Source organism: Ascaphus truei, chromosome 3 (genome assembly GCF_040206685.1).
Source record: "Ascaphus truei isolate aAscTru1 chromosome 3, aAscTru1.hap1, whole genome shotgun sequence".
In the NCBI taxonomy this organism is placed as follows: Eukaryota; Metazoa; Chordata; class Amphibia; order Anura; family Ascaphidae; genus Ascaphus; species Ascaphus truei.
In genome coordinates, this window is record NC_134485.1 from 35,111,884 (window position 1) to 35,359,383 (window position 247,500).

General features: G+C 43.2%; 1 protein-coding gene across 9 annotated transcripts; it reads left to right on the plus strand.

Moving 5' to 3' along the window:
* The first annotated feature begins 2,798 nt into the window (after positions 1-2,798).
* On the plus strand, positions 2,799-214,241 carry APP (amyloid beta precursor protein). 9 transcript variants are annotated; one of them, XM_075593936.1, is made up of 17 exons: positions 2,800-3,195; positions 60,573-60,740; positions 90,463-90,592; positions 126,976-127,088; positions 136,599-136,789; positions 156,210-156,412; positions 167,347-167,514; positions 173,866-173,990; positions 175,574-175,648; positions 176,464-176,622; positions 182,480-182,608; positions 185,963-186,062; positions 196,737-196,958; positions 199,205-199,258; positions 208,591-208,691; positions 210,945-211,091; positions 213,608-214,241. In XM_075593936.1, the coding sequence occupies exons 1-17, from the start codon at positions 3,142-3,144 to the stop codon at positions 213,707-213,709; spliced, it is 2,241 nt and encodes a 746-aa protein (XP_075450051.1). In that variant the 5' UTR covers positions 2,800-3,141; the 3' UTR covers positions 213,710-214,241. The 9 variants fall into 9 exon arrangements, with proteins under 9 accessions (XP_075450054.1, XP_075450058.1, XP_075450051.1 ...); XM_075593934.1 differs by having other exon boundaries at positions 2,801-3,195; positions 173,851-173,990; XM_075593937.1 differs by having other exon boundaries at positions 2,801-3,195; positions 173,866-173,984.
* Positions 214,242-247,500: the final 33,259 nt, after the last annotated feature.

A 247,500-nucleotide genomic window follows, 5' to 3' on the forward strand; every position in this document is an offset into this window, starting at 1 on the left:
CCCCCTCCTCCCTCTCTCCCCCCCCTCCCGTCCCACCCTTACCTCTTCCCCCCCCCACCTCCCGTCCCACCTTCCTCTTCCCCCCCCCCCTCCCGTCCCAACCCTTCCTCTTCCCCCCCCCCCTCCCGTCCCACCCTTCCTCTTCCCCCCCCTCCCGTCCCACCCTTCCTCTTCCCCCCCCCCCTCCCGGTCCCACCCTTCCTCTCTTCCCCCCCCTCCCGTCCCACCCTTCCTCTTCCCCCCCCTCCCGTCCCACCTTCCTCTTCCCCCCCCCCTTCCGTCCGTCCACCCTTCTCCTTCCCCCCCTCCCGTCCCACCCTTCCTCTTCCCCCTCTCCCCCCCTCCCGTCCCCACCCTCCTCTTCCCCCCCCCTCCCGTCCCACCCTTCCTCTTCCCCCCCCCTCCCTGTCACCACCCTTCCTCTTCCCCCCCCTCCCCGGTCCCACCCTTCCTCTTTCCCCCCCCCCTCCCAACCTCCCTCTTCCCCCCCCCCCTCCACCTCCCTCTCCCCCACCCTCCCTCTTCCCCCCCCCCTCCCTCTTCCCCCCCTCCCTCTCCCCCCCCCTCCCTCTTCCCCCCCCCCTCCCTTCCCCCCCCCCTCCCGCTTCCCCCCCCCCTCCCGTCCCACCCTTCCTCTTCCCCCCCCCTCCCGTCCCACCTTTCCTCTTCCCCCCCCCCCTCCCGTCCCACCCCTTCCTCCTTCCCCCCCCCCTCCCGTCCCACCCTTCCTCTTCTCCCCCCCCCCTCCCGTCCCACCCTTCTCTTCCCCCCCCCTCCCGTCCCACCCTGCCTCTTCCCCCCCCCGTCCCACCCTCCTCTTCCCCCCCCTCCCGTCCCACCCTTCCTCTTCCCCCCCCCCCTCCCACCCTCCCCTCTTTCCCCCCCCCCCTCCCTCTTCCCCCCCCCTCCCCTTCCCCCCCCCCTCCCTCTTCCCCCCCCCCTCCCTCTTCCCCCCCCCCCCTCCCTCTTCCCCCCCCCTCCCGTCCCACCCTTCCTCTTCCCCCCCCCCTCCCGTCCCACCCTCCTCTTCCCCCCCCCCCCTCCCGTCCCACCCTTCCTCTCCCCCCCCCTCCCGTCCCACCCTCCTCTCTCCCCCCCCCTCCCGTCCCACCCTTCCTCTTCCCCCCCCCTCCCGTCCCACCGCTTCCTCTTCCCCCCCCCCTCCCGTCCCACCCTTCCTCTTCCCCCCCCCCTCCCGTCCCACCCTTCCTCTTCCCCCCCCCTCCCGTCCCACCCCTTCCTCTTCCCCCCCCCTCCCGTCCCACCCTTCCTCTTCCCCCCCCCTCCCGTCCCACCCTTCCTCTTCCCCCCCCCCCTCCCCGTCCCACCCTTCCTCTTCCCCCCCCCTCCCGTCCCACCCTTCCTCTTCCCCCCCCTCCCGTCCCACCTTCCTCTTCCCCCCCCTCCCGTCCCACCCTTCCTCTTCCCCCCCCCTCCCGTCCCACCCTTCCTCTTCCCCCCCCCTCCCACCCTTCCTCTTTCCCCCCCCCTCCCACCCTTCCTCTTTCCCCCCCCTCCCACCCTTCCTCTTTCCCCCCCCTCCCACCCTTCCTCTTTCCCCCCCCTCCCACCCCTTCCTCTTTCCCCCCCCCTCCCACCCTTCCTCTTTCCCCCCCCCCTCCACCCTTCCTCTTTCCCCCCCTCCACCCTCCTCTTTCCCCCCCCTCCCACCCTTCCTCTTTCCCCCCCCTCCCACCCTTCCTCTTTCCCCCCCTCCCACCCTTCCTCTTTCCCCCCCCCTCCCACCCTTCCTCTTTCCCCCCCTCCCACCCTTCCTCTCCCCCCCCCTCCCACCCTTCCTCTTCCCCCCCCCTCCCACCCTTCCTCTTCCCCCCCCCCTCCCACCTTCCTCTTCCCCCCCCCCTCCCACCTTCCTCTTCCCCCCCCCTCCCACCCTTCCTCTTCCCCCCCCCCTCCCACCCTTCCTCTTCCCCCCCCCTCCCACCCTTCTCTTCCCCCCCCCTCCCACCCTTCCTCTTTCCCCCCCCCTCCCACCCTTCCTCTTCCCCCCCCCCTCCCACCCTTCCTCTTCCCCCCCCCTCCCACCCTTCCTCTTCCCCCCCCTCCTCTTCCCCCCCCCTCCCACCCTTCCTCTTCCCCCCCCCTCCCACCCTTCCTCTTCCCCCCCCTCCCACCCTTCCTCTTCCCCCCCCCTCCCACCCTTCCTCTTCCCCCCCCCTCCCACCCTTCCTCTTCCCCCCCCCCTCCCACCCTTCCTCTTCCCCCCCCTCCCACCCTTCCTCTTCCCCCCCCCTCCCACCCTTCCTCTTCCCCCCCCTCCCACCCTTCCTCTCCCCCCCCTCCCCTCTTCCCCCCCCTCCCTCTTCCCCCCCTCCCTCTTCCCCCCCTCCCTCTTCCCCCCCTCCCTTTCTTTCTGTGTGACAGAGGACAAGGACATTGAGATTCACCCCCTCCCTCCCCCCTTTCTCTCAAAGTCGTTATCTTTCTGAGAGAGAGAGAGAAAAGGAAGACAGACCGGCCCAGGGACAGAGAGAGACCTGCTCTCTCCCTTTCCCCATTCTGCTTTCTGGATCACATTCACACCCATACTCTGACTCATCTCTCATGTCTGAGATGTTTAAGTGCAACAGGGTCTACATGTAACAACACCTTTTTTTTTTTGCAAAAAAACAAGTATGTGCTGCTAATAAATCGATGACATAAAAAATATGTATAAAACACATAAATTCCACATGCAATGTATGTATCATGATGATGAGATGGGGCTAGCAGCAGCCAGAGCACTTCCATGCCACTCACTCTCAGTTAGCCGGCCCACATGGGAGGGCCCTGCGAGTAAGACACGGTGACTGGCACACTGACTGCAGCTGCTTTATTAACTGCAGAACAACAGACCGAGAGAAGGGACACACCGAGGCGGCTCCTGCCCCCCTTTCAAGTTAACACTGCTCATCATCGCCTTATACATAGGGATTTGTGTCCAGGAAATGTGATCTCTTGACCCAGGACATTTAGGATTTAGACCAGGAAATCCTGTGGAAGCGCTGCCCCTTGTGCTGGGCTCTGCCTCTCCGTCCCCAGCAGCAGCAGCCCGGAGGAAACCAGCCTGCCAGGCGGCGGACACCCACACCCCGCTGCGCGGATATAACGCACGATCTCCCCCCTGGCTCAGCTGCAGCGATGCTGCCCCATATAACGCTCCTCTTCCTGGCTGCCGGAGCTCTGGCATTAGAGGTAAAGGAACGGGCTGGGGGAGGGAGCGGTTTTGTTGGGGTGGTTGTGATTGCCTGTTTAGAGAAGAGACGATTCCTTTGTGCTCAGTGCTCAGCCCGTGGCTTTGATGTTAATGCCAGATCACACCTTTTTGTGCGATCACACAAGGGATCTTCTGGGTGCGCGCAACCAGGGTGCGGGGTCCCCGTGCTGCTTGTAAACCCCCTTCAGCAGCAGAAGGGACAGCAATGTCGTGCTGGTGTCAGATCAGCCTCTGAACCAAACCCTAAGCCCCCAAACATCATTCAGGGCATGGCAGGGACTTCAGATCAGGGCAAAGCAAGGCGACTCCCTCGCAGTCACTTTTTTGCCCAATGACCGGCTAAGATTGCACCCCATCATATCTCCCATTGCCCCCCAGTAACCCTCATCCTGTGTACCCTGGTAGTTTTTTTTTTTTCTCCTTTGTGACTCACCCATTTTTTTATTTATTTTTATTTTAAATCCCACTAAATGAAAGTAAAACCCTCTTAAACATCGCCCCGTTAGCAGACTGTGGGATAGCTGCCCAGAAGTTTAGTAATCTTTATGGGGATTACTTGGGTGTGAAACCAAAGTATGCAACTAAATGTCCGAGGCGTGTACTGTGTACATCGTATTTTACTAATCATGACTAACATCTTTATCTCCCTATATGTTGGATATATGGAAATGGTGTTAAAGGATTTCTCTCCCATGCGTACATCCCTGTCACACCCTGATCATGGCATAGTATAGACTGGCCATATAAATACTGGTTGCTCTTTATTTATTTTTTAAATTATTATTATTATTATTTCATCCCTGTCCCTAGAAACTCATCACACACGTCTGGCTGTCTGAGAGCTTACACCCTTCTGCTCCTTATGTTCTGATCTTACAGTAAATATCCAGGGTCAATAGTTTCATACTAGAGAAGGCATTTCCCATTCCCTAGCCTGCATTACTGGCATTGGCTACTTTAATCCCTCTCCCTTGATGATCACGTCTGCACGATTTCACCTGGTCCCAATTTCCCGTCCCCATTGTGCGTTTTGATCAGGTGGTTGTGTCTTCGGTGGGTTGGCAATAATAGGTAAATAGGGTGGGGGAGATGGTGCCTTTCTCCCGATCCCCAGCTGCCTGTATAAACATATCTGGATGATAAGGGGGCTTTACATTTAGGAGCCTTGAGGGGTGTCTGGGCTTTTCCTTTGGGTGGGTATTTAAAGAGGGACCAGATAAAAGGATTTTGGCTGGAGGAAGATTAGACAGGGAAGATGGCGCCTCTGCAATGCTGCAAAGAAAAGCTATATGGGAGGCTGCAGGCTGAAGACATCCTCCCACCACTAGGTGTTCACAAGCTCATTCCATTCATCCATTCCCTACTAAAACCATTCAATTAATGCCATTATTCTGCATCAAAAACCATCATCCAGGGGGTTAGGAGGTCAATCAAATGCCCAATCCACTAACATCAAAGGGGAAAAAAAACATATGCATAGACTTTGCATTGATTCAATGTTACTGTTGTGAAGCAGACAGGGGATTGGTGTTTATTTGTTATTATAGAATGGTGATTTTAAAAATGTCAGAATCACCTGGTCCATTATTAAGAAATCATAGCTATGGTGCTATTGTAGGTCAGCATGTGAAATAAATCAAGTATATTGTCTTAACCAAGAAAGGATTTAGGGTTTTATTTCACACAGGGTGCAGTTTGTAGTGTTATGACTTTTTTTGGGGGGGAGAGGGGGGCGTTAATGGCATTATTGATCCTATGGTACAAACACTCATTGCAGAACATTAGTTAGTGTAGTTTATATTTGGCAAATCGTTTAATTTCTTTGAAGATTTAAAAAAACAAAATGAGCTGCTTCCTAAATAGATCTCATATGCACTGCTTAGTAGTAATGGTGGTTCCAACTATTTAAAATGTCTTATGTTCTAATGCTTTTATTTTTTTTATGTTTGCATGTCATAATAAAGCACTCATTAAAAACAAATCCATATAGTGTGTGTGTGTGTGTGTGTGTGTTGTATTTTTCCATTGTTTTTTTTTTTCCATACAGGTGCTGTGTTAAAGCTTCATTCAAATGTTCTTGCCTTTGCTATCCCTCTTTCACTCATATGAAAACACTGTAAAGATATGAACATTACTAGAATTAGTTAACATAAAAATATATATAAACTATGAAATCCCAGTGCTTACCTGAACAGTCTTTAGCCTTGAGTGGATATTCGATGTTAGGAGTTGCGCCTCTTCTGCATATTACTGTATTAGCACTAACGCCCAGAAAAAAATAACCATAAGATATTTAAGGAACAGCACTGGGTTATTTGCTTTAGTGCATAGGCGTTCGGCTAATCATAACCTAAAATAGTTAACGTTGGGTTAAATAGCTGAATGAAGCTTGGTGCACATGGGCCTACGAGTCATGGAAGTTTTTAAAATAAGGTAGTTTTTGGCTTCCGGTGACTAAAACAATATTCGCCAGCTTCTATAAACTTATTTACGTATCACAATTCGCTAGTTTGCAATGATGTTTGAGTCTTTGTTTTACAAAAATACCCAGCCCTGCACATCTTGCGTACCAAGAGTTGGCACCTTTTTGGTGCTGCATATAAGGCTACATACAGGCCAAATACTGTTTGCACACATTACTGTGTGCCCTTCAGTATAGATCAGTGGTGTGCAAGTTCCCCACCCCCCCAAATTGAACCACCTGTGCGGAAGCAGGGATCTCCTGAAAACCTGATCTGCTGGTGAGTGTTGGGCTGCGGCCAAGCTAGCGCTGATGCTTGCCGAGTTTAGTTTCGGCAATTGAGATTATCCCGCTCACGCGGTGCGTGTGCGCACGCTCACCCATGCTTGATGCCTAAGTAAACAAAAGAGACTTTGAAGCGCACTCAACTTGCCCGCAACGCCCCCCTGTGCATGCTTGCGAAACAGCCAGGACACCCAGCGCTCATCCTTGGAGAGCTGGTGACATCACCGCTCTCAAGCATGAGCGCGGTCAGCGCCAGTGGGGCCGCAGCCTTAGATAATGTAAAAGTGTGTGTATATATATATATATATATATATATATATATATATATATATATATATATATATATATATATATATATATATATATATATATATATATATATATAACCTTGAGATTTTTTTCTTTTGATTTTGTCCTGTGAAAACGCATTGAAACCAAGGCATTAAATATATTTCCACATGCACGGGTTTTGCTGCAAATAGCCATATCAGTTTGCAGTTCCCAACGAGCAGGCTTTCAAGTAAAAAGCAAAATAATTAATATGACTTTGGGGATAGTTTTTGAAAGGCAGATTTTCTTTAGGCTGCCGCTGAGCTCGCTCATGCTTGACAGCGGTGACGTCACCAACTCTCCAAGCATGAGCGCAGACTGTCCTGCGTCATTTTTGCAAGCGCGAGCTGGTGGGCGTGGATCGGGGCTACTTCTGTGTGTGTGCTGTGTGCATTGACTGCTGCTGAGCGCGCTTGAAAATCAATTTTCTTTGTCTCCCCACGTGCCGAGCTTGGGAGAGCGTACGTGCACGAGCGTGTGCCGCGTGGCCGTACAGATTCACATTAACTGAAGTAAACGCGCCAAGCGTGTTCAGCGGAAGCGTGGACGCAAATAAAAGACTGCAGCCAGACAGGGAGCGAACGCCCTCGTGCGCGGTGACGTCATGCGCTCTGCTCGGCCTGGAAATTTGTGGACAGCTAGGTGGGGGGTGGGGAGGAGGTTGTCGGGGGGGGTGGGGTGCAGCCATGTCACGGAGCTGATTCGCCCTCATTGGGCGAACCACTCAAGTGACGCGCCGGCTAGCAACAAATTCAAATTTGCTTGCTTCAGCAAGCAGCTAAGCGCCGTGCAGGCGCTCGACACACTGGCCACACACATTGCAGCAATGTGTTTCATCGCGGTGAGCGCCCGCTCAGCGTCACCCTGGACGAGACCTTAGATTGCACATGTTTTCATACCTAATCCTCACGTATGGCGTCAGTACATGCTCAGAAGGGTAATTATCATTGTGTTGCCTTCTTTCTATTTGCCAAATCTGCATTTTCTGACGTAACTGTCCTACTTGCTGTCTGATTTTTGGCTCTTACTCCGTCGACTGCAAAGCCGCTCCCCGGACATGGTGAAGATGTAAGTCCCATTCATTTAAATGGATGTGAACTCTAATTCAGCACTGGCAAGGAGCTTCACAGCATGTTGAATACGGCCCTTCATTCCTCTTAGCACTGCTAATACCCTGGAGCAGGGGTGGTCAACTCCAGTCCTAAAGGGCTGCCAACAGGCCAGGTTTTAAGGATATCCCTGCTTCAGCACAGCTGGCTCAGTCAATGGCTGAGCCACCAGTGCTGACGCAGGGATATCCTTGACCTATTAGTGGCCCTTGAGGACTGGAGTTGGCCACCCTGTATTGGAGCCTGTCTTGCATTCCACTGATAGGATAATATGTCTGCACCAGGATGATGGATGTTGAAGTTAGACATAGCAGATGTTATTGCACGTTGACGCTATGTTAACGCATGCATGGCTGGAAACAATGTCAATGGTGTGCGTCATCACATATTATGTGTGCGTTACTCCGCATTACCGGTGACGTTAACTTCTGCAACGTCTTCTGATTGGAATTAACCCTGCTGAACATTTCTATTGCACACTGTGTTTTGCTGGAGTGACATCATTGTGTTCAATACATTATCCAGTTTTAAATGACAGCATTGTAATAAAGTGCACCCGGCCCAAGTCTCGTCTGCATCTCCATCACAGTTCTCGTGATCATTAGTTGTTGAAATCTTTAAACAATTACAACAGAAGCGGCGATGCTGTCTTTTCTTTGTATTTTGCAGAACCATCAGCTTGAGAACAGTATCTAACAAGCAGGAAATAGCGTTATGCTGACATGATTGAATTCATACCGCCAACTTTAAAACAAGACATTTTCTTAGCGCATCTTTCCCGGGAAATATTTGAAATGAAATGAACCAAATTTGGGGTATACATAAAAGGCAAATGTTATGTTGAAAATCTCCCAGAAAAAATACCATCGTGATTGTACTGTTTGGTTCTCATTTAAAAGGGGAGTCTCTGTTGATTACTAGGAGGACGATTCAGGGGTCCCTGGAATTTCTCTGCTGCTTATAGCACCGTTTTACCCTTCTGCCTGCTACTTTTTTGCAGCATTTACTGTACATTATGTGAATTACAGTGAAAGCTGATTTCTTTTCTGCGTATGTGCTTGTTATGTTTAATGATCCTGTCATTTAGAAATGAAAGGTACAGTCATGCAGATATAAACAAATACCTCCTTTTATTTAAATTAAACTGCAGTCCTTTTTGTTACTTCCCATATATTTAATTGCTCTTCAGTACACGACAAGTCGATTTAATTGGATACCGTTTTCTGAAGAAAGCCTCCTAACAGTAAGATTTCATTTCTACCGTTTGTGTTTCCTCATAATTGTAAGTTCTAATAATGGTATATTTTGTTGTCAGAGGGAGATCTATCTATGAGGGGGGGGGGGAGGGGGAAACTCAGACCTCAAGAGCCACCAGGTCTTAAATATACCCTAGCTTCAGCACAGGTGGCTCAATCAAAATTATTGAGCCACGTGTGCTGCAGCAGGGATATCCTTAAAACATGACCTGTTGGTGGCTATTGAGAACAGTTTGGTCACTCCTGGTGTATGGGGCACAGCTGGAAGGTCAGTGGGTGCAGGCAGGAGTAGAGCTGGAAGGTTGGTGGGTGCAGGCAGGAGAAGAGCTGGAAGGTCAGGGGGTGGTGCTGGAAGGTCGGGGTGCAGGCAGGAGTAGAGCTGGAAGGTTAGGGGTGCAGGCAGGAGTAGAGCTGGAAGGTTAGAAGTAGAGCTGGAAGGTCGGGGGGAACAGGCAGGAGTAGAGCTGGAAGGTCAGGGGGAGCAGGCAGGCGTAGAGCTGGAAGGTTAGGGGGAAGCAGGCGTAGAGCTGGAAGGTTAGGGGAAGGCGCTGGAAGGTCGGGGTACAGGCAGGAGTAGAGCTGGAAGGTCCGGTGGTGGGGCTGGAAGGTCAGAGGGTGCAGGCAGGAGTAGAGCTGGAAGGTCCGGGGGTGGGGCGGGAAGGTCAGAGGGTGCAGGCAGGAGTAGAGCTGGAAGGTCCGGGGGTGGGGCGGGAAGGTCAGAGGGTGCAGGCAGGAGTAGAGCTGGAAGGTCCGGGTGTGGTGCTGGAAGGTCGGGGTGCAGGCAGGAGTAGAGCTGGAAGGTTAGGGGTGCAGGCAGGAGTAGAGCTGAAAGGTTAGAAGTAGAGCTGGAAGGTCGGGGGGAACAGGCAGGAGTAGAGCTGGAAGGTCAGGGGGAGCAGGCAGGCGTAGAGCTGGAAGGTTAGGGGGAAGCAGGCGTAGAGCTGGAAGGTCCAGGGGAGGCGCTGGAAGGTCGGGGTACAGGCAGTAGTAGAGCTGGAAGGTCAGTGGGTGCAGGCAGGAGTAGAGCTGGAAGGTCCGGGGGTGGGGCTGGAAGGTCAGAGGGTGCAGGCAGGAGTAGAGCTGGAAGGTCCGGGGGTGGGGCGGGAAGGTCAGAGGGTGCAGGCAGGAGTAGAGCTGGAAGGTCAGTGGGTGCAGGCAGGAGTAGAGCGGGAAGGTCAGAGGGTGCAGGCAGGAGTAGAGCTGGAATGTTAGGGGGTGGTGCTGGAAGCTCAGGGGGTGCAGGCAGGAGTAGAGCTGGAAGGTCAGTGGATGCAGGCAGGAGTAGAGCTGGAAGGTCAGGGGGTGCAGACAGGAGTAGAGCTGGAAGGTCAGTGGATGCAGGCAGGAGTAGAGCTGGAAGGTCAGGGGGTGCAGGCAGGAGTAGAGCTGGAAGGTCAGTGGATGCAGGCAGGAGTAGAGCTGGAAGGTCAGGGGGTGCAGGCAGGAGTAGAGCTGGAAGGTCAGTGGATGCAGGCAGGAGTAGAGCTGGAAGGTCAGTGGGTGCAGGCAGGAGTAGAGCTGGAGGGATCAGAGCTGCAGTAGCTGGCAGCAAATTGACCTGAAAGTGTCTGTGTCTCTTTAAGAGTTCCTTCCTCCTCCTCTGCTCCGATGACCTCATCAGCCTGATAGGAACAGAGGCGGATCAGGGAGAGGCTGCAGCTCAGAGGAAGGGGGAAGAGCAGCAGTGTGGAAGGGAGAGAGGGGGCACCACACCCTCAGGGGAAAAGCAGAGGAGGGAGGGAAGGGGCACCACACCCGCAGGGGAAAAGCAGAGGAGGGAGGGAGAGAGGGGGCACCACACCCTCAGGGGAAAAGCAGAGGAGGGAGGGAGAGAAGGGGCACCCCACCCGCAGGGGAAAAGCAGAGGAGGGAGGGAGAGAAGGGGCACCACACTCTCGGGAAAAGCAGAGGATGGAGGGAGAGAAGGGGCACCACACCCTCAGGGGAAAAGCAGAGAATGGAGGGAGAGAAGGGGCACCACACCCTCAGGGGAAAAGCAGAGGGGAGGAGGGAGCATCCCTTCTCCTTGAAATGTTTCTGTATAGAAAGTGCTGCGATTTCCTTCATAACAAATAACGTTTTTGATGCCTAATTACTCAGTGTGAGTAACATGAATTTTAATAAGACCGTAAAGAAATAAAAGGACTGAATATTTGTAAGAATGTTGTAGTTTGATTCATTAGCACAGATCAGCTCCGGAGACCCCCTGCTTAAAACCTGAATTAAGAAAAAAATATATCTATACATAAATATATATAATGCAGCCTGTTCTGCTGCTTCAAATCATCTGTATATTCCATTGTGTTGAGACTAATCAAATATGGTACTATTATAAACTACAAACCCAATAGTAAAAAGTGGTCTCTCCTTGTGTATAAAGAACAAAACAGTGCAGGGATACATTTCTATAATGTTTGCAATTTGCGTGGCACTATTGGTAATCCGTTTGCACTGCAGTTCTGCATGCAGCGCTTTACAGAAGAGAATACAATAGAGATAATTATAATACAATAAGTGAAACAATCATAAATCGGACTCTAGGAAAGGAAACTCCTCTTGAGGATCTTAGTCTAGAGCAGAGGTCCCCAAACACGGTGCCCACTGGTATCATGGCGCCTGCCAGGCCTTTTGTGGGCAACTGCAATGCTGCTGACAGCTGCTGCATGCCTGTCTGCGCTGGAAGTCGGGCCCAACTTCTGCATGCGAATCCGGAGGCCCCCCTCCAAGGTAAGTGTATTGTAAGTGCGTGCGCGCCACTCTCCTGAACGCGCAAGTGTGCCCTTTGGCCCAAAAAGGTTGGGGACTCCTGGTCTAGAGTGTGTATTAGGAGACGTAGAAATGCAGGTCGGGGAATTATGGCAGTAAGAAGGCAGTACTGTGGGTGTAAGGCAGAAGCCATGAGACCAGGCTATTGGAATGGTTTGACTTAATGGTGGGGAGAGAAGGTTATTGGCGTATACCGAGTTTGAGGGCATTCCACAGGTAAGAGGCAGCGAGGGAAAAGGGTTTCAAGTGAGAGAGAGCAGTAGAGGTGGAAAAGAGACCGTTATAAGCAGAGTGCAATATACGAGGAGCAGATGAGTGGAGAGCCTTGAAGGTAAAAAAATAGAACTTTGTAGGAGATCCAGAAATGTGATGGGGAGCCAAAGGGAATTTGAGGGGGAGATGAACAGGGACTTTTCAAGGAGAAGTGAAATGATTGTAGCTGCACAATTTTAGATTGCAAAGGAGAAAGTTGTGAGGCAGGGAGAGTCTGTTACTAGCAGGTTGTAATAACCCAGATGGGAGATAAGCGCATACATTCGAGATTCAGCACTAGATTGAGTAGAGAGTGGATCTTCAAAATGTTACAGAGCAGAAGTGACAAGTTTTAGCCATAGCATGAATGTGAACGGAGAAATAAAGGGAGGAGTCAAATGTCACATCTAGGGGACGTGCTTTGGCAACAGGATAGATGGTGCTTTTATTTACTGTGATGGAAAAAGATATTGGGCCAGGTTAAGGAGGAAACATGAGAATATCCATTTTATACATTTTATGCTTGAAGGGGTGGGACGCCATCCATGAGGATCTAGCTAAGAGGCGATCGGAGACTTGAGACTGGATTGCAAGTATGAGGTTAGGGATATATCTATATATCTATCGTATCATCTGCATAGATGATGAAGTCACCAAGTAATAGTGTGTAGAGCAGGGGTGAAAACTTGAAAAAGGGCTGAAAATCTTACCAGGTGGTGGCCCTTGAGGACTGGAGTTTCCCACCCCTGGTGTAGAAAGAGAAAAGGAGAGGTCCCAGGACAGAGCCCTAAGGTATATCAACAGGGGAAGAAAACATGTTGGCAAAAGAGACAAAAAGGAATAGTGTGGGGGGCTGGGGGGTGTATGAGGAGAACAAGGGTAGAGCTTTGTTACAGATGCCAAGAGCGTATACAATCAGGAGAAGAGTGGTCAACAGTATTGAAAGCCGTGAGATCAAGTCGGATACGCCGGTAGAAATGACCTAATGTACATAATAAGATTTATTAAGGAAAATATCTCCTCTATTCTGTTAATATTTAGATTAAACTGGCTTGTGAGTATCATTTGTTGTAAGTTGTTCTACTTTTTAATTTGACTGACTAACTTGAGAGAGCTGGCTAAATTAAATAGAATTGTAGTGTATACTGCTTTCTCTGCATCATAGACATAACCTTTATGTGTACACAAGAAGACAGTGACTGTATTCATTATGTAACCTTTGAGATTAATAGCCTTGTACACTATAATTTAATCTAAAAAGATCTTTCCTTAAGGTTTTACACAAAATATACACTTATTTAAATGTGAAACTCATATCCTTGGAATTAAAATTAAAAAAAAGTGCAAAAACATGCATACAGTATAGTTGTGCGTTGCAGGGTATTCTGTGATTTTGTATCCTTTGAACAAATGCCAAGTAGAATCTATAGCTTTATTAGCCTGATACTAGCTAATATTAATATTCAAATTGTGTTCACATTCCTAGCTTCATAGTTTGCTGTGTCCATATACTATATAGATGTCAATTGATTTTAAACTTTAAAATAAGATAAATAACAGCATAATTTATATAAGTTATTTACACAAAAAATATAGTTATGTTTTTGATTAGTAATAGTTCCAAACACGAAAGATTACTAATACACAGAGTGATCACAACAGGCACACTGGTGCCAAGGCTGTACAAATATGGTTTAGATTTAGGTGACTGTTCATGAATGTTATTTAAACTTTACATCACAACAGGCACACTGGTGCCAAGGCTGTAAACATATGGTTTCAGTAAGCGAGACCTTAAATATTGTGTAGACTTCTTTTCTTAGAGCAGCATGCAAACGGTACAGTAGACTGCTGCATAACCCATCAAACTCCAGAACCCCAAAACCCACAGTAGACTGTAAACTGTAGTACAGTAGACTGTTCCATACTTGTGTTTCTTGTCTATTGGTAGTAAGTAGGCTTATCTCTCCATTTGTTACTCTTTTGAAGTTTGCTTTCTGATGCAATGTACGATATTTAAATACAGACTATTTTTGTTAGGTAGTTAGAATATTATGTGTTGCAGTTGAATGTTGGTATTTGCAGTGGCTTGAAACTAATATATTTCAGATCACATCAGAGGTCAAGGAGCTGCTCTAGCTAATGTGTTTATATAAATAATACAACAAAAGTTAATTTTATCCACATCCAGTATTTCTGTCTCGGCATTTAACCTTTGCTTCTAGAGAGACATAAGCCACAGTGCCTGAGATATCATCAGTATTAAACATCCATTACCCTATATGGGTTCCCCAATGTCTAAAAGTACATTATCGAGTCACAGCCACAACAATAAAATGAGGTGATTTTTGCAGTCCAAGCTACTATACACCCCAAATCGGCTGCCATCTACAAATAAGCCATTGTACAGCACATTCATCTTGCATTGTTTGCATGCTTCAAAGAAATAGCTGGAGAGAGATGAATATTAATTGGTGGGAAAGCCATCATAACGAATTACATCGACGTTTCATGTACAGTGTGGATGAGAACAGTGTAAGCCAAGATCTTTGTGGCTGAGGCCTTGCCCAGGCCCAAGGAGGAGCCATATTTGAGTTTCATACAGATCACTTCAGCCAAAGATGACTGTCCGTTCAGATTTATTAGGTAGTAGGGGAGTACAAATTCCATTGTCACGGCTTTATACTTATGCTGCAAGAGCCGTCCTGTATTTGTATGGTGTTTATTTAATCCCCTCTTACATCGCTTGTATGTATCATGGACCAGCTTTGCTTGATATTGTGTACACTGCACTACAATGTTTGCATTATATTGCCAGGTACTGGTCACCTAGCATCTTTAAACCTCATGATCTGATCCTTATTGATGTGCTGTACCTCTTATGACCATACTGAACCAATGGTAGGAACTGGTTTACAGCAGCAAAACGTGAAATCTAATATGGCTTTTTCTAAACAAATCAGTTCTGTGGTATTGGATTATAGTGATTATGCTTTTTAAAATTCAACTCTTAATGCCATTTATTAATGATTTTAAAGCATCTTTTGATTTCTATAGCAGATTTTAGCCCACCTCCCCAACAGTGCAAGATTTTTGCAACACTTTCCTGTTTTGTGATCATTTGTTGACAATGTTTCAGCTGTATACTGTAACAATAGATGATAATGTTACCGTAGTATTATACATTGTAGCTGCTGAGTTACACTGACTGAAGGCTTGATTGTAATTGAAAGGTGGCCATTATGTTAGGCACACAATCAGGATTTAGAACAGCAGCACCAAACGATTTGCCACCTTAATTAATAAAGTGCTCCTGTAGCGTGAAACGCAAAGGTGGTGCGCACTTGTTTGTCTTTTTAGTCCATGAGACTCAAATAAAAGCTTTTTTATTGGGGCCACCTCGTGATGTTTTGCTAGTGCTCCATTTTTTCATAATAATTTCTAGGTCAGAATGTAGAATGATACATTGTCACATGCTTTACATATAGAATGAGGGGTGGGGGGAGAAGGGGGAATGCAGTATTGCTGCTTTTAAAAGGCAGATTTGAATGTAGGCGGGTTTAAAAAAAATGTAGTGAACCAAAATATGATGTGATATATGTAAATGTAATGTGAGTCTTGGGAAGGGTTCAACTTTCTCTGCTGCTTTCTTTAGTGTGATGTACCTGTGCATTGAGCAGGACCTCGCGTAGTGATGTGGGGGAAACACTGACTGACATGCGTTATCCTCACAGGGTTACTACTGGAAAAAATATATGTACTTTCCAAAGGAGCCAGGAAAGTCCCAGCTTTGCTTTTAAGGATGATTGTATTTGTTTTAAGAAGGTAGTTATTTGCATCACACATTATCACTTCCTTTTTTGACAAACTTCCTCTCTATCAAACTTGTGACCCTGTAGTTCAGGGGTATTGGAAATGAATATGTTGAAAGACCCCGGGGGAGTTGGCTGTTCAAGATGAGTGTTGTCCTTCTCTGCTGTTTCATCTACACCGATCCCGAGCAATGCGTTGGAAAACTTGTGCTCGTAGACTGGATGTTCCTCTGTGTCTGACTTAATGTCTGGCTTTATTCTTTGCTTGATAAGAAACGTGACCTGGCTGTTGAAAGTGTTGCACAAAAATATATCTTTCATGTAGGGATGTGAACCAGTGTATATACATTTGATTTGTACATTTTAGAAGTATTGTCTTATGTGTAACTACAGAAAGTATGACACTGATCCCCTGCTTCACTAATTAGGTGAAGATCCTAAGGTTGGGATTCACTAAACTTTTTTTTAAAAATCAATAATAATATTTGGCTTAAGAAAAAATAGCACTACCCAATCATTAACTGTATGTATGTTCTTGAGTTACTGACCTACGTTACATGTGCTTGTTTGGCAATATAGGAGACCTGAAGTAGTCACTAACGCAATTTCTTCTAATGCTAGAAAGACATAAGCAAAAAGCTGACACTGCTACTATGGGGCAATGCAATAATAATCCTCACAGTGCCCAATGGCATCAAAGGGATGTAATCGCTGTGGTGGAAGGGCTACTAATGCAGTGCAAATAAATACATTGCAGTCACAGCGACCCCCGAAGGAGTCGACATAAAAGCTAACCCCCAACAGTAAACATAACGACCAATAATAAACTATTGTGAAACAATACTTTTATGCCCTCCCGCCCCCCATAGTGGCCTTTAAGACGCACGTGCATAATTCATTTGATCATAATTACATATTTACTCGCCCATATGCCTTTAGTAAGTAAATTGATAACTGAAAAAATTGGTGATCTTTCTAATCTCCGTTTTTTGCAATGATTGACCTCCTTGGTGACTCTCCCTCAACAGGAGCCTGCGGCGGCAATGAGAATTCTCTGTGTCAAACATTCTAGCAGCTGAGAAAAGCAGGTCCTTGCAGAACTGCGAAATGCATTCTGTATGTGAGCCATGTTCTCACGCATGTGTGTGTGTGTGTGTGTGTGTGTGGGTGTGGGTGTGGGTGTGGGTGTATCCGTATCTATCGTAGATAATGGTGGCACTCCACTAAAAATGGTGTAATGCCTGGGTGCATGAACTGCAAAGGCGCAGGGAAATAGAAGAATAGTAGCAAGCACTCCAGGTGTGGTGAAAAAATGAAAATAGTTTTTTACAAAGGTCAACATTTGGAAAGCTACCCGTCTATCTGAACAAGCTCCTCACCCCATACCACATGCAGTACTTATCATTTGAGATCTGACTCCAAAAGACTGTTCATGGTCCCAAGGTTCAGCAAAGTATCCGGCTGCTCCTCCATCTCTTGCCGTGCACCCCAAAACTGGAACAGTATACCGGAGACTCTCACTGCCACCACCAGTCTAAGTTCTTTCAAAACTAAAGCGGTCTCACATTTTAATCTGGTCTGTAACTGTTATATACGCTTATACTATATATCATCCCTAACTGTGCATGCTATGTCTTGTATATAATATATACCCTGTTCACTTATGTAACCATACACTATTTGTCATCATAACTCTGTGCCCAGGACATACTTGAAAACGAGAGGTAACTGTCAATGTATTACTTCCTGTTAAAACATTTTATAAATAAATAAACATTTCGCCTGTCTCGAGCAGGGAGCGGAAACGTTGACCTTTTTGTAATAAACTCTCCATTTTTTTCACAGGACCTGCAATGCCCGCTACTAACTACTCTTGTACAGTATATATTTATATATCTAAATAATGATTTACTTTTTGTTGTGCAATGTTAGTACAGTATGTGCTAGACTGCAGTAAACCATCGTTTCCTAAATTGCAGATGCCTGCAGCTGCTGCGAAATGTAAGGTCACCTTGACACATTTTCATTGTAGCTCAGATGTATGCTGCTCTGTACTCTGTTCCATGTAATCATTGGTTTACTATTGTCAACCTTTCATGTTGGTAGAACATTTCAACCTTCTCTGCAGAATACGAGCAGAAATATAATCAAGCGACCAAATAAAGAAGCGTGTGTCCTGTGCTGCTCGGAAAATGGCCTATTTCGGGGGAGTTGTTTGAATTCTCTTGGCTTCTAATCCTTTTTGTCGGAGATATTATATATTGTTTGTACGCTTCACCTGCGGTAACATTTATATCTGATATATTGTCACTGGTGGTTTTGTAGTTTGTTCGGCTGGGGTTTGCAGGGGGAAGGTTGCGGAACTACTTGAAGGGTTTTTAGGTAGGTCACTGTGCCTTGTCCAAGCACCCATCATCACCCCAATTTATTGTGATGGCGCAGAATGATGTGTGCAAGTAAATAAAGAAATTCAACAACAAAAAAACATAAGTGGTTCAGTAATAGCAATTGATTATCAAATAAAAGATCCAACACAGTGAGGAAGGCTTCACCGCTCCGTTGTTACTATGCTTTGCCGGGCCCAGGCACAAGCACCATGTCATCTCCATGTGTGTCCTGACAAACTGCGACTCCCAGATTTGTCAAATACACCCTTGATATTCTGGATGCACCGTTACATGCACAGCAATTATCTATCATCATTTTCCATCAAGGAACTACATTGCACCGTCTGCCAGTCTACCTATTTTGCTAATGCATTACAACACATATTATCCAGCATTGATCAGAAGCCTGCTACCGCTGTCACCTATTTGATATGATTCTCCAATTGGTTATCTACTATGCTTTCGAACAGTCTAGGACGTTTTGGCTGCGACCAGACCACCTCCAGAACTCACGGAAGGACATCTCGTCTCCGTTCGGATCTCCCTGCCGGCATCTTTAAAGGTCACCTCTCGTGGGCACCAGTCCAACGCTGTTTGTGAGTGTGCATGCGCAGGACACTTGGGGCACGCCCGCTAGTAGCCAGGACCCCTTTTTAATTTCCTGCAGCACACGGGGAAATGTAAGTGTCCTAGCGGCTGAGTGATGAGCCCTTTAATAAAAATGGCGGTGGGGGTGAACGTGGTGCCCTTTAAAGATGGTGGTGAGGAGATATTAATGGAGGCGAGGTGCAATGCGGAGAGGTGTTCTGCAGTGACTTATGCAACATGCATGGCTGCGGTTTGGCCATGGGCCAAACGTCCCATTCTGGCTGTGGAAGGGAATGGCTCAGTGAGTAAAGACACTGACTGGCACTGAGTTTGAAGCAGGGGAACCTGGTTCAATTCCTGGTGTCGCCTCCTTGTAACCTTGGGCAAGTCACTTGATCTCCCTGTGCCTCAGGCACCAAAAACATAGATTGTAAGCTCTACGGGACAGGGACCTGTGCCTGCAAAATGTCTTTGTAAAGCGCTACATAAAATTAGCAGAGCTAATAATAATAACAACATGTTCTTGTATAGCACCAACGCATTGTCACGGTGTTCAAACTTGGACAGAGGAGTTATGCAAATGAACTAACAAACTATTATTAAAAAGCTCCTTCCAGAGAATAATAATGGGGTGATTTATGAACTACATGTGACTAACAAATAACGAGGAAGGCGGCTCATAGATGGGTTATTTTATTATCCGTGTACAGTAATTAACTTAATCACTGTGAAAAGTTGGGATATGTCTAAATAAAAAACGTGATTGTTGTACATGTACAATTGGTTTGCCCCTGGGATTTATGGGAGGTTGAGAAGTCAGAAGCCTGTATGAAATATACAGAGGAGCTTGTATTGAAATGTGATTAATGCAAAAATAACAAAGAATCTATTTACATAAATGTAATGAAGGTATGTGTTTGTATCCATGCATAATACTGTATTTGTTTAACCTCCTTAATGGAACATATTTCACACGGCAGTGGCAGTGTTGTAGTACGTGGGGACACAGCAGTACTAGTCAATCCTTCCTTCGTATAATTTGTTTTCTGATCCTCCCAAACAGTGTTTGTCCACAGGACGCATCAGATTAAGAATGAGCCCCTGAAACAGAAGGAGCCCCACGGGGGGAAACAGTTGTGATTTTATTGTGTCCTTGATGAAAGTTGATGTTGTTTAACCCTGTCATTATAATAAAAATTCTCATTAACACAATTTTAAATGCTATTGTACCATTAAGATATTGAAATTACATTATTATATTTATTACTACCATAACGGCATTGTAAGGTACCACTGTATCCCTGCAGAATTGTTTTTGAGAAATGGTGCCCTGGTAAAGTACTGTAGCTTGTTCAATTCCTGAGCATTCACTGTCTTGTATGAATGATGTCCTCATCACTACTGGGAGTTAAACTGCAGTGGGAGACTTGGGCAAAACCACAAACCTAAATCTTCAAGACCCCTTTTCATTGGCCAAAAATAGTATCGGGATAAAACTGACAAAGATATGCAACGTTTGCGTTCTTCTGCCTAGCACAGCTAATGTAATAGCCGTGAACTGTTAATTGGTTGAAAACAAATGTCACTGTTTTGTTTAGGTATAAAGTATTAAATAGGGAAAATACGTGACTATTGCTTAGTTCTGGGTGCTGCTGCAAAAAAATATATCTTCAACACCTACACATAGTTGTTTGCATTTTAAACGTGTGTTTGATAGACTTAGAGGGTTATTTATTCAATTGTGATTGAAGTCAATGGGAGTTTCCATGCAATAGTGCGCCAATTGGCAGTATTGCAGTTGAATGAAGAACACCCTTAGACTCTCTGCTTGTCCCAGCTGTATCTTGGTACTGGACATGTCTCATATTTTCTACGTGGTCTTATGCGATGACACAACTCCTATTCCATTCATGTGAGTGGGCAGTCTCCTGGCATAGCACTGAGTAGTAACTATGGGACTTTACCCATTATTCTTGTTGGCATCACATTTTTCTAGGGAGCCATAAGCAGTCCAATTACAGATAACCCGTCCTTGATTGCATTCAAAACGTGCATTGAAGGGAAGTCCTCCGTCATGCACTCATCCCTATTGAAAAGGGCATCTTGTTACTGTGCAGTAGGTGTTATTTCTTTGGATTGAAATCCTACCAATGGAAAACATTCTTCATGGGAGGGATGAGCAGCGTATCGCTCCATGACTGGAGGGTTTAAGTATATTTCTGCTGAGAGGTTTTCCATCCATGAGATTTCTTTGTTTAGGGTTATGCGAGCACTTTTTTGCTTTGTGGGCAGTTTTACAGTTACTATTCTAAGTGGCCCTGTAATGTATGTATATGAGGCAGTTTTCTTGACTTGATTTTTGACAAGGTGCTAGCATGGTGGATCTCTGGCATTTGTAATGATGCTCCTGAGTGTTTGAATCGCTGCTCGTTATGCACAGAAGGCTGCCATGGAAAGTGCCTCTTCCCAATTACTTAGACCTCATATTATTTCTTGGCACGTGTTCCCAGGCCTTGAAATATACTTTTATTTTAGACATTAATAAAGTAATGCGTTAAGAATAAAATTCGACCATTGTTTGCTGAATACATTAGCAGTTTTGGAATAAAGACTTGGGCCCAGATCCACAAAGTGGTGCTAAGTGTCCACACCAACCTTCTTATCCCAATGTTTGCGCATACCCTTACTCATAGATTGTAAGCTCATTGGGGCAGGGCTCCTCCTTACCTACTGTCAATGTTTCTCTTATTGTTCTTCGTCCTCCAACCCTATTGTACTGCACTACGGAATATGTGGGCGTGTTATAAATAAATGATGACAATACTATAGCACGCGCCTACTCTTTATTCCTATGAAGGGGGGTAAAAGCGTGCTAAAGATTGGCACCCTGTCATGGATCTTGTCCTTAGTGGGGACATCAAAGAGGCAATTGCTTTCAATGGGGGTTTTTTTTTCCCTTTGATTCAGCAACCTCGTTATATAGACCTGGGGGCGCACGTTTTTTTGTGAGGGGGGGCGTGGGGGTTACAGAGGCCCTACGCTCTTCTCCAAAGCATTTAAATTAAATGCTGGGGAGCGCGTGAGGCCTCTGTAACCGACTTACCTTGGCTTCTCGGCATCAAGTCGCCATGGCAACGTGGCATCATGACGCAATGGGTGACGTGATGTCGCATGACCCCACGTTGTCATTTGACGCTGTTTCTTGGGTAAGGGGGTGGGGGCGCGAGCACTGGGGCTGCGCAGGCAGGGGGGCTCAGCGCAGAAAGTTTGCGTACCCCTGATATAGACTATCTTGCATTGTCGGTAACCACACCGTCACACTTTTTAGTTACTAGTTTCGTGTCTTGGAATTTGTTCTTATTTGTGCATATACCATTATATTGTATTACAGCATATTTGACATTTCATTTTTTTTCCACCCAAGTAGCTTCAACAAGTCTAAAAAGTAATTTTTTCGATTTCCCCAGCCAACGTTTCGTTTTTAGCTTTGCAAGATCTAAAAATATGAAATAAAATGTTAACGTATATTTCTCCCTCTGTACTTAGGCTTAGAATGGGCTCTGCCCCTTTATGTTGCAACTTGTTAGGTATATGCAGCCAAAGAGCCTTGTTAGCAGAGAATACTAAAAGAAACCAAAATGTTAATTGATGGACATTACGGCTTATATTTACTAAGCAGTGTTATAGTAGCTGGCCTATTCGAGTGAATTAGCTGCAAAGTGACCTCTGGCACAGGAAAGTGTCTTAGAAAATAGCACCGCTCGGTAGACGAGACCCTATCCCTGTGTATTGGTGAACTCGTGCCTTTTTTTGCATGCAGTTTTTAGTGTATTTATACGTTGCCAAAACTAATAATCAGTTCCCCAATAGACCACCATTGTTAGCTAATTTTTTCTGCGTCTTCAAAAATTGTATTTTCAGCTAGATTGTACATAGATGTGCAATGTACTGGAAACTAAGAATTAGGGTTTGCTCTGAAGCATATTATTAGCTATACTGTCATCCGTCTGGAATGTGTGTTGTGCGAATCATTACCTTTCCTGGTCACGGATACAGTTTGAAACAGAAAATGGAAAAAGCATGTTTTTGTTGGAAATGCCAAGTTAAGTTTCGGATATCAACTCACTTTGCACAGTACAATGACCTTTTCTCTTTCTCTCTTTGTGTGTCCTCGTACGAATGATCTTAAATGTTCTCTGCTTACATGGCAGCGACTGGCGGGAAATATATCTGCTGTCCAGCATGTCTTGCCACAAAAACTAATGGCTTTACATGTTATCTAACTCGCTCATGGGATGAAATCCCACTTTATGGTCAACAATCTGCAAATGGTTCCTGATTAGAGTTTGTAAGACTGGTTGCAGTAAGGTTACAGAAGTGGCCAAGCAGGCACTTCAATCTGTGCAAAACTCCATAAGAGATTAGATACCATCCTGTGTGGTAATTGCTCATATCAACATGCACTCTTCTTGCACAGCAGAATTTCCCAAGAGTGCATGGAGGATTTAGAAAGCAGGCCATGTTATTTCCCCCTCCCCCCCAGTGCTGATCTCTAAAGGCTCATGTCTCTACCTGATCAAATCAGTATTGATGACTAATGGATTTCTCACAAACACTTGCTTTGCTGTAGGATCTGGGTAAAACAGCAGGGGTAAGCTTAATGGGATATGTTAAAGATGGTCTCTAAGCTCCCGAGATCGCCAATCGGTGCGGTATGACACGGAAACACAATTGAAATCAATGAATATACCCCTATGTGTGCTCATATGCATGTCATTACCCAGAATCCCTGGCTGGGGGGAGGTTTGTGGACTATGTATGGTTCATATATGTGCACCCCCAGAAAATAGTTGAAGAAATTTAAATTCTTTGTTTTACTCTTCACAGCAGATGGTCTTTTCCAAAATTCCTATAGCCATATTGGTCCTGGAGAACAGCAGATTTGATGTAGGCTGTGAGACCTTCTAGTGGACCAACATTACAGTTCTTCATAGATGAGATTAGTGTATAGATCAGGGGTGGCCAACTCTAGTCCTCGAGGGCCACCAACGGGTCAGGTTTTAATGATATCCCTGCTTCAGCACAGGTGGCTTAGTCAAATATTAAGCCACCTGTACTGAAGAAGAGATATCCATAAAACCTGGTCTGTTGGTGGCCCTTGAGGACTGGAGTTGGCCGTCCCTGATACAAAGCTTCTCATAGGTTTCTTCTTCAAGCGTACAAATAGTCATTTTAGGAAAATGTACATTGCAGTTCAGTTTGTATTTTGGACAGATGATTAATCAGATCCATGACAGAAAATATAAATATTAAAAGGCAATTCAGCTGTTTGAAGGTAAACCTTCATTAATTAGTAGAGTAACCTGGAATATTTTGACTCCAAAGTGATGTCTGATAAGCACATATTATTGTTAACATGGTAAGTATTGTAGTTTTGGTTGACTAAAGATAAAACTACATCCCATTTAAGCACATGTGTTTGCAGACTTAAGATGCAGGCTAATGAAGTGACAATGCACTTGTAAACATAATCTAGTCTAAAGTACTGCAGATATTGCAAGTGAAGCCTCAACATTTAGTTGACATCAGCATGTGTTGGTAATACTCAGGTCTACAGGCAGTATTGCGGGAGAGAATCTTAACATTGGCTACTAAGTGATTAAAGGGTTAATAGAAGGGTTTAAACTGTGGCATCATCCTGTTTGGCCTCTCCCATTATGTCTAGTCACCAGTGATGTCATCACCGGGCCTATAGGGGGTAGACATAGCCACGTCCTTATTCTAGAAGGAGCTCTGCAGAGTTTTAAGTGGAGTTCTCATCATATATGTCCTGTAAACCCCGACCCCGCACCATCAGTTGTTTGGCCGAGCATATATTTTATGGAATTATCCGATGTGACCTTTTGGAGCTGGAAAACAGGGGGGGGTTACATTTAATATAGGTTTATATTGGCTGTTGCTCCCATCCCCAGAAGAAGGAGGGGCTCAGTGACAGAGTCAATGTCTTTACTCACTGAGTGTGAAGCAGGGGAACCTGGTTCCCGCTGTCGGCTCCTTGTGACCTTGGGCAAATTACTTTATCTCCCTGTGCCTCGGGCACCAAAAACATAGATTGTAAGCTCCATGGGGCAGGGACCTGTGCCTGCAAAATTTCTCTGTAAAGTGCTACGTAAAACTAGCAGCGCTATACAAGAACATGGTATTATTATTATTATTATTATTATTATCATCATAACATTCCTCAACATTGGTATTAAGAGGAAAAACAGACCATAGTTAACTCAAACTTTATTTTGTGCAATCCAGATGGAGTAAAATGCTATTGAATATCTGTTACAATAGTATAACACAATTCAACATATGCAAACTAAACTACAAACATTGATAATTTTAAGGGCATCAATGGACGTTCCAGATGTCTGTGCATAGAGTATCTATTTAACTTGATGAATAGATTACAATCCATACAACATTTAGATACATCATTGCTTAGAAGCAACAAAAGCAGAAAACCTCTTGGCGAATTGGGCTGCACCTTCTAAACCCGGCATTGTACACGAAGGCTTGTCTAGATTTTGAAGATTTGGCTTTATTTTGGTATGTTTATGGTTTTTGCACTTCATTTGTAAACGCCTGCCCCACTTAGGCTTGTTATATAGTAGGCTCTGGTGCGCGCGCGCCTGGCGTTGCGCATGCATGTGGCGTTGCGCATGCATGTGGCGTGCGCGTTTAGTTAGGGTGCAAGTGGTGACGCGCACAGTTAGGATGTGTGATTCTGACATCACAGCGTTAGGCTGCACTGTGATTGGTTCGCAGCGTGGCAGCAGCACGAAAATACAATTTTATTGCAATTTCCCTCGTCTGCCGCGCCACCGCTCACGTCCATGGGCGCACGCGTCCCTAGTATAGAAACGTCTGGCTAACACAGCCAATCATAATTGACACGCGCGTACGGTAGCACACGCGCGCACTATATTACACGCCTTACTTGCGTTGCAGCCGAGTAGTTGCAGGACTGAAAATTGGCATTGACCTAAGAAGCACATCTTTCACATTTGTTATACCTCTGACTCATTTGAGAAGCTTCTTTTGTAACTTGCAAGAATTGCACAGCGGTCCTTCCTGCTCTTCACACTTCTTCCCCTCTGGCTCTTGGTCAGAAGAATGTTGGAGCCCTTCACAGCAACAGGAGCAGACTTGGCAGGTTCTTACTCCCTGGAAGCTACTTCCTCTAGTTAATACTAGTTGGGGGGGGGGGGGGGTGTATGTGTATGTGTGTGTGTGTGTGTGTGTCTCAGTGTAACTTGGCAGATATAAGAATACATTTGATTACTAAGGTAACATTGTCTATTGTTACAGTTCGCAGCTCAAACTGCTGGGAATATTGGCAACAAATCTTCACAAACTGGAAACTGTTGCAAAAATTTTGCACAGCTGGGGACATCGGCTAAAATCTGCTATAGAAATCAAAAGACGTCCAGTACATTAAAACTCAATAGAAATGGCATTAAGCGATGAATAAAAAAAAAAGTAGCAAGTGTTATCTAATACTACAGTACTGATTAACCTAAAAAAAACACATGTAGGAAATTGCATGGATTGCTCCATTAACCTGTTCACTGCCAATTGAGAGCAGTGCAGCAAAGAGGTTAACTGGTTTGTTTTGGATATGAGAGCTCAAGTGTAATTAGTCTGTGTGATCCCTGCTACACCCACATCCTGTAGCTGATTCCAAATACCTTTGTGCCTCTAATGCCAGCAAATATAGCAGCTGCTTCTCCACTGCCTATGCAAAAGGAAGTGTCAAACATGAAAACTCCTTAGGGTAGCCATATATTCCCATCATCTTTAAAAATAATAACAAAAACATCTGAATAGATGTGTCCTTCAGTTAAAATTGGCATCTTACAAACAAAAGTGTCCTGGCCCCAGTCTAAGAATAGCAGATTCCTATGAAATGAAGTTACTGAGCTTCACAAAACATCTTGCTATTCTCGTAATAGTTGAAGCTGTGCAAATCCAGTGCAGAAATTGTGCACTGAAAAACAAAACAAAAAAAGGTCGGGAATAAAGCAAAAAAATATTTTATATAATCAATGATAAAAGAATGTGTAAGACACTCAAATTGTTATAAAAAATCAATGTTTGTATAGTCGCCTGGTAAAGGAGTGTAACCTCCCGCTGGGATCTGGCTGCTGCTCACACAATAGTACCTTTTATTCCATCCTAAAAGGGTTATATGCAAGTTAGATTCTACTACTTTTAGAGTTCTTTTAAACCAGGCTTGTCCGATTCTTGCACTTATTCTTTTTGTGTTTCTCTTCCCCATAAATTGTCCAAAACGATTTAGCAAAACCGAATTAGGCGAGCCCCTATAACAGAACGGATCAGTATATATTACGATACCGCATAAATCCTGAAATCATGGGACAGCACGCAAGTGGAGAGGTGTATTAGTGAAAATAGTACATCGAAAATACCCGAAACGTTGGTCCTTTTGATGATGTACTATTTTCACTAATACACCTCTTATACTTCATCACGTTGCACGCTTTGTCTTGATTTCCGGATTTATGCGATATCGTATATTTATATTACTCTTATGGGACATGCACCACCAGCTTTTTTGCCTTATGGGAGTGCCAACTGACCTTGATGATAGAGATATAGATCACCAGTAGTGGTGTTTTATTTCCCATGGCTAGCTTTGAATAATATTCACATGCTTTTATTAGAAAGGTAATTACTCCGATTTTTTTAAGGGCCGGGGATCACAGAATGCCAACTGTGTATAATCCGGTTCACATATTCATCTGTCTACTTGTAAAGGGGGCCGCTTGTTTCAGAACATTCAGTATATTTTTCTTGCTGCTAATGCATTCAAAGAGGGGGGAATAATGGTACCTTTCAATAGACCTCCATCAACATGTAGATAGCAGAGGCTAGGACAGTCTGCACCATTTCCTTCTGGGAACAATAGATTGCTTTATTTCATACCACATCTGACCCTTCCTGAGATGAAGGGAAGGAATTCTGTAATGGGATAAAATAACTCCTTTACAGACGTAACCCAACTATGATTTGGAGCCCCTCCCCCCCAAAAAAGAATATAATGGAGGCTCTTACGTTACAACCTATTTTATATTTATTCCTCCATGTTAAAAGACCAGCATTTGGTTGCTAAAATGACCAATAAACTATTGGTTTAAAGCATTGGTCCTCCCACTGGCCCAATCTTTTTGTCCCAGGATAAGCAGCGGGGCCACAGAGCTTAAGTGTTAAAATTTCAGCTCCGGCCCCCCCTGGTTCTCGGGATACTTATGGGTAAAAGTAGCGCGGGGACTTTGAATGACGATGCATTTTCCTATTGGCCCGCGTGACGCGGAAGATTTACACCGCCATTTAGTTTCCACTGGAGAGGACTGGGCTGTGCGACTTTTTACTGGTTGGCATCTCCTGAGTCAGAGTCCCCAGAGCTAAAATATCTTATATCTGCTCTGGGACTCCTGGTCCCCACACTGGTAAAAAAAAAAATTGCCAGCAGGGGACTGTGTGTGTGTGTGTGTGTGTGTGTGTGTGTGTGTGTGTGTGTGTGTGTGTGTGTGTGTGTGTGTGTGTGTGTGTGTGTGTGTGTGTGTGTGTGTGTGTGTGTGTGTGTGTGTGTGTGTGTGTGTGTGTGTGTGTGAAAAACAGTGATAAAGTAGCGCTAAACCTGATGTGCTTGTTGTGCAAAGTAGAAAGTGAATTTGGTGAAGTACTATATAACAAAATTCAAATTGAGGAATAAACAACAACAATAATTGTGAAATGTTCAAACCAGTCCCAGTGACGAAGTGAAACGAGAAGTCCAGTTCCGGAGAACGGTCCCTTGTGGAGTAGGCTGTGGCTACTGAGTGATCTTAGCCTGATCACATGGATACCTACAAAGAAAAGAGAAACATAAGCGCCAGCTCCATAGTATAATACTGTATACAGATTTATTATAAAAGAGTAAGTCACAAGGACATGCACTCCCAAAGTGGAATAAAAACCACTCATTTGAGAGAAGCTTTCAGCAGCTGGAGGACGGATCTAGTGAAGATTCACAGGCAATGCAGTGCTGTAACTAGGAGGGCCTTTAGGTCTGTACAACCACAGTAACCAAGCTCCGCAGCAGGGCGGATCAATCTCCCCGATGCCAGCGATGGTTTCTTTACCTCACCGGCGTTGCATGTACTGTACACCACGGCTAATGAGCGCACCTCTCAGTAATCACTCCGTTCCTCCTCGCTGAGCGCCACGACTTACTCTGTTTTATAATAAATCTGCATACAGTATTATACTATGGAGCTGGTGTATGTATGTGTGTACACACACACACCATTTGGTATGTCCAGTCCCTTTTGGTAGGGTAGGACAGAAATTATTCTGCAGGCAACCTATTAAAAAGGCCCCTCCCACTACCTGCGGATAATTTTATCTGTCCTATCATAATGACACTAGTATTTATTTATTTTTTCTTAACTTATGAACTGACTGGACTGCGGTCAGTGCTTCCTCTGAAGCCCCATTGTCACGCCAGTGGTGGCAGAAATTTCGAGGGCGCCAGATAATGTGTAGCGCTGAGCTGAACCCAGGCCAAATATCTGTCATGATTGGCAACGTCAGCAAACACGTAGTCAGGCGCAAAGGTGTGTGCATGCCATGGTGATGTCATCACATGCGTCCGGCGCCATGTAACGGCAAACTGAAAGTGACGCGGGAAACTGTCAAAGACACTTTCCTTATTTACATGACTCCTTTGTAAGAAGACGACTGCATTCTGAGACTGTGTAGATACCAGCACCGATAAGGGGTTACTGCCCAAATCTTTTAGGTGCATTTCATTTGTATGACCGATTAGTAGAAGAGAGAGTTCACACTATTCTTCAGGGAGATGGAGCACAGCCAGGAGGCTGCACTGGAATATTTCCACCAGAAGAAAAGTAATATTAGGCAAGTTACATTGTGTTATGCCTGTGATACACCAGCTTTGCAAACTAAGAAACCGTGTGAAGAATGCCTGAAGGCAGCTGCATTAGAAGCAAATGATCAGATGGCAAATTTCCTATGATGGATGAAAGACACAATGTCACAGTGTGGCATCCCCGCAGTATTACACAGTCACATAAAAGGGAAAATATCCACAGTAGATTGTATGAAGCTTCTGGGGAAATTAACATGAAAATTGGAGGTTGTAAAATAGGGGACATTCAGTATGACACTACTGTAGCTCAACGTTCTAGAACAGAAGTCCCCAGCTCCAGTCCTCAAGGATCCATAACCGGTTTTAAGGATATCCCTAGTTAAACAGGGGGTTCAGTCAAAATGCTAGGGCCACCTGTTCTGTTAGGGTTCCTTGAGGACTGGCGTTGGGAACCACTGTACTAATGCAATGGAATGGAAATCCAAAAGCCTCTCCTCAAATAGACTACCTACAGTATACACGAGCAAGAAAAAGAATTACAATGGTGGGAGATGCAAGAATCTACAAAGTGGTTGTCAAATAAGTGAACCCAAGTGAATTATGGTAACTAGCGATGGCAGCTGACGGCAGCAATTTCATCTGGGCCACAGAGCTGGCAAATTTGTTGGCGCAAGGAACTTGGCCAAAATATTTTAAAGAATTTGCCAGCAAATATTCTGGAATTTGAAGGCATTATAGAAAGCATTACGTTTTATTCAGTCCTACATAAGAGGGGCAAATGTGCAAAACTACCACACACCAGTGTAAAAAAAAAAAGTGTGTATATATATATATATATATATATATATATATATATATATATATATATATACACACGCGCGCACACACGCAAACTAGGTGGAACATGTAACAGAAGATTTATGGAAGTCACAAGCTGAATTATGTCCTGGGCAGAAAACCATCTCAGGGACTAAATTGCTCCTTTAACGTTTTCTGACAATAGAGAGCTGATATACAATCTTTCTAAAGACTAATTACCCATGATACATCCAAATCTCTGGTGCAATTAATTTGTCGGGATTGCTGCAGTGCAGTGTATTATATTTAGCTGATAGTCACATTAGGGATCATTATAATCAATGCACCTATTGATTTTTCAACAGACAACCTAATGTTGATTTATATTCTTCCTGATGGCCAAGTACTCATGATCCATCCAAATGTGAGCTCCAATGTATTAAGGAGAAATGTAGCAATCTATTATATTTAGCTCATCGTCTCATTGGAGATCATTACAACCAACAAGTTTGAACAGAGAACCCAGCGGTTTTGGCATCATTCCTCTACGAGACCCTGCTGGCTATGTGGGCATGGTATAACCAAGTGGCAGAGAAGCCCAATGCTACATCTAATATGACAAAAATACACAGTAAAATACTTATATTCTCTTGAAAAATAATCATTTAGTTTAACCCTTTGGCCAAAGCATTGTAAGCCTGGGAGCCACGACAAGGCAGACCCAGTTTACAGATCCTAACACTACCAGATAAAATACTAATATACCTCTATTAGTATAACCTCCTGCTGTGGTTGGTTTTATCTGGGTGAGATAAGTCCTACAAATATCAAAAGTAATATTAGCTGAATAAATAATATTGAGACACTGAACTATTTCATTTATCTATTCATCCAATTATTATTTTCTTTTATAATGCTGCTTTTTAAATGGAGCAATGCATTTTTTTGTATCCAATCCATAGCAATGTGACCTCTGTAATCTACCCCATAGGTTACTATTAAAATATACAGGACGGCTTATGTAGGATAATGCAGTCCATACACATAGTTACAAGTCAATCAGTTTTTTCTGTTTAATCTCTAAGCGCACATCACTGTGAATCTTATATCGGATTGAACTGAAACTTGTCTGTTTTGGAGAGTGGATAAATGGGAAAAATATTGGAATGTTGGATTGTACAGAGAGTAGCTTTTTACCCTTAATTGTATGCAAACAATTATTCAAGTGTATTATTCTTTTAAAATAATTCCTTTATCTTTTACACCAGGGGTACGCAAACTGGGGGGTGCAAGATTTTCCAGGGGAGGCGCGGCAGTTAGAGGCCCCACGCTGTTCCCCAAGGCATTTAAATGAAATGCTGGGGATCGCGTGAGGCCTGTGCAACTTCCCCTACCTTGTTTTCGGCAACGCGTCGCCATGGCAAGGCGGCGTCAAGGTCACGTTGCCATGGCAACGTGACGTCACTTGACCCCACGGCATTTGACGCTGGACACAAGGTAAGGGGGGGGGGAGAGCCGGCAGGGGGGCGCAGACTGAAAAATTTGCGCACCCCTGTTTTACACCATTATTTCCTATGTTTATTGTGTAAAGCAATGTGCCAGTCCTCCCCACATGGTTCCCCCAATTGAAATGTAAGAGTAATGGATGGCGCTGTGAACTTATGATGCTTACGCTAGAACCCTCATTTGGAGGAAGTACTCGACGGATGTAGCAGGTGTTAATGCACCTATTAGTCCGTGTTAATGCTACCGCGTCATTACCGCAAGTCATGAAATAGTCGGTCCAGGATGTTTGGCCGCGGCGTGCCGTCGCCAATGCACTTTGCCGCCATGTCCGCGTGCGTACAACCTGACAATCTAGGCCTGCCACGACAGACCGCCCGTTCCGACAACGGCGTGTTTAAATGTCCCGCGCCGGATCGTTAGACTGCCCAGACAGGCCGCTCCGACGCACCGTCTCCAAATGTCCCGCGGCCAAACTTCCCATTCCGTGAAATACGGACTGTTTGTTTATTTCCTGCAATATTCAGCGATAAGAGGGCTCATAACGGTGACTCCATCAGCAGTTCTTATTTCCAGGAGGACAGTGTTGGTTGACACTACATGCAGACTGTAAGATTGGACAGATTTACAAAGGGTTCTGGAATTGCAAAGATTCATATCTTTAGATAGCAATATAATGTGTGTATAATACATCGTGTACACTTTTTAGCACTAGGTAGGGTTGGGGTATTCTAGTCTTTTAAAAACTCCTTTACCCCAATTATGAAACACAATGCTTTAATACCTTGCTTGTCGGGGGATATTCGCAACACACTGCCTCGCTTGCCTCTCGGGCAGTGAAGGGGTTAATAGTGTTCGCTTTGGAAAGACCTATAATATAAGCCGCCAATTGATTAAGCTGGAATGCTGCTGTTATTCAACATTGCGGCAAATTCGTTAAGGTTTTTTTTGTTTTTTTTAACACACTTCTGAAGTTGCTAATTGAAAATCTCAGTCGAGCCCGTTTCTGATCAGGCGTATTGATTAGCTCAATGAAAAATGACGATGAGACTTGACACGTCTGCTTGCATGCATGAACTGGCTGCCTAATCTGAAAATGAAATAAATAAAACCAATGTCTTACAATCGCAGCAATTCCTCCTGCCCTTTTGTTAACTGAACTCGGAGGGCATGAAAGAAATACAGCACCATCCGTTGTGCATATACCATGTATTAGATACAAAATAAATGGCAAATCCCATTTTTATTGCTTCGATGTCCTAACGTGTTGGGCTTCGCGAATGGTACTTTATTGTTTTATATAAAATAAGTAGCTGCTTTAACATAATTTTGGTTTTATTTGGTTATAATGCACATACTGTATTTCGTTGTACTTTTGTTCAGGAGACCTGATTATACCCCAGACATCTCTGTTTTAAACTTCATAGTTCTTGTTTAATTTTCTCTCATTCCTTCCCTTCACATTCTTCACATACTGTTCACTTTGCCTCCCAGGGCTCTTGCATTCCATTACCGGCAACTCCTGTTTTTATGAAACGGTAAATGAATACGAAGTTGTCAGTAAAACACGCAGGTGGTTTTGACTCTGAAATAAACCCTGCAACACAACTAGTTTAAGGATGTCTCCTTTGAAAATACCATTCGAATATTTATTAGAGAGATCTTGTTATTGTGCCTTTGAGTACACAAAGTAAAGTGATTTGCTTTGTCTGCAGAGGATTGCTTTTATCAGCATAACGAGATTATAGGTCAATTGTTTATATTTCGTATTGCAAAACAACTTCTTTATGATCTGTGCAATGAAATAATAAAATAGGTTCTATTTAATTGCTGTTCAGACTTGTCTCAAACAACATTTTCTAAACCTCATTAAATAAGGGATTGTTGCCACGTGCTTGTAATAGTGCAAATTATATCCTCATTTTCTTATATGAAATGTATGTATTTCTCTTCCTCCTCCTGCACCCCCACTTCACGGACTCCCCCGCCACCTGCCCCTTCTGTGGGGAGCGGGAGCCCGTGTACTATATTGATTTGAGCTGCGCCAGACTGCAGCCCCTCTTATCCACCTTGAGGGGCCTTCTCTTGCAGTTCTGGCTGCACTTTTCCCCTCACCTTTTTATTTTTGGGTGCCCAGTGTCCCGGGACAATAAGCCTAGGGATCTGCTCACCAACCTGCTCCTGGCATTGGCTAAGCTAGCCATTTATAAGACCAGGAAGCAGTGTTTGGAGAGGGAGGTCCCAACAAACATCGTGGCCATGTTCCGAGCGCTGATGCACTCCCATATCCGGGCAGAGTACACGTACGCCGAGTCCACTGGGGCGGTTTCAGAGTTTGCCTCATAATGGGCGTCAGGCGGGGTGCTCTGCTCGGTATCCCCCCATTTGGATTTTTTAACATAAAAACTCCAATATTTGAGTGCACATTTTTTTAATTTACTGTTGCACTTGATACCGGTTTGTGTTATATTTTTGTTAGTCTGGTATTTTCTTTCTCACTGCGTCCTTAGGACCAGTGAGTTACCTGTTGATCTGATTGGCCGGCAAACAGATTAAATAGTCCTCCAATCCCCCCGAGTCCCTTGTTACTTACTGGGTCAAACAGCAGGAATAATATACACACAGTATGGGTAATTCACTTAGTTTACTATACACTTATTAAACATGTGATCCCAGCAGAGCGTCCATACACACTGTGCCCACTGCGCGGGTGTGAGTTGGTGTTAGTGGTCACCCAATCTTTGGTATGTGTGCTTATGATTGTGCCGCACAGCGTGGGAGCTTGTGTTGTACTGAACCTGTTGCAGGCCTGTGCTTCGGTACCTCTGTGTCTTTATAGCCATTGAGTCCCCTCCAGCGGCGCGCAATCTCTTTCTGACTGTGGAACTGTAGCTCTCGGCTCCGGTCACCACGTGCACTCTCTGCAGACCTTGAACGAACCTGCTGTGCTCAGGTCTGCGCAGATCTAATCTAACATGGCTGCATTTCCTTTCCTTAAAGGCTCCTCTTCCACATAGTTCCCCCTCTTCCACAGCCGGTATTATTGGCTCCTCTCAGTCACGTTGGAGAGGAACCTGCCAGGGGGCAGTGTGACAATATGTGAGCTCACACACACACACAGACAGGATTACATTACTATTATTATTAGTGACATACAGTATAACTGCACACACACATTCGTTTGTCCTGCTTGATAATAGTAATTATTTACCACCTTGGACTCATTGAATGAATTGTATCTTTGACCCCTGTGCCCAGGACCAGGTTGGCTACATCACTGTGATTCCATTAACACTTGGCATAATTAATATTTTTATCAGAGACCAAAGATGATCTGGTCATGGAGAATAGACTAGCATCTTAAAGCATGTGTTCAAACCAAGCTGAAAGGAGCCTTCCTGTATAGTGAACATGTTTCATAGATTAAAGATTGTGTGGACGGCTGATTTTGCTTAATAGAATGATTCTTATTTCATACAAACTAGAGATGGACGAATCCACCCAAATCCGTTTCCCGAAATTTCTCGCACTTTCACCCCCCAAATCTGTTTTGCGGTGTAAAATCCAACGGATTTGGTCGTTTTAATCCGCGCAGATTAATCAGAAACAGCCACTGGATTACAACCCGTTGACGAATTTGTAGAATCCAATCCGCAGATTCAGCAACTTGTTGGCAGGCTCTTAAAAATCAGTCGCCGGATTGTTGAATCTGCGGAATGTATTGACAGTAATACTAAAACATCTGTCCATGATAATGTCATGAGATATGATGTATTTTTATCCATCTGGTGCATCAGGGGTTAATGTTTTATTTTAAAATAACATCTGTTGGGGTTGTAACATGTCAGGACTTTTTTCAGTTGGGTGCCTATCCTCTATATGGCTGATAGAGCCGAGATAAGGGCAGTCTCTGGATGCTAGGGTGTAAAATATGGCCCCTGTGACAATTTTCTGTAAACATGTTTTTTTACAGCTAAGTTTCAAAGCATTCTTTTGGGGGGGGGGTTTATGATTGGCCATGGGGCGTGGCTAAGAAAATATACAACATGAGCGGTACTTTATTAAAAATGAGAATAGCATGTGACGTCCTCTGCTGAACATGCTAAAAATTACATGTGTGTATCCGTGGAACCGAGTCGCACATAATGATTACAGACACGTCAGGTCTAGGAGGTACTAAGAGGCAGATATTAATATTTCTCTTAATTTTAGGATTACACTGTTATAGTCTCATTGTGTCTGCCATGAGTGCTTGAAAGTATTGAGGTGTCTCACGTATGTGTAAGTATTACAGAAGTGAAGTTATGAGTACATTTAGATATGGAAAATAAATTTTGAACATCATTTGGTGGGAGGTGTTTTAATCTGTCGTAAAACTGTCAATCTCGCACCTGATTTACGACGGGCTGAGTTTAGGTTGTGTTCAATGGGGAAAGAATTGTATTTAAGTCTGGGCAAGTATTATAATAATCTGATCTCGCCAGAGGAGTGCTTTGGACAAAGTATGTGAGACCTCATATTCTGATCCTGCAACCTCTGTGGGGAAAATCCATAGTATTTGGTAAAGTATTGGATTTTCTGTCTGTTTTACCCTTTTATTTTAAGAAGCTGTTCTACATTTTATTGTAACTGTATGTTTTTTGTAATACCTTTTCTGTAACCTAAGCACTGTATTTTTATATATACATTAAACATTTAATAAGTACCGCTTTGGGTTCTGAATGAAGCGGTGCACGCTCTGGAGAGAGTACTTTACGTATTCGGACACAGTTTGCTACAACTGATTTTGCTGTGTTAAAGTGCATAGTTTTTTCTATAAGAAACAGGGACCTGTGGCCCTGGCAAATATTAATCTCTCATCATATTTGCATACCCTGATGTGGTGACCAGTGGATAGATATGATTTGCAATTGAGAAGGGGTTAATATTAACTCACTGGTTCCTTGCAGAGGAGAAAGGTGGGTTGGCTAGAGTAGCCGTGTGTATTAACCCTGTTGCATATCTAAGTTACATGGTCACTTGTGTGCTGTTCGTGGCGGTGGTATATTGGGACGAATTGAGGAGATATACAACTCATTTGAGGGACCTTTGCGGAGGTGAGGGGTGGGGCCTCTTGCGGGCTGTGTATTGATCCTTGATCCTGTAGAGGAGATATTGTCCATATGACGGACTTTTTGCGGAGGTGAAAAGTGGGAGCGCTTGCGGGCGTGATTATTAACCCTTGTTCCGTATGCAGGTCGTGGGTGCAGTACGTGACAATCTGCAACAAGCAAATCGCCCTTTTTGAAATTGATCCGTTGAAATTCGTGGACCAAAGGCCTATCCTCTGCGGATCCAAATCCGCCCCAAAAATTCGCCTATCTCTAATACCAAACACACAGAGATATCACAAAGTGATGCACATAAACTTAGAAAGTTATTGCAGATAAGAACCATTTGGATGTCTGGTCTGTCCAATTATCATACTCTAAACCCATTAGATCCTACCTGCTTTATAGCTTCTAATTTAAAGAGTTGAATAAAATTCTGCTTTTTTGTTAGACTGCAGTTTTGTTACTGCAGTTTTAGTAAATCCTTTTCCTATAATTTTGAGCCAATGAGGGCGAACCGCTCACTGCCACGCCTCCCGGTTGCCCTCTCCTGTCTCCTGCACCAGAGTGCAGAAAACGCTATAGCGACGGGTGACGTCGCGTCGCCCTTACTATAAACGCATCCTAAGAAGACATTTGCAATGTGCACTGAAAAGCCACCAGTCCAAGTAAAATATACGTTATGTTATGGTCTGTGGTACAGCGATCTTCATTTGAAGAGCTTCAGGGAAAGGGATTCTCTGGGGACGAGGTGGGGCCTGCTCTACACACTGGCTCGTGCTTTGTTCACGTAGATGAGATTTCTTGGTGTCTGCCTGTGCTTTTCTTTGCTGGATTAGCAGCGGATTTTAATTCACCCTGCATGTTTCCGGAGGATTGATTACTGCTGATTACAATTTCTCTGCTTTGTCCCTAAAGAACTGGATGTTAAAATTGAGAAAAGAATCATGCTTTGCTGGTATCATTTTTCTGTCCTTTATCTATTCCCAAATATCTCGTGAGCTTGTGATGCCATAGGCTGCAAGGGCCATGTTCTGAGAATATAATGCGGACAGACTTTCAGCTAGTTGAGTCTACACAGCTGTCAGGACTGAAGTACCTAAACCCAGGAGTGGCCAACTCCAGTCCTCAAGGGTCACCACCAGGTCAGGGTTTAAGGATATCCCTGCTTCAGCACAGGTGGCTCAATCAGTGGCTCAGTCTTCAACTAATTGAGCCATCTATGCTAAAAAAGGGATATCCTGAAAACGGCCACCAACGGGCCAGGTTAAGTACTGGAGTTGGCCACCCTGACCTAAACTGTGGCATTTAGGGTTTCTGAACCAAATAGGTAAATTCTGGGTAATGCTTCAGGCAAATGAATGGACACAGTGATTACACTGATTTCTGAATGGGAGAGTTGTCAGGCCACGGCACGCATGCGCAGAGGACTCGGGCACTGGCGCACCAGGACATGGAGTCCACACTGACACACACACACACACACACACACATACACACACACACTCACACACGCGGACTGACTGACACACACGCGGACTGACTGACGCACACGCGGACTGACGCACTTGCGGACTGGCTGACGCGGACTGACTGACGCACACGCGGACTGACTGCACACACATACTGACTGACACACACATACTGACTGATACACACACACATACTGACTGACACACACACATACTGACTAACACACACATACTGACTGACACACACACATACTGACTGACACACACACATACTGACTGACACACTCACATACTGACTGATACACACACACACATACTGACTGACACACAAACATACTGACTGACACACACACATACTGACTGACACACACATACTGACTGATACACACACACACACACAGACTGACACACACACACAGACTGACACACACACACATACTGACTGACACGCACACATACTGACTGACACGCACACGCTGACTGACACGCACACGCTGACTGACACGCGCACGCTGACTGACACGCGCACGCTGACTGACACGCGCACGCTCGCACTGACACGCGCACGCTCGCACTGACACGCGCACGCTCGCACTGACACGCGCACGCTCGCACTGACACGCGCACGCTCGCACTGACGCACGCTCGCACTGACACACGCACGCTCGCACTGACACACGCACGCTCCCACTGACACACGCACGCTCGCACTGACACACGCACGCTCGCACTGACACACGCACGCTCGCACTGACACACGCACGCTCGCACTGACACACGCACGCTCGCACTGACACACGCACGCTCACACTCACTGACATACACACACGCACGCTCACACTCACTGACATACACACACGCACGCTCACACTCACTGACATACACACACGCATGCTCACACTCACTGACATACACTCACTCACTCACACACGCACACTCACTCACTGACATACATACACACACACTCACACACGGACTGACTGACACACACGGACTGACTGAAAAGGCAGTTTTCATACGTGGTATTTTTATTTACTGTACATGAGAGAACATGTCGTATCTTCCTATTTGTCTGGGAACTATAGGAGTGCTCCAAATGCTTTTTTCTGTGGTTATTGAAGTCCATATAATTTCTAAAGAGGTTTAATATATACTCTTAGTAACCTCATTATACTCCCTGATTCAGTAATTACATTTGTTTTAGTTCGTGGACCAATAGAACAACATAAGAGATTTGGCACCGGTTTCTCCATGTACTTGAGGTGACTAACATGCAATTCTGCGTGTAAGACAATAAGTGGAAGAGGATAAGGGAATGATATCTGCATGTAGCTTCTGTCTCTATCACCTTTACTTGTCCTTTCAAGTCATATTTGTTAAGGGTGAACTGATGAGTTGATTGACACTTCCAAATTGCTGTGAGAAATAAATTAGATTTAAGCTAAGGCACTTGGCACTTCTTACCAATCTCGGAGGAGCAGTGTTTCTAAATGTTCACGATCGTGTCTGCGACTTTAAAAAGGAGCAGCACACCCTGCCGATAGAGAAGAGAAGGATGTATATTTGTCCTGCCTGATCTATTAATATATGTGTAATCATGTGGTGTTTTGTTCTGCAATTCCAATTTTGTGACTTTTTGTTCTGTTCTATAAGAAGAATAAACGTAATGTTATCTCGGCAAGAATAACGCCGTCCTCTCCCTTGCCAAGCAAACCTCCTTTTCTTCACTTTTGCTAACTATGCCCTCTAACCCTCAACGCCTATTCGCCATCTTTAACTTCCTTGTCTGCCCACCTGCACCTTCTCCCGGACTCACAGCCAAAGACCTTGCCACCTACTTCACAGATACGAGTGACATCAGACCTGACATCTTTGTCAGGCTCCACACGCATCACCTACAGGTAGTCCTCGCTATCCAACGTTTCATTTTACAACGAATGGCATATCCCGCGCTTTACAATTTAACACTTTGGGCCGTTTTTCGACGCCGGAATGCGTTATCCAACGCTCACTGCCACTGGTTATCATGGGACTCACTTTACAACGGTTTCACTATCCAATGCTGCTTCCAGAACGGATTCTGTTGGATAACCGAGGACTGCCTGTACCTCCCTTCACACACCTAAATCCATCCATTCCCCTTGTCTGCCTGTCCCAACTCCAATCCATCCAAAATGTTGCTGCCAGACTTATCTACCTTGTGCACCACTCCAAGCATGCTGTTCCACTACGCAAATCCCTACTCTGTCCTCCCATATCCTCTAGAATCAAATTTAGAACCTCCTTACATCTCAGTCCTCATTACCAAATATATCCCTAAACGCCTCCTACATTCTGCCCATGATATCTGCCTGTCTTGCCTTATGATCTCCTCTCCATCCCGCCTACAAGACTTCTTCTGTGCAGCACTCTCTCCGGAATTCCCCACCATGCACCATAAGACTCTCTCCCAGCTTACAGACATTTAAAGACTCCCCTTTTCAAGTAAGCTATCTGGCATACCCCTAACATCCACCACCCCATCTCCAACTCTATTGGGACCAGCTGAACCAAACGCCACACTATCTAACTCCCCCTAGCATCCATACCCCAAACCGTAATGGGATCAGCTGTCAGGCTGGATCCATACTCCATGCGGATGTATACTCCACCCCACAATGAGCTGCCACTTTACCTTTTGTTTCGGCATTGTCCGTTGTTCCCTCTTGACTGTAAGCTCTCACGAGCAGGGACTTAAGTTCCAGTTGTATCTGTTTGTGCTGGTTTGTTCTTATTTCTATGTCATTCTGGTTATATAATTTACATCACTCTGAAGCCCCATTGTACTGCGCTGCGTTATATGTTGGCGCTGTACAAATTTACATAATTTCATACACCGTTTCCTGCTAAACAATATAGATCAACATTGTAAGGAAATATTATTTTATGCCACTGCATAGAGGAAAATCTGCCACTCGAAATGCAGAATGACTACTAGGGAATACCGTATACCATATAAATGCACATTTGGCATGGGTTACAGAATGAATATTTCAGGGGGCAGTCCCTATATCATAACCCCATTGTTTTACACTTTGCAGAAATGTAATGGCTGCAGGGATAAACAGTACCAAGGAAGTAACAAAATACTCATTAATATTGGTTTCAGAAAGCACCAATTCTTTGCTCAGGTCAGAAGACAGAAGCTTTCTTTATATTTTGATGCATGTACAGTAACTTAAGCCTCAAAATACGAGGTCGGGTATGGTGCCAGCTAATCTCTTTGAGTGCCCCTCCCCTCCTCCTTTGTGCTGCCGGTATCTCTGCAGCCAGGGAACTGGGTGTCTGACATAAGGGTGGCGTTTAACTGTCCCACGTCACGCAGGCCAATAGGAAGCGGTGACGTCACCCGGTGCGACTTCCTTTTGGCCCGCGTGATCGGGACATTTAAACACCACAGAGATAACGACACCCCCTATATAGGGAAGTATCTCTGGAATCAGGGGGTCCCCGAGCTGAGATTAACACCGTTCAGCTCTGGAGACGCCCTGCTTCAATCCTGTAATAATACAAAAAATGAAACCCCTATTACTGCTTTAAGTCAAAAGCATTTAAATCCGTTTGCTATGTGCACGTATTTTGCAGTGTAGGACATGGAACATTAGTAAATGTGTTATCATCACTTTATCTTTCTTTTTAAAAATTCAAGAGGATGTAATATCTCTGCAAGTGCTCTCTGGTGTAACCTCTGCCTCATGGGGATAGCAGTGCTGAACAAACAAAGGATGACGCAGGCAGCTCTGTGAGGGAGATGTGTGCAGGATCTTCTTCCAAGGGCTAGATCATATATCATTGTATGTATGTATGTATGTGTGTGTATATGTATTCTCCTGTCCAATGTGCAGTACATAAATAAGTAGGTTGAAATTGTTTATCTATTCAACTCCTAATGGAAGCAAATAATGAGGAGAAATTAATGCTGGAGTGTAAAGAGGAAAAATAGGCACGAGGTGTTAAAAAGTGATTTGGTGTTTAAAAAAGCAATCAATGCAATATCCTCCATGTTTTTGTTTTGTTTTTTAATCCGTTCTGTAGTATAGGATAATAAAACATTTTTTTTTCATTCAACTCTCAATGCTATTTTTTATGAGTTTTAATATACTGAACATCTTTTAATTTCTATAGCAGATTGTAGCCCCCCCCCCCCCCAAGCAGTGCAAGGTCTTTGTAACACTTTCCTGTTTGTGATCATTTGTTGCTAATATTACCAGCAGGTTGAGCTGCAAACTGTAACAATAGATAATGTTACCGTAGTAATATAAGAATACATTGTAGCCGCTGAGTTACACTGAGTGAAAGATTGATTGAAACTGAAAGGCAGCCATTTAGTGAACCCCGAGACGCAGAATCTTTGCTGATCGATCATGGGAGAACCAATCGACCGGTTGCTTAGGCCATTCATTTTCAATAAAGGTAATAAAAAAAAGCATATAAAAAAACTAAAAATATATATATATATTTAAGTGCTTTGCAAAGTGCCTCATTACTTTTTCCTTGCTGCTCGACACTTTGCAGAGAAAGAGGTTAATTTATTGCTATCTGGTTAACTGTCTTCTCATAAAGAATATTTTTAGATTTTTTTTTTTTTTTTTTTAATGGACATCTGAGCTTTTTGAGTGGAGGAGGAGGACTCTCTCCTTTCTCGGGAACGCACGTGTCACAGAACATGAAGATAGACGATTAATGTTCATCGGGCTGTCTACTAGATGTTCAGTTGCACATATGCGGAAATAATCACAACCCCCAGCGCGCCACCCCCACCCCCACCACCCCACCATCTGTAAAGCTTGAATTTGATCAATCATAAACATGGAGAAATTTACTAGTATCCCCCAAAACACCAACTCTACATTTCATACAATATGGCATCTATGGAGTATACTTAACAAATATTAAAGACCAGCTTTTTTTTTTTTTTAAGAATTCTTTGCTTGTGCCTTATTTTCACTCTTACTGGCTGTATATTTACAGCAGAGACCTGGCTATTTATAACCAGCCTTCTATAAAGCGCGAAACATTCAGTGTTCATAGCAAAAGAAAAGACGGTAGACAACAGTATTTTGCCAACAAATCATTCTTTATTATAATTGGCAAGTTCTATTAATCATGTTCGTGCTGCTCTTTGCAATTCTATTAACCTAATTGGGACTAGATTGATGTAATTGTTTAATGCTTTTTTTTTTAAATGTCACATTTCCATTCCCCTCTCTTTCACCTACCTCCCTGTGTATTTCTTGTACACCTACCCCCCCCCCCCCGTCTTAATACAGAAAGTTTAATTTAAGGAAAGTGTGTGCATAAAATGACATCAATGTTTTTCCTTGTCATTTTTGGTTTACTTCCATAGTTTAAGCTTGGTGGTACAGCTAGTTAGCACTGAAGATATCAAAGCTGTTAAAAAAAATAAATAGGATTGAAGTAGGGGGTCTCCGGTGTTGAACCCCATTATTTTTAGCTCCAAGGACTCCTGCCTCCGGAGATACTTGCCTCCGTAGGGGGTACCTGTAGCCGCTGCGCTTGGCTACCAGGGTTCACATTAAGGCAGAGTTTTAAAGACCCTTGCAGGCCAATGGGAAGCAGTGATGTCATCGGGTGCGGTTTCCTATTGGCCCGCGTGACGCGGGAGCTTTAAACTTTAAAACCCAGCTGGCTCAGCCGGAGCGGCTACCGACACCTCCTACAGAGGTAAGTATCTCCGGAAGCAAGGGGGTCCCCGGAACAGAAATGAACGAGGTTGAGCCCTGGAGACCCCCTGCTTGTGAACCTTTGTTTAAAAAATGAAAACATTTTAAACGGCATGAATTGCTCCTTTAAATGGTACAAAAAACGTGAACTGGCAACATACAGTATTGTGAAGGGCTTGGTTTTATGAGAACAGTTTGGCTTTCTGTGATAAGTTTAATGAAGGCTTCATCTATGAGCGTAAGAAATGAAAGGTTAATGGCTGGGTTGTGAGGTCAAGTGCCTGAATGTGAGAGAGAGAAGATGAGCCGAGTGAAGATGTGAAGCTTCGCAAAGGGATTTATGTTTGATAGTGTAGTCATACATATCTTTTTATGTAAACAGAAAATTAAAGTTGCAGACCAAGCAATAATATCCTACATGTGTATTTATTTTAATCAGTTCTGTACTATGAGAAAATACATGTAGCATTTTATTTTTAAATCCACTCTGAATAGACTTTTTTTTAATGTATTATAATGTAACAATCATTTTGGTTTCTATAGCAACCATTTACAAAGTCACATCCCCTTCCTCTTCTGAAAAAGGCTCTGGCACACCCCTTTTTGGTCCCTGCCCTCTCTCTAGCAGAGCACCAATTGTATCTAGTGACTGCCTGGTCACATGATCTTCCCCACAGAACTTTGCATCTTTTGTCCTCTTCTGATGCACTGACGCCATTTAGTGAACCCCCGAGCCGAATCTTCGCTGATCGATCTGTAACTTGGCTAATTACTTATTATTGTGTGGATTGTATTGATGCACATATTAAAGGAGGAAAAATAAAATAAATAAACAAAAAACAGCAGTTTGGACTGCTTCTTTAAAGCTTTGCCAGAACAGCTATCTAAAATCACAGACATAAGTTACCTTATAACATACTAGGTATATGATCTAATTGATGTAGTTCAAGGCAATAATAGATTAAATATAATTTGAAAAATTCCTAATATCCTGATATTACCAAACTTTCCCCTGCCACCTTTTTTTGCTTCCAAACCATCGATCAACTTGCGTGCCTCCTCAATCCCCATTTATTCATATTTATCTTTTGTTATGTTTTGTCTTTATTCTGAGGATGTTTTAAATCTTTATCTATGATCCTGGATAGGGCACGCTTTTTGGGATAAGCATTGGCTATTCCAATCGCACATTAAATGCACACACTGCTGTTTGCAAATTCATTAGCTATTCATAAAATTTGGTGTGCTGAGGGTTTCCCGAGGACGGGATGGGACGTTTGGCTGCGACTAAAACGCCGCCGGCGGGCACTTTGCCGCATGGCACCTCCCTGCGGGTCACTTCGCTGCCAAGTCCGCTCCTGCGCCTAACTACCCGCAGTCCGCTATGCACCCGACCCAACAAGCCAAGCCGGGCCTGCTGCTCCGACAACTTAATGTCCCGCGCGGGATATTTAAACATCGGGTGGTCGGCGTAACAGACCTGGCTTGTCGCAGTGGTTGGGTGCAGGAGCGGACATCGCGGCGAAGTGTCCCGGTAGTGGAACGCCGGTGGTGTTTTGGTCGCGGGCAAACGTCCCCGAGGATACTTATTTTATAGATTATTATTTTTTTGCCAATTTGCAGGAGGGCAAACACAACTCTGTTTAGATTCACTTCCATCTCTATGCACATGACAGCTCTTGAAATGTTGAAATGAGATGCTGCTTGACCAAGGTGAATAAGCTCTCATTGGCTGTCAACACGCCTCTGATTTATAATTTCCATAATAGTACATCTGTCTCAAGTGTGCCCTAAAGCAATACTATTTATTTTGTTGTGCAAGGTTTGTTAGAATTATGGCTGTTTCCAAATAGCCATCTAAGCTGAACTAGTAAATAGAAATACATTATTCTCTTTCTCCCACAGAATTGCTCATCTGTGATAAATCATTTTGATTTATGGCATTACATTTGCTACCCACTCTAGCTAGTTCTTCTTCTTCTTTTTTTTGTTTTGTTTTTTTGAACAGAGTCTAAATTGAAAACCCATCATTTAAGTTGTTTTTTTTTTTTTTTTTTTTTTAATGCAAGTTTGGAATCCAGAATCCTTTTTGTGGGTAAACAAGCCAGCTGATTAACTTTACGTTACGACTTTATTTCATATAGCGCTTTTCTGCCAATGGGACTCAACACGCTTCACAATTACAGTATAGTACGCAGCACACAGGAGTTTTACACACAGTCCCTGTCCAGATGAGTTTACAATCTATGGTTTTGGTGTCGCCTTTAAAATAAAAACGTTTTTAACATCAGTAGCAGGGGGAGCTTGTGACGTATTGAACAGGTAAAATAGTCATGCGAATACATACCACTGATAAGGTGATACATTAAAAATGTTACCTCATATACTGTAGGTATAAATAGCCATCTGCTTATTTGGGGGAGATAGACTGATTATTTAGGATTATTGAGTCAGACTGGCATTTAAGATGCAATACACTGAAAATTAGACACTTTTTTTTCTTGTGTAATCTTGAAAACGTCCTGGCTGACTTGGGAGTTTCACAAAATTAATACAAATAAAATTTGTCAACAGGTCGTCATAATAAGAGTAAACAAGTGAAGGTGTGTAATGTGTGCTGGAGGTGTGTCACTGCACCACCACTGTGACTACACTGGCAAAAAAGCAAAGTCACAACACGTGGAAAATTCCAGTGTGTGACAATCTCCCGGCTACAAAACTAGGGCAAATATTTTTAAAATAATAAAGTCCAATTGCTTTCCAACGGGTTTTTAATTTTTTTTTTAAAGTCGGATTATTTATCTGGGCTTGCTCCAGTTTTGGACCTGACATACTGTAAAACTTTGTCCCCTACATGTGTGTTAAAAATGAGCACGCTTATTGTTTGAGCACCTTAGAACCTCTACAAGAAGCGTGTCCATCCTGCACTTGTACGGTTTCATCAGTTCTGCCTCTGCGGGCTCCAAAAATGTAAATAAACTTGCTTTGTTTCCATCATTCCTGGAAGTGAAGGCGTTGAACATGTCTGTAATTGCTGTGTTCTCGGTGTCGTATTCTCTTATAACCTAAACGTCTTCATTTTTTAATCTTTCCTGTTGAAATATTTTAACTGGAATAACTATCGGGTAGTTTCCTGAAACTCTCCGATTCTTCTATCACCGGGTAACTGCCACTGACTTGAATGGCCGTTTTCACCTGTGCGTTTCATGAATCTCCCGCTTAGTACCTGGTCTGTGCAGCTTTAGGCTGCTGCCCCGCTGGCGCTGACTGCGCTCATGCTTGAGAGCGGTGACATCACCAGCTCTCCAAGCATGAGCACCGGGTGTCCTGGCTATTTCGCAAGCGTGCGAAGGAGGGATGGGGGCGTTGTGGGCAAGTTGAGCGCGCTTGAAAGTTAAATTTTTTTGTTTACTCAAGCGCCAAGCGTGTGAGCGGGGACTTGCCCATATACATTTATGTAAGTAAAAGCGGCAAGCACCGCACGCTCAGCGCCAGCAGGGAGGCAGCCTTAGAAGCATTATTTTGTCTCCTGGTGTCTTGCATACCAATGTATATACATAGTACCCTGTCCAATGATGTAGAAACCATTACAAACCCCTCCACGAGTGGGGAAGATTGTATCTCTTCGTGAAAGTATATTCCAATGCACTTGAATTTTGCTGCTTGCGAGCAGCAACAACAAAATCAATGTAAACTTCCAATTAGGATCATTATAATCAATGATCATTATCATTTGTGGTTTTATAATAATGTGACAGTTGCTGCTGTTATTTAGTATTTAGATTGCTTTGCTTGACATGATTTGTTTTTATTATTCCCCCTCCAAAAAAAACAACTTTTTTTTCCTTCTTTTTTTTTCACAGTAGAGTCTCTAAAAAGTAATCCGGGCTAAATTACTATCCTAATTTTGTTTTAATGGAAGCTTTTATGCGAAACTCGGAGAAATTAATCACCCTAAAAGCCCTCATTACAGTTGCTACAGTAGTTAGGGAGAATACAATGTATAATGCTGATTGCCAAGAAATGGATTAAACGAGAAATAAATGAAAAGCTGGTTACATCGGCAGAGAACATCGTGGCTGACTGATTATTACCTTGTCATTTCAAACGTGGTCAATCCTTATAGTAAAAATGGAAAATACTAAAAAAAATAAAAATGTATCGGAACACCTCATATTCTTTTCCAGGTTGTAATGCCTATAAGGGACCATCGTGAGAATTCTTTATACGTGAAATGACCGTATGTAGCAAGACTTACTGTCCCCAGCATCACGGGCAGAGGATGGGGGGGGGGGGTGGAGGACGGGGGTGTCCATATCGGATCCCTGCAGTGTTAATCTGTGCGGCCACCGAATGTTCCGTTCCGTGGCAACACAAACAGTGAGTCTTATTAGATCTGCAGTTTTGCGGTGTTTTGAAAAACTCCCTTCTTGAAGTGTACAGTCAGACATTTCAAAGGGTTAAACAGACTGTCCCAGGCGCTAAAACATTACACGCGGTTTCTACTCCCAAAATATTGTGATTTTGAGCGTGGACATGCATATAAGCATCTCACTTTAACTCCAACAACTGCCGTTTATCGCCCTAAAGCAGGGGTGGTGGTCATCTCCAGTCCTCAAGAGCTACCAATAGGTCAGATTTTCAGGATATCCCTGCTTCAGCACAGGGGGTGCAGTCATAATGATTGAGCTACCTGTGCTGAAGCAGGGATATCCTGAAAACCTGACCTACTGGTAGCTCTTAAGGACTGGAGTTGTCTACCCCTGCCCTAAAGCTTCAGTCTGTTGCATGGCACGGCTTGTGCAGCCCGGATTGGGTTAAGGCAGTACTGTATGCAGAACAAATGTGCTATGTAGAAATGATACACCATCAGAATGCCCTGTTCTATATACAGTCAACTTCATATCCAGCACAAGAGGTGCTTTGTGCGTAGAGATGCAAGATGGAGTCCTCTGTTATGAAGTCCCTTGAGCTCACAAAGTAATGAGTGCCTTGCACGTTGGCGCTTGAATCCTTGCTTCCAAGCCGGGGTTTGCAGACCTATCACAATAGGCCCTAGCTAGATCACGCTTATTATCATCAATTTGGAATACTTTTGCGGGCTTGGGTCTCGATCACTGAAGGGGTTAAATTACGCCTTCCATTGGCTGGTCGGTCGTTTGACTTCTATGTTCAGCCATCATATAGTCTGTCTTCTAGTTCTTCCTTTTATAAAATTCACAGTAACCATTGGGAAACCACTGATCCATCTAAAATACATAATTTACAGTTCCCATATACAGCGCATTAGAATGCATGGGGTGTTCTTTGGCCGGACTCGCACGTACTCTTTTGAAGGGAAGCGATTAATCTCGGAGATGTGAATGAGCTACTTTCACAGATAAGACTTTATCTAACTTTCAGTGGTGCTCAGAATTTTAAATAGCCTGTGAAATCAGATATCCTTCGTAGTCAATGTTCCAAGAAGAATAAAAGATGGTACCTTTAGGTGTCTCATTACACAGTTGTGGAGTTCTCTAATTATATTGTGTAGGTGAAACTGGTACATCATAGGTTTTTTTTTTTTTAAACAGTCACTTAAACAATTAAAGCCTTACAATAAAGTGGGAATCCCCCCTCCTTTTTCCCCCTATCAATATATATATATATAGATATATATCTATATATATCTATATCTCTATATATATATCTATCTAGGCTCTAGGGTCCTCCTTGCTCCAGAAAAATGACAACCAAATCAACCATGGTATCATGGGCCAATGGCTTCATTTTAAATGACATTGGGGCCATCTTTAAAAATCCCGGCAGAGCACAAGTAACTAAACCAGTAAGTATCCCTAGAGCTAATAATCGCGCGGTTCAGCTCCAGGGGGATGCTAAAGAAATCAATATGGAAAACCGGTGCTTTGGCTGCTTTTAACCCAATGAGATCTGCAACTGCCACAGCCCCTCCGGCACATGGTGATCGCGGCATCACTGATGAGTCTTCCAACTAGAGTGCGTTTAGCGCTCCACAGTAAATGAGCACGAAGCTTATGACATGGCCACTACATCAAGGGTGGCCAACTCCAGTCCTTGAGCCATCAACAGGCCAGGTATTAGGCATATCCCTACTTCACCACAGGTGGCTCAGTCATTCTGCCCTACATCATGGGGTCTTTGGAGTGGGAGACCCCATAACATAGTGGCTAAAATATAGGGTAAACGCAAAGGGTTAGATTAGCAATCCCAGAGTTTTTTAATTTTTTTTTATCTCCCCCCTCCCCCCCCCCCTTTAGTTTACAGGATGAGAACCAGGGGTCCACAGAACTGAACCATTATTCTCAGCTGTGGGGACCCTCTGGCTCCCGAAATACTTACCGATGAACATACCCCCACCCAGAGGAAACACAACGGCCATTCACATCTATCACACGGGGCAAAGGGGAGACATTGGTTTAGATATGAATACTTGGCAGATTATTATGCATTTTATAGCTTTGAAACCAAAACGGACACATCTATGGTGGCATTCATGAGAATAAATAGACAGGTAAACCCCCTGGATATCATAGCATCTATTGTACAATCAGGTCAATAAATAATATGATGCAAGCCCAATTAAATATATCCTGAACTGGCAGGAACACCGTTTCTTTAGAAGCATTAGATCTACTAGAATCCTAACGCCTATATTACCAAATATAGAGCAATGCTGTGTTGGTGCTATAACCAGTATCCGCGCCTGCATTAGTTTAGCTCTCATTACTCTGTTAAAAGTGAACACATTTCCCACAAACACATTCAGGTTCTAATGACAAATCTCCAGTTTTGTTGATGATGGTTTTGTTGATCGGATACTACAAAAGGCGGAGTGTGAAAATACTGCCATAACAACACCTTACATTACAACTTCATTCAGACTTTGTAAGACAAACTTTCTGTAGATATAGTTCCATATTAACTAAGTGATGCTATGCAGCTTGAAAGGTACATCATATCTTATTTAAGAGAACTGCTTAAATAAAGCCCATCCCGACCATCAACCATACTGGAATGAATCCTGTTCCATGAAAACTTAGACTGTGATGTAACCTTTAATAATTTTTTAAGTGATTCAATGAATAAATGCATTCATATGGATGCCCTTTTTATTACCCATCATGCCTTACAATGGAACTATTTCTGTATTTCTTTTTGTTGTTGCTTTTAGCTCAATACAGTAGCAGTAGTTTTAATCTGTCCGTGTTCTTCAGGGCTTCCTCCTCATTTACATTGATGGCTGCTCATTTACACTTTAGTACTCCTTTTCATTTCAAAGAAGCCAATATATTCTACAGGACAACAAATGCTCAAGTGCTAGATACTAAAGTATTTTTATTAGATCTTGCCATGTATATAACCTTTTGCTCTAATGTTCCAGCTTCACTTTCTGTCAAACAGGGACCAACGGCTTCTTCTTTACAAAGAGACTTGCGCCAGTACGGTTATTTCTAGTTCTTCGCACCTCACATGCCACCCATGTAAACCTATCTGACGAGGTATATTTTATGCACCATGCTAGACAGACTTAGCAACAAATATCGTTTGCGTTAATCAAAAAATCATTTGCATCCCTAGCACGGCGCACACGGAATGTGCATCTTAGAAAAGCTCGAAGTATTTGTGATGTGATGAAAAAGAAATTCAGAGTCTTTAACCGATCAGAAATCTCTTCCCCCCATTCCCCCCAAATAGTTTGGCGAGAAACGCAGGAAATGAAATAAAATCTCTGGCATGTTTTTTCTATTTTGTTATTATTTCTTCTCCTTGGATATCAGGCGCTACACATTGCACCATTAGGCACTGACCCATTGTTCTTTAAAGAGGGAAAGGCAAGTATTGTTATGCCAAAAATGTCAGAAATGCAGACGTACTTCTGAAATACCATGACATGAATAAAATGCTAAGAGCCATTGATTGTAACCTCAAAAGGTTTGTTTAAAGGTTACACTAACAAGTGTGCTTTCAAAACAGAGCATCACAAATTGCACCTATACAAAGAAGTTCTTCTTTATGTGTCTTTGTTGGGTGCCTTTTGTCTCAATAATTGCATTTTGAATAGCACGTTTGACTTTGGCTCAACAGGCTCTTCAATATGTTGCTTTCATACTAAACAGCTTAAACTAGTTCGTCATTAGGCAGAGACATCAATCGAGGTTACAAGCCTTGATTCAGTGCGCGTTTGAATGGTTTGACGCATTTTATACTCGCTTGGGAAAAAAATCATATAATCTCATTTTAGCTTGGCAAGCATTTCCTCCACTTATTATGTGCATCATAAATGATGTTACAGAATATTCCTTTCCTTTTATTCTGATAATAACCTCCCGTACACACAGCATGTTGGCTTTGCTGCAGGCCCTTGTGTTTTAAGCTTATCTGAATGATAATTGTGGTTAACCACTCAAGTTCCAGGTGCGCCTGGAGAACATCGCAAAGCAATGCAGGTTTACATCTGAAGCTTGCGTTCTAGAGCAGCGGTGCTCATCCCCAGTCCTCACGACCTCCCAATAGGTCAGGTTTTAAGGATATGCCAGCTTCAGCTAGAGACTGAGCCACTGATTGAGCCTAATGTGCTGAAGCTGGGATATCGTTAAAACCTGACCTGTTGAGTGGGTCTTGAGGACTGGAGTTGAGAACCCCTGTCATAGAAGACATGATGCATATTTGCATTATGCTTTTCACTAATAGAATTGATACAGGAAAACTTGAGAAATAGTCTAACACAGTGTTTTTCAACAGGGGTTCCTAGGAACTGTTGGGTTCCCCGGACATCCCTAAAAGGTTCCAAGTAATTTTCAGGTCATTTGCAAATTGTACCAAATACAGAAGAATTTACAATGCATCTGATCTCAGACGTGCTATTAGAGATGTTTGGGGTTCCTTACAATGCATCTGATCTCAGACGCACTATTAGAGATGGTTGGGGTTCCTTACAATGCATCTGATCTCAGACGCGCTATTACAGAGGATTGGGGTTTCGCAGAATTTCACAATATAATTGAAGGGTTCCTTAACATAAAAAAGGTTGGAAACCACTGGTCTACCATGTTCCAGCTTTAAGATGCCACTGACTTCCAAAACCCAGTAACAGAGTCAAGGGTGTGCTCCTCAGCTCCACCAACGTGGCAATGCATTTTGGGTTGCTTTAGCCAATGGGCTAAATAAGACTGGACCTGTCGGAAGTTGGCTTCTGTAGGGATATGGAAAACCAGCAAAACGCAGCTTTGCAGGTAATTGGCATCATACCATTTACCGTGATCCATTCCTGAAGCTTCATCACTTGACACAGTAGAAGGGAGGTGCTCCGGTGATGGGTGCAATGTTTCTTGAATCTATAGAAGAAAGGCTTGAGTTTTCAGATGCCTGCACAATACAAATAAGTAGTGGATGAAAGCATTTTCCAACGGTCAATACATGTCCGCTTGATTGGTTATACCCTGAGACCAGAAGAAGGTAGACTAATGGAGTAAATTAATTAACGAACATAAATATCCTTGGGATAACCCATAATGGGACTAGGAGGCAAAACGTGATGTTTGAGGAGACCCGCTTTACCATAACAAGATGGGGAAAATGGTTCTACCATTTCTCCCCCCCCTCCCCCCCAACTACATGGAAAAAGGATTTTATAGTAAGGTCAAAACCAGGGCATCTATAAGGGATTATTTCTATTTCAGTGTACTTTTTTTATTTCATAAATCCTCTCGGAAGAATAGTTTCTTTAGTCAATGTCCAGGCCTTCCTGTATAACCGGGAACAGATTGAATACAGTATTACCTTTGTTAAATCAGATCACTGGATAATCATGGACACATGACACAAAGCTTGGCCTCCTGCAGACGCACTTACTAGTATTCCCTCCTACTGTCTCTGTACGTTCTCCCTACCTACCAATTAGATTGTAAGCTCCTCGGAGCAGGGACTCCTTCCTTAATGTTACTTTTACAGTATGTCTGAAGCACTTATTCCCATGATGTGTTATTTATATTTGCTATTTATATGACATGTATTACTACTGTGAAGCGCTATGTACATTTTATGGCGCTATACAAATAAAGACATACATACATACGTACATACATCACTATGTTCACGTTGACTTAATCTTCTGCTTGGATATTGCGTTTTTACTTTTCTGCTGCATATCTCATACTTTCCACCCAAACAAATGTCACCGAGAGTTTGGGCGTGTGGATGAAAAATCTAGAAGTGATCAACGGTTGACCGAGCAATGCAGGTTAAGTGGGGAGAGAAAGAAGACGATAAACAGAGCAGATATTGCAAAGCATCAGAGGAGAGACCGAAGGCACCATCAGCTAGAAGAGAACAAAGGGCGAGGGAAAGGAGGACTACATAAGGACAAGAAGGAAGAAAAGTAGGGATAAAGCTCATTTGAGTGGAGACCTCCTTAAACTCCTGATCTCCAGTGCTTCTCAATGCTGGTTTCATTACTCTGATAGCGAGCAACTGAAAGAGAGGGGACAATAAAATAAGCATGTGCAATTATTTATATTTCCAATAAATTTTAATATGTCCACTTAAACACTGTGCATCAAATAAACCTACGCCAAGTGGCCTTCCTACATGGTACAGCAATGATTAATGGCAAAAGTGACTTCTACTCTTCTCCCTCACTGCCTTTTTGACTCCTATAACTAGTAATCATATGGACTTGGACTTGATGTATGGAGTTATTACACATTTATTGTCTGGATGCAATCCTTTAAGATTTAGGGTTGAGATTTATCTGCGGCATCACCTGCAATCCCATACAATAGATTTATGATCCACCTTTCACTGTATTGCCCTTGCTGTATGATTCCTCTGCCAAAGGCACAAGCCGTGCTGGAGGGGGGGGGGGGGTGAAGGGAAGAGGAATTTATGGGAGCAGAAATAGTTTAAATCTGCCTTACGGTTGTGCAAGAGAGCCCGGTAATGGAAATGTTTCAAATTCTAATTTATTGGGGAAAGAGAGAACTTTTGGAAAGGTACAGGGTAATGGAAATACTGCACATGATATGTCATTGTCGAAGTATATTTCAGGTTGCAACTGAAAAAAAGAATATGCTGTATAAAATGTGTTGTTATGCGCTTACGTATATGGATAATTCTTCATTCTTATTCCTGAAATAGAAAGAATATTGTGCATTTAGACATTTTATTTGGAAGTCGTGTTGTTTAAATGAAATACTCCACACTAGTAATTTGATTTGTACAGAATCACAATGCCGTTATTTACACCATAAAGCATTTTGATTTTTTTACCCCATCATCTCAATTTGCATCTATCTGTTGCCGTGTCTGTACTAAATCACTGGTTAAGAATAGCAGGTCTTAAGGAAGGTTTCACGACTCAGGGGAAGATTAGCGTTACCGAAGCAAATACTGCTCACTGCTATGACGCTCGTAATAGACAGGTAACAAAGCGAACTCTTTTTACAGCAGGGCCCCAGGTATACCGTGGGTTCCGTTCCAGAGGCCCGCCGTATAGTGAAATTTGGCGGAAGGCAGATCCGGCGATTTTCAGTGCTGCGCATGCGCAAACCGGCATTTTTGCCGATCTGCGACCTGCGACCTGCGCGTGCAACCTGCGATCTGCGCATGCGTGCCGTGCGCACCCGCCCGTTCTGCGCATGCGCCATTTCAAATTCAACATGGCCCCCTTCTCGGTGCCGCCGTATCAGCGGATCGCCGAAAAGTGGAGCGCCGAGAAGCGGGGCCCTGCTGTATTACAATATTACTGAGTGACTCTATACCAAGGGTGGGCAACTTTAGTCCTCAAGGGAAAACAGACATATCAGCTTGTGCCCCCCCCCCCCCCCCCTCCTTACCTTGTCTCTGGCTTTCTGATGTCACGACGTTGTGTGACATCACGTTGCCATGGCAAGGCGATGTCATGTGATGATGCTATGTTGCCGGAAGCCGCTGGAGACCAGTTAAGGGAGTTCAGGCCTCTGTAATCGCCCGCCCCTCCCCCCCACCCCAGAAAATCTCACGCCCCCCAAGTTTGCGCTCCTCTCGTATAAACTACACAAAAGCAGATATTTCTGTTTCATTGCATGTGTTTGTGACAATGTTTCCATTCAATAGTTTCTGGAAAGTGGAGCAGCACAGATGCCATTTTCCATCACTCTCCACAGTGTTGCATTATTAAAACGAGAGCCGTTTTGTTAACTGAATCCACGTTGGTTGTAACAAGTGCAGCCTGGGCGGAATGCATAGAGAATCTCACCTTGACCCCAGTATCCACCTCCTCTGGCATCTTGTGTTGATTAAAGTCCAACCAATGCTATGATATACAGCACTGGACTGCACGCAGCACAGGGATGGTGGTGACTACTAGCATCAGCGTTTATAGATAATCGATGCACAATTTTAAATGACCGGCAAAAAGAGAAAAAAAAAAGTATTTTATTGCCAAGATCGCTATGGAATACAGAAGTGTAGGGTACCCCCTGATTCCTGAGGTACTTATCGTTGTAGTCACCGATGTTCTTGTTTCCTGAAGGGGAATAAAAATGGCCGCCAGATATCACTATTCCTGCTGGCCTATAAAAAGGAACTCTGCTCTTCTCATTTGGTGATGATTAAATACAGTGATATTTTATTGTTTAGTTCTAAATATTTTTTACATTTACATTTTGCATATCCAAGCAGCAACATTACTTAACTCTTTAGCTACTGAGGTTTAAAAAAAAATACATTTGGTATGTACTATGTTGTGGCCAAACCATCAAAGAAAGGCGTTAAGCGGGATATAAAACTGTATGAAAACCACTTCAAAATGAGTCTACAAATATGTCAAAATACCAGATGACAAATGTGTTGAATCAGAGTCTCCGAATTTATGTAGATTACACGTCAGCATAAAGAGGATAGATAGTCCTTCCAACAAGTTGGAGACTGACCATAAATGCAAACAGATGGCTGTAAAATGGAGCGACAATGTGCTTATTGAACAGTATACACTTGGCATCTAATGAAAGCATTGGACCATATATATATATTTAATATGTAAATAGCTGGTTTAGAAAAAAATACCACTGGAATGGATGAAGTTAACCCATTTGCTGCTAGAATGACCGACATGTTGTAGTCCCCTCTGGCAGGGAAGGGGTTACTGTAATGCCTTAGTGCATCTTTAAAGCAACAATTCTCCTTTTTTTTTGCCTTTTTTTTAATGATAGATTATCCGGGGCATCATACACTGTTGACTCTGGAAACCCCTAAATCACAATATATTTGTAGTGTTCTGTGGCAGCGATGTCATACAGGAAGCTGCAATGTCCTCTCCTCATTGTCTCCATCTTACAGACCTGAGCAGCCATTTTGTCTCCACCAGGAAACGCAAAACACAACTATAAAATAAATTGGGGGGGGGGGGGGCGCAGCAGATCCGCTACAGAGCCGTGTGTGTGTATGAGTTTAATAAAGCATGCCGTTTGAGTACACATACTGTACTGCAGGTAAGAATTATTTCATGGGATAAATGATTGTGCTTTTTATGAGTCTGTAAGATGATATGCATACATTTATTTTTTTAAAGAAGGTATTTTCCTCTGTAGTAAAAAGTAATCTACTCTATTGATCCATTGTCCATAAATAATTTCTATGACCACTGAAACTGGAAATCAATAGCTTGTTTTTTTACCTTCATTTGAAAGTAAAAATGGGTTTATAGATGGACATATCGCTTACAAAGCATTCCCAAGACTTTCATTCATTTGGCACAAACATTTTGGCTGTACTCATGTAGATATGGCCACTAGAAAACTATATTGCTAACACCGCTTAACATTTTCACAATTGGTTTAAAGCATTCTCTCTAATCTCTAATCTGCAAACCTTCCTGATCCCACCACACGGATGAACTGAAGAACTTGCCTTCCTTTAACACCGGAAAGAGCCACCTAAATTGAATCTACTCTTGTTTCTTTTCTTCATATTTCAAGCTCAAGTTGAGGGGTGGCCAACTCCAGTCAGTCCTCAAGGGCCACCAACAGGTCAGGATATCCCTGCTTCAGTCACCTGTGCTGAAGCAGAGCTATCCTTAAAACCTGATCTGTTGGTGGCTCTTGAGGACTGAAATTGGCCACTCCTCATCTGTGGCAAGGCTCTTTCCAGGTTTTCCTCCTGACGTAAATGTCTCTTTTTTTTTTTTTTAGTTGGTTCTTCTTCATCCTTCATTCCACTGTGTACGCATCCCACACGGCCCAGTCTTGAGCATTACCAGGATGTACATGTCAAATAATTATGCTCAATTTAGTTTATTTAAGTATAGATCCTCAGAAATGCTTTTCACTGCACCGCAAAATGTCATAATAGCTCTTCATAAAGCAAAAGTTTATCGGGTTCCTCGGCCAAAACTATCTTTGTTGCTTCAACAGTGTTATCTATATTCAAAGCAGATGAGCAACTTCTTGGGTGGGAAAGACACTAATGAAAAAAAGGTGGGGGGTGAATGGGGAAAAAGGTGAATAAAAAGGGCCTTGTTGATTCAAAGATGTTTTCCTTTTCTTCCATTTACCTCTCCTTAGTAACTTTGTCCTGTCGGGTGAAATAAAGCACTGGTGTTTCCCCCAATTTTAATCCTATATGATATAAACTTGTTTTATGAAAGTATTGTTCGAGGAGACCGGAATGACCTAGCAGTATATTCCTGTGCCTGCCAACTCTACTGCTGCGCTACTATGCAAACTATCAACGCTATTTCTGTATAAATAACCCGTTAACATTTTTCGAGTGTATAAATTACATTCCAATTTAGAAGGTCACATGAGGGACATTAATGAACAATGATGCATTTTAATCAGCTAACCGGAAGAATGTGTAATACGCAGAAGACGGTCAATAGACGTTTATTCAAGTGTAGCACATTGGGTTCAGTAGAAAGGGTATTTTATTGCGTTTGGAAGACTGCGGCGGCTTCTGCAATGTGCAGATATGTCTCCAATTGAAACTAGTAATGATATACAGTATATGCAAACCTTTGAAGTGGAAAATCAATTGATATTCTAGGCACTGTATAAATCTTTCCAGTTTAAGATGGATAATGCTACAGGTTATACAGTCTTAAATAATAATGCATGGAATTGTGAATACATCTCATTTCAAACAGCAGGCTCTTGTTTTTCTTAGAGCAATTTCATGCAATTTAATGAGTGGCATTTATTGAAAATGTTTTGAGCCGCGTGTGCAGACAGAAATCTGAATGATTTGCATGCCAGGTTGTTATATTTGCCCTTTCCAGTCATTAAAAGTGTAAGTTCATTGAACAATGTTCTGAGTACGGGATTGTAATACTCTTAAATCGGATTACATACGGTGCTCACATTGTACTCTTTGAAGTGGCCCAGCTGGATGGCCAGCTGAAAATGAATAAATGATACAGTGGGAGTCGGCATTACCATAATATTGTGAGTGCAGACGGGGAATAGAATGGTGCAGACCTGGTATTCTTAGGCCGGTTCTATACTGCGCTCGCGCAGCAATTTTAGGCCTCGTTCAGGGTGCCAGAGGCAGGAGTTGGAGGGAGGGCGTTCGGGAGGGAGGGCGTTCGGGAGGGAGGGCGGCAGTCTGCTGGGCGATGTGTGTTCATCCCCAGCAGACGTTTTCAGGAGTTGAGGAGGGGGCGGGGTTACAGACGACCGGTTAGGGATAGAGGCTGCAGTCTTGAAATCATTCTCAAGAATGATTTCATTGGCTGCCGAGGTCCCTGTGACGCTGCTGCAGCTTCAAAAAACGATTTTTTTGTTTATTGAAACTGTAGCCAGCGTCAACTCCAGGCTTCGGAGACCGTGCAGCTGCTACCCTGACAACCAGTATTCAATTTGAATACTTTGTGTCCCACGGCAGCTCGCACGGCAGCACGCCCTCCCTCCGAAGCCTGCACCCTGAACGAGGCCTTAGTTAGCCGAGGTTAGTCAGCCTTTCTATAATGGTGCCGTGCATGCACGGCAGGGAGAGTGGAACCGGCCGAGAGGGGAGAGGATGAGAAAAAGAATGAAGTTGCGCTGCTACCGCCGCTGAAAATGTGTGTGTGTATATGTATGTACAATGTTATTAAAACATTTATTAAAGTATTTATTTATTTATTTTGAAACTTATTTAAACACACACACACACATATACATACAGTACCTCACTCGCGCACACCATACACACAAAAGGCGTACGGCGCGTTCACACAAACGCGCGCGCACGGCCGCACACAAGTTAGAACGGCCCTTACAGAGAACCTGGGACAACTTATTTTTTTGCAACTGAGAGACTTATGCTAATGTCCGCCTCCTTTTCATCGTTTAAAAACATATCCACGTTTTATTTCACTTGTCTGTATACTGCATTAGAACTACTTTTTCTGAAGGGGGGGGGGGGGGCATTTCTATGAAGTTTAATTATAACAATGTTATGGGTTGATTTTGTAAACATTTCAAGGGATTTGCAAATATGACTTTATTTTAAAAACAAGCATGTTTTGGCATTTCAGGGCAAAAAAGCATGAATGGCTGCAATTTTATGGACACTAAATCACTGTTTGATTTTCTTTCCAAGGTGCCTGCAGATGGGAGTGCTGGTTTGTTGGCCGAGCCACAGGTTGCCATGTTCTGCGGCAAGCTCAATATGCACATGAATGTTCAGAATGGAAAATGGGAATCTGATGTGTCTGGGACCAAGAGCTGCATTGGAACAAAGGAAGGAATCCTTCAGTACTGTCAAGAAGTAAGTGTCCATTTTTCCATGTGTACGGTATATGCTTTTTGAGGGAGCGAGGAGAATGGGCAGAGAGAAGAGACGCTGTTGAGTTAAGTTTGTGAAAAATAAGCGTCAGTACGATCTCTATTGCTCATATCATGTTTTAGAAGGTGTTAGCTTCAAGGGCATGAGTGGCTCTGAAAGCAGCTTTGGCACCAGGAATGGAGTAACGGTAAGGATAAACTGATCGAAAAAGAGCAATTCTAGAGGTATGGAATCGAGAAGACTAGAGAGGGTATCTATGCTTCAGAACAGAGACGACTAGAGAGGGTATCTGTGCTTCAGAACAGAGACGACTAGAGAGGGTATCTATGCTTCAGAACAGAAAAGACTAGAGAGGGTATCTATGCTTCAGAACAGAAAAGACTAGAGAGGGTATCTATGCTTCAGAACAGAAAAGACTAGAGAGGGTATCTGTGCTTCAGAACAGAGACGACTAGAGAGGGTATCTGTGCTTCAGAACAGAGACGACTAGAGAGGGTATCTGTGCTTCAGAACAGAGAAGACTAGAGAGGGTATCTATGCTTCAGAACAGAGAAGACTAGAGAGGGTATCTATGCTTCAGAACAGAGAAGACTAGAGAGGGTATCTATGCTTCAGAACAGAAAAGACTAGAGAGGGTATCTGTGCTTCAGAACAGAGACGACTAGAGAGGGTATCTGTGCTTCAGAACAGAGACGACTAGAGAGGGTATCTGTGCTTCAGAACAGAGAAGACTAGAGAGGGTATCTATGCTTCAGAACAGAGAAGACTAGAGAGGGTATCTATGCTTCAGAACAGAGAAGACTAGAGAGGGTATCTATGCTTCAGAACAGAAAAGACTAGAGAGGGTATCTGTGCTTCAGAACAGAGACGACTAGAGAGGGTATCTGTGCTTCAGAACAGAGACGACTAGAGAGGGTATCTGTGCTTCAGAACAGAGAAGACTAGAGAGGGTATCTATGCTTCAGAACAGAGAAGACTAGAGAGGGTATCTATGCTTCAGAACAGAGAAGACTCTAGATTAATAATAGTACAAATAATACTGGAATAATGTAAGCTCTTAATTTGAAAGACTTCTTAGGCAAAAATAAATACTATTAAGTAATGTTTTAGTAGGAAAAAACAATTAACATTAGGACAAACATTATTGTGTGTGTACAGTATGTATATATATATATATATATATATATATATATATATATATACACATATATATACAGGCATACCTCGGTTGAAGGACACTCACTTTAAGTACACTCGCGAGTAAGGACATATCGCCCAATAGGCAAAAAGCAGCTCACGCATGCACCTGTCAGCACGTCCTGAACAGCAATACCGGCTCCCTACCTGTACCGAAGCTGTGCGCAAGCGGGGAGACTATAGAGTCTGTTACAAATGCGTTATTTACATCGGTTATGAACGTAAAAATCTACTCGCCACCTAGTACCAAACGTGTGCTGCTTGGGCCAATATTTACTCGCCCGGGGGTTAAATCCACTCGCCCGGGGCGAGCAAATGTATAGGTTTGTCGAACACTGTATATATATATATATGTATATGTGTGTGTGTATATATGTGTATACAGTATGTATATATATATGTATGTATATATATATATGTTTGTCAGTTTGTAGAACGGTTTAATGTTCCGTCAAGAGAATAATTCTTGGTTTAGAGTTCTCTGACCCATGACTGTAACAACTCCTTTGGGTTCATCATTAAAACAGAAATTGTCACTTTAGCTGTACTTTAACTAGCTTACACATGTGTATGTGACTGCTGACTTGGCACATTTCAGTGCGCACATACGGTATCATGGATCAAAATCCTGAAACAAATGTCTGTACACAAGTTAAAAATTTTAATCTCAACCCAAGAAACACCTTCAATTATATAATCATGTATAATAAACATGTTACACGTACTTTACACTTGCTCCTAAAAAGGCCAACATTTAAAGAAAGCTGCTGCTTGATCATTGTTATTTTTTACATTTATTATTAAATGGATCCTCCTTAATGAGACTGCGAAATAAATACCGTAGGGAATCCCTTTATGAAGTGATGAATTATTCCTGTTCACACGCCTCATAGAATATCCTCTCTTTAGTGTAAATACTGCTATATATAGAATATATTATTTGTATTTAAACATGCCGTAAAGTTTTACAATAACGCCCACCCTAGTTTACAGATGCATACAATTCTACCTCTGTATACATGTACTTGATCACATAAGCGTTAAAGGAAGGATCCTCTTTTATTACATTAAAAATACAAATTAATAGTTTGTACATGGTTTCCATATAGCTGGGGATCTATGAAAAGACAAAATGGATGTATTACAGCTTGGGACCCACGGGTGTTCTTTGGGGTTTAAGCCTGTTCTTTTCAGCTCAAGGAATCCTCTGGTTTCCCCTAAATATTTACTGTGTTAAAATTACCAATGTTAATTCCTTGATTTTTTAAAAAGGTATCTTAACTGGGTGTCCAGTAGTAATCTGTCGCTAATGACGTTGCTGCTTCCTATTGGCCCGCGGTACCTGCAAGATTTGGCTGCCATTTTGTTTCTGGTAACTTGCTAGGTAAATAAAGCAGCCAGGCTCCGGAGTATCCCCCCACTTCCCATGCTGTAACCAGGATAAAGGAAAGTGGGAGAATAAAACTAACACACTGGGTTGCTGCTTTATTGTGGCAATTTCATAAACCAGTTCTCTCCGCACGGTTGGGGAATGTTATCTGGCACTTGTTAGAAATTCATGTTTACACCCAAAGGGGCATGAAAGGGAACCTTCCTAAATTGCTTAACTTTAGCAGAGGACAGAGACACTATGGCTGTTTTTCAATATACTGTGAAACCACTTCCCAGCGCTGGAGAAGGTTTGAGTCCTATTCTTTTAAATGGAGTTGAACTCTTCTCCGGCACAGAAATTTGCAGCATATTGAATATAAGCAAAACTTAATTATTTTCACATCACATACTGTTTGTGCTTTTGTTAGCCAGGCTTATATTGCCAAGTGGCTTCGGGGGCCCCTAGCCATGTCACCTGTTTAATCTATGATAGCAAAACAGTAATGAAAATAATCTTACACAGGATGCTATCGTCACGCTGAACATTACTAATCATACGTGTAAGAAGTGAGGAGCTGGTTAGAAATGTCCTGGTGTTTATCCCGGGCAAAAAGCAACACACAATGTACAGTATAATGTTCTGTAAACCTGACATGCTAAATTATTCAGTGCGATTACCCCGGGCATGTGTGCGGCTTTGTCTTATTGTGTTACGCGAGATGGTCTTTCCGTGTAGTTAGAATGAAAAGACAGAGCGTCATATTTTCTTTTGTCCTGGTTTATTTGTAGTTATTAAAAGGTGCAGATTTCAACCTAAGATTGTGTTCCTGCTTTTGATGTTAACCTTGTGTAATTAAACCAGCTCAACTAAAAACTCAAACCATTCAAATATAGACGCAGTTGTATTTGTTACTCGTTTATTTTTCGATCACTGGTTCTAAACCGGGGGTGGGCAACTCCAGTCCTCAAGGGCCACAAACAGGTCAGGTTTGCAGGATATCTCTGCTTCAGCACAGGTGGCTCAGTCTTTGTGATGTCCTGCAAACCTGACCTGTTGGTGGCCCTTGAGGACTGGAGTTGCCCGCCCCTGTTCTAAACGTATCAGGTTACACAAAAAAACCAGGGTCAATGTTTTATATTGCGCCAAATGTTTTGTTTGCAGAGGGAGCTGCTAATCCCAGTAGCTTGTGTACAAAGTGAACCAGTGCGGTAACCTGTGTGAAATGTAAACACTCCCCTTTTTATTCATCGCACTCTGCATGTCAGTCCAATGCAGTCACATTAGAGGATATACATCTGATTCTTAGTATAATCCCTTTTACTGTGAAATAAAATACGTGTTCCCACCACACGCCCGCCCGCCGCCCGCTGCTAATATTGCGACTCGATTTCTAGTTGGGAGAAGATCTGGCGCCGGGGACAGAACAACAATAAAAGCCATGTTGTGGTAAAAGTGACGCCCATTAGAGTAACACATTCACATTTCTTGGCGCGGCAACGAACGAAACGGGTTTTGATGTGTTGTTGTGCATCACGTGATGTGGATGATGTGACTGTGGCAGTATACACGTCAGTAGATCCTCTACGAAGTAGAATTTATGGAAAGAACTAGGAGCCGTTTGCAGTATATTTTCTGCAGTGCGGAAGTGACATTATTCCCAAGTGTAATAGTGAAGTCATCCTTTCTCCACATCGTTCTCTGCAGGGTCGTGTTACGGGGGGCAATCGTAACCAGAACCATCTCTTCCTCTGCGGGAGGGGACGGAGGATAGAGTTGTGATCAAGATCTGCACTAGTCTTTGCAGGGCAGGGTTTGGTTTGTAAGGTTGGTTACAATACAAACGGATATTTTGACTTCTATGTTACTCTGTGCAGGAAGGATATAGGTGTGTAGGCCATAAAAAGGGAAACTCCCTATGTATTGATGTGTCTTGTTTGAAGAGCAGAAACATGTTTAGTAGTTTTTACTTGTATAGGAATTTGAAGGCATTAAAACAGCTTCTTCTTTTTGGTAAGTATAAAGAGAAAACGGAGAAACGCGCGCCAGAGTTGCCTCAGATTATGGAATAATGGCATAAAGAAATGAAGCCGGGGGCGCGTCTATGAGGACCTAATAGAATACAAAATACAGGATGCTGCTAAAGAGACCAGCTCCAGATTAGAGAGCTCCACTTGAGAACAGACCTGGTGTGGAGCTCTCTAACGAGGAGCTCTCTAACGAGGAGCTCTCTAACGTGGAGCTAGTTTCTTCACCAGCTTCAAAATATCCTGTATTTGTACTTTTTGGGTATGACCATTTTTACATGTACCAAAGAGAAGATGCGTGTATTTGACCCCAGATTGCATCTTCTCCTGGTGACATATTTCTGCAGCGGTGATGTTTTTAAGGCTTGACTGAAAGTAATATATAAACCGAGCAAATCCTCGGTAGATTAGGTAACAATGATGAAGCCGCGGTTGTGTCCTAGAACCATATTTAAGCAAGCTGAAAACTTCCAGTCCATAATAATAATAATAGCATGTTCTTGTATAGCACTGCTAGTTGTACGAAGCGCTTTACAGAGGCATTTTGCAGACACAGGTCCCTGCCCCATGGAGCTTACAATCTATGTTTTTGGTGCCTGAGGCACAGGGAGATAAAGTGACTTGCCCAAGGTCACAACGAGCCGACACCAGGAATTGAACCAGGTTCCCCTGCTATTAATGGTCAAGCTGAAAATACCATGATTAAGTATAGTGATTTCATGTGCACTGTACCTAATTTTTTTTTAAAACTGAGCAACAGTGCACATTTGCATGTTTTAAGCGTATATTATTCATGAGTAAGTCTCATGCAATACTTAAGCCTTTTCACTGCTAAACACATCACTTGAATTACTTACAACAAAGTCACCATGTCATAGAAATGGTTGTACTGTATAATTTGATTTACGCCCTGGAGTTTATTGCAGAAATGTGCAGCTGTGTTTTTTTCTTGAGGCTTGCATAAAACTGAATTTAACATATTTGATTAGCATCTCCCTGAGGGCGTTTTCCTACTCTAGAAGCGCGCATTAGTAGAAGTTCCTGGCCTGCATGCTGCTAGTGACAGCTGGACAAAAAGCTCCAACAAAGGGGTTGTACATTGAGGCCATTTCGAATGTTGTAAGCCTTCTAATCCCTGATTTCTCGTGAGTATTTGGAAGACAATTTGTCTGCACTACATTGTAAGAATACAAATCTGAATCGCCAAAATATTTAGCTGTCAAAGTTTCATTTCTAAACGCACACTATTTGTCGAGTTCTGGACTACAAATGGCACTTTCATGTAATCGCCCTTCCGTCGATAAACTGGCAACATAAATACTCTCTGTGAAAATCACCTGTCAAACTTCTACTTTGAGATATTTGCCTGAGGTGCACGGTATCTCTGAATATTCTTCCACTCACCGCTAAACTTACAAAGTCCGTCTGTTAGTAGGTTTTCTAGCTATGCACTTTTTTTTAACCCATTCTGTGCTGAAAAAAATCTGTGAAATATGGCAGGCATAAACTTATAGGGGTCCATGTTAAAATGGACAAGAAGCAAAAAGTGAGTGCTTTTAAAGACACACGCGGTGAGTGTTTATTTGCATGTCATTACCCAGAATCCCTGGCTGCAGTGAAACCATTGTATGCTAAGAGATAATGATAAAGGCAGATTTGTGGACCTTTGTGAGACATGAAAATGTACTCAAAAGTGGTGTTTTTATTTGCTGTATGGTGCAGGTGTTTGTCACATTTTTTTACTCCCCATAACCTACTTTGTGTTGTCTGGTTAAAGTCACTCTGATAAAGCTTGATAAAGTGCTTGCGCACGAAACGCGTAGGTGCTTTCTCATCTGTCATCCATTGTGAGCTACACAATAAATGAATCTTTATTTGGAGTTGCCCTGGATTCTTCATTTTTTTTTCTCCAGTGCTGGCTGTTCTACCTACTATTTTCTAAAGTCACTCTGGCAGACTTTTAAATAGGCGTCCTTCCTCCTGACACAATGCCTGCAGAATATGCCATGCTCTCTTCCCCAATGCACCCTGTCATGAACGGCACACCTGTGAGCACGTGACTTGTGCATGTAACTGGTTAATACATCTACCCTATTTCCTGGATTCTAAGATGCATCCCTTTTTCAGACACGTGAAAATGGGATAAAGGGTGCGTCTTAGAATCGAGGAAATACGGTAGCTATGCAGCTGACTCGCTCATCTCCCCACAGGGCCCCTTAAATGAGGAATATCTCCTGTTAAATCGTCACACCTCAATTCGCTTCCACCACCAAAAATATCGATAGGAACAGCTTGAGTGGACTGCGTAGTATTGTATGGGAGGTGCGCAGTGGGATAAGACTCATAGGCATATTCTGTAAACTGTGGCACTGAACTCCCTTGTACCAGAAATGGAACAGTCACTTAGAGCTTAACATTTTATTAGGATTGTAGAAAATAAAGTGTCTAATAAGAAACCCGACAAAGAGCTAAAATAAAAGGAGGTGCAGCGATGTATGTGTTTATCGGGCTGTATTCCTATGCCTGTGAGGCAATTTGCTTACTGACAGGCTGCTAAATCGATTTATGTCTATTGCTAATGTAAACCAATTGTTGGCCCCAAGTCTTGTTGTTATATGTGTGTGCTCAGCAAGATGTCCCGTATTGGCTCGGATATAGTACGGCCTCGCACACAATACGACCCTAAAGTTTTGAAGGTGTTCTACATGAGAAATAAAAAGGTGTTAGGCTGCGCATATAATACGAGTACAGTTTTCGGAAGGACATTTTTAGGGAAAAAAACATAGCCCTATATTCGGGCCAATACGGTAGCTGCAAACTGCTCCAACAGTGTGCTTTGGTAACAATCTTAACATGTTAGCCGGAAAGTCTGAGATCGTTCTGTTTAAAGAACTAACAATGCAATGAAGTCCTCTTCTAATGGTAACCTGGAGTGGGGTTGTGCAGCTCCTGTCTCCCGCCAGTGTCCCTGTGTTGAGTATAGAATTAACCTCATCTGCCGGGTCACACTGATTTTATGATCGTGTGCACATTTTCAGAACATAAAGCAGAGGTTAGCTACGCTTGTATTGGATAGGTGCTTAGTACTGTAGTTATATTGCAGTTTCAGCAGAAGCCAAACACACAGCCTGTGTAAAAAAAAGGCGTTGGAGGCAATCCAAGCAGCACATAAAACAATAAATAAAAGAAAAAGTACAATATATCTTTTTTTTGTTTTGATATATGCAGCCTTTGATTACCTTTATTGAAAACGAATGACCTAATCTTCCCGTCGATTCGTTCTCCCGTGATCGATCAGAAAAAATCCTGCTTCATAGATTTCACTAAATGGCAGAGTTCAGTTTCACTCTATCCCTCAGTCAGTGTAACTCAGCAGTTACAATGTATTCTTATTTTACTAACGGTATCTATTGTTACAGTTTGCAGCTCAAACTTTTGGGAACATTAGCAACAAATTATCACAAACAGGAAAGTGTTGCTAATATCTTGCACTGATCTTGCTCTGCTGGGGAGGTGGGCTTAAAACCTGCTATACAAATTGAAGGATGCTCAATATATTAAAACTCATTAAAAAATGGCATTAAGCTTTGAATTAAAAACACATGTAAGTATTATCTAATACTACAGAACTGGTACACACACACACACACACACACACACACACACACACACACACACACACACACACACACACACACACACACACACACACAGATGTAGCAGCCGTTATTGCTCCCACTTTGCACGGGACATACCTATTGTGCCAGCAGGAACAACCGCCATTGTAATGGCGGCCGTGCGTGAAAAAAGGGGCGGAGTCAACACACTATTGGAGCAGTTGGCGCACGCCAGTGGGTGCATTAACCCCTGCTACATTGGTACATTTACGTATACAACGCGTTAGTAGGGGAAATTGGCCCTGCCCTCGCTTTTGAAAAATGTAATTGATTTTATAGTCGTTGTGCTTTTCTATGATTAATGGGCTCTGGCTACCAGAACTGAACAAATATATATATATATATATATATATATATATATATATATATATATATATATATATATATATATATATATATATATATATATATATATATATTTGGGAGTTTGATTCCTGATTCTACAAACCAGGTCCGTGTTTAACAGAGATTTTTATAATGGTGTCAATAAATGGGACTGAACATCACTTTTAATCATTGTGTTCTTGTATGGCATTAAAATAACTTTAAAAAAAAACCAATTCATTGATGGAATTGTGTTATTCTTCAATGCTTTTTGGTCACTTCTGGACAATTGCAGCTGTTGGGACTTTGGACTGTTTCCCCCCCCCCCCAAAAAAAGAGAGTGAGTAAAATGATGAAACTGCAAGCATGAGTCAGCAAGGAATGGGTTTAATGTTTCAATGCAGAATAAGGTTAGTTTGAAGAAGATCAGCAAGATTATTTTATCAAGCTGAAGGCAAATACAGCTGCAGACAACTTGCAAGAATTGCTGCAATGTCTATGGACAATTGACCTTCCCGGAAGATAACACTTTTGCAACACAATTACCTTGAGTAACCCAAGTCTGCTAACTCAGGCCCTACACTAAGCCACAGAAAGGAGATAGCCGGAAAGTGCTGACGAGAAGATGCAGCTAGGGCACAGGAAAAAATGAATATACATGAGTAAGGCTGAGTCCCCGCTAGCGCTGAGGTCGCTATGCGCTTGGCGCGCTTACCTTCTGCAATGTGGATCAGCTCATCCCCCTCCCGCTGTGCTCGCGTGCTCATGCGCGTGCACACACGCTCTCCCAAGCGTTCTGCTTGGGGAGACAAGGGAGAGATACTTTCCTGCTGAGAGCAGGGTCACATGACCCTGCTCTGACAAATGGGAAGTGAGAGGGCGTGTTCTACGCTGCTGTCACACGCACACTGACACTGAATTCAGCAGAGAAGTGAAAAGGTGGGGTGGGGGCAAACGGAATGAGAGGGGGGGCAAACGGACGGGGGGGCAAACGGAGTGCTGCTGTGTGGTGTGGGGGGGCAAACGGAGTGCTGCTGTGTGGTGGTGGGAGGGCATAGGGAGTGGTGTGGGGGAGAGAGAAAGGGGGAGAAGGGAGAGAGATAGGGGGGAGAAGGGAGAGAGAGAGAGAGGAGGGGGAGAAGGGGGAGAGAGAGAGAGGGGAGAAAGCAAGGGGGGCCGGGAGAGAGAGCGCAGGGGGGAGAGAATGCAGGGGGGGCTGGGAGAGAGAGCAGCACAGGGGGGGCGGGGAGAGCGCAGGGGGGAAAGGGGAGAGAATGCAGGGGGGGGGCTGGGAGAGAGAGCAGCACAGGGGGGGCGGGGAGAGAGCGCAGGGGGGACGGGGGAGAGAGCGCATGGGGGATGGCCGGGAGAGAGGGGGGCCAAGAGAAAGCGCGCGGGGGGGGGGCAGGGGAGAGAGAGCGCGGGGGTGCAGGGGAGAGAGAGTGTAGGGGGGGGCGGGTAGAGAGAGCGCAGGGGGTGGGGAGAGAGGGCGCAAGGGGGACGGGGAGAGAGGGGGGATGGCCGGGAGAGAGAGCACAAGGGGGGGCAGGGGAGAGAGAGCGCAGGGGGGGGGGGGCGGGGAAGAGCGCAGGGGGGATGAGGGAGAGAGCGCATGGGGGGAGGGAGAGAGAGAGGGCAGGGGGAGAGAGAGAGAAAGAGAGCAATGGGGGGGAGAGAGAGCAATGGGGGGAGAGAGAGCAATAGGGGGGGGGAGAGATATACACAGAAACACAGACAGCCCCTATACAGCCAATGACACACCCTCTCCCGTAGTAGCCAGGACCCCCACTCCTGCTCTAAAAATGTTGCAGGACAGCGATCGCTCATGCTTGGTGAGCTGGTGACATCACTGCTCTCCACGCATGAGCGAGCTCAGCGGTAGCGTGGACTCAGCCTAACCAGAGCATGCAATAGGGAAACTGTTTTCTTCAAGTGTATACTGTATATACCAGTGCTTTAGGAGAGGTGATTTGTCTTGACCAGGTGCTTGCCTCACACCGAGGCAACACTGCACTATTTATCCTAATTGCGTGCTGTGCTTTGAGAAACGTGTGTCCAACCCCCCTTCCTTCAGCAGCAAAGAGTATTCATTTGTTACCTTGCTCCAAAGCATTATTATCTGTGTATTAGATAGAGCATAGTGCAGAACTGTTGATTTATGGCACCTTACGGTAGAAATAAGATGTCTTTTTATAATGATGAATTCTTGGTTTGCTCAACCAATCACACAAAGATAAATTAGACTCTGCTTACATCAGATGCTAGAAGGTATTTTGGCTTAAAGACCAGGAGTCGGTTGCTACAAACAACCTCTTCCGTAATAATATTTAATCTTGTTGCGTTTGAAGTTGGCAAAGAGATGACCATAGACTAACATTGATTCTGTAATCTAAGCCTGAAGAGGAAATGGTGTCTTTCACAACGGTTCACCAATAAAGCAACGCCTTTTTGCAATCAGTGAAAAACCTTCAAGATGATTTTTGGGTGGTTTAGGAAATTTTATTATTTAGGTCAAATGTATTTATTTATAAAATGTTTTACCAGGAAGTAATGCATTGAGTGTACCCTCTCGTTTTCAAGTATGTCCTGGGCATAGAGTTAAGATGACAAATAATACATTGTTACATAAGTGAACAGGGTATACATTATATACAAGACATAGCATGCACAGTTAGGCCGCGCGTATAGTGCCGGCGACGCGTGACGTCACCCATCGCCGTCACCGCTAGCAATAGTTGTATTTTGCTTTGCGGCGGCATCGCGGGCGACCAGGCCATTGATTGGTTCAGGGGCTGTTACATGAGACGACAGCCCCTGAAAAATCAAATATTCCCTGCTTTAAAAAATCGCATTGCCCCGTCGCTTACTATAAGCGCACGACAATGCATTTGTTTTCGGTCGCCGTCGCCAGCACTATAAGCGCGGCTTTAGAGATAATATATATTGTAGGCGTATGTAACAGTTACAGACCAGATTAAAATGTGAGCTCGCTTTAGTTTTGAAAGAACTTAGACTGGTGGTGGTTCCAGTTTTTGGGTGCACGGTAAGAGGAGGAGCGGACGGATACTTTGCTGAACCTTGGGACCATGAACAGTCTTTTGGAGTCAGCTCTCAGATAAGTGCTGCATGTGGTATGGGGTGAGGCAACAATCTGTTACATTTTCTTTTATATTTTGTCGTCTATTGATGACAAGATGTGTTTTTTTATTTTTTTTATTTTAGAAAAGTTAAAAAAAAAAACACACAATTATTTGACAGAAATAGACAATAAACCTTAGAGAACCGCACCGTGTTTTCATTTTGTTTCTTTAGTAGTAAGCAGATAAATCTATTTTGTTGGCCTATTAAAAAGAACTCCCAGGTAATAAAACATCTCTTCTGCGTATTGATTTGTGGAGCCTGACTTCTGGAGCAGAGACACTTCTGCAGCATTTTACAACTGCTAGGGGAAAAGGGCCATTGTAACTGATTTCTAAAAGTTAGTTTGCAATTGAATTCCCACTGGTGTTGGGGATATTCCTTTCGAGCAATGCTTCTGATCTCTCTCTTTTGTAAAATTGTACAATGCAATACCCAACCCTCGGCTTTATTGTAATCAGCCTGGTTGAACACATGACTTTTGCCCTCACTAGTCAACCAGACAATTTGGTTTTATATATGCCCTTTGAGCAGAGTTTTAATTTGATGATGTGAGAAAATATAAATGTCCGCTTTAATGGAAAGTGTAAACATGTTTTAATTGGCAGGAAAATACCAGCAGAGAAACTGTACAGTCAAAACAAAGCTGTAGTTGAAAAGTATTGTACCATGAAAATCTAGTCTTCATAAGCAATTGTCACAGGGAAAACCGCATGCATTCGAAGAATGAGTGACATTCAATAAACTAATCTGTTTGGTTAACTGAAAAGAGCTGCCCTAGGTCAATAATAAGTCAAGTGAAGTCTGTTGGCAGCCCTTGTTACAGGATGTTATTAAATGCATAAAGAAAACATTATTTTAAAGTGTACACATACTTATATATGTACTCTAACTCGGTTAACCAGTCCCAACAATGCTCAACTTGTTGTTTTTTTTTACAATTTCAGTTTTAGGTGCTGGTGCACTAATTGTTTATCCTATAGGAAGCCACAGTGTCATCCATTGTGGATTCCTATTGGCCTGCGGCTTGGAGGCCATTTTGTTTCCACAGTATGGGAGGGGAACACAAACACCTAAACCTGTAACATCTCATGGGATCCCTAGAGCTGAATAGTGGGGGCCATTTCTGGAGGAACCCTTGTTCAAATCCTGTTCAATCAATCCACACTATTCTCCTTCTTTGGGCATTTTATTAAAGCTGCAGTTCAAGCTGCCGTTTGGGAAAAAATATATATTTTTGTCCCATTCAATATGTGCATCAATACAATCTGCACTCTGACAAGTGATTAAGCTGCAGATCGATCCGTTTTCCTGTAATCGATCGTTTGTTCCAGGGTTATTTCATTTAGTTCTTGCACAGCATTCTGGGCAATGTAGTCCTGGAATATGTTTGACTGGGCAGTTACTGGATACAATTGGTGCACTGCTAGAGAGAGGGCGGGGCTCAAGAGCCAGAGCCTATCCGAAGGGGAAGGGGCTGTCACTTTGGAAATGCTTCCTACATTAGAAACATTAAAGATGTCTTTAAAACATTTTTTTTTTTAAATGCTACAAGTATTTTCTCATAGTACAGAACTGATTTATTAAAAAAAACACATGTAGGATATTGCTTGAGCTGCTGCTTTAATTTGCTTGCTGTAAGAGATTTTTCTTGCCCTTTCCGAAGCTGTTTTTATTTATTAAATCTGATGCTCTGTTCAGGAGATCTAAGCGTTTGAAATGTTATGGTTTCCTCAGAAGCGACAAATTAAGAAAATCATGATATTTAACACTACCTTTTTTTTTTTATGCACACGGCATACTCCGACACTGTACTAACAAATGAGTTACTGACAAAGCTTCTGGGGGGATTGCTGATTTATAAAAGCAATTAAAAGAAGACAAATGAGCAGCCTGGATTGCTGCTTTAAAGTCAATGTAAACGTGCTATCAGCAAACACGAAGGGCTCTGATTGTGAAAGTGTCCTTGCTACCAGACTAGGCAGAACTGGTGCAAACACCGTGCACCTTATATTCAAGGAAGTAAACGCTGCTGTTTTTCCTGGGTAAATCTGGTGCTGTTATTCACGCTCGTTTTGCAGCCTGAAGACTTTGATAAATAACCCCTTTCATATTCTATTCACCCTAATCTTTCAGATGTGTCTGTCTGTTTAGTCTGTATCAGGGATAGCCAACTCCAGTCCCCAAGGGCCACCAACAGGTCAGGGTTTCCAGATATCCCTGCTTCAGCACAGGTTTTCAATTGAGCCACCTGTGCTGAAGCAGGGATATCCTGAAAACCTGACCTGTAGATGGCCCTTGAGGACTGGAGTTGGCCACCCCTGGTTTATGCCTTACTTTATGATAAGGAAGTTACTGGTCACGATCATTTCCCTGTAACAGGCACACACGTCAAGTGCTGGTATGAGTAGCAATGAGTTCAATGGGAGCTAACACCGGGGCGGGTAAGATAACCCAGCGGGGGGTGATAGATTGTCTCGGGGGGGGTGTGCTACAGAGGCCTTGCGCTTCCCCGAAGGCATTTAAAATAAATGCCGGGGATCGCGTAAGGCCTCTGTAACTGGTTTACTTACCTTGGTTCCAATGACGCGTCAACATGGCAACGCGGGGTCATGTGACGTCACACGACCCCTCAACGTCATTTTTCCCATTCTTTTGTGTAGCTTCACTGTGAACTGCTAGTTTATTCATTGTAATGTACGTTCCTATCCCTTCCCTTAATATAACACCGAAGTGACCATCACTGCGTAATCAGTGTATGTAATTGTAACTCGATCTCTGTTCCCAGTATACTACACACTGTATTGCAGGGACCAGCTTTGCAAGCGTTGCAAGTTGTTCCAGCATTGAAGGGGTCAAAGAATATTCATTTTCTCAAATACCACTTTTTGTGTGCAGATCGCACTACGGGTCAGTAAGTTTAGAGGGATAGTACATGAGCCATGACCACTGTTGAAGCTAAAATGATTTACTGTGTACCATTCAGTACATGGCACTGGTCCCTCCCCACTCTATCCATCAAGTGTTGGTATGAAGGATGTGAGCACACATCACTCTCTATTATTCAGCACATGCCCTTTAAACTTTACATTAAAGCGCTGACTTACAGCATTTTAACTGATGAATATACAGTAAGTGCCACAAAGACATATGGGTAAAAACAGCACATGCACAATAGGTAGTTTCAATATATTATATTTAAGGCATAGCAAGTAAATTATAGTTCAGCAGTGTTAGCAATCTGGTCCCATTTGTTGGACTGTATGGCTAAAAATGTTTATTCTTACTTGGTTTTGTTCATTCCTAGGTCCATGTTGAAATGGATTTGAAGCAAAAGGTGATACTGTGTGCTGATTTACATATAATTTCCCAGAATCCCTTGCTGCAGTGGAAGGCAAAGGCCGCGATTATAGCGGAAAAAACGCCGGCGGCATTGTATGGTGTGACGCCGCGCGAGGCTCAAAAACAAAATGCATAAATCCAATTAAAGGAAACATACCTGTAGCGCCATGCGCACCGCCTGGAGCTGCATGGCGGCCGAGGAGACATGGAATGTGTTGTTGGCAGGCGACGGTCGCGTCACGTGAGCGGTTCAGCCAATGAGGGCAAACCGCTCACGGCCACGCCTCCAAGCCTCTGCTATAACCAAGACGCTGCTCAGCGGCAGCGCAGGGAGACGTCACAGATAGCGCTGCAGCTCGTGGTATAATAGAGGCCTAAGAGATAATGGTGAAAAGCAGAGTTGTAGACCTGTCTGAGAATGTGCTCACAAGTGATATTTTTATTTACTCTCCACTGGACGGTGAAGGGGTTTTGGCTTTTTTTTTTTAGCCGTCGTAATTTATATAATCTGTGGTTGATACCTAGTGGTTGATACCTAGTCCAGCTTCACATTGCAAAGCGAGTATAACCATCCTCACAGTGATACCCAAAAGGTTGAAACAGCTGTCTGTGAGTAGGTTTATTGGCCATGCACTCCTTTAACCCAGGTTGTGAGAAACCACAGTGTAAGGCCTCGGTCCCGCTGCGCTCGTTGGCGCGGGCGGCCATGTCGCGAGTTCCCCACCAGCAGGGGAATCCTCGCGAGCCGGTCCCGGTCCCCCCTGGCGGCACAGCTGACTACATGCTGTGGCGCGTCAGCCGCTAGGAGACACAAGAGAATGGTGTTTCCTAGCGTTGACGCGTCACGTGGTGTGGCTGTGAGCCAATGGGGAGGGGAGGCTTCGGGAGGAGGAGAGGCTTCGGGGAGCGGGGAGGAGTGTGGAGTGAAAGCAGGTGAGTGCCTGTCTGTGTGTTTGTCTGAGTGCGTGCGTGTCTGTGTGTGTATGTGTGTGCCCGAGTGCGTGAGTGCCTGCCTTTGTCTGTGTGTGTGTGTATGAGTGCGTGAGTGCCTGCCTGTGTGTGCGTGTATGAGTGCGTGAGTGCCTGCCTGTGTGTGTGTGTATGTATGAGTGCCTGCGTGTGTGTGTTTAAAGTTACCCTCAGCAGCTCCAGCCCGAGTCCGTGGAGGGAGGGGGGGGGAGAGTAGCGGGTCCTTCCGCTCAAGCCACGCCCCCCCTCCCTGTCAAGCCTCCCACTCCCGCCCACCTCCCGCTCCGGCTCCCGCTCCCTACAGACCGCATATCGCGGTCTGTGTATCTCAGCGCACCGCCTGTCTGCAGTGCGGGTGCGCTGACTCTGGGAGCGGGGCCTTAGCCTAATACGGCAGGCTTGTAGGGGTCCATGTTATAATAAATATGAAGCAAAAGGTGACACTGTGTGCTCCTTTGCATGTCATTTCCCAGAATCCCTGGCTGCAGCGGAAGCACTGTATGCTGGGAGATAATGGGGAAAGACAGGGTTGCAGACCCGTCTGAGACGTGAATGTGCTCACAAGTGATATTTCCATTCCTAGTACAGCGAAGGGTGCGGCGTATTGTGGGAGACACACGCATGAAAACTGGGTCAGTGCTGGAGTTATTTATGTAAAACTGCATGCATAATTGTCTGCTCTTGGGGTATTATACAGAATGTCTTTCAGCAATTCCTGGTACAGGAAAATCTATAAACAAAAGAAAAACCTCAGGCAACTCCAAACCTACTTTGAAGAACCGCAATTTCATAACAAAAAAACAATGCATTTCAATGTATTATATTCATTTCTGTTGTATTACAAAGATCATAAGTGACCATGCATAAAGTATTTCTGTAATTATCTAAAACAGTACAAAATATGTTGTAACTTTTACAAACAATGATGTATTTTTACAGTGGGTGTTGTGTGATAAGAGCTTGAATATCTTTAGCATTACAGACTCCTGCATTAAATAACATAGGACCTTGTTCAATAACATTTGTTAAATTGGTTATTTCGGTCATTTGTTTAGTGAATTTTTTTAAAGTTAACACTATATTCACAATCAGTAATAAAACCCCCCAATAATAGCATATTGAAATATCTTATATCCCTTCTATGCAAGGGGTGGCCAACTCCAGGCCTCAAGAGCCACCAACAGGTCAGGTTTTAAGGATATCCCGGTTTCAGATTGAGCCACCTGTGCTGAAGCAGGGATATCCTGAAAACCTGACCTGTTGGTGGCTGTTGAGCAGGGCCGCTGACAGGGAGGGACAGCCATAGCCCAGTGTATTTAGGGGGCCCGCCCCCTGCCTGCACATGAATTCTCTGCTGGTACCTTAGATGCAGGAAGCACAGAGGTGGGCAGGGCCTATGTCGGGGGGCAGGGCCTCAAGTAAAGTAAGGTGGGGCTTGAACTGCAGTCTGAGCAACGGGCTGGGAAAGGTGAGAGGAAAGGGTTAAATCGTAGAGATAGAAAGCAGACATGAAAAGGAAGATCGAAAGTTAGAGAAAATAAAGTATAAGAAGGGAAAGAGACTCGAGGGGGAGAAAAGAGAGCCCGACACGAGGGGGAGAAAAGAGAGCCAGGCATGAGGGGGAGAAAAGAGAGCCAGGCACGAGGGGGAGAAAAGAGAGCCAGGCACGAGGGGGAGAAAAGAGAGCCAGGCACGAGGGGGAGAAAAGAGAGCCAGGCACGAGGGGGAGAAAAGAGAGCCAGGCACGAGGGGGAGAAAAGAGAGCCAGACACGAGGGGGAGAAAAGAGAGCCAGACACGAGGGGGAAAAAAGAGAGCCAGACACGAGGGGGAGAAAAGAGAGCCAGACACGAGGGGGAGAAAAGAGAGCCAGACACGAGGGGGAGAAAAGAGAGCCAGACATGAGGGGGAGAAAAGAGAGCCAGACACGAGGGGGAGAAAAGAGAGCCAGGCACGAGGGGGAGAAAAGAGAGCCAGGCACGAGAGGGAGAAAAGAGAGCCAGGCACGAGGGGGAGAAAAGAGAGCCCGACACGAGGGGGAGAAAAGAGAGCCAGGCATGAGGGGGAGAAAAGAGAGCCAGGCACGAGGGGGAGAAAAGAGAGCCAGGCACGAGGGGGAGAAAAGAGCCAGACACAAGGGGGAGAAAAGAGAGCCAGGCACGAGGGGGAGAAAAGAGCCAGACATGAGGGGGAGAAAAGTGAGCCAGGCACGTGGGGGAGAAAAGAGAGCCAGGCACGAGGGGGAGAAAAGTGAGCCAGGCACGTGGGGGAGAAAAGTGAGCCAGGCACGAGGGGGAGAAAAGAGAGCCAGGCACGAGGGGGAGAAAAGAGAGCCAGGCACGAGGGGGAGAAAAGAGCCAGGCACGAGGGGGAGAAAAGAGCGAGCGGTGAAGGAAAAGAGAGCCAGGCACGAGGGGGAGAAAAGAGAGCCAGGCATGAGGGGGAGAAAAGAGCCAGGCACGAGGGGGAGAAAAGAGCGAGCGGTGAAGGAAAAGAGAGCCAGGCACGAGGGGGAGAAAAGAGCGAGCGGTGAAGGAAAAGAGAAAAAGATGCTGGGAAAAGATGCATCCGATTGTTAGAGAGGACGACAGAGAAAATACATGCGGGGTTAAATAAAGAGGCATGTGTGAGAAAAGGGAGAAACTAAAATAAGTACATGAGGGCAGAACAGAGAATGCTGGAGTGGAGGAGAGAAAGTTGTGGGGGGGAGAGAGAGAGACATGCAGGGGAGAGAGAAGGGAGAGACATGCTTGGGGGGTGGTAGGAGAAATAGAGAATCTTGAAGTTTAACAAGACTGACATGAAGGGGAAAAATAAGAGCGTAAAGGGGGGAAGAGAGAGACATTGATTGGAAAGAAATAGATGAGAGTGAAACGAAATCGAGAAACATTAGTGGAAGGAAAGAATAAAAAGGAAACGGAATGAGGCATGCTGGGGGAGGAGAGACATGCTTGGGCAGGGAGGAGGGAGATCTGCTCAGGGGGAGACATGCTGGGGAGGGGTAGAGGAGATAATGACATGCGGTGGAATGAAACGAAACACATGAGAGGAGGCGAGAACAGACAGAAGGGGAAAAGATAGAATGACATAAAGGGTGTGAGAGAGACATCGGTGGGAGGGAGGAGGAGGGGGAACAAAGAAACATGATGGGGGAAAAGTATACTGGGTGAGATTGTTTTAACATTCACAGAGGCTCCATCTTTCAAATTTATCCAGGGCCCCAAAATTAATCCTGTTGGCGGCCCTGCCCTTGAGCACTGGAATTGGCCACCCCTGTTCTATACATTCATATTACAGCTGTAGAGAGACTTAGGCTGCGTCCATGGTAAGTTCAGGCGCGCGGAGGCTGAGTGAAAGCGCATGCTTTCCCTGGCCATGGGCGTGTCTAGGGGGCGTGCCACTGACGTCGCGGAGCTGGTTCGCCGTCATTGGGCGAACCGCTTACGTGACCGGCCTGTCGCGCCAAGAAATCAGTTTGAACTGATTTCTTGCGCAACACGCGCCCCCTCCCGCTTCCGTGCACGCGCACGCCGCATGGAAGCAATCACTGCCTTGGGCAGTTTGTTCGGTCAGCGTGCGCACGCCTCTGCGCGGTCTGCCCGACCATGAAGGCGGCCTCACTGTCTGTGGTGCCGCTGCCACGCGACTGGATTAACACTGCGTAGGGCCACATTCCGAAGCATGGACCTCCTGCAGCGTGACCGCGGCAGACACTGTCCCCGGCTCCACAGACTTTTGCTTGTTCGCCCGTGGCGCCGGTGACTGCAAGTCTTGCCACATCTGTAGTCATTCAAGGCTTCCTTAGTATTGCCATGTAATTCTATATCAGGGTACTTGTGCAAGTGGTGCGTGAGGGGTGATCAGCAAAAGCGCTGGTACTGTAATTATCTCTTTTCTCCTGCTATTGTCTGCTGGCTTATCAGAGAATAAGGGTTTTTGCTGATCCATGTCCATGTACTTGATTAATGATGTATTTTTCTTGAGATCTGTAGGAAACCTATATTTACATTTTTAGAAATTCTAAGAAAAGAGGTGTATAATTATCCAGAAACCACATCGAGAGATGGTCAAACCCTGGAATTAAAAAAATGTGGGTTTTCTACTCGGAGCCTTCTCCTTTTCTGCGTTCTCATTCCAAAAAAGGCAAATAAAAACACTTTTTAGTCTGATCCCATTTGAGAGTCAGATTATGAATGTTTGAAATGGTTTTACATGAAGTGATAGACAGGAGTGAATACATAATGGAGTAGTTTGTACACATGCAAAGAAGTAGTTATCAACATTTGTTTAGCTAATTAGAGCTCCTAGTTAAATTTGGGTGGCTTTCAAATGCTATACTTGACCATTAAGGTCCGAGAACTTGACACAAATTGCGGAAGCGATATCTGTAATTGAGGTGGAGCGGACGTCCTCAAATCATGTTAGGTTTGTTAAGGGGTATGGCTGAAAAAGACGATGTAGCAGACGTGATTGCTGATTGCTTCGGTTAACGCGGCAAATATTGCGTCCATTAAAGAGAATGCAAACGCTCTCATTGTTTTTTGTGGAGCAGCGTTATGCGTTGTAGTAAATATCTCGGTAGCCAAACCCGCACTGCGTTAACGGGTGCAATAAAGGCTGCAATATCTATACATATTAAACATGATGTACCCGGCCTGTTCATGTTGTAATCTTTGAATCTGGAGTGTTAACTCTTATTGCAGCAATTATATTGTATGGCTACTATGTTTAAACGCAGTCACATTTCATTGTATAAATGCAATTGCTGTAGATTTTCTGATATTCACAGTAGGCTTACATAAATGTATTCCTTGGGCCGTTGGGAACAGCATTATGGCGGTATGCCTTTACATCTGTATGGGATCTGTTATTTTCCGAGATAACTGAATGATTCTCTTATAGATTTGGCTGTAAATCCTGGAGCACCATTTGCTGACCTGCTTGACCTCTGAGTCCTAGACTATTTTCCCCGGGGGAGGTCACACCAAACGTAATGAATAGAACAGACAAGGGAAGGCAAATGTTCCTACCATAAAGTAGTGTCGCTGAACTATGTATGAGAGGGTAATTGGCATAACCGTTCCAGGGTAACATTTTCCCAAGATTAAATAGTTATCTACTTGAGCGAAAAATATATTTTCTCCTATACAAATGTTTCGTTGTGCTGATCACTCTTTTGATGGAAGTTTTTCACTGATCGCTATCAGTGTATCTCAGCTTAAGGAATTGTCACAAAGTTGTAATTTACACGTATAACATTCCTAAATGTGGTAAGGCATTTTCTTCTCTGCAGCTGATTTTTACACACTAGATTTACTGGTATATGGTCGCTGTATCACAGAAGCTGCCGGTGTCATGCAAGTGTCTTTTATTGCTTTGCTGATTTATTTGGTCTCTGAGGGGATTGATGCGTTTTCTTTGTGTTTTCATCTGTCTGGAGAATGTGTATTGCATTCCTGGCGTAAAGCTCCTTGGCTACTGAATGTTTTTCACATGTACCGTATCTGACAATAGTCCCTGTGGCGAGGTATGGCTGCTATTTCGTTGTTCCTCTTGTAGATTTCCCTATAGTTGTAGGTTAAGGTGTTTGTAGGAAGGATAACACTGGATTAAAGGTGAATTTTCTTTGGCATGGTCCTTTTTTCTGTAATCCTAGTTGTACATCTTTTTCAATTGCTATTTGCTAGACCCAAATGTCATTGGTGGATTGCAGCTGATGACTTAATATAGACATACCTACTCCATTAAAAGTGAGGTGTCCAGATTTTGGGGAGCGCAGGTATATGTATAGGAAAAAACACAAGCATATAGTGCAAATATGTTTTTCAAACGATTGAGTTCTTAGTAGAATCCAAAGAAATTTGTACTTACAAATTTCTCAGTACAAACGTGTACATAAAGGCATATTTGCCCCGTAATAGCAGCTTTCACCAAGATGTGCACATAAATATATGTACCGGAACCTTATCGTGATAGAACAGAAAAACAGGACATAGCGCAGACTATTCAAACTTTTTCTTCATAAAAAACAATGTTAAAAATGCACTCACATTTTATAAAATATAATCAAGCAATTCGGATAATATTATCCACGTCAACAGAATTCAGCTCCCGCGATCTGTATGGCGTGCAATGCCCGTTCTCACGTGTGTATCCATTAAAAGTGAATCTTATGTTGCTATAAATCACAATGTTAAGAAGCAAATGCGATCTGTATTAGTGTAATTGGTTAAATGTTTTCTGCATCATTTTAATTACAAATGTACAATAAATATTTTGCTGCACCACAGTCCACCTCCTTGGTTCACCTGCATTGCACGAGTCCTGTTAAATCGCTCTCTCCTGTGATAGGTACTGTATAGCAGCTGTACAGTATAATCATTAGTTAAGCAGGAGGTTGAAACATGAATTAAGAATATCGAGCAATATTGCTTTACATTCTTTATTGGACTTGATGGACAGTGGTATAAAAAGCCCTCAGAAATCATGAAGGAATTGTGACACCTGGGGAAGCCTAACTGGCGAAACGCGTTGATGTATAAGGAGTCCGTCCAATGTAATGTTTCTAAAGGTATGGCAATAAATAACCAAAGTGGGGGTTGTCTACGTATATCATTTTTTTTTCTGCCTCTCCCAAGCAGGGAAATCACGGGAATAAAAAAATACATTATTACAAACAAATATATGAAGGCTATCAAACGTATACACTATTCATTACTACCTGATTCTAAATGTATTAGTCATGCATTTGAGCAACACCTCCCCATCAAAATGATCATTTCACTAGTTCACTCTTCTTTTTTTCTTTCTGTGAGATACTAATTGGTTGTTTTTATTCTGTGTCTGGTGTCTGTCTAGTCCAACCAAAATATTACCCACCCTGACCTTGCTTTTACCACTTTCCCAGCTCCTTATCTTTGTTTTACATTCCAATCCTCCTACTGAAAGATACTGCGACGGCAAGGGAAATATTAGTACTAGAGTGCAAGTTCTTCTGACACTGGAGCTACTGTAAAGCAAACACTACAAGAATGTGTGTGTGTGTGTGTGCGTGTGTGCGTGTGTGCGTGTGTGCGTGTGTGCGTGTGTGCGCGTGTGTGTGTGTGTGTGTGTGTGTGTGTACTGTATATGGGAGAAGGAGTGGCTCAGTGAGTAACTGGCACTGAGTTTGAAGCAGGGGAACCTGGTTCAATTCCTGGTGTCGGCTCCTTGTGACCATGGGCAAGTCACTTGATCTCCCTGTGCCTCAGGCACCAAAAACATAGATTGTAAGCTCCACGGGGCAGGGACTGTCTGAAAAATGTCTCTGTAAAGCGCATACAAGAACATGCTATTTTGATTGTGTGTGTGTGTGTGTGTGTATATATATATATGTGTGTGTTTGTGTGTGTATATATATATATATGTGTGTGTGTGTGTGTGTGTGTGTGTGTGTGTGTTTGTGTGTGTATATATATATCTATATATATCTATATATATCAAATAAAAAGATCACTTGTGAGCACATTCACATGTCTTAGGCAGGTCTGCAACCCTGCCTTTCACCAGTGTGTGTGTGTGTGTGTGTGTATCCTTCATTGTAACATCGCCGGAAGAAGAGATCAGTGTCGGATCTCGAAAGCTCGCACTAATTAAAAAGCATTTAGTTAGCCACAGAACGGTATTGTCTATTCATTTTTGATTTATATATTTATATATATATATATATATATATATATATATATATACACTTCACAGCACTCACCAGAGATTATAAAAGATATATATTTATTCTATCAAATACAACAAACACCATAAAAAATGGGCGACATTTCGGACAACTAAGTCCTTTGTCAAAATATATTGATATCGATATAGATATAAATAGCAGCACATCGCAGGTAAGTGGGGTAAAAAAAACCTCAGTGTATTATGATCCAAAAATCATAATTCCCAGTTTCTTCTCACTTACCTGCGATGGTGGATCCTTTAATTGCCCTGGCCCTAGGGTTAGGGTAATGTATTAATTAATTTATTTATTTATAAAATATTTTACCAGGAAGTAATACTTTGAGAGTTACCTCTCGTTTTCAAGTATGTCCTGGGCACAGAGTAAAACAAATAATACATGGTTACAAATACATAAATGAACAGGGTATACATTATATACAAGACATTGCATGCACAGTTAAAGAAAATATATATTATGGGCGTATGAAACAGTTACAGACCAGATTAAAATGTGAGACAGCCTTAGATTTGAAAGAACTTAAACTGGTGGTGGATGTGAGAGTCTCTGGTAGGTTGTTCCAGTTTTGGGGTGCACGGTAGGAGAAGGAGGAACGTCCGGATACTTTGTTGAGCCTTGGGACCATGAACAGTCTTTTGGAGTCTGATCTCAGGTGATAGGTGCTGCATGTGGTAGGGGTGAGGAGCTTGTTCAGATAGGCGGGTAGCTTGCCCATGAAGAATTTAAAGGCAAGACAGGAAAGGTGAACTTTGCGCCTAGACTCTAGTGATGACCAATCTAGTTCTTTGAGCATATCGCAGTGATGTGTGTTGTAGTTGCATTGGAGAACAAAACGACAAATTGAATTATAGAGGGTGTCAAGTTTGCTAAGGTGGGTTTGAGGTGCCGAGCCGTATACTATGTCTCCATAGTCAATAATTGGCATTAGCATCTGCTGTGCGATACGCTTTGTGACCAGGAGACTTAGGGAGGATTTGTTCCTATAAAGTGCCCCTAGTTTGGCATAGGTATTGGATGTCAGGATATCAATGTGCATCCCGAATGTTAAGTGGGAGTCAAACCATAAGCCCAGGTATTTAAAACTAGTGACGGGGGTTAGGGTGGTGTTAGTGTTGGTTCTAATCAGGAGTTCAGTCACTAGAAGCTTTAAAAATGTAGTCTTGGTCCCGAATACCATTGTTACGGTCTTGTCAGTGTTTAAAAACAGTTTGTTTTGGGAAATCCAGTTTTCGAGTCTCAAAAAGTCAGACTGAAGTATGTGTTGAAGGTTAGAGAGGCTATGGCTGTGTGCATATAGGATTGTGTCGTCTGCTTACATGTGTATTGAGGCTTCCTTACAAGCTGTGGGAAGATCATTAATGAACACTGAGAAGAGTAGGGGCCCCAGAACAGAGCCTTGCGGGACACCACAGGTGATATCCAAGGGGTTGGAGTTAGAGCCTGAGATGGACACATGTTGGGATCTTCCTGATAGGTAGGACTGAAACCAGTTTAAAGCAAGCTTCCTTATTCCAGAGCTCTGGAGTTTGTTGAGCAAGATAGCATGATCAACTGTGTCAGAAGCCTTTGCAAAATCTAGGAATACTGCACCAGTGAGTTGTCCCCGTTCCATTCCACACTGGATTTCATTGCAAACTTTTAGCAGTCTAGTTACGGTGGAGTGTTTGGGACGAAACCCAGATTGGAATTGGCTAGGGAAATTTGTCTTGGTATAGAAATCGCTTATGTATAGAGGTTGTTGACGCGCTAACGTGTAATATCAATAAAAATAATAGGCGTAAAAGAGGTGGTGATATAACCTGTGTTTAAATTATAATAACTTGGGGAAAAAAATGAAATATTCGAGTTCTGTGCAGTTTTGGGGGTCTCTAACCCCCTGTAATCAAGTGAAGATAGAAAAAAGCTCTGGCGCATGAACTCCTATGTTTGACTTAATTAGTAATTGGATTTATGAACAAATTATTGACGGAGGTCCTGAATGACGAAGCATATGACATATATAAAATAATACACATTTATTAAAACATTAATTACACTTTGTTATTGCTGAACCTTGATTAAGCTTAATCAATATGTAAATACAAAACAAAGCTCTTAGAGGGTAATGTATAGATTTGTGATTGCTATGTAGCGTGCACTTGTTAATAATACATCCCAATGATTAATACAGGTGTGCCTAGAGTACAGTATGTGTACACAAGGATATTCATTATGCACTCAGTCAGTCAGCTCTCCTATTCATAAGTGCGTCACAGCCTTTCCTGAGAAAGTGTGCTCATAGGTTTCAAGCAGTCTTGAATGGAAAGCCAGAAATGCCTGTCTGTAATGTAACCATCATTTCTTCTAGTGAACACATTAGAATTCCCATTGTAACTGCAATTGTTTCCCTTTGCTCCTGAGAATCAATCCATGCTACGTGTACCACTTTAATCCCAGCCAATTCTGAGTCATGAATAGGAATAGCTACATGTTCTATGTAATATCTCGTATGTTTCAGGCACTAATTGAGACCTTCTCTCTTCTGACACGAGTATAGTCATCTTAACTCCACAATCTCTTCTAGCAGCTCACTAAGAGGGTGAATTCTTTGGCTGAGCATTGTAATGTAATCATTTCAATTAACATTGAAAGAATTTACTGACCATCTGCTTGTATAATGGACGATCCACTGAAGCTTTTCATACCTGTTCTGTTAAATCATGCGGTCATTTTAATATAAAAGGTTCCATTTGTAGAATATTGATGCAGCTTTCACAGATTTTTTTTGCCTGGGGTATTATAACAATAAGGCGGTGATTATACGAGAAGTCGCCGACGACACTGCGCGGCTGGAAAACATATTGCTGAAATCCGCTGATGGTTTACAAATCACGCGCCACCTGGAGCTGCAGGGCGGCAGTCTGCTGAAGAGATTTGCAAAGCTGTTTTCTTGAGGCGACGGCCACGGCCCGCCACATGAGCGCCGCAGTCAATGAGGGCGAACCACTCAGTCACGCCTCCGCCACGCCTCCAAGCCTCCTCTGCTACTCTTCTCTCCTGCCTCCCCGGTATAACCAAGATGCCGCTCGGTGGCAGCGCAGGGTGACGTCACAGATAGCGCTGCCGCCCTGCAGCTCTTGGTATAATCGAGGCCTAACTTGTCAATCCTTAGCAGTTACACATTTAATCAGCTGAGTCTCTTGAGGCTCCAATTCTTGACAGGTAAATTCAAACAAAACTTAGAAGAGCCCTAAAATATTAATAATGCAACTTTCACTTAAGTAGTTATTTTTTATTTATTTATATTTTTCAGAAAAAGTTTGCTGGGCTGAAATGATAAATGTATTCCCTCATAATAAGCAAAGTTGATTACACCAAGGTTTTAATTAAAGGAGCAGTACCTCCTAATGGTTTTTATTTTTTTGGTTTGTTTTTTACAGTATGGAAAGCAGGAGGTCCCCCTGAACCAAATGCCACTATTTTCAGTTCTGAGGACACTCCGTTCCTCGGAGCCAGACCCCAATGTTTTCGTTCCTGAGATACTTACTGGTGAAGTTACCAGCTTTAAATCTCCCTCAGGAGAAACAAAATGGCTGGCAAATCTCAGGTCAATCGGAAAACACACCATCTTTGGTTGTGGTTTCCTGTTGAATGGCTGTTTTGAACCTGTTTAAACCCCCTTCAAAAACTACTATTTGTAATTCCACCAGCAGGTATCTTCGGAACCAGAGGGTTGAATCTCTGGAGCTGAAAATAGAGGTTCTAATCTGGAGAATCCCGTAAAAAAATTAAATGGTGGTTAGTTAGGGTGGATTGTTCCTTTAGTGTAACTGATAGAGAAGGCTTTAGGAGTGCTTGTCTTAGCAGACTTAGTAAGAGTGCGCAATGTCAGGCAGTATCTGCACAGGCTAATAAGATATTATCTTGCATAAAACAGGTTATGGCTACAAGTGAAGACCACTTGTGTTCATCCCAACGCACAACCAGCTTTGCCACTGTATATTATAAATCCTTAGCAAGACCATGAATACAGTGTCCTTTTTTGCACCACTGCATAAGAGAAACATCAAATTAATAGAGGGGATGGATGGTCTGACTTATGAAGAAAGGCTAGATACATTGTTTTCACTAGAAAAGAGTGATCTTAGAGGTAAATTACTGTATAACTATTTACAAATTATTATCCAATACTACAGACCTTATTTATGTAAAAAAAAAAAACCTAGGATATTGCTTGGATTGCACCTTTAACATAGGTTGAACTTGATGGATGTCGTCGTTTTTTCAACCTTATTTACTCTGCAACTGTTAGATAATTAATACTAATAATGAATTCTCATAAAGCCCTGACAGTGTAACTAGTCCTACTTTTTGTTTTTCTTTAAGCACAAGGAGAGCGGGTGACTTGCCTGCGAACAAATGCATCTGAAACTCGCCTATACTGTGGCTTTCTTTATAGCCAACTCCTGGCTAATGTATTGTCCCTATGCAGTGGTTCCTCAGCAGCACAGGCATAGTTTGGAGGTTGGACCCTGGGCCATATTTCTTTACCGGTGCTGTGCCATAAGACACCTTGCGCGCCAGACTTTTTGGGCTGTAAGGTGTTCCTTTATGGAGTAGCATCATTTTAGTAAATATGGGCTTCTGCCTTCTCGATATGCTGTTCGCTATAGCGTTTCCTTAGTCAGTGTATGTGTTTATATTTGGGGTCAGAAAAAGGTACCACACACACTTTAAATGCAGCTTCTTACAAGAATTGGTGGTGGGTGTAAATAGTATGGAAGTCCACAACAATGCCGTGGGGCTGATAGATGATAGACCCTAATGTTGCAAAAATAAAAGGTTTGAAAAGCGTCGGCAGAGATATATTACCAGTCAAAAGCTACATTTCATTCATTTGTCTGTAAGAAATGTTAAGTAGGAGACTTGTGCCTGCAAAATGTCTCTGTAAAGTGCTATGTAAAACTAGCAGCGCTATACAAGAACATGCTATTATTATTATTATTATTAATAATAATAATAATATGTCACAAAACTTTGCAACTGTGTATGTAGTACATCTCTGAATGAGTGAGGGGTTGGTCATCGTGAGCAATAGAATTGTAATATAAACATTGATTAGTTCTTTACATCATTGGTTCTCAACTCCAGTCTACAAGACACCCTCCCCCTCCCCCCCGACACTCTCCCCCCTCCCCCCCAACACTCTCCCCCCCCAACAGGTCAGGTTTTGAGCCACCTGTGGTGAAGCTGAGATATCCTCAAAACCTGACCTGTTGGGGGTCTTGAGGATTGGAGTTGGGAACCCCTGCTTTACATGGCACATCTGTGGCATAGTTTTGTGATGCACTACATTTTGCTTGGATTTGCTAAGGCTTCGGGATGTCGGATTCCAAGCTCACTCACCTCTAGTTTTCATAACCACAAAAGTCATGTGTGGACGTTTTCTATGATGCCCATTTCCTATTTCTATCACCTATATATCCTGGAATATACAATCATAGTAATACTTCCTCCCAGGAGTGCAGCTTTTCAGTCCCGTATTTTCTCCGGCGTGGAGAAGGAAATGGGTATAGGTGAAAAGGAATGAGAACCTACATTTATTTGTAAGATGGACTTTTATATTCAATATTCTATATAACGTGCTCATTGAAAAAGTGGACAGCAGTTCAGTGAAGGGGGTTGTTATATCTAGGGGCGGTTTGATGTAGCGCAAAGCTATAGACGTACTGTAAGTACTATTCCACGATTGCAAATCTTAAGGAAATAATTGAGCAGTTGTAGAAGTGGGCAGATGTATTCAGTACTGATATTACTAAATGTGCCCTTACAAACCCAGGTTAAATGACTATGTTGCATCCTGTGCTGCTGTCATTAAAAAAATGACATGAACAAAGTGTAATAAAGCCGTAGGAAAATTGTTAATGTCTCATCTTTCATCTCTCCTGCTTCAGGTGTACCCAGAGCTGCAGATCACCAATGTGGTTGAAGCCAACCAGCCGGTGACGATCCAGAACTGGTGCAAGAGAGGACGCAAGCAGTGCAAGAGCCACACTCACATCGTGGTCCCCTACAGATGCTTGGGTGAGAAACAGTCCAAGGTTTTGATTCGTGTTTCTGCTACACAAGTTCATTTTAGTATCCGTACTTAAATGTGATGTCCCGCCCAGATAGCCCAATACTTTGAGATATTCTCAGTTGTCTGACGCGTTCCACGCTGGCCATAACTATAACTCAGTCAGTGCGATAGCGTAATGCGGACAAGTAAAATGGGTGGAAGTGAAGTCTTCCATGGTTAACCTTCCGAGATCTTTAGTTCTTTGGCCATTCAGCATTCAAATTGTTACCAGATTTGCAATCTTGCATTTTATAAAGAACAGGGGTGGCCAACTCCAGTCCTGCTTCAGCACAGATGGCTCAATCAGTGACTTGGTCATTATGACTCAGCCTTTGATTGAGCTACTTGTGCTGAAGCAGGGATATTCTGAAAACCTGACCTGTTGGTGGCCCTTGAGAACTGGAGTTGCCACCACTTGTATAGACACCCTGCGGTGTCATTTGACGCCTTTTGCCATGGAGATGCGTGGACCAAAGCCTGGTAAGTGAGTTTACAGAGGCCTCACGCTGAAGAGCGTGGGGCCTCTGTAACCGCCATGCCTCCCCCTCCCCCCCAAAAAAAAAAAATTCTCGGGGGCACGCACCCCTGCGTTAAATCAAGACATATCAATGCCAAGTATAAGGGCTACGAATATAAGTGGAAACAATGTGCACTCCCCTGGCCTGCCCAGTGTAGCTGGAGATAAATCGATGTAATAGGATATGTAAATGCATATGGTACAAGAATGTAAGTGCATATAATCAGAGAGGCTGCACAGTGCAAGTAGTGTGGGAAACGAACTGTCAGGTACTGAATGAAGCAGAATATTAGGGAGGAGGATATGTTGACTAGCTTAATGGAAGGCTGGTTTGAGGAGGAGTGCTCTCAGACATTGCAGGGATGTAGTAGGGCTTGGGCAGAGAACAAATGCAGGCACAGGTAGATTAGATAGAGAGATTACAGATCCAGTGAGGGTTATTCTATGAAGCCAGAAAGATATGAAGAGGACATTAGTTGAGGCAAAGTTAGATAAAGGCACTTACAATATTTCTTGATAATATATTCTTATCATGAATACCTGCCTGCAGCTGGAATGAAAGCAGCAATCCTGCTCAGGCTGTCCAAAACAAGAAGCGTGTACAATGTAAGGCAGGGGTGCGCAAACAGGGGGGCGCTAGATTTTCTGGGGGGGTTGGGTGGTGCGGCAGTTTTAGAGGTCCTGCGCTCTCCCCCCAGGCACTTCAATTAAATGCCGGGGGACCACACGAGGCCTCTATAACCCACTTCCCTTCCAGCGTCGCGTCATCATGGTAACCCGTGCATCATTTGACGCCGGGGCCGAACACGGTGGGGGGGGGGAGGGATTGGTGGGCCGCCGAGGAGAGCAGGCAGGGGGGTGCACGGGGAAAAGATTGCGCACCCCTGAGTAAGGTACCACCGAACTGGGTAAGTCATATGGATAACATAAAATACAGTATATATAAATTTCTTACCCTGAAATGTTGCTGGATTACCGCACCAGGGTGAGGAATGTTACTTTGACATTTTGTCAGGCAATAAGGCAGGGGTGCTGAACTTAAGTCCTTAAACACACGTCCCCGTCCCCCCCCCCCCCACACACACACGCCCCCCCCCCCCAACCACCCCCATACACCCTCCCTGACTGAGACTCTGATAAAGCCACCTGTGCTGAAGCAGGGATATCAGGACCTGTTGGGGGGCTTGGGAACTGGACTTGAGCCCCCCTGCAATAAGATTTTGCCTTAAATGTTGCTGGCATCAGTATTTTAATATCGGATAATGGCGTAATTTCACAATGATGTAAATGTGATTTCAACGTTTCGGACCTTAACAAGCAAGCGTTTTGCTTGTTGTCTTGAGTGACCCTGCGGGTGGTGACATTACATTCACATTATTGAGCAAATGTTCACGTCCGTATTTAAATGCCCAGTACAGAATAACGCTAGCACCACGAAATGCGTTTCTTCCGTTATTTGTCACGTTAAATTATTACAGCTGTCTGAAAAAATTGTCATCATGTGTAATTTATGCCTTGAAAGGAAAGAAGATCCTAACATAGCACAGTTGGTAATATCTTGAATAGAAGCTGTAATAACAGACCCCAAAATATTGTTGTGTACATTGAAATCACCAGTCCTCTTATTTGTTCCCCAGACTAATGATAAATTGTAATGACACGTGTTTTTATTTCCATTCTGAAACTTGGCTGATGAAATGTAAAAGTACTTTGTTTTTCAGATACAAAGCGATGCTTGCAGGGGCTTTAAGAATTGTAGTAATTAGTGCTTACACCCCCACACCTGCACTTCAATTACTGCAACATTCCTTCCTGCGCTATGTCCATATATAAGGAAAACACTGTGTTTTTGTATAGTTTAGTTGTAGTTTAGAACAGGGGTGCGCACATTTTTCCCCTGCGCCCCCTTGCCGGCTCTTTCCCTCTGCTTGCGCCCCCACTCCTCACCTTGTCTCCGGTGTTCTGATGTCACGTGACCCCACAGCGTCATTTGACGCCGCGGTGCCAGAAGCCGCCCTAGCCAAGGTAAGGGAAGTTACAGAGGCCTTCGCCGCTCCCCTGACATTTAATTGAAATGCCTTTGGGAAGAGCGCGAGACCTCTGTAACCACCGCGCCACCTCCCCCTCCCCCCCCCCTGACAATCTCGCGCAACCCTGGTTTAGAATAATGACATGCAAATGTGTCCCGTGCCTTTGGCCATTCTAGTGGCCTATATGTGGCAATACCACTGTACTAACCATACTGAATTCTATAGAAACGTTACTGTGTGCAAGTGAGTCAGATTTTAGCATTCTTCCTGTGCAGTGATGTTTGCACAAAAGTGTTGGCCTACACTTAGCAACATGTATACTTAAGCCTGTCAAGTATTTGTGTTTAACTTTTCTTGCAATATTCTGCAGGATAGTCTTGCAGTGAATATGTATTCTGATTTGACGAATACCACGCTGTGTGTAATACAGCAGGGGGCCATTAGGATTTTGGGTTATACAGTGTTCTTGGGTAAACATCATCTCGGTTTTGATGATCCTTTGATAAAATTCTCGGCTGGAATTTTCTGGCTTACAAATACCGATCTCCCTGTCTTAATATGTTTGTCAAGTGATGTATTTTGTGCTACTTTTGAGATACAGGGATGCAAATTTCCTGCGCCTGTGTGGGTGCTTCATGATGGGATGAATGTTAATTTACTGCTTATATCTGATATGCAGGCTTCGGAGGGACTTGACAGGGAGCTCAAGGCAGGGGATGCTGAGGGTGGGAGGTGTGATATGAGGGAGTTAAAGACAAGATTTTGACACTTCAACAGAATGCAAAGCTGCAATAGTACGGTGTCACTGACAGTGTGCTCAAGCCTGATTTCTTATAATCGCTTTAAAAATAAAAACGTAACCATGCATTGGTATCATTTATATTTTCTCTTGTTTATTTTTTTTGGACCGTTGTGTTTTTCTTTTGTTATTTCGTATGTGAGAAAGCTGGTCAAAGCTAAACCAGCAACTTCAAAAGATACTGGGACACAGGGTTCCTAGAAATCCGTGCTAAGCTGTGGGGTATTGCTAGATGATGATCTAGGATATGGTTGATGGATAAATAAATAAAGTCAGGCAGGGATAACCACCACTCTCTGTTCACATATGTGTCCGTGTCTAATATAATCGCTCCTAAAATGTGGGGAATCTGTGTAAAATGGTAAAGTCAGTAAAGAAATCTCTGACTTCCCAGTACCACAATAATGATGTCCCCCTGGAGAAAGACACTTATATTTGTAGACACCCAGCCATAGTGAATGAACCGGGGTACTCACGTAGGAGAGTTTTCCTGTCCGGTGGATCCCACAGCGTGCATAACGTGGACGGTGTACAGCATGTAGTTCCTCGCGGAGACCGGAGAACAGCAATGCCAAATAAGGGGGCTAGATACCGATGTGTAGATAAAAATCCTTTATTCCATGGTAGGCATCATGGCATGGGATGTAAAAGCCTCAGAGGCTTTTCTCCGCGAGGAACTACATGCTAAACCAGCAACTTCCTCTTGGTTCCTGATACACTTTGTGTCACTCAGGAACAGTGGCCCTAGTGCAATATAAACTCTGCATCGCTTTTCTTCCTATTGTAGAAATTGACAGTGGCCAGACTGTGAAAAGTAGCACCCCAGAATTCTTTGTGGCAGCACTGGCACTGCACTATGAGGTGCACCTGTTCCGCAACCTTTTCAAGCTGTGGGCACAGCAAAAAAACACCATCTAATATAATCTCCCCGAAGTGACAAATTGAAGAAAACGGCACCAATGTCATGAATGAAACATTTGTCATTTATTATGGTGGTCGCTACCAATTTCTTCAATTTTCACCAGGGCAAGGGGACAGAGTCAGAGTGCTGGCTTCCATGTTCGTGTGTGTGTGTGTGTGTGTGTGTGTGTGTGTGTGTGTGTGTGTGTGTGTGTGTGTGTGTGTGTGTGTGTGTGTGTGTGTGTGTGTGTGTATATATGTTCCTCCATTAGAGAGATGCTCTTGCAGAGAATTCACTTTGTTGCACACTAAAACTTAACATTTAATAGTTTTAAAAATAAAACATATATCGCTGTTCTTTGAGTTTAAGTAGTAATTAAAAGTATTAAGTAGATGACATTTTGGCAGTGAAAATGACCACTCTTTTAAATAAAGTGATAAATTATTGCCAATTTGCAGATGGGGTTTAAAGGAATAGTACATTCCTTTTATATGCGTGGTTAATATCACAGTTAGGAGCCATAGAACTGCATGTAGGGCTAGCAAACTGCTGACAGGTAAGGTGGAATACAACATGGAGTATAACATTAGTATGTGGTTTAGTTTAGCCACTAAGGTAACTATCGATGTTATTAAGGTATGCCACCTTCTATGGGATCAAATTGCTATTATGAATAAACACATTTGATAATTGTGGACATTTGGATCAGGTACATAGATGATATTTTCATTCTTTGGAATCGTCCCGCAACACTTCTCTGAATTGGTAGCACATTTGAATAAGAACCACCTTAATCTTAAACGAACAATAGAAATGAGCAAAACAGCCATCACCTTTCTGGATCTCTATATTGACAAAGATTCTCTGGGCAACATTCAGACTAAAGTATTCAGAAAACGCATGGCAACAAACAGTCTACTCCGGGCATAGAGCCAACATCCTCTGCGTTTAGTGGCAGGGATACAAGCAGGACAATACCTCACATTAAGGAGGAATTGCTGCACCCTGAAAGACTTTATAGCACAGTCCAAAGACCTGAGGGACCGATTTCTGAATTGTGGCCACAGTCTCAATGTTCTGAAAAGAGCGTACAATTGAGCACTTGACAGTACAATAAAAGATGGGTGGGAGATTAAATGCATCTTTATGAAACATTGGCATCTCATCCTTGTTGACAGTGATCTCAAAGAAACTTTGGGTCTTATTCCAACTATCACAAGCAGGCGTTCCAAAAATCTGCGTGATAATTTGGTCCATATTCCTCACCAGCGAGTGCGATCAACTAACTGGCTTACCTCCCCAGTCAAGGGGATGTATAAATGTCAGGGTTACAAGGCTTGCAATCCTGTTTCTCCCTCCAAAACATTCTCTAACCATGATAAAAGCAAACACTTCACCATCCAATGCATTCACCAACTGTCGAACTGTCAACGTTATGTATCTAATTACATATACTTGCGGCAAGAGATATGTTGGGGAAACAACGAGACTAATATGTATACGTATCCTGGAGCACGACAATTCCATCAAACATACACTTGACACTCCGGTCGCTAGACATATTTATCAGAGGCATAATGGGATGTGAACTGCCTGACGTTTTTCATGGGAATATACCATTTGAACGGTTCAGTGAGAGGAGGCGATATGGGCAAAAAAAATACTCTGTATTGAGGCAGAGTGGATCTATAAATTAAAAGTGTGCAGTCGTAATGGCCTCAATGAAGGATTCAGATTTACCTCATTCATAGATTGATACCCCTCCAGCATCCCACTGTACCATTTTAATAGATCAGATACAATACACTAAAATAATAGAAAATAAAATCACATCTTCCTCCTCTGACTGGTAAAATGTTCCATAGTTATTCATATTTACGAACATCTGCCTTCATGTATTCTTCATGGTGTGACCAATACGTGCGATCCATACAGAACTTGCTCCATACATTTTCTCTTATCATTAAAGCTATCCAAGATACCTATAATTAACACAGTATCACTGCTATCCGTTTATTAATTTCTAATAACTTTACGACCCCCACAATGTTTGGAATATGCATATTATCTGCGTTATAGTGCACCACCCAGGATACAAGTAACAGGGCCTGCGCAACAACTGATTCTGTGATTACCTCAGAACGAGTCCCTTTATTAACCCCCGTTTGAGCACATCCGCGAATTTCCCCTGACGAAGCTCCGTAGTTGGAGGGAAACAGGCATCGGGCACGTTAGCATTACATCAGCAGACGCAGACACGGGTCTGCAGTAAGGAAGTTTGGCAAACATTTTTATAGAGCGTCAGGGCTTAGCCAGTGGGATATTCAGTTAGCGAGTGGCAGAGCACTTCTACTCTCTGTTCCAATTACTGCATCTAGCTACACTCCGCTATAGACCATAAGGTCATGATTGGGTGGGGTTTACTGACATCTATATTCTTACCACACATTTACCCCGTGGGGGTTTTTCAATCATCACTGAATAGATGTCCTCCTCTGATTTCATACAGCTGATTTGATACAGCCTGGGTTAACACAGGCGCACTGCCTTCTAGAGCGATATGGCTGCTATACTTTACAGTTGCCCTTAACGGAAGACTGTCATTGATATTAATTGATTTTTGCTATTTTTCGCAAGGTAGTAGTTAATTTTGGTAATTATAGACCCCAAACCCTGTGTTCATTCAAAATAGCAATTTGTGCCTAGTTGTAGGTGCAATACTCCTGCAAACACTGACAGTTTCTGCAGTGTAATATTTAATCCACTCGCAAGTGCTATACTCTTGGGTGGTGAGTCTAACCATTCCCTACAGGTATATACCAGGTATACAGACAGCTGACTGAATAGACGGTTTCTCCTGATCTCATCGGGAGTGCCTCCTACACAGATACAGCTTTATAGCCATTCTGCCAAGAGATTCAATGTTGCTATTCTACGTTTGCAGGTAGATGCATGTGGCAATTCTAGACCACAAACCCTGCGATTATTGCTAATAGCCATTTGATCCGACTAGATTAGAGCAGTGATTCCCAACCCGGGTTCCGCTGGACCCTGGGGTTCCGTGAAAGGATCAAAATTGTGCAGCGGGATTTCCCTGATCTCCCAGAGCAGGGAGAGAGCAGGGCAGTTACCAGGGGGCTGGGCAGTTTCCTCTATCCTGATTGGTTGCTGCTGGGTAATGCAGGAGGAGGTGTCGGGAGCCTGGGGGATGTAGCCAAGCAGAAGCTGAAGCAGTATGGGCAGTAGAGAGGTGTGTCTGTGTGTCTGTCATTTGTATTTTCTGGTGTGTGTGTGTGTGTGTGTGTGTGTGTGTGTGTTTTCTATGACACTGCCTCCTTCTGTCTCCTGTGACTCACTGCCTGTCTCTGTCCTGTGTCTTCTGTCACTGTCCTGCCCAGCTGAACACTGATTGGAGGTGCCCGGAGAGAGAGAAAAAGGTTGAAGACCACTGCACTAGAAGGTGGCATACCTCAATAACATGGTTACCTTAGTGGCTAACCACATACTAGTGTTAAACTCAGTGTTGTATTCCATCTTACCTGTCAGCAGTTCGCTAGCTTTATAGCCCCTAACAGTGAAATTAACCACTCATATAAAGGAATGTACTACTCCTTTCAAGGAAGGTATAAAGGAACAGGGCACTACGGATTTTCCAATGCAATTTTATTGCCAAAAGATTCGACGCAACGTTTCAGCTTTACATGGCCTTTATCAAAAGGAAGCCATTTTTTTCTTTTGCTAAAGGCCATGTAAAGCCGAATCGTTACGTCAAATCTTTTGGCAATAAAATTGCATTGGAAAAGCCGTAGTGCCCTGTTCCTTTATACCTTCCAGTGCTTATCGGATTACCACAGAGAATCTACTAATCTAGTAATCTACTCTACTCCTTTAAAGCTCATCTGCAAATTAGCAATAATGGATCACTTATCTAAAATGTTAGAACAGTGATGTATGTTTTATTTTTAATACTGTTAAATGTTAAGTTTTAAAGGGTGGTGTGCAACAACGGGAACGCTCTGGAAGAGCATCTCTCCCTATGCCCTTCACTCCTTTCCTGCAATTCACCACTAATTCACAGTTTTGCACCCACAACTATCACTTGATTTTGTCCATTTTCATCCTGGTCAATTTAGTACCAATCATTGTCGATCATTGTCTCTTCTCCTTCCTCGCCTCTGTTGGCACAGAATTTAGACATGCCGTGTGCATGTTTCATGAAATCATCGTAAAAATAGTAAATATCACCTAAACAAGAAGTCTAAAGGAAGGACACTGCACAGAGGTTGATCAAACAAAGATTTGTATTGAAGTTCATCTAATGAAAATATCACTAATGAGCACATTCACGTCTCAGACAGGTCTGCAGCTCTGCTTTTCATAACTATCTCCTAGCACAGGGGGGCGCAAACTTTTTTTCCCTGCGCCCCCTGCCGGCGGTCCCCGCACTCCCGCACCCCCCACTAACCCCCACTTACCTGCGCCAGGAGAAAGGGGGGTACCGTAGTTACTCCTTTTCTTTTTCAAACTATCATTATACAGGATCGCCCTTTATCTCTCCCTGTGGGCAATTAAACATGACGCAGTGCTCAGCCTGTTATCCATAGACCAATGGGATTTTCAGCCAAAATCGCCCCAAACGCTCGCTGCGACATTATATGTTGAATAATAGGGCCCTTAGTCTGTTCCACATAGTTGGTGCGGAAAAAATATGCTGCAAACTTTTCTCTTACTATTTTTGTCCCTATGATCTATTTCATTGTACATGTCCTGGTGTGTTTACATTTTTGAAGAAATATTCAACTGAAAAAAACACCTTTTCAGGGAATAAAAAAAATAAAAAAAGGCTATTGAGGTGTGTGTGCAAGAGTCACATACAATAAGCCACCGTACACCCATTGGAGATCACCGCCAATGAGCCTATACAGTAGGACATTCTGATCCGAGTCCTGCTTTATTTCCAGTGTGCTCTAGTCTAGTAGATATGAGTAATTATTACTTCCAATAAGGAAAAGATTCCTGCGTGTGCTGATTTTGTTTGCACGTAAGAGTCTGGGATTCCTGCGTGTGCTGATTTTGTTTGCACGTACGAGTATCGGATTCCTGCGTGTGCTGATTTTGGTTGCACGTACGAGTCTGGGATTCCTGCGTGTGCAGATTTTGTTTGCACGTACGAGTCTCGGATTCCTGCGTGTGCAGATTTTGTTTGCACGTACTGTACGAGTCTCGGATTCCTGCGTGTGCTGATTTTGTTTGCAAGTACGAGTCTGAGATTCCTGCGTGTGCTGATTTTGTTTGCACGTACGAGTCTGGGATTCCTGCGTGTGCTGATTTTGTTTGCACGTACGAGTCTGGGATTCCTGCGTGTGCTGATTTTGTTTGCACGTACTGTACGAGTCTCGGATTCCTGCGTGTGCTGATTTTGTTTGCACGTACGAGTCTGGGATTCCTGCGTGTGCTGATTTTGTTTGCACGTACGAGTCTCGGATTCCTGCGTGTGCTGATTTTGTTTGCACGTACGAGTCTCGGATTCCTGTGTGTGCTGATTTTGTTTGCACGTACGAGTCTCGGATTCCTGCGTGTGCTGATTTTGTTTGCACGTACTGTACGAGTCTCGGATTCCTGTGTGTGCAGATTTTGTTTGCACGTACGAGTCTGGGATTCCTGCGTGTGCTGATTTTGTTTGCACGTTCGAGTCTCGGATTCCTGCGTGTGCTGATTTTGTTTGCACGTACGAGTCTGGGATTCCTGCGTGTGCTGACTTTGTTTGCACGTACGAGTCTGGGATTCCTGCGTGTGCTGATTTTGTTTGCACGTACGAGTCTGGGATTCCTGCGTGTGCTGATTTTGTTTGCACGTACGAGTCTCGGATTCCTGTGTGTGCTGATTTTGTTTGCACGTACGAGTCTCGGATTCCTGCGTGTGCTGATTTTGTTTGCACGTACGAGTCTCGGATTCCTGTGTGTGCTGATTTTGTTTGCACGTACGAGTCTGGGATTCCTGCGTGTGCTGATTTTGTTTGCACGTACGAGTCTGGGATTCCTGCGTGTGCTGATTTTGTTTGCACGTACGAGTCTCGGATTCCTGCGTGTGCTGATTTTGTTTGCACGTACGAGTCTCGGATTCCTGCGTGTGCTGATTTTGTTTGCACGTACGAGTCTGGGATTCCTGCGTGTGCTGATTTTGTTTGCACGTACGAGTCTCGGATTCCTGTGTGTGCTGATTTTGTTTGCACGTACGAGTCTCGGATTCCTGCGTGTGCTGATTTTGTTTGCACGTACGAGTCTTGGCCGCCCGGCCGTACTTGCACAGCTCAGTGTGTTTGACTATATGCACTCCTTATCCCTCATGCAGGGAGTTGCATAACGAGTCGTTTGACTTGGCCCAAGGGTAAGGAAAAACCTAGCATCTCTCAGTAAAATGTTATGTTTGGAGCCCGGACTTTAAAATAAGAAAATATATTTCCCCTGGAAAAGGCTTCTTACGATTAGTTTACTCTTCCAAATATATAAATATAAATATATATTGGAGAAACAAGAGAAAAAGCGCCCGATCCATGTGTAAAATCTGGTAACAACATTTTAATAAAAAATCACAAGACAAATGCACACTCAAAATTTGTCAATGCAAAATAAGCATTGTATGGGTAAACCCATGCGCCAACAAGTAGCTGCTCGCCGAATGTTTACTTCAGTACATCAGACCTCACTGCTATCGGTACAACACAGTCAGATGTCCCTCCGGAAATTCAGGTATACAGTCTGTTGTTCCAGCATTAGATGCTGTGTGTGGCTCAGGGAACGCCCTCCCTCTCCTGGCAGCAGACGCACGAGCTATTCCACCAAACGTAGCTCCTTGAAACCACGTGCCCTACGCGTTTCTTCAGATTGACGGATTTCATCAGGGGATAACGTGCATTCTAATTGGGCTACTATTTAAATGGCTTCCCATCTAATTGCAAAATTCAAGTAAAATACGCCCAATATTGCCCTAAATTGGGTCATCTGTGCTAACCATATTGAGTTGTAATTGAACTACTTTGTACATATTAACTAATAACTATATAAAACATTGATGTAAATGAGATGAAATATAATCAAAATACAGACATACATAGATTTCACATTTATAAGCATGTAACTGCAAATATATATTAAAAACAACATTATCAACTTGTTTTTAGAAGTTGCTATGTTTATATTGGATAATTATCCTATATTGATGTTAATTAATTAATGTCATTTATTAATTCCAGATTATACATTCAAAATTGTTGCTTCACAATCGTGTGACTGCAATTATCTATTATTCATTTACCAATCAATATAGGATAATATAGGATAGTCGACCACTATATATATATATATATATATATATGTGTATATATAATCAAAAAATAAATAGATGATACATCATACAGTGTAACATCGCCGGAAGAAGAGATCAGTGTGTCTCGAAAGCTCGCACAAATAAAAGCATTTCGTTAGCCACAGAACGATATCATCTATTTATTTTTTGATTATTGAAGCTTGGCTAACACGGTACTGATATATATATATATGTGTTTTTGTGTGTGTGTGTGTGTGTGTGTGTGTGTATGCACACGCACACATATACATACACATGCGCACGCACACACACACACTGTATATTGTATAGCCTCCTCTGTTTATGCACAGCAAACTTTGCACTAAAGAGTATGATCAATTCAAGACGTTCTTGTAATAGGGAAAAATCTTCTTTTCACTGAGATATATCAATTAGCCAATAGAAGGGCAGAAGTGCCAAGTGCGAACTATCTGTTCGCTGTCACTAAAGGATAGGCTCAATAGGAATGGGTCAATACTGCTTAAGTTGACGTCATGTATCATTGTTATTTTTTTAATTAAACCTATCCATTTGTTTGTTATCTATGCTATTTCAATGCCAATAAATCCTAACTTGATGCGGGTGAGGGGGTTCATGGTTTTTTTTTTTTTCTCTTCACAATTTACCTCAACCTACTTAATTTATTTTTCAGAATAATCTAAACTATTCTGATTTGTTGCATAAACTTGTAGCCCCGGTCTATTTTCCTCCTCGGAGACCCCCCTCCTTGAGTGCCGAGCGGTCGCGGGTGCCGCCGGAGGCAGCGACGGACCCGCCGGCACGACAAGAAGGTGGGGGCCGGAGCAGGGAGCGCTCAGAGTCCCGGCGGCGCACCCGGCTAGCGGGGGCCGCCATTACAGTTGCGCGCGCATGCGCCGTGATCGCGCATGCGCGAAAGAAGCTAGGGAGTCGCGCATGCGCAGGAGACGCGCGTACGCGGCCCCAATGCTATAGAGGCCTCTGCGGGACTACAACTCCCATGAGGCGTAAGGCCAAGCATTCCAGGTGTCCCCAAGTTGACCAAGGGGACTAATTGAGGGCCAAGGATTCTCTGCCAGGGGGAAAGAGATACAATTCGCGGGCTTAGGAACGGCAGTTGGAGCTGGGAGCAGGAAGGGGAAGGCAGGGTGTAGGGAGCAAGTGGCTCCTACACCAGGTAAGGTATCCCCAGGTCCCAGGCAGGCCCCAATCCCTGTTAGGGTAGTGGGTAGGTACTGAGGGACGGCCCCTAAGGTAGGGACCCTGCCCTTAGGTGTGAGTGTGTGTGCATTCTTGTCAGTGTCACGGCTGTCAGTGCTGTGAGCGCTGACAAGAAGGCACAGTGTAGCTGCAGGTACCAGGTTGAGTGCAGTGCGGTTGCTGCAGGTACAGTGTGAGTGCAGTGGGTTGCTGCAGGTATTAGAGAGAAGCTAGTGAGAGGGGATCCGGGAGGTGAAGGAAGAGGTAGTGTGGGTGCAGTGGGTCAGGGAGACGCCTGCATAGGACAGTTCTACCCCGCAGACCCTAGGAGTATTCCCTGAAGTCACCGTAGGTTGCTGTGCTGCAGGGACGCCCTATAGTGGTAGCGAGCATCACCCTTACTGAGTACCAGTTAGGGACAAAGCACAGTTGCAGTTGTGGCGAGTCGTTTGGGACCAGACGGCTGGACATTAAGACCCAGGAGGCAGGCCGCGGATTCGTCTGACCCTTTGCGAAGTTGTTACCGGTCACCGCCGTGACCGGAAGGTATTATTACATCAAGTGCACCAGGCGCTGATCCCGCCTTAGGCGTAACTCTTTAGATACGCTAAGCGAGTGGCTAAAGAACTGAGCCTATACCAATACATTACCGTACACGGACACGGTGTGGAGGACGCGGTAGCGGGACAGAGACGGTACTCAATAGGAGCGTGGCTGAGCCACTATCGTTATAAGGACGGTACCAGTTATCAGGGTGTTAGGCATTGCTGCTAAGGTTATGTGTTAGGTTATGTGAATTGATATGATAAAGTGATAAGGTACTGTTGCGTTACAGTAAAACTGGTTGCATTCATATGTGTGTTGTTGTATTTCTTGCCCAGGGGAATCTCACCTCACGGGGATCCAGGGTAAGTGGAGGCGCTGCGCTATAAGTCTTACCCCAGGCTCCCAGCTAGCGGAGGCTCAGATCTCCTGGAGTCACAGGTTGTGTACAGTGACCAGTAGTTCCTTTGGGAGCATCAGAAAAAGGGCTACAAACTTCATGTGAAATTCAGTGTCATTTGAAACTACATCGTTGGATTTGAAGCTGAGAGTAATAAGCAGTGTCAATGCTTTTACACTGAACCCTGTACATATGCAATCTTGTAAGATGAGATGTATACTGCCAGTTGAATACTGTGGAGATGACATCTACAAATAGGTGTTCTGAACGACCATGATTGATGAAGAGAAAGGGGCCTGGTGCTTTGCCTAAGAACCCAGATTAATGTAGTCATTGCAGACGCAAAGCCTTCCCTGGCCCACAAGGCAGACGTGAATTCTCAGACACATAACTGAAGGTTCATTGCTCCGTGGATATATTTGGACATTGTGTTTCTAATTGGTATATCGTAGTTGTTGACTCATTTGAATTTGTGTTAATTCACCCATAAAATAAAAGTGCAAGACCAGGGACTGGTAACGCCCATACGTCAGGTGGAGGAGGAATATTAGATCATTTTATTGCAGGTCACACCAGCTATTTCAAATATTTGTTTACCTTTTGTGAGTGATGGATTAGCACGGAGATTTGTATGTGTAACGGTGTTTCCCCCACCCGGTGGGTGATTTGTCTAATACTTCTTTGTATGGTGCTGGTAACAGGAGGGCTGAGTCATCCACCGATGGTAGGGGTAACACAGGACTAGGCTTCTGGGGTTCATGCCCCACATATCTCTTTAGCAGTGCAGCGCCTCCATCTGCCGTAGGTACCAGGAACTGAATGTGATCTCCCACGGTAGAACTATTACCTCTCCCCCGGTAGAACTATTACCTCTCCCCCCAGTAAGGCCACGCACCAGGCAGGAGGTATATAACCGGAACGGTTTATTGTCTTCTGTAAAGCACAGTTACACAGTAGGCTTCTGCCCGATGCAGTACTCTCAGCTTTTACTGAAGGATGGTCCCTGGACCGCCACTACAAGCCAAAGGCACCTGCAGCCGTCCTAGCTCTTCCCCACCTCCCTGGCAGAGGTATGGTCCACCCTCCCTCTCCCCCAGAGGGAAGAGGATTGGAGAAGGCCCAATCTCAGCCTTTCCACTGTGCGACCTGCCTTCCTCAGTGGGGAAGGACAACTCCTAAATTTGGGGCGGTACTGCCCTTAAGTACAGCCAGGAGGAGGGCATCAGGTCTGATGTCACCACCACCTGCTGTCACTCAAGTGCAGCTCCTCGGAGGGGGAATACCCCACAGAAACTACTGGCAACCTGATTGCAGCAGTCTTGAGCAGAATAGTAGCCATCAGGTGACCTGGCTACATATATATTCAAAGACTTCTTGGTCCGCTGTTGATACTCGAAACAATCATTAGAGATTTCTTAGAACGGCCTTGTAATAAAGCAGGGGTGGCCAGCTCCAGTCCGCTTCAGCACAGGTGGCTCAGTTGAAGACTGAGATATTCGCATTTATAATGAGAAATGTCAGCTCAGCTATGGTGTCTCGGACAATCCCGATCTATTCTTGCTTCAGCAAGACAAAAAATAAATTGTAAGTCCTGCCGGACAGAACTTCGTTGAACCTGCTGATTCTTCTATGTACAGGACAGTATGCCTAACATGATCAATTCTATACAAATACAGTAGAACAACTTCTATCATCAACTGTAGCTACTGCAGCAGATATTTCTCATCTCCCAGATTCTTCCTAAAAGTTTTTCATTGTCGTTTCATTCCTGCGCAGTGTAATCTCCGTGCTGTTTTATTAAGTATATGTTTCATGTCCTCCCACTAACCTTTCACAGCTCTAGAAAATGTAATGATCTCTCAAACATCTGCTCTGTTGATCACACCTTTTTTTTACAGCTGAACTTGAGAAGTGGAGAAAACCAACCTCTGCAGTCCCTGTAGAGCCATTAAAGTGCATATTGATTTACATTTTACTTTCTTTATACAGCGTATCTGTTGTTAATGTCACCAAAGTGTTAAGATCTTTTTGTCCATTTCACTGATGGGATCCTGAGAGTTTACATCTACCCTCTTACTGCTTTAGGGAAGTGAATAAAAGATTACGGTCATTTTGTCCCAACTCTGGAACTTCCAATTCTGTAATAGACGTATTGTATCCATCATTGTGACAGGTGAAAGAATACTTGTGTATGTACAGTTTGTACAGATGTACATTTTTATAGTGCCAGACAGGTATTTAATAATTAATTGGTATTCAATGTGCCAGACAGGTATGCATCGATTTACCATTTTTATGAACATAGGATTACAGTAAAAGGAATATAATAATACAGATGGGGTAAGTCCATGAATGCATTAATGTAAGATTGGGAGAAAAGGAGTATCTGCCCCGAAGAGCTTACAATCTAATCGGTATGTGGGGAAACCAACAGAAACAGTAGAAGTAAAACTGTAGTGCATTGGTTAGTGTGTATAACTTTATAGTATAAGTGGATAGTGTGCATACTGTAATGTAGTGAGTTCTGGTCATCCAGCACTATTTAAATGCTTTTGTTGAATACGCGAGTTCTGCTGGGCGGATTTGCTTTCACACAATCCCTATGGAAGTCCCATAACCTATGCAGCTTACCACACACACAGACCTTAATGTCTAATGGGTGCAGCTGGTTTTACCGGAGCCAAAATCATGTAGTGCAACTGCTAAATTGGTACAGTTACATGGCACAGTATGCTATTACCATGGTAACCTCTGTTGTCTAAATGACAGCAGCCATTTTAACCTCCCAGGAGTCAATTTTTTAGACATTTATATCCAGAATTCAACTACACAATGTTAAAAAGGGTGTTGTTGCTAAAAACTGTAGATTGCTGCTTTTTAAGAATTATTACATTTGTTAGGGTGATTTTTATTTACATAAATTGGAAGACCTCTTCTTTGGGTATAAGAAAAATATTCAGGGTTTCCCCCCCCTTTAAAGGTTGAATACCAACATGTTATCTAATGTATTGGAGTTGCAACAAAGTGAAAGCACTCGGCCATCAGTTACACGACCGATCATGTTTTAGTTACTCCAATGCAGCAGTGGCTTCCCCTGTTTCTATAGTGACCAGATATTCCATCCTTACACCAACATGGCCACCAAACAGGCACAAAGACACACACGGCAGTAACAGATGCGAATTTGTCAGATACAGTAACAAACGGACCAAAAAAACCAGCATCGCATCAGAAGGTGTACACGGCACGTGCTATTAATTATTAATTAGGTCTTTTTCTATTTGTAGCACGAATCCCATTTAGTTGCCAGCGCTTTTGTGTGGCGGTGGCAGAAAGAAAATGTTCCTGGTTCCATCTGCTCTGACAATTCCATTCATCACACTGTGCTCAGGCTCTGTCCCCAGGATACATTCTGACACTTCACGGTTTCATGAGTTCCAACCATCTCTGCAAATACACGGGGACGCTGGCATTTGAAAGTCAGGCATTCTTGTTGAATGTTTAGTTTTAACATTTGGCTTTTTCTAATTACTTGACACAATAGAGGACATTTCTCTTGTTGGACACGTCGTCCTTGGAGTTACTACGGCAGGCAGGCATTGTGAAAAGACAGCGAGGTCCCATACTTTGGTACCCTTGGTAGTGTTCAGAAATATTACAAGCAATTCCCCCCCCATCACCCCTTCCCCCCCATTTATAGAACCGAGGCAAAACATTCCTCCTATAATTTGTAACTGTATTTGTGAATCTTTTGTGATTTGGAGGACTTGTTACAATCCACCCCTCTCTCGCTTTCCTCCTCTGTCTCGCTTTCTTTCTTTCTCTCTTTCTCTCTCTCTCTTCCCCCCCTCCCCTCTCCTCCCCCCCTCCCCTCCCCTCTCCCCTCTCCCTCGTTCCTCCCCTCTCCCTCGTTCCTCCCCTCTCCCTCGTTCCGCCCCTCTCTCCCTCGTTCCGCCCCTCTCTCCCTCGTTCCGTCCCTCTCTCCCTCGTTCCGCCCCTCTCTCCCTCGTTCCGCCCCTCTCTCCCTCGTTCCGCCCCTCTCTCCCTCGTTCCGCCCCTCTCTCCCTCGTTCCGCCCCTCTCCCTCGTTCCGCCCCTCTCTCCCTCGTTCCGCCCCTCTCTCCCTCGTTCCGCCCCTCTCTCCCTCGTTCCGCCCCTCTCTCCCTCGTTCCGCCCCTCTCTCCCTCGTTCCGCCCCTCTCTCCCTCGTTCCGCCCCTCTCTCCCTCGTTCCGCCCCTCTCTCCCTCGTTCCGCCCCTCTCTCCCTCGTTCCGCCCCTCTCTCCCTCGTTCCGCCCCTCTCTCTCTCTTGTTGCGCCCCTCTCTCTCTCGTTGCGCCCCTCTCTCGTTGCTTCCCTCTTTCCTCCCCTCTTTCCTTTCCTCGTTGCTCCCCTCTCCCTCGTTGCTCCCCTCTCCCTCATTGCTTCCCTCTCCCTCATTGCTTCCCTCTCCTCTCTTGCCTGCCCCTTTCTCTTAACCCCCCCTTCTCTTCTCTCTTCCCCCTTCTTTCTCCCCATTCGCTTCCCTCCCTTCTCTCTTTGGCCCCCTCCATTTTCTCATTCACCCACCTCTTTCACCCCTCTTTTTTTCTCTTCCACTCTCACCCACTTTTGCCTCTTCACCCCACCACTCTACCTATGGAGTCCTACTTGCACGGCGCAAGAACTGGCGACTGTTGGACTGTGACTCCCTCCTAAAACATGACAAGACGTTCTAGACACACAATGCAGGCTTCCAAATAAAACTCTCCTGTTTAACATCGCAAACATGTTATTGCTTTTCTTTTGAAAAAAATAATAATATTTTGTATAAATATGAAATGTGTGGGTTGCTTGCGATTTGCAGTAATTTGAGTTATTACCGCTTCTGGGCAATGTTCTGGTTACTGCAGGTGGACATGTTTTTGTGCTGGTGCTGTAGGTTAGATCTTGCTTAGATCTGGCTTGTTAATGTATTAACTTTGTGCTGTACTACTTTGCATCATTAAATTCAATTCCTCCGGCAACAGGAATGCTTCATGTTGAGATTAGGCTTTCAGTGTATTTTTATGTCGCAAATGTAATCCTCCCAGGCCCAAAAGATCAAAGGGATTTCTCATTACTTAATACTAATATCTGCTTCAAGATGCCACGTGTGGGTCGTGTTTTTTAGACGCTTTGATCTATGTTTTCTGAAAACATTCGCTGTCTGTAAAGTAGCTGTTTACTGTATGTTCAGAGGTAATTGTTACTTTGCTTCTTTCAGACCCCTATATAACCATTTACGTGGACTTGGTTATGCAAAGTATCTTGTCTTCAAAGAGATTGCAGCATTAAAATAGTCCCAAAAGTCAATATCTATCTACTGTCGAAAACTTAATAATTAGAGACTTACGACTCTTAGCTGATGGCTTTTCATTTAAACATCCACATAGGGACAATCTTAGTGTTAATGAAGACAAGCGATAAAATCATTACAAAGAAATACATAATTAGTAATTAAAAATGCGGATAAAGGTGGGACGGGGGTGGTTCAGAGTAGGGCTATCTACCTCATGGAGGCTTATCGTCAACTTGGGGATGCTACCACCTACTCTGGACTACCAGGTGACCCCACGGATGCCTTTTTTAGGGCCTTTCTAGACTTGATCGAACTGGGTAAAGTGACCAATGTGTTAAATAAAAATGAAATAACATTTTTGGTCAATCCATGTCCTATTTATTATTCCTGCCTTTTACCATCTCCCAAAGATCCATAAGACATTGGTCGACCCTCCGGGGAGGCCAATCGTTTCGTGTATTGGATCTTTGGGTGATGGTCTATCAAAATATTGATAGATATTTGCAACCGTTGGTGAGGAATCTTCCATCTTTCATTTTAGATTCGAGTGATCTTATCAATCATCTCAAAAACATCAAATGTGGGTCACAATTTATCTGGGTCACCCTGGATGTGACCTCCTTGTATTCAATTATTAACCATGACCAGGGATTGGCGGCTGTTCATTATTTTCTACAGGGTCCAGGTAGTAATGAATTTAACACCACATTTATTTTGAACACTATAGGATTTTTACTCACTCACAATTATTTTCTTTTTGATCACAGGTTTTATTTACAATTACAAGGCACAGGGATGGGCACTAGTTTTGCACTTCATACGCTAATTTGTTTATGGGGTGGTGGGAATCTATGTTTTTGGTAGTCTTAAACCTTTTAGAAAACACATCACTTTTTATAAACGCTTTATCGATTATTTGATTATGATTTGGGGTGGTGATTTTGTGACACTTTATGCATTTTTTATTTTATTAATCAAAATTCTTTTAACTTAAAATGCACTCACAATATTCACCATCATCACATACACTACCTGGACCTTTTACTTTAAATAGATATCAACAAAGACATCCAAATGGATATCTGCAGAAAACAGAATTCGAGATACACGCTTCTAAAAGCGGACAGCTGCCAAACCTGGTCAGTTAAGGGTATCCCAAAGGGTCGATTCCTCAGGCTGAGGAGAAATTGTTCCACTTGGGACGACTTCATGCTTCTGTCTGAGGAGCTGACCCAACGTTTCCTTCAGAGGGGGAACAAATACGAGGTTGTACAAAAGGCTTTCGAGGAAGTGTCCTCTATGGATAGACAATCCTTTTTTCAATCAATAAACAACAGTAAAAAGAAAAAATATACCAACAAAAATAAATATAGAATGTCAGACAAAATACACAGGAGCAGGAAAATACATCCCTGGACATGGATTATATCCCTAGGTTTATAACACAATTCAATAAACATAGTCACCAAGTTCAACAGATAATGTGGAAACATTGGGATCTCTTACGGATGGATCATAGTCTGGAGAGGTTTGTTGAAAAAGGCCCACGTTTTTGTCTATAGACGAGCCAACACAATTGCTACAGCTGTGTCCTCCAGCGTCATTACCACTCCCTTAGTCTCCACTCAGACATTCGTTACGAAGGGTTCGTTTAGATGTGGGGGGTGCAAGATTTGTCATTTGATGGTACAATCCTCTCACTTTGCGCGCTCTAGTTCAAATAAAACATTTCCAATCAAATCCTACATTAATTGTGATACACAATTTGTTGTGTATCTACTAACATGTGGATTGAATTATGTAGCTCGAACAACTAGGGCTCTCAAGACGAGATTGATGGAACATCTGAGGCTTATTAAAAAACAGGACTGTTCGCACCCCGTATCAAAATTTTTTACGGAATGTAAATTTGGGGGTGCAAGAAATTTAACTGTTGGGGGTATCGAAAAAGTTCTATTAAAAGAACGAGGAGGCAATAAACTCAAGCTATTGGACCGCAGGGAAGCTTATTGGATCTTCATGTTGAGAACCCGCTTTCCCTGCGGTCTAAATATTGAGTGGAATTTGAGAAGTTTTTTTTAACTGATCTGTGGTGGTATTAAATGTGCAAATGTTGTACTGGACTAAGAAAGATTGATTTGGGCCATTTGGTTTATTCTCTTCTCCCCCCCCCCGCTCCACTCCTCCCCTTTCACCTTCCCTTACCGGGATTCAGATGCGTGGTGTGACGCGTCGCCATGGCAATGTTGCGTCAAATGACGGTGCGGCATAATTTGATGCCGGAAAACAAGGTATGGGGGGTGTGAGCACCGGGGGGAGCAAGCAGGGGGGGCTAGCTCAATAGTTTGCGCACCCCTGCATTAACTGTATGCACTGTTGGGTTTATAGATACAGAGTGACTCAAGCAGGGTCAAAAAGATTCCCCACAATTGCCACAAATTCTTGTGTATCAGACTAAGGCTGGGGCCATGATGCCGCAGACCGCGCGGTGACTGATCAGACTGCGTTAGGGCAGTGATTGCATCCATGCGACGGGCGGGAGGGGGCGCACGTTGCGCAGGATATCAGTTGAAACTGATTTCTTGCCGTGACAGGCCGGTCACGTGAGTAGTCGCCCAATGAGGGCGAACCAGCTCTGTGACGCCCCTAGGCACGCCCCTCGCCCCTTACACCATGGCCAGGGAAAGCACCCGCTTTACGCGGGTCACTTCCCAGCCTCCGCACGCCTCCTCGCGGGCGAAGGCACCATGGCCCCAGCCTAATAGTTTTAAAATTGTGTTGTATTCATTGGTGTCAATACACCTGGGCTATACAGTACATCAGAGAAATCTCTGATGTGACTGGTTCTCATTTTTTGCAATTGTGGGGGATCTTTTTGACCCTTATTGGGTCACTCTGTATATATTAGTATCCCATTATCCCATGCACCCCATACTTTAGATATTAATTTGTCACTTGTTAATAGAGGTTGTGAGTATCTTTTGTATTTATATATGACTGTTGGGATTTAGTATTTTTTTTTTTTTTTTTTTAGTATCCGACAATTTATTAATCCATATCTATGAGGCGGGACCCGTGATTAATTGTTGGTAAACTGCTAAATCCATAGAATTTGAAACTTTTGAATAAAATAGTCTTTTAATTTAACCTTTTGACCAAAGTGTTGTAAGCCCTTGAGCCCCTCCAAGGCAGACCACATCTCAAGGGTCCTAACACTGGATATAGCACTGAGCTCTGTCTGTGTTTCATGTTCTGTCTCTGGTTTTAAATATATATTGCCATGCTCAGTAGCACTCCTCTTTGACACCTATACGCATATATATATTGTGGTTATTTTGGGGGTTCAATATGAGCTTATTGGGGTTCTGTATGTTTTGCAAATCCATAGAATTGTTAGAATTAAACCGCACTCGCTGATTCTGCATTAACCAAAACATGTCTTATTTGCATATTGTAAAACAGATGTTTGCTTTCTACATTACAGTGCAGCCAAAAAAGTAGATACGTGAGAAAACAAATATTTTTTACAATCGACAATTTAAGTTTGTTGGGTACAGAATAGTTTAGAGAGAACATTTCTAGTTCACACTTTAATGCCACCTGGGCAGGTTCAATATTTCAAGCCTTTTCATGATCACAGATGTAATACAATCGAATAAAACCCTTTAGCGAATATTATATTCAACATAATTAAACATTAAGCCACATGCCTTGGACAAATTATTGTTGATATTTAGTTGCTAAAAATCAGCAAACATCTCGTGAATTAGAAGCAGTGGGGTTTTTTTTCGCAGTGTACATATTAGAATAATAAATACTCTGTCAAATTTGTTTTTTTTAAATACACTACAAGGGATAAAGTAATCTTTCTAAGTAAATAGCGCAGTGGTGTACCTGCCTTTTCTCACTAAGCCAAAGCACATGACTGGTAAGAGCTTGGACTGCAGAAGTACAATGTACCAGTCACACACCTCCCTTCCCGTCATGTTCTGAGGTTAGACAGGAGAGGAATAATTAGCTCATTTGGAACGGTCTGGTGGATTCTGTCTTGACTGCAGAATTCCAGATGATTCTTAATTACTTACAAAGTAAATTATTATAATTTTATTTTTTCCATTTTAGATTTTTTTTTCTGTTTTAGCCACACCTTATAGAAGTTATTGTGGGTAAAAATGTGGCCAAAAACCTCCACCGTACTGTGTGCAGTAAATACAAATATCACTTGTGAGCACATTCACGTGTAGCTCACACAGGTCTGCCCCCCTGCGTTTCCCCATTATCTCTTTGCATATGGTGCTTCCACTGCAGCCAGGGATTCTGGGTAATGACATGCAAATGAGCCCACCTTGTTATAGAAATTGTAGAATGTAATCTACATATGTTCTAATATGCTACAGCAGCGGTGCGCAAACTCCACGCGCCTGCGCCCCCCTTACTTGCTGCCTCCTCGGTCGCCCCCCCCCCCCCCTCGCCTCTAATGATGCGTCAAATGACGCTGCGGGGTCATGTGACCCACGGCGTCATTTGACGTCACATCTCCATGGTAACGGCCTTCATTTGACGCCGCGTTGCCATGGAGACGCGTGGACAAGAAGGCGGTAAGTAAATTTACAGAGGCCTCGCACTCTTAGCGTGGGGCCTCTGTAACCGCCGCGTGGCCCGCGCCCCCCCCCCCCAATGAAGTCTCATGCCCCCCAGTTTGCGCACCGCTGTGCTACAGCATGGGATGAGCACTACACACAACCAGATACTGTACGAGGCATAACAAGAGCCTGCGTTCAGATCTATAACAAGCTACATCATCGTCTCCCAAGTATGAAAGCAGCAGTCTGCGCTGATCGCCGGGTTTTGGGGGCATTTTATGTTTTCACTTGGTCTTCCTGTAGGAGATCTCTTCTTGCCTTTCTGACGCTGTTTTTCAATATTATTATTTTTTTTTAAATCTGTTCAGGAGATCTAATCTTTTTAAGTACTAAGTGTCTGGGAGGATAGCATGCGCCCTTCTCCTGCGCCCATTGTAACCTCATCTTGGCGATTTTAAGATAATGTGATTTATTTTATTATAGGGCAGGACATGCTCAGGGGGCAGATATGAACATTATGACTGAAACTCATAAAGTCTTCGGGGGGGTTAAGGGTTAGGGGAAGTGGGGACATTGCTGCGGTAGACACTGGCTTCTGAAGTGGAGGAACCTGTTTTGTTACCCAGATATTTGCCTGGATATAAATTGGGCCTGTATAGAGTTTCTGTATCAAACCATCACAAATAGGGATTTAATAAGGAATAAAAGAAAATACTAACATTTTTATTTGTAGAATGAGTCACTGATGCCTTAAAGCAGAAGTTCACACTGATCAGAATTTTATATAAAAAATAAATATATATATATATGATATATTTAACTTTAGAAAAATTAGTACTTTCCTTTTCCAACGCTGTTTCTATTTTTTAAATCCATTGCTTTGTTCAGGAGATGTAAATGTTTGCAATATTAAGTGGGAAGTTAAAATGGTGCTCCGCCCAGTGTCCTGTGCAGTGTAATGTTTACCATGCTAACCTCAGACTCTAAACTAGAGCATTGATGGGCAACCGATGGCTTGGGGGCCTCATGCGGCCCTCAGCGGCTTCACCTGTGGCCCCCAACAGCCGGCCCACCCTCTCTGTGCAGCAGGAGTGGAGATGTTGCTGGTGTGGCTTGTAGCCTCTTCCCACTCTCTGAGCTGCCTAATAGCCGTGCTAATCACTATATCCCAATGTAAGGAGAGGAGAGGGACAGCATTCAGCAGTGCACCCACATTAAGAAGCTGATTGGAGGGTGCGGGGGAGATTAAGATAACCTGGTCAAACAAATGACACAAAAACAGGATACTTTTTCAACATTTATTTATCCACAACTGATTCAACATTCAATATCCAATCTCCTTCTGATAGTTCAGTCATGAACACTCACATTAGCCAAGGCAAGAGCGGCCTGCAGATCCTTGGATGTTCCTCTGGGTTTCTTTGTGACTTCCTGGATGATTTGCCAGTTTGTTCATGTATAGATTTTGGTAGGATTGACCACTCCTGGGTAGAGGGACTGTGGACTTGAACTTTCTCCTTTTTAGACTATCTGTCTGACAGTGGATTGGTGGAGCCCCAAATCCTTAGAAATGGTTTTGTAACCCTTTCTAGACTGCTGAGCGTCAATAACGGTTTTTCTGAGGTACTCCCGAGAATTCGTTTGATCGTGGCACCTGTATGGTGAAAACCAAACATGCAAAGTTTCTGATCTTTATATAGGGTGGGGCCTCAAACTCACCCCTGAAGATCTACCTAATTTGTTTAAACACCTAATTCTAATTGTCCCCTTTAATGTAGCTGATAAAACAAGGTTTCACTTACCTTTCACATACCCTGACTCCTAATTACTCATTGCCCTGACTCCTAATTACTTATTGTTTGTCTAATTCATACATCATTTTGTTTTAAGACATGGAATTGGTTAATATAACCCCTATTGGATAGTTAAGAAAGACTGGTTTTGATTCAAGAAGGTTATCATGGGAAAAAAGATGGAATTTCTGTAATTATCATTGGGGTTCACAATATTTTTCTCACCACTGTATATATCTCCAGGTCCGCGCTTAACATGAGGGATTCCATGCTCTTCCCATCCAAAGGTAGGACACAGAGTTCTGACCCAATTGAGGCAATTACAAGCCTCTCCCTAATGAAGCTCGATCAGTTCTGTGTCCTTTGCCTAAGATGGACACATTTTATCGTTGTCTTACAGAGCGGCTATCACGCCCTTCTTGACGTCCTCTGGTGTAACACTCCATTATGGTCGTCATCTCGGCCAACTCAGGACCCGTTATGCTCAGTTGGTGTTGCTCTCTCTGACGCTCGAGCCAAACATGTTTGGTAGCAGGGTGCCAGGGGTAGATTTTTCTCTTCCCCCCCGTCCCCCTTCTCTCATCCTACCTTTCTGTATGCCTTCTCAGCTGCAATGTTCATCATTTTTGCTGGATTGTAGGTCCCCACTCGAAAGTTCTCTCTCTCTCCGCCCGATGGGATGCTATGGTCCTTGGCAGCCTTCCAGCCTGTTTGTAATCAGGCATGCGAGCGCACTGTTTGGCTCCACTCCTTCATTTCCCGACTCGGGGTTTCTGGGTTGGTGGATAAAGGCCTAAAAAAAAAAGAGACAAATGTGTTTTTTATATCTTGAATGTCATTTCACCCAGATAAACATGTAGGGACATAATCCTTTGCTGACAGGGTTTGCAATTCTCGGTAAATTGCTTTTTACAGTGTCGGCCTTAACGCCTGTTCTTTATGACCTGTAGCAGGGAGTCCTGAAGCATGTGTTAGGACATAATGTGGAAGTGAACTTTTATCTCTGCAGACAGGTTGACAGAAGTCTCGGGAGCAGATGCCAGTGGCAGCCTGTGTAGCAGCTGTCTAGTAGTGTCACATTAGTGAGATGGCCGAATGCTATCTGTCCCCTCTAGAGGTACAGATCACCCAAGTGCGACATTCCCTGGCCCTGATCTCCTTGGAAGTCAGAATTTGGCTTGGGCAATAGACACTCCTTGGTGGTGTCAACTTGGTCCTGTCAGCATGGGCAATGGACTCTTGTTTTGTAGTTTACATGCCAAATAGGTATTGATCCTGTTAGCGGGGCCAATATGGAATATTTCATCTCTCTAGGAGAACTAAATGTGTCTGTAATGTGGTGTGTTTTTTTTTAACTGCTTTAGTGCAGAGCATTACAGGCAGAGCCAGAATGAAAGTTTGTGCCATCACCTGGGTATCAGTGGCAGCTACGGTATTACCACTGGCGCTGAACTTGGCAAAAAGTAGAGCAGAGGTTTATATTGCCATACCCCCTTATTAAACCATTCCTAATTATGTTGTGTTCTTCTAATTTTAATTTTTTACCTACATTTCCACGACCTTTTATCCCCCTGATGGAAGGAGGACTTCTACCTCCTTTATAAATACATTGTTTTTGGACGCATACAGGTGTATGATAAGCGAACAGCGATGTACAGATGCAACAAGGCTTAACGTCCTCAGTGCCACGTCTGCTGTGGTCACGGCACCGACGCGCTGCAGGGGGGGGTCCCATTGAGAAGCATGGAACCCCTCACCCCTGCAGCGTGATCGCGGCAGACACTGTCCCCGGCACCGCAGATGTTTGCTTGTTCATCCTCCGTTACTGGGGACTGTAAGTAGTACTACATCTCTATGTAAAGGAATACCGTTTCCGTTAACCTAAATCAATAATGTAAGTAAATAGAAATAAATGAATACTGTGTTGAGTGGTAATAATAATAATAATAATAGCATGTTCTTGTATAGCGCTGCTAGTTGTACGCAGCGCTTTACAGAGACATTTTGCAGGCACAGGTCCCTGCCCCGTGGAGCTTACAATCTATGTTTTCGGTGCCTGAGGCACAGGGAGATGAAGTGACTTGCCCAAGGTCACAAGGAGTCAACACCAGGAATTGAACCAGGCTACCCTGCTTCAAACTCTCAGTGCCAGTCAGTGTCTTTTACTCACTGAGCCGCTCCCTCTCCTGGTCAATGTATTAAAAAAATAAAATAATAATCAAAGTTTTGAAACGCATTACTTTCACTGTGTCACAGTCATATTGCCAACTAATCATCACAAACAGGAAAGTGTTGCAAAGATCTTGCACTGCTGGTTAGGTGTGCTACAACCCCTAAATCAAAGGATGATCAGTATATTAAAACTCATTAAAATAGCATTAAGAGTTGAATTAAAAAAAAAAAAAAATTAGTAATTATTATCTAATACTACATAACTGATTTAAAAAAAAAAAAAAAGGAATTTGCATGGGGTGCTCCTCTAATTTAGAAGGATCTTCAGATTGAAGATTCATAACCAAAAACAGTAGGATTTTCTTATTCCAATCACCTTACATCGAGTTGGCATTTAATATCTAAACTGTTAAATGCTAATCCGTGAAAGGACAACATTTTATTTTTTTGTAGTGATCTAGAGCTCCCTGATGTGCCTGGAGGCGTCTTTATTTAAATAAACGCTTGTCAATGTGTGCTAAAGCGAAAATACTTCCTCTTCATTGTGTGTTAACAAGACTTTGCACCAGCAAAACCCCACTCACCCCCTCACCTTCCCTGTATTAAATGTTTGCACCAGCAAAACCCACTCTCCCCTCCCTCTTACCTGTATTACACATTTACACCAGCAACACCCCACTCTCCCCTCCCTCTTAACTGTATTACACGTTTGCACCAGCAAAATCCACTCTCCCCTTACCTGTATTACACGTTAAAACCAGCAAAGCCCAATTCACCTCCTCCCCTTACCTGTATTGCTTCTCTGATCAGGACAAAATATTCCAATATTTCCAGGCCCTAAAAGAAATGCAACTTGTATTTCCTTTCCCAACAAAATCGGCCAATGGTTTGCTTTTAGCATGGTTAGATTTATTTAGGGACGCCAATTAACATGTGAAATTCTTAACAAAGGGTTATTTTTTGGGCTGGCTACAAGGGATTGCACCTTTAATCTGCCATGCAACGACCTTGTTGCATTACATGTAATGTAGGCGTATGTTCACAGAGTAGAATAGGAATTGCCATTACTGAGCAGTGATTGCTATCTCACACTCCCCGCATTGTCCAGGATTGATATATTACATTTAATTTCGTTGTAAGACTACCCGTCAGTAAGAGGCTTTGAGAATCTCTTGTATTAGTATCTGGGGAGTAGGTGACATTTAAATATTGCTCAGCCAGCACATTTTGAGAAAAACGGGTAAGCTTTTGAGTGACGTTTCTATTGCTTTAAAGTTGTAAACTGCCAACTACTTTAATTTTAAAATATCTGTCTGTCGATGCAGCATTCTAGTTAAAAAGAAATTCTGCCTGTCCCCTATGGTCCTGTATTTCTGCAGATATGTTAAACATTGTAAGACTTTTTAACAGACTAACAAAAAAGGTTTGTCAGAGATGTGAAATTCTGTAGACCGCTGGCAATGCCGCAGTGTGCTCTGCTCTCCGGTATACATGGAAAAGAGCTGCAAAAGTTCAAACGCTCTGAGCGCACGGTGAGATCCACCAAATGTATGAGCCTTTTAACAAACCATCCTATGTTGCATACAGTACTAGTTGTTTCTATTCTATAAAAGGAAACTCTAGAGCAGGGATGAAGACTGAGCCACTGATTGAGCCAGCTATGCTAAAGCAGGGGCTGATTGAGCCACCTTTGCTGAAGCAGGGATATCCTGAAAACCTGACCTGTTTGGGAGGAGGGAGGCTTGAGGACTGGAGTTGAGCAAACCTGATCTAGATACTGTACTAGCTGAATTATCAACTCCTTGTTTTGTATTATTATTATTTTCAAATGCAGCGTTTTTATTGAGTTTCCCCAGGCCACACTCCCCAGGCTTTGGACTATGGAGATTAAAAACATAGACCAACAAATTCCTTCCCGGAGCATAGCGACTTATATCAACCTTTATAGAGGCATTCCTCACTGCCCTTAAAAAAAAAATATATATTTATATATGTATATGTATATATATATATAGATATATATATATATTTATATATATATATATATATATATATATATATATATATATATATATATATATATATATATATATATACACATACACAAAGAACTTTACCAGATGTAGGTCCGGAAAACAGAGACAGCACATAGCCAGGGAAGTACAAAAACACTGTATTCATGAGAAGTACATGGCACTGCATCCAACGTTTCGGTCATCAGAACGTGACCTTCCTCAGGGACGTACACACACACACACACACACACACACACACACACACACACACAAAAGAGTCCCATTAGGAGCACACTGGTATACTAAAAATATCACACATTTTGTGATACCCGTGTGCTCCTAATGGGACTCTTTACTCTATGTCTGCATATATCAATATCCCTGGAGCAGCACCGACATTCAGTATTCCATATTTACATGCCGGTTTAGGGTACCCTTATTTTTCCACGGTGTCTATGCAATATATAATCAATCGTCTCTTGTATTAAAAATATATATATATATATATATTATATTATTCAACTCTTAATGCCATTGTTTGAGTTTTAAAACATCTATTGATTTCTATAGCGGGGTTTAGCACACCTCCCCAGCAGTGCAAAATCTTTGTAACACTTTCCTGTTTGTGATAATTTGTTACCAATGTTCCCAGCAGTTTAAGCTGCAAACTGCAACAATAGATAATGTTAGCTTAGCAATCTAAGAATACATTGTAGCTGCTTAGCTACACTGCCTGAAGCAGCCATTAGGCCTCGGATATAGTGGGCGTGCGACGGAGCGTATGGCGTTGCGCGCGCCTGTCGGCCGAGCGGTCTGTGGACTGACAGCGACGGGGAGGTGTGGCTGTGACGTCACGAGACTGGTTCGCCCTCGTTGGCTGAACCGCTCACGTAACCCGGCAATCGCGGGACAAAATCACAATCGTTTGTCGGCTCAAAACGTGGCCGCGCGCTCTATGGCCTGCCTCATAGAGGTGGGGCCTGGTTTTCGCGCCGCGAGCAAACAAAGTACGGACACGGTCTTTTGTTAGTAGCACCATAAGGATTTCTACAGATTTATAACAGGAGCACCAAACAATTGCCAGCTTAGGTAACAATATAGAATGATACATTGTCACGCGCTCTACATATACAAATAAGAAAAAACCGGAGGGGCAGAATGTGGTATTCCTGCTTTAAACTCATTACAAAAATGCAGTAAGTTTTATCTAATACTACAGAACTTATTGGTAAAGAAAGAAACCTGTAGGATTTTCAAAGTGTGCTCCTTTAACTGGAACACCCAAAGAGATATATTAAAGCTGCTGTTCAAGCTCCCGTTTTTTTTTTTTTTTTTTTTAAGGTTTTTTTTTTTAATTCAATAGTTTCATTTGGGCAATCTCTACTTACCTAAAGAACTGCACAGCTGCCGGTCAATTCGTTCTATTGATCGGCAAAGGTTGGCGACATCTTTAAATATGGGGAATGTAAATGGTTGCTATAGCAACAAGCATGCCTTTAAAAATAGAATACAAGAAAATTGGTCTGTCAAAGTTGGTTTTTTTTTAAAACAGAAAATGCTAAAGATATTTTTTCTTACTACAGAACTGATTTATTAAAAAAAAAACACACACATGCAGGATATTGTTTGAACTGCAGCTTTAAATACTCCACATGCAGATACAGAGATCCGTGTGTTAATCTGGTAACAGAAATGTAAGTGCTATGAGACATAACAAATGTACTCCATGCGATGGAAACATAAACACAAAGAGCGACACACAATATAACCACAAAGATAAAAATAAAGTACAGTATCTACAATAGACAATAGCAACCCTCGTTATACCAACTTTAAGTCATGCAAAAACCTGTAAAAATAAAAGCCAACCAGGTTAATTAAGAATATCATGGGGACAAAAGAGGAAATAAAATAAAAAAAAGGATATCGCCCCACTCTTTTTTTCAAACCAGAAGGGACTTTGTTTGCAAGGTGAGGATCTGAAATGTTTGTTTCCAAAAACTGTCACCCTTTCTAATATGGGGGGAAGGGCGGAGGAAGGCCTGATGCATGTTGGGTAACAAAATGCTTAGAGCCGGAGAGCTATGAACTAAGGTATGTTTGGAGTGGTGCGTAGATACATCACAGGTAGAAACACACCCACGTCTGAACCATTGTTAGTAGCCAGTAATTTACGCTTCATACATTGGCACAAAGGTGCAAGATAGAAATTATTCTTTTTGCCTCCGTTTTGCTCCAAAATTGACTTTGGACATATTCTCAGAGTATCCAAATATCGCATATATTCCCGAGAGTATCCAAACTCAGCATTTTTACATGAATAATATTTTCCCTGCAATGTTAGTTTAAGAAAAATCATCGCATTTTAACCGAATGTAATATGTTTGATATAATTAATAGAAGGAGGCATGTCGTAGATTTAGGATTTGTAATGAGTAGAACGAAATTCTGACTTCTTAAGTCTGCTTTTTTTTTGCTAAATACAGTACCTTTCACCTCTTCTCTCCCCGAAAGTTGCCACAGAGCTTCCACTGCTGCTGTAACCCAATCCCCAAAAACTATTCTGCGAGAGACCCCTAAAATAAAGCACTCTTCATTTCCGCATCCTGCTATTTCTGTTTCCTTTTCAGTTCTCCACAGGTATTCTAGATCATGTTTAAAGGGTGGATGGAGCCCCTCTCTTGCAATGTTTTAGCACAGCATGGGTCTCTTGTAGTGCCTATCAAGCTGACAGCTACCTTATTCTTCAGCTGGAATTGCTCCCTGCTAAGCTGTGCTAATGCTGAATTGCTGAACTGACAACACTAACACACTTTTGACAGCGGTTTGTCACAGTGCGTTTGCCAATTTTGACAGTGTCTCTTGAATCTGTTTACACCAGGACCAATCTTCCAGTATAATATTGTTAGACACACAAATGACCATTATCTTGTGCCGTAGTTATTACTTAGCGTTCCTAGCAACCTATATGTACTGGCCTATTGTGAGGCAATTAAAAGTCTGAAGATCGTCTTGTGTGTAGCGTAGTTCAGATTGGACCAATTTCCACCCTATGTAATACCCCCCGCAACCCCACCCCATCCTAAACCGGAATCAGCTGTCAGGCTGGGCCGTATTCCAACCTGACACACACAACATCCCACAATGAGCAGCCACGTCACCACCTTGTTTCCACATGGTCCCTTAATCCCTCTAGGCTGTAAGCTCTCAGGATCGGGGCCCTCATTACACCTCTGTGTATCTGTTTGTGCTTGTTGGACCTTATTTGTATGTAACTCTTTATGAAACTATCAAATCTCTGTTACCCCCATTGTACTGCGCTGCGGAATATGTTGGTGCTATACAAATAAACGGTAATAATAATCAATTTTCCCTATGGGGTTTTAGAAAGGATTAGCAGAATGTAATAAGCATAGACTAAAAGGGAAATCCTCCATTAATTCGTGGTTGCAATCATTCATGTTACTGAGAAATTGGCAGTGGACATTTGAAAAGGTCATTTTCTCTCATTTGTAATTATTGGCAAAAACTCTTAACCCCTTCATGGTGCAGGCCCCACTAGCAGCAAAGTGGGCAACGTTTATACATGCTGGGTACGTGCTGGGTACATGCTACAACATTTCTGCAGACAGACTAATGGCCCATCGGATTAACAGCGGGGGTTCCTGGCAGTCCCATTCAAACTGAATGGGACTGCCAGGGACCCCTGCTGTGTCCCTGGCAGTCCCATTCAGAAATGTCACTGAAATGTTTGCAGCATGTACCTGGATCTTGTTGGTGATAGCCTCAGATTTTCCAAGGCAAGTTTAAGGCAAGTTTTAGAATACTCATCGACGCACCTGTAGAGTTTAAGTGAGTATTGGGAGTTTTCAGAAACGTAAGAAACAAACCCCAATAATGACTCTCCCTTCTGGATCGGCAAAAGAATCCTGTATGAATTGCATTTGTACACAACAACTATTGCGAGGTCAAGATATTCTGCTCTGCCTGAGGACGTCTGATCTGCTCACTGTCAGACTTTGTTTTTATTTTAAAATGGAAGTCAAGTCTTTTAAGGCTGCGATTATACACGGAGCACACGCCTGACGCTGGCTCGAATGTGATCTGCTTCAGGTGATGGGGGGCGGGGGGGCATGGCCGTGACGTCACGTGAGCGATTCGCCCTCATTGACGTCATGTGGCCGTCGCTTGGAAAGGCAAATTGATTTGTCGATCCAAAACGCGGTTGCGCCGGCCTCGTAGGATTGAGGCATGTGGTTCGCGACGCACGTGCACGCGCAATCGCGGCCTAAGTCTTGCAAAATATAAGTGTTCTAGTATTTCAGAGCGATCCCATATTGTACTTTGTTTTTGTGGAATGTGAAACATGACTGCCTATTCATCTCTGAGCCGTAGCAGTGTCCAATTTCCGGCTTCATTTGAAGTAATATAAAACGGGAACATTGGTAGCAGTGGGAGAATGCAACATTAATATCACTATGATAGGGTTCTGTTTCTCTCTTAGGAGTGGACATTTTTAAGTACATCTCTTTGCTTTGGATTTGAAGGCTCCTTAAGTAGTAGAAATGTTCATTTAATGAGCACAATGTATTTATTTTTTAAGCGTCAGTCATCTAATTTGCCTCTATTACGGCTTTTATGTCGCTTTTGGTTCAAAGTTGCATTGCTCCTTGGATACCATCTTGGGAAGAGAGGAAGCAGAAAGTGAGGCAATTAGTGTGCTCATTTGTATAACCGTTGCCAGAAAATGGTTATTTATCTGCAGTTGAAACATACTTCCACATATTTCATACAGTGTTGGGAAGCCTCTGCGAGACACGGATGCAATGTTGAATATTTGTAGTCTTTAGGATACTAGAGATGGGTGACATTTTTGCAGAAAATCGAATCCGCCGTGAATTTGAAAGTTTCTTTCACCTATGGATTTCTGCGGAACTTTAAAAAAAAAAAAAATTATAGAAAGGCAGATTTAAAGAAAAATCTCTAGATTACAGTACTGTAAACTGCAGACTGATTTGAATGAGAGCGGCATACAGATGTCTCCATATGTTGTAAGGAGGGAGGTTTGAGGTGGATTAAAATAGGTCTCTATCTTTCTCCCCCCCATCCGTCCCCCATGATCCCCTTTTCTCCTCCTCCCCCAACCTTCACTCTCCCCCCCATCCCCCGCCCTTATATCTCCAAAACCCATATTTGAGAGTTTGGGCGAAATAGATTTTTCAAATGTGCAGGTGAATTTAATACAAAATGAGATGGCGTATTTCACAAGATCTGGGACTGAACGGATCCGCTGGTAAATTAGGACGTATCCGCCCAAATTTATAGTGCCCAATCTGCTTTCAGGTTTTCGTGTGCAGATCGGGGTTTTGGTAAAACAATCCGCGGAAAATCCACGAGTGGGATTTTGACAAGTTCCCCAATCTCTAGTCCTCCCCCCACGTACAGTGCAGTGGAAAGTTCGCGTCGCCTTTTATATACCAAAACTTTTCATTGTTCTCCGTTTACTGCAGGAGTTCCTTGAAGAACAGCCGCGTTTTACTGGCCAGCTGTTGCATCGCAGTTAATGTTGATTAGTCTGAGGTTCGCGACAGACGTTCCTTCCTTGCGTTGTGTTCCACTTATACTTGTAGAACTTGCTATTGTATTGCCAGCGCACCCCTGATCAACAAGTGTCGTATGTTATTTTGTAAAGCACTGTGTACAGCATCTGTGCTACGTAGCAACAAACCAACAACACAGTCGCATTCTTCAGAAACAAAAAGAAAACAATGAATGCTTTGAACTATTAGTAGCTGTTAACACCAAAGCTTGTCGAGCGGGTCAGTGTTGCATTGTGGGTATTCATTTACTTTACGATATAAATAAACTTTTTCCGTGCTAGGGAGGCCAGCAACATATTGCGCTGTTGCTGGTCCCTCTGGAAGCAAAAGAGTTACATTAAGCTCTTAAATTGTACGATTATCCTAATCAAACAATAAATTGGCCTTCTTTCAAATCAAATCAAATCGGCTTTATTGACATGACAGAAAATTATTTCAGTATTGCCAAAGCATGAATAACAGGGGGTAGGGTGTAATGTTTACACAGTGCATGGATTACAGGGGGTAGGGTGTAATGTTTACACAGTGCATGGATTACAGGGGGCTGGGTGTAATGTTTACACAGTGCATGGATTACAGGGGGCTGGGTGTAATGTTTACACAGTGCATGGATTACAGGGGGTAGGGTGTAATGTTTACACAGTGCATGGATTACAGGGGGTAGGGTGTAATGTTTACACAGTGCATGGATTACAGGGGGCTGGATGTAATGTTTACACAGTGCATGGATTACAGGGGGCTGGGTGTAATGTTTACACAGTGCATGGATTACAGGGGGCTGGGTGTAATGTTTACACAGTGCATGGGTAACAGTTACACACAGGGATGTGGGGGTTAGTGGGCGTCTCTCGGCCTGTGACCAGTGCTGATAAAGTGTGCGCCAGCTCTGCCGTGGTTTAGTCTTCTCCTGAGAGGACCGCTATTTTTTGGTTTCTTCTATATTCTGAAAGTTCTGGATAAGAGCTGTGCGTTTCTCCAGGTGGGCGCTCCTCTCCTCACTTCAGCGTATTGTGTGCAGCGCGGCAGGATGTGTGTTTCATCTTCTACCTTTCAATGGGGAGTGATCCCAAATGGAATGAAAAATGTGTCCTTTGACAATAACCTTTGAAAACCTTTTCGCATTTTTTCCCTTTCAGTTGGGGAATTTGTCAGTGACGCGCTTCTTGTTCCGGATAAGTGCAAGTTTCTTCACCAGGAAAGGATGGACATTTGTGAAACCCACCTGCACTGGCACACCGTAGCCAAAGAGGTAACATATCTTTCTTGTGTGTTCTTTCAAACCTATCCTCTCTGTATGATCCACCCACATATACACAAGCCATCCACAAATGTTCGCTAAAACAGCTACTCTGTATATTCAAAACACCCCCCCACCCCCACCCCCACTTCTTTAGTTTATCAATTCTCTAAGTTGCTACTATAGCGTTGCAGCGTAGTTAACATATCCCCACCATCACCATTGCCAAAATGTTTCACCTATACCAGGGGTGGCAAACTCCAGTCCTCAAGGGCCACCAACAGGTCAGGTTTTAAGGATGTCCCTGCTTCAGCACAGGTGGCTTAGTCACAATGACTGAGCCACTGATTGAGCACCTGTGCTGAAGCACGGATATTCCTCAAATGTGGCCTGTTTAGCGGCTGGAGTTCGCCACCCCTGGCCTATACCCATCCACCAAGCCAAACTCCTAAATGACCATTTCATTTTGCATATTGCTCACGAGCGAATGATTTAAAGATATGGATCACAATGAACTAAAGTAATCAGTTATTAGTATTACAGGTCGCCCCCCCCCCCCCCCCCTACCACCATTTGCACTGCTGTAGAAACCATTAGTAAGTAACAAAATTCGGCCCAAATTTTGTGACCTGTGGGGTAATGTGTAGCATAGGATAACTATAAACACCCAAAGCTGGGGCGTGGTAAGGCTTACCACCGTTTGTTATTTTGAGGCCATGATATCACTCAGAAACAAGGCCACCTTGTTGGATGATATTATAAGTGTGTATGATTCTACACTTTGCCAAGAAGACGCCTGTGACGATAGCTTCCACAGGCTTATTAATATTACACAAAAATAATTGGGTTTGAACTGAACGAGGCTTAAGATATAATAAATTGTATTTATTCCTTAGAATAAAGGTGAACACAACAGATAATACAGTAACAAACAAGAAGTACACTTACTTAAGGGTTGGGGAATGAGAAGTATGATGTAGCATTTCTTTCAGCAGTGAGGAAATCATTCAGGTGATATCAGGTAACCATATCAGCAAACGAAGACCAAGGATATATGGGTGGACAGCAGTTTATAAACCATTCTCCTTCTATTCTTAACCTTAAGCACAGGGGATTGGTTTACAATTACCTCCAGCCACTCACTAACGTGGGAAAGCATTCTGACCCATGCCCCCCTGCTAGTTGGCACATGCGCAGTAGAACTCTGGGGGTCTCATTTCTGAAGCCCCACATTTACGTCAGGAATGCCAGACAGTCTACCATTTGGAGTTCTGGCAGGAAAACCTTTGTTGAAAGGTGTTAACTGGAACACTTAAGACCTGCCCTGGTTTGGGCTTCGGATAAACAGTGAGGGTGATAAAACTCTTTGAACAGCACTTAAATCCTAGACATAGCGGCGTCCCCAGGGCCATCTGCTACCTTATGGCCCAAAATAATTTCTTCTGGGTCTTTGTCCATACCTTAAGATACACTATTAAGCATAAAACATAAACGTATTAAAATATCCGGTTCCGTTAGGTTTAGCAGGTCCAAACTTCCCAGTTCGCATTGCCAGAACTGGGACACCATATGGTCCAAAAAGCGACTGGCTACGACCTAAGAAACCGGAGTTACACCAATGCACATTAAATCATTTTAATACAAAAATCTCCATTGAAAAAGAAATCTCAGCTTTTCACTAAATCCCCATTGAAAACAACGGGCAGCTCCGCCATAGACTTTCAATGGTAAATCGCCGCCATTGAAGTCAATGGGGGTTTTCTGCCATTGAAGTCTATGGGAAAAGTCCCGAACTTCAAGGGGGTCCATACTCCGTCGGGTTGGTCCAAGCGGGTCAAGGATGGTTCTGCAGCGATGCCGGAGCAGTGGCTACAGATACCCCAAACCCTGATCCGCTGAACCCTCCGGAACCGGAGATATGGATTCCTAAAATTCAGCATTTCTCACTTAGTCATTTTTCTGAGCCGTTTCTGCCGCCGCCGGCAAAGCCTATGGCGCGACCCGCTCTATCTGGTTCGACCCTTATCGGGGGTCCAGGATTCGGGGACCCGGTGGTGGTCGAGTGGGGAGACGCTTAGGAACTAGGGGCAAAAAGAATTTTATCCCTAGGTGCCCTAAAACAGTTTATTTCCCCGCTAATTGACGTTGAACTTGACCCAGTGATTTTAGCTCTTTTGAAGGACATTGTATCCGCTTTGCGGTCTGGACGGCAGCCAACTAGGTTACCTCGAGGCATCTCCATTGAAGTCAATGAGCCCATTGACTTTCAATGGGAAACCGCCGCTCTCCCTCTCGGACGCCACCTGCTGGTCACTACAGGAAACAGGACGAAAACAGCACAAATTCCTATTGAAATGCATTGAGCCCTAATGGCGGCCAATGGGGACCTGCAAAATGGTGCCCGAAAAGGCGGGAAACTTACACAAAGAGCTATAATCATTAAAGAATTATTAACCCTTGTGCTCCCGGATGGATTCTAGTGTGTGTGTGATGCAAACACTGAGTAACCAGACATTACAATGGAACAGGGGAAAATACATTTACATGTCATAACAAGGGTTACATCACATTTCTGGACCTCAGCCCAGTTAACCCCTTGTCTCCCTGGTGCGGTCAGGGGTGGCCAAATGGGGTGCAACCCCTTTAATACCGGGCCACCACCTCTCTCCCTCTACACCTCCCCTTCTTAATGCGTGTCCTGTGGCCCACTGGCCCTGACGGGGAGTGGGGCACTGCTGGCACCATTAATGAATTCAGTCTCAGAGGGATAGTCCTGGCGTGAAAGTCCATCAGCATTGCTGTTTTCACTACCCTTTTTGTGCTGAATGGTGAATTCAAATTCTTGCAAAGCCAAGCTCCATCTCAGCAGTTTGGCATTTTCCCCTGATACCCTCTGTAGCCAGCTCAGGGGATTGTGGTCGGTAATGACCGTGAAAGCCCTCCCATAGACATAGGGCTGGAGCTTTTTGAGTGCCCACACAATGGCCAAGCACTCCTTTTCAATGGTGGCATATGCCACCTCCCTGGGGAGCAGTTTGCGACTGAGATACACCACAGGGTGCTCTTTGCCGTCGTCCCCCACCTGGCTCAACACAGCCCCCACACCAAAGTCTGAGGCATCAGTCTGAATAAGAAAATGCTTGGTATAATCTGGGGCAGCCAGGATGGGGGCCTCAGCAAGCGCAGCTTTCAGTGCCTGGAAAGCAGTTTCACAGGCAGGAGACCAGGTAATAAGCACAGGCAGTTGCTTCTTAGTCAGATCAGTCAGGGGTTTGGCCACGGCGCTGTACTGTGGGACAAATTTCCTGTAGTACCCTGCGGTGCCCAAAAAGGCCATGACCTGTTTCTTGGTTTTTGGAACAGGCCACTGAACTATGGCTTCTACCTTGGCTGGCTCTGGCTTGAGATGCCCTCCACCCACCCTGTGCCCTAAGTACAGGACTTCTGCCATCCCTACCATACACTTAGTGGGTTTTAAGGTAAGCCCAGCCTCCCTGATTCTATCCAGCACCGCAGCTACATGTCCTATGTGGGATTCCCAGGAATTACTAAAGACAGCAATGTCATCTAAGTAAGCCCTGGCATAGCTCTGCATCCCTTCCAGTAACCTATTGACCAGGCGTTGGAAGGTAGCCGGGGCATTCTTCATCCCAAATGGCATCACCAAAAACTCATAGAGGCCACTTGGAGTGATGAATGCTGACTTCTCCCTAGCCTCCAGGGTCAGGGGAATCTGCCAGTAGCCTTTGCTCAGATCCATGGTGGTCAGATACTTTGCCCCCGCGAGTTCATCTAGTAACTCATCCATGCGGGGCATGGGGTAAGCATCTGACACCGTCCCAGCGTTGAGCAACCGGTAGTCCACACAAAACCGGGTAGTTTTGTCCTTCTTAGGCACTAGGACTACTGGACTTGCCCAAGGGCTCTGGGACGGAGTAATTACCCCTAGGGTCAGCATCTCCTCAATCTCTCTCTCCATACTTGTCTTGACCTCTGCTGACACTCTATAAGCGTGCTTATGCAGAGGCTGCAGGTCCCCTGTGTGTACTGGGTGTTTGGTGAGATGTGTGGTCCCTGGCATGTCAGTGAAGAGGGCGCTATACTGAGCTAGCATGTCCCTGGCTTCTTCCTTCTGCCTAGCACTCAACTGTGCCCCGATCTCTACCTGCTCAACAGTGTTTCCTTGCTTTGCCTCCCCTAGGAGATCAGGCAGAGCATTGCTCGCCGGATCCTCCAGCAGTGGGCTACAAATGGCCATTACTGCTCCCATACTCGGTGCTCTGTATTCCTTTAACATATTAATGTGATATGTCTTGTGCCTCTCAGGCGCTACCTGTACAACATAGTTGCACTCATTCACCTTTCGGATAACCGGGTACGGTCCCGACCAGGCAGCCATCAGCTTGTTCTCCCGAGTGGGTTTGAGAACAAGCACCTGCTGTCCTGGGATGAATTCTCTGCTACGGGCCTGCTGGTCATACCATTGCTTCTGCTTGGTCTGAGCAGCCCTGAGGTGGTCCTGGGCCACCCCCATAAGCATCTCTAACTGGTCTCTGAGATCTACTACATACTGGATCACTGAAGCATCAGTAGCAGTAGTCTCCCCCTCCCATCCCTCACGGAAGAGGTCCAGAGGTCCACGTACCCTGCGGCCATATAGTAGCTCGAAGGGGGAGAAGCCTGTAGATTCTTGCGGTACCTCTCGGTATGCAAACAGCAAGTGCTGCAGGTGAATCTCCCAGTCTTTCCCCTCCGCCTCTATAAAGGTCCGAAGCATCTGCTTCAGGGTACCATTAAACCTCTCACATAATCCGTTTGTTTGGGGATGGTAAGGGGTAGTGCGCTGGTGCTGTACACCGCAGGCATCCCAGAGACAATGTAACAGTTCACTCATGAACTGCGACCCCTGATCAGTTAGGATCTCACTAGGGAAACCTACCTTAGCAAAAATGTTCAGCAAAGCTGCTGCCACTGTCTTGGCACTTATGGTGCCCAGCGCTACCGCCTCAGGGTACCGGGTGGCAAAATCCACCACCGTGAGGATGTAGCGCTTCCCTGACCTGCTAGGAATCATGAGGGGTCCTATCCGGTCCATCGCTACCTTCTGGAAGGGTTCCCCTATTATCGGTAGGGGTCTCAGGGGTGCCTTCACACGGTCGCCCGCCTTACCTACTCGCTGGCAGGTATCACAGGAGCGGCAGAAATCAGCCGCATCCCTGGATGCCCCCGGCCAGAAGTAACGCTGCAATAACCGGGCTCGCGTTCTGGTGACCCCCTGATGTCCCGCTAACGGAATAGAGTGAGCTACCCGTAACAATTGCAGTCGGTACCCCTGGGGTACTACTAGCTGTCGCTTACCGGTCAATCCCTTCTCTATTCCCGGGTTCCCTTCTTCTCTGTATAGGAGTCCCTTATGCCATAGGCAGCGCTCAGTGCCCTCCCCTGCCTGAGATTCGGACGCCCGAAGTCTCACGCCGGCCAGGGTAGGGTCTACCTTCACTGCCTCCCTAAACTGGGCTCCTAAATCTGGCCCCCCCCCAGTCATGTCATTGTCAGGGGAAGGGGACACGGTAAGGGGGAACAGTAAGTCAGCCTGTGGTTGCAACTGATCCTGGCTTACCTCCCTGGGCTCCTCTGTGCCCTCCGCTAACGTTGGTCCCAAAGGCTGGGGGACTGGGGTGGCCACCGCCGGCATTGCCGCGGTCTGGCTCCGGGTAACCGCCGCCACTGCAGCGGGCTGGGGCACCCGGTCGTAGGTGCAGGTCATCGGTCCCAGGTCATTGCCCAAAAGAATTTCAGCATCCAAACCTGGTAAAACCCCCACCTCCCGCACACCCTTGCCCACCCCCCAATCCAAAAAAATGCGGGCCACCTGCAGGAAACGTGGCTCTCCGTCAGCCACAGTGATCTGCATCCCAGGGCCTGGGATCAATTCCTCTGGCCGGACCATATCAGGTCGGACCAGGGTCACTGCAGCTCCTGAATCAAGTAAGCCAACTGCTTGCCGGTCACCGACTGTGACCGGGGTGAGATGCTTGCTCCTGCCGTCCGTCTGCTGCAGGTCTGCGCTGTGATGTTCTCCGCTCCTGGCTGTAGGCACTGAAGAAACCGGAATAGGGGTGACATGGGACGTCTCGCTGGGAGTTGTTTCCATGACCGGTCCTGGTTCTTTGGTGGAAGCCACCCGCACGCGGGCTACCGGCTTTGCAGCTGGGGTGCGTTGCCCTTGGTAGGGTCCATTGGAACGCAGGGGTTCCGGGCAATCTGGTCTAAGGTGACCAGTGCTGTTGCAATTGTAGCACCGGCGCTCATGCCGGAGCTCTCCCGCCTTCTGTGACCCGCTGCCCGCAGGCGGCTTTTGGGTCCACTGGGGGGTACTCACAGCTTTCTTGGCCGGCGCCGGTGGGGTTACCGCTTTGGCTGGTACCTTGGCGGTCATCTGGGACCGGCTGACCACATAGTCATCTGCCATCCTCGCCGCCTCGGTGTAGGTCTTGGGCTTTTTATCATACACAAAAGCCCTCACCGCCGGCGGGCACTGCTGCATGAGCTGCTCCTGAAAGATGAGGTCCAGCAGGCGTTGGTAAGTCTTGGCCTCAGAGCCCTCCACCCAGTGTAACCTGTACAAAGCCATGCGGGTCACATAAGTGACATAGGTCTCCTGAGGGTGCCTCTCCTCCAGCCGGAACTTACCCCGGTAAGCTTCAGGGGTAAAACCGTGCTGAAACAGCAGAAGTTCTTTCAGGTGGTCATAGTCATCAGCAAACTCATCTGGAAGCGCCATCAAGGTCTGCTTAGCCAAGCCGGAGAGTAGCGGGTCCAGGCGTGCAACCCTATGCTGGGGAAGCACCCCGTACCGCCGGCACTGCATTTCAAAGTTCCTTAGAAACATGTCAATCTGATCAGTGCCCTCCACATACTTGGTGAGGCTGTGCTTGTCCAGTTGAAGTCCATCTTTGGGGGGTCGGACCGGGGGGCAATAAGCGGGTCTGTTCACTGCCATAGAGATAAACTGTAGCCGCTCCTCCGGTGTCCCTCGGTCTCCCCACGCTGTTATCAGTGCCAGCATTTCAGGGGTAAAGGGACTGCTAGCCGCAGCTACCCGTGCCCCTCCTGCTGCACTTGTCCTGGGAGGTGCACTTGGTCCCTCCCCGGGATCCTGCCAGCCTGGCACTGGGTTCAGTCCCTGATCTCCGGGCGGCTGTAAAAGGGCAAGCTGAGCTACTTCCAGGACCTCTGGATGCTCAGCTTCATATGCGGTGACTGCAGCAACCATGTCCTCGACCTCCTGGTCCACATATTCCAGTCCATAGGCACGGCACTTGTCTTTTAGCGGATTTCTAGTTCTCAGGTAATAGAGGTTCTCCGCTTCACTCATGGCTCTGAGTTCTGGGTCACAGCAGTGAGGTGGTGTGACAACTTGCGTTACTTGTTGCACTACTGTGTGTTCAATATCTTTAGTCCCAGGAACTTGCAATTACTATCAAGTTCCCACTGGATCACAGTACCCCGCAGAATACTGTAATCCAGGTCCAGTTCAGTCCCACCAGCTGCCACCAGTTATATTAATACGCCTGTGACGATAGCTTCCACAGGCTTATTAATATTACACAAAAATAATTGGGTTTGAACTGAACGAGGCTTAAGATATAATAAATTGTATTTATTCCTTAGAATAAAGGTGAACACAACAGATAATACAGTAACAAACAAGAAGTACACTTACTTAAGGGTTGGGGAATGAGAAGTATGATGTAGCATTTCTTTCAGCAGTGAGGAAATCATTCAGGTGATATCAGGTAACCATATCAGCAAACGAAGACCAAGGATATATGGGTGGACAGCAGTTTATAAACCATTCTCCTTCTATTCTTAACCTTAAGCACAGGGGATTGGTTTACAATTACCTCCAGCCACTCACTAACGTGGGAAAGCATTCTGACCCATGCCCCCCTGCTAGTTGGCACATGCGCAGTAGAACTCTGGGGGTCTCATTTCTGAAGCCCCACATTTACGTCAGGAATGCCAGACAGTCTACCATTTGGAGTTCTGGCAGGAAAACCTTTGTTGAAAGGTGTTAACTGGAACACTTAAGACCTGCCCTGGTTTGGGCTTCGGATAAACAGTGAGGGTGATAAAACTCTTTGAACAGCACTTAAATCCTAGACATAGCGGCGTCCCCAGGGCCATCTGCTACCTTATGGCCCAAAATAATTTCTTCTGGGTCTTTGTCCATACCTTAAGATACACTATTAAGCATAAAACATAAACGTATTAAAATATCCGGTTCCGTTAGGTTTAGCAGGTTCAAACTTCCCAGTTCGCATTGCCAGAACTGGGACACCATATGGTCCAAAAAGCGACTGGCTACGACCTAAGAAACCGGAGTTACACCAATGCACATTAAATCATTTTAATACAAAAATCTCCATTGAAAAAGAAATCTCAGCTTTTCACTAAATCCCCATTGAAAACAACGGGCAGCTCCGCCATAGACTTTCAATGGTAAATCGCCGCCATTGAAGTCAATGGGGGTTTTCTGCCATTGAAGTCTATGGGAAAAGTCCCGAACTTCAAGGGGGTCCATACTCCGTCGGGTTGGTCCAAGCGGGTCAAGGATGGTTCTGCAGCGATGCCGGAGCAGTGGCTACAGATACCCCAAACCCTGATCCGCTGAACCCTCCGGAACCGGAGATATGGATTCCTAAAATTCAGCATTTCTCACTTAGTCATTTTTCTGAGCCGTTTCTGCCGCCGCCGGCAAAGCCTATGGCGCGACCCGCTCTATCTGGTTCGACCCTTATCGGGGGTCCAGGATTCGGGGACCCGGTGGTGGTCGAGTGGGGGGACGCTTAGGAACTAGGGGCAAAAATAATTTTATCCCTAGGTGCCCTAAAACAGTTTATTTCCCCGCTAATTGACGTTGAACTTGACCCAGTGATTTTAGCTCTTTTGAAGGACATTGTATCCGCTTTGCGGTTTGCGGTCTGGACGGCAGCCAACTAGGTTACCTCGAGGCATCTCCATTGAAGTCAATGAGCCCATTGACTTTCAATGGGAAACCGCCGCTCTCCCTCTCGGACGCCACCTGCTGGTCACTACAGGAAACAGGACGAAAACAGCACAAATTCCTATTGAAATGCATTGAGCCCTAATGGCGGCCAATGGGGACCTGCAAAATGGTGTCCGAAAAGGCGGGAAACTTACACAAAGAGCTATAATCATTAAAGAATTATTAACCCTTGTGCTCCCGGATGGATTCTAGTGTGTGTGTGATGCAAACACTGAGTAACCAGACATTACAATGGAACAGGGGAAAATACATTTACATGTCATAACAAGGGTTACATCACATTTCTGGACCTCAGCCCAGTTAACCCCTTGTCTCCCTGGTGCGGTCAGGGGTGGCCAAATGGGGTGCAACCCCTTTAATACCGGGCCACCCCCTCTCTCCCTCTACAACACCTATAATAGATGATACGCAGTATGGTTTGATAGAACTGTGTTTGTCTTTGTTCTTAGTCTTGTAGTGAGAAGAGCATGAATCTTCATGATTATGGAATGCTGCTGCCCTGTGGAATTGATAAGTTCCGCGGAGTGGAGTTCGTGTGTTGCCCAGCTGCAGATGAAAGTGACAGTTTTGACTCGGCTGATGCTGAAGATGACTCAGATGTTTGGTGGGGAGGTGCAGATGCAGATTATGCTGACAGAAGGTGAGTCTTGCTCTCTTCAGTTAAAAACAAGAAACAAAGAGGGGGGGAAAAACCTTAATGACATAAATTTGCGAGTCTGCGGCTATTTCGCTTCAAATGTCTCAGCATCCGATAGAACAAACGGAGAAAAAAGAACAAGCAGCACACAACTCTCATAGTGTAGTAAATGCAATCATATTGAAAATAAAGTGAATGTGGTAAGTATCGCACGTATCAGTACTGATTAAAAAAGGCAATACATGTACCTGAATGTCCGTCGGATGAGGGGACCTGCTGAGCGGTGTTGGTAACATGTGTCTGAATACCTTTTTAATCAGTATTGATGTACGTGCAATACTTACCACCTTCACTTTATTCTCAATATAATTGAATTTACTACACTATGAGAGTTGTGCGCTGCTTGTTCGTTTTTTTTCTTCATTAATTCTGGGTAATGACATGCAAATGAGCACTCGGTGTGACACTTTTTATATTCCGTCTCTTTGAACCCAGACTCCTATCAGCATATGCCTGACGTATAACGTAGCCTTTTCAGCACAGCCGGGGTTAATTAAGTGCATTGCCAGTAGTCCTGCTCACAGACAGCTGTTTTGACCTCTTGGGTCTCATCAGTGTGAGGCTTTGCAATGTGGCGCTGGAAGTGGCTACAGCCAGAATCAAAATAAGTTATGGTGAGTTAGAAAAAGTGGCAAGACCCCTCCACCGTACAGTGGTAGCATTCTCCACTGTTTCTTTAAAACCAACCAGTATGTTCTGCATTATTCAAAGTAGAAACAATGAACAGTGTTCATTGATTTCATTTTTGTTAGATATGTAACAGTGTTTCCCCAACCCTCTGGGAGATTCTGCCATTGCTTGTCGTGTGGTGCATGATACCTGCTGGTAACAGGAGGGCTGAGTCGTCTGCCGATGGTAGTGGGGACACAGGACTAGGCTTCTGGGGTTCATACCCTACATATCTCTTTAGCAGTGCAGCGCCTCCATCTGCCGTAGGCTCCAGAGAACTGAAGATGATCTCCCACGGTAGAACCGATACCCTCTCCCCCCAGTAAGCTCACACAATAGGCCGGAGGTATATGCAAACAGGAACGGTTTATTGTCTCTCTCTGTGCAGCACAGTACATGGCAGGTTCTGCCCAAAACAGCAACTCTCAGCTACCCACTGAAGGATGGTCCCTGGACCTTCACTACAAGCCAAGGGCACCTGCAGCAGTCCCAGATCTTCCCTGCCCCTCTAGCAGAGGCAGAGGTATGGTACTCACTCTCCCCTGAAGGGAAGAGGACCAGAGAAAGCCCAATAGTCAGGCTCTTGGCCGTGTGACCTACCTCTCTCAAGAAGGTAGAGGCACTTCTAAATTTGGGGCAGCACCGCCCTTAAGTACAGTCAGGAAGAGGGCATCAGGTCTGCCCATGATTGGACATGCTCAGGCCTGATGTCACCACCACCCACCATCACTCAAGTGCAGCACCAGTGGGGAAAACCCATATTGACTACTGGCAGCCTGATTCTACCAGGACTTATGCCAGGAGTAGAGCAGGTTAGTAGCCAAAGGTGGCATGGCTACAGATTTTTCAATATACATGAGTATTGTATGAAGGTCTTGAATTTTATTCATAACCTTTAGAATTTCACATCTTGACTGAGTGTAGCAGGGATTCTTCGTATGTGTGTTATTATAGCAATGAATGACTTTCCATTGGGTTGCTATCAACTGGTTAATTATTTGACATTACATGTTTCTTCACTTGTTCACTGTGCATGGTAATTACACTGGATCTTGACCTGTTTCACAGATTTCTATAAAGCACAATACATTTTCTCGGTTACCTAATTTTCATGCAGTCTTGACATAAACCCATTTAAAATCCTGGCTAATTTGAACCCTGATTATTGTTGACTTTGGTGTGATCCAGTTTAGGACTGACTGCTGTTCTGGGTGCCCAGTAAATATGTCTGTTACTCATTTTCATTGCAGAAAAATACATTCAGCGATCCTTTTTTTCAGAATAAGAAGTCATTGCAGAAGTGCTCCATTATGAGAATTGCTTATTTCTTCACTTCAATTAAACCGGTTTGTAGTCGCTAAGCACTCGTGCAATGATGCAGAATAATTGCTGATGCTTTATGCATAGTCACTTTGGAATTGAATCATTTCATGCTTACAGAATATTTCCTTTTAGTATAAAACAGTCTTCCAGTATCATAGATTTCGGCTAAATACAGGGTTGTGTGAGGACATATTCCCTTCTCAAGTACACATCCCGATTTAAAGAACTGGAGGAGAAACATGGCAATTTCATGCCTAATAAAATAAGACTCCACAAATATTACATGAGTATCTCCCACAAACTTAGGACACTTAGGGGCCTATGCAGAGAGCAGCGAATTTTAAAAATGGCGAGTTTAATAAAAAGTAGCTTTTTTTGGAGAGTTTTATTCTCCATATGCAGAAATGTGCGAATTCTGCTATGTTTAACATGAATGCGTGTGGCGAGTTTAAATTGGCGAGATGCGCGCTGCAGAAATGTGTTAAAAAAAAATCGCGCCTTTTTTTTCCCTTTGCTATGGCCGCGAGCGGCAGTTTCTTGCCAACTTTTTCTGGCGAGGCAAAAAGGAGACAATCGCGCCATTTTATTGGCGCGAACAGCCGCTAGATGCCGTTCGCGCCTCTCTGCATAAGGATATTTTTAAAACTGGCGAGTTGGAGGTTCTCGCCAGCCGCGAGGCGAGTTTTAGAAATAGAAAAAAAAAATTGGCGTGTTTTTCGTAACTCGCCATTTTCTGCTGTTTTCTGCGCGATTTTCTCCAAAAAATGTCGAGTTTTGAAATAGCGCTGCTCTCTGCATAGGCCCCTTAGTATTCCATCATAAAGAAGCCTATGAATAGAACAAAGTTGGTTGCTGAGGTTCTCACTTTTCACCTGTGCATCATGAGATTCTCATTTTAAGTTCCTACGGCGTATTGCGTGGGACGAACATGCATGGGACTCCCGCTGTTTTGAACTAGCCATAAGGCTTAGCACTTAATTCCTAAAGATGTCCATTATTGACATACTACATTTCCAACCACGCTCCCTTTCAACAACTCATCCCAGCAAAATGGATTTTTTATATATATATATATAACGTGTACATACATAATACAACGTTACAAGTAGGGCAGTTTCAGACTTTGAAAACCGAGCCATATTCTGTATTTCAATGAAAGCAGCAATGCATTAAACTTTGTGCTTTACCACTATCTCTTTCCTTAGATCTTGGGTCTGAAACCTTTCAAGGAAGAAGAGCCATTTTATAAAAAAAATTATTTGTCCAAAATAGCCGCAACACGTGCATGAAAATTACACCCCCACAAACACATACATATACTGTACACACACTAATAGGTATATACTGTATAAGCATTAATATACAACAAACTTATTTTTTCCTTTGCCTAATTCTGATTAAAGTATGTGGGGGAATAAAATGCACCTCACAATAAGTCCCTTTATATTGTTTTTTTCATTGTTTTTCTGTTCAAAACCGTTTGTACAAATTACACGCACACGCACACGCACACGCACACGCACACGCACACGCACACACACACACACACACACACACGGGCCGGTCCCCCTTCATCCCCTTACCTTCTGCTGCGGCTGCGACCGGCAGCAGAGGATGAGGAGAGGCGGGGAGGACTGGGGGTGAGCACGTGACAGTTGTGGAGGCGATCTGTCACCGGAGCTCCGTGGTGACTCAAACAGCAAGGTGCCGCCATCTTTGATCACCCGCACATGCGCACTGAGATGCTGCTGCCGATGACTGGGTTTGCTGCCGGTGGCTGGGAGGGGGAGGGGGGAGTGCTGCCTGTGGCTGGAAGGGGGGAGGGGGAGTGCTACTGGTGGCTGGAAGGGGGTGGGGGAGTGCTACTGGTGGCTGGGTTTGCTGCCGGTGGCTGGAAGGGGTGGGGGGAGTGCTGCTGGTGGCTGGAAGGGGGTGGGGGAGTGCTGCTGGTGGCTGGAAGGGGGTGGGGGAGTGCTGCGGTGGCTTGGAGGGGGGGGTGGGAGTGCTGCCGGTGGCTGGGTTTGCTGCCGGCGGCTGGAAGGGGGGGGGGGGAGTGCTGCAGGTGGCTGGGTTTGCTGCCGGTGGCTAGGAGGGGGGTGGGGGGAGTACTGCCAGTGATTGGGTTTGCTGCCGGTGGCTGGAAGGGGGGGTGCTGCGGTGGCTTTAGTGCTGCCGGTGGCTGGGTTTGCTGCCAGTGGCTGGGGGGGAGTGCTGCCGGTGGCTGGGAGTGGGGGGGAGTGCTGCCAGTGACTGGGTTTGCTTCCCGTTGCTGGGTTTGCTGCCGGTAGGGGGAGGGGGAAGGGGGGGAGTGCTGCCAGGGACTGGGTTTGCTGCCGGTGACTGGGTTTGCTGCGCTCTCCAGCTGCTGCCTCTCTCTCACTGTGTGCTGCGGGGGGGACCGGCCGCTGCTGGTTAGGCCTCTATTTTCCGCCCGGCATCTCCCCAGCTGCTGGCATGCCGCCTCATTGTCCCACGCCGGGCCGCTCTGTGACCGGCGCACTTCCGGTGCATGCCGGCATTAGAGAGACCTGGCGTGGGACAGTGCAGGAGGCAGCCCAGCAGCTGGCGAGATGTCGGGCGGCAAATAGAGGCCTAGCCAGCGCCGGTCGGTCCCCCCCGCATCATACCGTGAGAGAGGCAGCAGCTGGCGAGTGGCAACCTGCGAGAGCTGCATGTAGGTGCGGGAAGAGCCGCAGGTTGCCGACCCCTGCCTTAGATGATACAATTGTACGACATACAGGTTTTTAACTGGATGATATTTCCAGTCACATTGCTTAAGGGCATGTTGGCAGTACAATGTGAATTGATGGAGATTTGATCTAAATTAAATCTTGTGCTGCTCATAACATTCTCTAGAAATGAAGACATAAGTGTATGGTTTATAATTTGCATGAGCGAGGCAAGAGCCATCCTTATTACTGCATTATTATAACAGCACAGGACCATAAGGACATAGGTGCCAATCTAACATTAAAGCAGCACAACGTGTTTTATTTTTTTACACGTTTGAAACACGGTGTCTGTAATGCCTCGGTGTCCTGGCTCACATGGGCCAATGGGAAGCTGCAAGGGATGACATCACGGCTTCATATTGGCCTGGGGGATATTTAAGCCGCCATTATGGTAGCCCCAACTTGCCCAGCCTGAGCTGCTACCAGCACCTCCTATGGAAGTAAGTATCTCGGGATACAGGGGGTCCCCAGAGCAGAAATGAACGCAGTTGAGCTCCGGTAACCACCTGCTTCAATCTTATTGTTTATTTTTTAAACAAAGTGCATGTCACAGAAGTGCTGCTTTAAATATCTTTGAGGCAGAATCAAAAATGAAATAGTTTGAGTTTGAATGACTGCCCATTGACATCAGGAGGGATTGATTTAAATGACTGTGTAGTAATAAAGCCTAGTTAGATATTAATAATGCATTTTTTACAGCTTTGTTATAGGCAGCGTGATGCTGTATATTGCTTATTAGCGCTTTATATTCTTAGTGTAGTTGAATGTTTAGTTTATCTAATGAACATGCAGTAAATATAATCTCCTAGCATTCATAACATGTTAATTTGATGTATTCGATTACACTGAATTGACTGCTACTGATTGACTTATTTAAATGAGCAGTTCCTCCTACCTTTTTTTTTACAAGGCGGAACTAGAAGTCCCCCTAAGCCAAACATCAATGTTTTCAGCTGTTACCAGGTAAAAATCTACTTCAAACAAAATGGCCACCAAAAAAACAACCAAGAGGAAGTTGCAACATCATCAGTTGTGGCTTCCTATTGGCTTGGATTGCCATTAAAAAAAAAAAAGGAAGTCATACTGGTAACTTCACCAGTAAGTATCTCAGGAAATGGAGATTCCCCGGAGCTGAAAATGGAGGTTTAGCTCTGGAGGGCCCATCCGTTCCAATCTTGTACAAATAACATAATGGAGGTTAGTGAGAGTGGATTGCTTCTTTACCCTCAGACAGTACAGTGAACTTGAAATGCTCAAGATATTCATGGATCAGGTAAACCCACCAAAATCAGCAGTGCTGTGTTTAGTTAGAAATTGCCAAATTTGTTATCATGTTTGGGAATAGGACATAGTCTTACTGAGCGTGATAAAAAGGGTATAACGGGTGGGCTGAGCAGAGTTAGTAAGAAATATGCTCACTTACTGTAATAGATCAACTTTTCCGTGATATTTCTAAATATTCTTGTTGTATCAACTAGATGAGGTTAGTTTTTCTACAGAAGTTTTGTATTACACCTCCTCCCCCTCCCCCCCCCCCACCCCCCCCCCCCCACTCTATCTTTAAAAAACGTTTGTCTATTTGAAAAACACATATCGAAATCATACGGTATCATCAGTTCAAGCCATGTTCCATAACATTTTTGGGCCACATGCATCAAGTTACTGCAACCGTTCCGGCGTTCACTGCCGTTGACTTGAATGGGATTTGTGCCGGAACGGGTGTGGAAGAGACACGTGCAGAGGTACAACCAGGGAGACAGATTTGGGGGAAATTAAACCATGGCTTTACTCAGACCCTGACTTTAAACAATGCAGAAACCATAAAATAAATAAACATCCTATCCCTTTGTAAGGGCTAACTCACTTCCTCGGTCCCTATCTGCAGGGCTGGGAGGATGCGCCTCTTTCCAACCTATAACCCCAATGTCCAAAGAGGTACCTGTAAGCAGGGGGCCCTTTATGTCAGTGTCTGGGTTGGTGTCCGTTGAAGGGCCAGACTTTGGCGGATTCCAGGGTCCGCTGTGTCCTGGAATAGAGGTCTGGGTCCTGGGGTCTTGATGTCAGCACACAGTCCTTCTGTGTGCTCAAGACATCATCTCCTTTGGCAGCACAGCTGTGACTGCTCAGGAGTCTCCCTACGCAGTTTCCAGCAGGAGGCTTTTCTACAGGTCTAATTAGCCATGTGGAGACTGGTTTGTTGTCTTTAGCTGCAATTAACCAGCTCCCTGCTGGATTCCTCAGACCACTAGAGGCTTTCTATTGAAGCCTCGTTTAGACAGGGTTAAGTCCCTGTTACATGTGTCCCTTACACGCATATGTAAATAAGCTATGACACTTTGCAGTGCTTGATGACATCTTGCAGCCCATTAACTTGAATGGGCTGTATAGTATCTTCAAGAGCTGGAATGTTCTTATGGCAAAATACTGCTTAGTAAATTTGGCCCCTAATGCAGAGGACAGTAGAGATTCAGAGAGGGCAAAAATAATTCTCACCATCTTGGAGAGTTTTTGGCATTTATAATAGAAGAAAGAAATGGGTCCAAGTATAGAGCACGGAGGAACAGCAGACGTTCTTTGCACTTGGTTAGTGACAGTCTGACCCTGACTCCCACACCCACATGCACACAACACCATTCAATGATCAATCAGAACAGAGCCAGCAAGAAGCCGACAGAAGCTTTCTCCCCAACTACATCTCATCTCAAACGGTTTACAGATTGGTCACCAGGAAGAGATTTTAATGGATATCTCATTGGAACTTACTACAAAGCTCTGAATTATTAAGCGCATCGTGTACGTGGGAATAGACACTTTCCATACCATAGCCTGCAGTTGAAAACAATCACTTTATCAATACCATTAATAAGAGCAATAAGGGGCATCTTTAACCGTAACATATTGCAATTACTTTTAGCCAGGGCCGCATTTGGCGACGTAACCTTAATGGTATATAACGAAGGTACTGTATACAAATTGCCCAGAATCTATTTCAGGCTTCATAAATAGGGAACAAAATAAAAAACAAGTAGGTTTTAAGTGTGTAGAGTAAAAAAAAATATTGGACACAGTTGACCAGTTGTACCTGCTATCAGTTTCATTGCCTATTCATAATTTAAGGCGCTCTTGTTAAATCTTATTGTCGTTAATATTGATACATGGAAAGGCAGACCTGCGGTTTAACACTTAGGCAGACCTGTTGTTAGGAAGGTCTCAAACTGTCCTTGCATGTTACTGGTTCATGTTACAGACATTGTGCATTATGGTTTCAATCAATTTGGGATTTTCTAACATTCACATTACCGGGTTATTGATTTTGCTTGTTGCCCGCATTCTATTTCTTCTAAAACAATATGACACGGTTTCTTAAAGCGGCAATCCATTCATTTTATCTTTATTTCATTTGTTTTTATACAGGATTCGAGCAGGGGGTCTTTGTAGCCGAACCCCATTAATTTCAGCTCCGGTGACCCCCTGCTTCTGGAGATACTTGCCTCTGTAGTAGGTGCCGGTCCAGGCAGGGCCGCCAACAGATTTCGCATGGCCCATGACTAGAGTTTTGATTTACCCCCCCCCCCGTGTCGGCCGTCTTGCGAGCCCCCCCCTTCACACCTCCTCTATTCTCCACTCCTCTCCCCATGTATTTCTCACTCCTCACCTACCTCCCCCTCTCTCTCCGCTATCACTTCATTACCCCACACTCACTCAATCATGAGTCTCCCTCAATCCCCGCCTCACACTCATTTGCCCCTCCCTTGCCACACATACACACTTTCCTCCCCCCCTTGCCACACAATCGCCCCGATACCCATACAATTCCCTGCCACAATAATTAGTGGAGCCCAGCTTCCGGCACGCACCGGCAAAAGAGAGGGAGGCCCGGCAACAATCAGAGGCTCGGTGCTGACGGTAGAGAGAGGCGCTGACGATAGAGAGAGGCAGGCCCATAGCAGATGGAGAGATTCTGGGGCCCAGCGCTGGCTGATACTTGTCCTGGCTTTCCTCCCCCTTTCAGCAGCCTTGCATCCAGGGTTCAAATGATGGCGGATCTTCAAAGCTCCCGCAGCCTCCGGGCCAATAGGAAGCTGTGACATCACCCGATGCTGCTTCCTATTGGCCTGTGTGACACAGGAGTTTTAAACTGCATAAAACTGCAGAAATACTGCCACCCCTCTTGGAGGTAAATATTTCTGGAAACAGAGGGTCCATGGAGCTGAAATGAATCGGGTTTAGCTCCGGAGACCATAAGCTTGAATCCTATATAGAAAAAAACCGAAAACAAAAATAGCGGCTTGGATTGCTCCTATAACGTCTGGCAATTGCCATTTTCATTTTTTTACATACTGTGAAAACCGTTTTATTTAACTAACCAGACCGTTTTGTGAGCTCTCCTTACTAATTCCAAAACAAATTCCAAAAGCTGTGGGACACGTGAGTCTGTGTGGCCCCAAAATGACAAATCGCTAATAATGTAGAAACCCGTATAATGGTGGAGCAGAAGAAGAAAGGAACTGATGAAGCAGCTTATTGCTTTGAAAAGCAATTGCCAGAGTGCTGTGTCTGCAGCTCCGTATGGAATTAGAGAATAAAACTGTAGCTGTGTGTGATGAACGAGCTCTGTGCAGGAACAATGGATCTAATCTGAGGAGTAATGACTAGGAAATTGTGTAATCTGCTCTGTGAAATGTACGAGTGTTGATGCCAAGCCACTGGTTCTTATTTTTCTTATTTGTTTTATGGTTGATAAAGAATGTGTTTTTTCCATCGCATACTAATCGACTTACGTGTATATGGTATGGTAGGGAGGGGAAAAATCTCGGGGTGCCTAAAATTTGATATGTGGCGCCTACAGTATGTTGTGGTGCTGACGGACCCGTCGGTCATGGCCACGACCGGCAACGGTGCGCCCAACCCTGCTTTGCTAGCAAAAACGAGATCGCTCCGGAGTCCATACCTGCAGTATGGTTAGAAGCACTCCTCCCTCCTGGGTTAGGCCTTGGCCATTTTTGGCGCTTGCTGGCGGAAGCGTGCTGACGCGCGCTCCCGCTCAGCACTGAGCCCCTACACCCGCAATTAGAGCGGCTTTAGTAGGGAAGCGCAGGTTTTAGGGGAATTTAAAATTCCCCCGCTTGCCGGCGAGACAGGCCGGTCACGTGAGCGGTTCGCCCAATGAGGGCGAACCAGCTCCGTGACGTCACTGGCCCGCCCCCGGCCAATGACGCGCCCACCCCCGGACCGCTCCCTGATGGCCTGCAGAGAGCGCTTGCGGTAAGCAACCGCAAGGCCAGGGAAAGCACCCTTGAGAAAGGGCACTAAGGTGCCTGAAACGCGTAGGGTTGTTATGTATTAGTTTTTTGTTTGTTCCCAATTTTCTTTTTATGTAGTCTTCATTAAACGTTTTTAGCCCTCCACTTGGTGAGCTTTTGGTGCATTTTTTCGGACGTTTGCGACTCACCTTTCCAATCTCTACTTCGAAAGCACCCGCTATCCCTGAGCCTCAGCGCGCCTCAGCACGCCAGCGGTAAGCGTGTCCGAGGCCTTATAGGTGCAAGAACTTGGAAGTCTTACAGAGCGAGCACTGGACGCGGTATTCCAGGTTTTTTTTTATTTTATACATTTTATTTAAAAACAAATTCTAAAAAGGTGACAAAAACCTCCACAGTACAAAATATAGAAATTATAGAAAAGCCATGTCTACCTCAATATTTTCCAAAGGTCAGCAAACTTGCCTCCTTCACCCCGGTGTGACGACATGTAGACACCCTCCGGCACTGGAGGACACGTTATGACCCGTAGTGTTTAAACTGGAGTCAAGAATTCTGGGTAGTGACATGCAAATGCAGCAGGTATTTCACTTTTAGTTTCCTATTGATTCTCATTTGGAGTCCCTACAGCTTTTACCTGCATATTTACACAGGCGTGTACTGTACAGTGGGGGACATTACCCAGAATCCCGCACAAATAAGAACAGGCACAAATGAAACAATACAAAAGGTACTGTGTGTCCTACTCGTCAGAACTTACAATGTGGAGGAAAGCAGAGGCACAGTTGAAACAGAAGGTATAAGAGGCCTGAGTACTGTACGTCTCAAGATGGAGATTGGTCCAGCCGCACAGCTGGTCCTGTTTAGGTTCAGGGGCATGAATGTCTGGGGAGTGTCCAACTTCCTTAAAGAGGTGAGTTTTCCGGGAGCTTTTAAGAGTCTGAAAGCTGGGGGGGAGAGTCTGCTGATGTGTTGTAGGCTGCAGAACGGGAGAACTCTTGTAGGCAGGAATGAAAGGCGGTTATATGGGAGGAGAGGAATAGGTCATGAGCAGAACGGAGGGGCCCTTAGGTGAGTATTTGGAGACGAGGGCTGATATGCAAGGTGGGGGTAGAATCATTGAGCGCTTTGTATGGCAGGGCGTAGATTTCTTGTTATAGGAAGCCAGTTTTAAAACCAGAGACAGAACATAAAACACAGACAAAGCTCAGTTTTTAGCACATCCAGTGAGACTCATACACGGTACAGTGCCTATTTTTGCCTATATTTAGGCACTGTACCGTGTATGAGTCTCACTGGATGTGCTAAAAACTGAGCTTTGTCTGTGTTTTATGTTCTGTCTCTGGTTTTAAAATATATATTGCCATGCTCAGTAGCACTCCTCTGTGACACTCATATGCTTATATATGTTGTGGTCATTTTGGGTGTTCAATAGGAGCTTGTTAGGTGTCCAGTATGTTTTATAGGAAGCCAGTGTAGGGATTTGCATAGTGGAGCAGCAGAGGAAGAGCGTTAAGTGAGGTAGATGAGTCTGGAAGCAGCATTATGGATTGCCACGGTAAGATAACATTTGTAAACCAGAAACAGTACACTGCACATTGTATCTGCATTTCCTCCACAGAAATAGTGACATTTATCAGTGACTCGTGTTGCCAGGAAGTTTAAAGAATGGTTTACAGTAAAGTGGGAAATAGTACTTTCTGACTTGGAAATGTCTATTTTTTCTAGTGGCGTAACTACCTCCCTTGATGCCCAGGTGCGTCTTCTGGGGAGGACGAAGGGAGTCAGGATTCGCTGAACCCCCCTCCCCCCCCCCCATGCGGTTACGGAGGCCCCGCTCTCTTCCCCAAAGCAATTAAACTGAATCCCTGGGGGAGAGAGCAGGGCCTCTGTAACAGAGCAGCCCTCCATTGACGAGGCCATGAGATGCAGCGGCATTGTCACACGGTGACGCGTTGCCATGATAACGTGCGGACACGTGACACTGCATTGTTGCCCGGGGGCCCCCTTACAGCATGGTTACACCACTGATTTTTCAGCAGTAGAGCCAGCGGGACCACCCTACGCATTTCGAAAGACACAGCTTCCTTCCTCAGGGGTATAAAGATAATGATGACGTCCCTGTGTGTCCATATATTTATAGTTTAAATTAAAAGATGCAGTACACCTGTTGACAGTCCCGGACATGCGCAGTAATGGAAATCCAAAGCTGCTTGGTATCTCAGCAAAAACAAATGACAAACACACAAAAAACAACATTAAAGAATGTGCTAAATATTGACAGATTCATGTTCAATGATATCATATCTGACAACAATATTTGTATTTAATGTGCAGAGCGCCACCCTATATATTACATCAATAAATCTTATTGATCCACGTTAGCGTTAAAGATTATTGGACGGGCACTTTGTGTCACTTTGTCACGGTTTCACTGTTTTTGCTCAAATCAAAAATAGAGTACTTGTCTATTTAATTTAATATTCCAGGACAGCTGTAAAGTATTGTCCTTTATATGCTATGTCTTGCTAGCATAATTTAGATCCTATATGTGGTGTTCAAACAAACTTCTAAATTCCAATAATCTTGAGTGGAATTGTGCACTCACACACAGTACCTTTTGTAAACTGTCTAATAAAAGGCACGTGTTGAAATAATCTCAGATGATGGGATAAGTGTGTGGCTGCAATGGCTTTTCATGTTTTTTTGTTTTCTGTAGAAGAAATGTAACATTCAAGAGTTCACTTTTATTTGTTGTAAGAATGATCCACCTCTAATTGAAATAACGGCTCCAGTAAACATTTAGTTGCACAAGACCTAGATTTCTTTCTGAGATTAATGTCCCTGATATGCATTGAGTTAGGAAACAAAGAAACACACTCAATAAGTAGTGGGTTTTTGCTTAATGGTTCTTTCAGCGTCCTCCGTCTTTGTCATTTGTTATTTTTTGTGGGGATGAAAAATTACAACACACGTTGTGAGCCTGTCTCTCCTAAGTTCTGGAGAGATTTGTGGTTTAGAGCAGTGGTGCTCAACTACAGTCCTCAAGACCCCCAACACAGTGGTCCCCGTAATGGTGCCCGCCAAGCCTTTTGTGGGTGCCCGCCACCGCAGTGCCACTGACAGCTGCTGCGTGCTGGTCTGTGCCAGAAGTCTGGCCTGCCCGGAAGTCAGGCCCAACTTCCGCATTCCACGAGCGGCACCGGCACTGAAGTCCTCCCACCAAAGAGTGTGTGTGTATTTGATTGGTGCCCACTACTCTCCTGAAGTCTAAAGTGTGTCTTTGGGTAGAAAATGTTTGGGGTTCCCTGCCCCCCCCCCCCCCAATATATTTCCAAAATAGAACATAAAATGGTGCATACCTGGGGAGAAATTTAGAAAAAAAATGACATAACGGTCAGAACATTTATAAATAACATACCTTCCCACCGACTGTTCTCGAGCGCGTCGTACCTTTCACCATTGTGCCCAGTATTTTTGGAGAAGCCATCTGGCCACTCCAGCCGTGGGAGATGGCTTTACAGCAGAAGGTTCTCATTGCTTGGGATGGTGCAGTAAAATATTTACCAAATTACCTACTGTATGAGATTGCTGGATTTATTCCTAAACATGAATCACACGCCTCCCTCACTGCCGTGACCTAGCGAGATGTCCATTTCTGTACAAATAGGCATCTTCTTAGATCTCCTTTAATGTATCTGCTATGAAAATAGGACTGAGAAAATGTTTGATAATGAGGAATTTAGGACATTTAAAAAAAAAAAAAAAGAGAGATCAAGTGACATTGCATCCATATAGCCTTTGAAGTTTTAGGCACTCCATGCTTTGCAAATTAGATTGCAGAGTAAAGTATTTGGGGGCAATCGTGTTGATGGTTAAATCGCTTATCACATATTCTAGGCGACGCTAACATATGAAACCGTGTTTACCAGACAGGAGGAGATGACGTGATTGTTCATAGGAGAACGTATACATTTGGGAAATTCTGGAGCAGTCTCACAGTAAATGCCTCAACATTTCTGTGGGATTCTTAATGGCCCATCGGGATTTACACAGCAGGGGGTCCCTGCTGTCCCGTTCAAACTGAATGGGACTGCAGGGACCCCCTGCTGTGTTAATGAATTGCATGCACAGTTAAAGAAAATATATATTATGAGCGTATGAAACAGTTACAGACCAGGTTAAAATGTGAGACAGCCTTAGATTTGAAAGAACTTAAACTGGTGGTCGATGTGAGAGTCTCTGGTAGATTGTTCCAGTTTTGGGGTGCACGGAAGGAGAAGGAGGAACGTCCGGATACTTTGTTGAGACTTGGGACCATGAACAGTCTTTTGGAGTCTGATCTCAGGTGATAAGTGCTGCAAGTGGTAGGGGTGAGGAGCTTGTTCAGGTAGCTTTTTGACAATATAAAAAACAAATAGGGCATTGTTACCATGTGCCACATACCATAAGGGGCACTAAACCTATTCTAAGGCCATGGACAGGGTAGGTCCAAATCGAAAAAGGTCAATTATAACAAAATAATATTTTGTTTCTTGTATAGCGGTGACAGTGAACGCAATGCTGTACATAGAGTTTTTTGCCCCGTAGAGCTTAAAATCTGTTTTGCCTGGGGATAGGGGGGGGGAGGGGATAAAGTGACTCCGAAGGTCACAATGAGCTGATACTGGGTTGTGCACCACGCTCCCCAGCTTAAAACTCTGTGTCACTCAGAGCCACTCGTTCAGCGAGCAGGTACTCCCTGCGACGCCGCTGGTTACACGTCATTCTAAACAATAGGACCATTATACATTTTCTAAATCCTCTTTCAAAAGTTTGACATTTCCGTTTACAGCAGGGAATTGAAGGAAGGGGGCACGTGTACTTATTCAATATAGTGTGTGGTGCTGCTTTGACACAGCAGCATGGAAACTCCTATTCAGGTGAGGGGGAATTTCCGTGGGGTCGTAATGAATCGGTACTATTGCACTTTATTGAATACGCCCCTATGTCAGAGTCCCAATTAGCATAGGAAAAAAGTAGCTTTACATGCTGTAAGGCAAACAAAAGAAACCAGATAAGGGAACTAGAGATAGTGATCTGTGACGAGATTCAATTCATCGCTGTTTCAATAGAACTTTACAAAACATTTCAAGCTTTTGGCATCAAGCTTTAGAAAAACACAACCCAAATTGTACCAATATTTGTTGTTTCGCTTTTCTTTTTTTTTTACTGCGGTAAAATAGTAGCCCCGCAACTTAAAAAGTTGTTTTTTTTTTGTGTGTTTTTTTTTGGTTGGGTGGGTGTTACATGCTAGAATTTCGAAAGCAAAAAAAATTGATCATTGACTTAATCGATTATTGACTTGCGTTTAGGGCATAAGCAAACTTTTGTATCAAAACATATTTTTTTTTTTTGCTTAATCTAAATGGTTTACATTCGCAAAGTTCGCTTAAGCTTCCATAAAGCTTACACCTCGCTCACGAAAAAATAACTAATTACTGTCTACATTGTTTGGAAACATTCCCAAGACAACTTTAAAAAACTATTCAGGTATATGTATAATTCTCCAATGTTATCGGACGAATGCTAGATTTTGGAATGCACCATTTCTTTTAGCAATCGTTTTCCTTGGGGGAACTGCACCAGAAGGTCATTTGCACTTTTCCCAGAATGCATCACCTTGCAAAGCGCAAATATAAGGATTTAAGGAGTTTAGTAGCAAACATGTTATAATGAAATGTATAAAATTCAAGATTTTTATCAATTACTTTTTTTTATTGCTCTGCCATTACTCATGGCCTCTCATTTGGAGCATGTTTTCTTAGTCTTTGCATTTATTGGATGGACAAAGCAGTTGGGCCCATCCAGGTCCAACTCATTTGCCCGGCTGCCAGTCCTTTCTGTATGTATTTTGTGGGGGGGGATTGTGTGTGTGTGTGTGTGGGGGGGGGGGGTGTGTATTGAGCTAGAATGGGGTAATTGATGGAGGGGGTGGGGAGAGTGAGAATGGAGAGGGGATGAGGGGGGGGAGTGAGAGGAAGGTAGGGTATAAGCATGAGACAGATGGGAGAGAAATACATAGGAACGGGGGGGAGAATAGAGGAGGGCTCTCACAAGGTGTAAAATGTGGGAGGGGGGCTCGCAAGACTGCTGACCCAGGGGTCGTAACTCTAGTGCTGGGCCGGCGGGAAATCTGTCTGTGGCCCTGTCAGCACACGTTGATTGAGCCGCTTGTGTTGAAGCTGGGATATCCTGAACACCTGAGCGTGGGTGGGGTGGACTGGAGTTGAGCACCCCTGTTGTGGAGTACCCGTTGACATATAAACCTCCCAAAACAATCCCGTGTACAACATCTGGGGAGATACCTTTGGGCACACTCGAGATGCATAGGGAGTGATCACATTTGAATATGCAACCTACTGTACTGTATATTCCAAAGATTTCAATTGGCATATTTCTCAGGTATCTCAGGTGTGCTCGCAGAGCTTTCGCCACGTCTTGTATAGAGGAATGTTTTGGTAGCTAAGTAAGCCAATGGCGAATCGACACAATTGGTCTCGCTCTTGACGCATTGCTTGGGAACTTTATAAAAGTCAGATTTTTGGTGAGTTTTGGAAGTCTCTTAAGTGTGGGGGCGAAAAGTTAGCACATCTCTATCAAAGAGAATAACCAACACAAACAGCTGAAGAAGTACTTCCATTTTCTTTGTTCTTGTTGGGGTGGGGGGTGCATTGTACAGTACTTCTATAATGCAGAAACACAGAACTGATGCGTCCAGAATATTCAAAAGTAGCACAAGTCTTTAAATTACAGGATTAGCAATTTGAGTGATATTTGTAATTTAGTCAGGTAAACTGACAGGAATTTAAGACATCAAAGTATTGAAGAGTGACCCTGGAGGCTGCTTGGGTTATTATTTCAGAACCCTGCCGGGAACAAGTCTAGCAATTTGTTGCAGCTTTTTTTTAAGGCAGAGGTATGAAATCCATCTAATAACAAGGACTCACAAAAAATAATTGATTTATATGATTTATTTCAACAGCTTTTCTGAATTATATTTTCATTATCTGTGACATGTAACGGCTTGTTAAATCTGCAGCCTTGCAAATTCTGTATGGAAGACAGGTCTATGGATTGCTTTTACTTTCCGTTTTTATACTGATGATACATCTGACAAGTTTTCTATTTTGTAGAAATAATAAAAAGGGTTTCTGAGGGGTTTCTAAAAAAAAAAAAAGAAGAACTTCATGATTTTCTGGCTTCTGCCAAAAGCTTATTCAGCGATGTTTGTTAATGTACTTCTTTCCTGTAGGATTTCAGGACTAAGTTAGCAAAGTTCTCAGCCATGTCTTTTCATGACGGAAGATATCTCTAAGTACAGTACTTTCTTTATTTTACATCTCTAAAACATGATCTGCAGCCCTTGTCGATTCATTGCTTGATGATGTCCTCCCCAATGATCTTCCAGGTACTGCGGTTGTAAGCTTCTCTTCTCCATGTTGTTCCAAGAAATTTTCTGATATCAACCTCTCCTCTTAGTTTTGGTCATCGTGTTGGTCTTTTCATTTCCCTTGGAATCTAGGCGAGTACCATCTTTTTCCAACAAGGGTACTGTAATTTCCTCTTTCAATATGTCCGGCCCAATGCCGTTTTCATTTCTTCCCCCGTGTGATCAGTGTCAGATTTCCCATTAGGCCCGGGCCTAAGGCTGCAAAATTTGAGAAAGTTACTTTGAGTGACGAAACGCGTCAGGACGTATGCAGCGTCATTACGTCATTATTGGGGTGTATCGTGGCCGGATCGCGTCTCTAGAGCTGCAGGAGGATAGCAGCACTTTATACTCATTGGAGTTAGCTGTTTATGCTGGGACTTTCTATGCTGTCGACCCAGGTTCTTCCCGGAGCTGTATGAGGACTCTTGAGGACACAATTTGCTGCTACCGACGGCACACCAACCCGATGTGGCGGTGACTATTTGTGTTCACCATTTGTGTTCATGCCTGTTATTACACTTCCTTTGTGAGCGAGCCTGTTTCCTCCCATCCCCTATCCCTTTCCAATAAATGCCATAGATTTTATGCTATGGGCTGTGCGCTTTCTGTTCTTTTATATATGTGTGTATATATATATATATATATATATATATATATATATATATATATATATATATATATATATAATCATCTGAATCATAATCCTCGTCAGCCCTTGTCATTCCACTGATAGATGAAGGCCTCCCCAATGATGTTCCAGGTACTCCGGTGGCAAGCCTCTCTTCTTCACATTGCTGCAATACATTTTCTGATTTCATCCTCCCATCTTACTTTTGAACAGAGTCATGGTCTGTTATTCTGTCTTGGAATCCAGTTGAGTACCATCTTGGTCCAACAATGGTAATTTCTTCTTGTGATATGTCCGGCCCACTGCTCTTTTCATTTCTTCACGCTTTTGATGGTCACAAACCCATTCAATCTCATCGGTAATACCCAACATATACCTCTCCATACTTCTTTGCGTTGTTTGAAGCTTCTGAATTATCTATGTATTTAGGGGCAAGTTTCATACGCATACATCAGCATGGGTGGAATACAGTGGGTGGAAACTTTTCTCTTGAGGCACAGTGGAAAGTTCACTTGAAATATCGTTATGTTTCTTCCAAATGTGCTCCATCCCATCTTCATTCTCCTATAATTTAATTCAAAAGATTGCCATCCATTGTTACTTACCGGCCAAGGTAGACCTACTGTAGTCCTCAGCGTCTTCTAGTTCTATTGTCGTTTTCGCCAGCCAATCAGTATAAGGCTTAAAATATATCTAGTTCTATTCCATTTATTACGTTTTTGAGGTTAGGAAATATGTGGTTACTATCATTTTCCTGCAAACAACATATAATGTTGTTGCCTTATAATGTTTGGGTTTATTAAAAAAAAACATTGCTCTATCTTTTAGGAATACATATCAGGAGTGCAGCAACTATTTTTTGGGTGGGGGTGTTGTACATCTTAAATCAGTAACATGCATACATTTCCATTATGTAAAAATGTATAAACCCAGGAGGGGCTGCAGCTCCCCCTTCCCCTAGTTTCAGCCCCCATGGTACATAACCATCCTTTCTATTCCCTTCAGAAAGATTGGTGGATTGTACCTTCAAATTGGTTTGCCATATTAAAAACTGTGAAAAACATCATACTGTATTAAAAACAAGTCTGATACTAAAATGTCATGTATATTGTCTTGTGTCTTTTGAAAGCATTTTTAGAAACTTAGTTTGGTTTAATTTAGTTGAAGTATTTACAAATATTAAAAAGGTGCAATTTGCTGCGTAGGGGCAGCTGTAACATCAGGGTTGACCAACTCCTGTAACTGTGAACCTGATATGATGTTCTATTTATTGCAGTGATGACAAAGTTGTTGAAGAGCAACCAGAAGAAGAGGAAGACGTAGTTGAGGTGGAGGAAGAAGACGTTGATGACGATGAAGATGATGGGGATGAAATTGAGGAGGAGCCTGGCGAGCCATTTGAAGAGGCCACCGAGAGGACCACGAGTATTGCCACAACCACCACCACAACCACAGAATCAGTGGAAGAGGTTGTAAGAGGTAATTTCAGAGATAACAAGTCGTTGGAAAATATACTCCTGATCTCTTCCCTTCATGAAAAACTAAAGATAAATGTTCCAAACAGCAAAATATTCTACAAAGATTTTACTAGGACTTTGCAAGGATAATGAGATGTAGAAAGTATAAACTCAACAGGAACTTATATTGATGTTTACATTGAAAGGACATGTTTATGTTGCCTGTTGAAATTCTCTATTAATCAATATGTAGATTACTTTTAAATTGGCATGTTTTTGAAAGCTTATGTAGGTAGTGTTAGGACTTGCAAAAGAGGGGATAGCATGGTGTGGTGTGCAATCTTAAAATGGTTTGGCTAAAGTATTTAATTAAATGACCCTTACTTATGAAAAAGCAAAACAGATAAGTATTTAACTATATAATTTGTCGTATTGGATGAAGCCCTGGGGCTTTTTGTCTGTTATAAAATATATATACATGAGGTCACAATCCCAGTAGCACTCCTTTTGACACGTATGTATGTATGTATGTGTGTGTGTGTGTGTATATATATATGTGTGTGTGTGTCTGTGTGTGTCTGTGTATATATATATGCAGTGGTTGACAAATCACCAAAAAATCTACTCGCCACACAAAAAAATCTACTCACCACCTAGTACCAAACGTGTGCTGCTTGGGCCAATATTTACTCGCCCGGGGTTTAAATCCACTCGCCCGGGGCGAGCAAATGTATAGGTTTGTCGAACACTGTATATATGTATGGGATCTGAGCATACAAGGTCTGTGTGAGTCTGTAAAGTGCAATGAGTAAGGAATGTCACAAGTGTAACAAAAAAAAAAATCAGTCGGTCTTCCATGATCGGTATAACTAAAACATCCTAGGTCAAGTACATAACCACATCAGGAGCAAAAAATCGCAGGAGGCAAAGAAGCAAGAAATGAGATTATCAAAATCCTGCCATGCCAAGTCCTTGCATTAACTAATACGTGACTGAACGGAAGTATCACTGTTGTCTTTGTGCCTGTGATCAACTGAAAGACTGAGTGAGCTGTAGCCAATCAACCCCGCTGTTCTGTCATTGTGTCTATAGTAGTTATCTAGTGGATTTGCTGAGTCATTCATTCTTCTATAAAGTGCAGGTGTTTTTAGAATATGCTTTGTTAGAGTATGCAGGCGTGAAGGGGAATCCACGGAGCCAGACTGCCTGTTGAATAGGTCCCAAGGTGAATATTTAGCGGTAGCATTTAAACAATGAGCAGTAGGAGATTCCCAATAGTGCTAGTGTTACATTTTGTTGCCAGTTGGGTTTGCAGGTAATTTTACTGCTGAGGTATGGTCGATGTTACCGTATTTAAAGCTCTGTTATTTACAGGTGTAACGCCTGTTGATCTGAAGGGGCCTCTTTTTCATAAATATTATGTAGAAATGATGTGCAAAATATGCAGGTTAGTTACCCAACAAAGATTTTGAAATCAGAGAGAATTTGGTGTTCTAAAGGAAATCGATAGATACATAAATGTGAGGGCAGTAGGACTTGCCCCCCCCCCGTTCCCCCCCAGTGAGCCGTAACAGATTCCTCTGTGAGAGTCTATTCAAGTCTAAGACTGTGGATGCTAAAAATCATTAAGATACTCCAAGTCAGTGATACTCCCAAGAAATCAGAGAGTTGACGTATCTAAATATGTGAGGGGACCATTTATATATCTCACAATCGGGAATAATAGCGCTGGCGTTTTGATTTTGCATCTGAAACATGTTTGCGTTTTGGCTCTGATATTCCTAGGGACCCTTTGGTTTTTCGGTTTTAGAATAGGATGATGTGAATTCCACCATAGTTGCATAGTAGATGAGGTTGAAAAAAGACATACGTCCACCAAGGTCAACGTATGTTAAATTTAGACGACAGATACTTTATCATATACTTGTACTTACACTATATTGATCCAGAGGAAGGCAAACCTATATCATTTTAATTATATATGTAAAAAATATATATCTGTGTATGTAAAATGTCCTTTGCGTCTCTTTCAATAACTACTCCAGCATAACGGTACTCGGCATTCGGGTTTTAGCACATAAAAATAAATGTTTATTCTGAAGATAAATACTGTACTAACATACAAAAATAGTACAAAATCGCGGTGACGTCAAATAAGTTATGATATCTTCAAAGATGGTTGCCTATGCTGTTCCTGAGTGGAGTCCTGTTTGATCTTGGTATCGTGATGTTAAACCTGGTTCCTTCTCTCTCCTGGTGTTAACCCTGCACTCCTTCTCGGTGTAATCCCTCTCCAATCCTTCTGGTTGTAATCCTTCTCTCATCTAACTAGCTAAACCCTGCTGGATATTTATCCAGACAAAATTACCTAGTCAGCCTTTCTTCTACTAATTCTATTACAAGATAAGGTCCTACAGTTTAAAACTGATGCCATATCTGATAAGGAACTGCCCCTCCTCCATACAAGGGAATAAACTACTCCTTATTAGTTTTGAATTAACTCTGCATCATCAGTTGTCTGTGGTCACTCAAATGTCACCCGCAGGGCCCCCCTTGCTCAGACAATCCAACACAGCTGCAATCTCATTCTAACATCTAATCCTATCCTAATGTAACTGAATCAGCAAAAGATATTAATTCACCACCATTAGAATAATATATTCTATGTGTGATACAATATATATATAGAAAAGAATTGTTGAGAATCATAATAATATCATGCATGGCATCCTGTTTTTATACACCGGATTCAAACCTAATTACAATATAATAATGTAACTGAACTGAAATATATATATATAGCTTTATATATTCTATATATCTATATCTATCTATATATCTATATATATATATCGGCAGAGGAGGAGGATGGTGGGCGGGAGAGGGGGAGCAGGGCAGTGCGGGCAAAGAGGACTGTGGGAGCAGAACAGGACGGCACAGGAAGATGGCCAAGGAGGAGCGTGCCCCAGAGATATTACCCGGACGTCTTCACTGACTTCAGGTGTCTGGCACTGGAACAGCGCAGCTCCTCCCCGGCCGTCCTGCTCTGCTCCCGCGGTGTTCTTCTCCCGCCACCGCAGCCCACTGTCTTGCTCCTCTCCTGCCCTTCTCTGCTCCTGCTTTTTTCCGTACTCTTCTCCCGCCGCCTGATGTTCTCTTCATCTGTCCTCTTCTCCCGCTGCTGCACTGCTCCACCGATGCCAGGTAGATGAGAGGTGGAGAAGGGGGTGAGTGAGGAAGAGGAGGAGGAGCGGGTGAGAGGGGTGGAGGAGGGGGGCGAGAGGAAGAGAAGGAGGGTGGCGAGAGGTGAAATTAAATGAGATTGTTCTTTTGTTCTTCGAATACCATAGGATCCTTGTTGTGTGAAAATATAGATCCCTGACACAAGTTTCTTGCAGTCCCAATATATTTATTCCTGAGGCATTTTACAATACCAAGCTTCAGTTAGAAGTAATGAGATGTTACATACAGTAAGTAGGCTATAGACGGAGAGCAGTGTATTTGGTTAGCTGTATCTTTCTGCTCTGAGGTACTTTTCTCCATGCATGGCGAACTATTAATTAACCTTTTCATTTTAGGCTTGTTAGTGTGAAGAGACAAAGCACAAAGCATATACAGTATTCATTATTGAAGGTTGTATATCTGCTGTCAGTGTTCCGGACCGTCACTATCTAACACCGGTATACTTCCACAAACACCAAGAAAATATGTTTACTTCTGCACTGTGCGAATCCTTGTCGAAATTGTACACTTTCTGATATTCAGTGAAACAATTAAATGTGATTCTAATTTGTATATGTATTGAAAAAGAGAAGCGTATGCCACATAGTATAACTCTGTAAAACATTTATTGGCAGAATAATAAAAGAATGGGGTAGCACACTCACAAAGGGAGCTAGATCATGCACACGGCACATCGTACTCGTCTGCAGGGAATCCATATTGAACTTTCAGACCTCCAGACTGTTGCAACAGAGCAGTATCCAGGAATCCAATACAGCCCGTATTCCAATGGTTGGCTGAGCTACTGTGTAGCAAAGATGTAGCAGCGGTGTCTCGATAGTTAGATAGATAGATAATATACCAGTGTTTGTTTTCCCACTCTTGGGGAAAGAAAAATTATTAACAGCAGCAAAAATTATAATTTCATAAGAGCTAATTTTTTTCATACTTTGTAATACTTTGTAATGCTTAATACTTTGTAATGCATCAAAACATAATTACATGCATTCTCTTGAGTTATAGCCAATTTCTTTCAGAATTGCATAGATGCACTTTAGAAAGGGAGGGGGAGTTGCGTTCATATTTCATGCCGCTTGTAGGCAAAAACGGCAGACCTGTAATTCTAATATTAACCCATATTTATCCCACCTCCTTGAAAATTCTTTAGAAACTAAAAATATATATATATATCTTATCCCGCACATGTTTTTTCAACACCTTGAATGCCTTTATATGCTCACTCAATATTTAATTTTATATCATGAACTCCGTCCTTCGTCAATTTGACAGAATTATATAATGTCCTCATTTGGTTTCTGGATCTACGGGTTGCATAGTAGTGGGAATTTGAGTGCAGGTATTTTTAGCTTAGCGACACATGAAAGAGGGGTAGCGCAGCAGTATTGTGGATCACTGTTGTTCATTGTCCTGCATCCTTTTTCTGCAATATCTTTTTATATGACCAGGCTTGTTACAATAGTATAAAAGTTATACATGGGGTCTTTTTCTTTTTGGTAGATCTCTCCCTGTACCTGTGTTTATCACTGTACGGGCGACATGGTGGACCATACTGTTACTTGGTCTCTGAAAAACGGACTATCCTGACCTTCAGTTATTCTAATTTCTTGCTCATAGATTAACAGCCTCTTGGCCAAGAGCTGAAATTATCTTTTTCGCTTTATGGCCATCAAATTTATTTTCATGAATTTATTTGAAAACATATAAAACCCGTGTCCATAAGGATCTCCAGATATCCACACACACCCTGAATCTGTGGGTGGGACCAGAGGAACCTTACATTGCTTAGCATGCACTTGAATAAAATCCATACTTATTCACGTGAAAACCTTTCAAACTACTGCAGAATATCAGGTCACTTACGCACACTGAAGCTTGGATTACAGGACCATCCAGAGGGAAATTCTTGTGCACTATTTTGATCCCCCATCAGGTGCCTTAAGGTGGACCCCCCCTCACAAGCTCATGCTTAGCGTTTTGACTATTGAGCGCCTCATGCTGGGCCCCTTTAAGTTTGTTCCGTGATTACACGTCACAGAGCCACTGCCAGGATAGTGAGGGAGTGAGGCAGGAGCTGGGGGTTGGCAACCTGAAAAGAGTTGCAAGTAGGAGCGGAAAGAGCGAGCCGCAGGTTGCTGACCCCTGCCCTATGCGAACCTCCATCCCTTTGTACAGTACGTGTCCACCGTACAATGCATAGGCCTATTGAGAGTAACCTGCTTCTGTTTTAATATTGTTCAGGATAGTATAGGTAGTTACATAGTGGAGGAGGTTGAAAAAAAGAAATACATTATGTCCATCAAGTTCAACCTATTCTACATTTTGATGACAGATCCTATATTTGTATTTAAAGTATAAGATGAAGGCAAACAACCCCCCCCCCCCCCCGTGAAAGATCATCCAATGATATCGCATAGGGAGAAAAATAAATTCCTTCCTGACTCCACATATTGGCAATCAAATTTCTCTCTGTATCAACATTCTTCCCATGTTTACTTATTTGGTATATCCCTGTATACTGTACCTTTCTAAAAAGTTCTTGTACATCCAAATAGAGTACGATGCTGTAGAGCAGGGGTGCGCAAACGTTTTGACCTGTTCCCCCCTGCCTGTTCTCCCCCACTGCTCGCGCCCCCCCTTACCTAGTTTGAAGCGTCAGATGACGCTGCGGGGTTATTTCACATCACGTGGCCCTGGCCCATGTCAACGGAGTCACGGTAAGGGAAGTTACAGAGGCCTCGCGGGGTCCCCCGGAGTTTAATCTAAATGCTTTTGGGGAAGAGGACGGGGCCTCTGCAACCGCTGCCGCCCCACAAAAAAAATCTCGCGCCCCCTGGTTTGCACACCACTGCTGTAGAGGAGAGATGTGGAAACATTTTGCGCGCTTAGCCAAGCTGGGTGAATATCGCCTATTTTGATTTAAAACGTTAAAATAAAAGTTTGTGGCAAATTTGATTAAAAGTCAACGGCCTCCTTAAAAAGACAAAATAGCTATTTTTTAACGATCGGGGCCATTTCAGTAGAATTTTTGGCACCAAAAGTTCGACCAATTTTTTTTTTTTTTACTTTTTAAAAGTTTGATCGAAACTGCGGTGAAGCGAAACTCTAATCTTGAGCGTGTCACTGTATGCATGCAAATATTTTAAGTGAATAATGTATCTTTGTTTTACTAAAATCAGGGAAGAGCGTCAGGCAGCTTTGCAAAAAAAAAGTACATTTCCTACCAAGCAGTTTGTTTGGGTAATTGTAAATGCAAATCATTCTTTTTAGTGCATTGTAATAATCGGGACCATTTTTTCCCCTAGCAAGCAATTTGTCTTTTGTGTGTTTGAAACATGATGTTAATTGGCAGTGCTGTTGCACAGCTGTGCACGCTTCTCCATATTACACAAGGGACTGAAGAGTATTTGAAGAAACACTTGTGCGTATTAAAATGGAGCGATCCATTTCACAAAGACATGTGAAATTACAAAACTCTGCTTTAATTTCCTCTAAACGCTGATTTAAAAAAAGAGTTGTGGTGTTGTGTAGTTTTTCCAGCTATTTCTTCCACTCTGTTGAGTACAAAGTACATGTGTTTAATCGAAATATCTGATGACAATAATGACCCATTCAGTGCTTTAAAGCAGTGATGTTGTTAATATCCTTTCAGTTGCTCCAGATTTAAGTGATAAGAGATTTTTTTTAAATTTGACCACTCATCAAAATGTATTTTCCTATTGAAATGTCATTAAAATATACATTTAATTTATTTAAACATGTTTCACTAGTAAACATGCATTGAAATATACACCTTATTTCCAAGTATATTATTCAGTATGTGGATTCTGCTCTGTCAATGAACCTTTTCTTTGCTGCTTCAGATTTCAAGAATGAAAGAAAATCTGAGAATGTCCTCACTTCTCACTGGTTTTAAGTAATGTGATAGATATGGCTTTTACTGATCTAAGTGTTGATGTACGAGTTTCTGAAGCCACGCTGTTTAAATGCTTTAAAGACACAGGTCAGATTTGGGGTTAGTACAGTACCAGGTTCCCATCTCTTCACCAATTAACAGTAAATTGGATGTGTCGTAAAGTAGGTCAGGGAAAATTAAAGTCTTTTGCAACCCAAAGACTTTTTAATTGTGCCTATCAACATTTAGATCAGTACAGGCAGTCCTCGTTTTAAGAATGGCTTATCCAACGCTATGCAATACATACCTATGTTAATTTTTACAATGCCAAAACGGCTTATCCAACGCTCTTACGACGCTTTGCAACGTTGTTTATGTGTATATAATATATATTATATAATATTATATTATACTATATACAGGCATACCCCGCTTTAAGTACACTCACTTTAAGTACACTCGCGAGTAAGTACATATTGCCCAATAGGCAAACAGCAGCTCACGCATGCGCCTGTCAGCACATCCTGAACAGCAATACCGGCTCCCTACCTGTACCGAAGCTGTGCGCAAGCGGGGAGACTATAGAGCCTGTTACACATGCGTTATTTACATCAGTTATGCACATATATGATGATTGTAGTACAGTACATGCATCGATAAGTGAAAAAAGGTAGTGCTTCACTTTAAGTACATTTTCGCTTTACATACATGCTCCGGTCCCATTGCGTACGTTAATGCGGGGTATGCCTGTAATATATTATATTATTATATTATATAATATGTTATATTATATATATAATACAGTATATACACTATATAATTTATGTGTGTGCTGCATATCTTATTGCCTGCGTAAAATATTTGGTGTATTTTAGTGTTAAAAATCCCTTCAGGAACGGAACCTTTCATTTAACCAAATGTTTCGCTATCCAACGCCATTTTGAGTAACGCATTGTGTCGGATAACTGAGGACTGCCTGTAACAGCAGCTCTACTTATGACATGGTAAAAACCACAGCACACATGTCAACGTTTAATCATATTTTTAAATATTAAACACAATTATTTTTAATAGGTAATATAATGTCCTAAGAAACCGTGAACAGGAGAAGCTTATGTTACTGTAGGTTCATGGTCAGGATACCTTGTAGGGAACCACCCTTAGGGTTAATAAAAGATTAAATTAGCAATAGCACCACCATTTTGACTCCCCTTCCTTTTTATTTCTTTCCCATAATTGGAACAGGGTTGCATCTGGAGCTAAACCTCGGCTCTGGCGTCCCGTGATATTTACTAGTGAAGTTACCAATATTACTTGTTTTTATTTAAAGGGGATTAATAATAACCGTCCAATAGGAAGCAACGTCGAATTACATAACGGTTTCCTGATGGACCGAGACTTGGCAGCCATTTTGTTTCCACTGAAGGGAGATTCAATCCCGGTAACTTCTCAGGCAATTATCTTGGGAAACAGAGTCCCCAGAGCTGAAAATAGCACATTTTTTCTGGGGGGGGGGGGGAAATGGGGAGGTAAAGAAACTGAGATGGGGGAGATTGCTGCTTTAAATTATAGTGTACCGCGCTTTCGAAACCTCCACTTCTTCATGTTTACTGTGTAGGCTGAACTTAAAAAGCAGTATTGCAGTTTTATTCATGTATTAAATAAAGAACATTGTTGGACGTCAAACAAATCAATAGAAATGTAGAAACCTTTTATGTTTTGATGAGGCTGATCGTGGTGGTAAAGAATGTCACATATATGCACACTGTCCCTTGATACAGTTATGTAATGTGACTAGTGCTCAAACAAAAATGCTGCTCTTTTTATAAAAACGTGTCCTAATTAATTATTATTCGCTGTACTGTGACCATAACAGACTGTATAATTACATTTCACCTATGGCTTGTTGGGTGAGGTACGGTAAGGAACATCCGGCGTAATCACGATGGAGTTACTGCATTGCTTGGGTGTTTGTTGCTGGTAAGATAAATGAATTAATTGGCCCATGATTGCACATCTCTGAAGCAATTTATGGCATTCATATTATGCTTAGAAAATGACTAAACCCAATTATAGTGATCGAGAAACAAGACTCCTAAAGCAATTATAAGTTCCACATTTAGAAGAAGAAACAAAAACTGTAATATTAAAAAGCTAAATAAAGCCCTGTAATGGTCTATGTGTCGCGTATCTTCACACCACGAGTCATTGGGAGCAGGCTGCATCTCTAGGTATTTTTATTGTGTCCTCCGTTCTGTTTACTTATAAAATGAATACTGTTATTGGAAAACAAGTAAGGAGAACGTATTAAAAATGTCATCCCTGCAGCTGTGCCCTTTCAATGATTTAGTATACGCATTGCTGCAGTTATACTGAATTTCTTAGTATTACATCAAGTAGTCCTTACTGCAAAACGCACCTGAAAAGTACAGTGGGACACCGTTGGGATGGCCACATGGCGTGTGTAATCCTGGGACTCGGGATCTATGAGGCAGTGTGGCCAGGCTTCTGTCTTTACAAAGGCTTTGATGGCACATGGTTCCATACTGTACAGTAGTTCTCGCCTTCCAGCCAGTGTCTACCCAACATGTTTTTATAAGATGTTATGTTAACTGGTAGTAGTGGCAGCATGGCAGTGGCAATGAATTACATGTATTGTAAGAGGCAGAACTATTGTGTTATGGTGGTTATGTAATTTGAACGTACAAAGCCTATTCAAACAATTCCAGAATCTATTACAACCTCTTGGCAAACTCGGTTCCTGGTTTTGATGACTTGATCCTGTTGAATGTACAGTTGTAGGAAGAAGGATAACTATTTGCATGTATTTTGTTTTCTGTTTGGAACATTATCAGTAAGTGTATTGAAGCAACTACAGTAGTACAACAATTAGGTGAAGAAGCATTTTCATTTTTTTTTTGCTAGACTTTATGCTTTTTGAACAAGCAAATGTCTGTTATACCGATTTGTGTAAATCTCAAATATGTATGTTAATTACTGCACAGTTGTGAAAAAAAATCAGCCTGAATAGTACAATAGGTAACTGCTTTTCGGCCAGTGAAATGGTTAATCATATAACTTAATAATTTTCTACCGTATTTTGCTACATATTAGTGTTCCAGCATGTTGTTAAATGTGTCCGAATTTTTTTCAAAAGCAACAAGAATTCCAAAACATGAAAAAAAACAAACATGTCATATTGAGGAATGGTGGATACTAAGCAAAAAAAGTGGAAAAAATACCATCCCTATCGTGAAACAAGGTTTCACTTTTTATGAACGACAATTTGCTGTACAGTAATTAGTCTTTGTACTGTTCTGTCCTAAACAAATCATGGAATCCAGCAATGTAAAGTCTGACATAATGGCTCTTGTTTCCAAAATCAAGGAAAATAAATTGTTTTATAAAAATATATAAGTGTGGGAGATTAGACCTGTTTAGTAGCAATAATGGAAGCCATTACCTTTTGATACAAGCACACAGACAGCAGAGCAGGCGTAAATAGGGTTGCCAGGTGGCTTCTCCAAAAATACCGGACTTGATGGTGAAAGGTGCGTCAGGTCACTATGTCCAGGGAGGAAAATACCGGACACATACATGTCCAGTATTACAGAACCTCTCATTTTGTACTGGACAGAGTATCCAAACACAGGACAGTCCAGTTCAATACCGGACACCTGGCAACCCTAGGTGTAAATGTATTGATCTATTCACTTTTTATGCAGAATGAACCATCATTGATCATATTATAAACATGTTTTCATCGTAATCCAAACTACTATTCTCATGCTAAATCCAGTTCCTCCACATCTTATAAATAGAGGTGTGCTCTGAACAAGCCGAGACCGGCCCGTGCCGAGCAATGATCTCCCGTTGGTACTATGACGTGACCGAAAGAAAATGCGCACAGTTCATTTATGGCGGCTGTGGTGGAAACCGAAACAACTTTGACTCTGAGGAATACTGCATGGCAGTCTGTGGCAGCGTCAGTAAGTGGACCTCTGCGGCCTGTGGCATCCTGTCTTGCTCTGTCGCCACAGGCTCCGCTCCTCGTAACAGATTACTTTCCGATTTCCCCGGGAATGGGCCTGCGCTATAACTAACCACACCCCCGTTTACCCTGTTAATGGCTTGTGTCACACGATGTGCTCACTCTTGGCAGCTTTCTGAAGAGGCATGATCATCGGAAACCTTACCTTCTGTGTTTTGACTAATGCGTCATCTGCGAAATACAGCACTAACCCTTTCTACCTTCGGGGCTTTTACAAGCTGAATATGTGCTGTGGTTTGTGTTGTGTAAAAGTATTCTTTTTCCTGTGTTTCCCTGTCTGTGTCTTTATTTGTATAGCTGCACGTAGTATGCCAATTAGGGTGATTAATGCTAAGACGATCTTCATACTTTGAGTGAATTTGCACTGCACCGAATGAATCTAAAATGTGTGTGTATTATGTCTGCTGTCGGAAGGGATTGCAAAAAAGGGATTATTAACTTTGTCACTACAAGTGGGCAAACTTTTCCAGGGCCCTTTGCTAGCAATCTACTGTACCTCCATGTCGTGATGGGACTAAAGACATGGTTCCTTGGTGCTTTATTTTCCATAGACACACAGGACTATTAAGGACCAGAATACACTGGGATAGCACTACACTGTAGCCTCATGATGACAGAGTAGGTTGTTATACTAAAGAGGCTAATAAAAGATTTGGAACTTGTGTATGTGTGTGTATGTATGTGTGTGTGTATGTGTCTATATATATATATATGTAGAGGTATCAGTACCGTGTTAGCCGAGCTTCAATAATCAAAAAATAAATAGATGATACCGTTCTGTGGCTAACGAAATGCTTTTATTTGTGCGAGCTTTCGAGATACACTGATCTCTTCTTCCGGCGATGTTACAATGAATGAAGCAAGCAAAAGGTATACTTAAAAACAGTGTCTCTTGGAATGTTATCTGTGCTAGTCCTTCCCCCGGTGTGGATGTGTCACTTTATACAAACATCCCCCACCGGGATGGGATTTCAGCCTACAAATACTTTCTGGGACCGCAGGAGCCACTCACAGAGACAGTGACTAAATGCATCGAATTTATTCTGACCCATAACTACTTCACATTTGGAAATGACACATAGCTCCAGTCAACCGGGACCGCTATGGGTACTCGGATGGCGCCACAGTATGCCAATCTGTTTTGTGCAAAACTGGAAAGTGACTTTCTTTCCACGGTATCATCTATTTATTTTTTGATTATATATATATATATATATATATATATATATATATATATATATATATATATATATATATATTATATGTATCACCTTGAATTTTATATTCTGTCTTTGCTGACTTTGTAAGCAGATTTTGATATTTTTTAACTGGCAGTAATTAAGTAGCCACTCATTGAAGCAGCAGTTAACATAGCTCAGTTTTTTGGGGTGAATGGCGGGTATTTTTTTTAATATATATTACTTGAACCGGGGTGGTCCCCAGAGCTGATCTGCTGTGGCCCAACCTCCTGGACCCCTCACAACTCATGATTATAACATTTGGTCCCCGGGAAGAATGGACACCGTATGGCCACGGGTCAAGCTTGCTCCAGCCGGTAGAAAGCTGCATCTTTGAGAGGATGATGTTGTGACTCTCTGTTCTGGTTCCAGCAACCATACAAACTATGGTGACTGTTGACTCCCAGAGAAGCCTGGAGCCCGTTTCTTAGCAATGCATTGGGGGCCTGCCGGGCAGAGTGGCAAATATAGCATGATTCTAAAGGCAATACCGCATGTTCTGCTTTTTCCACCGACTCCCTCCCTCTCAGATGCCCATCTGGAAATGGGGAGTGGTATTTAACATCACAAAAAATGTGTACTGAAATTGAAGATACATTTAAAGCATGTAGTTAAACATTTGTTTAAAATGTGTATGGTTTTCTGAGAGAGGGAGGGTGTTATTTACTAGAAAGCCATCAAAGGATAAGTGTATACAACATGTTGTTGCCATTCATTCACTTCGGTCCCAATGGGACTGTTACATTTATAGCAAAGAATCAAGGACAAGGTTTTGGTGAGTTACACATATTCTTTTCGTGGAATTAAAATAGTCCGAATAGATGTTTTAATGAAGCATTGGTTTATTCAAACATGTTAGAAATTATATTTTGGCTCCTGTGACGGTTAATCTTTTATGCATAATGAAGGTAATTTGTGAATTTTTCACTGACAAACTGAACGTGCCGAAACATCATTAGATATGGTTAAGTGAATAAAGATCGTCAGTGAGCAGTGTGTTGTTAGAAGTGAAGGGATTTGCTTTCTAGTAATGGAGGATAAGTGCTTTTACATGAGAGATTTCAGCACTTGGGTATATGGGAATTTATCCTTTCAACTCGTCTGCTGTAAATTAGTGGAAATAAGTGTTACATCCTCAACTACTTTTAGATGAGCAGCATTGCTCTCTTTACAGATGCAGCCAGCGTTAGTCTACCTAATGATCATGCAGAATATAGGCTTCAATGGCAGTGATAACACAGCATATCCCGCCACTGCGCAGGAACCATAACCCCGGCTACATCTATATAACATGGCTAGAATCCAAAATATTCTTGGTTCACATTTTCAGATGACCCCAAAATCTTTTAAATAATTTGTCTAGTCGCTTGTAGAATAGGTTAACAATTCATATAGGAAACAAATGTACTGGTATTCAGGAACCCTCTATTCATCAGTATTATTTATAAGTATATATATATATATATATATATATATATATATATATATATATATATACTGAGTTAAGTTATGGTGAGTAAAAAAAGTGACAAAAACCCTCCACAGGAAAGCAAATATGCAAATATAGCTGTATGCTCATCTGCATGTCTTAGGCAGGTCTGCAACCCCGCCTTTCCCCATTATCACCCAGCATACAGCACTTCCACTGCAGCAAGGGATTCTGGGAAATGACATGCAAATGAGCACACATTATATATATATATATATATATATATATATATATATATATATATATATATATCATAATGCTGTATCTTTAGTGCAAGATGTTGATTTAGCAACAAACAACCGCAGCATCTTGTTCCCAGCTGTGTCTGTGTCCCGTAAATTACACAACTTGTGACCGATTTGAAGCGTGGAACTATCGCTGTCGTTGTAGACATGCATTACTTTGGTAATGTGCATGAATATGATGTGAAAGCCAAACACACAAAAATTGATTGCATTTTCCAGGGAATACAGAAATGTAATTTTTTTTCATTTATACACATTTTCAATAAATAAAGCTGGTGGCAAAATGCACCTCCCTCCAGAATATTAACTGCAGTAATCCATTGAGCAGTAATGATTTCTGTACCTCACAGGCTCTGAACAAATGCATCATACAGCTAAAAGAAAGGAGACATAATTAAAAAAGGATTACAGAAACTCGTCATACTGTTGAAGTGCAGCAATTAGACTCTCATCTTATAACGCGTGTTTTATTTTATTTGTTATAAATACTAAAGCTACAGCAGAGATTTATGACCAGTACAATGACTGCTGCTGGCGGGTAATTGAAGAAATGACCTAATCTGTGCTGAAAAAGTACCTGCCGTACAAATGGCTCTTTATTTAGTGTTTACAGCACATGATGGTGAACACACAATAGCATTTCTTGAGGATGCGCTAGTGTGGATATATTTGGCGGTGGTGTGCAGAGGTGGGTAATAATACCACTGCCACTGCTTAGAGGCCCTCTCAAACTGTGTGGAAGCATTTGCATGTCCATAATAATAGTGGGCTTTATAAAATTAGTGGCCATTTCTAGTTCTTGCATCATTTGGGGGACGTTCTCGGTGCTCTGACACACGGTTCGCAGCACAATCGTGGGGTTTACTTTTAAGTACACAGAGAGAAACTCACGTATTCAAGATAACCGGGAGCTGGTGCTGGGTCTAGAACTAGTTTGTTCCACTTTAAAGTACAGTATGTGTTATTCATTTTGCTTTTCCTATCTGGTGTATAAATGTTTAATGACATTAGCTGACCAGCATCAAGAGTGAAGGGGAGCTAACAAAAAAAAGTAATTTAACACAACTTTAGTTTAGTCGATACTGTATGTAATCACTAAAAGATTGAAAAAATATACATATAATAATAATTATTATTATTATTATTATTAAAAAACTTACAAATGTAATCCGTTTCCTTAGACCGATTGAATCACCCTGTGATTGTGTCCGTCCTGCAAAACTATTTTATCTGGGTCCATTAAAATTCAGGCTTAGCCCATGCTTTTTGCCCTACGGTACATATATATCTTTATGGCTAAGAAGAGCAAGAAGGGGCTATGTCCTATTGAACTGGAGGGATATATCTCCAGAGTTAGATGTTGCAGTGGAAACAAACCATCCAGTAGACACTCACAACAACCATTTAACTGTGTGTGCAGTTTATGATAAGGAAAACAGAAATCATTATCCGCGTTTACCCTCTGCCCAGAAGGACTGCAGCTTTTATGTTGAGGCCTGGGAATAACAGAATACCACATGTCTACCCGGCTCTCAGTGCTCCTTATTGCAGCTGCTAATATAAGGACCCTAGAGACCCCACTCTAGGATGCAGGTAAGCACAGAAATGGTGCTTCAGAGATATTACTTACCTAAATCCACAGCATTGCAGCCATCTTAACCATGGGAATGCCAGCCATCTTAACCATTTCACTGCCTAAGCAATATGTTGCTGACCCTTCTGGCAGCGAAAGTGTTACATGTGTTCAGTAGCCGAGGATACGCCTTCACATTATCCACGTACTATATGTCTCTGCCATGGAAATTGAGCGCAGGGGTGCACATTGTATGAAAATCAATTTTCAGACCCTGAAAGCTTACATAATGTTATAGGGATTTATGCTTCTGACCCCTAACTCTAGCAGAATATTGATCAGCTGCTCACAATCCCTAAGAGCAAATGTGCTGGTTTCTAGATTCCTGACACCATTAAAACGAACAGAAGGGCCCAGGCAAATATGATTTTCTTTGAACTTGCTGTAAAGCAAAATAAATCTCTGAAATAACAGAATGTAATAATGTCCCAAAGGGGATTAATTGAATCTGTAACCAAGTTTTATTAGGTCACTTGCAACGTTACAGGTGCCTTACACTTTTCCCGGCGCTCTTAGCATTAGTGTGTCTAGAAAAGGAAATGAGCTGTGCTGTGGCATTAAAATGAATAGTTCTTGAAGCTGAAATCCCACCTCCCCTTTTTATTTTTTACTTTAGTTTTTTTGCAGAATTTATGGTGCTCTGGAGTACAGGTTTTAGCTCCGGGGATCCCTCACCAGTTTAGTTGTTGGCTTTTTCCTCCCTTTTAGGGGCATCGAAAAAGTCACCAAATGGTGCGTGTCCCGCAGGCCAATAGGAAGTCACAACTGCTTCCTATTGGAGGCCCATTTCAATGCCCAGGAAGTAACACTGGCAACTAAACCAGTAAGTGTCTCGGGAACCGGTGTGTCTGTCTCCAGGGCTGACAGAAGCACAATTTAGCTCTGGAGGTCTTCACCGGTTTGAATTATGTCATAAATAATCGCTATTGAAATTTTTACTAAATTGCTGCTTTAAATTTATTTTCACTCTTGCAGTTGAGCATTTTCGCCCGGTTTCTAGAAACTCGCAAAGTTACAGTTGTCGAAGTTGCTAATTGTCTCCTGGCAATTACTGACAACCTTTTAAAATGCGGAACGGTAATATGAATTTCACTGTTTCAGCATAGAGTTTGAAGACCTTTTAAATGTGACATTTTACCGCAGAGAACATGTCTGGCGCTCCTAGGATCTCCACCTCCTATTGTCTTATATATAGTTAATAATAACTACAGAAAAAAAAGCTTTGCAATGTTTTTTTGTATTCATTTTTTTTTTTACGTCCAAGCTTCCTTGTGTTTGTTGTTTTCTTCCTAAAACAATTTATTAAGTACAAGTGCTTTATTTTCTTTTGTACAATACACGTTGTACTCTTTAAAGGCTGGATGGAAACGCTATACATTTAAGGTGTTTTTTTTATTCTAGTACACTACATTTTGATCAATAAGGCTACCACAATCTAATACAACAGTTTCCAAACTAGCCTCTCATCTGGCTCAGGTGCTAGAAGCATTTAAAGTTACTGTACTCCATTTCATTCTACATTGGAGCAGATTTAGTTTGAAGAGCATTGGGTCTGAAAATGGATTGCTGGTCTCAAATAGTTCTTGAAATCATACGTTTTTTTTTCTTTCCCCCATCCCCCCTCCTCCCCCCACTCGCTTCCGCTTTGAAATTCTCCACCCAACTCTAGTTCCAACCACTGCAGCCAGTACCCCTGATGCTGTTGACAAGTACCTGGAGAACCCCAATGATGAAAATGAGCATGACCACTTCCAGAAAGCAAAGGAGAGACTAGAGGGAAAACACAGAGAGAAGATGTCTGAGGTAATTGTGAGTAATAAGATGTGTGGCTACATAAAAAAAAAAAAAAAGGTTTCATCGTGTGTGTTATATCCTGTGACTAAGTGTGGGGATTTTCCAAATCATTTGAAAACCGTTGCATTGTGTTTTTATTTGTCCTCAATAAAGAATGTGTTTGTGTATATTTGGGTATGTGTGCACATTTGGGTGGGGTGTGTGTGTACATTTGTGTCTGTGTGTGCACATTTGGGTATGGGTGTGTGTGTGCACATTTGGGTATGGGTGTGTGTGTGCACATTTGGGTATGGGTGTGTGTGTGCACATTTGTGTGTGGGTGTTTGTGTACATTTGGGTATGGGTGTGTGTGTGTGTGTGTGTGTGTGTGTGTGTGTGTGTGTGTGTGTGTGTGTGTACATACATATGGGTGTGTGTGTGTACATTTGGGTATGGGTGTGTGTGTGTGTACATTTGGGTATGGGTGTGTGTGTGTGTATACATTTGGGTATGGGTGTGTGTGTGTGTGTGTGTGTGTGTGTGTACATTTGGGTATGGGTGTGTGTGTGTACATTTGGGTATGGGTGTGTGTGTACATTTGGGTGTGTGGGTGTGTACAATTGGGTATGTGTGTATAAAAAAAACAGGTAGTCAGAATGAATCTTGTGAAACAATTCTTTGTCTTCTCTGTAGTAGTCCGGTTATGTTTGAAACAATGCTTGGTGATGTTAATCACTTCTTACCCTTATCATATACAGTATGGTCAGCTCAGGACAGGAAGATTATCTGTTGTGATTATGCAAAGAGAAGAGCCTTTATTGCAGTAGTAGCTGCTGCATTTGGCAGAAGGAACCTGAGCCAGATGTTCAATATTCTCTTGTTTTTTGCTTGGCTGGTACAGACAATATATATTTTTGCGGTGGCTTTAAAAAAATTAATGTTATTTATAAAAATGATGGATACCCTTTAGTAGTAGAAGTGGTTAAGGTGGAATTAAGGCCTTTCTGGGGCCATTTTCAGTATTGCAGTGACCTTCAAGCTCCCATAATCGTATTCTCATTAAAGTTTGTTGTAAAAATGGTCAATCTGGATTTCAAAACTGTCAGCGTGATAGAATCACATATAACTAAGGAAAGGGGGGGACTGCAAATGTTACATTGCATTTTTCCGGTTATCATAATACATTAGTTGAACCCAATACGGAGCCTTTTAATGAGCCTTGTGTTTTACGGTGATTTAATTTCATACGCTGTAACACTCTGGAGAAATACCTCTTCTAAAATGGCTGCCATGCTGCTACTAGATTGGGATAGAGGCTGGTAGCAGACCTATTAACTTTTCAGATGGCATAATCTCCCATTCCTTCTGCACCGACATTGTACAGTTAGTACACACTGAACGTTATTGCAGTAGGGCCAACACCTACAGCAAGGGATCTCAACTCCCGCTCCTCAAGACCCGTCAACAGGTCAGGTTTTAAGGATATGCCTGTGCTGAAGATATCCTTAAAACCTGACCTGTTGGGGGCATCTCGAGGACCGGAGTTGGGAACCCCTGGCCTACAGCATTCATTCCATGGTGAACCTCCTGACCTCGACATGGCTTGTTCTGACCCGCAGGTGATGAAGGAATGGGAGGAGGCAGAACGACAAGCAAAGAACCTTCCTAAGGCCGACAAGAAAGCCGTTATACAGGTACGGTCACCTAGCCTTAGTGAACTAGTGAAAAGTTGCAAAATGGCTGCTCATCATAGAGGCCTCCAGGGTGCTGGCCTTGAAGACGTACAGGTTACGTCTATCGGGCACTCAAGCTGTTAACCCAGTCATTGCTTGCGGGACCGACGAGCAACATATTTGCAGAGTAATCTGTTACTGGGCCCTCAGGCAGGACTGCTCTAGGCTGGATATTATATTTCTGTGGTGTTTGATGAGCGTTTGTTGTAGTAATGAAAGGGAGTAATTTGTTAGAAAAGCAACGATAAATAGCATACACACTGAATGTTCCACCTGGGATTGCACCTTATGTTGACACATTTACAGTAAGTAATTAGATCCACCTCCTTCTTTTAAACACTAACCTAATAAAGTAATAAAGTAAATATCATTTTTTTTTTTTAAATATAGGTACTTTATCAAAAAGTAAATCACAAGCCATTTAATTAACATCATCTTTTCATTTACAAAGCTTTTTCTTAGTGAATCATTTCATTTTGCTTATTTGTGAAGGTCTGTGTGTGGGTACACAGACACAGTGTTCATCCTATGCTATTGTATGCCATAGTCCACAAAATGCATCAAGTTAATACAGTGGCAGTGCTGAGATGGTCTTTACACTGCAGAATTAAGTGTAGAGTGGGTTGGATTGTTGACAAATTCAATGCACAGAATAGGAGAGTTATCCCTTTAAAGATAAGATTATGATGATGTAGTCCTGCCGTGTTTTTTATTTTTGCAGCGGTCTTTATTCCTAAACCTTTTCTATATTTCATCATTATGTTAAAACTTTACAGCGTTTTCAAGAGAAAGTCGAGTCACTGGAACAAGAAGCTGCAAATGAAAGACAGCAGTTGGTAGAGACTCACATGGCCAGGGTTGAAGCCATGTTAAATGATCGTCGACGAATTGCTCTGGAGAATTACATCACTGCTCTGCAAATGGATCCCCCAAGGGTATGTAGACAGATTTAGCCTTTGTAAGGCCAGAATTCATGACAAAGCATTGCAGTTCATTCTGTCACCGGTTTTAAAAATGTGCTGCAAGAATTTATAGTTTTATTTGTGTGTGTGTGTGTGTGTGTGTGTGTGTGTGTGTGTGTGTGTGTGTGTGTATTTTATAGCAAATAAAAAGATCACTTGTGAGCACATTCATGTCTTGGACAAGTCTGCAACCCTGCCTTACACCATTATCACACAGCATGCAGTGTTCCCACTGCAGCAAGGGATTCTGGGAAATGACATGCAAATGAGCACACCATGCTACCTTTTGCCTGAAATCCATTTTTACATGGAACACTTATAAGCTAATGCTCACTGTTAACACAGCTTTTGAGCACAGCATGGGAATCAGATGCAACACAGCAACACAGCAAAAGAGGAAGAAAAACTATCTCACACATAGCACTCAAGCGTAATATATATATATATATATATATATATATACAGTATATATATATATATATATATATATATATATATATATATGGAAAGGGGAAACAACGGCGCAAAAAACTGTTAACTATACAATAAAAATTGAGCATAAAGGACTGAGGGTATACATTAGATTGCTGGTTGTTCTGAAATGAAATGAAGAAAAAACAAAATATAGTGAAGTACGTTTAGTAAAAGAATATGCGCAAAAGTAGATCGCTACTTACAAAGTAGCAGATGTAAACAAGCATATAGGATATTATAATCCTCTCCGTCCTGCTGCCTGGAGTTATGATGTCTCTGTCCTCCACGTGGAACGCCGGAATCCACCGTGCTGGTTCTCCTCTGGCTGCAGCTCTTCTCCTTGACGTCCTGGTGTGCCTCTGATCTCGCGAGACTAGCCCGCTGACGTCACTCAGCCGAGATTTCGGACGAAATTCGGGTATACAGTCCAGGAGTGATCAAGGGATTCTGCTAACATGTAGATAATCAATAGGGGAGCTGAAAGTTTATCTTAGAGCCTCCTCCCGTTGTTTCCCCTTTCCCCCTATATATATGCTATTGTGTGTAGCTTAACTTCAGGCAGCAACTGTTACTATTTTTTTTGTTTAAATTATATCAATTTGCGCACTTAGTATTTTATAGTTTATATATATATATATATATACATGGCTGTGCTCAAAGCTGTGACCATGCAGCAAGCTTAAGCCTATAGGGAACCATGTTAAAAATGGTTATTGAGGCAAAAAGTGACACTGTGTGCTCATTTGCATGTCATTTCCCAGAATCCCTTGCTGCAGTGGAAGTGCTGTATGCTGGGTGATGATGGGGAAAGGCGGGGTTGCAGACCTGCCTAAGACATGCAGATGAGCATACAGTTATATTTGCATATATATATATATATATATATATATATATATATATATATATATATATATATATATATATATATATATATATATATATATATAAAAAAATGTAAATACAACTGTGTGCTCATCTGCATGTCTTAGGCAGGTCTGCAACCCCGCCTTTCACCATTATCACCCAGCACCCAGCACTTCCACTGCAGCAAGGGATTCTGGGGAATGACAGGCAAATGAGCACACAGTGCCACTTTTTGCTTCAAAAACCATTTTAACATGGTTCCCTATAGGCTTAAGCTTGCTGCATGGTCACAGCTTTGAGCACAGCCAGGGTTAAGGTGCATACCCAGAAAACCCACCCACAGACAGCTTTCTTTTTTTTTTTTTTTTTTCTGGTGGTGAAAAAGTGATTCCACCTCAAAAACCGTGCTCGTGGTCAAGTGAGACCAGGTGCTCAAAACTTGTGACAAAGTCCGCTCCGGAGAGTAGGCCAGTCCGTGCCATAAGCAGTCCTCTCCAGCCGAAGCCTTGGAGTCCTGCTGTTACATCGACGTCGTCATCCGAGGAATCCGACGTCCATCCTGTTCCCTCCTAGTGCAGCTGGCGCCGCAGGAGGGTCCAAGTCTTTAGGGTGTTCGGCTGACGCCTACTAACCCACCGCAATCTTCCCCCGAAGGGATGGCGACTACTAGCCAGCACTCAGTCTTTGCTCTCCGGAGAGAGGGGTGACGATAACCCAACAAACGAAACATCAAAAATCCATGGTGCAAGTGCTCCTGTGCGCTGTGTGATGCAGTGCAGGAAGTGCTCTGACAGACGACACAAAAAAGTGTGCACGAGTGCACGCCCGGCCCTTTGCAAGGCCAGGCGGTGACAAAAATAATTGGCTTGTTTCGACCTTTATGGGTCTCATCAGTGTGGGGTTGGTAAACTGGGTATGCAGAGAAGCTAAAGGATGGGGTTTACCATACTGAGTTAAGTTATGGTGAGTGTATTTGTATTTGCATATTTGCTTTGCTGTGGAGGGTTTTTGTCACTTTTTTCACTCACCATAACTTAACTCTATATATATGGCAGATGACACACACATATAGCAAAAAAGTAGGTGCTTATCCCGGTATAGTCGGTGAATGTGCCTGTTTTCTTCTAATACACCTCTTTTTTGGATACTACTGAGTGTGCTGTCTCTTCCTTGCTTTGTGGCCCTGGGATTCTGGATCTGCCTGGTAAGGAGCATATATATATATATATATATATATATATATATATATATATATATATATATATACACATATATATATATATATATAAATATACATTACCGCATAGCAGCAAAGAGGAGACAGCACTCAGATGATAACAATATAATGTATTAAGTACAGCACATAACTCCAACGTTTCGATCCCCCTAGGGGCACCCCCCTGAGAAAGATCTGGAGGGATCGAAACGTTGGAGTTATGTGCTGTATTTATTTAATACATTATATTGTTATCATCTACCTGAGTGCTGTCTCCTCTTTGCTGCTATGCGGTAATGTATACCTCTATTACTTATATGGGACATGCACCTATTCATTATTGAATTTATATTGGAGTGCCAGTGATTCTTTATCATATATATATATATATATATATATATATATATATATATATATATATATATAAAATCACTTTGTTATAAATTGGCAGATCTGTACATCTTGGGGACATTTAATAGTTTTACATGTTTTTTAACACTGTATTACTGTTATTATTACTTTTTAAAATAACATAAAATGCTGCACTGATTTGAGCAGCCTCGGTGAACGACACATAACCATCATTTATTAGAGCAGTAAAGTAAGTTAAACTGGGTCACAGCTTTGTATAATTAACATTTTTAATTAAGATCTTTGTTTGATCTCACTGAATATACCTTGGGCACCGTTTGGTAGATGGGGAGAACACATCGCCCGTCTGCAAATCATGCCTCTAAAACTTTGGAATATTTCTTAATTCAATATATTGTGGCTGTTGTCATCAAATGAATGATGCAGTGATACTAAACCAAACCGTTGGCCAGAGAAGCGATTACACCACATTACACACAGTACTAGATTTGCATTAGCAAAGTTAGCCTTTGATTGAGCTAGCTGTGCTGAAGCAGGGATTTCCCCAATGCCTAGCCTGCTGGTGGCCCTTGAGGACTGGAGTTGGCCACCCCTGCATTAAATGCTCTAGGTCTGAGATGCCATTAACCGTCCAACATAAGAGATTAGCTTTACTTGTAAGAAAGCTGCTAATTCTGTTTCTTAAATAAGACAATGGTGCAAATAGGCACGCAGGAGCATTCGTTACCTACACCAGCAGCTTAATAGGTAGCCCACGAGTGTGGAGATATAGTATATTCTGCTGCAAAAACAGAAGAAAAGGACACAACTACCGAGAGCACTCTACCAAAAATGAACATGTTGATTTAATTTTAAAACTAGTTTATTGGGAGACATGCTCCAAAATATAAAATAACGGGTTATAGTTGGAAATAAAAAAAGTGTATACAACCAAATTTTGTACTACCTATTAATGTAAAAATCTATTTCTCTACGAGTGAGGACAGTTGGCAACAAAGAGGAGCTAACTGGTGCAATATTTAGGAACAGTGTTTTGTTTGCTCATCACGTACTACTGTGGTTACCCACAAATGAGGACAATTCACTGTTGGTATTTTAGCTTGCTTTTAATAGTCGCGCTTTTTGGACGAGGTACTACTGTTGCTAGGGTCGCAGCCTTCCACCTTCACACAATTTGGTAGTATACACTTTTTTTAATTTACAACTATAACCCTTTATTTTATATTTTGGAGCATGTCTCCCAATAAACTAGTTTTACAATTAAATCAACATATCATTCATTTTTGGGTAGAGTGCTCTCATTAGTGGGGTCCTTATCTTCTGTTTTTGCTAACCCACTACTACCCCAGATTGTAGCACCACCCTTTATGCTAATTCGGTTTAGTGCTGTTGCGAGGGTATCCCCCAACCCCCCAGTACGCGTAGATTCTGCTGCAGTGGATAGACGGACCTCGGGACTGAATAGAGTAATGATAAGTTCCTAGTTTTCTGTGAAGTCTCAGAGTTGTGTGTTTAACAGTTGCACAGTCTGTAATCTTGAGGCAAATTATATAAAATGAGTTTGGCCTTTACTGAAATGAGATTTTAAAAAAAAAATCTTCTCCTGTGGATTAAATGCAAGCCTCCGGTGCTATGTAAAATACGAGTTGTTTCCTGGCATGTCAGCATTTGAATACCCTTCGATACATACTTTCTTGTATTTTACTCTCCTGGAAAGCAGCATTTACCGTCTACTTTTGTTATTACTGTTATTTTGCTAGGCATGATGACTAAGAGAAGGGATATATTTACACAAAGATCAAGAATGTAGTGGCAGTACTAAGTATTTAGTACTACCGTCTACAATTTTAGATGCTGAATTGAAACGGCTTTAGGGAAAAAGAGTAGAAGCCGATCTTTATGCCACTGCCAGGTTTAGTCATTCCTTTGCATTATTTAAATACAATGTATGTAGCGATGCACGTAGAATTGTTCAGGTAAATGAGTCCTTATCACGAAGAGTTCACAATGGGAATCTGGTTCCTGAGGCAGAGAGAGATTAAGGCTACGGGCCAGCTGCACGCGAGGCTGGCGGCGCCTGCAGCTGAATCCCCGGTCTGCAGTGAGCTGCAGGGGGAAAGACGGGGGCGTGGTGGGGGCGCGGCCGTGACGTCACCCAGCAGGTTCGCCCTCATTGGGTGAACTGCAGGGGGCGTGGCCTAGCACTCCGCCGCGACTCCTAGTCTCAATTTTCTTGAGAGCAGGAGTTTCTGTCGGCGCAGCGCGGTGGCCCCCCCTCGCAGCGGGACTGGGCGGGGCGGCTCTTGTCCCTGCAGCGTCCGCCACAGCGGGCGCTTCAGTAGCCACCGGGGACCTGCCTTGGTAGCTTGCTCAAGGATACCATGGCAGCTGACACGAGCATTCAGCTTGGGCCCTTGCGACAAAGTTACTCCTTCACCACTGTCATAAAACCACAAATAAATTTTGAAAGTTTAACCGTGACTCCTTTTGGAGTTGTGTTCATATCTGTACCCAGAATACTTTGTGGATGCATTGTGTCATATTGCAGTCAAATATTTTAGCAACGCATATGTATATGTAAAACATAAAGGACAATGAAATAAATTTTTAGTTGTAACACATATAAAGTGACTTCTTCGAGGGCACACAAAATGAGTCTAATTGGCAAAAGCTGAAGTCAAACCCTCAGGCTTTTCTATTCGGGATCAACACCTTGGCTATTGCATTATATTTCCCCCGTGCAAATACTGTTCTTGTTCCTTACTGGCTCGTGCTATTTATTGTTGTTGTTTTTCTACTACATTTTCCTTTGACAAACTGTTTGCCCTTTCATTTAATTGCAAACCTCTAAATTCTCACTGTTTAACTTAGAAAATAAATGTCATCTTACTATTTCCTTTGCAGCCTCGCCATGTTTTCAACATGCTTAAGAAGTATGTGCGTGCTGAGCAAAAAGACAGACAGCACACCCTCAAGCACTTTGAGCACGTCCGCATGGTGGATCCGAAGAAGGCAGCTCAAATAAGATCTCAGGTAATTACTATATGCAATTGTATTGTATTGTATGTCTTTATTTATATAGCACCAAAAGTGTACTCAGCGCTTCACAAAGAATACAGTACAGGGAATTATAATTATACAATAAGTGCAGAAAAATCAGACAATAGGAAAGGAAATCCCTGCCCCGAAGAGCTTACAGTCTAAGAGGTTTCATGGGAAACTTACAGAGACAGCAGGTGAGGGAGTAAGTGCTGTAGATGGCAGTGCTTGGTCACAATGGGTGGTAGGAGTGACTGAGTGTGGGACATTAGCCATGAGGGCAGGCTATTGGGATGCTTGATTTGTGGGGTAAAATTTAATGAAGGTCAGTGTTAAATGAAAAGATTAACACCATTTACAGGAGAAGAGGTGGCAGGGAGGCATGAGTGAGATCAGGTGTGTATGTCTGGCTTCAGGCTTAGGGGAGATCCCCAGCAGCAGGAAGGAGTAGATAGGGGTGTGAATAGAGGATTTGTGTGGGTGTTTTTTATTGAGGGGTAAAGAAGTTTTTGGGAGAGAGGTGTATAAATAATGGTGCAGTGGGGAGTGGAGATCTTGTAGAGAACAGAAATGCTCACCAAGGAGTGAGGAAACGGTAAACAGAAAAAGAAATAGGGAGGGCATAGTGAGATGCAGGAGGAGAGAGTTCCAAGGTACTGGAGGATAAAAGTGTACAAATAAATCACAGATGTTAAAAGTTAATGTCTCACAGTGGCAACGTTGTAATGCAGAGTCCAGATCTTCCTTCGTCCAATGCAGTCCTTACTGATTGTTTCAATTACTGCAGTAGCCTGCATTGAAGGACTATATACATATACAAGATGCAGTATGAAAGCCAAAGAAGCCAGTACTACACTAGTGAGAGACGTGATTTGATTTTAATAATTGCCATTCAATAATTAGACTCCAAGTCTGCAGCTAGTATAAGAGCATGTGTTGGCAAGTGCTGAATGCAGAAGCTGCTCAAGTCCAAATCCCTTGTTCTAATTATTTGTACTACCTGTCTCAGGAAGGAATGGTAGTGCACCTGATCTTAGATCAGCAGCATTAGCAGCAAGCTACTAAGGAAAACTTGCCAAAGATTCTAAGGTCACAATTACATGTGGATGGTACATTCTGGTTTCTTGGGTTGATATTATACTGTAGCAAAGTATAGTTAAGCATGGTGCACTGGTGTGATAAGAGACAAGACTACAAAAGCTGGGTATTGTTCATCCTGTTTTGTCCCCTACAATGATAACATAGTTAGATGTATGTAGTAGACTCCTCAATGGAGGGATGTGGAGCACAGCATGCAGGGAAAAATAGGGGTACGGCACACCCGGATATAATACAAATTTTTTTATTTAGGGGTAGACATTGGAGACATCCATAGTCAGATGTATGTGTGGGGGAAGAGAGAAGGTGGATAATTAACATGCGTTAAAGCAATAAAACGCAGGAGAAAAAGGCACTGAAACACCAACATCTCTGTTACCACTTTTTGCAAATATCCACCAAACAGCTTTAACACAGTATTTTCAATACATTTGCTCGTTAGCATGTAAAAATAAATAACTACCATTAGTTTGTTTTGGTCCTATGTAGAATTGCACGTTGAACAGAACAGGTTTTTATGGTTGTTGCGGCAGTTTATGCTATTACACCCGTGTATAAGCAGTCTTGGGTTCTCTTCCAGTTCTGTTTCAAACCAATTTTTAGTAATCTGTTCTGCATAAAAAATAGATGAAGAGCATGTAAAGGAAACGAGTTATCCTCAGGCCCAGTGCAGCGTGTTTGTATATAGTAAGGCAGTAAAATTGCAGGGGTTGCAATGCGGTGTCATTTAGATCCGCCAACCAGCTGTGCTGCTGAATTTTCTGGCCAAGTTCAAACTACTGTACCTAATGTTGCACGAATTGTGATTTCTGCTGTTCACCAGACCCCCACTGCCCAAGCAAAGAGCTCCTGCTATCTCTGTGAGTTAGTGTGACTGTTTCCTTTCTTATAACAATAGGAGGGTTTATTTTACATTAGCTGCTTTCAGACACTCAAGTTGAACTTTGTCAGCAGAAAGTTCCATTAACAAAGTGCCATTTAAAGCAGCAGTCTAAGCTGCCTTTTCCCCTGTAATATGTGGCTTCAATACAATCCACATAATGATACGTAATTAGCTAAGTTGCCGATCGATCCGTTCTCCTGTGATCGATCAGCGAAGATTTGGCTCGGGGGTTCACTAAATGGCTGTCAGTGCAGCAGAAGAGGACCAAAGATGCACAGTTCTGTGGGGAAGATCGTGTAACCAGGCAGTCACTAGATACAATTGGTGCACTGCTAGAGAGAGGGCAGGGCTCAAACAAGAGTGTGCTAGAGCCAGGTTTCAGAAGAAGAAGGGGATGTGACTTTGTAAATGGTTGCTATAGAAACAAAACATGTTTGTTACATTATAACACATTAAAATGTAATTCAAAAAATGCTACAAGTATTTTTTCATAGTACAGAACTGATTTATTTAAAAAAAAAAAACACACGTAGGATATTGCTTGGGCTGCAGCTTTAAAGGTCAGTCCCGCTTCGCTAAAAGAATTCCAAGCACCGTTACGTAATTTATAGACATTTGTAGGCAAATTGAATCATCAGGAAAGAAGACATTTGGCTACTTTTGGTTTATTTTTTGGGAAATTTAGACAATGTTTTCATTGGTGGTACTGTAGCTGAACTGAGGATGTATGTCAATCATGTTCTTAAATCGTAATTAGATCCACCCTGGCCAAAGAGGATACATGGGAGCATAAAGGCTGGCACTTTGTGCAGTCCTCACACAATACACATCTCACACAAGCTATAGGACAAATATCAGGCGTGGGTTTCAACTTAACAGGTTTACAGAATAACTTTAAACATTAAAATGAGTTACAAGAGTCTTCCAGATGTAACTGCTTAAAATATCACTGCCGGCAGTTTATATAGATCCGCAGAAGGAGTGTAACGTTAAAGTACTAAACAGGGGGGCTGCTTTGTTCAGAACTGCACCTGTAAGCACTGATACTACTTATGTTCATTTTGATTTCCCTAAATCCCCACATTTCCTCTCAATCAAAGGGATCCCTATTATAAAAAGAAAGGAAGGCAGGAAGGTTCTGTGGTTTATGGCCCCCAACTGAAGTATGATTAATGTAACTTTTCAATCGTTATCCTCCTATCAGGTGGTATTGCTGCTCTAGAAATAACCTTGTACTGTATTGGAAAAGCTATAGGACCTAGGTTATAAGCCCCTCAGAGGATGCAAAGGCCCTCTTCAAAGCAGCACTCAGAAATGAATTTACCATAGCATACATATTTCCCCTGTTGTGTTTGTAATTTCCCCAGGTTATGACACACCTTCGAGTGATTAATGAGCGCATGAACCAGAGCTTTTCTCTCCTTTACAAAGTGCCAGCTGTTGCAGAAGAAATCCAGGATGAAGTTGGTAAGTAAACTGCATATTTTTACTATACAACCTCTGTCCTGTAGAGTAACAGTATTTTTGGCAATCTTGCATACATATCTGCAAATCGGAAGAAAAGAGGTGCTCCCTAAATATCTTGTTTCTGGTATAGTGGATGCAACTTTATAGCATTTTGCAAGGGGATCTACTGATCACGTACGCTTTCTATTCAAAAGCACAAATTAAATCATTATCCTACATTCCAGCTATACAGTATCTCTTTTGCAGGCACTGTGCCTATTTTTTGGATCTTATACCTAATAAATATAAGTTGTACCTACTGTATTTTCCTGTGTGTGAAAGCTCCTATAAGGAGTATGTGTATAAACAGATATAAAAGAAATACCGTTTTATTAATAAAACGTTGTGGCAAATCATAAACTGCACATGTTCAGGAGACTCCTTAGGAGGTTGTCATCCTGTATGAATGGTGGAACAGAAGTGTGCCTATTTTCGCGTGCCAAAATATTGGAAGGGTCTGCATTAAGTCATGTACTTTATTCAGAAGTGAAGGAAAGAAAAACTAATGAGGTGTTACTGGACATTTTTATTTTAAAATGATGCATTAGACTTCATATTTGTACATCTCTATTCATGTAGGCTTATTAGTTGTGACTTGACGTGTTCTGATATATAGATGACACTCGCAATAGAAGTGCTGAAACATATTTCACTAAATAAACACAACCACTACATAATTTCGGTGCTGCTGTTGTAACCCCCTTTGAGTAGGGATAAAGGGACCTATTAAAACCAATGCTATACTGTAAGATACCTTCCAGGGCTAGAATGTTTCTTATGGCATAGCAGATATTTATAAATATGGTTACCTCTCTGCTCTAAGGCTGCGGCCAGGCAGGAAGCTGGCGCTAATGCGCGATGACGTCACGCCACGCTCCCTGCGGGCGATTTGTGGCCGGCGCTTGCTCATGCTGGCCACACACATTGCCTCAATGTGTTTCAGCGCGCCCGCCCATTCCGCGCCACCCTGGCCGAGGCCTTAGTCTGGATAAGGGAAGGTAGAACTCTTCCATCTTTAGACTCACCGAATACACTTGTCAGTGCTTCATCAAAAGCAATGCAGAGTGTAATTATGTGTGCAATTGTCGTACATCTTCCTCTCCCACTACCTTGTTTTAAACATGTCATAGTGTTGCAAATACATATTTTGGTCTTTATCGTTTGGCCTCTGTTATCAAATGGCTTCTATCAAACCCACGTTGTCATTTTAAACTTGCATTAGGCCATAAATCGATAATCACTAATTTCTTTGGCCATCTTCCCATGGCAACACTCATACGAAGATGTCACTTTCCCCACATGGTAGGGACTGGCTGTTTTGCTGGAAGGACATATCAGGACTCCACAACCACCTGCCCTAAGTCATTATTTCAATAGGTAGGAGAAGTAAGGAGTCCGCAGCAGTTCCTGCAGGGCTGCATAGTTTGTGGTGTCCAGGTTCAGGGTGGCCGAGGCAGATCTGTGCAGCAGTCTGGGAGGTGACGTCACTTCGGGGAGCACCTCCAGGATTTACAGTTTGCTTCATTCAAATGTCGAGAGGTCAGAGCCCCCAGGGAACAGGCGGAATAATAATGTAATGGAACATCAGAACCCCTATGTGATGCAGAGCCCTGTGGAAGTCAGACAGCATACTGGGATATAGAAGACTGCATGGAGGTATCTGCAGCCTTTTTATACATATGCTAACCAGAGCAAATTGGGAGATAGGGGAGTGGAGATAGTTTCTGCTCCTAATGGCATTATCTATGTATGCCTATGTTTCCTGCTCTGAGTCTTTAGACTTTGGGGCAACCTGTAGCTCATTATCTAGCAATATAGATTTATATTTTGCCTATTGCCTGTGTTTGGATTAGGACCAAGTGTTGACAGATTTTAGAGATACCAGGGAGGTGGCTTTTGGTTCTGTTTAGGCCATGTAGCCTGCAGGGGTAATACTATGATTTTGTCCCTGCCAGAGGGTGACCAATCAGTATAGTCCCCATGGTATCTCACCCTTAAACTTCGTTCCCATCAGAGGGTAGCCATGCTAGAGGTAATTAATAGAAAGATGTTGGTCCCACCACAGGGTTCCCATGTACAGTACTATATTATTTAACATTGAAAAGGATGTTAGTCACCTCAGACTCTGCATGTAAATACACAGTAGCTTCTGCAAATATACTAAGGTGCTTGGAGTCTGGCTAACTACAATGGAGCAAGATCTTCTAGCAGGAATCTCAAAGCGAGCAGGTTCTTGCTATTAAGATGGCCATTGGATTTCTTTTGGAACCCATCCATTGATCTAATCAGAATAACCACAAGATCAATTACTATCTCAGTGACTACAAGAAGAGCCTTCTGGTTGAGATACTGGCTTGAAGCTTCATCAATAAATTGGCTTTGCGCATTGTCCTTTATTAGAGAAGAGAGTGCAATCTTGTCTTTACTAGACAGGATAATAGATTTCCCATTAGAGCACAGAAAAGGAGATTCAGAAGAGCTTTAACTCCAGCACAGAGGCTTTATTTTGGAGATGTCAGGGCCTATAGATCTAGGCAGAGGGGAAACCCAATTGGAGCATTTACAAATCATACATCCAAGCAGGGGAAAAAGACACAGGTTTCTCCGTAAACCAGGACTCAAGATTTTTTAGCCTGAAGGTTACAGAGTCCACTCGAGGGAATTAATTCCAGTAAGAGGTAGGGTTGCTTTCTTTAACAAAGAGTGGACCCATTCTAACCAAGGCGATTGGGTAGTATATATCGTCAAAAGGCATTGTACCATAGAAATTCTGGAAAGACTTCTAATATTGCCAAATTGATTCAACACTACGTAGTAGGGAAAGTTTCATCGGGGCAAAGAGGAAGAGGCATTGACTCCCACATCTTCTTAGTGCCGAAAGCCAAATGTTCCCTTAGACCAGTGCAGCATTTCACATTCATCCAAGTATGCTATTTCAAGATGACATTTCTCATAAGGGTGATAAAACAGGTAAACCTATGATATTTTATTTTTTAACAGCAGTCGATCTACAGCAAAAGATGCATATCTGCATGTTTTTATGCTCCTAAGCCATCCATAGTTCCTAAGATTCGCAGTGGGTTAACACCGTTTTCAATATCGAGCACTACCTTTTGGTCTGGCCACATCACAAAGAACTTTTACAAAAGTAATTGTAGTGGCAAAATCGAGATAAATTGTAGTGTTGGGCATGCCATATTTGGACAATTGGCTGATAAGAGCAACGGATTACAACATGGTTCATCAGAATGTTTCTTCTCTTTGTTTATTTGTAGTAACGTAGCTGGTTCATAGGTCAGGAGAAAAGTATTCTCTATTCTTCTCAGAAGATTGCATTTGTAGGGGTCCTACTGCATACCAGCCAAGCAACATTATTTCTACCAGACAGCAGAAGCCGTCCGATGGCAAGTTTGGTGCGTCAGGTTTGCAAAGCTAGAGTAATCATAAGGCTGTTGGGAGCAATGTCCGCAGATGTAGAAGCAGTTCCCTGGGCCATGATACGTATACGCCAACTCCAGGGTGCCTTTGCAAGAACAAAGAACATATCCTTGCGCACACTAGCTCAGGAGGTAGAAATCCAGAAACTCGAAAGACGCAATCGCTGGTATAATGAAAGCATGTAACCATCCTCATGCTCCGCCATAGAGGACTTCCCATAGGGTATGTGCTGCCTCGGAAGACTACAGGAAAAGAAAACGTAATCTGTATTTCGGTTATACTGATACATTCCTAGAGTCACGTTTAACCCTTTAATTCCCTTTAATGTAATAATGTAATTCTTTAATTGGTTTTTAGAAGTTATAAAATTCTAGTGTGGTTATGTTAAGATTTTCATATTAAGTCATTCGGCCCCCAAGGGGAAACCGTGCTCCTACACTATATTTCACTTATATCTATGTGGAAAATTGTAAAAGATCATAAAATATCAAGAGCCACATTTGCCAGATGTATAAACTGTGTGTCAAGGGGCTTGGGGATTAATTAGGGAACTTCTGTACAGTGATGTTCAGGCATCAGGATAAGACCTTAACAGGCTATACTTGGTACCTAAATGAACTCCAATTCTGCAGGCAATTTCTTTTAAATGTGTCCTCCCACTGACCTACATCATGCAAAAGCTGTTTGGATTCCCTTCAGATGCAGAAAAATCATTAATATGTAATACAATGGTTAGCTTTTTATATTTATTTTTGTATAGTCCTAATTGCCATAATCTAAGACAGCGGAACCGGGCTTAATAATTCACAAAGCTGCTGTACCTGTGAGCTTGAGTATAATAAAAAAAAAATTCTTAAGAAAATAGTCACCATCATATAAACCTAGGAGAAGGTTAGGCTCTGTATATCTAAACCAGGGGTGGACAACTTTTTCCTCACGTGGGCCAATAAATGGGCAAATTTTTTTCTGAGGGGCCTCTGTCCTCCCCATTGCTGCCGTATGGGGGCAGTAAAAGTGCAGCGGAATGAAATTGCATGTCCCACATGTCTTTCCCAAGCTAAAAAGTACTTAGGTTGTATACTACTATAGATCATAATAATTTGTTCTTGTATAGCGCTGCTAGTTTTACGTAGCGCTTTACAGAGGCATTTTGAGGCCAGATAGCTTAACTCATCCATCTTTGAAAGCGACCGACATACGTGTGGAATGGGCAGGGCCACCCACAGCTTTCGCGAGGCACAGAACTAGAGTTTCTACTTGGGCCCCCTGTGTTAGTGGCTCTGCCAACCCCCCTCTCTTACACCCCTAGCCCTTTTTTTATTTTGCCTCTTCGCTCTCACCAACCTTTATTTCTCTCTGCCCCTCCTTTATTTCTCTCACCCCCCACATATTTCTGTCCCCACACTCCTTGTTCCCCTCTCTGTTGCTCACTCCCCTCTCTTCGCCCTCTTCTCTCAATCTCTCCCCTCCTCTAACTCACAAACTCCCTTTCTTAACTCCCCCACCCCTTTACAATCCTCCCCCTCACAATTCCTCCTCCCCCTCACTTGCAATTAAATCCCCGATCCTCACATTTACCCCCTCCCCTCTTACTCACAGGTTTACACACTCTTACTCACAATTTTACCCCCTTCCATCACAATTTTACCCGTCATCTCACAATTTTACCTTTGGGTGTAATGGAACAAGATTCTCTGGGTATCAGCCTCTTCTCACCCCGGTCTGTGCCCCGGAAGTTGGGCCTTCTCAGAAGTCGGGCCCAGCTTCCGTATCTGCCATGATTCGAATAGACGACACGAATAGACTGTGGGTGGAGAATAGTCGGTGTACAAACATGAAAACTATAAATCTCACCAACTCCACTAGTGTTAAGCTGTGTAGTATGATGGCTGGGATACAAAGTAACTACCCACTGTTTGTAATATCTACCTTAGACCTCTGCAAGTTGAATATATCACAGTGCCCGATCTTGAAAAGGCAATACTTTGCATCTCGGTGTGTCTACTGTATATAGAGTTACTCCTGCAAGATCCACCACTTCTGTGTCAGAGTAGAAGGGATTCCTTTGCGGTCAAGAAACTAGAAATCGTAAGCAAGAGTATCAGATCTCAACGCATTAATAAAAGGTATCTCCAGGCCAGATAACATCCCTTTCATGATCACTGCTTCTTCCACTCGCCTGTTCATTCGTTGCAGGGTTCCGTATTGGAGGCAGGTATGCCAGATCAAAAGAGACAGGCAGGTGGTACTTGGATTAATGTGCATTAGAAGATCTTAAGGGCCACCACCGGTAGCGTAGTATAGAAGAACTCAGTGGTCATTACTAGTAAAACAGTATGGAACTTCACCGATCTGCCCTTATGTTTCAGCTGTACAATAATAACTACTTACTAGTAACACAAGGAGACTAGTGGTAGGTCCTCCACAGCCTGTGTCATCAACCATGTGTATGTCAGCTATCCCAACGCACGTTTCGCAATGCAAGATGGCTTCTGAGGAATCTTGATACAAACTTAAATCCCTTTCTACCCTATTTTCTGTGCATAACATGTTGTATAAAGGGGCTTTTGTACAATTTGTATGGGTTTTGCTATGATTTGGGGAGTTTGTAGATTTGTTTTAATTTTGTGGCATTGTCCTTTTTATTTTGGGGCGAGGGTGGTGATTTAAAAAAAAATGTACTTTATGTAATAAAAGATACGTTTTACTTCAACAGTAGATACTGTAGGAGTTTTATATTTTGCGTGTTCACCAGAATTTCATATCCACTTCATATTGCATTTTCTACACGGAGAGGGCAGAATGGAGCTATTTATCTTTGCTGGTCTATGACTAAATTTTTTTCCTATCACCACATTAGATTAATCTCCCTTGATTTGTTTTAGTAATCAAGGATAACTGCAGGTCTTGAGTTGTATACTCAGTCATCACCCATAGAATTCTCTGAAAAATAGTGCAACACCACTTAAGTGTTTAAAACTTGTTCAGAGGCAGTAAATGTATTACTGGAGCATTAAACAATTAGAGCAGCGACTGCTCCTTGTCTGCCCCATGCCCTTTCACTCCCTCCCACACTAACATGAACTATGGCTTTAATAAAGTGGGACTCAAATGTGTCTCTAAATGGCAATAGAAAATGCCATCCCCACTAGATTCCTTCCTTTATTTCCCCTGCACTATGTCTACTTTATTACATCTAAACCCTACGCAGAAGGCTATAATCACGAAGAATAATCATTGTCATGCTGGGGTTAAAAGTATATTTTCTGCGGCCCATGCTTGAGTTTAGAACTGTGAATTCTAGAAATACATAAAATTGAAGGACTGATATAACGTTACTATACTGGATCCATATGTAAAATCTCTTTACAATTGGCAAGAATACGAAAAGTGGAAGTGTGTACTTTTAAAGGCCATTTGACTTATTATTCTATATCAGCCGATTTTGACGTTTGTGGACGAAATTCCTCATTAACTTCCAAAGGGCCACTTTGGCTGATATAGAAAATAGACCCCATAGTCGGTGAGTTGTTCAGCAGAACATTGCAGAATAGTGGTTTGTGTTACAAAAATAATAATTTGAATTAAAAATGTTATGTTAAGAGTCAAGCTGATAAATACTGCTGATATATTGTACTGTATTACTCCTAAAATATGAGGATGTCATTAAAAAAATATATTCAGCTCTAACATGAAAGCATTGTTTAGGAAAACGGAAAGAGGACAATTTCCTTTTCATGTGCAAATTACCCATCTAAAAATTGCTCTCTGCATTTCCTTCCATTTGTTCCCATCTATAAACTGATTACATTGTGGTCCCTTAATTTTATAAAATAACAAAAATGGAGACGGAATTACTTGTGCAGAAATCTCACTCCCCAGTTGTTTCTCTATCATTTTGTGCATATAGTATACGACATGGGGAAATAGAGAAACAGCTGTAAAAGCATTTTATTTCCTTTGTTTAGAATTGTTTTTGCAATTGTATTATGTCATCTTTGAAAGTTCAATCCCATTTAGAATTTTAAAGAATGTCTTTTTTTGTTGTTGTTGGAACTCAAAAATGTATTTAATTGCACGTTATCTAAGAAATGTAATTGTCCAAATCGTATGACCATATTATTTCATTAAGTCATGTCCCATAAAATAGCTCAAATGCAGATTTTCTCGCATTTTCCCCCAAAAATTTGTTTTGCAGTGTAAAATCCACAAAGGGATTTGGTCGTTTTTTTAATCCGCGTGGATTCATGAAAAACGCTGTCCGATACAACTCGTGAATGGATATAAATCCGTCCACAGGGTTGCGTATTCTGCGGGGTGTACTGGTAATCTGTAAACTGTAAACAAAAAAAACACAGCTTATGTTTCAGCAAAACAGGGTTAAAGGAAAAACAAACCAACCAGGGCCAATTCCCATAGGGAGCACTGACTACACCACATCCTATCTATGGGTTGGGGTGCTAGGTCCCTTACCACAAGAGTCAGATAAACCGTTCATGGTGGAGGTCAGTTACCTTCGGGCCCCAGCTTCCTCCAGTCTGGCTAGGAGCGGGGAAAAGAATCCCAGTACAGGCTTCTCTGTACAGTGGTCCAGTATCTACCTGGGTCAGAGAGAAATGGTCCCTGTATGATCTCACCAGCAGTCCAGAGTGTCTCCCTGAACTAGAGATCTTGCTACAGTGAATACTGCAGGCTATTTAAATGAGTAACGAGCCGGCTGAGCAGATAAATCAGCACAGTCTGCTCTGAATTAACCTGCTCAGTTCTGGGCTGAAGCTCTCCACACAGGTTTTCCTGTAAAGCTACTTAGACAGGGAAGGCCTGTAACAGGTGTCTTTCAGAATCAGAAGATATTGTATGGCCCACCACAATCTCTTCACTTGTTACACAATTGGTTATTTTCTTATCTCTTCAGCATTCATCAGTATGATCATACTTTTGCTTGCCTTCCTCACAATATATTCCCCCCTTTCAGAACCATCCCTAGATTTTTTCTAGTCTTAGTTTTTCTTGTGCTGTACTTCACATATTCATGTTTTTTTCCATCCTGACCCCTAAATTATGAACCCTGAGCCACATCCATTTGTTTTCCCGTAAAAAGGTCAGCTACTCTTCATATTCGCTCATAATCTGAACCATCATTTTACTATGTACACTAAGTCTGTGTATTTGTAATTATTAAGCATCTTGTAGATGTCCACAAATTAAGTTAATCAATGTTTTAAGATAATTCTTTATTAATAATTATATGAAAATATGCCATTTTAAGAACTATGTTACCTTGGGCAATATTCCTTGGTTATTCGAGTAACTAGAGATAATGACTCTAACAAAATAAAATTAAAATTGGGAAGGAAAGTCCCCTCATGGTTTAATACTTGGATTGTAGGGCAGGGCCTCCCTTTTGCCTTTTGTTGTCCTTTGCCTGGTACCCCAACACCTGGCTATATGCAGAGAGGCCATGCAGGCTGTTCTTCGGGCCAGATCCGTAGGCTGTCCTGATCCCCCGGGTGTGCTGTCTCTTCAGCCCTTATGAGGGCGATGACACCATGCTGGGGCCTCTGCCTTTTCTTAACAATATGTTCCTCTGCTGAAGGACAGATTTGATCTGCACTACTGTGTTCATTAACTAATTGTCCTCTGCTCCATAACAAGAAAACTGCCTCTTCAGCATCCATGCATTAAGTTTATTTACCTGTTATTCGAGATCTAACTGCAAAATCATGCACATTCTCTGGCTATAATGCTTTTTTCCCCACCCTACATCATGTATCATTTGGTTGTGTACATTCCAGCTTTGATTAGCGCTCCTGCTGTTTTTCCAGGCTCATCTCCCTCTTCATTGCAGGAGCACAGCTCATTAGAAGCTTCCCTGGCTGCTAAATCTCTGTGGGGAATCCTGCCAAAGGAAAATTCACTTACCAGGGCACATTTCCACTCCCGACTTTCTTGCTAAAGCCATTACTGAAATCCTTTTCAAATAAGCTTTTTATTTGTACTGGCTTACCCCCTACCACTAACTTTAGAATATTTTTTGGAGTAAAGTGTTTCCGTTCAATCAAAAAAGATCATTAAAATGAATTGACAAGCTTCCTAGCTTAACCTCAGTGTCTGTGTATCTCCTCTCTATCGTGGGCTGTTATTCTCAGCCATACCCATACACAGATATGAATATTTGTGGGATTGCAGAGGTGGGAATATGAATTATTCTAGAGGGGGTGCTCTATCTGAAATATTGCTTCCACCGGTATTATCAGCATTACATTGGTCTCTTTTTTGTTTAACCAATTACTCATCAATCATCTTTTTGACCTCAGCTGCCCAGTTTTAGCATTTTTTTTATTTATTTTTACATCTGCTGTATAGATTTTACGTGATAATCTTTGACATCACCTACATTCCTTACGATACGCTTAAGTTCATTAATCAATATACCGTATTACATCAAGCCAATGTAAACTATCTATTTGGGAAGTAGGTAATCTGATGTATTACGTTATATGCCCATGGCTAATAGTGGATTTAATGAACAGTGTATCATCCAACTCTAAAGCCATTTCTAAGCCTTTCCTTCATAGTTTTTAGACCTCGGTTGCACAGAGAATGACACACAGCATTTGATCTATGATTATTAATTTACTAAGCACTGACAAAAACCTCAGCAGTATGCAGTCCCTCTCGCGCCACATTCAAGTAAATAAAGGAATTCATAAATTGATTCTGAATCAGTCTTGATTAATGGCAGCCCTTGAGATACTGTAGGGTGATCAAAGTGAACAAGAGCTCTGTTTTTTTCAGACCTCTTGGATTATAAGATCTTCTTGCAAGGATACCTTTCTCGTTACTTTTATGTTTTTTTGCATTTATCCCTGTTTGTGTAAACAATACACCAATTCTGAAATAATTTTAAAGAATGGGTATTAGAGGGGAAATGCCATAACACACACATGTTGTAAGTACACAAGTCTATTTGGGAAATGAAATAACATCTTTGCATATGTGTTGTACAGTATATGTTTCTAACACCTTAAATACTGGAAATATATGCAATATATATGTTGCAGGGTTAATACCAGTTGACTTTTTTACTCTTAAATCTTTTGTCAATGCTTAATGTGGTTACTTGATGCAAGATGCATGGTGGTTTTACTGGTTCGAAGTGTTCACTTTTACCAAGGAATTTTTTTTTACTGCTAGATGAACTATTTCAAAAGGAACAAAACTACTCAGATGATGTCTTGGCCAATATGGTCAGTGAACCTAGAATCAGCTATGGAAATGATGCCCTTATGCCATCTCTGACCGAGACCAAGACAACAGTGGAACTTCTACCAGTGGACGGGGAGTTTAACGTAGACGATCTTCAACCATGGCACCCTTTTGGTGTGGACTCCGTCCCAGCAAACACAGAGAATGAAGGTAAACTTTAAATATGGCGATAAAAGAAGGGATAGGAAACTGTGGCTTTTGAATCATTATGCATGTTGATGTCCCTGCATGGTCTTAAATTGCTTTGTACGCTCTGCTTTATTTGTTCTGCATGTTCATTTATAATCTATCATTCCATCCAAGCTGACATGTGAATGGACAAAAGACTCTCTCAACGCTCAGTGTCTGGAGCATCACATGATTTATGTGACCCAACGGATTAAATATTTTTTTTCTTAATTGTCAATGGAGGTGAACATTACCTACCTATGACAATGTCTACAACAAAAGAAATAATAGAACTCCGAGTATTGACATGGAATGCAAGCGGTGCAGAGACCTACAAATTTGAATGCTTATACTAAAGGAAATCATGAACAATGATTCATGTCACGAGCAATTTAGCATGTATTTTTATCCTGTGGTTGCGATGCTAGCAGAGACCTCTCATGATACATTCTGTAGGTTCATCAACGTGCGTTTCACTCTCCCAGGGAAGTCACAGCTTACTTGGAGAGATGGACAACTTGGCAAGATTGGCTTTGCCGCTCTTTCATTCAGGCTTGTCAAAAAGTTTGAAAATTTGGCAGAAGTTTGCTCTTAACATTTGGGGCAAAAAAAGTAATAGAACTTTTAGAAACGTTTCAAACTTGTGTAAGTTCTAGTGAAATTGATTAGTTTTGCCACCAAATGTATATTTAACAGAGAGAGAAAGAGACTTCTATAACTGCCAAACACCCATCTATACAACATGTGGAGCGATACCTAGAAAATAGGCCACCTTGTATGTTTTATAGTTGTCTATTTGCATATATACAGTAAATTGGCTTATTTCCCAGGTATCCGGTATGTTTACAGGTACCTCTCCACATGTTGTATAGATTAGTGTTTTGGGGGGTATAGAAGTCGATGGGTACTCTACTGAATAAGTCTCTCCCTCTCATTCCCCCTCTCTTCTTTTTCTCCTCTTTCCTGTTCTTCAAAAGTCCTATTTCAGGGTTCTGAGTGGAAAAGCCTTTTACTTGGCGAATAGCTTGCGAACATTAAAATTGTGCGATTGTTTATGGCACAAAAGAGCACAATGAGCCTGGTTCTCAAACTTCGGCGAAAAGTTCGCTTATCTCTAGTCACTTGTGTACGGCCAAAATAACTTTGTACAGCAGGTAGTGGTGTTGTCAACAGTGACATGAATTGCCTTTTCAACTATATATTCATTAGATTTGCTGATATGCATAATAACTTATATTTCAAGTTTAATTCTCGCGAGCTTTTCTACTAGAGATGTATTGGTAGAGTTATGCTACCCACCATGGCAGTTACAAAACAAAGTACTAATTACAGTATAAGCTCTAAACTGTTAAGAATTGCATGTGTCATGTCATCTTTAATGAATATTAATATGTATGCATATATAAAATATCCATGTTCTTCTCGATCTCATGGTCTGTATGTCACTATTTAATAACAGACTAAAATATGCATATGAACTTTTAATTTAAATATATTCCGTCACTTATATAATGGGAAACTCTGACAAAACTGTGTTTGTAAAGAAAATACATATTACATTGTCTACAGTACAACAATAATGTCTAGAATTTCCAATGCATATTAGTCCTGCCCAACTGTTAGAGTAGACAGGAGGGTTTAAAGGTTGTCGTTTCATGTAATTAAACAGTCTAAAAGCACCCAACTGAGCATTTGTGAAACATCTTTAATTACAATTAGTCACATTATTCCATTATCTTGTGCCTTGCAATATCACCAGCTTCTTAGCACTTTTGTGTGGTGTTTAACAAACTAGTGCTGAAAAAAATCCCAGCTCCAAAATGATCAGAAATGATATGATCTGCAGCTTGTTGCAGTGTCGCTGCTCTAGGATGTGTTCAATCAATACCCCACCTGGTGCTTAGTGACTTACTATTGCATTTAAAATGCCAATTTGACCCATAGCTGTTTGATCACCAGTCCCAGCCTGACATTGGCAAACACAATGTCATGCAGGTGACTCAGGCCGTGTTCCGGTACACAATGCACATGCAGAACATGCAATGATAGACACACTACATGAGTTCTCAACTTATCCATGACACCTTTTTCCTTTTTGTTTGAAAACGTAACCTAATTGGTACCTTTTCCTGCCGCCACATTATTTTCCTCCGTCCCTGTCCGTTATGCAAATGACGTATTGTTATTTTTGTTTATTTGCGTGTTTTTGTTTTGCTGCACGTGCCCAGTTGAACCAGTTGATGCCCGTCCTGCTGCCGATAGAGGACTCACTACACGACCAGGTATATAACTCGCTTTGCTTTTGACCTAACCTATAGTACTTTGCATGGTTTTAACATGCATGCAATCTATTGTTTTTGGTAAGAATGTGCTCATATGAGAAAATAGAGAAGATGGAGAAGACACTCCTTACGGATAAGTAAACACCTACAGGGGCTGTGGGTGTCCATTATTAGTACCAGTCTTGGGCATGGTCCAAATTGAAAAATAAATAATATGAGCACTTGAATACAAGTTAGAATATAGAATTTATCAGTTGTCCATTAAAATCTGACATTTTGGTTCCTACGGAAGATTAACTTGTATTGGAGTGCTGATATTATTTATATTTAAGATTGTGCTTCTATGAGAACCTTATACTGTACATGTAACCACTATCTGGCTGCAGGGATATACACGCAGGAAAAGCTACATTTAGCTTCACTCTTCATATAATTCATCCTTTCTTTTCTTAAGCTTTGGTTTCGGTCACGGGTCACAAGACAATACATTTATTTAGCCATCCAGAGCAAAAATAAAATACTTGACATGTTACAAATATTGATGTTGGTTGTTGCCTCACTCATACATGAGGTTTATTTGAAGAACCAGATGTATTCAGACAATCCCAAGAAAATGGCTCTACCTTAAGCTACTTTAACATCCCTATTTATTTATTTATAAAATATTTTACCAGGAAGTAATACATTGAGAGTTACCTCTGGTTTTCAAGTATGTCTTGGGCACACAGTTAAGATGACCAATAATACATGGTTACAAATACATAGTTACATTAAGTGAACAGGGTATACATTATACACGGCCGGATACTTTGCTGAACCTTGGGACCATGAACAGTCTTTTGGAGTCATATCTCGGATATTGGAGCTGTTAATAGTTCCTTAATATTAGATAATCCCAGGGTGGGTTTTTGTCCATCACAATCTATAATCCCTCTCTGGGTTGCATGTAGTAAACACTATCAATAATCCCTTGGTGTGGGTTGTTTGTCTTAATATAGACACAAGTGATAACTCAGTGGTTCACTTCAAGGTAGGATCCATAACTATGCCAATGTGACTGGTTGCTCTAAGTATATTAATCTGTAGCTGGTTGTAGACACTCTTCGTCAGTTACCTTGGCTGACAGATAGTCAAAGCTCCTTGTTATCTTTACCAGGCAGGCACTTGGACTCTCCTGACTTCAGATGGTATCTATACTCCTAGATTACTTTCACTCATTTTACACTAAACCCGAGCTCAGGAAAAGAAAAACTACTTCGACATAATCAGGAACATGAACTTTAACTGAGCACTAAACTGGAAATTTCCAGGAGGGACTGGATTGGGCTTTTATACCACAGAGTTAACTTCTCCCTGCCAGTGATATCGCCTACCTAAGGGGTTTGAAATGGGCCTCAAAAATTGTATATTTCTTATTATCCATATAAATTAACCCCTTAATAATCAGACCAAAGGAGATGGGTTACATACATTTTCTTAAATGACATTTTCCGTGTGTGTGTGTGTGTGTGTGTGTGTGTGTGTGTGTGTGTGTGTGTGTGTGTGTGTGTGTGTGTGTGTGTGTGTGTGTGTGTGTGTGTGTGTGCGCGTGTAAATATATACATATATATTTATTTTTTTGAGGTGACAATCAACAATATTTAACCCAATAAACATATCATTGTCATTAGTTCACTTTCACTATTTAACCACTATAGTAACAATAAACTAATTCTGACTGACTTATCTTTTAGAACGGACTTACAAAAAGTATTCCTTGCAACAATCCTTAAAAGAGCAATCCAGGCCTTTTTTTTTTTTATATTCTGTCAAAATCTTTACACAGGATTGAAGCAGGGGGTCTCCAGAGCTGAACCCCATTAAGTTCAGCTCCGGGGACCCCCTGCTTCCAGAGGTACAGTATTTACCTAGGGGTTTCCAGTAGAGGCTCCGGCTGAGCTAGCTGGGCTTTAAAGTTTAAAGCTCACGTGGACCAATAGGAAGCCGAACCTGATGATGCCACGGCTTCCTATTGGCCACCAGGGCATGGTAGCTTTGAAGAGCAGCCATTACGTGATCACTGCTAGCTGAGCAGAGCGGCTACTGGCACTTCCTACAGAGGTAAGAATCTCTGGAAGCAGGGGGTTCCCTGAGCTGAAATAATGAGGTTCCGGAGACCCAATTGGGTGTAAAAAAAAAAATGTAAAGAAAAGTGCTCCGATTGCCGCTTTAAGATATCTGGAGATTTAAGCTAATTTTAGAACACTCCAAAATATTGGCCTCTTCCATTCTATTTGTAAAAGACCGTTTGGGGATAACTCAAAAAACATTTTTATGTAGTAATGTATATGATTTATTTATCGGATTGTTCTATAACATTTATATGTACAGCTTTATCTACAAGTCACAAGGTGATTTATTGTATACGTAAGGTCATAGTGTGTGTGTGTGTGTGTGTGTGTGTGTGTGTGTGTGTGTGTGTGTGTGTGTGTGTGTGTGTGTGTGTGTGTGTGTGTGTGTGTGTGTGTGTGTGTGTGTGTGTGTGTGTGTGACACATTGGCAAGAAAAACCCTAGGAGAATGTCGAAGCTGACTGACAGAATTGATGACTTGACTTCTTCCCAGGCATTTTCAGAACCCCTGATGTGGAGATAAGTTACCTTGATATTTCAGGAAAGGAACTACATTTCATGACTCAAATTGTCTACTTCTTTTTAGTTGCAACATTTTAAGTGAATCTGCCAGCTAGCACACAAACTGACAGATTCCCACCCATAAATGGAAAATACTCCAAATGTAATGTTTTCAGAATAGTGTAGCGATTAACTTATTTCTGTTATTGCTGCCTTTTCCCTGACTCTATATAAAGAAGAATGGTACAAATTTTGCATGGTTATTTAGGGCTTCCGATTTCTCCTGTATTTGTATTTTTCTTCTGCCAGAAATACTAGAACTGGGTGATAGAAATGAGGCCTGTGTGAATTTGGACCCTAGAAGCTATAGCAACATACAACTAATCCACACTTCTCCCGAACCAATATAGCTGCTAAACCTTTGAACTGCGTTCAGCTAGAATAGTGCGGTGCAAGTTTTATTTGTGCATTAAAACAATCGAAGCAGGATAGGTTTTACCATACTTAGTTAAGTTATGGTGGGTACCTGCTTCATTTTTGCATAGCCAGTATAACCAACCCCACACTGATGAGACCAATTAAGGTCAAAACAGCTGTCTGTGGGTGGGTATACTGGCTATGCATTTTAACCCTGGCTCTGCTCAAAGCTGTGACCATGCAGCAAGCTTAAGCCTATAGGGAACCATGTTAATGGTTTTGAAGCAAAAGGTGGCACTGTGTGCTCGTTTGCATGTCATTTTCCAGAATCCCTTGCTGCAGTGGAAGTGCTGTGTGCTGGGTGATAATGGTGAAAGGCGGGGTTGCAGACCTGTCTAAGACATGCAAATGAGCATACAGTAATATTTCCATTTGATTATATATATATATATATATATATATATATACCATAATTATTAAGGTTATGGTGGGTAAAAAAGTGACAAAAACCCTCCACAGTAAAGCATAAAGCAACTGTAAATATTACTGTATGCTCGTTTGCATGTCTTAGACAGGTCTGCAACCCTGTCTCTCCCCATTATCGCCCAGCACACAGCGTTTCCACTGCAGCAAGGGATTCTGGGAAATGACATGCAAATGAGCACACAGTGCCACCTTTTGTCTCAAGCTCGTATTACACAAGCAAATCCTCAAGCCAATGCATACTGTTTTAAACACAGCTTTTAGACAGAGGCTGGGATGAGATGCAAAGCCAGTAAACCCACTCTGTATATATGTATGTATATATATATATATATATATATATATATATATATATATATACAGGCAGTCATCGGTTTTCCGACACAATGCGTTACTCAAAATGGCGTTGGATAGCGAAACGTTGTAAAGCGAAACACGTTTTCCCATAGGAACACTGTTTAAATGAAAGGTTCCTGAAGGCATTTTTAATGCTAAAATACACAAAATATTTTACGCAGACAATAAGATATGCAGCACACACATAAATTATATAGTGCATATACTGTATTATATATTTATAATATAACATAATATATAATATAAAAATATATTATATTATATTTATTTATTTATTTATTTATTTATAAAATATTTTACCAGGAAGTAATACATTGAGAGTTACCTCTCGTTTTCAAGTATGTCCTGGGCACAGAGTAAAACAAATAATACATGGTTACAAATACAGTTACATAAATGAACAAGGTATACATTTATATACAAGACATTGCATGCACAGTTAAAGAAAATATATATTATGAGCTTATGAAACAGTTACAGACCAGATTAAAGTGTGAGACAGCCTTAGATTTGAAAGAACTTAAGCTGGTGGTGGATATGAGAGTCTCTGGTAGGTTGTTCCAGTTTTGGGGTGCACGGAAGGAGAAGGAGGAACGTCCGGATACTTTGTTGAGTCTTGGGACCATGAATAGTCTTTTGGAGTCTGATCTCAGGTGATAGGTACTGCATGTGGTAGGGGTGAGGAGCTTGTTCAGGTAGCTGGGTAGCTTGCCCAGAAAGTATTTGAGGGTGAGACAGGAAAGGTGAACTTTGCGCCTAGACTCTAGTGATGACCAATCTAGTTCTTTGAGCATTTCGCAGTGATGTGTGTTGTAGTTGCATTGGAGAACAAAACGACAAATTGAATTGTAGAGGGTGTCAAGTTTGCTAAGGTGGGTTTGAGGAGCCGAGCCATATACTATGTCTCCATAGTCAATAATTGGCATTAGCATCTGCTGTGCGATACGCTTTCTGACCAGGAGACTTAGGGAGGATTTGTTCCTGTAAAGTACCCCTAGTTTGGCATAGGTCTTGGTTGTCAGGGTATCAATGTGCATCCCGAATGTTAAGTGGGCGTCAAACCATAAGCCCAGGTATTTAAAACTAGTGACAGGTGTTAGGGTGGTTTTAGCGTTGGTTCTAATCAGGAGCTCAGTCACTGGAAGCTTTACAAATTTAGTCTTGGTCCCAAATACCATTGTTACAGTCTTGTCAGTGTTTAAAAACAGTTTGTTTTGGGAAATCCAGTTTTCGAGTCTCAAAAAGTCAGACTGAAGTATGTGTTGAAGGTCAGAGAGGCTATGGCTGTGTGCATACAGGATTGTGTCATCTGCATACATGTGTATTGAGGCTTCCTTACAAGCTGTGGGAAGATCATTAATGAACACTGAGAAGAGTAGGGGCCCCAGAACAGAGCCTTGCGGGACACCACAGGTGATATCCAGGGGGTTGGAGTTAGAGCCTGAGATGGACACATGTTGGGATCTTCCTGATAGGTAGGACTGAAACCAGTTTAAAGCATGTTTCCCTATTCCAGAGCTCTGGAGTTTGTTAAGCAGGATAGCATGATCAACTGTGTCAAAAGCCTTTGCAAAATCTAGGAATACTGCACCAGTGAGTTGTCCCCGTTCCATTCCACACTGGATTTCATTGCAAACTTTTAGCAGGGTAGTTACGGTGGAGTGTTTGGGACGAAACCCAGACTGGAATTGGCTAGGGAAATTTGTCTTGGTGTAGAACTCGCTTAATTGGGAGTGGACACATTTTTCCATAACTTTGGATAGAATTGGGAGAAGTGAGATTGGCCTGTAGTTTGAGACAGTGTTTTTGTCCCCACTTTTGAAGATTGGGACAACTCTGGCAGTTTTCCAGGTCTTAGGGATATGGCCTGCAGACAGGATAGAGTTGACTATGGACGCAATTGGTTTGGCAATGGCTGGGGCACCAAGGCGTAGGAACCTAGATTGTAGTAAGTCGGGTCCACATTGGCTGCTTAGTTTTAGTTTGAGGAGCGCTTGTGTAATCTCCTCTTCAGATACTGGGCTAAATTGAAAATTGTGGGCAGTGTTGGGAGGGGGTGGGACTATAGGGGTACTCCCAGGATGAGATTCAGGTTTGGGGTTTGTGCTGCGTTTCGCTAATAGGTTAGTGGCACACCCCACAAAGTAATCATTGAATGCATTTGCAATGTCAGTGGGGTTTGTCAGAGTAATATCCCCCTTAGTGATATTACTTGGTTGTTGATGGTTAGGAGGCTGGAATATATTGTTGATAACCTTCCAGAAATTAGCTGGGTTTGATGTATTCTGGAGGAGATTGTCAGAGTAATATTGTGTTTTTGCATGCCTTGTTTGCCTTGTGCACACGTTCCGCAGGCATCTGTAGTGATTGAGATCCTTGGTAGTGCCAGTTACTTTGTAGCTTTTCCACAAGGCATCCCTGAACTGGTAGAGTGCTATAAGGTCAGGTGTAACCCATGGAAGGTGGGCCCCCCGTACCCTTATTTTGCGTAGTGGAGCATGGGTATCGCAGAGTTTTAAGAACTCGGATTGGAAATAGTCGAGCGCAGAATCAGGGTCGGGAATTAAATCGATTCTGTGCCATGGGCAGTTGGTAAGGTCATCCAGAAACTGTTGTGGGTTAAAGTTTTTAAATGTTCTAGTGAGGAGAACTTTGGGGCTTGAATGGGGCGGTTTAATTTTCCTTACACAGTACACTATTGCATGGTCACTGAAAATGTCAGGAAGGATGCCAGAGGATTGGATTCTGCTGGGGTTTGAGGAGAGAATCCAGTCTAGCAAGGAATGGTTATGCGACTTCAGGTTTATTCGTGTGGGTTGGGAAATGAGTTGCGATAGGTTAAGTGACTTGAGTTGTATCTGGATTTTGTGGTTTTTAGGGTCAAGCCAATTGAAGTTGAAATCCCCAAGAACTAGCAGCTCACTCTTCTCATTCAGAGAGGAAATGGAGCCAAGAAACTGGGTATATATATTATACACATAAACAACTTTGCAAAGCGTTGTAAGAGCGTTGGATAAGCCGTTTTGGCGTTGTAAAAATGAACATAGGTATGCATTGCATAGCGTTGGATAAGCCATTCGTTGTAAAACGAGGACTGCCTGTATTTATGTGTATGTATATCTATCTATCTATGTGTATATATATATATATATATATATATATATATATATAATCAAAGGCTCCTTACCAGGCAGACCAGAGAATCCAGGGAATCCAAAGCAGGCACAGCAAGGAAGAGACAGCACACTTGTTAGCAAAAAGAATTGTATTAGTGAAGCAGGCACAAAACACCAACGTTTCGGTCCTAAAAACAGGACCTTTATCAAGGGAGTGCACTCCCTTGATAAAGGTCCTGTTTTTAGGACCGAAACGTTGGTGTTTTGTGCCTGCTTCACTAATACAATTCTTTTTGCTAACAAGTGTGCTGTCTCTTCCTTGCTGTGCCTGCTTTGGATTCCCTGGATTCTCTGGTCTGCCTGGTAAGGAGCCTTTGATTATATTCATTCATATGGGACTAAGCACCTGTCTTCATCTGTATTTGTGTGCCATCTGCTCTGTTACCTATATATATATACATATACATATATATATATATATTAATATATATATTAATATATATTAATTAAAATAAATGCCAGTGAGTGTGGTTCACTCCGAATGACAAAATAAAGAAAGACTAATCGGTATTTGCAATGGGGATAATACTTTCTTTTCATCTGGAAATCCAGCATGTTACTATGCTCTCTGGACTGTCTGTTGACAGTCCAAACCTACTAGGAGAGGATGAACAGTACAATGCTATACGTTCCAGTGAACATGACAAACACACCACAGTATTCCAACACAAGCCATTCCAGTGCTGCGGAGGCTGCCAAATTCATGGTTCATTTCCCTTTATAAATGGATAAGCGCAATAACAGAATTGTTTTGACAACTTATGCACTTAACGCTAGGAAGAAGAGGCTTTCCTTGTTCAGCATAACCCTGTGGTGTTTAAAAGAATAAGCACTTTGTTTGTATGAACTCTTGCCTTTAGCTGACCTCCATTATATAGGATTCTTCAGCACGTTGACTTTGCAAATGCTTCAGTCATCTTTACAGAATCCGGGCCTCTTACTAGAAATGAGATTAAGATGACCTGAGAGCCCAATTACTTCCAATCCTTTATTACATGTCTAATTATCCTAATAAGCCTTTTCATTTTTTTTTTTCTTGGCCAAGGATGATTAATTTAAGGGGTGTGTAGCATATTCCTGGAAATATGGCCTTTGTTCACCTTTAGTGTAAATATAGAGGAACCTCAGAAAAATCATTTATCACAGCAACTGTTGAACTTACACTTTTGGGGGCTTTAAGTTTTATAAATGTGGGATTTAGTTTGGCAAAGTCAATCTTTTAGTGTGTATGTGTGTATATATATATATATATATATATATATATAATATATATAATATATAATTTCTGAATAAACATTATTATAATAAATATAATAGCATAACAAAATGAAGGTAGGTGTGATGACGGGTGGCACTGCTCGTTTGAAGGGTTTGTGTAAAATCCTTGCGTGTGGCCGAATGAATGGTATCATTGCTTTGGTTAAATTATATCTTGTATTAGATTGTATGAGGTGTGCTAGTGAATCTGAATGTTAAAGGTTCCATTTATCTATGTTGTTGCGTTTATTACTGCTGTGAAGAGCTATGTACACGGATGGCCCGACACAAATTAAGACACATACACGTACAATTAAAAATAGTGTGCGGTAACACATAATCGCTTCAATTAGAAATGATGCAATACAGAAGGGGTTCTCAACTCCAGTTCTCAAGACCCCCCCCCCTCCCCCCAAACTAGTCAGGTTTTCAGGATATCCCTACTTCAGCACAGGTGGCTCAATCAGTGGCTCAGTTGGAGCTGAGAACCCCCTCAGTACTGCATAATAAAATGTGAACAGGTACATCATTGATGTGGTCCTTTGCAGATCAATGTTATAGTCGTGTGGTGAAGCCATTCTCGGGCGGCTTATTTCAGACATCATTGACTGTCAAGTGCCTCTAACCACTCCTACTGCTGGTATGCTGCGACTGCATCTGAGAAATAGCAGCTGTATGGGAAACAATGCATGTAAATCAGAAGGCAGTTCCATTTGGCTTTTGTGTAAACTCATTGAGCCTTTGTTTGATGGTGTTACATTTAAGAAGAATGCTACATTCAAGCACAAATATTAAGTGAAAACATTCAGATGACTTCACAATCACACGTCCTAAAGTATTCATTTGGTACATGAAACATCTGGGGGGTGGAAGGAGAAGTTAAGAGGCGTGGAACTGTACATTTATATTATATAATATGTTGTAGGATCTAGTTAAAATGTGTGTAACGTTTGGCGACTGATGTTTGGTGCCCCGCTGTGTGTGTTGTGACTCCGATGGCTTAATGAAGGTATTTGTTCTGTGCTCTACAGGATCAGGTCTGACAAATATCAAAACAGAAGAAATTTCAGAAGTAAAGATGGACACTGAGTACAGACACGATGCTGGGTATGAGGTGCACCATCAGAAACTGGTAAGCAATAGAGTGTTTATCAATAAATCGATTGCACAAATTCATAGAGATTACAAAGGAGCCGTACTGGGATTTTTAGATCGGTCTTTCAATGGTACTGTATGAAACAAATATTAAATTAAGTCAATAAGCTGATCTCTGCTGCATCAAAGGTGCCTTCATTGTAAAACCTGAATAAATAAATAAATAAATATGCAAAATAGCCATTTATTCATTGTAACTATTAAACCGCCTCACCTTTAAAGAGGCAATCCAAGCAGCTTAAGAAAAGTAAAAATAATATCTTTTTTGTTTTAATATATTCAGCATTTAATCACCTTTACTGAAAACAAATTACCTAAGCTGCCAATCAATTAGTTTTCCCGTGAATGGCTGCCTTTCAGTTTCAAATCAGTCCTTCAGTCAGTGTAACTCAGCAGCTACAATGTATCCTTATATTACTAAGGGATCATTATCTATTGTTACAGTTTGCAGCTCAAACTGCTGGGAATATTGGCAACAAATTATCCCAAACCGGAAAGTGTGTGCAATATTTTGCACAGCTGGGGAGGTGGGCTAAAGCCTGCTATAGAAAGGCTGCACCATATATTAAAACAGATAATGGCACTAAGAGCTGAATTTTTAAAATAAAATAGGTAGTAAGTATTATCTAATACTACAGAACTGAATTATTTAAATAACACACATGCAGGATATTGCTTGGATTGCCCCTGTAATGGCTCTGGAGCCACTTCTAAACACATTGCAATCATTTTTTGTTGGCTACATTTAAAGTGTGCTTCGTATAGGGGTTTTTTATTTCTATATTTTTAACGCACTTTAGCATTGGTGGTCTGGATATTTCAGGTTTGTGTAAATCAGTGTCCAAGGGAAGCAGAAAGTGGTCTATGTTTGGGACACCATCTTAGAGTTGCTCTAATTAACACTTAAAGGACATGGTTTAAAACATATGCCTTACACGTCCCAAAATGACATGACATTATTTGTATTGTGTTAATAACATGTCAAATATTTGAACAATTTTATTTTATTTTTTACAACATGCGTGTGTATACATATATAGATGATTGTTATTATGTCCTGATATGTAAAACCATAGCATTCAAAGAGGGTGTACTGTACTTTCTTTTTCACACGTGTGTGTGTGTGTGTGTGTGTGTGTGTGTGTGTGTGTGTGTGTGTGTGTGTGTGTACACACACAAATATGAAAATAACATTAATAGGCAAATTAGTAATAGAGTGAGGGCTGAAGGATTAGCTCAGCGGTAATGTTTCGAGCTGGCAGTGGCCTTTGAAATAGATTAACCCAGTCGGCATCTCGGTGTTGGCTCTTTGATAGTCTATGTCCCTGTGCCAGAGGCACTAAAATTAGATTGTAAGCTTTCCAGGCCAGGGATTCGTTGTGCCTGCACAATTCTGTGTGTAGTGCTGCGTGCACTGCTGGTGCTACAGTATATAAGGAAAAAAAATATTCATATCAATGAAATTGGGGGAAAAAACACTAGTAGTCTATTAGTACAGTTTATAAACTTCGGAAAGACAGATTTAGTTAAAAAAGGTGAAGTTGTTCAGCTGAAATTTCTGATGATCGCTAAGCTTTGTATGTTCATTAAAATGCTCTTTCCATTTCCTGGGTCTTTGTTTGCATTAGTGTAGAAGAAAAAAAAAATTTCATATGATTTTTCTGAGGTAGAGTTCAGAGTGAAAGTTGCAGTAATAGCTTAAATGAGCACGTTTGTACTAACTGCAGTTGTGAATTTTCATGTATCAACATTTTGTTAAATACTAGTATGTTTTTAAGAAATAATAACGAGGACGGGAGTAAGACGTTAAAGCCCTGATGTTTCCCAGGGGTTGACGATGCTGGCTCAGTGACTACCCGCTGTGTCACAATGAATATGTCAAAATTAACAGGAGATTCAGCCGAGCAGAAAGTGACAGCAAATTGTGTCAATTAGTGAACTCCATGTGTGAATCGCAACTATAATTTGTATGTTATTTTCTCAAGTTCAATTTCATATGTATACCATATGTTTATGGCATCATTATCCTCTACTAGGAGGTAATGTGAGGCCGAAGCAGACGGTGTGTATTCCCAGTAATATAGATGCAATGTAACCTTTGGTAGCCATTCTGCTTTTCCCGAGGCTGTGTTATTCAGTGTTTTCTAATGTAATACAATCTATTTCCGTGAGGTTGACTGAAAAGCATTGTTTATGGAAGCAAAGCAAGCCTTGTACTTCTGTTTTGTAGGTATTCTTTGCAGAAGAAGTGGGCTCAAACAAAGGCGCTATCATTGGTCTAATGGTTGGGGGTGTTGTGATAGCAACAGTGATTGTAATCACCTTGGTGATGCTGAAGAAGAAACAGTATACATCCATTCATCATGGTGTGGTCGAGGTAAGCACAGTTTACTTAACACGGCTGCAAAGGCATGAATGGACATGGCAGCAGCTTGTAGCTCGTGGTGTTGTAAATCAACACACTCACAACAAACAGTGTTTTATTTAGTATAATGAAGCCATTAGTAGGGAATCTGTATTCTTTCCCCATGCGCACGTTGAGCGGCAGGTAAAACCGTGTCAGAAATCATGTCAGAAGATAACTGTAGACAATTAAATACCCTCCAACTGTGCCTTGTATATTTAGCAGGTACGTCCTATAAATGCTCATATCGTGTTGCCTTTTCCAATGCTGTTTTCATACATTTAAAACCAGATGCTTAGTTGAGGAGATATTTCTGAAGTAAAAATCGATTTAAATACAAAAAATAAACATGCTGATTAGTGTGGCCTGCTGCTGTAAAACTCAAACATACCTACCATGGGTTCCCAGCGAAATATTAGCAGGGAGAAGGTCTTGTGTCAAACATTGCCCATAAATAAATCAAAAGTGGATAGGAGCTAAAGAACAATTTCACGTCGGACGAGCTGGTGCACCAGAAATCTCTGGGGATTTCTGAACAAAACGGAAAAAAAATGCTCTGCAAATTCCTCGGTGTACTTTTGCCCTTAAGCCACTGCACTAAGCTATTGTCAGCCTAAAGAGCGTAAATACGAGCAATGACATCTTTTTCTTCCTCTTCTAAAGAAAAAACAAAGCTGGGGTTTTTTTTCCCCACTTTAGACTATTGAAGTAAATGCAAAGTAAATCCTCACTGGCCACAGTAACTCTCTTCAGTTAAAACACTGCTTGTTCTGTAAATCAGAAAATAGGGCAGCGACACCTCGTCGCAGAACAGTCCTCATTAAACTTGTGTAGCTGCTTGTTACCCATAATCTGCCAGTGGTTTCCTTTAAATATGAAACCATTTGTGTGGTAGCGACACTTGTATTTCTTATTAGCTTGTCTCGCTATTTGTAACTCCGTAAAATCATAAGGCCATATAGTTCACATCTCCCATACTGTATGCCAGTCTTTTTCTCTCACCAGCAAATTCAACTCTATTTTTTTTTTTTTTTTGTGACAAATGGCTGCAAATAAAGTATTTTTGAGAATATTTAATAAACGGTATTTTAGTGCGTGCAGCATATTTCTGTGCTCGGCCTGGCTCGCTTGTTATTCACTGCAAGACCGTTTCTATGAACATTGAAGGAGTTCATGTTCAGCAATAAAGCTTAACAGCTGTTATCTGGCTTCATTTTAAGGGGAGAAAAAGTTAAGACAATAAAAATGATATTTACATACTCCATAATATGTGTTCTTCTTTAGTGTCCAAATGTCATTTATTTGCAGCCATACATCTTTTCTCCCACAATGTACAGGTTTTCAGGGGTGCAATACCATACACTTTCCAAGCTTTTCTACTCTTTTGAGCAGTGAGCTGTATTTGCGTCTTTCAGGTCCCAAGATCCCAAATTTGAGTACTGTATATTACTGTATAATACGTTGGAGACTAATTAAAACAGCCATTTGCCACAGAACATTAATAGGGTCCAATTTACTACATTTACGTTAGCCCTGAGAAAGGGGACTCAAACTGGGTATACATTGTAATAGTTCTCATATGATATAGTGGTGGTGCATAAAGGTTATTTTAATAACATTAGTATTATACAGTGTTAGTGTCCCATTCAAAGTGCACATGCACTGATTCTCCCCGATGTGCATGTTGTTCAGCATAGTGTATGAGAACCCAATTTTAATGAGGGGGATATTTTTGGTTTCAAAGTCAATAATACAATATGAATACACTTGATTTTTGTGTAGCAGATAAATGTAGATTGTATGTTCGATTCATGAAAAATAACAGATTACATTAGTAGGGGATAATTGCTAATCGAGACGGGTAAAAAAACAACAACATAATATGAGTTAAATTCTTTCCCAGTTGATTGGTGCTGTGTGGCTGTGAAGGTGGCTAAAAGATGATAATTTCCTATGATGAAACCAGATAGTTATATTTCTTCTCATCTGCATTTTCCCATTTGCATGTAATTGTCTTACCTTCTCTATAGATATCATGTTTATTAGCGGCCACAGTATCTGCATAATATTAGAACAGGAATAAAAAAAGAATCCTTCTCCCAATGTTTTCAATTCTTTGCACATTTTCTAAGGTCGTGCAACATTTACTCCGGGCAGTATGTGGCTGCATGTCACAGAATGTACAATCTACGACAAAGATACGTAGCATAGTCCTTCAAATGGCTATGCCAATAATAGCTTAAATGTAATGTAAGAATTGATGGATGCACAGTCGGTGTGTAGGGGGGAGGGGGGTTGTTACTATTAAGATGTGCCAGCAGTCAAGAGCAGGAAATAAATCCAATAGGAAATATACTGTACCCAAGTAGAAATAAGGGCTTTGTGTTAATTGAGCACTTGTTACCCTTTTTGCTCATATAAAACTAGGTGTCTCTGGAGTTACTTTTAAGGCTTTGATGATGAATGGTTTTTCATGTTGAATTCCCCAGGTTGATGCTGCAGTGACCCCTGAGGAACGCCATCTTACCAAGATGCAACAGAATGGCTATGAAAACCCAACATACAAGTTCTTTGAACAGATGCAGAACTAGGACACCGCAGCAGCCTCTTGACTCGGACAGCAAACGATTGCTTATCGGTGTTCAGCTATATACATATATAAATATAGAAAGAAAAAGAAAAAAAGATCACGTTGAAAGAATAAAAATAAAAAAAACACCAATCTGTTTTATTATTTACTCATTCCCGCCTTTTGACAGCTGTGCTGTAACACAAGTAGATGCCTGAACATGAATTAATCAACAAAAATCAGTAATGTATTCTCTCTTAACATTACAGTCTTTACATAACATTATCAATGAATGTTTGTGTACTGTAACGAGTTTAGCCGTCTTTAACTAGTGCATGAGTAGCCTTCCCTCTCCTAATTATTTATCATGTCGTTCCTTAACCAGTTGTATATTATTCTTGTGATTTGTGACAAAATTAAGTCCAGATTGAAATATGCTTTAAAGAAAAGATTGGAGATGCATTCTGTGTATGTGAGGTTTTGCTGCTTCTCTAAGCTGAGTACATTATTTTTTTTCTCACCATCGCTATGCATTAAAAAAGGTAAATCTAGAATGATTATTCTTTTTTTTTTTAATTTTTTTTATTCATTTTGTTTTTTAAAGTATTCCGTTTTAACCTATTGCGATTTTTTTCTTTCTTCTTCTCTATTGTGTTATTGTACAGAATGTTCTGCTGTGTTAGTGATGTAGGAAATCATGGGGATATACATTTTACTTTCTTTGTGCCTGTTTTATGTGCACACTTTAGGAATTGCAAAGTTACATTATAAGTTAAAAATAAAAAAATATATATATATAGATATTTTTCTTTTCCATCTACCGTTTGGCGCATTAGCTCCGTCAGTGCAGGATGTGGCTGTGACACAATGTATTGCGGCCCCGTCCAGCACTTAAGGGGTTGTGCGTGTCTCCAGTCATTCTAAGCACTTTTATAGGGGAAAAGTGCCCTGCCGGTTGAAAATGAGCAGAGATTCCTTACAAAATTAAAACTTTCTGCCGGATGATTGTACAGAATCATTGCTTATGAACTAATAGCTTTCTACACTGTGTTACATAAATAAATAAATAAAATTAAAAAAAAAAAAAACCTTGGACTCTGTGTGGCTCTGTTTTGATCACAGTAGTTGCTATAAAAAGCAGTTGTGGTGTTCTACTTTCACCAAGTCTTCCAGCAATGCTCAACTTCATAATTTCACGGACCATGCATAGATGCGTCTGGAACACATCTGTTCACGTTGCTTACATACAGTAGTTCAGGGGTCCTCAACCCCCCTCCCTATTCCGCCCCCCTCCCCCAACAGGTCAGGTTTTAAGGATATTCCAGCTTCAGTACAGGTGGCCACCTGTGCTAAAGCAGGAATATCCTTAAAACCTGACCTGTCGGGGGGGATGGGGGGAGGGTGTCTGGTCTTGAGGACTGGAGTTGAGAACCCCCGCTGTTCAGTACTCTATTTCAGGCTTCATTTCTTTTGTTACCTTTTGACTCTTTCATAGTTTTTTTTTATCCTATTACTGCATGTGCTCTCAGAGATGGGAAAATACTTCCAGGCCACACTTCGTCTGATAAACAGTCCTTACACATTTTTTTTTTTTTTTTTTAGCTTTTTCTTCAAATACATACCTCACTCCTACGCAGCAATTATACCACTGTGTCATGTGCAGGTCTCTGTGACACATGCCCTCAAACCCTTTCCTTCTCTAATGTACAGTACATGCGTAAAAAGTGGTGTTCTCTTTCCGCCGATGGCAGATCGGTACCAAAGCTGCACAAAGTGATTTCTAAAGGGAGTTCATATAATTCCTTCCATTAAATCCAGGACGTACGGGTTTTTAGATCAGGGGGAGTCAATAAACAAGCACAACATAAACCAATATACTATATTGAATGTGTATGTTGAGTTTAATGCAATGCTGTTTACGTTCTTTGTTCGCCATCTAAAAATAATGACTGTCGTTTTGTCTTAACACAATTTCAACGTAATATTAAAGGCCCAGATTAATTACAGAGGCAAATACAAGGGGGTAGAACGCCCCAGATTTCAAATATTACTACAAGTTCGTGTTTATGCGTAAATATTAAACTCCTATGTCCCTGCAGCAGCATGTCCCCTCCCATAAATACCGCTTTTCTTTGTGCATTATTATAACCAGCCTTTCCTACTCTGTAACCGTAATCCCCCCACCCCCCGGGAAACCTAGGTGAGTTTAACTCCCATAATGTTGGCATCTTGCCCTCTGCCCTATATTCATTATTTAAGGCTGTATATCTGCTGTACTGTCAGTGTTCTGGACCTTCACTATCCAACTCCAGTATATTCCCCCAAACACCAAGAAAGTGTGTTTCATTTTGCACTTTGCAAATCCCTGTCTCAGCATTTTCACAGAGGATGCAAATTAACCCTTTAAATGTCCTCTTCAGTGAAGCAGCCCTTTGAACCCTAACAATCTATCTACAAATCCCCTCTCAGTGCATTGGCACTATGGAAGTTTCAATAGACTATATCCAGAAAGGCTTTTGAACCAGGATAACTGTATCTTTATGCAATTCGGGTATCATATCAACTATTTTCTCTATCATGCATTACTTTGGTGACATTGGTTCGATTTTTCAAAAGCCCCTCCAACCTTAACAAAACATTAAAATGAGTTCCAAAAAAAATATCTATTTCTATAACTTCTTCTATTTTATCTAGTTTTTCCTTCAATTTTATCTCCAATAGCTGTATTTCATCTTAATATTCAATTTTCTCGAATCTATTTTTTATTTCAGATATTTCACTGTCTATTCTATATAGAGACTGTCTTCTGTGTGTATTTGAATAAGTAAGGAGAACAAGAACCCAGTATTAGCACTCGGTGCCCAAATTGAATGTTTTGTGAATGAAATTAAAAATATCTTTTAATAATCATCAATATAAAATAATAGGGTTTAAAAGAAATCCAAGATTGGACATACACATTTAATCCTATATTGAGTGTTTATATGATGGGGACTGGTGAGTGGAGTTAAATCAATGTTCCCTAGGGGGCTGATATGCAGCTACTCTAATTAGGGTGTAAATTTAAATGACAGGGATAGGGCGGAGAAGAGGAATAGGGCTATAGATGTGCTTATGTGGTCGTTGTAGTATTAGGCCTCCAATAAGTACCAATCCTATTATATAGGTGCGCTGGTTGAGTGACAATGATGTCGATTGCAGAGACTGCCACTGCACGAATAAGTCACATCAGTACTTACTGCAATCAGTAGTAACAGTGGATGGGTAGCGTAAAGTACCAATAACGTGGTGTGGGTATGCCTATGCCCATATTCATGAATGGGCTCAACCAACAGGTACTATACTTAACTACTTAGCAAGTCCCTATCAGTATGCAATATCATAAATACCAGCAGTACACTGCTACGGTGTGGTCATGGGCTTGCCTATGTCCACATTAATGAATGGACTCAACCGTGCAGTGTACTACGCCCAAACCTATGCTCACACGCCCTTACCTACTGTCAAGTACAAACACCTTCGCTCCTATGCAAAGTTAACTGCACGAACGCTGGGTCTGGCTGGTGCTCGCAGTGCGAGACTGAAGGCTGCCACGTGAATACTGACCCTGCGCGTGCACGTATGTGAGACCGATGCACGCGTTTCACGTAGGAAACGCTTTCTCAAGGCTGTAAGGAGAGGGGAGGTCCCATAGATGCAATCCGATATTTATGTGCTGTGGAGTGTTTCTATTGGTTGATAACTCACTCCCATAGCTGCCTCCTGTGATGTTCCTATAGTAAGTGTCTAGAACATCCATTAAGAATCAATTTAATAACGGGTGGCTACAGAACATATACATAAAAACGAGCACTGAGCTGTGCAGAAGTGTATATGAACTAGTTATTACACTGCTGCACTTGACTGGGATACATATAAACGATGTTCACACAGTTCAAAGCCAGAGTGCTATAGTGGGTCATTCACATATTTTGAGACCGGGGGGGGGGGGGGAGAGTGGTACTATCACCCACTCTCACAAGATGTGTGAATATAGATATATATTTTAATATCTGATGATCACTATATTCCGCTGTGGTATATATGTAGAATTAAGGCAGATACATAATCTGCCCTACGTGGATTCAATCGTCCACTGTAATGACATTACATTTAATTTTTAGAGGTAGTTAAAATGGCAGGAGTTTAGCCGTCCTGATAGCCTATGCGGCAACAGACTATGCTGAGAAATGTGTGCATATGCACAGAACATGTAGAGAAAAGCATGGATATAAAAGGGTATATAGGTGGGTACCAAGGATATGGGGGCCTGCATAACAACAGCAAGATGTTGTTCTAGTTGTTATCTTAGATAAAGGAAGTAAAGAGGAAGCATTCATTGAGGCCCTTAGGTGACAAGGTCCTCAGTGTATATATCCATTTGGCCTCCTTCTGCAATAGGGCTGTATCCCAATCACCATGTCTCTGACCCATAGGGATTTGATCGATCCCAACAAACTTTATTGTGGCAAGATCACCTTGATGAATAAAATGTACGTGTCTTGCCAGAGGTTTATCTGTCTTATTTCTTATAGTGCCGATATGTTCCAGAACCCTTTGTTTTAGGGGACGCCTCGTCTTCCCTTCATAGATCATCCCACAATCACAGATACCCTGATAAATTATACCTGTGCTTAGGCAGTTTATTAATTTACGAATTGTGTAAGTCTTAGACTTGTCCCAATTCGTAAACTCCTTTGTGACAAGCATGTATTGACACCCCTTGCAACCTCCACATCTGAACGACCCCTTTGGTTTAGGGGGCAACCACGTTCTAGGCGCATCCTCACTGAAGTCAAAAGACAAAAACAAGCACAAAACGCAAATAGTGAAGTATATCAAAACATATTTAGTATAAAAAAAGGGTAAGTATTCTGCGTACATCAAAGCAATAGAACATAAGCATTTCGTGTGTCAATACACAAGTTACCACACGGCTGGCATCAGGGTAGACGATAGAAGGAGATCCCCCAGGTAAGTGAACCTCAGCACTCTTCAGATGTCATCTGACTCCGTGGCTGTAGCTTGTCACCAGCATCCAGGTCGTCTCTGAATCACGTGTTACAGGAACTCCGTTGTCACCTTCGTGGTGGTAGTGAGGAAGTTCTTATTCCAAAGAGACACACTATGTGTGTTTCGGGACAAAGTCTCTGAGTCCACTGAACAATGTCTCAATGCTCCAGGATACAGTTGCGTGTTCAGGCGTCTGTGCCTGAGAGTCCGTCAGCTAACAGTGACGTTCCGTTACGCACATACGTGTGACGTCACACAAGGGGCGTACCTCCAACGGGAGACACCCGAGCGGTAAATTACGGATACACGGCAGAAAAAGATGTATCTTAATAACTAAGAAACAAAGCTGTTAAAGGATAAAAATAGTAAGCATAAAAGGTACCAATAAAAGCAATAATCCTACGCGTTTCATAGCTAGATGCTACTTCAGGGATCACTGAAGTGGCTGTGGACTAATGTATCCTTAAGATTTTCTTTAAGATTTTCTCTACATAAAATCCTCTAAATTCCCTATTTAAAAAAAAAAAAAAGAAGAAATGGCTACTCGCCATTATTCCAAAATACTACTTGTGCAAAATAACCATTATTACTTTATGATCTAACAGTGTAGGATTTTACAAACAAGTAAAAAGTGCAAAGTGATGAAGCCGCTATCCTATACGAATAACAAATGATTACAAAACAAACAAAAAACTAGCGCGAAGGGATTTCTACAGTTCTAAACTAAACAGTGCACGGATGCTGCATGATGTAGACCAGCGGTGCGCAAAGTGGGGGGCGCTAGATTGTCGGGGGAGTGCGCGGTTGTTAGAGGCCCCGTGTTTCCCTGAAGGCATTTAAAATAAATGCCAGGGATCGCGTGAGTCCTCTGTAACTGGTAACCTTACCTTGGTTCCAACGACGCGTCTCCATGGCAACCGGTGTCAAATGATGCCGCGGGGTCATGTGCCGTCACGTTGCTATGGCAACGTAACGTCACACCACCCCGCGACATCCTTTGACGCCGGGGCAGCGCACGGGGAGGGGAGCGCGAGCCGGAGGGGAGAGGAGGAAGGGGGGCGCATGGAGATGTTTGCACACCCCTGATGTAGACTGTTACCAAGTACAGATAAAGATAGTTCAAGAAAAAATATCAGCTCAACCTCAGAAGAAAAAATAAATAAATATGGTGAAGTATGTGCAAAAAAAATAATAAAGCTTTCACAATTTTGGTGAGATAGACACTTCCATGAAGTGCCCAGACCACAGGTACTTAAAGGTATCGAGTGTTTCTTTTCTTGTGTTGGCAGTCTCTGCATGGAATGTTTATATGTGGGGGAAAAAAGAGCATATGTTGTTGATAGTAAAATTGTTTGCATTTGTTATAACGTGCTAGAATTCCCTCCGTTTTACGCAATAACAATTAACTAGATACGGTTAATGGAGAGGGCTATAAATACTGGCATACATGGACTGTAACCACAACCCCCCTAGGAAGCAGGAACTCCCTGTGAAACGCGTAGGGTGACAGAGGATCGGAATCCAGAACGGACGGCAAATCCTGGAAGTGACATCAGGCGGCGGCGGGGACTGATACAGCCACACGAAAGGAAGGGATTTTCTGCTGTCCTGGTTGCAGAGTCCTGTATCTAAGGTTAAAGGAACTGGCAATGTCTGAGTTGTTAGGATTTATCCCTGTTTTACATTTTTATAAACCTCTTTTCCTATTTGCACTATGAGGCTGCTCTGTTTAATCCACATATAAATATTCCATGAAGAGACTGCCAACACAAGAAAAGAAACACTAAAGATACGTGTGGTCTGGGCACTTCATGGAAGTGCATATCTCACCAAAATTGTGAAAGCTTTATATATATATATATATATATATATATATATATATATATATATATATATATATATATATATATTTTTTTTTAACTTCTCCATATTTATTTTTCTTTTGTTCTGAGATTGAGCTGATATTTTTCTGGAACTATCTTTATCTGGACTGGGAACAGTCTACACCATGCAGCATCTATTCACTGTTTAGAATTCTCATAAGCAAGGGTCATTTAATTCAATTCTTTGCCCAAAATATTTTAAGCCTACAACCAAACCCACTTACAATATATGTAGGTCTATTGTACTGTAGTGCTGACGGTTATTCTAAAACAAACCAGTGGCAATTACCAAAAAGACCCAGGGACATGCGGCAACATTTCACACATTTCTGCAGACAGACTAATGGCCCATCGGATTAACAGCGGGGGTCCCTGGCAGTCCCATTCAAACTGAATGGGACTACCAGGGACCCCTGCTGTGTTAATCCGATGGGCCATTAGCCTCTGCAGAAATGTCACTGAAATGTACCCAGCATGCACCTGGCTAGTTTAAGGCAAGTTTTAGAATACTCGTTGGCCCGTCAGTAGCCTGTGTATGGTTATCTTTGTATTCCCAGCTAGCTACAGTATATCCTAAGGTTTAAGTCCATTGAACCACCACACTGCCACTCCCTTTTGTTGTATTTTTAGATAATTAAGACACCGCTTTTCTGAAGTGTCTGATTCTGGGATACTATTATACTATTGTGATACTGGCTAAATCCTTTCTGATATTCGCAGCAACATAATACCTGTATGTTCTCTCCCTGGTTCCATACTACAGATAATGTCACATTGTGGAATTCACTTTCCCAAACTTCCCTTAGTACCTGGGGACCAATAAACATTTCATTAGTTTTCATGGACATTTCTACTTGCAAGCATGTCCTATCAACCCTGTTACTTTTTATTTGGTGTCATGTGAGGATCCATAAAACAGTGAAAAACCGCATACTGTGTGTCTCTTGTGTTCATTATTTCTGGTATTGTAATTAAAGGCAACACAAAAAGGAAGCGCTTAAAATAACTAAGTGTCTAAACGAAATAAATTGGTGAACCTGGGTACTGCTTGAAGAAAGAACTGTTCCCAGATCTTGTTGAAATAAGCTCAGGAAGCGCACCTCCAAAAATAAAAATAAAAAAATACAATAGTGAAGCAAGTTCATGCAACATGAAAAGATGATGTTGGTTAGGTACGCACTTACGTGCAAGTGCCTGACCCCAGGGACATGAAGGCTTCTTTTTGTCATTAAAGAGCACACATTGGGCCTCATGCAGTCAAGTCTGATAGAAAAAAATCACCAGGGTTTTTAATTTGCCATTTTTTACAGCGTTGCTACCACGGTATGCAGCGTAGAACACAGTGAGAGTGCCCCGCTTCAGCGCGATGTAGTCAATTAGTATGGGGGAGGGGTGCTGATGGGTAAGGTAAATATGATATTCTGAGAGAAAAAGTACCAAACAGATAGCACTCACACACCCAACCTGAATGATTAATGTCAAATTTAAAACTTAAACTTTAATGGTCATAAATGTTAAAATAGACATACAGTATAATGGACGCACACTGCTGATCCTATGTCGGGTGTAGTGTGGCACCCTGGATCAATAGTTATAAAAGTTAATTGGATCAATTGACACTAATAGAATATATGTTGCAATAATCCCTTAGTAATAAGTGCGGAGGGGCAAAATATAAAATATGTTGTGTTCAAAGGTATTATAAACCCACACTGGTGTCACTAAACCAGATATACACTTATAAAAGTGAATTGTTAGTGGGATATAACACACGTGTGTGATTACCAGCTATATGCTTGGAAGGCATAGAGTCTGTCAGTGCCTGAAACTAAAGAAGTCCACAACTGACTAGTGGATGATGAGCCAGATGCTAGATACATATAGTGTAATCCCTATGTAGAACTAATCAACAACTCTAACAGTTGTACAACTAAGATAACAATCTGCAACATGTGTACCAGCTAATGGTAACAGTGATGCTAGTCTGTGGCATATCTTCAGTAGGTAAGAATCCTGATATGTACATATAGCCTCTTATGAGCAAAATAACGTTACCAACCTTAACCCAGAGCCATATAATGAATGAGCTAGAACTTAAAAAGGAACTGGGTATAGTGTAAGATAATAATGCAGCCCCATTGTACATACAGGGGATGCGCTAGTAATGACTCTTGAGATACTAATCCTGTTCAGTGGCAAAGTAATGCTGAATGGTGTGATTACCAGACTAACCCAGAGCCCATATTAATGAATGGGCTAGAACTAAGAGACTGGGTATAGTCTTAGTAGTTGCTGCTGCCCATGTATAAACAAGGGCTACACATGTAAATGCGTTGTAACAATGTTACCCTTACACAATCTGCAACGGAGAGTGCTATATGGCCGTTTCGGTAACGTATACAGTCTCCCTCGAGCGGGAGCAGGGACCTACAGCTGATCGCAGTGCGGATGAAGTGCTGCAGTCAGACAATCTGCCCTGCGCGTGCCCGTGAAGGATTTTGCCGATGCACGCGCTTCGCATAACTAAACGCTTTTTCAAGGCTGGGTAAGGGGAGAAGGGGGTGTCCCATAGCAAAAGGTGAGGTTTTATAGCGGCATCTCGCAATCCTATTGGTCTAGAGCGCCCAATGTGCTCCACACTGTGTACATGTCTGTAAGGCATGTAAAATACACTGAATAGCATATGTGGGTGGCAACAAATACAGTCTAAGGTGATAGCAAACTAGTGAGACCACCCACCTGTATATGATTATTGGTGAGGTAGCCTTAGAGGGGTAAAGTTTGTAAATAAACTCAGTGTGTCTAGAATGCATATTAATGTGCCTAATTGTGTAATAAAGTTTGGCACAAGAAGGTAGATGACTCCTTCTTCTAGAGTGATTGGGTAAGTATGCTGATTATTTTAATTATTTACAGTATGATCATTTTCGGCCATGTTGTGGGAGAAGGGTAGTCTATAAGAAAGACCCTACAAGTGGATACAGAACTACCACTTACAAATCAATTTATAGTGTTCGATGCCAGGATTATAGTCCCCCAGTTTCAGATCTAGAGAGATAAAGAGGTGTATAAAACTGATTATAATACATACCAATTGCCATATGTAAGAGCGGAAGAGAGATGTTGCTGCATCTGTACACAATCAATTCCAGTCAAGGTAAATTGAGCAGAGGTGCTTTAATTCAGATAAAGGGGGTGAAAAGGAAGCCTTCATTTAAGCCATTTGGTAAGAGTGTTTTCAGTGAATAAATCCACTTAGATTCCTTTTGAAGGAGCATGGTGTCCCAATCACCCCTTCTAGGTCTGCAACTGGTCGATACCCAGGAATGTGATGGCTGTGAGGTCACCTTGGTGGCAGTTGTTAATGTGTCTGGCAAGTGGTTTATCCACAATTTTGCGGATTATACCTATATGTTTCAGAACTCTTATTTTCAGTGGGCGCTTTGTTTTGTCAACGTAAATTTTGCCAGAGGTGCAAACTCCTTGGTATATAACTCCTGAACTGAGGCAATTAATACATTTACGGATCTGAAAGGATTTGGACTTATCCCAGTTTGTGAATTCTTTTGTTATCTTCATGTACTGACAGGCTTTGCACCTATTACACGTAAATGATCCTAAAAGTTTGGGTGGTAACCATGTTCTGGTCTGTATCTCGTTGAAGTGGCTATGAACCAACATGTCTCTGATGTTCTTTGCATGCCTGCTTACCATACATGGGTTGGTATGGAGTACATCCTTGATATGAGCATCGCTGTCAAGACATGCCAGTGTTTGTGAAGTATTGCCCTTGCTTGATGCCCAGTTTGTTGGACGTGCCAATGAAACATACCACTCTATTATTCGGTTTTGGTGCTTTCTCTGTCAACAATTCACTGCGGGATGTGTATTTTGCTCTTTTATAAGTTCTCTTAATGTTCCTCTTACTGTAGCCCCTTTCATGAAAGCGCCTGGACATGCTTACAGACTGTACTTCAAACTGTTCGTTAGTGCTGCAGTTCCTTCTAAGGCGAAGAAACTGGCCGATGGGTATACCATTAATCAATGACTTTGGGTGGTGGCTGCTTCAATAATAATAATATTTACTTGGTTATTTAGTTAAACCCTTTGGCCAAAGCGTCATAAGCCTGCATACCACTTCAAGGTATAACCAAAATGAATGCAGGTCCCACACTACACTGTGAACCCTCCCTTTTATCTCTGTATGAGGGGAAGCAACACCCTTCCAGATCGGTGTTGTCCAGCAAAGGGGAGGGCCCTGCAAGGGGGCCTGGGGAAGGGGAGGGCCCTCCTTGCCTGCGCAGGTGCAAGAAATAAACTAGCATGCAGGCAGAGGGTAGACCCCCATGACTGACCGGGCCCAGGACAGCAGTCCTGGCTGTCCCTCCCTGTCGGTGACCCTGGTAATATACTCTCCGTGATATCATGATCCCATGGCAACAGCGGCTGGTATCTGATACCCTCCAAGCTTCTAGTAACCCTTTAAGAGGAAGGTTACACTTACAATGCATCTGATCTCAGACGCGCTATTAGAGAGAGGGTTTGGGTCCCGCATTTATATAATTATAGGTTTCCTTAAACAAAAAAGGTTAGCAAACACTGCTCTACCTTATAAGGCTAGTATGTCAACCTACTGACTCCACTGAGGTCCAATTTTGACCTGAAGAATTCTTTAAATGCGTTATCTCCTGAGCAGAGTATCAGCTTTTAAAATGACAAAACCACATGAGAATGGGTAAAATGACGCGCACTGCTGCTTTAAATGAGGTTGACGTTAATAGTGCTGTGCATTCCAAATCAAGAACATAAGATGCAGCTGAAGAAAAATTAGGTAGTATATGCTACAGATGTTCTGGGAACCCGAAATATTTTATGAGCCCTAATCTGTGCCGACACACAAAGTTCATTTGCTTTTTGACCCTAGCATTGCCAGTGATCAATTCATTTCTAAAGACATAAATAAGTCAAAATGAAGCAAAATATTCACATATTTCCTGATCTGTGAGATTCTAGGTTATAGCTGTTTCAGATGTTATTGTTAGAGTTCCCAGTGTTTAAATGTGCCTACCACTTATTTCATTCAATTTGCAAGTTTATGTAATTAAAGTTGTGCAGGTGAAAAATATAGATTTAGTCAGAGAGTGCATTACAATCATACAGACAATTCAAATATACACCGCCTCCTTTCACCACTGCCTGCCAGCATGTCATATTTATTGTGTTTCTTAAAACACGACACTTCTAGCCAGTAGTCGCCATTAATTGTCATTCAAATGAATGGCTGTTAATGATCGGTTATGGCCATTCACTGAACAATCCTATAAGTATTTCTTGTTCAAAGCATGGATAGTCATCTTAAACAAAGAAATATGTTTCAATAATAAGATATTGTGGTACAGAATGTATCATGATAATTAGCTTGTTAGTCTCATTCATTTGGAAGACAATTGGGCCTTTCATGCATACAGTTGTAATGACGTAACATGCCTCTTAATGTTTTGTGCTGCTCTGGTAAAGCCCTCAACCTGCTTTTTGTTATCTTTCCGTTCGATACTTGTTGAATCGTCGTCAATACATGATATCTTACCAAGATAATTCCGCATACGGTTTAGCACACAACAATCACGTTTATTTATTCGAAGTTATTACTTACGCATAGCAGATATATGGTAGTTTATATCAAGTGTCATATACTTTTCAAAGAGGTTGCATGCTATCTGTTCTTTTATCTGCTTGAAATGTTCTGTCCTGTTGGATTCTTACCCTGGTATTATCTTCCTGTGTCTTAGAGAACTAATCTATGTCTGTTATTATACATAGATAATTCCCTTGTGAGCATTCTATTATTATGATTGAATATGGTATCACGTGTCTCTCTATATGGATCTATAACTTTGTCTATCTGGCATAATAGCGGTTTATTGATATGCAAAGCAACCTTGTCTAACATTGGAAATCTATGATCAAAGCTTGTCACTGATAGTCCAAGATAGCTGTCTGTCATATCATTTATCCTTAAATCTAACTTTAGCATTAGCCACACTTCTTTACTTCAAATAACCTCATTGTAATAGTATCTACTGAAACTAGCCACATTCTTTACCATCAGAAATAATCTATGTAGCACCTGTCTTTTCCCAATCATACATAAAATAAATTACAAATAAAAAGGATCTCTAACAATACCGAAAGAGCTTTACATTGGAACTCCTTCAATAAGTCCTATTATGAAAATTAGACCTTTACATTGCAGATTTTCCAATTATAATTTCTGTCATTTGGTAATTATAAAGTAATTAAATGTATCATTTTACATAACCAATCAGTGCACACTGAAATGGGAAAATTAGGATATGGTTTTCTGGAGCTGACAAACACATCAGGATCAGTGACTGGTGATATTGGCATGTAAAGCATCTCATGCAGTGATACTCTATGCTTATTATGCTGTTACTGGCATTTGAGTTTCCGACAACATCTAGAAGAGTATCTTGACATAATATGAATATTTTTTAGATTAATATTTTCTTGGAGGAGTTTTTTTTGTTGCGTTCAACAATCTGAATGAGAAGATATCTAACTCTTGATACAGTAGGGTATTTTTGCACACAGGAAATATTCAAGCTGCAGTTCAAGCTTTTTTTTACGTTTAATATGTGCATCAATACAATCTACACACTGACAAGTGATTAGCTAAGTTGCCGATCGATCCATTCCCTGGTAATCGATCGCTGAAGATTCGGCTGGGAGTTCTTTAAATCACTGTTAGGGCTGCAGAAGATTCCCCATGATGCAAAGTTCTGTGTGGAAGATCATGTGATCAGGCAGGCACTAAATACAATTGGTGCATTGCTAGAGAGGGCAAAAGGGGTGTGCCAGAGCCTGTCTCAGAAGAGGAATGGGATGTGATGTTGTAAATGATTGATGTAGAAACAAAAATTGATTGTTAAATTAGAATACATTAAAAATGTAATTAACATTTTTTTGTTTAAATGCTAAAAGTATTTTCTCATAGTACAGAACTGATTTATTTTAAAAACAAACACACACACGTAGGATATTGCTTGAACTGCAGCTTTAAAGCACAATTATACACTAAGTCCATTAGTAAAGTATATACTTTCCAGGTGCTAAAGATTTAAATGCCAGCTTGTTTCACTCTGTCATCTTTTCATTTCACATTTTCATACTGTAGTTTTTCACCTTTTCTTTTAATTTACTGTGAAATATTTTGTTAAGAGCCCATATGCTTATACTTCAGCTTCATAAATGTAATATCAATTTCACATCTTTATTACAGAGCTCAAACTCCTTATGTATTTTTACAATATAATTATTCCATATTCCTCATTTGTGTTACCAGGCTCTTTGTAGAAATGTGCAAAGATGGTCCTTTACTGGACCCTAATTGTATTTGTTTAATAGTCTCTGCAGTGCTGCAATGCGGCTGTTTATTGTACCTTATATAGCATAGCCTCCCAGCCGCTATGTCTTTTCCTGGGCCCTACTAATGTAAGCCCTGTTAAGTGCAGGCAGTGGATGGGATAATTCCTGCTTAAGGCACGTTCTATAGTGCCGGGTGCGTGCTACGCCGTGCGCGCCTGCGGATTTTTAGTTGGCTGACTTCAGTCAGGCTTTCAATAGAAGGACCGCGCACGCACACGGCAGGGAGTAGTAGTAGCTAGAAGAGCATACCCACCCCAATCTCACTTGGGGGGGGGGGAGGGAGGGGTACAAGGGCTACACTTACATATATTTCCATTTTCTTTGTCATTTTAGAAAAAGTATTATAATATTGTAGTACAGTATATCCAGGGAATGTTATCAGGCTCAAACTTTTATTAAAATAGTGAAAACACACCGGACAATGTGTCCTACAGTGCAATCTGCCCATATGTTGTTATGAACACTGAGTAAAGAATAGATGTCGGTACCTAAGGATATGATTTTTATTCTACAACATTCCAGTCTCATCTTAGGAGTTTCCTCAGGAACAATTTACATATATTGAACACTTCAGAAATGCAGCTCCCGCTTCTTAACTTTAACGTTTTTCTTGGATGCCATAGCAGTGGTAAAGGTGTAAATGTGATCACAGCTTCCTCCCATTAGTAAAATGAAATGCATCATGTGATTACATTGTTTTATTTCTAGTAAGCACTTATTTCTCTTTTATTTTGTGTGTAACACTTCTATGGTACCCCACCCGACATGAGATTGGGGGGGTACACTCCTTCTGGTCACTCTGAGTGGTCTGGGTGCTGTGACCTGCTGGTAAACAGGAGGGCTGAGGGCTCCGCGGTGTTGTGGGGAGAACCAGGACAGGAGGTGGTGTGGGACAGGTTACCTTGCTCTCTCTGGATGGTGCAGTGCCTCCAGCCAGTAGGGATCCCCTGGGGGTCTCCAGAGGAGAGGAGAGACCCCCACTGACACGCCTTCTCCTCACACCAGGAACTGTGATACACACACAGCAGCTTCTTTCTGTGGTTCTTTATTCAGAGCAGCATACACAGCATACAGCAGAACATCATAGGCCTGATCTTGCTCTCTGCATTTCTGCTCATGGCAGCTTAACTCCCCCCCCCCCCTCCTTCCCCAGGTGGGGCAAGAGGGGGAGAACGATTCTCTGTCCCCTCTCTTCAATCTCTTCTCTCCTACTCCTACTAACTAACTGACATACTATATTTTTGAAGACATGTCTCAATTTGAATATCCTCAGGGAGTGTCTCTAACTTTGAATCATTACAACTCAAAGCTGGATACCGATTGGCTCACACACACATCAAGGGGTGTTCCAACCCATATCCAACCTTTGGATTAACATGCTCAAAGGTTGCTTAGGCCCGCCTCTGAATATTGCTACAATACTTCAGAGCTGAAACTCACAAACAGGCCAACTGAAGGAATTAACCTTTCCACTGCCTGTTCTACCGGTACAGTCCCGTTTTTTTGTGGCCTGTCCCGGTTTAAGCCTGTCCCGGTTTTTGTCCCGGTTTCTGTCCCTGGTCCCGGTATTGCGGGGCAGCGGCGGTGTGGATACTGCGGCGGCCGTAAGTATTTTTCTATGTGTGTGTGAATGCTGCCGGGGGACTGAATGCAGGAGAATGCCGGGGGCGGGACTTAGAATGCCGGCCGGCCCGCAGGGGATTGGTCGCAGGCATGTCAGAGGAAGCCGGGGGCGGGGCTTCCGCTTTGTGCAGTGCACACGTGACTGACTGCCTTCCCGCTCCCGGCTCCTCTGTGTGCCGTGAGTGTCCCCCTTCTGTCCCGGGTCCCAGCCGGGGGGGGGGGGAAGGGGGGTGCGCAATAGGAGGTGGTGGGTGGGTGGGGGGGTGCGCAATAGGAGGTGGTTGCGCAATAGGAGGTGGTTGCGCAATAGGAGGTAGTGGGTGGGGGGGGGGGGGTGCGCAATAGGAGGTGGTGGGTGGGGGGGGGGTGCGCAATAGGAGGTGGTGGGTGGGGGAGGGGTGCGCAATAGGAGGTGGTGGGTGGTGGGGGTGCGCAATAGGAGGTGGTGGGGGGGTGCGCAATAGGAGGTGGTGGGTGGGGGGGGTGCGCAATAGGAGGTGGTGGGTGGGGGGGGGGGGGCGCAATAGGAGGTGGTGGGTGGGGGGGGGTGCGCAATAGGAGGTGGGGGTGGGGGTGCGCAATAGGAGGTGGTGGGTGGGGGGGGGTGCGCAATAGGAGGTGGTGGGTGGGGGGGGGTGCGCAATAGGAGGTGGTGGGTGGGGGGGGGTGCGCAATAGGAGGTGGTGGGTGGGGGGCGCAATAGGAGGTAGTGGGTGGGGGGGGGGTTGCGCAACTGAAGGAATTAACCTTTCCACTGCCTGTTCTACCGGTACAGTCCCGTTTTTTTGTGGCCTGTCCCGGTTTAAGCCTGTCCCGGTTTTTGTCCCGGTTTCTGTCCCTGGTCCCGGTATTGCGGGGCAGCGGCGGTGTGGATACTGCGGCGGCCGTAAGTATTTTTCTATGTGTGTGTGAATGCTGCCGGGGGACTGAATGCAGGAGAATGCCGGGGGCGGGACTTAGAATGCCGGCCGGCCCGCAGGGGATTGGTCGCAGGCATGTCAGAGGAAGCCGGGGGCGGGGCTTCCACTTTGTGCAGTGCACACGTGACTGACTGCCTTCCCGCTCCCGGCTCCTCTGTGTGCCGTGAGTGTCCCCCTTCTGTCCCGGGTCCCAGCCGGGGGGGGGGGTGGAAGGGGGCTGCGCAATAGGAGGTGGCTTGCGCAATAGGAGGTGGTGGGTGGGTGGGGGGGTGCACAATAGGAGGTGGTTGCGCAATAGGAGGTAGTGGGTGGGGGGGGGGGTGCGCAATAGGAGGTGGTGGGTGGGGGGGGTGCGCAATAGGAGGTGGTGGGTGGGGGGGGGTGCGCAATAGGAGGTGGTGGGTGGGGGGGGTGCGCAATAGGAGGTGGTGGGTGGGGGGCGCAATAGGAGGTAGTGGGTGGGGGGGGGGGTTGTGCAATAGGAGGTGGTGGGTGGGGGGTGGGGGGTGGGGTGCGCAATAGGAGGTGGTGGGTGGGGGGTGGGGTGCGCAATAGGAGGTGGTGGGTGGGGGGTGGGGTGCGCAATAGGAGGTGGTGGGTGGGGGGTGGGGTGCGCAATAGGAGGTGGTGGGTGGGGGGTGGGGTGCGCAATAGGAGGTGGTGGGTGGGGGGGTGCGCAATAGGAGGTGGTGGGTGGGTGCGCAATAGGAGGTGGTGGGTGGGGGGGTGCGCAATAGGAGGTGGTGGGTGGGGGAGTGCGCAATAGGAGGTGGTGGGTGGGGGGGTGCGCAATAGGAGGTGGTGGGTGGGCGGGGTGCGCAATAGGAGGTGGTGGGTGGGAGGGGTGCGCAATAGGAGGTGGTGGGTGGGAGGGGTGCGCAATAGGAGGTGGTGGGTGGGAGGGGTGCGCAATAGGAGGTGGTGGGTGGGAGGGGTGCGCAATAGGAGGTGGTGGGTGGGAGGGGTGCGCAATAGGAGGTGGTGGGTGGGAGGGGTGCGCAATAGGAGGTGGTGGGTGGGAGGGGTGCGCAATAGGAGGTGGTGGGTGGGGGGGGGTGCGCAATAGGAGGTGGTAGCGGGGGTGCGCCTGCCTTTGCCCCCCGGCGCGCGCGCCTGCCTTTGCCCCCCGGCGCGCGCGCGCCTGCCTTTGCCCCCCGGCGCGCGCGCCTGCCTTTGCCCCCCGGCGCGCGCGCCTGCCTTTGCCCCCCGGCGCGCGTGCCTGCCTTTGCCCCCCGGCGCTCACTTCCCCCCGTCCACTTGGTGTGGGAGACCGGCTTGGGGGCGGGCAGTGGTGGCTGCGCGTTGTGCGGGCGGTGCAGGGGCTGGCGGGGTGTATGTGGGTGTATGTGTGTATCAGTGGGTGGGTGTGTGTGTGTGTGTGTATCAGTGGGTGTGTGTGTGTATCAGTGGGTGTGTGTGTGTATCAGGGTGTGTGTGTGTGTGTGTGTGTGTATCGGGTGTGTGTGTGTGTATCAGGGTGTGTGTGTGTGTGTGTGTGTGTGTGTGTGTGTGTGTGTGTGTGTGTATCAGTGGGTGTGTGTGTGTGTATCAGGGTGTGTGTGTGTGTATCAGTGGGTGTGTGTGTATCAGTGGGTGGGTGTGTATCAGTGGGTGGGTGTGTATCAGTGGGTGTGTGTGTATCAGTGGGTGTGTGTGTATCAGTGTGTGTGTGTGTGTGTGGGTGTATCAGTGGGTGTGTGTGGGTGTATCAGTGGGTGTGTGTGTGTATCAGGGCGTGTGTGTGTGTATCAGGGCGTGTGTGTGTATCAGTGGTTGTGTGTGTATCAGTTGGTGTGTGTGTATCAGTGGGTGTGTGTGTGTGTATCAGTGGGTGTGTGTGTATCAGTGGGTGTGTGTGTATCATGTGTGTGTGTGTATGTGTGTATATATCAGTAGGTGTGTGTGTATCAGTGGGTGTGTGTGTATCATGTGTGTGTGTGTATATATATCAGTAGGTGTGTGTGTATCAGTGGGTGTGTGTGTGTATCAGTGGGTGTGTGTGTGTATCAGTGGGTGTGTGTGTGTATCAGTGGGTGTGTGTGTGTATCAGTGGGTGTGTATCAGTGGGTGTGTGTGTGTATCAGTGTGTGTGTGTGTGTATCAGTGGGTGTGTGTGTGTGTGTATCAGTGGGTGTGGGTGTGTGTGTGTGTGTGTGTGTGTGTATCAGTGGGTGTGTGTGTATCAGTGGGTGTGTGTGTATCAGTGGGTATGTGTGTATCAGTGGGTGTGTGTGTATCAGTGGGTGTGTGTGTATCAGTGGGTGTGTGTGTATCAGTGTGTGTGTGTGTGTATCAGTGTGTATCAGTGGGTGTGTGGGTGTGTATCGGTGGGTGTGGGTATCAGTGGGTGTGGGTATCAGTGGGTGTGGGTATCGGTGGGTGGGTGTGTGTGTATCAGTGGGGTGGGTGGGTGGGTGTGTATCAGTGGGTGGGTGTGAGTGTGAGTGGGTGGGTGTGGGTATCAGTGGTTGTGGGTATCAGTGGGTGGGGGTGGGGGTGTGTATCAGTGGGCTGGGTGGGTGTGTCAGTGTGTGTGTGTGTGTATGTGTATGTATGTGTGTATCAGTGGGTGTGTGTCTCCCTCACCCTCCCTGTCTCTCCCTCCCTGTCTCTCCCTCTCTGTCTCTCCCCCTCCCTTTCTCTCCCCCTCCCTTTCTCTCCCCATTCCTGTCACACCCTCCCTCCCTGTCACACCCTCCCTCCCTGTCTCTCCCTCCCTCCCTGTCTCTCCCTCTCCCTCCCTCCCTGTCTTTCCCTCCCTCCCTCCCTCTCCCTCCCTGTCTCTCCCTCCCTCCCTGTCTCTCCCTCTCCCTCCCTGTCTCTCCCTCCCTCTCCCTCCCTGTCTCTCCCTCCCTGTCTCTCCCTCCCTCTCTCCCCCCTGTCTCCCTCTCTCTCTCTCCCTGTCTCCCTCTCTCCCCCTGTCTCCCCCTCTCCCCCCCGTCTCCCCCTCTCCCTCTCTCCCCCCCCCATCTCCCTCTCTCCCCCCCGTCTCCCTCTCTCCCCCCCGTCTCCCTCTCTCCCCCCCCGTCTCCCTCTCTCCCCCCCCGTCTCCCTCTCTCCCCCTCTCTCTCTCCCCCTCTCCCCCCGTCTCCCTCTCTCCCCCGTCTCCCTCCCTGTCTCTCTCTCTCCCTCCCTGTCTCTCTCCCTCCCTGTCTCTCTCTCTCTCCCTCCCTGTCTCTCTCTCTCTCTCTCCCTCCCTGTCTCTCTCTCTCTCTCCCCCTGTCTCTCCCTCTCTCTCCCCCTGTCTCTCCCTCTGTCTCTCCCCCTGTCTCTCCCTCTGTCTCTCCCCGTCTCTCCCTCTGTCTCTCCCCCTGTCTCTCCCTCTCTCTCCCCGTCCCTCTCTCTCGCCCAATGTCTCTCCCTCTCTCTCCCAATGTCTCTCCCTCTCTCTCTCCCCCTGTCTCTCTCCCTCCCTCTCTCCCCCTGTCTCTCCCCGTCTCACTCTCTCCCCGTCTCCCTCTCTCCCCGTCTCTCCCCGTCTCCCTCTCTCTCCCCCTGTCTCCCTCTCTCTCTCTCTCCCCCTGTCTCTCCCCTGTCTCTCCCTCTCTCCCCCCCGTCTCCCTCTCTCCCCCCCGTCTCCCTCTCTCCCCCCCCGTCTCCCTCTCTCCCCCCCGTCTCCCTCTCTCCCCCCCCCGTCTCCCTCTGTCTCCCTCTCTCTCCCTCTCTCTCCCTCTCTCTCCCTTTCTGTCTCATCTTAGCTGCCGTATACCTACACTGAAGTAACCCGCCCTGCTTTCTTCCAGATCTGACTCAAGTTTCACACGGGAGACATCGGAAGACAGGTAGGGAACACCTCCCCTCCAGTATAGTACCTTGAAATTGTGAAGAGGGGGTGTCCTGACAATGGTTAAGGGGTACAGAAGTCATTCACATCTGGCTTTTTTTTTGTTCGATTAGTGAGGTCATCCGAGACACACACACACACACACCACACCCACACCACACACACACACCACACACACGTAACTAGGACTAATGGTAGTAAAGTATAAGTGTAATACAATATATAAACTGTTAATGTTAAAAAAAATAATTGTGTCCCGGTTTTTCATTTTCAAAATCTGGTCACCCTAGTTCTAACAGGACTGACAGAATTAGCAATAGCTGCCGAAGGCCAGGCTATATACTCCCTCTGGTAAAACTCCAACCGTCCCGGCTTGGACTGCAACAGGTATAACCCTTACCTTGCTGAGCAACACCTGTAAATTACATGAGCTGAAATGCAATAACTCCTATGCACTCCAGCTTGACAGAACGGACATACTCACTACTGCATGGACACAGATACATGGCAATACAGTGACTAACTAAACAGAACCATTTCTACTACAGCAGTAATAGAACACATTAATAGTAATGAGCAGGCTTCCTGATCATTCTCCCAGTATCATTAGGTAGATATGGGAACTCATAGCCCATCTTTTCACAATCCCCCCCCCCCCCCCAAAGCACAGACCCTTCCAATTGCATAACAGACATAACATCATATTGTCCATAGGGAGCCACGGGGCTTCCAGGTGAAGAGGGCCTGGGGGTCAAGGGTCGCACCTTGGGACTGGTGTTGGATGGGGAATGCGGGGCAGAAGGGGCAGATGACTCAGGGACTGGGGCCTCCGGTGACAAGGGGCCAGCACCAAAGTCTCTAGGGGGCACGTTCAGGGAATTCTCCCCGGGAGGAGCAATGGCACAGTCCTGGGTCAAGTTCAATTTGCTCCTTCCTCTGCTCTTACAGCAGCGGGCTTCAGCCAGCGCCTGGGCCTGAAGGGCCTCCCGGGAATTCTTCCGATCCCTGCATGTCAGGAGGAAAGGATCAACCGGAAGGGTATTACTCACCGGAGCGGCCTGGATCTCTCTGGAGCTCACCCGGCCGGGCGACTCGGCGGCCATTTTAGCTCCCGGTGGCGGAGTAGCGACAGTAGAAGCGATGCAGTCATCAGGGGTGGTGCCGGCCGGCACTTCTCCTGCTGACGCCGCAGATACAGCTCCGCAGCTTTCTGGGCTTGATCCCAGCGGGGATCTGTAGACAGGATATGCAGCTCACCGCCATGAGTAGCAGCAGGGCGGATCCCAGCAACATCGAGTACGTGGAGGTAATGGTAGGGACCTCAGTGATGTCATCAGCCTCTGTGCTGTTGACAGGCTTCTCAGCACACAGGCCCAGTCTCTCATAGTGGAGCAAGCAAGGCAGCCTGGCAGACACAGCCACCAGTGTTTGAAGTGGAAGTGCATCTGGCTCCTCACTTCCTGTTGCTCCGTGGAACACACTTAGCTCCTCCCCCTGGTAGATAGGATAGTCCAATCCAGAACACGCAAAGCGGGAGGGGTTTGAACAGTTACCACACTTTCTTGCAAGCTGAAGATCAGCACAAGCTTGCAAAATGCAGAACTCCTTGCAGAACAGCACATGGCTTCCCTGGTAAGGCGGGAAGCGCCATTTTGAGAGCACAAAATACATGATATCCCTGTAGGAGCAGGAAATGCCAGATTGAACATAGTCCAGCACAGTGGTTTCTCCGTTTGCATTCAGGAGCCACAAATACATTTCTGTCCCTGAAATCTTTGAGTATCACGCACCCTGGGGTAGCATCAGGGAACGCCTCGCACAGGGACGGCAGTAACTCTTACTGCTGGGTGCACAGGGACCTACAGACATTCTCCATGTAGTCCCTGCCCCCTTACCTCTCTCTTCGTCGTGGGGTGCAGAAGGGTGGCCACACTTCCCTGGGGACGCCTCAGGTCAGTCGCCCCAACTGCAGTGCCATTAAGGGACCGCCAGCTCCCTGGTGAAGCCTCAGGGACCTGCCTCCCTTTTCTTCTTAGATGGGGTGCACAGGGGTCATAGGCGTAATCCCCAGAGTTCCCTGACCCCCTCACTCTCCGCTGTGGGTACAGGAGGGTGGCCACACTTCCCTGGGGACGCCTCAGGTCAGTCGCCCCGGCTGCAGTGCCATTAATAGGCAGCCAGCTCCCTGGTGAAGCCTCAGGAACCGGCCCCTATTTTCTTCTTGGTAATGTAGATGGGTGCACAAAGGTCCCTATGCAATCATAGAGCAGCCTCTGTCCCCTTGAAGTGCATGTAAAGACGTACGCTCCCTGGTGCATAGCCACCAGGAATAGTCCCACAGCAAGGTCTTCTTCATTAGGGTAACCACCTCCCTGGGGGAGCTTCAATGAGGGGTTCCCTCACGGCAGAGTCTATGGCTGCTGTTCTATGCTGCATACAAAGTCTTTGAAACTGCTGCATTGTCTCCTCTGTCATTGAAAACCTGTCCCGTTGAAAAACCTGTCCTGTCCTGGGGAGCAGTCCTATCTCAGCAGCGCCTCCAAATGTAACCCTTCTATGGTACCCCACCCGACATGAGATTGGGGGGGTACACTCCTTCTGGTCACTCTGAGTGGTCTAGGTGCTGTGACCTGATGGTAAACAGGAGGGCTGAGGGCTCCGCGGTGTTGTGGGGAGAACCAGGACAGGAGGTGGTGTGGGACAGGTTACATTGCTCTTTCTGGATGGTGCAGTGCCTCCAGCCAGTAGGGATCCCCTGGGGTCTCCAGAGGAGAGACCCCCACTGACACGCCATTCTCCTCACACCAGGAACAGTGATACACACACAGCAGCTTCTTTCTGTGGTTCTTTATTCAGAGCAGCATACACAGCATACAGCAGAACATCATAGGCCTGATCTTGCTCTCTGCATTTCTGCTCATGGCAGCTTAACTTCCCCCCCCCCCTCCTTCCCCAGGTGGGGCAAGAGGGGGAGAACGATTCTCTGTCCCCTCTCTTCAATCTCTTCTCTCCTACTCCTACTAACTAACTGACATACTATATTTTTGAAGACATGTCTCAATTTGAATATCTGTTGTGTATTCCCCGGGCGCTAACTCTGACCGTGGTTAGTATAGGATTTAAATATATTATTAGTAAGGTAAGTGATATTTCATGCAACTTTAATTGTGATGTCCTCGTGTGACTCAAACTACCCCACTAGGGTCTATCCAAAACCCTTGATATATATGGAACGTGAGGAGGGATGGGGGAGCACAGCGTAAGGAATGGTGGAGTGTGATTTTATTATCTCTCTATGATGTTCAGTGGGGTTCTGACACCCTCAAAGGGAGATGGGTACCCCCTAGAATAGGGTTAAGACTTATGTGGGTGAAATAAGTCTATGGATGCGAAATAAATCAATAAAAGGAAAATTTACACGGCCTTGTGTAAGTTGTATCCCATCAAGGTTTCTTTTACAGTCGTGTCTTTCTTCTAGATGATCCTTCTTCTTTCTTTATGGTCTTCTCTTTCTGTCTTTTCTTCTTACTGTAACCTTGATGTTTGTCGTTGGATGAATCTTCACATTGGTTCTCCTCTCATACGGGTGTAAACATAGATAAAAAGGTAATTAGACACATGTACACACAAAATCGATTGCAATGTAAAGGGGGGCAATGAGACAGTGTCATCAGGTGTATAGAAATATAATAATTATTCACTCACACGGCCTAATGTGAGTGATAACTTATAACGGTATCTTGCAAGCACCTGTACGGATCACAGGTCTTCAGGTCAAAGGTCCCGTGTGTGACAATGGCAAAGGGAAATTGAGGGGAAAATATATCGATAAAACAAAATACTCACACGGGCCAGTGTGAGTACACACTTGTAATGGTATCTTGGGAACTCCAAAAGTGGTTGGAAACCCCTAGGGGCTAGATCCAGATAGCAAAAGACTATAGGACACTAAACACTGGGGTGGTTAAATTTTATTTGAACAAACTAGCATACACTAATAACAAGTTAATGTGTAAAAACAGATAAAAATGAAATTAAAACCGAGGAGCATCTACTGCTTCTGAGGGGAGAGGAAAAAACTGGCAGCCAGGGGAATCAAATGGTGGTTAGTGGATAGAAGTCTCTTTACTCCGCGTAAAGAGCACGAGCCTGAGGAAGCCCTGTTTAGGTCGAAACGCGTAGCTCTTCTTCTTTAAACCACAGCCTGCAGCAATCGGAGAGGAACCGGAGGTGTTGTGGAATCTCTTGATCTGGACGCGGAGTAAAGAGACTTCTATCCACTAACCACCATTTGATTCCCCTGGCTGCCAGTTTTTTCCTATTCCCCCAGAAGCAGTAGATGCTCCTCGGTTTTAATTTCATTTTTATCTGTTTTTACACATTAACTTGTTATTAGTGTATGCTAGTTTGTGCTAATAAAATTTAACCACCCCAGTGTTTAGTGTCCTATAGTCTTTTGCTATCTGGATCTAGCCCCTAGGGGTTTTTAACCACTTTTGGAGTTCCCAAGATACCATTACAAGTGTGTACTCACACTGGCCCGTGTGAGTATTTTGTTTTATCGATATATTTTCCCCTCAATTTCCCTTTGCCATTGTCACACACGGGACCTTTGACCTGAAGACCTGTGATCCGTACAGGTGCTTGCAAGATACGTTATAAGTTATCACTCACATTAGGCCGTGTGAGTGAATAATTATTATATTTCTATACACCTGATGACACTGTCTCATTGCCCCCCTTTACATTGCAATCGATTTTGTGTGTACATGTGTCTAATTACCTTTTTATCTATGTTTACACCCGTATGAGAGGAGAACCAATGTGAAGATTCATCCAACGACAAACATCAAGATTACAGTAAGAAGAAAAGACAGAAAGAGAAGACCATAAAGAAAGAAGAAGGATCATCTAGAAGAAAGACACGACTGTAAAAGAAACCTTGATGGGATACAACTTACACAAGGCCGTGTAAGTTTTCCTTTTATTGATTTATTTCGCATCCATAGACTTATTTCACCCACATAAGTCTTAACCCTATTCTAGGGGGTACCCATCTCCCTTTGAGGGCACTTTGAGGGTGTCAGAACCCCACTGAACATCATAGAAATGTAATACAATCACACTCCACCATTCCTTATGCTGTGCTCCCCCATCCCTCCTCACGTTCAATTTGAATATCCTCAGGGAGTGTCTCTAACTTTGAATCATTACAACTCAAAGCTGGATACCGATTGGCTCACACACACATCAAGGGGTGTTCCAACCCATATCCACCCTTTGGATTAACATGCTCAAAGATTGCTTAGGCCCGCCTCTGAATATTGCTACAATACTTCAGAGCTGAAACTCACAAACAGGCCAACTGAAGGAATTAACCTTTCCACTGCCTGTTCTAACAGGACTGACAGAGGAAAGGCCCAGAATTAGCAATAGCTGCCGAAGGCCAAGCTATATGTGTTTTATTGTGAAATTTCTATACAGCTTGAAAGTATAGCCTCTTGTTTTGCTGTTCTCTTCCTTCTTGTACAATGATGAATGGTGACTTTGAGGTCTTTGAAAATCTTTACCGCATCTCCCTTTTCACTTTGAGAGCATACTGCACCGACACACTTTATTCGAGCAAATACCCAGTATGTACCTGGCAGATACCTGGAATGCGCCGCTCCTCACCTCTGACAAGCCCCGTTGCGTTTGCCTTCCCAGCCTGGGTTCATGCCTGGCTGACGGGCGGCTGATCTGTTAAATGATAATGATTAGGATTTAATAGGCTGCAATGCTTCGCGTGTCTACCAGATGGCATAAATTCATGAATTGTAATGCAGTATATATATATATATATACTGTGCAGTATTGCAGCCAGCGGGAATAAAATGCTTCAATCCCTGCCTGGAAAATAACGCAATGCACTCGGGCAGAAAACAGTCACAAACCTCAATACACCCGGGTATACCCGAATTCGTGGGACTAGCCGAGCTCGAATAAAGTGTGTCGCCAGTGTATATTGATGTCCTTGAGCCTGTTTTCTTAGGGCTTTAAATATAAACCCTGCCTCATCTTCAATGCCCATTTGTAGTCATTTCTACTCTATTTCATACTCAAGATATCGCCAAAACTGGACATAATACTCCAGGTTAATCAGAAAGGCAGCCACAATGATTTATTTATCTTACATTCATAGCGCGCACACACACACACACACACTTACATTAAATTACATTACATTACCTCACCATACATTGCATAAATATGTAGCCCCCTTTCACCATAACTAATGGAACTCCGTGTGCTGCCTTTACCTGTGGCTCACAGAAGAAAGGTGAGCTCTCGTTCTCCTCGGTAGAGTGCCTCCACCTGGGAGGGATCCTAGCGTAGTTGGATAACCCCTCACAGGAACCAATAAAAGAATAGTAATACACACCACACAGGCATATTGAAACAGTTTACTAGCACTCTAATAATAATAATAACACATAGCAGTAGTACCCCATACAATACCCACACGGTATATGCCCCACACCAAGTTCCCCACAATGTCCACACCCCAGTGAGGCTCCCCCAAACTTATGAGGGTGCCCTGGGCACCTAACCACCCGGTGTCCAATAAGCACAGCCCATCCAAAATGTGTGTGGAGTAGCGGTACCCTCTGTGTAAGGCTGTTGGTGCATGTGGGTACCTTCCTGGTCTCAGGCCAGACCAGGGTAGATGGGAGCTGGTGGATCTGTAGAACCGCACTGTGAGCCCACAACGGAGATTGGCTGAAACCTCTCTCTCGCGCGCGTTGCCGGAGGCGTCTGTTTCTTCAGGGAACTCCAGCTGGAGTGTCTCCCTTAAAGTCTATTAGGGGCCTATGGTCTGGTCCCAGAGTGCAGGCCGCAGCTCACCACATGGCATCCTGTCACTGGTGTACTGATACCGCTGTGTGCTATTGGGGAAGCGTCCCTATCTAGGTGCCTTCCCTGCAACACAGAAACTGGAGGGACTGGGGCCTAGCTGGGGCCTACAGGGCAACCTGTCCTAGTCCAGGAGAACACTGCTCCCTGGACACTACCTGCTCCATTGGTGTCCCTGCTCCGACTGGCGTGGTCCCTTCTTCGCGCCAAACACACCTCTTCCCTTCTGCGAGGATGCCCGATTCCTATTTGCTAAAACTGCCTATGTGTAATGCCGCCCCTAGAGCATGCTGGGACATGTAGTCCTGCAGAACATGGTGCGGAGCCACCTGTAGTGGCTGCTGCACCTCTAGCCTCTGCACATGCGCGACCCTTCTATTACGCATGCGCAAGTGTCAAAATGGCTGCCACCTGCACTCTGAAGTGCCAGAGTGGCTCCTCGCACTTATCCGGGTCCGCCTGTGGCTCCGGCGGCACCTGAGCGCCTCTGCAGCCATCTCCCTCCCTGACCAGGAGGTAAGAGGGGACCCGGCTACACATACATACACGAAGGGGACAGGCACTACAAAATGCAAAAGTAGGTGCCGTTTAACAACTCAACATTTTGACGCACATAGGAGCCTTTTTCAAGAGCAACCAAACTGTGAAACAACCAAACTATATAAACCCTGCACCTCACCAAGTAATCCAAAATTGGCGCCATTCCCAGCCCACCCCCTGTGATGTCACAAGAGTGACGTGGAGATCAAGAAGGTCCTAAGGGGCCAAGAGTGTCACGGATCAGCAGGCTCCGGTGTGCAATGGTATAGCACATAAGTAACAATAACCAGACACATGGGTAACAAAATGTATCAATAAAGTAGCAGACCCTCTACAATCTGGCTTCTGCACTGCTCACTCCACTGAAACAACCCTCACTAAAATAACTAATGACTTCCATGCTGCCAAAGACAGAGATCATTACACTCTGCTCATATTACTCAACCTCTCTGCAGCATTTGATACTGTGGACAACCCTCTACTCCTTCACATTCTCCATATTCTTGGTATTCATAACAAACTCTATCCTGGATCTCCTCTTACCTCTCCTATCATACTTTCAGTGTCCCTTTTGCTAACACCTCCTTAATCGATCTCTCTGTGGGGTTACCCCAGGGCTCTGTCCTGGGGCCTCTTATCTTTTCTCTTTACACACTCTTTCTACGTGACCTAACCACATCTCTTGGGTTCAAATATCACCTCTATACTGATGACACACAAATTGACTTTTCTGACCTTACACCTGCTGTACAGACCAAAGTTTCTCAATGTCTCGCTGCTATATCATCCTGGATGGCCCTCCGCTGACTTAAACTTAACATGGCAAAAACAGACCCCCTTATATTTCTTCCCAAACCTGGCCCTACTATCTCCTTCCACAGTATTGTTGGAAGTACTATCATTCACCCAGTAACACAAGCACGCTGTCTAAGGGACACACCCGACTCCTCTCACATTCAAAAGGGAGCTAAAACCTGTTGTTATTTCCTCTGCAATATTACAAAGATACGCCCTTTCCTCTGTTGCTCGATTGCTAAAATTCTGACACAGGTCCTCATTCTCTCTTGTCTCGATTACTGTAACCTCCCCACTAGCACTCCTTTGGACACACATATATAACCCCAAACATTACCACATAATATATATATATATATATATATATATATATATATATAATATATATATATATATATGTGGTAATGTTTGGGGTTTCTCACAGCTTGTTGGGAATCTGTGTGTTTATTAACTATGTGCAGCTGGTCTCAGCTGCTTTTGGGAGGGTCGTGGTCCCTCCCCCCCAAGGTTTAAGCTTGCCCCTCCCCACATTCCAAGTTGGCAGGTCAGTTTCATTTTGCTGGGTTACGACAGATCCAATGCAGATCATTCTTCCCCAAATTAATAATTAGTGCACAAAAGCGCTAGTATATACTAATATTAAAGACACACTAAATGGTGAATTAATAAATGTGCATGAAAATAAAATATAAATCAAACACATAAACAGAATAACTGAAATAACTTTAAGTCCTATGTGATGGTCCTGTGATATTGTTCGATAGCAGCCTAGAAAGTCTCACTGGGTGTCTAAAGTCCAATATATATAAGCATACAAAAACAGACCTCTCTGGCACTGAGGTTCAAGAAACGATGGGGCTATGATGAACTAAGCTTGGATCTTGCAATGATGTATACCTCAGGAAAAGGAGACAAAAAGCATATACACTACAATAGTGCATTACCCAAAGCAAAGAACTGATAAGCTAGGTAAAATGGTATCCTTTGCCATATTTACCTAGCTTATCAGTTCTTTGCTTTTTGTCTCCTTTTCCTGAGGTATACATCATTGCAAGATCCAAGCTTAGTTCATCATAGCCCCATCGTTTTTTGAACCTCAGCGCCAGAGAGATTTGTTTTTTTAAGATCATTCTTCCCGTAATTATACAGGTAAATAAGAATTTTAACTCAGGGACTGTTAGGACCTGCTAACGGTCATTCCTTGAAAGTGGCAGCAGGCTTAAGATGCTTTCGCCAAAGGGTTAAACTAAATGACCCGTTTTCAACAGAATATATAGGTATTGCACTGTGTATTTTTGTCACATTGGAAGTAGCTTTTGGCATCTTTGTTTGTTTTTTGTTATATACACCATCTCTACTCTTGCGTTCTGCTCAAGGATGTCTTCTCTCTACCTCTTTTGTATCTAAAGCCCTCTCCCGCCTTAAACCTTTCTCACTGACTGCCCCACACCTGTGGAATGCCCTTCCCCTCAATATCAGACTAGCACCCTCTATCCACCTTTGAGACCCACCTTAAAACCCACCTGCTTAACGTAGCATATTAGTAGCTCCGCTGATACGTTACACCTCATACATACAGTAAACCTTGGCCCCTTGCTGATGCACTTACCAGAACACCCTCCTACTGTCTCCTTACGTTCTTCCTACATACCAATTAGATCGTAAGCTCTTCGGAGCAGGGACTACTTTTCGTAAATGTTACTTTTATGTCTCAAGCACTTATTCCCATTATGTGTTATTTGTATTATTTGTTATTTATATGATTGTCACGTGAGTTAATGCTGTGAAGCTGTACGTACATTAATGGCGCTACATAAATAAAGACATACACACAAACATAACATACATATCTGAAATCCCCTGACAGTATGCTTGTCATTTACAGTATTCTGTTTTTTTTTTATTCACTTTGTTTTTATTTGCTGCAGCAAACATATTTGAAAGAAAGCTTCAGTAAAAGGAGCTGAATTGAAGAACATGTTTGATAAGCCTAAATGAGCTCATTAGTTATTTTCTTCATGTCAGAATTTACCTGCCGGCACTATCCAAAGAGATTTATGTGACTAAGAATGAAGAATTCACATGTGTAATCAGATTTTTCTGCTTATTTATGGGTTAGAGGAACATCTGCCTTTTTGACATTATCAAAAGCTGATGTATCATTGATGGATTACTTTAAAACTTGGCATATCCGCTGAGAGTAACAACAAGACAAACACAGGATGCGTGACGGAAGCGAGTGGGCTATGTTCCCAGATAGTTCAGTATTTCAAAGTGTTAGTCTACATCAATCTTCAAGATATTCATCTTTATACATAGTAAACATTTTAGCCACGTTTATGATTTGCATCATATTGATGTCGGCAGGATGCCTCGGCATTTGAAGCAGAGATTCCACCAACCTGCAGAAAAAAAGACATTGTAAATCTTTGGAGCAAATATTTTACTTTTCACTGAAGATCTTTTTTTATTTATTATTTGCTGCATGGGTTCCGAAATACTAATTATCAATCAATTATTTCCTCCATCCCTGGCCCATTTAGAATGCCCCACATCCTCTATGAGCAATTAAGAGTACTACAGTATGTGTATTAAAAAAAATGAACATTTTGTATACACAGGGTGATAGGTACAAGAGTTACAACACTTTGGGGGGAGTTATTCATTTAACTACAATGGTGCAGATTGGGGCACTAGTGCACAGAAACTCCCATTAAAGGTACTATAACAGTTTAACGAATAGCCCTCTTTACGTCAATTTCTCAAGATACATTATTGCTATCTTGCTCCACTTACGCAAGTGATCATTTTGAGGAGTGGTTACAGGAGTTAACCCAATATTCTAATGACATCTATCAAAAGTTACACCCAGTCCCACTGCCAGGATTCCCAGGGTCCAGGACTCAAATCTTGACCTGGGCCCAGCCGATTTTTTGAGCTAGGGGTGACATGCCATTTCAGAAGTCGGCGGTCCTGTTGGGTCTGTCACTGGAGCAGTTTTCCTGTTTCTTAGCATCAAATAAATCCATAAAATGTTAGGTAGCTCTAATCTCTTTAAATTAGAAAAGCTGTGCCAAATGTAAGGGACAACATATAATATATATATATATATATATATATATATATATATATATATATATATATATATAAAACTGAGTTAAGTTATGGTGAGTAAAAAAAGTGACAAAAACCCTCCACAGGAAAGCAAATATGCAAATATAACTGTATGCTCATCTGCATGTCTTAGGCAGGTCTGCAACCCCACCTTTCCCCATTATCACCCAGCATACAGCACTTCCACTGCAGCAAGGGATTCTGGGAAATGACATGCAAATGAGCACACAGTGTCACTTTTTGCCTCAATAACCATTTTTAACATGGTTCCCTATAGGCTTAAGCTTGCTGCATGGTCACAGCTTTGAGCACAGCCAGGGAAGGTGCATACCCAGAAAACCACCCACAGACAGCTGTTTCGACCTTGATGGGTCTCATCAGTGTGGGGTTGAGGGAACCATGTTAAAAATGGTTATTGAGGTAAAAAGTGACACTGTGTGCTCATTTGCATGTCATTTCCCAGAATCCCTTGCTGCAGTGGAAGTGCTGTATGCTGGGTGATAATGGAGAAAGGCGGGGTTGCAGACCTGCCTAAGACATGCAGATGAGCATACAGTTATATTTGTATATATATATATATATATATATATATATATATATATATATATATATATATACACACACACACATCAACGTGGCTATACTGTAGATAGAAATGTTGCTTTGTGTATTTGAGAATATTGCACCATCTCACATTTTAATCTGGCTTGTAATTGTTACATACGCCTGTAACATATATTATCTCTTACTGTGCATGCAATGTCTTGTATATAATGTATAACCCTGTTCACTTAATGTAACTATGTATTTGTAACCATGTATTTCTCATCGTAACCCTGTGCCCAGGACATACTTGGAAACGAGAGGTAACTCTCAATCTACTACTTCCTGGTAAAACATTTTATAAAAAATCTAGATGCATATCTTCTTTCCTACAGTTACATCACACAGCCAGGGGGCACTGAAACAGATGATACACCTCTGAAGTTTTAGGTTACTATGTGAACTATCTAAAACTGGAAAAGGATTTACAAATGTGTGCATTTCCATTCTCTTTCGGCCGATATGCTCGCCCTGGATTACAAGAATATCATTCAAATGTGTGCAGTTACATGATTTAAAAAAAAAAAATGGTATCTAAAGTGCTAAGGATTACCAGACTGCAGTTCATGATGAAACTTGGCGTAATGAATAAGAACATTGAAGAGCACATTCACGTCTCAAACAGGTCCCCAAACCTGCCTTGTTCCATAATCGGGAATATACAAAAATAATACAGGCACTACTCAGTGGGGTTTTGAAAACATGGGGTGTAACTTTATTCAAGGGATGGACATTCCGGTCCTCATACGGGCCTTTGTTAAGATGTGGGGACTGAAACATCGATCATTTGACTAAAATGTTACCCCGTTTTTTTTTTGTTTTTTTTTAGTTTTTTTTTTATAGCCCACTGGAGTGACTGTATTATTTTTGTAAACTCCTGATACACACCACACCGGTGGTGAACACACGTGGCAGGACATATTAGTTTGTAAGTGCATTTACTTCTATTCCTCCTTATTGCATAATCACACAGTACTGTATACGTTGCTTCCACTGCAGCCACGGTTTCAGGTTAATAACATGCAAATGAGCACTCACACTGCATCACTTTTTGCTTCTTATCCACTTTAACCTGGATCCCGTTAGACTTATGCCTACTGTTTCAAACATCTTGGTTAAAGAAGTGTATGGCAAGAAAACCTACTCACAGAAAGCCATA

Excerpts from the sequence above, each read along its gene's own strand:
- APP (XM_075593934.1), top strand. The coding sequence starts at position 3,142 with ATGCTGCCCCATATAACGCTCCTCTTCCTGGCTGCCGGAGCTCTGGCA. Across the intron at positions 60,741-90,462 it reads TCCTTCAGTACTGTCAAGAA|GTGTACCCAGAGCTGCAGAT; the intron begins GTAAGTGTCCAT and ends CTCCTGCTTCAG. Across the intron at positions 182,609-185,962 it reads CAGCTCAAATAAGATCTCAG|GTTATGACACACCTTCGAGT; the intron begins GTAATTACTATA and ends TAATTTCCCCAG.